This window comes from Coturnix japonica, chromosome W (genome assembly GCF_054131305.1).
Source record: "Coturnix japonica strain WE chromosome W, WE-NBRP24, whole genome shotgun sequence".
NCBI lineage: Eukaryota > Metazoa > Chordata > Aves > Galliformes > Phasianidae > Coturnix > Coturnix japonica.
Genome location: NC_140701.1, coordinates 31,565,321 through 31,809,113, shown reverse-complemented (window position 1 = coordinate 31,809,113; position 243,793 = coordinate 31,565,321). Strand labels below are relative to the sequence as shown.

The window sequence follows — 243,793 nt, the reverse complement described above, 5'->3', positions numbered from 1 at the left end:
GGAAGTTGCTGCTTATCTTGCTCCACAGCTGCTCTGAACAGCTTTTGTATTCCCACAGGGAGTAGTTTTCATCACCTTTAATTAGTTTGATCAGCTCCTTCAGTAGACTTCCTTGATCGTTCTGATCTTCATTGAACGTTTCTGATACTTGTACGGATTTGTCACGTTTAGTTGATGCAAACAGTTTCTTGTGCATTTCATCCAGTCAGTCTTCTTCTCATGAGATGGCAGAAATCTCAGCCCGCAGTGGAGGGAGGTGCTGTTCGTAGTTTTGAAGTGTCATAATCAGTTCAAAAACTAGGGGTCTTCCCTGGGTGGCCTCGTATCTTTCAAATGTTGTTTCCAGTGTCTGTGCGTATCTTTCTGGTGCTGTTCTTGTGAGTTTCTGCCACATGCTAGGCTTGGTCCTCACTCTCTCAGAATCACGGTATTGTTGTGGATCAGGGTCATACAACATTTCCACCACAGCCATTTCCTTTAGGTACTGGATACCTTTTTCAGTGGTATCCCACTTAATAATCTGAGGCTTCAAAGCATCCTTGAAGGGGTACCTTTCCCTCACGGCTGTTAACATTTGGTCCCAGAGGGTGGCAGCTCCATCCAAACATCTGCCAATCCCTCTGTTGATAGCTGGGTCTCTGGCAGTGCTTCCTAGTTGGCAACCTTAGTTACCATCTAGAGACAAGCTGTTGGCCCCGCTGTCCCAGCAGCGAATCACCCAGGCATGGGAGACCTTCGTTTTGATGCCGTGTAAACTCCTTTCTTGAGCCTTGGATTTCAGTCATCTTCAGAGGTCGACGAACAATTAATAGAGATTTCTTCCTCATCACTCTCTTCTTCATGCCTCTTAGTTTTTTCTTTTGCGTTTCTCGGTGCCGATCCAGACCCGGCACCTGGATCTTCCTCTGTCTTCTGCTCTGCTTCTCCTTTTTTCGTTCTAGATGCAAGGACAGCCGTTTCCATTTTTGCCTTCCACAGGGGCAACTGATATTGTTACTGGTGCCTCCTGTGACTGATCAGAGTTGACTTGGGGATTTTCTTTTTTGGCTTGAACATCAGATTGGAAATTCTCTCTCTCCAGAATAGTATTATACAGAGCATGGTAAGCATAAGCCAAACCCCAAGTAAGGTTTACCTCCTTAGATCTCTGTAAGCCGCACCATCTCTGACTCAAATACTCACTTAATTTCTCAGGGTCCCTCAGGTGTTCAAGAGTGAAATCTCACGACACTGCGGGTCCCCACGCTTCTAAGATTTTTCCTAAACATTTCCATATTCCCTGCCAGTCAGCGTTCTCTGGTTTTGGAAAAGACTTCCGCATAGAACGAATGTAGTGGTGCACATACATTGATACTGATAACATGAACACTAACTCGGTTTTCCAAAAATGTGCGGCAATCTGAGAAGACAGCCTGGAAACCGGATTGAACATCGTGGTGTTTGTAAAGTTAGCTGCTGTGAAATTAGCAATTGTGAAATTAGCCACTGTAAAATTAGCTACTCCATCTGGGATATAAGTGTCAAAATTCAAATTATACCACATTTCATATAGGTACCGGGCAGGTGTCTCCATCAGTGCCCTTACTTGGTTGTTTAATCCATATATTCCATAACAAGAAATCAAAAAATTAAGAATGGGCCAATAAGTTCTGAAGAGGATGATGGTTTTGAATCCCCTGCGCTGTGCTCCTAAAATAAAGAGCAGATTCACAGCTGGCACTAGCTGGCAGGCGCTGTAAAAATTAGAGCTAGCTGGCTGTGCTCTGAGAGAGAAAGAAATCCCTTTGCTTTCTTTACAAAAGCAAGATAGCAATGCTCAGAGTTTACAGCTACCCCTGAATGTTGACAGTCCGCCTGGACTTTCAAGGTCACGTTCTCAGTGAGCAGCTACAAAAAGATAACACTCCCCTAACGAAGCTAACGAAGCTCTCTAAGAGCAAAGAGATATTCGTTATAAAAGCTAATAAACAGCAGTTTATGCCCGCATTCTCCACCAAAATCACGGGTTACCTAGATCTACCTGTGCCCGTGACAGGGCCCCCGGCCTGAAAGGGAAGGGAAAAGGGGAATGGGAAAAGAAAACAGCCGCGGCAATCTAAGGAGGAAAACTTATTTTACTAAATATGATATCGGAATACAAGAAAACACAATATAATACAATATGATTGAGGCTAATAAATCGAACAAAACAGAGAGAGATAGTCCCCAAAAACCGAGAGGCCTACTGTGAACTCTAGGCGACACGGCTGGAACGCTTCCCACTCTCCAAGAGTCTGAGAGAGAGAGAGAACTCCAGCCTGGGAGCGAGATTATATATGTCCTCATCCCGTGAATGGCTCATGGCTTTGAAGGGAGGCTTTAGGGTTGTTATTGCAGTAGGTTTCCTCCAATTAGTGTGTGATTTTTGGATGCCCTCATCTGTCTGCTATAAAAGTATGGCTTTTCGGGCAATAAATGGACGCAGCTATATTTAACTGTATTGGTGTGTGGCTGTTTGTTTGAGCGTGCCAACCTTTTGCCTTCAGGTTCACCAACAGCAGACAGTCCTGGAGATTCCTGGAGTCTATTGAGGAAAACTTCCTGGTCCAGGTAATAGATGGACCAACCCAAGATGAAGCCTTACTGGACCTGATGCTCACCAATGAGGAGGAGAGCATCAGAGAGGTTAAGGTTGGAGACAGCCTGGGCTGTAGTGACCATGCTTTGGTGGAGTTTGTTATCTTAAATAATGTGGGCCTGGCAAAAAGCAGAGTTAGGACCCTGTGCTTCAGGAGAGCAAACTTCAGGCTGCTTAAGGAACTGCTTAAGGACTTGGACAGGCTGGAGAAGTGGGCCCATGAAAACCTAATGAGGTTCAACAAGGCCAAGTGCCAGGTCCTGCACTTTAGCCGCAATAACCCCATGTAGCGCTATGGCTTGGGCCAGAGTGGCTGGATGCATGTGAAGAGGAAAGGGACCTGGGGGTGTTGGTAGATGCTCGGCTGAACATGAGCCAAAAGTGTGCCCAGGTGGCCAAGAAGGCCAACAGCACCCTGGCCTGTCTAAGAAATAGTGTGGCCAGCAGGAGCAGAGAGGTGATCATCCCTCTGTACTCAGCTCTGGTGAGGCCGCATCTTGAGTACTGTGTTCATTTTTGGGCTCCTCACTACAAGTAATGTGGGGATACAAGAAAATCTGTTCAGAGCAGCAGCTGTGGAGCAAGATAAACAGCAAGAGAACCAAGGACACCTCTGGAAGGAGAAGAGTCTCACAGCTCTGATTGGATATGTGCATGCATGGACAGTTGAAAAGTGTTTTGTAGAATGCTTTGTTGACATGTAAAGGTGGTTGGGAAAGTTGTAAGGGCGGATGGGAAAGTTAGAAAATAACAACTTGTGAAGGTATATAAGGGATGTGAGAACTTGTAATAAAGGATTTGGATCGTTCACATCTGAGTCCGTGCCTCAAACGCTGCAAATGGCACCCACTGCGTGGAGCAAATCAACCCGCGGCTGAGCGAGCCCGGTCCGGCAGCGTCGCCCGACTGAACTTCGGAGAGACTGTTTCGCGCGCGCCCGCACCGTTCTGCAGGACAGAAGGTGAGCAGTCGGGAACTATGGGGAGCTCACTAACGAAGGAGCAAAAAGTAAATCTCGAAGTATTGCGGTCAGTGTTACTGTATCAGGATAAGAGTGTGTCTACTTCAGCATTAGCTACTCTTCTTAAATGGATAAGCAAAAATGTCCCTGAATTTCCGAAAAATGAGTTCTCTTTCGATAGAGAACTTTGGGACAAAATTGGCTCAAAACTCTACGAGGCTTCTCTCGCTAAAGACAGAACGGCTGCTAAGCTGTTGCCCGTTTGGAGCCGGATAATGGAAGGGATTAAGCAATCACGACGGGAAATAATTTCTTTCGACCATTCCCTGCCGCCCTCCGTCCCACCCCCGCCGATGCCTCTCGCTGCTGGAAGCGGCCCGTGCCCGGATCCGACTGGCGACTCCGACACCCCCCCCCGATTCGGGGAGACGAGAAGCCGCAAACCACCCCCCTCGCGCTCCCGCCGTTCGCTCCTCCCCCGACGTTCGCCGCGTTGCCGCCCTCTACGGCGCCCCCGCCCTTCGCCCCGCCTACGACGTTCGTCGCCCCGCCCCCGCCCTCCGCTCCGCCCACGTCGCTCGCCGCGCCCCCGCCCTCTGCTCTGCCCACGACGTTCTCTGCGCCTCCGCCCTCTGCCCCCCCACGTCGTGCGCTGCTGAGTCTGTGCAGCCGGCGTGTAACGTGGTTAAAGACACGGACGGATCGAAACCAGGGGATCGTTGTGACCCCGGTCCAGTATATCCGGAAGGCGAATCGGGCACATTTCCTCCTGATGATAATTTGAAGGGAGCAGGAATGACAAATTTCCCTACAGCGTACTGTGGTGTCTTAGAGCAGTGCAGAAAAGAAGCAATATTAAGGGGTGATGCTGACACGTTGCAAGCCTTTCCTGTGTTGTATCAGCCGAATCAGGTCCCCCGTTGGGAATCCCTGCCTTATGAGGCAGTGAAAGAGCTAAGGAAGTCAGTGAGAACATACGGAGTTCAGTCAGCCTTTACATACAATCTTTTGGTTGCAATCGGTGATAGTTATGTTATGACCCCTCATGACTGGAAAATTGTGTTACGAATGATCCTCTCTCCCATGCACTACACCGTGTTCATGACTGAATACCGGGAACAGGCTGCCGTCCAGGCCTTGAATAATTTGAACAACCTAAATCATATTGGCCTAGAGGAACTCATGGGGGAGGAGGCCCGGGCAACACCTCAGGCACAGGCACAGCTGGACAGGCAATGCCTGGAGCAAGTTAAAACTTTGGTGTTGCGTGCTGTCCGTCGGGTTCCTGATATTAATTCACACGATGCTTCATTTATTTAAATTAGGCAAGGGGCTACTGAGCCTTACATTAAATTTCTTGACCGTTTACAAAATTCATTAGAGACACAAGTAGAAAATGAAGCAGCCCGAAATGTCTTGCTTAAGCAATTAGCAGTAGAAAACGCAAATGCAGACTGTCGAAAGGTTTTACAGTCCCTAAAGAATGCAGACCTATCAATTACTGACTTGATTAAAGCCTGTCAAGATGTAGGCACAGAAAGTCATAAAATGGCCCTGCTAGCAGATTCATTGGCCACCCAACTTGATGCAGGGACAGCTCAAAAAGTAAAGTGTTACAATTGTGGAGAACCAGGTCATGTCCAACGGGACTGTAAAAAGCCCAAGCGAGTAAATAAAAATGCTTCTGCTGTTCCAACTCGACCCTGTCCACGGTGCAGGAAGGGGCTACACTGGGCTAGAGACTGCCGATCCAAACTTCCTGTTGCTGCACAGCCCTGCGATCTGCCGGGAAACGGCAAGAGGAGCGCGAGACCGCGTGCTATGACAGCAAATACGGTCCCGACTCAGCCAGACGCTGTCTGGCCAGCTCACTCAGACCAGCCACCGTTGGCAGCGCAGGAGTGGATTTGTCCACTGCCCAGTCAGTGACGCTGACTGATAGCACCGTGACTCTCATTCCAACAGGGGTAATGGGTCCCCTTGGGGACGGGCGTAGCGCCCTCTTGTTAGGACGTTCTTCTGTTACAAGGATGGGACTTTTTGTTTTACCTGGAGTTATAGATGCTGACCATACCGGGGAAATTAAGATAATGGCATGGACACCCTCACCCCCCTGTTTTATTCCAAAAGGCCAAAAAAATAGCACAATTAGTTCCTTTTCATTCTATGACCAAACCTGGTATTAGAGATCGAACCGGTGGATTTGGGAGCACAGATAAACCTGTTGTGCTATGGACCACACAACTGTCAAAAGACAAACCTTTATTACCATGCTTAGTAAATGGCAGACAGTTATTAGGACTAGTGGATACTGGAGCTGATGTTACCATCATTAAGTCCAGTGATTGGCCCTCTGAGTGGCCACTAAGAGACCCTAATTCTGCTATTGTGCAAACAATTCCAACTGACAGTAGATCAAGCCCGTAACATTATTTTAACATGCCCAGACTGCCAGGCAATTGCCCCTTTGCCTCAAACTGGGACAAATCCACGTGGAACAGCCCCTCTTCAACTCTGGCAGACAGATGTCACTCACGTTCCTGAATTCGGCCGTCTAAAATACGTACATGTAACGATAGATACTCATTCTTCTTACATATTTGCCACAGCACATACAGGTGAACGCAGTCGCGACGCCCGTAAACACTGGTTATCTGCTTATGCTGCTATGGGAATCCCTCATACGATAAAAACAGATAATGGGCCCGCTTATACCTCTAAGGCCACTCGAACTTTCCTTCAAGAATGGGGAGTTAGACATATTACAGGCATCCCTCATTCTCCCACTGGACAAGCTATCATTGAGCGTACTCATCAAACACTGAAATCTGTTCTTAATAAACAAAAAAGGGGGAATACGGGAGACACACCACAAGAAAGATTATGTAAGGCTTTGTTTGTGCTGAATTTTTTGAATCGTGATCATACAAATACAACTCGTGTGGATCGTCATTTTGGGGGCTCCCCAGTGCTCAAGGAACGGCCAATGGTTAACATTCGAAATATGGCCACAGGGCACTGGAAAGGTCCCTTACCATTGATAACCTGGGGTCGTGGATATGCTTGTGTTTCTACAAGGACTGGCCCTACATGGGTTCCGGCAAGATATGTTCGGCCTCATCTCAAGGCAGAAAATAATACCCAGCCTTAATAATGATTGTGATTATACGCCTCTTACTTCATTGATATTGCTTTGTAATTTGTTGTATTGCAAATAATAATTTTAGTAATGGTAAGACATAGTAGGTAACTCTTCCACATTACTGGTATAAATTTAAGAATTAGAATTATTAAGCATTATTTAGATTATTGTGTGTCTTTCCTATTTTGGCAGTAGATAGAATATAAGTTAAATAGGATTTGATGTTACCAATGCTGGAAATTCTAGTGTATTAGTAATGTTCAGTTATGATTTTATTAGCCTATCAACTAGCCTCTTCTTAGTTTGTAAAAATAAGACCCTGGAAGAGAATCCTGGACAAACGGATGATTCTTAAACATAACAGTTATTAACTCTTTTTCATCTCACTAATTGGGATTTTCAAAATATGACCATGCATCAATTGAAACAAAGGTGCTTGCAAAAAAAGCTAACCTCGGCAATTTATTCTGTTTTGTAAGCAGGTGTTCCACTTGGGCTCTGTACCACGCACTGGCCATGCGGATGCAGTGTACAAATGGAAAATACCATTCAGACCCTGAGTAGGAAAAGAGCAAGAGAGAATCCGTGGTGGATGAGAAAGGGAAAGTGCACCTTGAAGCAGGGGACGCCCTGCTGGCGCTGCCTATCGCATCCACCGCCAACATGATCCTTCTCTCTCCTTTTCTGCAGTTTTCTGCCTCTCCAGGGACAATAAGTAATAATGTGCTAGCTTAGGGAGTATTTGCTTCATGCTGACTGGATGGTCTAAAATGGATAACACGAAATTGAAGTCTTTTCTAACCTATTTCAAATTTACACAGAATTGGATTCTCAGGGGTTCTTTTCCAGGTTGTAGGAACTTAGGCCGCAGGCAAAATGCATCTGATATTTTAGTGGATTTAACCATATATTTTGTCATTTGCCTTATCTCCTTTTTCATTTTCAGAATATTGTCAATCGAGGCCTTGATTGAGTTATAATGATTACGTTATTAATATAATTAGTGTTATTATTTTATAGTATGGTAGTAGCTTGTCAATAAACAAAAAAGGGGGAATTGTGGGAATACAAGAAAAGCTGTTCAGAGCAGCAGCTGTGGAGCAAGATAAACAGCATGAGAACCAAGGACACCTCTGCAAGGAGAAGAAGAGTCTCACAGCTCTGATTGGTTATGTGCCTGCATGGACAGTTGAAAAGTGTTTTGTAGAATGCTTTGTTGACACGTAAAGGTGGTTGGGAAAGTTGTAAGGGCGGATGGGAAAGTTAGAAAATAACAACATGTGAAGGTATATAAGGGATGTGAGAACTTGTAATAAACGATTTGGATCGTTCACATCTGAGTCCGTGCCGAGTCGCTGCAATCCACCGCCAACATGATCCTTCTATCTCCTTTTCTGCAGTTTTCTGCCTCTCCAGGGACAATAAGTAATAATGTGCTAGCTTAGGGAGTATTCGCTTCATGCTAACGGGATGGTCTAAAATGGATAACACGAAATTGAAGTCTTTTTATAACCCATTTCAGATTTACACAGAATTGGATTCTCAGGGATTCTTTTCCAGGTTGTAGGAACTTAGGCCGCAGGCAAAATGCGTCTGATATTTTAGTGGATTTAACCATATATTTTGTCATTTGCCTTATCTCCTTTTTCATTTTCAGAGTATTGTCAATCGAGGCCTTGATTGAGTTATAATGATTATGTTATTAATATAAGTAGTGTTATTATTTTATAGTATGGTAGTAGCTGGTCAATAAACAAAAAAGGGGGAATTGTGGGAATACAAGAAAAGCTGTTCAGAGCAGTAGCTGTGGAGCAAGATAAACAGCATGAGAACCAAGGACACCTCTGGAAGGAGAAGAAGAGTCTCACAGCTCTGATTGGATATGTGCCTGCATGGACAGTTGAAAAGTGTTTTGTAGAATGCTTTGTTGACATGTAAAGGTGGTTGGGAAAGTTGTAAGGGCGGATGGGAAAGTTAGAAAATAACAACTTGTGAAGGTATATAAGGGATGTGAGAACTTGTAATAAAGGATTTGGATCGTTCACATCTGAGTCCGTGCCTCAAACGCTGCAAAGAAAGACATTGAGGCCCTGGAACCTGTCCAGAGAAGGGCAACAAAACTGGTGAGGGGTCTGGGGCACAAGTCTTATGAGGAGTGGCTCAGGGATCTGGGATTGTTTAGCCTGTAGAAGGGGAGGCTCAGGGGAGGCCTCATTGCACTTTACAACTTCCTGAAGGGAGGTTGTGATGAGGAGCTTGGCCTCATCCGCTTGGCAACAAAAAGGATCTAAGGAAATGGCCACTAGTTGTATCAGAAGAGGTTTAGACAGGACATATGAATGAACTGTTTTTCTCAGAGAGTGGTTAGGCACTGGAATATCCTGCCAGTGGAGGTGGTGGAGTTGCCATCACTGGCAGTGTTCAAGAAGCGTCTGGATAGGGAGCTAGGATATATGGTTTAGGGGTTTTCTGTAGTTATGGTAAAGGGAGGACGGTTGGACTAGATGGTCTTGTAGGTCCTTTCCAACCTTGTGATTCTATGATTCTATGGGAGCTGGGCTCAAGGAAACAAACAGAGCAGTGGCAACTTGTCATGGTTTTGTAATGTTGCTGTCAATATCCCACATCTTAACATCATGTGCAGTATGGATCATTAAAAAACTACATGTCCCAGAGGACTACGCAGAGGATGGTTCCCTGAAACCATGGCATTTCCTGACCGGGAATCGAACCCGGGCCGCGGAGGTGAGAGTATGCAGTATGGATCATTAAATGATTCGTACTCGTGGTCTATTGGTTAGGATTCGGTGCTCTCACTGCCGCGGTCCGAGTTCGATTCCCGGTCAGGGAACCATCCTCTGCACGGAACTGGTGTATGAACCTTTTAATGATCCATACTGCACATGATGTTATGATGTGGAATATTGACAGCAACATTACAAAACCATGCCACAACTATTTAAGGAGGAAAACATATTTTACTAACTATGATATCGGACTGCAAGATGACTCAATATAATACAATGAAATCAAAATTGAGGCAAATAAATCAAGTGAGATATAAGAAAGAGAGAGAGGTTTCTGAAGACCGAGAAGCCTACTTTGAAACTGAAGGCACCGTGGCTTGGAAGCACACCCACACTCGCTGCAGGCAGTGAGAGAGAGAGCGAGAGTCAGTTTCATGACGTATTTCCCTCTGTGACCATGAGGTCCTCTGGGACGTGTAGTTCTTCTTCTCTGTGCTCCATGTGATGTTATGATGTGGAATACCAATAGCAAAAATTATAAAACCATGACATTCCACCCCTTATTCTACATCACTACATCATGCTTAAAATACAAATATATATATATACAAATAAACAGTAATCAAAATGCATTACACACACAGGTCTATATAAATATATATACATAGAATTACTGACTGCACTCCCCCAACATCAAATTCCCTTGTGGTACACATTGAACATCCCTATCCTTCTACATCACCCACCAAGTGCATCCAGATCCCTGGCCAAAAACAGGTCCATGAAGAGGTTTGCCCTTTCCAGAAGCTGGAAGGACCCAAACTGCTCTTCCCGACATGTTCTTTACATGTACTACAGGGACCTTATCTCTCTCTACAGTATATAGGGGGCTGGATTGGCTAGGACCATCATGACTGACTAATCCACTGGTATTGACCAACCAGGTGGCTTCTGCCAAATGCTTCTCCCAGTGCTTAAACGTCCCGCCATCCATTGCTTTCAACATAATTTTCAACAACCCATTGTATCAATCAGTTTTACCAGAAGCTGGTGCATGGTAGAGGATATGATAAATCCACTCAGTGCATGATCTTTGGCCCAAGCATTTATAAGGGAATTTTTGAAATGTGTCCCGTTCAGACTCAGTCCTTTCCGGGGTGCCATATCACCACAGGAGTAGTTTCTCAAGACCCAATATGGTGTTTCGAGCAGTAGCATGGGGTACTGCGTATGTTTCGAGCCACCCAGTGGTTGCCTCCACCATGGTAAGCACATAACACTTACCACTGCGAGATCGTGGCAATCAACCTGCCACGTCTCCCCATATTTATACTTTTGCCATCGCCCTTCCCCCCAAAAAGGTTTCATCCTCTTGGCTTGTTTAATTATGGCACATGTTTCACAGTCATGAATAACCTGTGCAATAGCGTCCATTGTTAAGTGTACCCCTCGGTCTCTCTGTCGTGTCTCTTCCTTGATGGCCCGAGGTCTCATGGGCCCATCAAGCTAGAAATAATTCACCCTTGTTCTGCCAGTCTAAGTCTATGTGAGTCACCTCAATTCTGGCAGCTCAATCTACCTGATGGTTGTTTTGTTGTTCTTCAGTAGTTCCTCGTAGTACAGGAGTAGTTCATCACCTTTAATTAATTGGGCTAGTTTGATCAGTTCCTTCATTAGACCGCTTTGATGATCCTGTCCTTCATCAATTGTTTCTGATACTATTAAGGGATCATTATGATCAACCAATAGGGACACTTGCTCTTCCATTTCATTCATCCTGTCCGTTATTTCTGAGATGGCTGAAACAGAGATGTAAATTGGAGGTAACTGTTGTTCAAAGTTTTGAAGTGTAAGAGCCAGTTCAAAAACTAGGGGTCTTCTCTGTTGTTCATCGTACCTTTGAAATGCTGCTGCTAGTGTAACGGCGTACCTTTCTGGTGCTGTTTTGTTGAGTTTCTACCATATATCAGGTGTCGTCCTCACTCTCTGAGGATCATGGTCTTGGTGAGGATCATTAGGATCAAAATTTCCCTCAGATATTGGATACCTTTTTTACTTGTATCTGTCACGGTTTGAACTAAAAATCCACCTGTGTCCGTGACAGGGGCCGTGGGCCCCGCAGGGGCCCTAGGCCGAAAGGAAAAAAAGTTAATTAGGAAAAGAAAACAGCGGCAACGATCTAAGGAGGCACACTTATTTACTAAATTACTATATCGAAATACAGGATAACACAATATAATACAATATAATTGAAAATTGAGCTAACGAATCAAGCAAAATAGGAGAGAGAATGAGTCCCGAAACCGAGAGGCCTACTGTAAATCTAGGCGAAACGGTGAAGGCTCCCACACACTCCCCTGAACGCCAGAACTCGAAAGACGTCAGTCTAGCCTGCGACAGAGTTAATATAGTGTCCAGGTCCCGTGACCCATCTCTCTGGCAGTGTTGCTCTCTGGGAGATGTAGTCTTCTTCTGTAAGTTGCAGATTATTGAACCATGACAGTATCCCACTTTTTCATCACAGGCTTCAGATTGTCACTCTGGCAGTGCTTCCTAGTTGGCGAGCTTCGTTACCATCTAGAGACAAGGTACTGGCCCCACTATCCCAATAGCAAAGCAACCAGTTAACAAGAGATTTGTTCTGGCACAGTGTAAACTCCTTTCTTGAGCCTTGGATTACAGTCATCTTCAGATGTCGACGAACAGTAATAGAGACTTCCTCCTGATCAGTCTCCTTTTCATGCCTCATAGTTTTTCCTTTTGCCTTTTTCGGTGCTGAGGAGGGCCCCTCGCCTGGATCTGCCTCTGCCTCTTCCTCCGCTTCTCCTTTTTTCTGTTCTAGACATGAGGACACCTGTTTCCATTTCTTGCCTTCCACAGGGGCAACTGACTGTGACTGATCAGAGTTGACTTAGGGATTTTCTTTTTTAGCTTGAACCTCAGATCGGAACCTCTCTTTCCAGAACAGTGTTATATAGAGCATGGTAAGCACAAGCCAAGCCCCAAGTAAGTTGTACCTCCTAAGATCTATCTAAGCTGCACCATCCCTGACTCAAGTACTGGCTTAGTTTCTCGGGATCCCACAGGTGTTCAAGAGTGATATCCCATGACATTTTGGGCCCCCACGCTTCTAAGATCTTCCCTAAACCTCTCCATATTCCCTGCCAGTCAGCATTCTCTGGTTTTGGAGGAGACTTCTGCATAGAACAAATGTACTGGAGTACATTCATTGATAATGATAACACGAACATGAGTATGAACACTAACTCGGCTTTCGAAAAGCATGTGGCAAACTGATAAGACAGCCTAGAAACCAGATTGAACATTGTATTGTTTGTAAAATTAGCTATTCCATCTGGGATATAAGTGTCAAAATTCAAATTATACCACACTGCATATAGGTACCAGGCAGGTGTCTGCATCATTGCTCTTATTTTGTTATATAGAACTCAGTTCCACAACAAGAAAGCATGACATTAATAATCAGCCAATACGCTGAGAATATCATAATTGCTTTCAATCCCTTAAACAGAGAAGCTAAAATGAAGAGTGGATTCATAGCTGGTAGCTTCTAAAAAGTTAAGGGGAAAAAAAAAAAGAACCAAAACAGAAGACACTTTGTACAGTGTCCAGAGTTTGGCAGACTGCCCAGACTTCAATTTAATCTATGAAGGTCAAGTAGAAAGCTTTTGCAGTCTCTGGCTTGAAGAAATCCTTTTTTCTTCCCTACTAACTTTTAACTAACGTTAAAATCTTATGCTTATGCCCGCATTCTCCACCAAAAACTGTCACGAAGTTATCTAGATCAGTCTATGTCCGTGACAAGGGGGAAACAGTAGGCCCATGGGCCCCGCAGCCCCCGACAAATGGGAAGGGAAAAGGGAAAGGGATAGGGAGATGGGAGCTGGCTCAAGGAAAGAAACAGAGAAGCATCAACGATCATGTAGTTCTTCTTCTTTGTGCTCTACATGATGTTATGATGTGGAATACCAATAGCAAAAATTATAAAACCATGTCAGGGGAAGATCTTGAGAGCAGCCCTGTGGAAAAGGACTTGGGAGATCCTGCTGGGTAAGAAGTTGGACATGAGCCAGCAATGTGCACTTGCTGCCTGGAAGGCCAACTGTGTTCTGGGCTGCATTAAAAAAGGGGTGGCCAGAAGGGAGAGGGAGGTGATTGTCCCCCTTTACTTGGCTCTTGTGAGGCCCCATCTGGAGTACTGTGTCCAGGCCTGGGGCCCCCATTACAGGAAGGATGTGGAGCTCTTAGAGCGGGTTTAAAGGAGGGCCACTAAGATGATCAGAGGGCTGGAGCACCTCTCCTATGAGGAAAGGTGAGGGAACTGGGCTTGTTTAGGTTGGAGAAGAGAGGACTCCAGGAAGACATCATTGTGGCCTTCCAGTACTTGAAGGGAATGTATAAACATGAAGGGGAACAGCTGTTTATGAGGGTGGATAGTGATAGGACGAGTTGGCAACCCTGCACATTAGCAGGGGGGTTGAAACAAGATGATCATAGTGGTCCTTTTCAACCCAGACCATTCTATGATCTTTCTGATGTGTGATACTCATACAGCCATTGACAAAGTACAAGGGCTACTCCGAAAGTAATGCCTTCTATTCTATTATGTTGGTGGTGTGGCAGTAGAATGGCAGTCTGACATGGAAGTGCATATGAAGCAAATGTTTGTAAGTGAATTACTCCATGCAGAAAAAATTGCACTCACTGACATTCATCAACACCTGATGAACATTTATGGAGACCAAATAGTGGATGCTAGCACAGTGAGGCAGCAGGTGGTGCATCTCAGCAATGATGCTATCATAGCAGCTGTGAAAAAGTGAGTCATCTCCACTGGTGCAGATTGTTACAAGTGCAGCATGTAGGTTTTTGTTCATTGTTGGCAAAAATGCATAGCTAATAGCAGTAACTGTATTGAAAAATAGCCTGTTGTAGCTGAGAATTTGCTCTGTCACACAGTGTGCTCCTTGTATCTGTTATAGTTTCCATGGATATAAAAAGGAGGCATTACTTTCAGTGTGACCTGTGTAGTTACTGGAATGTTAATCTTTGTTAAACTGTGTTTAATAAGTTTGTAACAAAGGTTAATAGGCATTAAACAGAATAAGTGAAACTTCAGTTTCCAGTCTATAATTAATTATAGTAGTTTTATAAATCTTAGTTTTTATTGGTGTATAACACTAGTGCTGTGACAACAAATCACACTTGTGTACTAGAGCATACATCAACTTTACGATGTAACTTTACTTACACCACTGCTATGTTTAGCTTTTTGAAAGAGACATACACATACACTATGGTAACATCAAATAATTTTCTGGTTCTTTTTTTTTGTTAACTTTCACTGAGTAATACTTTTAAAATTCAAATCATTGAAAAAAAAATTATACAAGAATGACTATAAGGAATAACCTCACAGGGTTTTGTTTTTTTTTTAGGGCTGAGAGGCATTAATATAATATTGACAAATTTGATTGAAAAGAATGACTAACTTAATAACTATCCAAATGGGAAATGCCCGCTTTTGCTTATACGTTGCGAAAAAAAATTCATAGTTATTTTTTGGCCTTGCCATGTCACAAAGTCAATCAGACAAAGAACTATGCATTTAACCTAAAATGATAAATTTAAAAACAAAAATATTACGCAAAACTTTGATCAATTATGCAGCTGCTTTAAAATTGTTATAAGACCATACTTATTATATTAGGTTTTATACTGCTAATGCACAAAGAACAGCAAACTTGATTGAATTAACACAATTTTTTCTTAATTACACCATTATATCACACTAAGAAGGCAAATGCCACAAGATTAGCAAAAACACGTAATTCTGATCTCTCGAATGCCAGGATAATTGTGTTGAAAGTCCTTCACATTTAAAAAAAACCAAACAAATGAAAAAAACCCACACTCTTACAGTTTCACTTCACAAAAAATCAAATCTTTTGTAAAATATTATTTGGGAGGGGAACAGTTTATACTATCTGTAGCATAAATGCTAAGTCACAGTCTGAAACTCTGATGGAGCACCTGGTGGGAAGGCAGGGCCAAAAGAATTTAAATAAATGCAGTAAGGGGAAAAAAGCCTCAAACTTTTTTTCTTTCCACTGACAGTTTCCATTTGTAGTTTTTCCCATCCATAGATTTTCTGATATAGTACATCCATTAAAATGTTCAGAACCTCACAGGATGGCTAGGTTCTTTTCTGAATCTAATTTTCAAGTTTGTTTTGGATGTTTTAAACAGACACTATTATGAATGGAGTAAAAGTAAGGCAACAAATGGACTTTCTCTGATTTCCAAACTTAGGCCACGTGGCAAACCTTTTTAAAAGTTATCATAATCTTTTTTGTCTTTTTTTCCCTCTGCTTCAAATCCATCAACTCCATCACTGTCCCTTCTCCTTTTACGATTGTTATGGGTGTTGAAGCGTTGATTCACCTGTGGTAATGGATCCATTCCTAAAACTTTGTGAATCTGACGGAATGCGAGGAGTCTCAGTGCAAACTACAAAAAGGGCAGAGATTTCAGTTAGGGATAAATGTCAATTTTGAGTACTCTGTCAAACAATGAAGAACTAGTGTAAGATGATATTATTCTTAGCTCTTGCCATTTACTTTCTTCCTTTCCACAACAAAGTCAAGACAGTAATATATGTGTGCCCCATTTGCTGCTTCTGTATGCATAAAGTCAAGCATCTGCTTCGGCATAATGTGTACGTATTACTGTGTTGACTTTGTTTCAGGAAGGGAAGATACCAAGAGCTATCAACACCATGAAATTTACTTTATGTGTACATTTCCTTACCTGTGCACTTGAAGTAATATCCTCTCGTTGCTGATCTGTCATTACAGCAAGTGTATCAAAAGGATCTTTTTCACAAGGGTCCAGAATGCCAGGACCACCTAGAATGGTTAGGCTAATTAGTAGCATGTTTTCACCTTATTTTGACCAAGATTTGAGATTTCATAGAATAACAAGGTTGGAAAGGACCTAAAAGATCATCTAGTCCAACCATCCTCCCATTACTGTAGCTACAACAAACCACTAAACCATATCTTGTAGAAACCATATCTCATAGCTCCTCTTCCAAATGCCTCTTGAACACTGCCAGGGATGGTGACTCCACCACCTCCCTGGGCAGGCCATTCCAGTGCCTGAACGCTCTCTAAGAGAAGTTCTTTCTTATGTCTAGTCTAAACCTCTTCTGGTATGTGTTTCATATTACTTCAGCATAAGTACATAGACTGATCAATTTCAACTTGCCTTTAAGGATGATTCCTGAAGATATACACTCAAAAACTCTTCTAAGTGCATCCCCAGGACTCTGTGGTCCAGTAGCGCTGCTGATTGCTTTTTCCACAAGCAACTCCATAGCCTGTGACAACAATAAAAACTTGTTAGAAGACTGACTGAAACAGGAAAAAAAGCTGCTCCTGTTATTCAATGCAGAACTTTTGATATAGAAATTTTGAAGAACGTTACACATCACAGAACAATTTCAGTTAACATGGAAAACAACAACAATAACAAAAAAACTAACTAACAAAAACACCGGAACAACTGGTATTTTATAAAGGTAAATAAAAAGAAAGCTGGTGCAAGATTAACACTGAGTACCAATACTGACATGCCTCTTTTCATCACAGGTTGCTCAAAAGCTTTTTATAGATTCATACAGTAGTATCCTACATATGCAGGTAGCCAACTTGTCCAAAAATTTGAGAATCCGTGAAAAATGATTGGTTATCTGAATTTGGGAGTCATATGAAAAAACAGTACACAGCATCTAATAAGATAAACAGAATATGTCAAATAATTTTTCTTTTGCTGTACGAACACAAGCTCAAATCATCAAAAGCATAATGATGTTTTGAAGTTTAATTTAAATGGTTACTAGTTCCTCAGTTTAGCAAAATTAAAGTTCATAGTAATTTTTTCCTTGGATATAGGATAACACTAATTCAGATGTTAAACAAGTATTAAAAAAAAACAAAAACACACACACAAAAAAAACAAATGAAAAACCTTACTGATTAACAGAGTTTTGAAAATTAACACATCAGAAATGGTTAATGACAAACTATATTTTAAATGCTGCTTTTTTCCTCTGATTATTTCAATTGTTTACTTTTATTAGACAATTTTCAAAAAACTGTAGAAGTTAGTTGTAATAATAAAGAATAGCTTTTCATAACTTTTTCAGCATTAAACAGATACCTTTTCATTTTACAGTTTTTCAAATGTCGCATTTTATTTTAACTTCCTAAGAATAAATGCCTATTCTGGTACATGCAAGTAATTATAGACAGTGTTGATTACAATTCTTCATTAAAGATGCTCATTCCTATCTATTTTAGCTCAATTTAACTGATAAATTTCAATTCCTGAGAGCACGGCATTAACATAATCCCGCTATATCACTCTGGACCAAGCTTTTGAGTTCTATCAACAGTAATTTAGTTGTTTTCAAGTATATTGCAAAAAGCAGCAGTAAAGAAATAAAGAGGTCATGTCTTTGGATTTATTCAAGTCTAGCTCTTCTGGATCCCAAAAGCCTGGAATCCTAAGACAATGAATTACAGTGCCCTGGTGTTTGTGTGCATGGAATGCTAGATTTCAAGTCTGGAAAAAATCGTTCTTGAATAATCATCCCTTCTAACTTGTAAGAAATCAATGAATTTCTTGACATTTAGTTTTTAATTTTAGATATATAAGGAGTCTGCTTCTAACGTCTATGCTTAGACTTCTTAAGATTTTATAACATTAGAAAAACTTAAGCTTCTTTTGAAAAGCTCCTTGGCTCGTTATGGGTTTCTAGCATACAGGTTGGGAAATGTTCTGTATTCATAAAAATATATTTCTTTAGTCTATGAATTTCTGCCTGTGACTAACAGAAATTACATATATTTTAAAATTGCTATTTTTCATTTTGTCATTTATTTTGTTAGTGAGACTTTGCCAATAGGCCAGAACAACTGACTGCACAGACTTCAGTGCTGATCCACGTAACTGACAATGCATTTTGTGCCAGCAGCAAAACAGGGAGCACTCTTGGAGAGAACTGAGGCACATCTAGGCTTGACACACACCTCTGTCCCCTTCAGGATGTGCCTTAGAACAGACAATGTGACAAAGAGGAAACAACATTGCTCATTCTTCATCTATATGTCTGATATGTGTTGCAATGACTGTAAGGATGCTTTTCACAGAATCACAGAATCAGAGAATTGTAGGGGTTGGAAGGGACCTCTAGAGATCATCGAGTCCAACCCCCCTGCCAAAGCAGGCACCCTACACCATGTCACACAGGTAGGCGTCCAGGCGGGTCTTAAATATCTCCAGAGAAGGAGACTTCACCACCTCCCTGGGCAGCCTGTTCCAGTGCTCCGTCACCCTGACTGTAAAGAAGTTCTTCCGCACATTCGTGCGGAACTTCCTATGCTGTACTTTCATCCCATTACCCCTAGTCCTATCCCCACGCACTACTGAAAACAGACCAGCCTCACCACTATGGCTCCCACACCTCAGGTATTTATAAACCTGGATCAAGTCCCCTCTCAGCCTTCTTTTTTCAAGGCTAAACAGACCCAGTTCCCTAAGTCTCTCCTCATAGGGGAGATGCTCCAGGCCCTTCACCATCTTAGTGGCCCTCCGCTGGACTCTTTCCAAGAGATCTCTGTCTTTTTTGTACTGGGGAGCCCAGAACTGGACACAATATTCCAGATGAGGCCTCACCAGGGCAGAGTAGAGGGGGAGGATCACCTCCTTCAACCTGCTGGACACGCTCTTTTTAATACACCCCAGTATGCCATTGGCTTTTTTGGCTACAAGGGCACACTGCTTGCTCATGGTCAATCTGTCGTCCACCAGGATGCCCAGGTCCCTCTCAGCAGAGCTCCTCTCCAGCAGGTCTTCCCCCAGCCTGTACTGGTGTATGCAATTATTTCTACCCAGGTGCAAGACTTTACACTTGCTTTTGTTAAACCTCATCCGGTTTCTTACTGCCCAGCTCTCCAGCCTGTCCAAGTCTCGCTGAATGGCAGCACAGCCTTCAGGCGTGTCAGCCAATCCTCCCAACTTCGTGTCATCAGCAAACTTGCTGAGGGTGCTCACTATTCTCTCATCAAGGTCATTGATGAAGATGTTGAACACTTTTCTATACTTACTTTTCTATAAGTATACCAGCGGTTATTCTTTGGCAATTCAGTATCATGGTGATAATTAAGTGGACAGTTGCATACTTTTCTTAGCTTCTATTAAGTTATATTTGTACAGTGTATATTTCAGAAGTGTGACAAAGAAACTAGCTGTATGTATCTCTATAAATAATTTTAAAAAATAACTTTTGCTACATCCAAAAACAATCAATATTATCAGATTTAATAAACTTGTCTGCAAACCTAATTCAGTTGTAAAACATTTCTTATTCAAATAGTGCCAGTCACTGAAACTGCCTTGCCAATGCCAGCGATCTTCTGCTAAAATTGGAAATTTGACATTGAGAAGCAGCACAGTGTAACAGGATTTGGTCTCTGAAACAAACTAGTTTATCTATATACTATACACATTTTTCAGAGATTGTATTTCAGACAAATTTTGTCATGTCCATAAACTGAAGAGTAAATTACACTCCTGGAGAACATCTTTTAAAATAGGCAATAAATAAGAATGCTGCAAGAATTATGAGATGGTGAATGGGTTTAATATAGAGATCTGTTTCTAAGTGACACTGAGTAAGATGCTAGTTTTGATACATCCACTGACTAATCATAGAATCTTTAGAGTTGGAAGGGGCCTCTGAAAGCCATTTAGTTCAAATCCCCTGCAATGAACGGGGACATCCATGGCAAGATCAGGTTTCCCAGGGCCTTATCCAGCCTCACCTTGAAAGTCTCCAGGGATAGGGCATCAACCACAGCACTGGGCAACCTGTGGTATTTCATCTTACAGAAGGATTATGTTAATGATTGCAGAATTACTGTAATTTGTTCTTTAAAGAAGCCTTTCTGTTATCACAGAGGTATCTGGGTGCAGCTGACATCACTTTAAATCAGTTTCAGTAAAGTTCAATTTCTAACCACCAAGAAAAAAAAAATTAGATTTCTTTAAATACAGTTTAAGCAAAGAAAAACACCTAAAATCAGGATGTTACCCATGGGGAAAAAAAAAGAAAAACAACACCAAAATAATTCCTTTGGGAAAAAATAAATTCCAACTTCAAATGACTAAGCCTCAGAAAATTATGTTTTTAGAGGGTCATTCCCTCTAAATTAAGAAACAAAACAAAAACCATAAAAACATGCTACCTGTTGAAAAGTCTACATTTAATTGCAGTGTAACACTTTTCAGTGCCCTAATTGTAGCACAACGTGCTTTTAAAAAGATTCATTTGAAATAATGTTACTCACCCAGCTTGGAAAATCAGACCAAGTTGGAACACGCTGACAGAGGTCACGAAGAATACGTATGATAATCACACAGGACTGCAGACCATTAGCTCTAGCCTCGAGAGCAATACAAAATCAAATTAATCAAGCCCAGCACCTACAGCAAATAGGACTTGTTGAAAGATTAAAACACCACTGTGCAGTGGAAGCTCAGATGCAAGATCGAAACAAATCATTCTATAAGTTTATTCCATGAGCTGCTATTTACAGAAGTATTTTATACAGGGTTAGTAATTTAAAGTGGTAGAAGTCAAAGTGCCCAGGTTATATGAGAATAACATTTCTTGATCCTCTGAGCACTTTGACCTATGTTAGCTTGTAACAATACATACAGTATCTTTCTATATTATAAATAAAAAGGATAGAGAGTGTTTACAAGTAGGTATAGAGATTGAAAAGTTAAGGGAATCTGTTTGGTTTCTTTATTGTGCCTTTGCCAAAATGCAAAGTCACTAAACCAGACAGCTGCTTCTCAACTTTCATTGCCCACACTTGGGAAAAAAAGTCTTAAAAGTCTTAAATCTAACACAAAGTTTTAAACACATTCCATTATTTAAAGCAATGTTACTCTGCAGCCTTTTGGAAAATATAACAAATATACAATGTAGGTTCACCCCAAGTGAGTCAAACTTTCAACATTGCCTTCTCAATCATCAGAAAAAAAAAATCATGTCAAATATGCAATAACTGCATAAAGCAGTTTCTCCATCCTCAACCTTCTACATTTTAATTTAGAGACCAGAAAAATATGGAGCTAATTAGCATGAACAACTCTGAGCGTTTTCACACAATTAAACACTTACATTGCAACTGAACTAATCTCTCATAAGGCTACAAGAAAGTAAAACAATGTTCCAAACCTGAAACCACTTAGCGTGGCGTAGAGCAGCCAGAGCGTCAAGGCATTTTTGCCTGTCCAAGGCGTCCGGTGGATCTTTCACCATACCCAAGGTTACATCTAAATTGGATTGAATTGACAAAATGCAGTGAGGAATGGGTGTTTGACCAGGCAAGACAATTCCTTAAAGTAGTTTCCACGTCACACACGCCATTTGAAGTTTAAATCCTTGAACAACAAATGTAAATGTTCCATAAAAGGTACTCAATTAGGATTAGGGCATCGACCCAGCACAAAGATCAAGAGCATAATATACTTAAGCTCTTGGGTTATTTTCAAATGCACTGTAGATTATGCAATGCCTAGTGCTTCTTTATTTAAGCTACCACTGGAAAAATACATATCCCCTAAAATTAAATACTGAAGAAGGATGGTTGTAAACAGTGCACTAGCACAGAGAATGCAAGACAGAAGGAACACAAAAATCCACTTTACTCAAGTAGAAATGTTCAAACTTAGTTTCTTGTATATTTTAAAAGTCATCTGTGATTTGGGACCTAGTCCTCAAAAGAAAAGTATAACAAATCTCAAAAGCCCTTGATGTGTAGTAACAATGTTATTTTTATTAATCTTAACCTTACAATGCAATTATTTTGCTTTAAAAGCTGACTAAAGGAATCTGAAACATTCTTCAATATTACAGAGTCCCACCACTGTGTGCCCCGGTGGCGCAGTGGTAGGAATGCCGCGTTGTAACACCGGAGGGCCCAGGTTTGAATCCCCCCTGTGGCGCAAGTGGTAGAAGTGTCGCTCTGCTACACAGGGGCTCGAATCCCGGGGGTTGGACTCGATGATCTCTAAGGTCCCTTCCAACCCGCAAGAGACTGTGATACTGTGATACTTTCTAGAACCCTCTCTTACTCAAATAAATTCCTCTAGTTGTGATATGTGTGCTACAATATAACTTAGGATTCAAAGAAAGATCTGAAAAGGGACTACTTAAGATTCATCAGGAAAAAGAAAGAAATTGTTTAAAAACAAAGCAGAATGTCTGAAAGATAAAAAAAAATATAAAAGATCTCAAATTCTGAAAATTATTTAATGAAGTTACCAATCTGACCGCTTTGTTACCTAAATGGAGGAGATCACAAGGCCGTTTTGGAAGTGTTTTAATCAATTTAATGGGAACCACTGAACAATGGGAACCACTGGTGAGGGGTCTGGAGCACAGTATTTATGAGGAGCAGCTGAAGGAGCTGAGCTGAGATCGTTCAGTCTGGAGAAGAGGAGGCTCGGGGGAGACCTTATTGCTCTCTATAACTACCTGAAGGGAGTTTGTATTGAGCTGGGGGTTGGCCTCTTCTCTTGTGTAACTGGTGATAGGACTAGAGGGAATGGCTTCAAGCTGCACCAAGGGAGGTTCAAACTGGATGTTAGGAAATAGTACTTCTTTGAAAGGGTGGTCAGGCACTGGAATGGGCTGCCCAGGGTGGAGTCACCAACCCTGGAGGTGTTCAAGGAACGTTTGGACGTGTTGAGGGACATGGTCTAGTGAGAACTATTGGTGATTGGTGGATGGTTGGACTGGATGATCTTGTAGGTCTTTTCCAACCTTGGTGATTCTGTGATTCTGAGATTCTGTGAACAATGTGAAATAGTATCTTCAGATTACATAGAACTATAAGGATATAATATATTGATCAGCTTCAGTAGTTCTTTCTTTTATTATCTGTAAAAGTGTCTAAAGTGGCTAGTAACAAAGAATACTGATAGCATAAATGGAAATATACCAGATAAGAAAAAACAAGAAGGTCTCTCTGAATGTAACTCATTTCACGGGACTTGGTTGTAAGAAACAATATAGTCTATTGCAGCAAGACATAAATTCAGGTAAGTCAAATAATCAAATTGAAAAAATAGTGTCATGGTTTTGTAATTCTGCTATTGGTACTCCACATCATAACATCATATATAGCACGGGTAATTAAAGAGTTAATACTTCAGTTCCGTGGACTGACAACTTTCTAGATACCTGCTTCTCAGAAGAGAAGATCTACATATCTCAGGGGACCTCACGGTCAGAGAAGGAAGATATGTCATGAAAGTCAGGGGATCTCGATCTCGGATGGGAGCTTGCTCTTTTTCGCTGTCTGGCTGGCTGCGGGTGTGTAGCTGTGTTTCCAAGTGGTGTGCCTTCATTCAAGTAGGCCCTTCAGTTTTGGAAACTCTTGAAGAGTGAGCAAAGCCCCAAAATGATGACAAGGTAACACTTTGCTATAGAAAGGGAAATGGGAACTTCACAGAAACCAAGACAAAGGGTAACTGTAGATAGTTTACATTTAAAGGGGCAGGGAAAAGGGGAATTACAGACACTTAGTCAATGGAAAACCAGAGAAGAGGGCAATAAAGATAAGAAGAAACTGTCTGGAGACCTCTGACAAGAAGAAGGATTAGATACCCCCGGGCAAGATGATGCAACATGGGAGAACAATAACAGCAGATAACACCAAGAAGAAAACAGAAGAAGAATTTCTCCCCAAAACAATGGCAAGGATCGTGGGGAATGGGGTCAGGGGGAATGAGGGAATGGGGTTGCGGGGAATGGGGCCATAGGGAATGTAATGAATATGTAATCAAACTGAGGAGGAGACTATTGATTATGTATTAGCTTGACCAATATCTGTAACACACTTTTCTCCTTTCGGTGTGCAAGTTTGGTGGAGCTATCCCCCTTGCACCCGGCACTGCGCGACGCTGGAATAAACATACCTGCTTTATAATTGTCATGGTTTTGTAATTTTGTAATTTTGCTATCAGTATTCCACATCATAACATCATGTCAAGTATGGATACTTCTATTGAATGTGCAGTCCACAGAAGAAGACTACATATCCCAGAGAACAACAGGAGTAACAATAAGTCACGGGACCAGGACGCTATATAATATCGTTCCCAGGCTGGAGTGCCCTCCTTCTTCTCTCGAACTTCTCGGAGAGAGGAAGCGTTCCAGCCGTGTCGCCTGGAGTTCACAGTAGGCCTCTCGGTTTTCGGGGACTCTCTCTCTCTGTTTGTTCGATTTGTTAGCCTCAATTATATTATATTGTGTTATCTTGTATTTCGATATCATATTTAGTAAAATAGGTTTTTCCTCCTTAGATTGTCGCTGTTTTTATCCCATTCCCCTTTTCCCCCTCCTTTCCGGGCCCCGGGGGGGCCCACGGGGTGGCTTCCCCTGTCACGGGCATAGGTAAATCTAAGTAACCCGTGACAGATTTTTTGGTGGAGAATGCGGGCATAGAGCTTTTTAGCTTTTAGAACGACTCTCTCTTTGCTCTTAAAGAGCTTTGTTAGCTTCGTTACGGGAGTGTTATCTTTTTCGTAGCTGCTCACTGAGAACGTGACCTTGAAATACCAGACAAACTGTCAACATTAAGGGCAGCTGCACATTCTCAGCATTGCTATCTAACTTTTGTATAGAAAACAAAGGGATTTCTTTCTCCCTTAGAGCAAAGCTAGCTAGCTCTGACTTTTACAGAGCCTTCCAGCTATGAATCCACTCTTCATCCCAGTTGCTCTGTTTAAGGGATTGAAAGAAATTATGATCTTCTCAAAGTATTGGTCAACTATTAACACCATAATTTGGTGTTGTGGAATTGTGCAGGTATATGGCATAATAAGGTGGATACTGATGGAGACGCCTGCCTTGTACTTATATGAGATGTGGTGTGGTCCGAATTTTGGCATCTACACCCCAGATGGAATTGTGAATCTTACAAACACTTGCATCCCAGATGGAATTGCGAATCTTACAAATACTTGCATCCCAGATGGAATGGGCAATTTTACAAACACCACCATGTTTAATCCATTGTACAGGCTAAAAAAACCTGCTTTTTTTAGGTTGTACTCTCAGATTTCCACACGCCTTTCAATAACTGAGATAGCGCTCATACTTGTATCCATGTTATCACTATCAATGAATGCATATATATTCCTATGCTTTCGTTCTATGCGGAAGTCTCCTCCAGAACCAGAGAAACCAGAGAATGATGACTGGCAGGGAATATGGAAAGGTTTAGGAAAAGTCTTAGAAGCATGGGGACCCGCAGTGTCATGGGATTTCACTCTTGAACACCTAAGGGACCCTGAGAAATTGAGTGAGTATTTGGGTCAGAGATCTAAGGAGGTAAAACTTATGTGAGGTTTGGCTTATGCATACCGTGCTTTGTATCATACTGTTCTGGAGAGAGAGAGTTTCCGATCTGAGATTCAAGCCCAAGTTAATTCTGATCAGTCACAGGAGGCATCAGTAGCAATATCAGTTGCCCCTGTGGAAGGCAAGAAATGGAAACAGGTGTCCATGCGTCTAGAACGAAAAGAAGGAGAAGCACAGGGGGGGGCAGCAGAAGACCCAGGTGCCGGGCATGGAGCAGTACCGAAAAAAGCAAAGGCAAAAACCAAGAGGCATGAAGAAGAGACTGATGATGAGGAGGAAATCACCTATTGCCGACCTCTGAAGCTGACTGAAATCCAAGGCTCAAGAAAGGAGTTCACACGGCGTCAAGATGAAGGTATCCTTTCTTGGTTGCTTCGCTGCTGGGACAACGGGGCCAACAGCTTGTCTCTAGATGGTAATGAAGCTCGCCAACTAGGAAGCATTGCCCAAGATGCAGGTATCGACAGAGGGATTAGCAGATGTTCGGATGGAGCTGCCACTCTCTGGTTGCGGCTGTTAGAAGCCGTGAGAGAAAGGTACCCCTATAAGGATGCTTTGAAGCCTAAATTTGATAGTTGGAATACCGTCCAAAAAGGTATTCAGCGCCTGAGGGAACTGGCCATGGCGAAAATGTTGTACAGCCCTGATCCAAGCGAACTTGACCCTGAGAGAGTGAGGGCCGATCCTGACATGTGGCAGAAAATCACAAGTACAGCACCAGAGAGAATTGCACAGTCATTGGTAGCAGGTTCTAAAGGGTTCGAGGACAGATGGCCCCGAGTTGTTGAGCTGATTATAATGCTTCAAACCACCGATCAGCAGCTCCCTCAACTGCATGCCGCAGTTTCTGCCATCTCACGGCTAGAAAACCGAGTAGATGAAATGTGCAAGAAATTGTTTCCATCAACTAATCGTAATGATCCCGTAATAGTATCAGAAACAACTGATGAAGGTCAATCCTCGTACGGGCCACCAGGTCTAATGAAGGATCTGATCAAAGTATTCCAGTCCTACTCCTCACCTGCATCATCAAAAGTCTCAGCTGTTAAACGCACACGCTTTCCAGCTCGAGCAAAGAACAACGGTACGATTGCACCGCGTGTTTCCATGTGGCGCTACCTACGTGACCGTGGAGAAGACATGAGGAAGTGGCATGATCAGCCTACTTCTTCACTACGAGCACGGGTGAAAGAACTACTAGACATACCAATCACCAGTGGAGTTGCTCCAGTCATCACAGGTAACCAATAGAGGGGCCCTGCCCTCAGTCAGGGGAGGGAAAGGGATAATAGAGTTTTTGGACTGTGTGGATTCGATGGCCTGGCACATCAGAACCACAGGAATATAAGGCGCTGGTGGATACCGGTGCACAGTGCACCCTAATGCCCTCCAGTCATGAAGGGACAGAATCAATCTATATTTCTGGAGTGACTGGGGGCTCTCAAGAATTGACTGTGCTGGAGGCTGAAATAAGTCTCACTGGCAAAGACTGGCAAAAACATCCTATTGTTACTGGCCCAGGGGCTCCATGTATACTGGGTATTGATTACCTCAGAAGGGGGCATTTCAAGGATCCTAAGGGGTATCGATGGGCCTTTGGGATAGCTGCTGTAGATATGGACAACATTAAGCAGCTGTCTGTTTTGCCTGGCCTGTCAGAGGACCCATCTGTTGTGGGGCTGCTACGAGTAAAAGAGCAGCAGGTACCGATTGCTACAAAGACAGTGCACAGACGGCAGTATCGCACCAACAGGGATTCCTTGCTCCCCATTCATGATTTGATTCGCCAGTTGGAGAATCAGGGAGTGATCAGTAAAACTCACTCACCTTTTAACAGTCCCATATGGCCAGTGCGTAAAGCCAGTGGAGAATGGAGGCTGACAGTAGACTACCGTGGCCTGAATGAGGTCACACCCCCATTGAGCGCTGCTGTGCCGGACATGTTGGAACTCCAGTATGAGCTGGAGTCAAAAGCAGCCAAATGGTATGCCACCACTGACATTGCCAATGCCTTCTTCTCTATTCCTTTGGCTGCAGAATGTAAGCCACAGTTTGCCTTCACCTGGAGGGGCATTCAGTATACTTGGAACCGTTTGCCCCAGGGGTGGAAACACAGCCCAACCATTTGCCATGGGTTGGTCCAAACTGTACTGGAACAGGGTGGTGCTCCTGAACACCTGCAGTACATTGATGACATTGTTGTGTGGGGCGATACAGCAGAAGAAGTTTTCACAAAAGGAGAGCAGATAATCCAAATTCTTCTATAAGCCGGCTTTGCTATTAAGCGAAGCAAAGTAAAAGTGCCTGCCCAGGAAATTCAGTTCTTAAGTATAAAGTGGCAGGATGGACGTCGTCACATCCCAACAGATGTGATCGACAAAATCACTGCTATGTCTCCACCCACTAATAAGAAAGAGACACAATCTTTTCTGGGCGTAGTGGGCTTTTGGAGGATGCACGTTCCAAACTACAGCCTCATTGTAAGCCCCCTTTATCAGGTGACGCGGAAGAAGAATGATTTTGCATGGGGCCCTGAGCAGCAGCAGGCTTTTGAACAGATTAAACAAGAGATAGCCCGTGCTGTAGCTCTGGGGACAGTACGGACTGGACAGGATGTAAAGAACATCCTCTACACTGCTGCTGGAGAGAAAGGCCCCACTTGGAGTTTGTGGCAAAGAGCCTCAGGAGAGACCCGAGGCCGACCCCTGGGATTCTGGAGTCGATCATATAAGGGGTCTGAAGAGTGCTACACTCCAACTGAGAAGGAGATCTCAGCCGCGTATGAGGGGGTTCGGGATGCTTCCGAAGTAGTTGGGACTGAAACACAGCTCCTTTTGGCACCTCGACTGCCAGTGCTGAACTGGATGTTCAAAGGACAGGTTCCCTCCACCCATCACACTACCGATGCCACCTGGAGCAAGTGGATTACGCTGATTACACAGCGAGCGCGAATGGGAAACCTCAATCGTCCAGGAATTTTAGAGGTGATCATGGACTGGCCTGAAGGTAAAAAGTTTGGGACATCACCAACAGAAGAGGTGTCACGTGCTAAAGAGGCACCACCATACAACGAATTACCAGAAAATGAAAACAAATATGCCCTATTCACTGACGGATCATGTCGCATTGTAGGGAAGCATCGCAAATGGAAAGCTGCTGTGTGGAGCCCCACACGACAGGTTGCAGAGGCCACTGAAGGTAAGGGAGAATCAAGTCAGTTTGCAGAGGTAAAAGCTGTCCAGCTGGCCTTAGATGTTGCTGAACGGGAGAGGTGGCCAATGCTGTATCTTTATACTGACTCATGGATGGTGGCAAATGCCTTATGGGGGTGGTTACAGCAATGGGAACAAAATAACTGGCAACGGAAGGGTAAATCTGTTTGGGCCGCTGAATTATGGAAGGACATTGCTGCCCGAACAAAGAATATGGTTGTAAAGGTGCGTCATGTGGATGCACATGTTCCCAAAAGTCGGGCTACTGAAGAACAACAAAACAACCATCAGGTAGATAAAGCTGCCAAAATTGAGGTGGCTCAAATCGACTTGGACTGGCAGAATAAGGGCGAATTATTTCTAGCTCGATGGGCTCATGAGACCTCAGGTCATCAAGGAAGAGACGCGACATATAAGTGGGCCAGAGACCGAGGGGTGGACTTAACCATGGATGCTATTGCGCAGATTATTCATGATTGTGAAACATGTGCCATAATTAAACAAGCCAAAAGGATGAAACCTCTCTGGGAGGAAGGGCGGTGGCAAAAGTATAAATATGGGGAGGCGTGGCAGGTTGATTATATCACCTTGCCACGATCTCGGAGTGGTAAGTGTTATGTACTCACCATGGTAGAGGCAACCACTGGGTGGCTTGAAACATACGCAGTACCCCATGCTACTGCTCGAAACACCATATTAGGTCTTGAGAAACAAGTCCTGTGGTGACATGGCACCCCAGAAAGAATTGAATCTGATAATGGGACACATTTCAAAAATTCCCTTATAAATACTTGGGCCAAAGATCATGGCATTGAGTGGATTTATCATATTCCCTACCATGCACCAGATTCTGGTAAAATTGAACGATATAATGGGTTGTTGAAAACTATGTTGAAAGCAATGGGTACTGGAACATTTAAGCACTGGGAGAAGAATCTGGCAGAAGTCACTTGGTTGGTCAATACTAGAGGATCTGTCAATCATGATGGTCCTAGTCAATCTAGCCCCCTACACACTGTAGAGGGAGATAAGGTCCCTGTTGTACATGTAAAGAACATGTTAGTAAAAGCTGTTTGGGTCCTTCCAGCTTCTGGAAAGGGCAAACCTATCCGTGGAACTGTCTTTGCCCAGGGACCTGGGTGCACTTGGTGGGTAATGCAGAAGGATGGGGATTTTCAATGTGTGCCACAAGGGAATTTGATGCTGGGGGAGTGCAGTCAATAATTTTATGTATCTATATATATATATATATGTTTGCATGTGTAGTGTATTTTAGTTATTATAGTTGTACATTTAGTTATGTTACATGCAGTTCTACTGTTTAGCTATCATAATTTTACATACGTGTATATATATGTATATATATATTTACCATGATGTAATAATGTAGAATAAGGGGTGGAATGTCATGGTTTTGTAATTTTGTAATTTTGTTATCAGTATTCCACATCATAACATCATGTAAAGTATGGATACTTCTATTGAATGTGCAGTCCACAGAAGAAGACTACATATCCCAGAGAACAACAGGAGTAACAATAAGTCACGGGACCAGGACGCTATATAATATCGTTCCCAGGCTGGAGTGCCCTCCTTCTTCTCTCGAACTTCTCGGAGAGTGTCACGGGCATAGGTAAATCTAAGTAACCCGTGACAATAATCCATCTTTGGATTATAGAGTTTGATTCCGCAAGTCACTCTCTCTCTTATTTTATTTGATTTATTAGCCTCGGTTTCAACTAGATTGTATTATATTGTGCTATCTTGCATTCTAATATCATAGTTAGTGAAATAAGTGAAATAAGTTTTCCTCCTCAGATTGTTGCCACCGCTCTGTTTTTTTTCCTTTCTCTCTGAGCCCATCTCCCATCTCCCTACCCTTTTCCCTTTTCCTTTCCCATTTTTGGGAGCCAGGGGGCCCATGGGCCTACTGCACCTCCCCCACCCCCCCATGTTACGGGCATAGATTGGTCTAGATAACTCCATGACAAATAGCAAAAGAAACAGGTCAACATGGAGCAACTTGTAGGGATGCTGCAGAGGCAGCTCTCTACCTGCCACCTACTTATAAACAAATGTAAAATAAATAGTAGGATAATTTACTGTGAGCTAAAAAGCTATATACGAGCACAGTGCTACAACTTTCCAGTATTACAATTAAATTTAAACTAAAGTACTACATTCAGATTTAGGCATTTTTATATAATATTCTTATTGCTCTGCACAGAATTAAAAAGAGAAGAATTTCAAGATAAGAACCATGTTGAGAAGAACACATCTTCTCACATAGATACTCAAACTTATGGATCATACATTGAAGTTGAAATGAAAAAACAAGGCATTTACGGTGCAAATGAAGACATTTAAAGTGGTATCATTTAAAACTAACAAGCCCAAACACACAAAACAAAATCAAATCTATACAAGAGAGGTGCCAAGTAAGATAATTAATGAAATGAGTACAACTTGGATATTAGAGACACTCAGATATTAGGTACACTCAGAGAAAACCCACAGAAGGAAAACAAATGGCAAAGTAAGACTGAGAAATTTTAAGTAAAAATATGGGTTTGTTGGGCCTAGTAGTTTCATCAGTCAATTAATTACATTCTTCTAAAACTAATATGCAATTAGGTGACACTGCAAACTTTTAGCACAATAATTCACTACATAATTTGAAACTCCCCTTACTTGACTTCTAGCTCTGAAAAATGACAATTTGGAAAATCATTTTTCTAAAAACGATTATGTTGAAAGTGCACAGAAGAGAATCTTGTTCAGTTCTGGAAATGTCAATCTAAACTGTGCTAGAATGTTAGAAAACATACAAATACCTTTGAAAGTTAAAAAGACTATGAATGTCAGAAATTTCTAAGATACCTCTATTGCACTGAGAATATAATGATTGTAAAAAAAAAATAAATAAGTAAACTCTTGTAATATTTAATCTGTGGATTTTTGCACCTCTTTCACATTTTAGGATTAACCCATTAAAGACTATTTAACTAAATTCAGATTCCAATCCTACCACCCTGTTAAGCTAACACACAAAAATGAATTAATTTACAAAACACAATCACAGATTCTCACCCTATATACCATATTTATTACTAGTTTACATATAAGGGGTTAATCTTCAGGTAGACATGCCATGTCCACACTATTTCTTCATTAAAACTTAACAGGTATATACATTTTGTTAAATTTTATTGCGTGAAATACTTATTAGCCAGTCAACTGTTTCAAAACTAGTGTGAACACTGCTTAATTCTAGAAAGACACAAAGACAAAAAGAAAAAACAAAACAAAACAAAAATAAAACACCAAGTAACAGTAAATGCTAGGACTATGCATCCAAACTCCCTCTTTTGTAAAGTATGACAGGTGTGACACCAAGCTTTAGAAAACCTTGGTCAAAAATCCTTCCAGTGTCTTGGCAACAACACCTGACAGGAATCAAGTCCCTCTGCTAGAAGGCTTTGGACCAGGGCTGTTATCTAATGATAAAACAAAACAAAACAAACACAAGTGCATACATATATGTGTTTTTAAATATGTACACTTGGTTTACTGAAGGAAAGATTCCACAGCAGGAGTTAAAGAACTTCAAATATATTAGATTTGTTAAACTATCAAACTCACAATACTGTAAGGAAGAGTAGCTATGAAATAGCAATATAATTTCACACAGTTGTTAGGGTTTTTTTTAAGCCTTTTATCATGTAATGAGATTATTACACATCACACATTATTCTACTCGATGTGCAAGTCTCAGTCTCCTCTGTACTCAAACTGGTTCTTTCAGTAAAGTCTTCGTTATCACCTGAACTGGCTCCCCAAGCAAGATAAAAAACCGAAAACTTTAAACCACTGTAAGACAAAGAGCATGAGAAGATGCAGTAAGAAAAAAAAAGAACAAATACACAGTTTATTTTACAGCAAATAATCAACAGTCTTCATAAGGCCTTCTTTGCTGCAATAATTTGCAATACCATCTTCTATTTTCTCTCATTTCAAGAGTGAAATTTACTGCACATTCGTTTTATACTGCTCACTGTCTTGCAGAAAAATCTAACTTGATTTTGCTTGCCTACATGTAGCACTGCATTCAACAGTGAATAAACTCAGAATGAACATTTTAACTCACGTGGATCAGACAAAAGTAAAGATATGTTTCCTTTAGGAGTGTCATGGTTTTGTAATGTTACTGTCAATATTCCACATCATAACATCATGTGCAGTATGGATCATTAAAAAGTTCATACTCCAGTTCCATGCAATAACAACGTCCCGAATACTCAGCTCTCAGAAGAGAACTACGTATCCCAGAGGACTTCGTGGTCAGAGATAAGTCACGGGATGAGGACATATATAATCTCACTCCCAGGCTGGAGTTCTCTCTCTCTCTCAGACTCTTGGAGAGTGGGAAGCGTTCCAGCCATGTCGCCTAGAGTTCACAGTAGGCCTCTCGGTTTTTGGGGACTATCTCTCTCTGTTTTGTTCGATTTATTAGCCTCAATAATATTGTATTATATTGTGTTTTCTTGTATTCCGATATCATATTTAGTAAAATAAGTTTTCCTCCTTAGATTGCCGCGGCTGTTTTCTTTTCCCATTCCCCTTTTCCCTTCCCTTTCAGGCCGGGGGCCCTGTCACGGGCACAGGTAGATCTAGGTAACCCGTGATTTTGGTGGAGAATGCGGGCATAAACTGCTGTTTATTAGCTTTTATAACGAATATCTCTTTGCTCTTAGAGAGCTTCGTTAGCTTCGTTAGGGGAGTGTTATCTTTTTGTAGCTGCTCACTGAGAACGTGACCTTGAAAGTCCAGGCGGACTGTCAACATTCAGGGGTAGCTGTAAACTCTGAGCATTGCTATCTTGCTTTTGTAAAGAAAGCAAAGGGATTTCTTTCTCTCTCAGAGCACAGCTAGCTAGCTCTAATTTTTACAGCGCCTGCCAGCTAGTGCCAGCTGTGAATCTGCTCTTTATTTTAGGAGCACAGCGCAGGGGATTCAAAACCATCATCCTCTTCAGAACTTATTGGCCCATTCTTAATTTTTTGATTTCTTGTTATGGAATATATGGATTAAACAACCAAGTAAGGGCACTGATGGAGACACCTGCCCGGTACCTATATGAAATGTGGTATAATTTGAATTTTGACACTTATATCCCAGATGGAGTAGCTAATTTTACAGTGGCTAATTTCACAATTGCTAATTTCACAGCAGCTAACTTTACAAACACCACGATGTTCAATCCGGTTTCCAGGCTGTCTTCTCAGATTGCCGCACATTTTTGGAAAACCGAGTTAGTGTTCATGTTATCAGTATCAATGTATGTGCACCACTACATTCGTTCTATGCGGAAGTCTTTTCCAAAACCAGAGAACGCTGACGGGCAGGGAATATGGAAATGTTTAGGAAAAATCTTAGAAGCGTGGGGACCCGCAGTGTCGTGAGATTTCACTCTTGAACACCTGAGGGACCCTGAGAAATTAAGGCCAGTACGGACGGGACAGGATGTGAAGAACATCCTCTACACTGCTGCTGGAGAGAAAGGTCCCACTTGGAGTCTGTGGCAAAGAGCTTCAGGAGAGACCCGAGGCCGACCCCTGGGATTTTGGAGTCAAGCGTATAAGGGGTCTGAAGAGTGCTACACTCCAACTGAGAAGATCTTAGCCGTGTATGAGGGGGTTCGGGCTGCTTCCGAAGTAGTTGGTACTGAAACACAGCTCCTTCTGCCACCTCGACTGCCAGTGCTGAACTGGATGTTCAAAGGAGAGGTTCCCTCCACCCATCACACTACTGATGCCACCTGGAGCAAGTGGATTGCACTGATTACACAACGAGCACGGATGGGGAATCTCAATCGTCCAGGAATTTTAGAGGTGATCATGGACTGGCCTGAAGGTAAAAAGTTTGGGACATCACCAACAGAAGAGGTGTCACGTGCTAAAGAGGCACCACCATACAGTGAACTACCAGAAAATGAAAAGAAATTTGCCCTGTTCACTGACGGATCATGTTGTATTGTAGGGAAGCATCGCAAATGGAAAACTGCTGTGTGGAGCCCCACACGACAAGTTGCAGAGGCCACTGAAGGTAAAGGAGAATCAAGTCTGTTTGCAGAGGTAAAGGCTGTCCAGCTGGCCTTTGATGTTGCTGAACGGGAGAGGTGGCCAAAGCTTTATCTTTATACTGACTCATGGATGGTGGCAAATGCCTTATGGGTGTGGTTACAGCAATGGGAACAAAATAACTGGCAGTGGAGGGGCAAACCTATTTGGGCTGCTGAACTGTGGAAAGACATTTCTGCCCAAGCAAGAGATATGGTTTTAAAGGTGCGTCACGTGGATGCACACGTTCCCAAGAGTCGGGCTTCTGAAGAACAACAAAACAACCATCAGGTAGATAAAGCTGACAGAATTGAGGTGGCTCAAATAGACTTGGACTAGCAGAATAAGGGTGAATTATTTCTAGCTCGATGGACCCATGAGACCTCGGGCCATCAAGGAAGAGACGTGACATATATGTGGGCCAGAGACCGAGGAGGCATAAATTAAGGGATTGATTGTAGGCATTTGAAATTTAATTTTAGTCCGTATCATAAAATTTTAGGCCAAAAACAATTGAGTATTGTGGCAAAATCAATACTGCACTTTTGCACAGTTCATTAATGATTCTATGGTTAAAGAAATTAACATGGTGCTTTAGGTTAACTTCTTCTAATGATTAATCTAATTTAATAATCAAAGCTCTTAAGTGAAAGTAGTCTTTATGAAGGTAAGCAATATGCAAAGTCTGATTCAGCACAGACAAACCAAGAGTCATGTTACACTTAAGACTGCCAAAAAACTAATATTGGTTGGGTGTGACAGTACACATACAAAAAGTTTATAGTTAGGTATGATATGCACAGATTAAAAATCATGTACAAAGCACTCAAAGGCTCTTCAGAAGTCATCCAAATTACAGAACAAATCTTCAGAATTTTGTTTCTGATTATGCAGGATGACTTTGTTAACACAGTTTGCTTATGATGCACTAGTCACAGGTAGAGATCATTCACTAATGCATTATAAAAACCTGAAATATTTTAGAGAACGTGTAAAGATGAGATGAAATTTAAAATAAAAAAAAAAAATTGGTTTATATAAATAGATTTATACACAAGCACATGTATACATAAATACATACATTTTTTTCAGTCTGCATGAGAGGCATTAAGATATCCTCAGATTCCCTATTTGTAGTTTCATGGTCAAACATCTGAACCCTGTTTGCCATGATGTCTTTCAACTATTAAAATACAGGATTAAGAGGAAACATATGTTAATTTTATCTGACCCATAAACCAGAAAAACAATGTACTGCAGACATGCTTGTTTGTTTAAAAGCTTTTGTAGCTTTGAAAGTGTTAAATAATAGATCCTAAAGCAACACTGCTGGCACCAGAGAAACTGCAGACTTCAGAAACTTAAACTGATTTACAAGCTACAACTTTCAATTACAAAGCTGTTTCTTATTGTACTAGTCAGTTTGCCAGTTGGATATAAGACTGATTGTAAAACCAGGAGTCTAAATATACTCACAAAAAGCACTCCAGACTCAAAAGCAACCTCAAGAGAGCTGGAAAAAATATTTTCAAGTTAGAAGCACTATCACCATCAAAAGTATTAAACAAGTGCATTTTAAGTGCCACTGATCATTGGAATGCATAAATGATGGTAATACTGATCCATTTTAAATCCAAAACCATGTGATTTGGTTTTCTAAAAAGATAAAAAATTTTTCTTAGGGCAAGACTGCCCTAGAAAGCCAGTTTATAGACACTTCTGATAAAATTGTTAGTTCTCCATGTAATTTTATAAGAGAGGGAAAATTAGTCAAGTTTGTACCTTTTCCAGAAAGCTGAGGTTGGACATAAAGTTAGAATTTAAAAAAAAAATAAATGCATAATATCAGCATTTATTTTAACCAATTGTTGTTTACCAAGACTGGTTGTTGAAAAACAAGGTTTTAATTAGTATTAGCGGTGCCAGCATGTTACCTTCCAGGACCTTAATGCCATCTTAAGCAGAATAGATGAACATATAAAAATACATAAGAAAGAATTAACATCTTTAACAACTTTCCAACCTCCATTCCTCATGTTCTCCTCCCGAATGACTGGAGATGTCAGTGTGATAGTAACTTGCATTTTGGGTTCCAGACATGAATTTAAAATTATTGCTGCTTCTGGGACTGCACACTTTATATCATATTTCTCAGGACTTATTACCTAAATAATGGGAAACAGATTTCTATTAGCACATGACCAAGAATTGTATGGAGAAGAAAATGGACATCAACATAGTCTTTTAAAGAGAAAGACAGAAATGCAGTAATAACTATATGAAGCAGATACTTGTATTTTCAAAGAAGCCACAGTATATGCAATTTATATATATATATAAATATAAACATATAGGTATATAGAGATATATGGACTTACACCCTGTTACCAAAACATTAATAAAAATACACAGCAGTCATCAAGCATTCAAAAGAAGAACTATCCATAAGGAAATTCATATACAAAGTAAATTACATAACACAAGTTGTGGAACTACAAAGCATATATACTGGAAACAGAGTGAAATTAATGGATAACATTGACCTTCAGGCAGTAGGCTTCCTATAACACTGCAGTAACTGTGCAATAGAACATCTTCCTCTGATCATTTTTATTTGCCAGTTACATAATATTATTAAAGGATGATTTATATAACAGCACTAGCATTCATATCTAGACACTTTTAAATACACAATATACAGAAAGCAAAACATGCAGCATGGTCACTGAATTTAGAAGAAAACACTCAAAATGAAAAGAAACTGAACCTGATCTATGAAATGCAGCAGTCAGTCCTGAAGACGTGATTTGAAGAGAGATTGTTTTTTAAATAAACTGCATCTTTACAAAAAATAAAAAAATAAAAAAATAAAATCTAAACACTACTTACTGCAAGCTGTTTGGGAAGACTTTCAGCAATATTGCTGAGTAACGTCTTTGAAGGCTTCTCAGCACATAACAAAACAAGATTGACGTTTTTGTCTCCACGGAGCAGCAAACCTTTAGCCAAAACACCTACCCGTAAAACTCCTTTCAAAGCTCTGTGAAGTAAATTATAGTTAGAAGTTGCATTAGAATAACATGAAAACCTTAAAATTAATCCTGAAGACAGAATAATGAAATAAAATTGGAATATTCCATCTACTCTTGAGGCCACAATCCTCATCAAAATTTGCTGTATCTAAACCTAAATAGAAAAGTATCCCTGGAAGTCACTGAGAAAGTACAAAAGGGAAATAACAAAAACATTAAATGACTTTTAGAAACAAAAGATTACTTTCTTAAAAGATAAAAATACCTGTCTTTACTGCTGTCTTTTTTATCATCTCCCTCTTTGCACTTGTTCTTTTCATGTTCAGTCATGTTGTCAGAAACAAGTTTCAAAGCACGCTCAGTAATAGAAACAATTTTTTGGACTGCCTGCAGTTCCTCCTCTGTTGGATATATTGTTGCATGTTTGGTCATCACATAGCGGTCATCAGAGGAGTCAGGGCGGCGTAGAGGCTAAATGGAGGAACAAGTATATTTTTGAAATGTGGGTACACTTCAAAGTTCACAGAATATTCAAACCTCAAATCACTTAAATGTAACAAAACATGAACTGAGAAGTCCTTAACATCTTACACTGCTCACAAACAATCATGTCTGAAGAAATATGAACTGCATAAAAATAAAACCAATTATGAAAGCTACGGATCCAAAGTGCTCCTCACATTAATATCTAATGTATTCTTACCAATCAGGGAATACTTGCATACTTATTCACTGCTGCAAAATAAAGTATCTATAGTTGCTTTCATAGAAAGAAGAATTCAAATATGAAGGGACCTCTAAAGGTCTATAGACCAACTTCCTGTGCAAAACGTGGTCATCTATAAGATCAAATTGTGTGAATCTATGTTGCCTCAGCTTGCACTGTCTCACCACTGTGAAAAGCCCAGCCTGTGTCTTTATAAGGCACAGGCATTAGAAGGCTATGAGGACCTAGTGAAGATCTCTCCATGCCTTTGTCTCTCTCCACAGCACACATGCTGCAGCCCCCAGCCAGTCTGGTGACCTGACACTGAAACTGCTATGATTAATCAAAGTCTTTCTTGTGCTATAAAGAGCCAATTTGAATGCAGTATTACAGTTTGGGTCTAATGGCAGCTGATCAATTTCCATCATCTACTGATTATGCTCCTAATTTGGATCAGGATGCTGTTGGAATTTCTTGCTGTCAGGACACACTGTTGGCTCATGTTCAGATTGCTCTCTGCCAAGTTCCCCAGGTCCCTTTCAGTAGGGCTGCTACCCAGACTGTCACTCCCCAGCCTGCATCAGTGCGATTTGTCTTTGAGAATTCTATTGTGTCAGCCCATTCCTCTGGCATGCCAAGGTCCATCTAGATGGCAGTTCTGCACTCAAGGGCATAGACTCTTCTCTCACCCCAAGCTGATTAAGTTTCATGTCAGCTGTGAAACTGACAAGCACATGCTCCATCACTTTTGGATGATTGATAAGGTATTAATAAGACAAATCCCAAGATAAACCCATGTAGTACTCCACTTGTTATCATTCTCAAGGTAGAGTAGGTCCCACCACTAACCATTATCCTCTGAGACTGTTGAACCGACCACTTTTTACCCATTTATTTGTCTACAATTATGGAATAATAGAATAGTTTGGGTTGGAAGGGATTTTTAATCATCAAGAAGATAACACTGTATAATGCAATTAAATAGAAAATAATATACAGATCCATAAAGATTTGTGTTTCAGAATAATCGGACTTTGAGGCACCCTTTTGTCATATAAGTTGACTTATTTCGGATGACAGTTGCATTGCATATAATTTTTTATTCACTATCCGAATATTTTATTAAGAAACACTGGAGACAATGCAGCACTGAATGATTCATAGTCCTTAACTGTGCCTCCTGGTAAGCAAAATTTCATTTTTTTCCTCCTCAAGAAACTCACAGCTGGTCCTTGGGTCTGATGAGGCATTCCTGGTCTAACTCCCAGCAGGCCGAGAGGTCCTGGAGGACCATGAGGATATCCTCCATCTGGTATTCTGCGACGATCATCCCAGTGATGCTGCTCTTCTTCCATTCTCCTCCAGTACATGTCTTCTTCATATCGTCTGAAGTGCATCAAAGTATTTTCTTTACATAGTTGTTAGTACTTCCAAGTATTCTAAATGAATTCTTAGATGTCTTAACTAATTTCTTTTTAGTAGTCATGTGCAACTACTAGGGAACTCCAGAAAATAAGTAAAAATGAGGCTGTGTATAGCAAAATAATTCTAGTAAGTCTACATTCCTCAGAGGACCTGAACACTAATAAAGAAAAACCTCAAAGTTTTAATGACAATTTAATTTAAAACAAGACAGTAGAGTTCCCATAACATTCAAAAGAACGAACTACAGAAGCAGTTAGTTTTAGATTAATGACTGCAGCTTTGTCTCATTTATTGATACAAATGCATTACCTCATTTCCATCCTCCAGCGTTCTTCCTCTTCTCTCCTTCTCCAGTATTCTTCTTTCTGCATCTGTTTCCTCATCTTTTCTTCTTGAATTTTTCTTGCTCGAATACTGGGCTTTACTTCTACTTGTAGATCTGGATTTACTTTTTTCTAGTTAAAAAAAATAAATAAAAAGAATGAAATGTTGTTTTTTCTCTCATCATCTCAATGTTACAGTTTTTCTGGAATCTTTAACGCACACTACTTGTCTACAATAAAATCAAGGGTAATAAAATGCAGTTTTAGAACTACATTGAATGAACAGTTGAAGAAACGAGTCCACTATTTTAAAGAAATAACATTACAAACAGCATGTATTCCCTCTTCACCTGCATCAGGATTAAAACAATTTAAGATGAAAATACTTCATGCAACAGCAAGTAATTTGCTGCTCATTCTGTAGCTGGATGACTATTCTGTAGCCTGAAAAAAAGAAACATTTCCTCTCAACTACTGCATGCTTCCTGATACTGTTCTTGAAGGATTCCTCTTACAGACACATAATTATGAATTACTGAATACATTTTTTCTATTAAATATTTCCTTTCATCCCTTTCATAATTATGCAGGTCCATTATTATTTCCTGTGATCACAGTAGATTCTTCCTACATAATTTTATAATAATCAAAATGCAGACCATATGTCAGTACAGGGCTCTCTCTGTTCATTACTGAAAAAATATCAAACACTTGTTTCTCAAATGTCTTCATAAAAGGTTTATGTGGTCTATTCTGCCAAAAACATTAAGCATTACTCTTTTACACCATTTGAAAATAGTAGAAGACAACATAAAAGAACCTACTGTTGCTTGCATGTTGTACCATATTTTAATGTTGCAAATGTTCCCAAAAGCAATGTTCAAAATATTAATTAAAAATATTAAAATGCATTTTCACAGTCTACATTACTTCTTTAAAAGCTATACTTTGAAGAAAATAAACTATAAGGTGAATGTTTTTCTTTAACTTTTTAATGTAATGTGTAATCCTAGCACTTGCATTGACTATTCTTTAAATGTAAGACCATGCAATTAGTCTGCTGACACCTGGTGGATTTTCAGATAGAAGCATAAGCATTTCTTCTAACCTTATACTGAAGTCTGTGCCGCCTCCCTTTTAAGTGCATCTCCTTGGCATTAGGATCATTAAAACTGCATTCACAAAGTTTACAGTGAAAGCGGATCACCTTTCCTTCATCATTTCTTACCTGGAAAATAAAATTATGACATTTTTAAAATCCAAAATTGATGTTAAAATGAAATTAATTCAGAGACAGTGGATACTGTCTATTCATCTCAGTGCACTAAAAACTTCACTCCATAAATGAAAGAAGGCAAATTAAAAGACCTTGAGTGGATCGATCAGCTTCAAGAGCGGAAGCTCACACTGAGGCATGCTTTGCAGAAAGGCAAAACCATGGCGGAAAACCATGAAAAGTAGCACAAGGAGAGCAAGGGAACTCCCCACTCCTTTCCAAGTGAGAAGAGCAGAGCCCATGATGAAAGAAGACTCTGACACAGTGCAGGTAGGGCCGGAAGTGACATGGCCAAATCCCTGCACATACAAAGGCAGCCCCTAGGGAGCACAGTGACCTGGAGCACTGTGATTAGGATGTGCAAACAGGGCATGGCATGTCAGTAGGGCATGGTGCAGCAGTTTGCACAGGCAGGGCAAGCAGAGAATGACTGAGCCTGGCACAAATATCGGGGGGGTAGTGGGAATACCACCTGTGTGCAGTGTGAACAGGTGTACACCTGCTCAGCCTGGTGACACAGCTAAAGGAGGAGATAGAAAAATTAAGAAGCATCAGGGAGCGTGAAAGGGAAATAGATTGGTGTAACCACTCCCTGACATCCTTGCAAGAGAGGCACCAGGGCAACACTGTTGTGGATCCCCTACCCTCTCACCACCAGGCAGAAGGAGGGGACCTGGGAGACAAGGAGGAATGGAAACAGACACCTGGTGGCAGGTGGCCCTGCTCCCAGTCTACCTCACCTTCCCGGGTCCCCTTGCATATCAGGGAAAATTAATTAATGATGAGAAATTAATGATGGTGATGATAGGGTTGAGAGCTTATCAGAATAAAAGCAAAAGCCAATAAGACTGACATTGTGGGAGTCTGCTACAGGCCTCCCAACCAGGATGAAGAGGAGGACAAGACACTTTATAGACAGTTGGGTGAGGTCTCAAGGTCTCTCCCCCTTGTTCTTGTGCGGGACTTCAATTTCTCAGACATCTGCTGGATTTATAATACAGCAGATAGGGAACAGTCCTGGAGGTTCCTAGAATGTGTGGGAGATAACTTCCTGACACAGCTGGTGAAGGAGCCAACAATGGGAAGCAAAATCCTGGACCTGCTGTTTGTTAACAGAGAAGGTCTTGTGGGGGATATAAAGATTGGAGGCTGTGTGGGGCACAGTGATCATGAGATGCTACATTTCTTGATCCTTGTTGAACCACACAGGGGAGTCAGCAGAACTGCTGAAATGCCACTTTGGATTTCCAGAGGGCAGACTATAGCCTCTTTAGGACCATGGTTGAGAGTGTCCCTTGGGAAGTAGTTTTGGAGGGCATGGGAACCCAGGAAGGCTGGGAATACTTTAAGGAAGTAATTTTAAAGGTGTAGGAGCTGACCATCCCCAAGGATCAGGATAAGGCTGAGGTACTTAATATCTTCTTTGCCTCAGTGTTTAATAGTAAGACTTGTTATTCCCTGGGCATACAGCCCCTTGCGCTGGTAGATAGGGATGGGGAACAGAATAGGCCCTGCATAATCCATGATGAGATGGTTTTGGACCTGCTCCAAAAACTGGATGCTCACAAGTCCATGGGGCCAGATGGATTGCACCCTAGAGTGCTCAGGGAATTGGAAGATGTGGTTGCCAAGCCACTCTCCATCATTCTTCAGCATTCTTCTGGCTAACCAGAAATGTCCTGGCAGAATGGAGACTGGCAAATGTGACACCCATCTTTGAAAAGGGCCAGAAAGACGATCCTGGTAGCTACAAACCTATCAGTCTCACCTCAGTGCTGGGGAAGGTTATGGAATGAATAATCTCAGGAGCCATCATGGACCAATTAAAGGTCAACGAGGGGATCAGCATGGGTTAACGAATGGTAGATCCTGTTCGACAAACCTTATTTTGTTCTATGACAAGGTGACAAACTTAGTGGATGAAGGTAAGGCTGTTAATATGGTCTACCTTGACTTCAGTAAAGACTTTGACACTGTCCCTCACAACATCATCATGAAGAAGATGGCTGCCCACAGTTTGGATGGGCGCATGCTCTGCTGGGTGAAGCACTGGATGGATGGCCAGGCCCAAAGAGTTGTGGTCAATGGAGTTAAATCCAGTTGGTGGTCTGGTGTCCCCCAGGGCTCATTACTGGGGACACTTCTATTTAAAAATTTTATTAACGATCTTGACGAGGGGACTGAGTGTACCCTCAGTAAGTTTGCAGATGACACCAAGTTGGGAGGGAGTGTTGATCTGCCAGAGAGGAGAAAGGCCCTACTGAGGGACCTAGGATCTATGGGCCAAGGTAAATTGTATGAGTTTCAATAGGGCCAAGCGTCAGGTCCTGCATTTTGGTCACAACAAGCCCAGGCAACCCTACAGGATTGGGGAGGAGTGGCTGGAAAGCTGCCTGATGGAAAGGGACCTTGGTGTACTGATGGGCAGTCGGCTGAATATGAGCCAGCAGTGTGCCCAGGTGGCCAAGAGGGCCAATGGCATCCTGGGTTGTATCAGGAATGGTGTGGTGAGCAGGACTAGGGAAGTAGTCCTGCCCCTATACTCAGCACTGGTGAGGCCTCACCTTGAGTACCTCGTTCAGTTTTGGGCACCTCAATACAGAAAGGACATTGAGGTGCTGGAGCAGGTCCAAAGAAGGGCAACAAGGTTGGTGAACAGCTTGGAGACTGCCCTATGAGGAGTGACTGAAGGAACTGGGGCTGTTTAGTCTGGGGAAGAGGAGGCTGAGGGGAGACCTTATTGATCTCTTCTGATATCTGAAAGGTGCTTACAGCAAGAGCGGGGCTGGTGACATGTGACAGGATGAGGGGAAATGGCCTCAAGTTGTGCCAGGGTAAGTTTAGGTTGGATATCAGGAAAAACTTCTTTACAGAAAGGGTTGTTAAGCACTGGAATAGGCTCCCCAGGGAGGTGGTTGAGTCACCATCCCTGAATATGTTTAAAAACCATTTGGATGTGGTGCTCAGGGACATGATTTAGCAGAGGGTTGTTAGAGTTAGGGTAGTATGGTTAGGTTGCAGTTGGACTTGATTATCTCTAAGGTCTTTTCCAACCTCAGCAATTCTATGATTCTGTGATCAGGTATGAGACCCTGGGACTTGAAGGACTGGTACGTGAGGAAGGTGAAGAAAGCCCATCCAGAGGTCTGTCTAGCGTGGGGCAGTCAACCCCATGACTCAAGACAGCCTCGGCTAAGAACAAATGGAGGGTCACTGTGATAGGCGAATCTGTTATGAGGGGAACAGAAGGCCTGATAAGTTGACTGGACCCTACTCACAGAGAAGTCTGCTGCCTCCCTGGGGCCCAGGTCAGGGACATCACATGGAAGCTCCCTAGTCTGCTACAGCCCTCTGATTATTACTCACTTCTGGTATTTCAGGTAGGCAGTGGTGAGGTTGGAGTGAGAAGCCTAAGGGCAATTAAGAAGGACTTCAAGGCATTGAGGTGGTTAATTTATGGTACAGGAGCTCAGGTGGTGTTTTCCTCGATGCCTCTGGTAGTAGGGAAAGATATTGAGAGGAGTGGAAAAACCCACCTGATCAATACATGACTAAGAGGCTGGTGCCATTGAAGGAATTTTGGTTTTTTTGATCATGGGACAGTTTATTCAGCACCAAGCCTGATGGTGATGGATGGAGTCCACCTGGGTCAAAGTGAGAAAAGAATTCTAGCCCAGGAGTTGGTGGGGCTAAGAGAGCTTTAAAGTAGGTTTGATGTGGGAAAGGGATAAAACCAGGCTTGCTAGGGATGAGCCTAGGGGCAGTATGCCAGGGTCAGGGGTGAAACCAATAGGCCAGCTGACACACATAGCACGGGCAATGAACAGGATGATCTAGAAGCCATTATGCGTTGGGAAAACTATGACTTAGTTGCCATCACTGAAACATGATGGGATGATTCTCATAACTGGAAAGCTGTAGTGGAGGGCTATAAGTGCTTTAGGAGAGATAGGCAAGGAAGGAGGGATGGTGGGGTAGCTCTCTGTGTTATGGAGTGCTTTGATATCGTAGAGCTCAATACTGAGAATTATACTGTTGAGTTCTGATGGGTAAGAATCAGGGGGAAGGCCAACAAGGCTGACATCCTGGTAGGAGCCTGTTATAGACTACCCAACTAGGATGAAGACACAGATAAAGTGTTCTATAAGCAGCTGAGGAAGAAGTCAGCAAAACTGTTGCCTTGGACTTCCAAGAGAACAGACTTTGAATTGTTTAGGGTGTTCTTTGGGAGAATGCCTTGGGAGTCAGTCTTGAAGAGCAAAGGGGTCCAGGAAGGCTGGACTTCCCTCAAGAAGGAAGTCTTAAAGGAACAGGAACCAGCTGTCCCCCTGTGCCGTAAGATGAGCCAGAGGTGAAAAAGATTGGCCTGCTTGAAACAAGAAGCTTTTTGTTAAGAGACTCTGGGGGAAAAAATAAAAATAAAATTAAAAAAAAATCATGATCAGGTTGGATATTAGGAAAAACTTCTTCTCAGAAAGAGTGGTGAGGTATTGCAATGGGCTGCCCATGGAGGTGGTGGAGTCAACATCCTGGAGGTGGGAATGGTTTTAAACTGAGACAGGAGAGGTTTAGGTTAGATATTAGGAGGAAGTTTTTCACTCAGAGAGTGGTGACGCACTGGAACAGGTTTCCCAAGGAGGCTGTGGATGCCCTATCCCTGGAGGCATTCAAGGCCTGTCTCGGTGAGGCTCTGGGCAGTCTGGTCTAGTGGTTGGTGACCCTGCACATAGCAGGGGGGTTGAAACTAAATGATCACTGTGGTCCTTTTCAACCCAAGCCATTCTATGATTCTATAAGGTGTTCAAGAAAGGTGTAGATGTAGTACTGACTGATGTGGTTTAGTGCGCAATATTGGAGATGGGTTGATGGTTGGACTTGATGATCTTAGTGGTCTTTTCCAATGTTAATGATTCTGTGATTCTAAAACTCAATTCCACTATTGTGCTTGGCAATGGAGAAAGAACAGAGTTCTTCCATTCCAAACACACAGCTTTAAACTTGAACCTGAGCATATTGAGTTGAAGTTAATAATTGCAAACCTGCAAATAATGAAAAATTCACATCAGACTGTGATCCTATAGACTTAGTCCACATTTCATGCTACCAAAATGAAGAACACCCCACTGAGCTCAAAACAAACATACACAATACAAAAATGTAAACATATGTACAAGCCATTCCAGGTTCAATGACTTTTTTCGCGATTAACAGTTTTTCACCAAAACAGTTAACCAACGATTTTTCATATCAATACCTCTTCCACATAGTCATGGCCCACAGGTTGGACATCACTTTGCAAGGCAGCAATAGTTGTAGGAGTCAGTGGTTCAGTTGCTGTGTCTGGTTTTACTTCTTGCGTTTGTATTGTGGCAACAGGAGTTGTTTTAACACTTTCAGCTGATTTTGTTTCTTCTAGTTTACTTCCTGTTGTCTGAAGCTTATTACCACCTACAAATCAAAACATATAAATTTTTAACTTTCATAAAATGAGAAAATGATTACGTATGATGCGCAGACTGAAGACTTTATTTGCAAGTGTCAATGTTCTGGTCACAGTATTACAAGTCTTTTAAAACTAGTCAAAACTTAAACATTTAAAGTTATGTTTTTTATATTTTTGTTCTTTTTTAATCAATAATTTAAAAAACATTCAAGTTATTTAAACACTTAATATTAGCTTTTTATTTTAGCATGAAAAACTATTGTTTTATATAAGTGCAATTTTCATTATTCATTTTCATGCTTTTTCAGAAGAGACTGAAAGGGAACAACTCTGAAGTTACTGTAATAATCTCTTTCTATCATCAAATAATTGTTTTTGTAAATGATTGAAAAAAAAAGTACTTAAAAACCATATAGTATTTTTATCAGCAAAAGCACTGTGCTCTCACTGTTGCAACTGCATAGGTCTTTCCTTCAAGAGCAGGATAGCTTATTCTGGAACAGCTACTTCTCATCTCTGAAAGTCTGTCACACTCATTTCAAAACTTTCCATGTTATACTTTCACTGCTACAAGGATATTTCAGTCGCCCAGTTACCAACTGCCAACCTGCCTTAATGGCCCAGGCTACAAACTAAAATTAGGACCAGCTATAGTATAAACTGTAATAATCCAGCAGCTACAACATAAGAAACCAAAGCTCTCTTATGAAGAAAGGTCAGGTGGAGACAACAGGACAGAAAAAAAACATAAAATTGTGAAGCAAAACTTTTATATGCATTTTTATTTTTGTCTATCAGTAATTCTTTCATACACAACAGAGTTACTCATGCATGGTTAACTAAATACATTTATGCTAAGATCATTAAAAAATAGGTTAAAGACTGACTTCTGTACTTGCCAACAAAGTTTATTTTTGGTGTAGATATTTTCTTTACAGCTACATTAGCAGTGATTGAAGATGTTTTGTTGTTGGACGTCATGTTAAGTGATGTGTTTCCCACAGGAGTAAGAATTTTCACTGGAGAGGATGCAACAGAGGAGTTCACAGTACTGCTGCTAGTTGCCATATTTGAAGCAGAGGCAGCTGGTTTGGAAGCAGATGTGGATGTTGAGGAAGTAGCCTGGGTAACCACATTTGGTTCAGTTGAAGGAATAGGTTTGCCAAGTTTTGTGTGCAATTTTACTACCTATAACAATAAAGAGAAATTCATATAATCTCCCCGGGACAACAAAATACCACAACAATATAACTAAATAGCTTTTATGTCTTAAGAAGTGATCTTAGCAAAAAAAAAAAAAAAAAAAGACATTTAAAAATTTTTGTCATCTGTAATAAGGAAATTCATAATTGTCATTGTCATCTCAGACTGTTTATTTCCATTACAAATTCAGACATATACTCCAAAAGTTATGTGGATGAAAACAGAATGTCAATAAACTAACAAGGTAGTAAAACAGAAGGATGTATTTTTCTCAAACTGATTCAGTGTCTCTGTTTTGTTGCCTGCTTGCTTTTTCTTCTCTTCAAAAACAGTAGCACGTTAAACTGCTTTGGTGCCAAATACTACTTGTAATTAAGTCATTTAATTCAAATTCAACAACACTGTATCTTTTAATCACTACCTTTTAAGAATATTACATAGCAAAACTGATGAGATTCCTTAGATAAACATTGTTGTTCTCTCTCTCTCTTTTTTTTTTTTTTTAAAAAAAGCACATCTGTAGAGACAATTAAGGAACATGTGAGAGGTATAATTCAGTACTCTTTAGAATTCATAGAAAGCAAAGAGATAAATGCTTATTCTTAAAAGTAACGCTTAAAGATAAAATAATACTACATTTGGTGACAGCTGACCATCACCTGAGAAAGAAATGCAAAGTGATTCAAAAAACCAAACATACAAAATGAAAACTAAAGATTGGGAAAGATTCCAAAGTAGCAAAAAAAAGTCAGCAAGACACACCTTTAATGCAAACATATTTAGACAACGATAACATGTGTACAACAATATACATACACTTCTTAGTTTTTAGTGCCTATCTTTTGTGTGCCCCGGTGGCGCAGTGGTTAAAGATGCCGCCTTGCAACACTGGGGCCCGGAGTTCGAATCCCCCCTGTGGCACAGGTGGTAGAAGTGCCGCTCTGCTACACAGAGGCTCGAATTCCGGGGGCTGGACTCGATGATCTCTAAGGTCCCTTCCAACCCGCACGAAACTATGAAACTATAGGAAAGAGAAAGCTACATCCAAATGTATGAGAACAATATATACCACATACCATATACCTATGCAATTACAGGACACAAACCAAAAATTTAATAACTTAAAGCATTTATGAAAGAAGGAACACTATACAAGTCTATCTAATTTACAACATTTGTTTTTAATCGTAGAATGGTTTGCATTGGAAGGGACCCTTAAGATTATCTAGATCCAACCCCCCTATTATAGGTAGTGATGCCTCCCTTTAGACCAAGTTATTAACAGCCCCATCCAGCTTGGCCTTAAATACTTCCAAGGAGAGGGCATTTACCTCTCTGGGCAACCTGTTCTACTGTTTCACCACTGTCACAGTAAATAATTTCTTCCTAATATCTAGTCTATACTCTCTTCCAGTTTAAAACTTTTTCTTCCTTGTCCTATCACTACATACCCTTCTAAAAAGTCCCTCCCCAGCTTTTCTTTAGGCCCCCTTCTGGTACTGGAAGGCCACTATAAGGTTCCCACCGGAGCCTTCTCTTCTCCAGACTGAAGAGACCCAGCTCTCTCAACCTGTCCTCATAGGAGAGGTGTTCTAGCCCTTTGATTATCTTCATGGCTCTCCTCTGGACCTGCTCCAACAGCTCAATATTCTTCTTGCGTTGGGGTCTTCCAAAGACACTCATTATAAAGTACCATGGTTTTGTAATTTTTGCTATTGGTATTCCACATTGCAACATCATGTGGAGCACAGAGAAGAACTACATGTCCCAGAGGACCTCATGGTCAGAGAGGAAAATACGTCACAGAAATGACACTTGCTCTCACTGCCTGGCAGTGTGTGTGTGTGTGTGTGTGTGTGTGTATAGGAAACTGTTGATCACAGACTGAACCACTGATTAACCACCTGAGGCAAGCAATGAGTCAGCTTCAGGAGAACAGGTGAAGGTAATTCAGCTGTGCTACTGGAAGGGGTGGAGCCTGACTCCACCTCTCCTAGACCCCATTTAAGGGCTGACTGCCAAGAAGAAAGAAAATTTTTCTCTGGAGATTGCTCTTTTGTGGAGTTTACTACAAGCTTTCAAAATTGGTGAGTGTTTCCATTTATTATAGATTATCTTTCTGTCACAATAATTTTTCTTCACAAAACATTGGTTTAAATCTCTGTTTACCAAATGATTGTACAGTGTACTTCCAAGCTGTGTGCCTTCAATTTTGAAGTTAAGCTTCTTGGCTTTTTGGAAGCTTCTCTCTCTTATTTTATTTGGTATATTAGCCTAATTTATTAGTTAATAAGTTTTCCTTCTTAGATTGCTGCTCTGTTTGTTTCCTTGAGCCTAGCTTTCATTTCCCTACCCTTTTCCCTTCCCATTTTTGGGGGCTGGGGGCCCACGGGCCTACTGCCCCCCATTATGGATATAGGTCGATCTAGATAACTCCATGGCATGAAGTTTTTTCTACCTATATACCAGTTTTCTTTGCAAGATATGTCAAGGAGTAATATGCAACAGTCCTACCTGTTGGCAATGACTCAGCTTACACTATTTCAAAGAGTACTGTGAACTTCACAGCATCAGACAACAATCAACAGAAGTCTTGGAAAGAAGGGGGATAAGCGCGCTACTTCATGTTCTTACTGACTTTTTTTACTCACTTTATCTCTTAACCCCATGATTTTCATACTTTTCCAAATAAATATTTTTTCTTACTGATGCAGTGGCAGTATCTTTCTTTTTTCTCCCCTAAATGCACAATCTAATAGTAACTTTAGTTATATATTTCAAACAAAAAGCAGAACCCTGTTAAAGAAAATTATATCATTTCTGCTCATTTTCTTTCCTCAAAGATGGGGGGGGGGGGGAAACAAGTATGTCTGACTTATGTAACAAAAACAAGGGTAGAAGTCTTACTTTTTGATGCTTGGCTCCTCGGATATGGGCAGCATATGCATCTGCTCCTGTACAAGACACATCACAAAGCTCACAGCGCAACTGATTCTGAGTTCCACGAGCAGAAGTACTGCTGTTATTGGTGTTTTGGGAAGCTTTCAATGCTGTTTCTTTCTTTTTGTGTTTCTGGCCTTCTAAATGTTCTTTATAAGTCTGTTTAAATAAATAATACATACAGCTGCCTTTATAGTGTATGTTCATCATTCATATTAATACATGTAGTATAGAAAATAAAGTATATGCTTTAAGAAGTACTTGCTATGCTAACGTTTCTTTTCTATGATTTGCTCTAATGCATAAGCAGGCTACTTGTAAGACAAATTTTTGTCTTGCTGTGATTTTTATTTATTTATTTTGTTGTTGATATTCCACATTAGAATATCGTATAAAACAGTGGGAGTTAAAGAGTTAATGTTCTGATTCCGTGGACTGCTTATTTTGGGTCCTCAGAGGAGAGGGGAGGAGCAGCATTCCTAGAGGTCCTGCAAAAGGCGGAGCTCCTGGTGGGACATCCCTCGCTCCTGCTGGCTCGTTCTCTCTCGGTTTGCCGTGGAGAAAAGCACGTGTTTCCCATGCAGTCTGTTAGCTTAAAACCTCTCATTTGCACACTCTCATTTTGTGTTTTTTTTTTTTTTTTAATTGGTTCTAGTGAGTTATCGTTCCTCCTCAGATGGTTGCTGTTGTGTGTATGTTTTGTTTTCTTTTTTTGTTTTTTCTTTTAAGACCCATCCATTATCTCCCTACCCTTCTCTGGAGCGCATGGCCTGCAAGTGCCTTGCCTTGTTAGCCACAGGCTGGGGCTGGGGGCCAGCTGCGCTGCGAAAGATGGGGTAGGTTGTTTTTTTTTTTGTCTTCCCCCCCCCTTTTATCTCCTTTTGGGTTTGTTCCCCTGTCATGGCCTTAGATCTAGAGATAACTCTGCAACACATCTCCTCCAAGAGAATTCCATTTTTAGAGGTAGTACAATCTGAGTTTTCCTCCCGTACCTCCTCACTTCTTCAATCAAGTACTGTTCAAAAGATATTGGTACTGAAAACTTGATATAATCACAAAACTGCATCTTAGTTGCAGTTTCCTGCGCTGCACTGAGTTAGTCTTGATTTGGAATTTTCCTCAGTCTGCCTGCATGATGACGGTGCTTAAGTGTATTCTGAGAACTACAAAAATGGGTTTAAAAGAAGGCAGTACATAAAGCTATGCTGAAAATGAAATGCAGTGGAGATTCACTCTTATACCAACATTGGCAACCTAGAGAGCAGACAATGAGGAAATGATAGATTTAGTTAAAGATTTGTTTATCCTAACACACAAAAGTGCATGAATTGATATATACTTTTTACATGATTGTACCCACTGTGAAACTAAACTGGGATAATGGAATACAATGAGGAATAGATTTTTCAGGTTTACCATAAACAAAATTGGTATAATTCAGTGGTTTTGAAAGCAAGTATTTTCTGAGTGGTTTGCGTGCTAAAACAGCAAATCAAATTCAAAGTTTAGAATACTTCTGGAGTCTGAAGTATAGTTGATCTTTCTCTGTACAAGCTAATAGGATGCATCTTTTCAGCTTCTCATAGTAAATCAATAATAGCACACACTTTCATTTAATTATTCCCTTAGTAAAATTTCAGAATTAGGTCCTTAAAAATTCACATATTCTTAAAGGGATTAGGTTTCTTAGCTGAAGAAATGTTATGGAGTATTACATAATACAGGTACCTGTGGTCCAGCACAGCTGATCTTACAAACATCACAGTAGTGGATCTGGGGTGGTTTGGGAGGTTGTTTTGGTTTTAGTTGCTTGTTTTGGAATGGTGCCTTTTTAGTAAAGGTGGTCCCTGTCCAAGCAGCTGTTGCTGCTGCTGCTGCTGCTGCTGCCACTGCCTGTTTCTGTTGTTGCTGCTGCTGCTGGTAATAGGATGATGCAGCTGAATACACTGCAGCTTCATAGCCAGAATAAGAGGTACCTCAAAGATTAAATAAAACAAAATAAATGCTACATCACTGCACATCGAGCATCGATTACATAACACACTAATTGTAAGCATGCTGCATAATAGAGATGGAGGGGCAGAGTGGGAAATAAACAATTTATTGATAACTTGTTACGCAGTCTGTTTTTCTTGGTGCTTCACAGTACACAAATGCATAGCCTACCACTTTTATCAGAAATATTTGTAAATGCACATTTATGTTGTTGGATATATCAAAGGATTACTAAAGAATATGTGAAAATTCTTGAGGTCTGTTGAAGTAAGCCATCTTTCAAAACCAGGTTTACTGTTCAATATTCAAAATGAAGAAGATGACAGATTATTCAGAGGGGAAAAATACATGAGTACAAAAGACAACAGCTTATACTATTATATTCTACTCCAATGATTTAAATTGTTTTTTGTGCAAAGCTGCTTGCCTACTGAAACCTTTGCAGCATATCTTAGGTATGTGCTCCTTGATTTCTAGTATCAAAATTGAATAAATCAAGGAAACTGGGCTTTAATTCCTTTGAGCCAGTTTTCCCATAAACTTTCTACGTCTACTGGTTCAACCATTTTAATCCTCTAAAATCGCTCTGTTTCAAAGAAATCCCTTTAAAATCAATTTTTAAACAGAAACAAAATTAGTTCAACATAGCTATGATATGCCAGGTGATCACTGTCTGGCCATAAATCTAAAATTAAAGGAAAGGTTTTGTTGCTTCTTTTTTTAGCATCCATTCTTCTCCCATTTTGGGTTTACACAACCCAAGCTTACAAGATTTATATTGGATTGCTCTTCCCTTTCTCTACAGTTGGTGTTTGATGGCATCATGTTCCCTTGCAATTTCTCTGAATTATATTTGTGTGGATGTATTCCCTCATCTTTTCTCTCCAAACCTTACAGTAAGTCATAAAACACTGTGCACGTGGCTACGCCAGTACCTTGTATATTTTCATGTAACGAAATAGGCATATTTAAGCATCAAACCTCTTTTAAAGATAAATCATTATACTGGCAAAATATTTTGATGTAGCTGGTTGATACTTCTTGGTAGACTATGATGTAACAGAAAAGAAAACGCTAAAATTCTGAGTATTTAAATTATTTAATCTCCAATTGCAAAGATCCTAGCAGCATAAAATGCAAAGTTCTTACCAGAGTAAGTAACCGCTGTTGTACTGTACGTTGCGCTTTGAGTATAGGATGGAACAACAGTAGCTGCAGCTGCTACTGGCTGCACAGTAGAAGATACTGGATATATAGAAAAAGTAGTTGTTGCTGGACTTGGGGTTGCAGGTTTTATAGCTGTCACTTGTCGTGTTTGCTGGGCTTGGGTATATTGAGTTGCCCCTTGGCTATATCCTGCTTTTGGAGCTAAATAGGAACGAAAATATAAGTGTACAAACATAGGCTTTAGTTGAATTTAATACAAACCCTATTAAGTAATGCTAACAATGCCTAATGATATTCTGGGGAATAAATATAATAAATTGTGGTGGTTTTTTTGGTTGGTTCCTTTTGTTGTTTTGGGGTTTTTTTTTGTTTTTTTTTTGTTTTTTTTTTGGTGTTTTTTTTTGTTTGTTTGTTTGTTCAGGTGGTTGTTTTTTGTTTGTTTTTTACTCAGTTGTAGTTATGTATCACGATGTCTCAGGTCACATTAGTACATTTAAACTTGTATCTTCATATTAACATAAAATTATTTTATGCTTTGTAGCAGTCACAATACCAATGATTAAAGAAGTACGTACATTAAGTAACTACAGAACTGCAAAAACAAAATCTAACCATATTATCATTTGAACTTACCATTGACTATTTGCACCTAATTTGGCAAACTTGCTTAGGCAAATCAGCAAAAGGTTTGCCTAGAAATATGTTTTGATTATGTTTAATAATATTCTAAAACTCAAAGATAGTTAATTTCAGGAATGTCCAACATCATTCAGTTTCTAGATGCAGTGTATTGTTCTACACATTGACAGGGATTAAATGAGAAAGCTAAGAAAAAATAAATCTGGGCGATGTCATATATTCAAATACATATTTTTTTAAGGTATTGAGGTAGTACTCACAATGTATAATGTTAGAAGTTTGGAGCATGCAACCCACCTGTCTGGTAGTATGATTCAGCTACTGAAGGTTGAGGCTGGGCAGCAGCAGCCACAGCTGCAGCAGTTGCTGTCGGCTGTTGATAGTATTGTTTGCTGTCATAAGCTACAGCTGGGGCAGTAGATCGAACATAAGAATAGGAATCCTATAAATTAAAAAAGGAAAAAAAAAAAAAGTTAATTTCTCCTTAAAATATGTATCTGGAGTAATAAAGATCATTAGCAAAGTCAAAAAAAAATCAACAACAATATATTTACTTGTAGTCTACATTAAACATTTTAAAAAAAACCAAACACAATAAGATTTACTTACAGAGACAATGTATACACATATATACATTAAAGAAATTAAATTTGTTTACAAATGCTACAGGCCTGAAGACAAACCTGATTAAGTTTTTCAGACTTAATATAAAATTTATCTCATGCTTTTAAATCATTCTCCCTTCCAAATTAATTTTGTAACTGAAAAGCAACTACTTTTGTGAATTTTTCATAGTGACTCTATTAAATTCCTATAAAATACAAAGGAAAAAACAATATACATCTCCACAATACCACAATAAAGTCAGAAGTTTACAATCATCACCCTATGTTGGCCTTAAAAATCCCATAATAATTTTTTTATTTTTTATTTTTCTGGTTATATTTGTTAGAATATGGAAGTTATACTTTTAAAGTCTTCTTCATTTTTTTCAAATATCAACTGTTCCATTAGGGAACCACAACTAGTCTAGAAGGGCAAGATGAGTAGCCCATTCAATACATTCACAACTCAAAAGATGGCTAGTAAGCTTAGAAAATGGAGAGCCTGGAAACCACTATACGCATGTACACATATTTTCCCATCCTTACCTTATTTATGGTAAAGTATGAGTTGCTGACAAACTGATGGGTAACAGCATGAGCTACATATGAACTACTCATAAAATTTATTTTTATTTCTAATAAATACAACAATAGAATTTCCACCCAACCTGTATTAAAGTGGAATTATTTTTCTTAAATTTAAGGGATACTCTTTACTGTCTGAATACATCCAATAACTGACTAGTTATTAGTTACCTTGTAACTATGAGTATATGTGCAACTGGAAGAACTCCTATGTTAAAATTCATTAACATATGTAACAAATTTTAAAATCTGTACAAAAGAACTGATAAAATACAGCAACAGTACAGTCCAAACAAAAATACTAATTAGAATCTGTATAATGCCTTGATAATTTTATGACAATATGTTAAAGAAAGATGTACTATTTAACATCCTCTGTCTCACGAGTAAATGCAAATTTTAAATATGAGCCATGCCAAAAAAATTAGGTAAATTATGTGTATAAACACACTAGCTTAGAGATACCTACTGAAGACTTGGACTAACAAATGCTAATGTAGAAAAAAAGCTGATAAAAATACAAATAAAGTTCACATTTCCAACTCAAAACTACCTAGTCATGTAGAACTCCTCTATCTGCATCTTAATTGTTTGATTTAAACCAATGAGCTAGAGTTACTGATGTGCATATATGCTTGCATTATGTGAATCTAGATAGATAGGAAAAACTCCAACTTTTCACTCTCTTCAAAAATCTGAACAGGAGTAAACGCATGTTACAAAGTTCCCAGATAATTTCTACAAACTGATATCTTCAAATTGTAAAATTAATGTAGCACTCTGATTTATACTGCAAGTTTCTTTATTTTTGAACTGAGAATAAATACAGTTCACTAACAGACTGCTTCATACTATATTTAAGCCAGTGCAAGAATGGGAACTTGTTTGAGGTACCAACACGTCTCTCCTCACAGCCTTGCAATGATCCCACCTTGCATTTGCATCATAACTATGCAGAAGCAAGGAATTTTAACTTAGCCTCTTAATCTTATAGAAAGCCATTCCTTTTTTGATTTGTTAGTTTTCTGTGGAATTTTTCTTGAACTGACTCATCCAAACACTGGCAACTGCTGGATTCAGTGCAAATGTCAACAGAAGCCAGGGCAAGATGAAAATAGAGAAACAGCTCTCTTTTGTGGCAATCTGTAGCCACAAAAAGTTAGGCACCCAGGAATCTAATCAGGGAACTCTTTCTATCTCTCTTTCTCTTTTTTTTTTTTTTTTAATTGAAACATTCAGTCAGTTCCATGACATGGTTTACCATGTGCTACTTGAAAAACTGCATGAGTCAAGGCAGTACTATTGTTCTCAGCAGCAGTTCACAAAATTACTTGGAGGTTAACATCAGTTCATTGCTTGTTGTGTGAAAGTCTAAATCTTAGATCCTACAGTAACACTGCAGATAATCCTCTATATGGGCCACGATACTAGTCACTTCACACTATCAGTTTTAGCTACTGAGTAAATTGAACACACTGTGTTTCATAGAAGGAAAAAATATAAATACCATTACATTCTCTCACCCAAACAGGCCTCTTCCTTTTAACATATTGTTTAAAAGCTTAAAGTTTATAGTTTACAAAAGTAATTCATTTTTAAACACACCTGGTAATTCTGCGTAGTGACAGGAGGTGGTGGTGGTGGAGCTTCTTGTTGCCTCTGTGTATAACCGTAATCTGTAGCTGTGTGCGCTGTAGAATAGCCTCCATATGCAGCAGCTGTTGCAGCAGCTGCAACAGCCACTGGAGCAGGCCTGGCTACTGCAACTGTAGCTGCTGCTGGAGCATAGGCTGCAGTAACTGTGTGCGCAGCAACTGGTGCCTGGTGGACAGTGTAGCTAGCAACTGTAGTTGGATGGGAATAGGCTACACCCGAAGCTGGCTGCTGGCTACATGGGAAAAAGACAGCAAGTAACTAATTAGATTAGTTCAACATGCTAAGCTAATGCCTCCACATTTTTAAATCCCAGACTTGATTAATACTTATCTGTTCTATTAATAAACCAGTAATAGATATCTAACTACACATACACTCCAATGGCTTCTATTACCTCTCTTCCACTCCCATTAACAAAACTATATTATTTCGAAGTTTCTGTGAAAACTGAAATATCAAGTGGGAGATAGTGGGAATACAAAAAAGACTGTTCAGAGAAGAAGCTGCGGAGCAAGATAAATGGCATGAGAAAGCAATGCTGAGAACCAAGAACATCTCCAGAAGAGGAAAAAACAAAGTCAAGTAAGCTGCGTGATGGCTGTGTGATGATGACCCTGATTGGAGGAAGGGCGCGTCACTAGGAACGACTCATGACTCTTATTGGATAAGTGCCTGCATACATGGGTTAAGGAGTATTTGTGGAATGTTTTGTTGACATGTAAAGGTGGGTGGAAAAGTTACAAGAGAAAACTTGTGAATGTATATAAGGGATGTTTGAACATGCAATAAACAATTTGGATCGTTCACATCCGAGTCTGTGCCTCAGATGCTTCAGGTGATGACTTTCCTTTTAGAGAGGGTTAGTATGTTGGTTTTCTGGTCATTTTTTTTCTGAAGAAGATCTTTTGAACAGGAGACTTTGATACAGTATAATCATGGAATCATTTAAGGTTGGAAAATACCTCTAAATTCACATAATTCAACAATCCACCTACCAACAGTATTGCCTACTAAACCATGTCCATAAGTACTATATCTACCTTTTTCTTTAACATCTCCGGGGATGGTGACTCCAGCACTTCCCTGGGCAACCTGTTCCAATGCCTAACTGCTATTTTGAGAAATTCTTCCTAATATCCAATCTGAATCGCCTCTGGCACAACTTGAGGACATTCCCTCTTGTCTTACTGTTAGTTACCCAGGAAAAGAGGCTGACCCCCAGCTCACTACAACCTCCTTTCAAGGAGTTGTAGAAAGCTATAAGATCTTCTCTGAGCCTCTTCTCCAGACTGAACAATCCTAGTTAACTCAACTGCTTCTCATAAAGACTACTTGGCCACCTGGGCACACTGCTGGCTCGTGTTCAACAGAGCATTGATCAACAACCCTAGACCCTTTTCCTCCATCATGCAGCTTTCCAACCACTCTGCCCCAAGCCTGCAGCATTACATGCAATTGTTGTGACCAAAGTGCAGGATTTGACACTTGGTCTTGCTGAATTTCCTCCCATTGGCCTCAGAGCACTGATCCAGCCTGTTCAAGTCCCTCTGTAGGACCTTCCTACCTTCAGGCAGATCAATACTTCCTCCCAACTTGGTGTCATCTGCAAATTTACAGAGGGTTCACTGAATTTCCTCATCCAAATCCATCAATAAAGATATTAGATGGGGCCCAATATTGACCCCTGGGGAACATCACTTGTGACCAGTAACCAGCTAGATTTATCTCCATTCACCACCACTCTCTGGGCCTGGCCATCAAGCCAGTGTTTTACCCAGCAAAGAGTGTACCTGTCCAAGCTATGGGCTGACAGCTTCTCCAGGAGAATACTTTGGGAGAGAGTGTTAAAGGCTTTGCTAAAGACTAGACAGCCTATGTCAACAGCCTTTCCCTAATCCATGTGGTGGGGTTACCTGGTCATAGAAGGAGATGAGCTTGGTCATACAGAACCTGCCTTTCAAGAACCCACGTAAGCTGGGCCTGATCCCCTGGGTGTCCCACCTAGGTAACCCGTGACAGCCTGCCATGTGATTGCCCTCAAAATGATTTGTTCTATAACCTTCCCCAGCACCAAGAACAGGTTGACAAGCCTATAGTTTCCAGGATCCTCCTTACAGCCCTTCTTTTGGATGGGAGTCACATTAGCAAGTCTCCAGTCATCTGGGATCTCTCTGGGTAACCAAAACCACTGATAGACAGTGGAAAGCAGCTTGGCAATCGTGTCTGCCAGCTCCCTTGGCACCCTTGAGTGGATTCTATCTGGCCCTGTGAACTTGTGACAGTCTAGGTGGAATAGCAGGTCTCTGTTTCCTCCTGAATCATAAGAGGTTTATTCTGCTCCCCACCCCAGAGAGGATATTCAACCTTCTGGCTTGCCTGGGCTGCAATGAACAAAGAGGAATTGTCTTGGGACACATACATATAGGATGAAAATAACACCTCCCATTTTATTTCCACAGAAACTACAGTTGATAAAAAGAACATAACACTATTAAATAGAGCACATTCTCAGCTAGGAAACACTATTTTTCATCATAGTCACCGCCATTAGTTACATGTTTCACCAGCAATGAACAAGAACCTAAATGCCACACCCATAAAAATGTACACCAGTAGAGGTGACCCACTGTCAATGTTGTCACAGCTGAAATGCACCACCTACCACCATACTGTGCTCACATCCACTGTTTGGTCTCCATAAATGTTCAGTAAGCATCTATGAATGTCAATGGGTACTATTTTTTTCCTTCATGGAGGAATTCAATGACACACTTTTGCTTCATATGCACTTCTGCGTCAGATGCCATTTTGTCAGACTGCCCCTCTACTGTCATCTGTCACATGGGAACAAAATTTAATGGAATATTGGTGGGAAGGTTGAACCTCTACTGCCATACCACCAACATGCACCTCTGATATCATGGGCCAACATCACCATAAAACATCAGGCATTACTTTCAGAGCAGCCCTCATAAAATTTATAATATTTTTTATGTATAAAAGTAACTGTAGGAATACAAGAAGGACTGTACAGAGCAGCAGCTGTGGAGAAAGATAAACAGCATGAGAAACAAGGACATCTCTAGAAGAAGAAAGAACAGCTCACGGCTCTGACTAGATAAACACCCACATGAAAGGTTGAAGAAGTGTTTGTGGAATGTTCTGTTGACATGTAGGGGTGAATGGGAAAGATAGGAAAAGAAAACTTGTGAAGGTATATAAGTGATGTGAGAACTTGTAATAAATGATTTGGATCATTCACATCTGAGTCCGTGCATCAGACACAGCAAATGGTGCCCACTACGTGGGGCAAATCAAGCCAAGGATGAGTGAGCCCAGTCCGGCAGCATCGCCTGACTGAACTTCGAAGAGGTTGTTTCTCGCACACACGCACCATTCTGCAGGACAGAAGGTGAGCAGTCAGGAACCATGGGGTTCACTAAAGAAGGAGCAACAAGTACATCTCGAAGTATTACAGTTAATTTTAAAGTTTCAGTATCAGTCTGTATCTACTTCAGCATTAGTTACTTTTCTTAAATGGATAAGCAAAAATGTCCCTGAAATTCTGAAAACTAGGTTCTCTCTTGATGGAGAGCTTTGGGACAAAATTGGCACAACACTCTGGGAGAATTCTATTACTAAAGACAGAACGGCTGCTAAACCTTTACCTGTTAAGCACCAAATAATGGAAGGGCTTAAACAAATTAGACAAGGAAGAATTTTTTCCCACTGTTCCCTATTGCCCTCCCTCCCACCCCCGCTGCTGTCCCTTGGTGCGGAAAACAACCCCTGCCCAGATTCGATCCATGGCTCCAATCCTCGCCCCAGACTGGGGAAAAGAGAAATCCTGAATCAGTCGGCCAGCTCACTCAGACCAGCCACCGCCGGCAGTGCAGGAGTGGATTTGGCCACTGCCCAGTCAGTGCTGCTGACTGATAGCACCATGACTCTAATTCCAACAGGGGTAATGGGTCCCCTTGGAGACGGGCATAGCACCCTCTTGTTAAGACGTTCTTCTGTTACAGTATCACAGTCTCACAGTCTTGTACGGGTTGGAAGGGACCTTAGAGAACATCGAGTCCAACCCCCGGGATTCGAGCCTCCTGTGTAGCAGAGCGGCACTTCTACCACTTGTGCCACAGGGGGGATTACATGGATGGGACTTTTTGTTTTACCAGGACTTATAGATGCTTACCACACTGGGGAGATTAAGATAATGGCATGGACGTCCTCACCCTCTGCTTTATTCCCAAAGGCCAAAAAACAGCACAATTGATCCCTTTTAATTCTTTAACTGAACCTGGCATCGGGGACTGAACTGCTGGACAAACCTGCCGTGCTATGGACTACACAAGTGACAAAAGACAAACTATTATTACCATGCTTAGTAAACAGCTGACAGTTATTAAGCCTAGTGGATACCTGAACTGATGTTACCATCATTAAGTTAAGTGATTGGCCTTCTGAATGGCCATTAAAAGACCCTAATTCTGCTATTGTAGGAGTTGGGGGTTTGCAGCAGCCCAAACAAAGTGCCCGAATTTTATCTACAGAAGGGCCTGATGGTCGCATTCCTCATGCTGCTCCTTACATCTTATCAGTTCCCTGTACTTTGTGGGGTCATGATCTTTTAAGTCAATGGGGCACGATTTTTGCAGACAAATTTTCAGTGAGGGCCATTGATTGGCAGCAACCTATACCCCTAGCTTGGAAAACAGAACAACCTATTTGGGTTGTTGGCCCTTAACAAAGGAAAAGTTGCTGCATTTACATGAGTTAGTTCAAGAACAGCTAGCTGCTCATCACATAGTGCCTACTACCAGCCCTTGGAATACTCCAGTCTTTGTTATACTCAAGAAGAGTGATAAATGGAGGATTTACAGGACTGGCGCGCTGTCAATGCAGTAATTGAGTCCATGGGGGTGTCGCAGCCTGGTCTTCCTTTGCCTTCAATGTTACCTTCAAATTGGCCTATAGCAGTCATTGATTTAAGACTGTTTTTTTACCATTCAAATTCATTCAAAAGTTGCACCATGATTTGCTTTCTCAGTGTCCTCCATCAACCAACAAAGCCTTGCTCAGCAATATCACTGGAACATGTTACCACAAGGAATGCTTAACAGTCCAACAAAATGTCAACTGACTGTAGCAAATGCATTACAACCAGTACGAAAAGCTAGACCTCATGTCCTTATTTATCATTACATGGACAATATATTAATAGCAGCAGAACAAGAAGAGGGTCTAAAGGACTCATTACTGCTCGTCCGGGAGGCAGACCATTCTATCGGCTTACAAATAGCAGAAGAAAAGGTGCAACTTAGTTCTCCATGGAAATATTTAGGATGGAAAATTGCATCTCACACTATCCAGTCACAAATCCTCAAAATAGTACCTCACGTAGAGACATTAAACGATCTGCAAAAGTTATCAGGAACCATCAATTGGTTGCGACCACTTTTGGGAATTACTACTCAAGAGCTGCATCCTTTATTCAAACTACTCAAAGGAGACCCAGATCTAACTTCTAAAAGACAATTAACACCAGAAGCACAACAATGCTTAGACTCTGTAATAACATCAGTGCAAAATCGATATAGCCATCGTGTTTGTTTATCACTTCCAGTACATCTCATAATAATATCCAACTTCTATCAGCCATACGGCTTATTATGTCAATGGCATACCTCAAGAAAGGATCCTCTCATTATCCTTGAATGGATATTTCTACCACATACATTTTCAAAAACTATTACATCACGAGTGGAAATGTTTGCTATGCTAATACAGCGAGGTCAACACCGCCTACAAATTCTACGAGTTCTTGACTCTGATTGCATATACATACCCGCTAATAAAAAATATTTAGATTGGATGCTTGCACAGTCATTTGCTTTTCAAACTGCTATGGCAGACTATACCGGACAAATGTCCACCCATCCTCCCAAACATCAGTTACTACATAATTTGGATGATATCCCCCTTACTACTAATACTTTACTTTCACATGTTCCAATACCTAATGCTGTTACTGTATTTACAGATGGCTCCAACAAGACACACCGAGCAATGGCTATCTGGTGTGCAACAGCTACACAATGGCAGTCAGACATACATGTTGTCGATGGATCACCTCAAGTTGTAGAACTCGCTGCAGTAGCTCGATCTTTTAAATTTTTTTTCCAGTCAAAAGCTTAATATAATAACTGACTCTTTGTACATTACAGGTATCATTCAGCAGATGAAAGGATCTTTTCTTAAAGAAGTGAACAACCCTGTTTTGTTTGCACAGCTCAAGCAAGTTTTACATTGTCTCTCACTGTACTCTTCCTTATTTTATTATGCATATTTGATCACACACTATGTTGCTTGGTCCTTTAACTGAGGGCAACCGTAAGGCTGATCAAGCCACAGTTGCCATTGCTACCCCTCAATTGTTCCAGGAAGCGCTTCTCTCCCATCAATTTTTCCATCAGAATAGGAGAGCCTTACAAAAACAATTCCAGCTGACAGTGGATCAAGCCCGTAACATTATTCTAACATGACCAGACTGCCAGGCAATTGCCCCTTTGCCTCAAATTTGGACAAATCCCCATGGCACAGCACCTCTTCAACTGTGGCAGACAGATGTCACTCATGCTCCCAAATTTGGCTGTCTAATATATGTACAAGTAACAACAAATACTCATTCTTCTTACATATTTGCCACAGCGCATACAGGCGAACACAGTCACAATGCCTGCAAACACTGGTTATCTGTTTACGCTGCTATGGGAATCCCACATACTATAAAAACAGATAATGGACCTGCGTATACTTGTAAGGCCGCTCGAACTTTCCTCCAAGAATGGGGGGTTAAACATATTACAGGCATTCCTCATTCTCCCACTGGACAAGCTATCATTGAGCGTACTCATCAAACACTGAAATCTGTTCTTAATAAACAAAAAAGGGGGAATACTTGAGGCACACCACAAGAAAGATTATGTAAGGCTTTGCTTGTGCTGAATTTTTTAGGTTAGGGTTAGGGTTAGGGTTGTGCGGAATTTTTTGAATCGTGATCATACAGATCCAACTCACGTGGATTGTCATTTTGGGGCCTTCCCAATATTCAAGGAATGTCCAATGGTTAATGTTCGGAATATGGCCATAGGGCATTGGGAAGGTTCCTTACCACTGATAACTTGGGGTCGTGGATGTGCTTGTGTTCCCACAGGTACTGGACCTACGTGGGTTCCAGCATGATACGTTCGGCCTCATCTCAAGGCAGAAAATAGCATCCAGCCTTTATAGTGAATGGGATTGTGTGCTTCTTACTTAGTGGTATTGCTTTGTAACTTGTGTTACAAATAATATTAGTAATGGTATGACATAGTGGGTGATTTTCCGTGTTACCAATGCAATCTCAAGAATTAGAATTATTAGGCATTATCTAGGTTGTTCTGTGTTTTTTCTGTTTTAGCAATAGATCTAATGTGAATTAAACAGGATTTAATGTCATCAATGCTGGAATCTACGGGAGTAGCTCTTTTGATGTATTAGTAATGATTGGTTATGATGCTAACGGCTTCAGTGGACAGGGAAAGTTGATGCATGTCATCAACCTGGACTTCTGCAAAGCCTTTGACATGGCCCCTCACCACATCCTTCTCTCTAAATTGGAGAGGCATGGATTTGAAGGATGGACTGTTCAATGGATTAGGAATTGGTTGGCTGGTTGCAGTCACAGGGTTGTGATTAATGGTTCTGTGTCAGCGGTCAGGAGGCCGATCACTAGCAGTGTGCTGCAGGCTTCAGTCTTGGGACCAGAGCTCTTCAGCATCTTCATCAATGACATAGACGATGGCATCGAGCGCACCCTCATCAAGTTTGCAGATGGCACCAAGCTGAGTGGTGCAGTTGATACGTTGGAAGGAAGGGAAGCCATCCAGAGGGACCTGGACAGGCTGGAGAAGTGGGCCCATGAAAACCTAATGAGGTTCAAGAAGGCCAAGTGCAGGGTGCTGCACTTGGGTCGGGGCAATCCCAGGTATTTATACAAACTGGAGGAAGATCTCCTTGAGAGCAACCCTGCAGAAAAGTACTTGGGGGTCCTGCTGGGTGAAAAGCTGGACATGAGCCAGCAGCGTGCACTTGCAGCCTGGAAGGCCAACTGTGTTCTGGGCTGCATTAAAAAAGGGGTGGCCAGCAGGGAGAGGGAGGTGACTGTCCCCCTCTACTCAGCTCTTGTGAGGCCCCATCTGGAGTCCAGGCCTGGGGCCCCTCAGTATAGGAAGGACATGGAGCTCTTGGAGCGGGTCCAGAGGAGGGCCACTAAGATGATCAGAGGGTTGGAGCAGCTCTCCTATGAGGAAAGGTTGAGGGAAGTGGGCTTGTTTAGCTTGGAGAAGAGAAGGCTCCACAGAGACCTCATTGTGGCCTTGAAGGGAACATAGAAACAGGAAGGGGAACAGCTTATAAGGGTGGGTAGTGATAGGACAAGGGGGAATGGTTTTAAACTGAGACAGGAGAGGTTTAGGTTAGATATTAGGAGGAAGTGTTTCACACAGAGGGTGGTAATGCACTGGAACAGGTTTCCCAAGGAGGTTGTGGATGTCCCATCCCTGGAGACATTCAAGGCCTGTCTGGATGTAGCTCTGGGAAGCCTGGTCTAGTGGTTGGTGACCCTGCACATAGCAGGGGGGTTGAAACTAGATGGTCATTGTGGCCCTTTTCAACCCAGGCCATCCTATGATTTAATAAAACTACCTATTAACTTAAAAATATTACTTTTCTATGACAGCTCATTACTGACCATAATTCATTAAACCATAATAAAATTATGAATTTTAAAATACTTCAGTAAAAATGAGTTTAGGACTCTTAAAGTTAAGGCAGATATGCTTTAAAAGCATACCTCTGATACCAAGCTTTTCCCACAAAAGTTAAGAATTATAAAATATTGATCCCACTTGTACAGAAGTCTACTGCCTCACAAAACATCATAGCATCATTAAAGGACATCAGAGCTCTGGCAATTTTCCAGGCATAGTATCATCATAGTATCATAGTCTTGTGCGGGTTGGAAGGGACCTTAGAGATCATCGAGTCCAACCCCCCGGGATTCGAGCCTCATGTGTAGCAGAGCGGCACTTCTACCACTTGCACCACAGGGGGGATTTGAACCCAGGGCCTCCGGTGTTGCAACGCAGCATTCCTACCACTTGCGCCACCGGGGCATACCCTGAGAGTAATCTGACTTTCTAAAATTTACAGGTAGGACATTAATATGTGCCTGTTTACTAAGAATGGTTAAATAGGTTGGTCACTCTGAAAGTAATGCTTCCCAGTTTTTATTTTCATAGAAACTATGACAAACACAAAGAACACAATAACACTCATTTCTCCTTTGCTATTTTTGTATAAAACTTCCTTATCATGGTATAAAATTAACAGCCCCAATAATTTGATTTTAAGGCTAATAATGTTCTATTGTCATGTTTACTTCAGTAATTCTTTTCCCTTTCTTTCAGCAACATCAAGTGGAGCTAATAATTGAGGTTTCAAGATTACAAGAAGTCTAGGACTGACTGCTACTTCTTTTTCTTTTTTAGAACTATTCATTACATTGTAGAAATTCATAGTATAATCTTTCACAAACTCATGAGGTTTATTTTTCTTTCCAAGTTCTTACTGAAAATCTTTTATCATTAAGATGACCAGACACTTCCATGTCATGAATTTCTATTAAAAGATTTGTGTATCAAGTTTGTCATTTAACTTACAAGAGTTTTATCCTTGTTCAGTGACAAGTGCTTCATAACATTTGCTCAGATCGGTTTACCTTCACTCAGACTACTCTGCCAGATCTTCTATTCCACCAATCTTTCTTGCAGTTCAACTTTGCACGTATCCTAATGCTATCTACTTCTATTTTTTGACCATGGATGACAAGAACCATACACACATTATTTCAGATTAATCTTCAACTGTGCTACCCTACTCCAGACAGTGCTTTTTTTCCAAACAGTCTAGCTCCTTCATAGAAGCTTCTTGTGAAGTCACCTACATATTGACGATACTTTCCTTACGTATCATGACATTCTATACAAATGTAAACACCAAATAAGAATCTACACCAGTGCTTGCATAACTCCAATGTAATTATCCCTATTTAATAATCATTCTTCTAATAAATACCTCTACCACTACTTCTCTACAAGTTTTATTCATGTCTATCTTAATAATTTCCCATAGTAGATCACATCAATTAAGTCCCAAAGACTGCAAAATACTTGGCATATGATCAAGTTATTAGAGCAACAACAAATGTCAGCTGAGCTACTGTAACAAAACATATGCATATTTTTCAACACAACAGAAAAATGTAATTCAGTTTAGCTTAATCATCCAATACACCGATAAATAAGTTGAACTAAATTTGTGGAAGGACTGCAAACAGGGATTATGAACAGAGACTAAACCCGGGACTTGGACTATCTTGAAGAGTCCTGAACATGTTGAGATAAATGTGCCAGGTACTGAAATAAATGCAGGGCACACTAAGCATGTTGAGAAAAATGTAAAAAACCTGTACAGGGGACTGTTGAGAAAAATGTGGCAGACTGTGGATTCGTCATTCCTAACAGCTTTGATTGTCTTTCACTTGATAAAGGTAAGCATGCACAGTGTGGGGAACAAAATGACCTCAGAACAGAGAAACATCCTAGTTACTTTTCAGTCTACCCTTAAATGATGAGGAGCATTGGTATTCTTCCCCCAATCCACAGCAAATGCTTGCATGGGCCACCAGGAAGGATCCTTCCATCACCAGTCATACAATTTATGATCCAGAGATTTGGGAAGGGATGGGGATGAAATTGTGGGATGCATTCACTAAAGGTGATAAGGTGATGTTCAGGTTGCATGAAACATGGAGAAAAGTTTTTGAAGCTTTAAAAAATCATGTGTGGTCATTGTCACCCCCAGTCTACCTGAGAATGGAGGAGCTGCAGGCTCCTCCTCAGATTCACACACTGTGTCAGCAACTCCCTTGTTAACCCCTGCCACAGGGGGGGCTCACTGCCTCCCATCCTGCGGGCCTCAACAATCCATTTTCATCCTGGGGGCAGACCAGCGGCCCCTATCCTGAGGAAAAATTGCTGTAGCTAAATATCCTTGTTCAAGAACAACTTATAGCCAGACATGTAGTTGGCACTATAAGTCTGTGGAGTTCCCCTATGTTTGTGATCAAATAATGATCAGGAAAATGGAGACCATTACATGATCTCAGAAAGATTAATGCTGTTATTGAAGATATGGGCTCTTCGAACCAAGGCTGCCTTCCCCTGCTATGCTTCCACAGTTGTGGCTGCTTATAGTAATAGATTTAAAAGACTGTTTTTTAACATCACACTTTGCTCTGATGATGCACCATGTTTTGCATTTTTGGTTCCCTCTATTAACAATGGGGAACCCCATCACTGATGACCTGGATGAGGACATTGAGTGCACCCTCAATAAGTTTGCAGATGACACCAAGTTGGCTGGGAGTGTGGATCTGCCTGGGGGTAGCGAGGCCCTACAGAGGGATCTGGACAGGCTGGAGAGCTGGGCTGAAGCCAATAGGATGAGGTTCAACAAGACCAAATGCTGTGTCCTGCACTTTGACTACAACAACCCTGGGCGACGCTACAGGCTTGGGGCAGAGTGGCTGGAAGACTGTGTAGAAGAAATGGACCTGGAGGTATTGATTTTATGCTTGGTTGAACACATATTGACAGTGTAACCAAGAAGGCCAATGGCATCCTGGCTTGCATCAGAAACAGTGTTGCCAGCAGGAGCGGAGTGGTGACTGTTCCCCTGTACTTGGCACTGGTGAGGCCACACCTTGAGTACCATGTCCAGTCTTGGGCTCCTCGCTGAGAGAAAGACATCAAGGCCCTGGAACATGTTCAAAGGAGGGCAACAAAGCTGGTGAGGGGTCTGGAGCATGGGCTGTATGTGGAGAGGCTTGAAGGAGCTGGGAATGTTCAGCCTGGAAAAGAGGAGGTTCAGGAGAGACCTTATTGCTCTCTCTAACTTCCTGAAGGGAGGTTGTAGTGAGCTGGGGGTCAGCCCATTCATAGAATCACAAGGTTGGAAAGGACCTATAAGATCATCTAGTCCTACTGTCCTCCCTTTATCGTACCTACACAAAAACCCTAAACCATATCTTGTAGCTCCCTATCCAGATGCTTCTTGAACACTGCCAGGGATGGCAGCTCCACCACCTCCCTGGGCAGGCCATTCCAGTGACTGACCACTCTGAGAAAAAAAAATTCCTTTGTATATCTAGTCTAAATCTCATCTGATACAACTCGTGGCCATTTCCTCAGGTCCTGTTTGTTGCCTGGCAGAAGAGGCCAAGCCCCTCCTCATCACAACCTCCCTTCAAGAAGTTGTAAAGTGCAATGAGGTCTCCCCTGAGCCTCCTCTTCTACAGGCTAAACAATCCCAGCTCCCTGAGCCGTTTCTCATAAGACATGTGCTCCAGACCCCTCACAAGTTTTGTTGCCCTTCTCTGGATACATTCCAGGGCCTCAATGTCTTTCTTGTAGTGAGGAGCCCAAAACTGAACACAGTATTCAAGATGCGGCCTCACCAGAGCTGAGTACAGAGAGATGATCACCTCTTTGTTCCTGCTGGCCACACTATTTCTTAGACAGGCCAGGATGCAGTGGACCACGGGACTTACTTGAACAGTGAGTTTCAGACTGAGTGCTTGTCATGGTTTTGGTGCTGTTGCTGTCAATATTCTACATCATAACATCATGTGCAGTATGAATCATTAATTGTGGGTATAAATAGTGGAATCGTGTACAAAGGAAAAAGGGTTAAAGAGAAAGTAAGTTTATGTTTATAACTGAACGATACGGATTGCTAAGGGAAAGTTATATGGTATTAAAGGTGTTTGAATGGGACAAACTGTTTTGACGGTATAAGAAAGTGTAATAGAGGGTATGTGAAAGTGTAATAGAGGGTATGTGGAAGTGTAATTGAGGGTATGTAGAAGTGTAATTGAGGGTATGTGGAAGTGTGATTGAGGGTATGTGGAAGTGTGGAAGGTTCATGCTCCAGTTCCGTGGAATGGCAGCGTCCCGAGTACTCAGCTCTCGGAGGAGAACTACATATCCCAGAGGACGTCGCGGCCAGAGATGAATCACCAGAGGAGGACATATATAATCTCGCTCCAAGGCTGGAACACTCTCTTCTTTTTCTCTCGCTCTCTGCATGCCAGCTCTGTTGTCTCTGTGCTCCAGCCCTATCGCCTAGAGTAAACAGTAGGCCTGCCGGTTTTCAGGGATTTTCTCTCTCTCTCTTTTGTTTGATTTATTAGCCTCAATTATATTGTACTATACTGTGTTATCTTGTATTCCAATATCATATTTAGTAAAATAAGTTTCCTCCTTAGATTGCTGTCACTGTTTTTGTCCATTCCTCTCTTTCCCTTCATTTCTGGGGCAGTGGCCCCTGTCACGGGCACAGGTAAACCTAGGTAACCCGTGACAGTGCTCTTACTGCAGGAGGAGCCCTCTCCAACTGTCTCTGGTCTGTTTAACAGGTAACTACTTTAGTAACAGGCTCTTCCATAACAACAGTCACTGTCTAGGCTGCTTGATTTCCTTTGGCCATGACCTTTGCGATGTGACCATGATATGCTTGAGTCACTGGAACTAGTGCTCTCACAATTACTGGACTCTGCCTGGCCTTTTAGGGACTTGCTAGTGTCACAGGGCCTTGACCTCCTGCTTCTTTTGCTCTAATGTTTGTTACCATCTCCACTTTTTGATAGTCTCTTTTTTAAACTGGTGTTCACTGTTCTGCGGACTCCCAGTCTTCCTCTTTCTGGACAGTCTCTGGCTATGAGAAGAGTACACATTGTCCATCCCTGGAGACAGGCTCCAGTCTGATTCATGTGGAGAATTTTTTTTCTTTGTTCTTTTGTTTATCCATTAACACTGTCCTCTTGGCTACAGAGAGCAAGGAACTTTAACAACTATACAGTTGAAATAATACAAGTATAGCGTACAGTCAAAATAGTACAAATATAGTTGGAAATAGATAGCCAAAGGGGTATTTAAGGAAAAGGACTCACCAACTCTGAGGCCTTCAGTCAAGATAGATGCTCACAACAAGAACTCCACAAAGGAGCAACCTCTAGAAAAAGATGCTACCTTAGTGGTGGCCAGCCCTTAAATGGGATCTAGGAGAGGTGGAGTCAAGCTCCACCCCCTTCTGGGAGCACAGCTAAATTACCTTCACCTGTGCTCCCACAGCTGACTCATTGTTTGCCTCAGATAGTTAATCAGAGTTTCAGGCTGTGAACAATAGTTTCCCTTACAATAACTACTCACGAGCTTCTTGCACAGGGGGGAGTGGAGTGATGAAGCCCTGCTTGGTTCTCTGTGGTTTTCTGTCACTCCAGCTGCTATCCTGGATTGATTGCTCTTCACATCTTCTACCTGGTAGAGTCCTCAGAGTTTGAGGACAGCTCAGTCAGTTCTGGTGTCCCCTCAGTTCTGAGATTAATGTGGCCAGCGATATCATGATGCTCTGATAAGGAATTACTGGAGTTAACACTGGACTGCAGTGTGGCTTTCTCCGAAGCAGAGTTCTCATAAGAGCTCTCTAACTCTGAAAAAGAAATTATGGTTGCACCATGCTCTTCTGAATGGGAATACAAAAGACCTGGAGTTTCATCATGCTGGGTTAACGGATCAACACTATGCTCAGATGAAGCATGCTCTAGCTCTTGAGGATCATTGTCATGGTTTAATAATTTTGTAATTTTGCTATCAGTATTCCACATCATAACATCATATAAAGCATGAATAATTTTACTGAATCTGCTACTTACAGAAGAAGACTACATCTCCCAGAGAACAACATGATAGGTCACGGGACCTGGACTCTATATTAACTCGGTTGCAGACTAGACTGACGTCTTTCAAGTTCTGGCATTCAGGGGAGTGTGTGGGAGCCTTCGCCGTTTCATCTAGATTTCACAGTAGGCCTCTCGGTTACGGGACTCATTCTCTCTCCCATTTTGCTTGATTCGTTAGCTCAATTTTCCATTATATTGTATTATATTGTGTTATCCTGTATTTCAATATAGTATTTAGTAAATAAGTGTGCCTCCTTAGATCGTTGCCGCTGTTTTCTTTTCCTAATTAACTTTTTCCTTTCGGCCTAGGGCCCCTGCGGGGCCCATGGCCCCCTGTCACGGATGCAGGTGGATTTTTTCTTTCAAACCGTGACAGATTTTGGTGGAGAATGCGGGCATATTGAGTTGCTGTTTTTCTGTGTTTTCTTCTGTTGCTCTTTTAGCTTTTAACAGAGCTACGAGTTTTTTTCCTGTTAAGGAGCTATCTTAGGTTTGCGATTCTGCACCTGTGAGCTTGACCTTGAAAGTCCAGGCGGACTGCCAATACCCCGGTTTATTTTATAAACACTACTGAGCTTTGCTTTTTTACTTTTTTTTTCTCTCTATTGAAGAAAAAAAAAAGGGGGGAAAAAAAAAATGTTTTCTCTAGTAAGTTTGTTTTACAAGGGACTGCATGTCATTAGTTCCTCTTTTGTGATGCTCCAAACATATTGGACCATGTTTAAGCTAGCCATTGTTTCCAATGAAGTTCTAGGAATGTATAATAGATTGAAAGCATGGTTAGCAACGCTTACTTGGTATCTGCATGCAGCTCCAGAGGGAGCAACTAATGCAACTAATAGTTCAGGAATGGTGGTTTTTGAGCATGCTCCTCCTTTTTCCTTTGCATCCTTTAAGCAGTCTTCGAATGACAAGTTGGCCCAGTGGACCACAATGTCAATCGTGTCAATCTCCCTGAACTTACTGTCGGTTATTGTAATAATCTCACTCAGTATCTGGATTTATAACCTCCGGAAAAAGTCTTCCCTAGAACCAGAGAATACTGAGTGGCAGGGAGTGTGGAAAGACTTTGGAGAGACTTTTAAAAGACAGACGTCTTTAGTGTCATGGAGCTTTACTCCTGAATACTTAAAGAATCCTGAGAGTTTGACCGCATATTTGAGACAGGAATGTTGTGGCTCAGGCAGATCTCAGGAGGCACAAATGACTTGGGGCCTAGCTAATGCTTATCGGGCCTTATTCAATAGCATTCCTGAGAGGGAAGTTTTTGATGCTGAGAGAGAGAGTCTCAGGGCTGAGAATGAGAGTCTCCTTGATGAGAGAAATAAACTCCTACAACAACGAGACTCATTCTGGTATGAGAAAGAGAGTCTCGGAGCTGAGAGAGAAGACCTCCTATATCAACGAGACACATATTGGTATGAGAAAGAATCCCTGCAATCCAAAATCGACACTCTCCGGTCCGAGCACAACGCTCTCCGGTCCGAGCATGACACTCTCCAGTCCGAGCACAAAGTTCTCCGGTCCGAGCATGACACTCTCCAGTCAGAGCACAATGTCCTTCAGTCCGAGCGTGACACTCTCCAGTCTGAGCGCGACACTCTCCAGTCTGAGCGTGACACTCTCCAGTCTGAGCACAACACTCTCCAGTCTGAGCGAGACACCCTCCAGACTGAGCACAACGCCCTCCAGTCTGAGCACAACATCCTCCAGTCCGAGTGTAACACCCTCCGATCTGAGCGAGACATCCTCCGGTCCATGTACAACGACCTCAGGGTTCAGTTTGACGCCATCAAGTTTGATTGTAACACCTTCCAGACCATGTACGACGCCGTCCAATCTGAGCGCGACACTCTCCAGTCCAAACACGAACCCAGTCCGGGTTCGACACAATTCAGTCCAAGTACAACGCCCTCAGGGCTGAGTTTGACACCCTTGAGTTCGAGCGCGATCTCCTCCAATCCAAGCTATGCACCCTCCAGTCCAAGGGGGACACCCTCAAGTCTGAACCGTATGTACCACAATTTGACCAGCCATTGGGGGCGCATGTAGTCCAATTGGACCAACCATCGGGGACACCAGACACAATGTTGGTTGCCCCTGTAAGGGGGCAAAAGACAAAACGAGTTTCAACTCAGTTAGAGAAAATGCAGAAGGAGTTAGAAGAGCGGAGGGAGTTAGGAGAGCAGGACTCAGGAGAGCAGGGGGACTCAGGAGAGCAGGGGGAGTTAGAAGACCAGAGGAAGTTGGAGGAGCAGAGGATGTTAGAGGAGTATAAGAAGATGTTAGAGGAGCAGAAGAAGTTAGAGGAGCAGAGGAAGTTAGGAGAGAGGAAAAAGAAGGAGGGTTACCTGGAGGAAATAATACAAGAGTCAGAGTAAGAAGAAGAAGAGGAGCCAAAAGTTAGGTTTTCCTTACGAGAATTTCTCGAGTCCAAACTTCTAGATGGGGCAGCCTCATCAACACAGTTGCCACCATCAACACCTGGGACTCTTGATAGAGCAAAAGGTGAGCAAAGTATTACGACCATTATTGATAGATCTTTAAAACTGAGTGAAATTCGGGATCTAAGAAAGGATTTCACACGTCAACCAAAAGAACATATGGTCACTTGGTTACTTCAATGCTGGGACAATGGTGCCAGCAGTGTGTGGCTTTATGGCAGTGAAGCTCGCCAACTGGGTAGCATTTCCAAAGACGCACGTGTGGACAGAGATATTGGCACATGCCAAGATCAGTCCTACACCCTCTGAAAGCGGATTTTGATAGCAGTAAGAGATAGATTCCCCTTTAACCGGGACTTGGAGCCTGAGAAAAAGAAATGGACTGATATAGAGAAAGGTATCAAACTTTGAGAGAAAGTGCTCTGGTGGAAATGCTATACAGCTCCCACTTCAACTGTAATGACCTGAACCAATTACATGATCCTGAGACAGTCAGTGTTCCACGACAAATGTGGCGTGACTTTACAAGGGCTGCTCCAGAAAAGCATGCCAGTGCACTTGCATAAGTATATGGCCAAGGGGAAAGGAAACCCCTTGTGAATGAACTAATTGCTAAAATTCAGGAGCCTGAATTATTTATAAGCACTACAGAAGTTAATCGTTATACTTCAGCCATTGTCAAAATAGTTGAAAGGTTAAACAAAATGGAGGGAGCACGAAATGATATTATTGATATGTTGACTAACGTGCCTGATGTAGATGAATCCATGGTGGTACCAGATGATGGGGACCAGGATTCCCACGACTGCCTATTGAAAAACCTAAACAACATGAGTTCCTCTCAACCCGTATCATCGAAAATCTCAACCATAAGAAAGACACATCCTCGTATTCAAGCAAATGACAATAAGACACCTCGTATTCAAGCAAATGACAATGATAAGACCATACATTTTGCTTTGTTGTATTTCTTGAGTAATCATGGGGAGGATATAAAGAAGTGGTATAATTCATCCACTTCTGCACTTCAGGCACAAGTGAAAGAATTACAATGCAAAACAACCACCCAGGTGAACTCTTCCAAAAGGGGGAAAGTTCCAGTTGCTGCAAGCCACCGAGGTAAACAATAGAGGGGCCCTGCCCCCAGCCAGGGGGGGGAAAGGGACAATAGAGTATACTGGACTGTGTGGATTAAGTGGCCTGGCACATCTCAACCACAGAAATATAAAGCCATGGTGGACACTGGTGCACAATGCACCCTAATGCCCTCAAGTCACCAAGGGACACAATCAATTCATATTCATGGAATGACTGGGGATTCCCAAGTGTTGACTATGTTGGAGGCCGAAATAAGCCTCACTGGTAAAAATTGGCAAAAACACCCTATTGTGACTGGTCAAGAGGCTCCATGTATAATGGGAATCGATTACCTTAGGATGGGATATTTTAAGGATCACAAGGGGTATCGATGGGCGTTTGGGATAGCTGCTGTTAACACAAACAGTGTTAAGCAGCTGTCAATTTTACCTGGTCTGTCAGATGATCCTTCTGCTGTGGTGTTGCTCCAGGTAAAAGACCAAGAGGTACCAATTGCCACCAGAGTGGTTCACAGACGGCAGTACCGCACCAATAGGGACTCTTTGCTCCCCATTCACAAGCAATTTCGCCAATTAGAGAATCAGGGAGTGATCAGCAAAACTCACTCGCCTTTTAACAGCCCCATATGGCCAGTGCGTAAAACCAGTGGGGAATGGAGGCTGATGGTAGATTACCGTGGCCTGAATGAAGTCACACCTCCATTAAGTGCTGCTGTACCAGACATGCTAGAACTCCAGTATGAATTGGAGTCAAAAGAAGCTAGGTGGTATGCCACCACTGACATTGCTAATGCCTTCTTTTCCATCCCATTGGCTGCAAAATGTAGGCCACAGTTTGCTTTTACCTGGAGAGATATTCAGTATACCTGGAACCGTTTACCTCAAGGGTAGAAGCACAGCCCAACAATTTGCCATGGATTGATCCAAGCTGTTTTGGAACAGGGTAATGCTCCTGAGCACTTGCAGTATATTGATGATATTGTAGTGTGGGGCCATACAGCAGCAGAGGTTTTCCAGAAAGGAAAACAGATAATCCAAATTCTTTTGCAAGCTGATTTTGCCATTAAGCGCAGCAAGGTGAAGGGGCCTGCCCAGGAAATCCAGTTCTTAGGCATAAAATGGCAAGATGGACGTCGTCACATCCCAGCAGATGTGATTGACAAAATCACTGCTATGTCTCTGCCCACCGACAAGACAGAGACCCAATCTTTTCTGGGAGTAGTGGGCTTTTGGAGAATGCATGTCCCAAACTACAGCCACATAGTGAGCCCCCTCTATCAGGTAACACGGAAGAAGAATAATTTCTCATGGGGTCCTGAGCAGCAGCAGGCTTTTGAGCAGATAAAACAAGAGATAGCCCGTGCCATGGCCTTGGGGCCAGTACGGACGGGACAGGATGTGAAAAACATCCTCTACACTGGTGCTGGAGAGGAAGGTTCCACCTGGAGTTTGTGGCAAAGTGCCTCAGGAGAAACCCGAGGCCGACCCCTAGGATTTTGGAGTCGAGAATATAAAGGGTCTGAGGAGCGCTACACTCCAACTGAGAAGGAGATCTTAGCCGTGTATGAGGGGGTTCGGGTGCTTCTGAAGTAGTTGGGACAGAGGTTCAGCTTCTTCTAGCACCTCGCTTGCCAGTAATAAACTGGATGTTTAAAGGACAGGTTCCCTCCATCCATCATGCTACTGATGCCACTTGGAGTAAGTGGATTTCATTAATTACTCAACGAGCTCGAATGGGAAAACTCAGCCGTCCTGGAATTCTAGAAGTGATCATGGACTGGCCTGAGAGTAAAAAAATTGAAACACCACCTACAGAAGAGGTATCACGTGCTAAAGTGGCACCACCATACAATGAGCTACCAGAAAACGAAAAGAAATTTGCCCTATTCACAGACGGATCATGTCGTATTGTAGGGAAGCATCGCAGATGGAAAGCTGCTGTATGGAGCCCCACACGACAAGTTGCAGAGGCCACTGAAGGTAAAGGAGAATCAAGTCAATTCGCAGAGGTAAAGGCTGTTCAGCTAGCTTTAGATGTGGCTGAACGGGAGAGGTGGCCAATGCTTCATCTTTATACTGATTCATGGATGGTGGCAAATGCCTTATGGGGGTGGTTGCAACAGTGGGAAAATGATAATCGGCAACGAAAGGGTAAACCTGTTTGGACTGCTGAACTATGGAAAGACATTGCTGACCGAATAAGGAACATTGTTGTAAAGGTGCGCCATGTAGATGCTCATGTGCCTAAAAGTAAGGCTACTGAAGAACATAAAAATAACCATCAGGTCGATCGAGCTGCCAAAATTGAGGTGGCTCAAATAGACTTGGAATGGCAGAACAAGGGTGAATTGTTCCTAGCTCGGTGGGCCCACGAGACTTCAGGTCATCAAGGAAGGGATGCAACATATAAGTGGGCCAGAGACCGAGGGGTGGACTTAACTATGGACGCTATTGCTCAGGTTATTCATGACTGTGAAACATGCACCATAATTAAACAAGCCAAGAGGATGAAACCTTTTTTGGGGGAAGGGCAATGGCAAAAGTATAAATATGGGGAGGCGTGGCAGGTTGATTATATCACCTTGCCACAATCTTGCAATGGTAAGCGTTATGTGCTCACCATGGTGGAGGCAACCACTGGGTGGCTCGAAACATATGCAGTACCCCATGCTACCGCCCGAAACACCATATTAGGGTTGGAAAAGCAAATCCTGTGGCGGCATGGAACTCCAGAAAGAATCGAATCAGATAATGGGACCCATTTTAAAAATTCTCTTGTAACCACTTGGGCCAAAAATCATGGCATTGAGTGGATTTACCATATTCCCTATCATGCACCAGCTTCCGGTAAGACTGAACGATTCAGTGGGTTGTTGAAAACTATGTTGAAAGCAATGGGTGGCGGAACATAAAAATTGGGAGAACCATTTAGCAGAAGCCACCTGGTTGGTCAACACTCGAGGATCTAGTAATCGTAATGGTCCTAACCAATCCAGCTCCCTACGTACCGTGGAGGGAGATAAGGTTCCTGTAGTACACATAAAGAGTGTGTTGGGAAAAACTGTTTGGGTCCTTCCAGCGTCTGGAAAGGGCAAACCTCTCCGGGGTACTGTCTTTGCCCAGGGACCTGGGTGCACTTGGTGGGTGATGGACAAAAATGGGAATGTCCAGTGTGTACCACAAGGGAATTTGATGTTGGGGGAGTGCAGCCAATGATTTCTTTCTAGATATATAGGTAGAGTCTCAGAAAATATTTGAGAAATGTTCAGTTAGGTACAGGACTTAAGATAGAGTGGATTAATGTTAAGGAAATACTTTTTTCTATATACCTTAATTAGGCATTCTGTAAGCAAGTTTTCCATCTGGACTCTATATCGTGCACTGGCCATGCATGTGTAGAGCACACATGGAAAGAAGTCAAAAGGAAATCCGCTGTGGTGGCTGGGAAAGGATGAATGCACCTTGATGTGGGGGATGCCCTACTAGTGCTGCCTTTCTCCTCCACTGCTGACATGTTTTCCTTTTTCTGGCAGTTTTGCCATTTTCTCAAAATTAATAAATAGTAGGTTAGGTTATAGAGTTTTGTTATCAACTTAGGGATTTGTATGGAATAAAGATAAATTGTTGAGAAAATGAGGTAGCTGATTATTCACAACTATACGTATGAGTGTGTATGTATGTATAAACATAATGTAATGATGTAGAATAAGGAGTGGAATGTCATGGTTTAATAATTTTGTAATTTTGCTATCAGTATTCCACATCATAACATCATATAAAGCATGAATAATTTTACTGAATCTGCAACTTACAGAAGAAGACTACGTCTCCCAGAGAACAACACAATAGGTCACAGGACCTGGACTCTATATTAACTCGGTCGCAGACTAGACTGACGTCTTTCAAGTTCTGACGTTCAGGGGAGTGTGTGGGAGCCTTCGCCGTTTTGTCTAGATTTCACAGTAGGCCTCTCGGTTACGGGACTCATTCTCTCTCCTATTTTGCTTGATTCGTTAGCTCAATTTTCAATTATATTGTATTATATTGTGTTATCCTGTATTTCAATATAGTATTTAGTAAGTAAGTGTGCCTCCTGTCATGGTTTTGTAATTTTGTAATTTTGCTATCAGTATTCCACATCATAACATCATGTAAAGTATGGATACTTCTATTGAATGTGCAGTCCACAGAAGAAGACTACATATCCCAGAGAACAACAGGAGTAACAATAAGTCACGGGACCAGGACTCTATATAATCTCGTTTCCAGGCTGGGGTGCCCTCCTTCTTCTCTCGATCTTCTCGGGGAGTGGGAAGCGTTCCAGCCGTGTCGCCTAAAGTTCACAGTAGGCCTCTCGGTTTTCGGGGACCCTCTCTCTCTGTTTCGTTCGATTTGTTAGCCTCAATAATATTATATTGTGTTATCTTGTATTTCGATATCATATTTAGTAAAATAAGTTTTTCCTCCTTAGATTGTCGCTGTTTTATCCCACTCCCCTTTTCCCCCTCCTTTCCGGGCCCCGGGGGGGGGGCCCACGGGGTGGCTTCCCCTGTCATGGGCATAGGTAAATCTAAGTAACCCGTGACAGATTTTTTGGTGGAGAATGCGGGCATAGAGCTTTTTAGCTTTTAGAACGACTCTCTCTTTGCTCTTAAAGAGCTTCTTTACGGGAGTGTTGGGAGTGCTATCTTTCCGTAGCTGCTCACGGAGAACGTGACCTTGAAATACCAGACAAATTGTCAACATTAAGGGCTGCTGCACATTCTCAGCATTGCTATCTAACTTTTGTGTAGAAAACAAAGGGATTTCTTTCTCCCTTAGAGCAAAGCTAGCTAGCTCTGACTTTTACAGAGCCTGCCAGCTATGAATCCACTCTTCATCCCAGTTGCTCTGTTTAAGGGATTGAAAGCAATTATGATCTTCTTAAAGTATTGGTCAACTATTAACACTATAATTTGGTGTTGTGGAATTGTGCAGGTATATAACCTAATAAGGTGGATACTGATGGAGACACCTGCCTGGTACTTTTATGAGATGTGGTATGGTCAGAATTTTGGCATCTACACCCCAGATGGAATTGTAAATTTTACAAACACTTGTATCCCAGATGGAACAGGCAATTTTACAAATACTTGCATCCCAGATGGAACAGGCAATTTTACAAACACCACCATGTTTAATTCATTGTACAGGCTAAAAAAAACCTTTTTATTTAGGTTGTACTCTCAGATTTCCACACGCCTTTCAATAACTGAGATAGGGTTCATACTTGCATCCATGTTATCACTATCAATGAATGCATATATATTCCTATGCTTTCGTTCTATGCGGAAGTCTCCTCCAGAACCAGAGAATGATGACTGGCAGGGAATATGGAAAGGTTTAGGAAAAGTCTTAGAAGCATGGGGACCCGCAGTGTCATGGGATTTCACTCTTGAACACCTAAGGGACCCTGAGAAATTGAGTATTTGGGTCAGAGATCTAAGGAGGTAAACCTTATGTGGGGTTTGGCTTATGCATACCGTGCTTTGTATCATACTATTCTGGAGAGAGAGAGTTTCCGATCTGAGATTCAAGCCCACGTTAACTATGATCAGTCACAGGAGGCATCAGTAGCAATATCAGTTGCCCCTGTGGAAGGCAAGAAATGGAAACGGGTGTCCATGCGTCTAGAACGAAAAGAAGGAGAAGCAGAGGAGGGGGCAGCAGAAGACCCAGGTGCCGGGCATGGAGCAGTACCGAAAAAAGCAAAGGCAAAAACCAAGAGGCATGAAGAAGAGACTGATGATGAGGAGGAAATCACCTATTGCCGACCTCTGAAGCTGACTGAAATCCAAGGCTCAAGAAAGGAGTTCACACGGCGTCAAGATGAAGGTATCCTTTCTTGGTTGATTCGCTGCTGGGACAACGGGGCCAACAGCTTGTCTCTAGATGGTAATGAAGCTCGCCAACTAGGAAGCATTGCCTAAGATGCAGGTATCGACAGAGGGATTAGCAGATGTTCGGATGGAGCTGCCACTCTCTGGTTGCGGCTGTTAGAAGCCGTGAGAGAAAGGTACCCCTATAAGGATGCTTTGAAGCCTAAATTTGATAGTTGGAATACCGTCCAAAAAGGTATTCAGCGCCTGAGGGAATTGGCCATGGCGAAAATGTTGTACAGCCCTGATCCAAGCGAACTTGACCCTGAGAGAGTGAGGGCCGATCCTGACATGTGGCAGAAAATCACAAGTACAGCACCAGAGAGAATTGCACAGTCATTGGTAACAGGATCTAAAGGATTCGGGGACAGATGGCCCCGAGTTGTTGAGCTGATTATAATGCTTCAAACCGTCGATCAGCAGCTCCCTCAACTGCATGCCGCAGTTTCTGCCATCTCACGGCTAGAAAACCGAGTAGATGAAATGTGCAAGAAATTGTTTCCATCAACTAATCGTAATGACCCCGTAATAGTATCAGAAACAACTGATGAAGGTCAATCCTCGTACGGGCCACCAGGTCTAATGAAGGATCTGATCAAACTAGTCCAGTCCTACTCCCCACCTGCATCATCAAAAGTCTCAGCTGTTAAACGCACACGCTTCCCAGCTCGAGCAAAGAACAACAGTACGATTGCACCGCGTGTTTCCATGTGGCGCTACCTACGTGACCGTGGAGAAGACATGAGGAAGTGGCATGATCAGCCCACTTCTGCACTACGAGCACGGGTGAAAGAACTACTAGACATACCAACCACCAGTGGAGTTGCTCCAGTCATCACAGGTAACCAATAGAGGGGCCCTGCCCTCAGTCAGGGGAGGGAAAGGGATAATAGAGTTTATTGGACTGTGTGGATTCGATGGCCTGGCACATCAGAACCACAGGAATATAAGGCGCTGGTGGATACCGGTGCACAGTGCACCCTAATGCCCTCCAGTCATGAAGGGACAGAATCAATCCATATTTCTGGAGTGACTGGGGGCTCTCAAGAATTGACTGTGCTGGAGGCTGAAATAAGTCTCACTGGCAAAGACTGGCAAAAACATCCTATTGTTACTGGCCCAGGGGCTCCATGTATACTGGGTATTGATTACCTCAGAAGGGGGCATTTCAAGGATCCTAAGGGGTATCGATGGGCCTTTGGAATAGCTGCTGTAGACATGGACAACATTAAGCAGCTGTCTGTTTTGCCTGGCCTGTCAGAGGACCCGTCTGTTGTGGGGCTGCTACGAGTAAAAGAGCAGCAGGTACCGATTGCTACAAAGACAGTGCACAGACGGCAGTATCGCACCAACAGGGATTCCTTGCTCCCCATTCATGATTTGATTCGCCAGTTGGAGAATCAGGGAGTGATCAGTAAAACTCACTCACCTTTTAACAGTCCCATATGGCCAGTGCGTAAAGCCAGTGGAGAATGGAGGCTGACAGTAGACTACCGTGGCCTGAATGAGGTCACACCCCCATTGAGCGCTGCTGTGCCGGACATGTTGGAACTCCAGTACGAGCTGGAGTCAGAAGCAGCCAAATGGTATGCCACCATTGACATTGCCAATGCCTTCGTCTCTATTCCTTTGGCTGCAGAATGTAAGCCACAGTTGGCCTTCACCTGGAGGGGCATTCAGTATACTTGGAACCGTTTGCCCCAGGGGTGGAAACACAGCCCAACCATTTGCCATGGGTTGGTCCAAACTGTACTGGAACAGGGTGGTGCTCCTGAACACCTGCAGTACATTGATGACATTGTTGTGTGGGGCGATACAGCAGAAGAAGTTTTCACAAAAGGAGAGCAGATAATCCAGATTCTTCTACAAGCTGGCTTTGCTATTAAGCGAAGCAAAGTAAAAGGACCTGCCCAGGAAATTCAGTTCTAAGTATAAAGTGGCAGGATGGACGTCGTCACATCCCAGCAGATGTGATCGACAAAATCACTGCCATGTCTCCACCAACTAGCAAGAAAGAGACACAATCTTTCCTGGGTGCAGTGGGCTTTTGGAGGATGCACATTCCAAACTACAGCCTCATTGTAAGCCCCCTTTATCAGGTAACGCGGAAGAAGAATGATTTTGCATGGGGCCCTGAGCAGCAGCAGGCTTTTGAACAGATTAAACAAGAGATATCCCGTGCTGTAGCCCTGGGGCCAGTACGGACTGGACAGGATGTAAAGAACATCCTCTATACTGCTGCTGGAGAGAAAGGCCCCACTTGGAGTTTGTGGCAAAGAGCCTCAGGAGAGACCCGAGGCCGACCCCTGGGATTCTGGAGTCGATCATATAAGGGGTCTGAAGAGTGCTACACTCCAACTGAGAAGGAGATCTTAGCCGCGTATGAGGGGGTTCGGGCTGCTTCCGAAGTAGTCGGGACTGAAACACAGCTCCTTTTGGCACCTCGACTGCCAGTGCTGAACTGGATGTTCAAAGGACAGGTTCCCTCCACCCATCATGCTACCGATGTCACCTGGAGCAAGTGGATTACGCTGATTACACAACGAGCGCGAATGGGAAACCTCAATCGTCCAGGAATCCTAGAGGTAATCATGGACTGGCCTGAAGATAAAAAGTTTGGAACATCACCAGCAGAAGAGGTATCACGTGCTAAAGAGGCCCCACCATACAATGAATTACCAGAAAATGAAAAGAAATATGCCCTATTCACTGACGGATCATGTCGCATTGTAGGGAAGCATCGCAAATGGAAAGCTGCTGTGTGGAGCCCCACACGACAGGTTGCAGAGGCCACTGAAGGTAAGGGAGAATCAAGTCAGTTTGCAGAGGTAAAAGCTGTCATGCTGGCCTTAGATGTTGCTGAACGGGAGAGGTGGCCAATGCTGTATCTTTATACTGACTCATGGATGGTGGCAAATGCCTTATGGGGGTGGTTACAGCGGTGGGAACAAAACAACTGGCAATGGAGGGGAAAATCTGTTTGGGCCGCTGAATTATGGAAGGACATTGCTGCCCGAACAAAGAATATGGTTGTAAAGGTGCGTCACGTGGATGCACATGTGCCCAAAAGTCAGGCTACTGAAGAACAACAAAACAACCATCAGGTAGATAAAGCTGCTAGAATTAATGTGGCTCAAATCGACTTGGATTGGCAGAATAAGGGTGAATTATTTCTAGCTCGATGGGCTCATGAGACCTCAGGCCATCAAGGAAGAGACGCAACATATAAGTGGGCCAGAGACCGAGGGGTGGACTTAACCATGGACGCTATTGTGCAGATTATTCATGATTGTGAAACATGTGCCATAATTAAACAAGCCAGAAGGATGAAACCTCTCTGGGAGGAAGGGCGATGGCAAAAGTATAAATATGGGGAGGCGTGGCAGGTTGATTATATCACCTTGCCACGATCTCGCAGTGGTAAGTGTTATGTACTCACTATGGTAGAGCCAACCATTGGTTGGCTTGAAACATACGCAGTACCCCATGCAACTGCTCGAAACACCATATTAGGTCTTGAGAAACACGTCCTGTGGCGGCATGGCACCCCAGAAAAAATTGAATCTGATAATGGGACACATTTCAAAAATTCTCTTATAAATACTTGGGCCAAAAATCATGGCATTGAGTGGATTTATCATATTCCCTACCATGCACCAGATTCTGGTAAAATTGAACGATATAATGGGTTGTTGAAAACTATGTTGAAAGCAATGGGTGGTGGAACATTTAAGCACTGGGAGAAGAATCTGGCAGAAGCCACTTGGTTGGTCAATACTAGAGGATCTGTCAATCGTGATGGTCCTAGTCAATCTAGCCCCCTACACACTATAGAAGGAGATAAGGTCCCTGTTATACATGTAAAGAACATGTTGGGAAAAGCTGTTTGGGTCCTTCCAGCTTCTGGAAAGGGCAAACCTATCCGTGGAACTGTCTTTGCTCAGGGACCTGGGTGCACTTGGTGGGTAATGCAGAAGGATGGGGATGTTCAGTGTGTACCACAAGGGAATTTGATGCTGGGGGAGTGCAGTCAATAATTTTATGTATCTATATATATATATGTTTGCATGTGTAGTGTATTTTAGTTATTATAGTTGTACATTTAGTTATGTTACATGCAATTCTACTACTTAGCTATCACAATTTTACATACGTGTATATATATGTATATATATGTATATATTAACCATGATGTAATAATGTAGAATAAGGGGTGGAATGTCATGGTTTTGTAATTTTGTAATTTTGCTATCAGTATTCCACATCATAACATCATGTAAAGTATGGATACTTCTATTGAATGTGCAGTCCACAGAAGAAGACTACATATCCCAGAGAACAACAGGAGTAACAATAAGTCACGGGACCAGGACTCTATATAATCTCGTTTCCAGGCTGGAGTGCCCTCCTTCTTCTCTCGAACTTCTCGGGGAGTGGGAAGCGTTCCAGCCGTATCGCCTAAAGTTCACAGTAGGCCTCTCGGTTTTCGGGGACTCTCTCTCTCTGTTTCGTTCGATTTGTTAGCCTCAATTATATTATATTGTGTTATCTTGTATTGCGATATCATATTTAGTAAAATAAGTTTTTCCTCCTTAGATTGTCACTGTTTTATCCCACTCCCCTTTTCCCCCTCCTTTCCGGGCCCCGGGGGGGGGGGGCCCACGGGGTGGCTTCCCCTGTCATGGGCATAGGTAAATCTAAGTAACCCGTGACACCTCCTTAGATCGTTGCTGCTGTTTTCTTTTCCTAATTAACTTTTTCCTTTCGGCCTAGGGCCCCTGCGGGGCTCACGGCCCCCTGTCACGGACGCAGGTGGATTTTTCGTTCAAACCGTGACAGATTCCTCACCTGAAAAGCCTGAAAGGAACTGCTGAGACTGAGCTGTTTCCTTCATTGTGCAATGGTGTAGAGTAGTTATAGTTAACATGCTGATCCCACGCCTCTTTGTCAAAAGGGCTTTCAACAAAATTGATGGTGCTCTGATAAAAGATCTGTTTTCTGAAGGCCCAGATATGTCATCTTCAGCAAGGTCCGTACGACAAAGAGAAAAGTAGGGCTGTTGGCACACTTGGCATTCTGTTTTAAATTCTGACCGTTCTTGGATGCAATGGAAGCAGAACATGTGGCAGCAAGGATCTAGATATACAGCACTGTCAAATGTGTCCAAGCAAATGGGGCATTTAGTGTCAGGAATGATGTTCACTGGCAGTCTGAATCTTGCTAGGGTGAGCTATCAGCTGCCATCCTCAGCAAACAGGCTGTGGAAGTTGTGTTCACCCCACAAGTGATGCCCAGCTCACCCCCAGAGCAGCAGAAGAGAGAACTCCCATTGCTTTCAGAACTTTCCTTCCACAGGTTGCCATATGATACGGTATATCCCTCTGGCCTGTTTAAGTCATCTATCCTGAATTAGTATAATATTGGTAATAGGTGAATGGTTGGACTGGATGATCTTTTAGGTCTTTTCCAACCGTGGTGATTCTATGATTCTATTTGCATCAGAAACAGTGTTGCTAGCAGGAGCAGAGAGGTGATTGTCCTCCTGTACTCAGCACTGGTGAGGCCGCACCTCAAGTACTGCGTCCGGTTCTGGGCCCCTCACTGCAAGAAAGGTATCGAGGCCCTGGAGCTGAAGGATGAGAGAAGGGCCCCACAGTAAGGGAGAGAAAGAAACTGGGACAGGAGGAGTGAAAAGATAGTTTACGTAAAAGTTGTTAGAAGATTTATTTAACCAAGTTAAGAAATGAATAGGTGGAGTTTACCTTCTGGATTTGTGGGATGTCTCTTCTTCCTGGTTTGGCCAAAGGAAGCCTAAGGTTATTTGCCTTTTAATAGGAATGGGAGAAGAGACTCAGTTAACCTGGACAGCGTTACCCAGGGTTGTGAGAACAGCTTAATGATTTTTGAGAACTGGTCAGCTCACAAGCCTGAGACCTGGGTTCCTCCATCCCAGGGTCGAACTTTACTGCAGCCCATGGATGCCACAGCAACAAAAGGACTGTGTACAATAGACTAAGAGTTTGCTGAGTTTCTTGGTTTACAGAAAGCACAAATAACTCAACAGCAAGTGACATATTTGGGATATGAGATTACAGCTGAACTTTGAACCTTAAGGACTGTCAGGAAAGAAGCCATCTGCCAAACCCCTGAGCCACAGACTGCCAAGGAACTCCATACGTTCCCAAGAATGACAGGATGGTGCTGACTGTGGATACACAGCTATGGTAAACTTCAAACAGCTTGAAGTGAGTAAGGGATGGCCAGGGTGCCTGAGGGCGGTGGCTGTGCTTGTGCTCAGTATTCAAGAAGCCTGTAAATCTACACTGGGCCAAAGGATACCAGTTTTAATATCTCATACAGTGTTTACTGTATTGGAGGCAAAAGGGGGACATTGGCTCTCACCCCAAAGATTCACAAAATACCAGACCCATCCTGGTAGAGCAGGGTGATATAGAAATAATTGTAACTAATATTGTCAACCCAGTATCTTTCCTTAGCAGAACTCCTGGAGAACTGGTATTTCATGACTGCTTTGAAACAACTAAAGCTGCACATTCCAGCCGGTTGGTCAGACCTGAAGGACAAACCCTTAGAAGATGCAGAAGACACCTGGTTTACCAACAGTAGCAGTTTTGTGAGGAGGCTGTAAGGCAGGATTTGCTGTAACTGCTACTGACCAGGTAACTGAAACACAACCATCAGCTGTGGAGACTTCCCCTCAGAAGGCTGAAATAACAGCCTTGACAAGAGCCTTAATTATATGGACAGATGCTAAATATGTATTTGGGGTGCCACACGCTCATAGTACCATCTGGAAAGAGCAAGGATTGCTCATACACAAGGAAAACAGCGTGATATAAATCTACCAATGGCTATTATATGTTGTAAAGGACATCAGAAATGTAACACTGTACAAGAAACAGAAAATAAGATGATAGATCAGGTGGCAGAACAGGCAGTTGAAGAGGGCTTAAATTCCAGACGGTAAACTTAAAATCTCTGAACCCAAGTCGAAACCTGTAAAATAATCTAAAGAGGATAGGAAACTAATTAATTTAGAAGGGAAGAAAGCAAGCTGACAGGTGGGTGCATGCCTAGATGGACACGTTGTTATGCCCTTTAGTATTTTATGGAAATTGGTTAGTGTATGGGAAATCACAGCTTGAACCTTTGATTAATCAGCTGAGGCAAGTGTTGGGTCAGCTGTGGGAGCACAGGTGAGAGTAATCTAGCTGTGCTCCCGGAAGGGGTGGACCTCGACTCCACCTCCTCTGAGACCTCATTTAAGGGCTGTCCACCACTGAGGCAGCATCTCTTGGGGATTGCTCCCCAGTGGGGTCTGTCTCAGCTTTCTGGTCAAGGCATCAATATTGTTGAGTTTTCCTTTGCTAATAACCTTTGACTATTTATCACCATCTTGGTTAGCATCTTTATATTAGCCACCCTTACAGTTATAATGGAAGACAAGAAAATATATTGGACAAACCAACACTACAGAGTATGATGCTAGTACCAGAAACAAGGCACAAGTGGGCCTAATGGGAAAGGGCCTTCCAGGCAAACAATGGCAAATTGATTTCACAGAACTCCCAGCAAAAGGGGGGGTATTGCTGTATGTTGGTACCTTTTTATAGTGTCCAGAGACATTTCCTTGCAGAACTATAAAGGCACGTGAGGTAACTAAAGTATTTTTGCAGGAAGTTATTCCAAGATGCTGAGGAACTATTTGGTCTGTCAAGGAAAGTGCACCATTGAAAGTTAAACTCATAAAGAAAAGATGAGTCAGTTACTAATTCTATTTACAATGTAATTAGTAGCTTTTCTGTAACTTTATACTTCTCTAATTGCTGGGTCTGTACACGATTACCAAGGGCAGGGATGGAAGTACTGTGGTCTGGGATCCTGTCACTAAATTTATCTGTTCAGTACAAATATAAAAGCGGTTAAAGGGAGACCATTTATTTAGGGGCAGGTGCCATGTTAAACAGTGGCAGCTATTAAGGAAAGTAATAACACTCTCAATAGTGGGCATGAGCATCAAAATGGAAGTAATATAATGAGCAAGTGTTTGGGTAAAGGTTTTTGGTGGCTGTGGGGAGATGGGAGAGCTCAAACTCCCACCAGGCATAGTGAGAACTATGTGGAGCCAATATCAAAATCCAAGGAGGGTTAAAAGGGTAAATAACCCATTGGTAAGGTATAATGCAGGATGCTATAGCTCCTAGTCTTAAAAGTAGTACAGCTGGAAAGGCCTACAGAGAACATTTGTGCAACTTTAGAAATAATTGAGAATGCTACAGCAGATGCCCTATGGGCAATCCTAGAGGAGGTATCCTCTTTATCCAAAGTTGTATTGCAACATGAAGTAGGCAGGGATAACACCAATTGGGGAATGGCTTTTTCTGGACTATGGGATAAAAGTTGCCAAATTTAGGATGGCTAAAACAGCTTTTCTTAGTCTGCATCACCTTGCTGCTCTTGGTGTGTTTTACTTGTGTGGTAATGAGATGCTCTTTGTGTCTGTGCCAGGATACCAGAAGGGAATACAAGGTATGGGAGAGGCATACGAGCTAAGACAAAAGGGGGAGAAGCGTGGCTTATTTCAGGACACGTTAAGAAAGAATAAAATAATCTAGCAGGTAGAAGTCCTGCTAGATTAAAGAAAAGGGGGGAATTGAAGGATGAGAGAAGGGCCCCACAGTAAGGGAGAGAAAGGGTCTTCACAGAAACTGGGACAGGGGGAGTGAAAAGATAGTTTATGTAAAAGTTGTTAGAAGAATGGGGAGTGCAGGCACTGGGTCTGGAATAACAAGGGGGATGAAGGCCATGAAGATAAGGGTGGAACAGCCTGAGAACTGTGTGGTGATTAGATGTCCAGAGGGCAAGCTGGAACCAGTTTGGGGGGTGCCCCTCTGGCAGGGTTGAAAGGTTACAGTGAGGAAGACAATGAACCTTCATTCCTTGACCACCCCCATGACTCACTAAACATGCGCAAGGGGGGAGGGACTGCATGCTAATGGTGTTTCAGGGCTGTTAGTGAATATGAATCCAAATTCCTGCAAACTATCAATTATGTATTAGTTCAGCCTATATCTGTAGCACGCTTTCTCCTAACGGTGTGCAAGTGAGGTGGAGCTATCCCCTTTGCACCAGTGTGTGCGTGCTGTTTATCTTGCTCCACAGCCGCTGCTCTGAACAGCTTTTCTTCTATTCCCACATGTGTGAATCACTCATTAAACATACCTGCTTGATAACTACTTTGTGGTTATGGAGTTTGATTCTGCAAGTTAGAGCGTATTCAAAGACGGGTAACAAAGCTGGTGAGAGATCTGGAGCACAGGCCATATGTGGAGAGGTTGACAGAGCTGGGAATGTTCAGCTTGGAGAAGAGGAGGCTCAGGGGAGACCTTATTGCTCTCTCTAACTTCCTGAAGGGAGGTCGTAGTGAGCTGGGGGTAGGCCTCTTCTCTCGTGTCATTAGTGATAGGACTAGAGGGAATGGTTTCAAGCTGTGGCAGGGGAGGTTCAGGCTGGACATCAGGAAATATTACTTCTCAGAAAAGGTGGTCAGGCACTGGAATGGACTGCCCAGGGAGGTGGTGGAGTCACCGACCTTGGGGGTGTTCAAGGAACAATTGGATGTTGTGTTGAGGGACATGGTTTAGTGGGAGCTATTGGTAATAGGTGAATGGTTGGACTGGATGATCTTTTTGGTTTTTTCCAACCTTGGTGATTCTATGATTCTATGTGTTCAGGAAATCATACATGATGCTTTAAGTCATGCTTTTTTCATTAGTAAAGAAGGGGGAGATGTGGGAGATGGAGAGGTCATCTCAGCCTTGTCAAATGTTGACTTGCTGATAATGAGGCTCTGGAAAGGAGACAGAAGGTCTGAATAAACAGGGGTGTTTTGTGCTTAGGCATAAGGTAAGCTTTGTGCTTCTTGTGAAATTATGGAACTTGCTTTCTAGCCAATGGATTGTTAGTGGAAGTGTACTGAATGTGTGTTAGAATATAAAAGGCTTGCTTTGAAGAATAAGTGGAATCTGCAAGATAATGACAGAAATCCACAAGATGCATATAACTTGTTGAGTCTAACTCTTCTGTGTATTTCATAATTATAACATCAGTATATTCATTGATTACACAGGGATGCATACAAGTATCCCAAAACCAGATGTTTAGTGACTTAATCTGGGCTGGGGTTCAGTTTGAAAAATTGATCACTAGCCCAATCATGTCCTCCTCCAGCTATAGAGGCAGTTGGAAAAAAAATATGAAGTTTCCAAGTATCCCCCAAAAAGCAGGTAAGAATTATTGAACAAGTACTTATGAGGATATTAAACATGGAAGATTTCACAGTTCTTAACTACAGTGGAATTGCCAGGTCACAACCTGAACCAGTATGTGAGCATGTGAGTGCCTGGAGTGCGGGGAGCCTGGTTACCTCCTTTGTCTCTCCCCATGTCAGCTGTGCTTCTGGGAATGTGAATGCATGTCAAAGTCTGCATAGGTCTCCCCTCTGCCCTCCCTTTCAGTGTGCCAGAGTTTGAGCTGAAGAATGTTGTATTCGTCAGCTCACCATTTTTTCCAAGCTGTTGCTGGGAGAGGTGAGGTTATACCTCTTTATTTGATATTTTATTCTACAGTGTCTGTATCTCAAATAAAGGCTCTGTCATCACCTTTGTTTTCATTATGTTATGGTGAGCCAGGCAGCTTTATAACCTAGTTCTGGTTATAGAGTTTGATTCTGCACATCAATTTTGGTGACCCAGATGGGACCATCTCTGCTTGGCTGTGGGACCGGTTGAGAGGGGACACCTTTGGCGCGCCCCAAGATTTCTCAGAAGGACTCCCCTTCCTCACCTGATCACCGTAGGAGCAGACAAAGACCATCCATCGGCGGAGAGGTATTTGTATAGGATAAGGGGAGCCCGTAAGCGGTAAGGAGATGTCCTACACTAGGTATAAGCAAAACGGTTGTCGCTTCCCCTGGATGGGTGAGCTCACTGGTTTGGTTGGTTGCCAGCTGGGATAGGAAAACTCCTTGGGGAGTTCCTACAAAGGGGCCCCGTAAGTCGTATGCGGGGAAAAGGTATCTTGTGGAATGATTTGTGGATTTCTGTGACCGTAGTAGTGGGATTTATAGGTTGTGTTATTACTGTTATCACCGGTGGAAATTATAAAGTTGTGTTATTGCTGCTATTACCATCTATTGTTTATGGCCAGGTACCGTGTATTTGAGTAATTGCTATCAAAATGCTTGAAAAGAAGTCTGTAGCTCTGACTTAGTCGAGTGTGAAGCCGGTGGTGTGTGTGATTGAGAGCATGAAGTATATTGTTGTCTGATTGTTTATACTTATGGTAGTTTGTGTACAAGTGTGAGTGAGTTGGAGATGTTGCCCTGTAAGTCAGTTCTCCTGTAAGGGGAACAGTTGGTGGGTTCCAGGGAGGAATTATAGAGATTGTACATGTTATATGGGTAAATTAATTATTTGAAGTGGGATGTGGACAAATTATAGTGACGGACCAGAGGAACAGTGTTGCTTTCACAGAACTAATGAGTGTTGTCCTATATACGTGGTAATTTGTTCAGTCTGTACAGAAAGATATCAGGGTTGTTGGTGTCATTCATACCCAGAGTGTGGGTGTGACTGGTGGAATGAGTTCTGGGGACTGTTTTGGGGAGATTTTGAAGTATGAGGAGTTATCTGTGGGGACTCCTGGAGGATAGTGAATCAATAGAGTACAATGGGGAGTTGGCAAGGAAAGGAGGTACCTGAAAAAACACCCCTCGGGTGTATTTTAGCACACTGGTAAGAAACTGCACGAGGACCGGGGGTAGTTGGAGTAAAAAGACTTTGATAAAGTACTGCAATCAGTGGTGGTTATTGTATAAATGAGAAGATGGGGGGAAAAGTGCCCCCTGAATGGCACTTAATAACAGCATGCCAGGAGGTGGGGCCAAGGGCAGTAAGGAGAGCACTTGAGAAAGAACAGTGTGCCATCTGTAGGAAAAAGGACATTGGAAAAAGACTGTCCACAGATGGATCAGAAAAGGGAGGGAGCTTGGGTTAAGACCCAAGCCGCAGTGGAAAGGGATTGACGTGAACCTGGGGAATCTACCCTAGTCGATCCAGTGGTTAAAATAAAGCTAGGGAATGAACAATGGAGTGTAGAGTTTTTGGTGGATATGGGAGATACTTATTCTGTTTTAAATGAATCTTTGATGCCATTAATTGAAAATTTTGTAATGGTAAAAGGGGCCACAGGTCAACCACAGAAAGCATATTTTTTTCTGAACCATTAAAGTTTGAGTTAGGAAAACAGGTGGGAACGCATAGATTTCCAAGACCTAAGAGCAATTAACAAGATAGCAGAGGACTTATATCCTCTGACAGCTAATCCATATACTTTGCTCACCAAATTATCCACTGAAGTAACATGGTTTACAATCCTGGATTTGAAGGATGTCTTTTTCTGTTTGTCATTAGCCATAGAAAGCCACCTGTTATTTGCTTTTGAATGGGAGAATCCCAGTACAGGACAAAAGTCATGGCTTATGTGGACTGTGCTTCCACAAGGATTTAAGAATAGTCCTATGATATTTGGGACTCAGTTGCCTAAGGACTTGGAGCAGTGGGAGTGCCCATCTGATGCAGGGGTACTATTACAATATGTTGGTGATCTTCTGATAGCTACAGAAACAAAAGAGTCGTGTCTGAAGTGGACAGTTAGTTTGCTGAATTTCCTTGGACTTAATGGGTATCAAGTTTCTCCACAGAAGGCACAAGTGCCTCAACAGCAAGTGATGTACCTGGGATACAAGATCACTGCAGGGATGCAGATGCTGAGACCCGCTCGGAACCCCTGAACCACACACCTCCAAAGAGCTGCAAACATTCCTCAGAATGACGGGATGGTGCCGTTTATGGATACCTAACTATGGAATAACGGTAAAACTGCTCTACGTGATGATAAAATCTTTCCCAAAGGATCTGATTTGGGATGGGGATGCCAGAAGAGCCTTTCAGCAGTTGAAACAGGAATTACTGAAGACCCCAGCATTAGGACTCCCGGATGTCACTAAGCCCTTTCTGTTGTTCTCCTATGGAAAAAAAAAAAGGGGGGGGGGGGGATAGCCTTGGGAGTTTTAGCCCAAAATCTTGAACCATACTGGAGGGCAGTAGCTTATTTCTCTAAACAGCTTGATGAAGTAAGCAAAGGATGGCCTGGATGTCTAAGGGCTGTGGCTGCCCTGGTAATCAATATCCAAGAGGCACGAAAGTTTACAATGGGGCAGAAGATAACTGCATTGGTATCCCACTGTCTCTACAGTGCTGGAGGTAAAAGGGGGACATTGGCTTTCCCCTAAGAGGTTTCTGAAATATCAAGCCATTCTAGTGGAGCAAGATGATGTAGAAATAACAGTAACAAATATTGTAAATCCAGCTGCTTTTCTTAGTGGAATTACAGGAGAACCCGTGTCTCATGACTGTTTAGAGACTATTGAAACAGTATATTCCAGTCACAGAGACCTGAAAGAAGAACCATTGGAGGATGCAGAAGATACCTGGTACGCAGATGGGAGCAGCTTTGTTCGACATGGGATTCGTAAAGCAGGATATGCGGTAACAACCATTGATAAGGTAATAGAGGCTAAGGCCTTGCCTCCGAACAATCAAGCACAGAAAGCTGAAATAATAGCCCTCACAAGGGCCCTAGAATTGGCAAAAGAGAAAAGGATAAACTGATGATAAAAAGAAAAAGATGATGACTGATGAACTGATTCAAAATATGCCTTTAGCATTGTTTATGCACATGGAGCAATATTGAATGAAAGAGGACTATTGTTGTCATGGTTTTGTAATTTTGCTATCAGTATCAGTATTCCACATCATAACATCATGTAAAGTATGGATACTTCTATTGAATGTGCAGTCCACAGAAGAAGACTACATATCCCAGAGAACAACAGGGTTAATGATAAGTCACGGGACCAGGACGCTGTATAATCTCGTTCCCAGGCTGGAGTGCCCTCCTTCTTCTCTCGAACTTCTCGGAGAGTGGGAAGCGTTCCAGCCGTGTCGCCTAGAGTTCACAGTAGGCCTCTCGGTTTTCGGGGACTCTCTCTCTCTGTTTCGTTCAATTTGTTAGCCTCAATTATATTATATTGTGTTATCTTGTATTTCGGTATCATATTTAGTAAAATAAGTTTTTCCTCCTTAGATTGTCGCTGTTTTATCCCACTCCCTTTTTCCCCCTCCTTTCCGGGCCCCGGGAGGGGGCCCACGGGGTGGCTTCCCCTGTCACGGGCATAGGTAAATCTAAGTAACCCGTGACAGATTTTTTGGTGGAGAATGCGGGCATAGAGCTTTTTAGCTTTTAGAACAACTCTCTCTTTACTCTTAAAGAGCTTCGTTAGGGGAGTGTTATCTTTTCGTAGCTGCTCACTGAGAACGTGACCTTGAAATACCAGACAAATTGTCAACATTAAGGGCTGCTGTACATTCTCAGCACCGCTATCTAACTTTTGTGTAGAAAACAAAGGGATTTCTTTCTCCCTTAGAGCAAAGCTAGCTAGCTCTGACTTTTACAGAGCCTGCCAGCTATGAATCCACTCTTCATCCCAGTTGCTCTGTTTAAGGGATTGAAAGCAATTATGATCTTCTTAAAGTATTGGTCAACTATTAACACCATAATTTGGTGTTGTGGAATTGTGCAGGTATATAGCCTAATGAGGTGGATACTGATGGAGACACCTGCCTGGTACTTTTATGAGATGTGGTATGGTCAGAATTTTGGCACCTACATCCCAGATGGAATTGTGAATCTTACAAACACTTGCATCCCAGATGGAATTGCGAATCTTACAAGTACTTGCATCCCAGATGGAACAGGCAATTTTACAAACACCACCATGTTTAATTCATTGTACAGGCTAAAAAAACCCTTTTTATTTAGGTTGTACTCTCAGATTTCCACACGCCTTTCAATAACTGAGATAGGGTTCATACTTGCATCCATGTTATCACTATTAATGAATGCATATATGTTCCTATGCATTCGTTCTATGCGGAAGTCTCCTCCAGAACCAGAGAATGATGACTGGCAGGGAATATGGAAAGGTTTAGGAAAAGTCTTAGAAGCATGGGGACCCGCAGTGTCATGGGATTTCACTCTTGAACACCTAAGGGACCCTAAGAAATTAAGTGAGTATTTGGGTCAGAGATCTAAGGAGGTAAACCTTATGTGGGGTTTGGCTTATGCATACCGTGCTTTGTATCATACTATTCTGGAGAGAGAGAGTTTCCGATCTGAGATTCAAGCCCAAGTTAATTCTGATCAGTCACAGGAGGCATCAGTAGCAATATCAGTTGCCCCTGTGGAAGGCAAGAAATGGAAACGGGTGTCCACGCGTCTAGAACGAAAAGAAGGAGAAGCACAGGGGGGGGCTGCAGAAGACCCAGGTGCCGGGCATGGAGCAGTACCGAAAAAAGCAAAGGCAAAAACCAAGAGGCATGAAGAAGAGACTGATGATGAGGAGGAAATCACCTATTGTCGACCTCTGAAGCTGACTGAAATCCAAGGCTCAAGAAAGGAGTTCACACGGCGTCAAGATGAAGGTATCCTTGCTTGGTTGCTTCGCTGCTGGGACAACGGGGCCAACAGCTTGTCTCTAGATGGTAATGAAGCTCGCCAACTAGGAAACATTGCCCAAGATGCAGGTATCGACAGAGGGATTAGCAGATGTTCGGATGGAGCTGCCACTCTCTGGTTGCGGCTGTTAGAAGCCGTGAGAGAAAGGTACCCCTATAAGGATGCTTTGAAGCCTAAATTTGATAGTTGGAATACCGTCCAAAAAGGTATTCAGCGCCTGAGGGAATTGGCCATGGCGAAAATGTTGTACAGCCCTGATCCAAGCGAACTTGACCCTGAGAGAGTGAGGGCCGATCCTGACATGTGGCAGAAAATCACAAGTACAGCACCAGAGAGAATGGCACAGTCATTGGTAACAGGTTCTAAAGGGTTCGTGGACAGATGGCCCCGAGTTGTTGAGCTGATTATAATGCTTCAAACCACCGATCAGCAGCTCCCTCAACTGCATGCCGCAGTTTCTGCCATCTCACGGCTAGAAAACCGAGTAGATGAAATGTGCAAGAAATTGTTTCCATCAACTAATCGTAATGATGATCCCGTAATAGTATCAGAAACAACTGATGAAGGTCAATCCTCGTACGGGCCACCAGGTCTAATGAAGGACCTGATCAAAGTATTCCAGTCCTACTCCTCACCTGCATCATCAAAAGTCTCAGCTGTTAAACGCACACGCTTCCCAGCTCGAGCAAAGAACAACAGTACGATTGCACCGCGTGTTTCCATGTGGCGCTACCTACGTGACCGTGGAGAAGACATGAGGAAGTGGCATGATCAGCCCACTTCTGCACTACGAGCACGGGTGAAAGAACTACTAGACATACCAACCACCAGTGGAGTTGCTCCAGTCATCACAGGTAACCAATAGAGGGGCCCTGCCCTCAGTCAGGGGAGGGAAAGGGATAATAGAGTTTATTGGACTGTGTGGATTCGATGGCCTGGCACATCAGAACCACAGGAATATAAGGCGCTGGTGGATACCGGTGCACAGTGCACCCTAATGCCCTCCAGTCATGAAGGGACAGAATCAATCCATATTTCTGGAGTGACTGGGGGCTCTCAAGAATTGACTGTGCTGGAGGCTGAAATAAGCCTCACTGGCAAAGACTGGCAAAAACATCCTATTGTGACTGGCCCAGGGGCTCCATGTATACTGGGTATTGATTACCTCAGAAGGGGGCATTTCAAGGATCCTAAGGGGTATCGATGGGCCTTTGGGATAGCTGCTGTAGATATGGACAACATTAAGCAGCTGTCTGTTTTGCCTGGCCTGTCAGAGGACCCGTCTGTTGTGGGGCTGCTACAAGTAAAAGAGCAGCAGGTACCGATTGCTACAAAGACAGTGCACAGACGGCAGTATCGCACCAACAGGGATTCCTTGCTCCCCATTCATGATTTGATTCGCCAGTTGGAGAATCAGGGAGTGATCAGTAAAACTCACTCACCTTTTAACAGTCCCATATGGCCAGTGCGTAAAGCCAGTGGAGAATGGAGGCTGACAGTAGACTACCGTGGCCTGAATGAGGTCACACCCCCATTGAGCGCTGCTGTGCCGGACATGTTGGAACTCCAGTACGAGCTGGAGTCAAAAGCAGCCAAATGGTATGCCACCATTGACATTGCCAATGCCTTCGTCTCTATTCCTTTGGCTGCAGAATGTAAGCCACAGTTGGCCTTCACCTGGAGGGGCATTCAGTATACTTGGAACCGTTTGCCCCAGGGGTGGAAACACAGCCCAACCATTTGCCATGGGTTGGTCCAAACTGTACTGGAACAAGGTGGTGCTCCTGAACACCTGCAGTACATTGATGACATTGTTGTGTGGGGTGATACAGCAGAAGAGGTTTTCACAAAAGGAGAGCAGATCATCCAAATTCTTCTACAAGCCGGCTTTGCTATTAAGCGAAGCAAAGTAAAAGGACCTGCCCAGGAAATTCAGTTCTTAGGTATAAAGTGGCAGGATGGACGTCGTCACATCCCAACAGATGTGATCGACAAAATCACTGCCATGTCTCCACCAACTAGCAAGAAAGAGACACAATCTTTCCTGGGTGCAGTAGGCTTTTGGAGGATGCACATTCCAAACTACAGCCTCATTGTAAGCCCCCTTTATCAGGTGACACGGAAGAAGAACGATTTTGCATGGGGCCCTGAGCAGCAGCAGGCTTTTGAACAGATTAAACAAGAGATAGCCCGAGCTGTAGCTCTGGGGCCAGTACGGACTGGACAGGATGTAAAGAACATCCTCTATACTGCTGCTGGAGAGAAAGGCCCCACTTGGAGTTTGTGGCAAAGAGCCTCAGGAGAGACCCGAGGCCGACCCCTGGGATTCTGGAGTCGATCATATAAGGGGTCTGAAGAGTGCTACACTCCAACTGAGAAGGAGATCTTAGCCGCGTATGAAGGGGTTCGGGCTGCTTCCGAAGTAGTCGGGACTGAAACACAGCTCCTTTTGGCACCTCGACTGCCAGTGCTGAACTGGATGTTCAAAGGACAGGTTCCCTCCACCCATCATGCTACCGATGTCACCTGGAGCAAGTGGATTACGCTGATTACACAGCGAGCGCGAATGGGAAACCTCAATCGTCCAGGAATCCTAGAGGTAATCATGGACTGGCCTGAAGATAAAAGGTTTGGAACATCACCAGCAGAAGAGGTATCACGTGCTAAAGAGGCCCCACCATACAACGAATTACCAGAAAATGAAAAGAAATATGCCCTATTCACAGACGGATCATGTCGCATTGTAGGAAAGCATCGCAAATGGAAAGCTGCTGTGTGGAGCCCCACACGACAGGTTGCAGAGGCCACCGAAGGTAAGGGAGAATCAAGTCAGTTTGCAGAGGTAAAAGCTGTCCAGCTGGCCTTAGATGTTGCTGAACGGGAGAGGTGGCCAATGCTGTATCTTTATACTGACTCATGGATGGTGGCAAATGCCTTATGGGGGTGGTTACAGAGGTGGGAACAAAACAACTGGCAACGGAAGGGTAAATCTGTTTGGGCCGCTGAATTATGGAAGGACATTGCTGCCCGAACAAAGAATATGGTTGTAAAGGTGCGTCATGTGGATGCACATGTGCCCAAAAGTCGGGCTACTGAAGAACAACAAAACAACCATCAGGTAGATAAAGCTGCCAAAATTGAGGTGGCTCAAATTGACTTGGACTGGCAGAATAAGGGTGAATTATTTCTAGCTCGATGGGCTCATGAGACCTCAGGCCATCAAGGAAGAGACGCAACATATAAGTGGGCCAGAGACCGAGGGGTGGACTTAACCATGGACGCTATTGCGCAGATTATTCATGATTGTGAAACATGTGCCATAATTAAACAAGCCAAAAGGATGAAACCTCTCTGGGAGGAAGGGCGGTGGCAAAAGTATAAATATGGGGAGGCGTGGCAGGTTGATTATATCACCTTGCCACGATCTCGCAGTGGTAAGTGTTATGTACTCACCATGGTAGAGGCAACCACTGGGTGGCTTGAAACATACGCAGTACCCCATGCAACTGCTCGAAACACCATATTAGGTCTTGAGAAACAAGTCCTGTGGCGACATGGCACCCCAGAAAGAATTGAATCTGATAATGGGACACACTTTAAAAATTCCCTTATAAATACTTGGGCCAAAGATCATGGCATTGAGTGGATTTATCATATTCCCTACCATGCACCAGCTTCTGGTAAAATTGAACGATATAATGGGTTGTTGAAAACTATGTTGAAAGCAATGGGTGGCGGAACATTTAAGCACTGGGAGAAGAATCTGGCAGAAGCCACTTGGTTGGTGAATACTAGAGGATCTGTCAATCGTGATGGTCCTAGTCAATCTAGCCCCCTACACACTGTAGAAGGAGATAAGGTCCCTGTTGTACATGTAAAGAACATGTTGGGAAAAGCTGTTTGGGTCCTTCCAGCTTCTGGAAAGGGCAAACCTATCCGTGGAACTGTCTTTGCCCAGGGACCTGGGTGCACTTGGTGGGTAATGCAGAAGGATGGGGATGTTCAGTGTGTACCACAAGGGAATTTGATGCTGGGGGAGTGCAGTCAATAATTTTATGTATTTATATGTATATATGTTTGCATGTGTAGTGTATTTTAGTTATTATAGTTGTACATTTAGTTATGTTACATGTAATTCTACTGTTTAGCTATCATAATTTTACATACGTGTATATATATGTATATATATATTTACCATGATGTAATAATGTAGAATAAGGGGTGGAATGTCATGGTTTTGTAATTTTGCTATCAGTATCAGTATTCCACATCATAACATCATGTAAAGTATGGATACTTCTATTGAATGTGCAGTCCACAGAAGAAGACTACATATCCCAGAGAACAACAGGGTTAATGATAAGTCACGGGACCAGGACGCTGTATAATCTCGTTCCCAGGCTGGAGTGCCCTCCTTCTTCTCTCGAACTTCTCGGAGAGTGGGAAGCGTTCCAGCCGTGTCGCCTAGAGTTCACAGTAGGCCTCTCGGTTTTCGGGGACTCTCTCTCTCTGTTTCGTTCAATTTGTTAGCCTCAATTATATTATATTGTGTTATCTTGTATTTCGGTATCATATTTAGTAAAATAAGTTTTTCCTCCTTAGATTGTCGCTGTTTTATCCCACTCCCTTTTTCCCCCTCCTTTCCGGGCCCCGGGAGGGGGCCCACGGGGTGGCTTCCCCTGTCACGGGCATAGGTAAATCTAAGTAACCCGTGACAATTGTCAACCCAAGGGAAAGGTATTAAACACGCTGAAGAAATACTCAGTCTCCTAGAGGCAGTATAACAGCCGGAGAAGGTTGCTATGATGCACTGTAGAATGCTTTGTTGACATATAAGGTGTTTGGGAAAGTTGTAAGGGCGGATGGGAAAGCTAGAAAATAACAACTTGTGAAGGTATATAAGGGATGTGAGAACTTGTAATAAACGATTTGGATCGTTCACATCTGAGTCCGTGCCGAGACGCTGCAAATGGCGCCCACAACGTGGAGCAAATCAACCCGCGGCTGAGCGAGCCCGGTCCGGCAGCGTCGCCCGACTGAACTTCGGAGAAACCGCGCGCACCCGCACCGTTCTGCAGGACAGAAGGTGAGCAGTCGGGAACTATGGGGAGCTCACTAACGAAGGAGCAGAAAGTAAATCTCGAAGTATTGCGGTCAGTGTTACCGTATCAGGATAAGACTGTGTCTACTTCAGCATTAGCTACTCTTCTTAAATGGATAAGCAAAAATGTCCCTGAATTTCCGAAAACTGAGTTCTCTTTCGATAAAGAACTTTGGGACAAAATCGGCTCAAAACTCTACAAGGCTTCTCTCGCTAAAGACAGAACGGCTGCTAAGCTGTTGCCCGTTTGGAGCCGGATAATGGAAGGGATTAAGCAATCACGACGGGAAAGAATTTATTCCGACCATTCCCTGCCGCCCTCCGTCCCAACCCCGCCGCTGCCTCTCGCTGCGGGAAGCGGCCCGTGCCCGGATCCAACTTGCGGCTCTGATTCCCCCCCCGATTCGGGGAGACAAGGAGCCGCGGCCACCCCCCCCTCGCGCTCCCGCCGTTCGTTCCTCCCCCGACGTTCGCCGCGTTGCCGCCCTCTACGGCGCCCTCGCCCTTCGCTCCGCCTACGACGTTCGTCGCGTCGCTTCCGCCCCCCGCTCCGCCCACGTCGTGCGCTGCTGCGTCTGTGCAGCCGGCGTGTAACGTGGTTAAGGACACGGACGGATCGAAACCAGGGGATCGTTGTGACCCTGGTCCAGTAGATCCGGAAGGCGAATTGGGTGCATTTCCTCCTGATGATAATTTGAAGGGAGCAGGAATGACAAATTTCTCTACAGCGTACTGTGATGTCTTAGAGCAGTGCAGAAAAGAAGCAATATGGAAAATTGCATCTCACACTATCCAGCCACAAATCCTCAAAATAGTACCTCACGTACAAACATTAAACGATCTGCAAAAGTTATTTGGAACCATCAATTGGCTGCGGCCACTTTTGGGAATTACTACTCAAGAGCTGCATCCTTTATTCAAACTACTCAAAGGAGACCCAGATCTAACTTCTAAAAGACAATCAACACCAGAAGCACAACAATGCTTAGACTCTGTAATAACATCAGTGCAAAATCGATATAGCCATCGTGTTTGTTTATCACTTCCAGTACATCTCATAATAATATCCAACTTCTATCAGCCATATAGCTTGTTATGTCAATGGGATACCTCAAGAAAGGATCCTCTCATTATCCTCGAATGGGTATTTCTACCGCATATATTTTCAAAAGCTATTACATCACGACTGGAAATGTTTGCTATGCTAATACAGCGAGGTCGACATCGTCTACAAATTCTACGAGCTCTTGACCCTGTATCATAGAATAGATAACTCTCTTACATCCAACTAATTGGGATTTTTGAAATATAGCCATGCATCATTTCAGACAAAAGTGCACGCTAATAGAACTAAATTTGATAGTTTATTTTGTTTTCATAGTTTCATAGTTTCATAGTCTCGTGCGGGTTGGAAGGGACCTTAGAGATCATCGAGTCCAGCCCCCGGGATTCGAGCCTCTGTGTAGCAGAGCGGCACTTCTACCACTTGCGCCACAGGGGGGATTCGAACTCCGGGCCCCAGTGTTGCAAGGCGGTGTCCTTAACCACTGCGCCACCACAGTTTTCCAAGCAGGTGTTCCACTTGGGCTCTATATCACGCACTGGCCATGCGGATGTGGTGTACAACTGGAAGAAATCCTTCAGACCCTGAATGCAGGAAAGAATCTGTGATGGGTGAGAGAGGAAATGTGCACCTTGAAGCAGGGGACGCCCTGCTGGCACTGTCACATCCACCACCAACATGGCTTGCTGTTTCTCAAGGGTCAATAAGTATTAATGCCCCTAGTGATACTTTAGTACATTTGTCCTCTAAAATTGGTTCTATTTGACATGCTATTCCATTAAATTGTGCGATCATTAATCAATTATTAGCCTGGATAACTCAGTTAAAAATATTAAAAATCAATATATCAGAGTATATAAAAATTGAAGACTTTTCCTGATCAGTTACAGATTAACACAATGGGACCCTCATGGATTTATTTTCAGGTTGCAGAAACTTAGGTTGCAGTACAAACATGTTTGTTCTTTTTAGTGGGTTTAACAGTAATGTTGTTATGTTGTATTTGACTTGTCTCTTTTTTCACTTTTAGAGTATTGTCAATCGAGGCCTTGATTGAGTTATAATGATTATGTTATTAATATAAGTAGTGTTATTATTTTATAGTATGGTAGTAGCTTGTCAATAAACAAAAAAGGGGGAATTGTGGGGATACAAGAAAAGCTGTTCAGAGCAGCAGCTGTGGAGCAAGATAAACAGCATGAGAACCAAGGACACCTCTGCAAGGAGAAGAGTCTCACAGCTCTGATTGGATATGTGCCTGCATGGACAGTTGAAAAGTGTTTTGTAGAATGCTTTGTTGACATATAAGGTGTTTGGGAAAGTTGTAAGGGCGGATGGGAAAGTTAGAAAATAACAACTTGTGAAGGTATATAAGGGATGTGAGAACTTGTAATAAACGATTTGGATCATTCACATCTGAGTCCGTGCCGAGACGCTGCAATGCACTGTTGATCCCACCAAAAGGGAGACAGTGCTGAAGAATGGGAAATGTGCTGGCTGACAGAGAAGCGAAGCGAGCGGCAGAGGGTGAGGTGGTGGAGGGTTCCTTGATTCCAGATGGTAAAATTCAGGTGGATGGTGAGCCAAAATACTCAAAAGAGGATTGGAATTTGATAAACAAATTGGAAGGGCAGGTAAAAGATGGACCATTACACCACAAGGCAAAGTAGTTATTCCAGTAGCCATATTATGGTCTGTGGTGATGACTGAACATAGGAAAACCCACTGGGAAGCAGAAGCATTATATAAGTATCTTGTTCAACAAGTAGTAGCCTGAAAATTGTATACTACTATCAGACAGGTGACCCAGCAATGTGAAGCTTGTTTACAAAATAATCCTAAAACAGGTCACAAGGTTCGGTTAGAGAAAATAGGGAGAGAGAATTACCCAGGACAACAGTGGCAGGTGGATTTCTCAGAACTCCCAAGAAAAGGGGGGTGGGGTACAGGTACGTGTTAGTTTTAACAGATACCTTTTCAGGACGACCTGAGGAGTACCCTTGCCAGACTAACAAGGTGAGGGCGGTAACAAAGGTTTTTGTTTTTTTTACAAGAAATAATCCCAAGGTTTGGGATGCTGGGAACAATCTCCTCAGATCAAGGCCCACATTTTATTGCTAAAGTGGTTCAGCAAATCAGTACTTTATTGGGAATTAATTGACAGTTGCATACATCTTATAGGCCGCAGTCAAGTGGCTAGGTGGAAAAGATGAGTCACTTGATTAAGCTGCAAATAATAAAACTTGGCCAAGAGGCTGGGATTCCATGGCCACTGCCTCTGGCACTTTTGAGAGTTCGAACTAAACCCTGAACCAAGGAAGGATTAAGCCCATATGAAATTCTCTATGGGCGACCTTATGATGTACAACAGGGAATTTCCACACAGGTGGAGGATGAGGTGTTGAACAAATATGTGATCAGCCTAACAAAGCGATTAAAAAGAACTGAAAGAGTGGTATTTGGTACTAGAGCACGGGGCCTGGACAGACCAGTGCATGATGTATTGCCTGGCGATTATGTATATGTTAAATCCTTCTCAGATTCTCCTTTATAACTGAAATGGGAAGGGCCCTACCAAGTGCTTCTGACCACACATACAGCAACTAAGGTGGAAGGACTGATCCCGTGGATACACCACACCCACATGAAAAATGCCCCTTGGGACCAGGGTTGTGGTGGCTCTGTGGTGATGGACAGGCAGGAAAGACTTTACCAATAAATTGGAGGAGACATTTTGTAGGGGGCTATTTAGTGCCGTGTACTTCATTTTACAACAATGATTCTCCCTCCTGGGGTACTGAGAACTCCTTGGAAGAGGGTGAAACATGTAAATAACCCCCTTATAAAGAAGCTGATTGGCTTTCATAGTTTCACTCAGTGGTTTATCCCGTTCTTAGGAGTAAGAGAATTAGAGAAAGCAATAGTATTACAGCTACTTTGGAGATAATAGAAAATACAACTATGGATGCAATACAAGCACTAAAAATAGAAGTTTCAACGTTAAGTAAGGTAGTACTGCAGAATAGGATGGCGCTGGACTTACAGCAAAGGAAGGGGGAGTTTGTGTAGTTATTACTCAGAGCTGCTGTGCTTATATAAATGAGACACAAAGAGTAGAAATTCATTTGCAGACTATATGAGAACATACTAAAATGTTCCATCAGGTTTCATTAGATGACACTTGCTTTGGTTTTGCTGAATTGTGGGAAGAGTTAACTAGCTGGCTCCAACTTGGACCCATCAGGGTCTCAGGAAAACAAACATTTAATGACCTGATTAGAGCGGGAGTTCAAATTCAAAAGATTGATGGACAGCCTAATCAGGTCTGGAAACAATTACCAGACAGTCAGAGATTCCAATCCTTCCCTAAAAGGGAAGGAGTTAGAACTGATTCCACAAGAATCTAGAGGACTTTATAGTTCCATCAAAACAACATGAACCTCCTCAGGCAGCCACAGTCGAGCCATCAGAGGAAAAAGACTTGGAGATTGCTGAGCAGATGACATGACATAAGAGCCAAAATTCCCCAGGACTAGGGTCTCTAGAGGGGACTGGCGACCCTATGTCAAAGTAAGAATTCATTGGTCTTGAAAGAATGTGTAGTGGGTTATGGCCCTAGTAGATACTGGAGCAGAAACATCAATCATATATGGTGACTCAAATCAATTTTCAGGCACTAAGGCAACAACAGGTAAGTTTAGGGGGAAGGTGATCCCCGTAACCCAAATGTGGTTGAAACTGGGGGTTGGGTGTCTACCACCCAGGAGTACAAGATGTCTGTTTACCCAATTCCAGAGTACATGTTGCGGGTAGTGATCCTATTGGGTCTGATTATCCAGGTCACTGTGGGAGAGTTCAGGTTAAGGGAAAGATGTGTTAGTATCTAGGTGGTGCAGGCAGTTTTAAGTGGCTGTGCAAAGATTGAGCATATTTGTTTGCTGCAACCATGCCAGATCACAAATACGAAGCAATATAGACTCCTGGGTGGACAAGAAGAAATTACCAGGACTGTGCAGGAGCTGGAGAGAGTAGGGATCATTAGACCTGCACACAGCCCATACAACTCCCCCATATGGCCAGTCAGGAAGTCAGATGATGCATGGCAAATGATAGTAGGCTACGGAGAACTAAATAGTCACGCCACTGATCCATGCAGTCGTACCCAACATCACCTCCTTCATGGATACATTAAGTAGAGAGACAGAAACATATCACTGCATTCTGGATCTGGCAAATGCATTTTCAGCATTCCAATTGCTAAGGAATCTCAAGATCAGTTTGCATTCACAGGGGAGGGCAGGCAGTGCACTTCTTTAGTCCTATTTCAGGGATATGTGCATTCACCTACTTTTTGTCATAATCTGATGGCACGTGACTTGGCAAATTGGAACAAACCATCTACTGTCAAAATGTACCACTACACTGATTTTCTGATGTTAACATCTGACTCAATCAAGCCGTTAGAGAAGGCAGTACCATCACTAACTACTTATTTAGAGGAATAAGGATGGGCTATAAACCCACAGAAAGTACAAGGACCAGGGCTATCAGTTAAATTCTTGGGTGTTGTTTGGTCAGGTAAGACTAAGGTCTTACCCAGCACAATCATATGTAAGATCCCAAGTGTTCTCAGTTCCCACGAAACCAAAGCAGTTGCAGGAGTTCTTTCATTAGGTTACTGGCAATCCTTTATACCCCACTTAGCACAATTGCTAAAACCCCTATATTGATTAACAAAAAAAGGCCAAGTATGGGATTGGGGTAAAACAAAACAAGAAGCCTACAAGCAAGCAAAATAGCTGTTAAACAGGCCCAGGCACTGGGTATATTCGATCCAACCCTTCCAGCCATGCTAGATGTGTGTGTAACTCAGGAAGGGTCTGGCTGGGGGCTGTGGCAGCACCAGGGTTCCATTTGATTCCCAACTGGGTTCTGGTTGCAGGTTTGGTATGGAGCAGAAGAAAGGTACAACATGGTTGAAAAGCAGTTATTGGCTATCTATTTTGCACTGCCGGCGGTAGAACCAATAACTCAGACTGCAGAGGTTATTGTTAGAAACAACTTTGCTGATCCAGGGGTGGGTAAAAGACCTAACCCATGTTCCTAAGACTGGGGTGGCCCAATCACAAGCTGCAATGAGACTCGTCAATTAGGAAACATTGCTCGAGACTCATCTATTGATAGAGGGATCAGCAGATGCCTCGATGGAGTCACCACTCTCTGGGAGAGGATGCTATCAGCTGTAAAGGCAACCTGTCTTCTCAAAAGTGATTTGGAGCCTGTACTGGAAAAATGGAGTGCAGCTGAGGAAGGTATCCAGTACCTGAGAGAAATGGCTGTGGCAGAAATGCTGTTCGATCCCACGTTTGTCCCTGGGGACCCAGAGGATTACCATGACCCAGAAGAGGTGACCTGTACTCTGGAAATATGCAAGAAACTCATACGGTCAGCACCAGGGAAGTATTCCAGTATACTATTAACGAACTCTAACAGGTATGATGAGCTGGATAGAAGACCTGCAATTTTTGAGCTCATCCTTTCACTGCAAAATATCGAATACACACTACTGCCACACCGTACCACCATCGCAGCCATCTGTCAAATGGTGGATAGAATGGACCGAATGGAGAGAAAACAAGACAACATGCAGAAGAGCTGGTCTGCGGCAAGGAACCACAGTGAACCTGTGGCAGTCTCAGCCGTCAGACGCAAACGCACGCCTGTCCGAGTGAAGGACCGCAGTGAGCCTATGTCACGTGGTGCCATGTGGAACTACCTGTGTGACCATGGAGAGGATATGAGGAAGTGGCATGACGAACCCAATTTTGTACTGCGAGCACGGATAAGAAAATTACAAAAGAGGTCAGCCACTACTGAGGTTGCCTCTACCGCTTCAGACAACCAATAGAGGGGCCCTGCCCTCAGCCAGGGGGGGGAGAGGGATAATAGATTGTATTGGACGGTGTGGATTCGGTGGCCTGGCACATCAGAACCACAAAAATATAAAGCACTGGTGGATACCGGTGCACAGTGCACTCTGATACCCTCAGGTTTCAAAGGGACAGAACGGATACATATACATGGGGTGACTGGGGGTTCGCAGGAACTATCTGTGTTAGAGACCGAGGGGTGGACATAACTATGGACGCTATTGCGCAGATCATCCATGATTGTGACACCTGTGCCATGATCAAACAGGCCAAGAGAGGATCGAATCAGACAATGGGACTCATTTCAAAAATTCACTGGTGAGCACTTGGGCCAAAGAACATGGCATCGAGTGGATCTATCACATCCCCTATCACGCACCAGCCGCTGGTAAGATCGAGCGCCACAACGGTTTGCTGAAAACCACGCTGAAAGCGATGGGTGGTGGAACTTTTAAGAACTGGGAGAAACATCTAGCAGAAGCCACCTGGCTGGTAAACACCCGAGGATCAGCCAACCAAGATGGCCCTACACAGTCCAACTCCCTGCGTACCGTGGAGGGAGACAAGGTTCCTGTGGTGCACGTAAAGAATATGCTGGGAAAAGCGGTTTGGGTCCTCCCAGCCTCTGGAAAGGGGAGGCCCCTCCGCGGAACTGTCTTTGCACAGGGACCTGGGTGCACCTGGTGGGTGATGCAGAAGGATGGGGATGTTCAGTGTGTGCCACAGGGAAATCTGATGCTGGGGGAGTGCAGCCTGTGATTCCATGTGTATATATATATATATCTGTATGCACATATGTAATGAATGTTAATTAATGTTCTGTTTATATGTTGATAAAAGTTAGGCATGATGTGGTGATGTGTAATAAGGGGTGGATTGTTATGGTTTTGTAATTTGGTTGGTGTTGGTATTCCACATCAGAACACCATGCCTCATAATGGGAGTAAAGGGGACAAGTTTTTTTTCTGTGGGCTGCCTTAAATGGGCATGTGGGGAGGGGCACCGGAAGGGAAGTGAGGAAGGGGACGGGGTTGCTGGCCCGGCTCCCTGGGAGGAGACAACGTGGTCAGAGCTTCCTGCCTTCCACAGCTCCATCGGTGAGATTGGGGACTTGGTATTCTCTTTGTTGAAACGCTCTTGTTGTTGTTATAGCGTTATTAGGTTATTAAACTGCCGTTCGTTCTCAGATCCCCTTTTTTCTCCCTCATTTTTTGTTAGACCTAATAGCAATCTCCCTTCCCGTCTCCCTAAACGCACGTGGCCGGGCCGGGCCGCGCCGCAGTGCCGCTAGAGAAAAAGGGGGGGGGGGCTTTTGTTCCTGCTGCCCCGGGTTTGTGCCCACTGTCCCGGAGTGAGCTCTAGAGTGAACTCCGTGACAGGTATTCTCTTTGTTGAAACTCTTGTTGTTGTTTAGCGTTATTAGGTTATTAAACTGCCGTTCGTTCTCAGATCACCTTTTTTCCTCCTTCATTTTTTGTTAGACCCAATCGCAATCTCCCTTCCCTTCCGCTCTCCCGAAACGCACGTGGCCGGGCCGCGCCGCGCCGCGCCGTGCCGTACAGTGCCGCTAGAGAGAAGGGGGGAACTTTTGTTCCTGCTTCCCCGAGTTTGTTCTCACTGTCCCGGAGTGAGCTCTAGAGAGAACTCCGTGACAACTATGAAGTAAAAATCAACTCTGTCTCAGTTGTAACCAGGACAATATCCACCCCTTATTCCATATTATTTACATCACACTCAGGTTCCACGTGCTTATGATATTGTTTCGGAAATGGGTCCTGTTGTCTGACACAATTCTTTCTGGGGCACCATGTCACCATAAGACTTGCTTTTCAAGGCCCAGGATAGCATCTCAGGCAGTGACATGGGATAGCTTTCCAGCCATCTGGTGGTTGCTTCTGCCACTGTAAGTGCATGGTGCTTTCCATGGCAAATTTGTGGCAATGTTGAGATAATCAACCTGCTAGGTATCTATATATTTATATTTCATCATAGTATCATCATAGTATCATAGTCTCGTGCGGGTTGGAAGGGACCTTAGAGATCATCGAGTCCAACCCCCGGGATTCGAGCCTCCTGTGTAGCAGAGAGGCACTTCTACCACTTGCGCCACAGGGGATTCGAACCCGGGCCCCGGTGTTGTAAAGCGGCATTCCTACCACTGCGCCACTGGGGCACACTAACATTATATATTTTATATATATATATATATATATATATGAAATATATATATATATAAAATATATTTCATATATTATATTTATATATATCTATATATTTATATTCTCCATACCAGATGGGCTTTATCTGTTTGGCTTGCTCAATTGCAGCACATTTCACATTCATGGTTAGTGTGTGCAGTAGCATCCACCCCTCCCTCAATCCCGAGCCCATCTATACATTGCATCTATTCCTTGAAGGCCTGAGGTGTCACAAACCCACCAAACCAGAAATAATCCGCCCTTATGTTGTTAATGGAGACCTATGTGAGCCACTATTGTGGTTTAAGCCAGCAGGCGGTGAAGTACTATGCAGCCTTTCACTCACTCCTCCCTCACCCAGTGGGATGGAGTAGATAATCTGGGGGGGAAAAAAAAGTAGAACTTGTAGGTTGACATGAAAACTATATACTAAGACAGAAAAGGGAGAAATAATAGTTAGATAATAATATATATACATTTACAGAACAAGTCATGCACAATGCTCACCAACCAACCAACCAATGCCCAGACAGTCCCCAAGCAGCAGCTACACACCCTGGCCAACTCCCCTGAGTTCTTACACTTTTTTGTATGATGTCATACAGTATGGAACATCACTTAAACCCATTTAGGTCAGTTCTCCTGGTTCCATCTCCTCCCATCTCTTTGTGCACACCCAGACCCCTCACTGGCAAGAGAGTAAGAAAGAGTGAAGCCCCTTTGTCTCTGCAGCACTACTCAGCAACAAATAAAACATCTCTACATTACCAGCATTGTTATTCTCCAAAAACAAAAACATAGCATCATACCAGTCACAATGAAGAAAATCAATTCTGTCCCAGCTGAAACCAGGACAACAACTTCATTCCTAGCAGTGTAATTCACCTGCTGTTTGTTTTGATGTCCTTTGGTGGCACGACTTTTGGGTACATGGGCATCTACATAACGTGCTTTTATAACCACGTTGTCTACCCAGGCAGCAATGTCTTTCCACAATGCAGCAGTCCAGATGGATTTGCCTCTGTGCTGCCAGCAGTTCTGCTCCCATTGCTGTAACCACACTCATAGGTCATTTGACACCATCTAAGAGACAGTATAGAAGAAGAGTACTGTCCACCTCTCTCGTTCAGCAATGTCTAAAGCCAGCTGGATGACCTTCACTTCTGCAAATTGACTCAGTTCACTTCTTCCTTCAGCAGTTTCTGCAACTTGTCATATATGCCTTCATACAGCAGCCTTCCACTTCTGACCCTTTCCCACACTATGATAGGACCTATCAGTGAACAAGGTATATTACTTCTCACTTTCTGATAGTTCATTGTACAGTGGAGCCTTTTTAACACACCTTCAGGTCACTCCATAACAACTTCAAAATGCCTCAGTGACTGGGATTTGCTTTTCAAGCTTGTTGTGTGATCAGTGCAAGCCACTTACTCCACATAGCATCAGTTGCATGATGTATGGAGGAGATCTTCCCTTTGAACATCCAGCCCAGCACAGGCAGTTGGGGTGTCAAGAGGAGCCACACTTCAGTACCAACCACTTCTGATGCAGATTTGAACCCCTTCATATACAGAAAATACTTCTTTTTCAGTTGGAGTATAGCAGGCCTCGGATCCTCTGTATCCCTGTTTCCAAAACCCTAGGGGTCGACCCCGAATCTTCCCCTGGGGCTTTCTGCCAGAGGCCATTCTCCCTGACTGCTGTGTAGAGTGCAGTCTTTACATCTTGTCCTACCCAGACTGGCCCGAGTTCATGTGGTAGTCCTATCTCCTATTTAATTTGTTCAAAAGCTTGTTTTTGTTGAGGATCCCATATAAAATTGTTCTTCTGGGTCACTTGACAGAAAGGGTTTAGAATCAAATTGTAATCCAGAATATGCATTCTCCAGAAACCCACACCACCTAAGAAAGCTTGTCTTTTCTTTCTAACAATGGAGTTAGCAGTTCTTTTGCTGATCGCATCCACAGGGACCTGATAATGTCTACCTTGACATTTCATTCCTAAAAATGAGATTTCCTGCACAGGTCCCTTGACCATGCTTTTTTTTATGGCAAAGTTAGCTTTCAAAAGGATATGGATTATTCTCTCCCCTTTCTCAAGAACTTCCTCTGCTATGTTGCCCTACACAATGATGTCATCAGTGTACTGCAGGTGTTCAGCAGCTTCCCCCTGTTCCAGTGCAGTCTGATTACTCCTTGGCTCTCCAGTTGACGAATAAGCTTATGAATGGGTATCCACACATCTCGGTTGCTGCGATGTTGTTGCAGGTGCACCACTGTGACAGTGATCAGTTACTGCTGTTTTTTGATTCACTGCATCCCCAAAATGGAAGGCTCCTCTGAGAGACCAAGCAACGTAGATTGCTTTTTAATATCCTCCATCTCAAAGACATCTTCAACAAAAATCTACTGATACCCTTTTGGTCACTGAAGTACCCTCTCCTGAGGTAATCTATACCAAGGATGCATGGAGCCTCTGGGCCAGTCGCAATATGGTGTTTTTGATGCTCATTCCCAGTTAGGCTTACTTCAGCCTCCAACACAGTCAGCTCTTGGGATCCCCCTGAAACTCCAGAAATACAGATGAATTCTGTCCCTTTATACCTTGATGTCATTAGGGTACACTGTGCACTAGTGTCCACTAGAACTTTATATTCCTGTGGTTCTGATGTGCTAGATCATCAAATCTACACAGTCCAATAAACTCAGTTTATTCCTCCACCTGGATGGAGGCAGGGTCCCTCTAGTCCTGTTTATTTTCCTGATTACTCATGAATGTGAACCAAAAAGTTCGTTAATCCAACTCAGAAATAAGAACAGACCTTCTATTCTGTTTAGCGATCTGCACACTGAAAACTGGAGTGGCCATTTTCCTATAAGAGACTCCTTTTGTGATTGTTTTCCCTTTCAACTCATGTACCTGTATCTCTGGTATCAAATTGGCTTTTCCATCCCACTTCCTCATTTCCACCTCATGGTCACACAGGTAAAGCCACAGGGTGGCACATGGTATGTGCCCACTATATCCTCTCTCCAACAGAATAACACTTACTAAAAGCCAGCTGCTGAGGTAACAGTCCATACAGGTGAGAAGTAAAGATACAGTCCCATCAAATTGTTGAACCTTTCAGGAAAAATTCTCCACAGTCAAGACACAGGCCTGTAGGGAGGAAGAGAGACTTTCTTCATATTGTTGGAGTTAGTCAGAAAATTCATCCATGCTTTGTTCCTCTCCGTGTTTCCAGGCCATTACTGCCAATGAGATGGCATATGTCAATAGTGAATTCCATACAAACTTCTGCCACATGGATTGTGTGCTCTTGACGCTATCTGGATTCTGGGGTCATTGTTGTCCAGGTCAGTATAAACAACCTCCAGTACAGCTAATTCCCTCAGATACTGGATACTACACTCCATGGTGATCCACTTACCTGGCTGACAGGTAATACCTTCCTAGTTAGGATACCGTTCCTTCACAGCTGACAGGAGTCATGTTCAGAGGGGGAAAGATTTTCAATTTTTTTGCAATTGCTTTATCAGTGTCCCCTTCCCTTGATAGGGGATCCTAGCTGCCTGGCCTCCATACTCATTAAATCCAGGCTATCAGCCCTGTTATCCCAGCATCACAGAAGTTAGATGCTCACCTGAAAGATGCCTGAAATTTTTTCACACATCTTGCAGCTCACCTAGGGATGGGCATTAGGTGGTTACTAACTCATTTATAATCTCTACCAGTTCCTCCCATTCTCATGATGGCCATGGTTTGGAGTAGACTTACTCATCATCTCCTTCCTGTCCAGTAGCAGTTTCTTCCCTCACTAAAGGAGCTGATTTTCACATCCATTGTTTTTGCTTATGAACAGAGGCAACAAATAATTGCACAGGTTGATTCTCTGGTTCAGCCACAGCACCTGTGGCAGTAGTTAGGTCAGTTCCAAAGGCATTCTTTTCCTAGTGAGAATGCTGAATAGTGTTTTATAGGTGCAAGCCAGACCCCAGCATGGTGATAACTCTTTGATATTGCCATGATCAGGGTATACTATTTTAAAAACATTGTCAGCTTCTTAGGATTCATCAATTGTTCAGGTGTGAATTCCAGATAATAGTGATAGATGTCTGCCCATATATTAGCCCACACAGCCATCCTGCCTCAGAGTAGATCTCTGGGTGATGTTTTTTAATAGGTTCTTAACCATAAATAAAAACAGAAACACATGCAGAAAACATAACAAGAAGATTGTGCTAATCTGAACATCCCAGGTATATTTAAAGCTTTCCATAACCATTTTAACCTGCCTGGAGTAACTCTTTACTATAACTCTTATTTACTCTTTACTTAACTCTTTACTCTATACATGTTAAAAATTTCCACAGTAAGGTTCTTGAAGTGTGAGAATTATGGCCCTACTGAGTATAAATACTGAACTAAATTTATGGCCAGTGCAACATGAGCATATGATATATACAAACAAGCAAAACTATAAAGAAGCTTAGGTCAGCCCTCAGAAGTGATAACCAATGCAATCAGAGTTAATAAAAACAACCTTGAAAGTAAATAAAACCACACTGTGAACAAAAAGATGAACATTGTAGTCAGCAGCTATTAAACTACTATAACATTTATAACAATTTTGTTTTAACACGTTCCAGTCTAATCCACTGTTGTCTCACCCTTCTAGTCTCACATTGGATGCTAAAAGGACTGTTGACTTTCCCCGCTTTTATGTAATTCTTGCTCTTTTCTACCTTTTCTATTGCCCACTTTCCCATTCCCATCACCCTAATTTTGATCTTCGTCGCTCTCCCTTCCCCATCCCCTCAGTTGTCTATTATTTCTAATAAACTGATCGGATCAACATTTGAATGTTTTTCTTCTTAATCTCACGCCGGGCATAACATATCAAAAGAACCTTTGCCTCCCTCCTAATTGGAGCAAGACACTGCTAAAGCATGGGGGCTGCCCATACAACTGTCTGATATCATCCAGGCATGCTGAGACTGCAGTGCTTGCTCCAAGATGAGACTGAGATTATTGCCCGAAACAACAGCCCATCTTGCTAGAGGACACAATCCTCTCCAGCGATGGCAGGTTGATTACATTAGGCCCCTCCCTTGGTCTGAGGGTGCGAGATGAGATATGCCTTAACCTGCATCGATACCTCAAGTGGGCCTGCAAGCCTATCCAGTACCGAAAGCAAACCAGGCATTTACCATCAAGGCACTTACTAAACTGATGTCTGCCTATGGGACAACTCAAGTCATCAAGAGCGACCAAGGCACTCATTTTACTTGTGCAATGATACAATTCTGGGCAGAAGAAAACAGCATCAAATTCCACCTGCCATATAATCCAATGAGGGCAGGCCTCATTGAACATTATATCACTATTCTTAAGGCAGCCCTGAAGACATACTCCCAGTCCCTGAAGGGGCGGACAAAAAGACTCTATGAAATCCTGCAGGACCTAAATGAAAGACATTGAAAAGGCAGAGCCAGTGTCCTGAAAATGCTGCAGACAATGTGGACCTCCCCGCTTAGGACCCAAATTACAGACACTGATAATCGGGTAAGATCCCAGTTTGACAGTGAAAATTATGTTATGCTCCCTGCCCCTAAGAATTTAGATCTGGGAACCCATAGAATAGGCCTTGGAAGGTCAGGGAGGGCCTAAGTGGTGTGGCCTACTTGCACCTTGGGGGAGATTATTGGAGGTCGGAGTCTCGGTAGTCCCTCCAGTACTAGGTACATGGTCTACGGATACTGTGGTTAACACTCCGATCTTCATTGCTAAAGGGACCCCCATCATGTCCCTTGAACACAAACTTTCACCGATCATCAATCATCTTAAATTATGTCAACATGCATCGCAACGGGAAATTGTACAAGCGTCATGATGTGTTGGATTTCTGTATTAGGGAAGACTCACCCTTTAGTTAACTCAATCACTGGTTTACTCCATGAAGGAGTAGAGCACAGGGGAACTGTTGAATCGTGGCCTGAACCTCTGATTGACCACCTGAGCTGAGAAATGAGTCAGATGTGGTAGCACAGGTGAAGGCATTTCACTTGTGTGACAGAAAGGGGCGGAGCCTGGCTCCACCTCTCCTAGACCCCATTTAAGGGCTGACTGCCACTGGGAATGACCATTTTCTGGATATTGCTTCTTTTGGAGTTTTCCCTGTGAGCCTATACAGGTGAGCATTTTCTATTTATTTCTGATCATCCCTTTCTAATGTGATACTCCTTCTAGTTTTACAGTCTGTGGATACCAGTTTGACAACACTTTTCTGTATATTAGGTTGACTGTACTAAGTGCCATAGCATAGTTTCTAGGAGCATCTGCTCCTGGATTTTTTCCAGGTGCAGAGATGAAACTGATAGGTTGGTGGATTCCTGGGACATCTTTTTTACTGTTCTGAAAAATGAATGTGATGATTCCAGACATCTGTTGGAAAAACCACACAGAGAGCTGCAAGAGCTCCAGAAGGCTCTTGGAATCCATTGATGATAGCTTTCTGGTTCAGGTATTGGACAGACTGACCAGAGGTCAAGCGTTGCTGGACCTGCTGCTCACCAACGCTGAGGAGATCATCAAAGGCGTCAAGGTTGGAGGCTGCCCGGGCTCCAGCAACCATACCCTGGTTGAGTTTGTGATCTCAAGCGATGTGGGCCTGGCAAAGAGCAGGACCAGGTCGCTGAACTTTAGAAGAGCAGACTTCAAGCTACTCAATGGATTGCTGGCCAGGATACCCTGGCACGCTGCCCTCAAAGACAAGGACGTTGAGGAGAGCTGGCTGCTCTTCAAGGATGCCCTCCTGGCAGCACAAGAGGTCTCTATTCCTCTGAATAAGAAAGTGGGCAGGTGAGGTAGGAAACCGGCATGGCTCAGCAAGGACCTGCTGAGAGAACTGAGGGCGAAGAAAGGGGTGTACAAGCTCTGGAAACAATGCTGTGTCACCTGGGAAGAATACAGAGATGCCGTCCGGACTTGCAGACGTGGGATCAGGAAAGCCAAGGCACAGGCAGAACTGAACTTGGCAAGGGACGTGAAAAACAATAAGAAAACCTTCTACAGGTACATTGGCCAGAAGAGAGGCCTGTTGTATTAGGCGAAATCGGACCCTCGGGATGTAACGTGATAGGCCCTCCCCTGCTGGGTCATGCATATGTAAAAAAGATAAGGATGAAACTGGATACCTATATAAGGGACCCTCACATTCCAATAAATGCCATTTTACCGCTCACCATAATGGTGTAACAAACAGCTGTGACTTGGTCGGGGCCGTCGATACACATTCACAAAGGGACTTGACTTTCCAGGTTACCAGATCGAGGTAACAGAGGCCAAAACGGGAGTACTTACTTTGGTAAGTTTAAAAGGAGAACTGGCTTCAACAGATGAAGAGAAAGCTGAGGTGCTGAATGAGTTCTTCACCTTGATCTTCACTGGTGGCCAGGATTCTAGTCTTGTTCACGTCCCTAAGCCCTGCATCCCCAAACCTAACATGCTTGATCACATAAAGAATGAGCATGTGATCTGAGACAGCCAGCACGGCTTCACCAGGGGAAGGTCATGCTTAACTAATCTTGTGGCCTTCTATGATGGAGTGACGGCGTTGGTGGACGAATGGAAGGCGACCGATGTCATTTACCTGGACCTGAGCAAGGCCTTTGACATGGTCCCCCATCACATCCTCATCTCCAAATTGGAGGGAAGTGGATTTGATGGGTGGACAACTAGATGGATAAGCAATTGGTTGAAAGGCCGCAGACAGAGGGTGGTGGTCAATGGCTCTATGTCCAGGTGGAGGCCGGTAACGAGCGGTGTCCCCCAAGGGTCTGTCGTGGGACCGGTGCTCTTTAACATCTTTATTAATGACATCGATGAGGGAATGGAGTGCACCCTTAGCAAGTTTGCTGACAACACAAGGCTGAGTGGTGCGGTCGATACAGTGGAAGGAAGGGATGACATTCAGAGGGACCTCGACAGGCTGGAAAGCTGGGCTCGGGTGAACCTAATGAGGTTCAACACGGCAAAGTGCAAGGTTTTGCACTTGGGCTGGAAGAAACCCAGGCACCTGTACAGGCTGGGAGGAGTGGTCCTTGAGAGCAGCTCAGCTGAGAAGGACCTGGGGGTCCTGATGGACGAAAGACTCAACATGAGCTAGCAGTGCGCTCTGGCAGCCCAGAAAACAAATGGGATCCTGGTCTCCATCAGGAGAGGGGTGGTCAGAAGGGATAGGAAAGTGATTGTCCCTCTCTACTCGGCTCTTGTGAGGCCCCATCTAGAGTACTGTATCCAGGTGTGGAGCCCTCAGTACAAGAAAGACATAGAGATTTTGGAAAGGGTCCAGAGGAGGGCCACGAAGATGATCGGGGGGCTGGAGCACCTCCCCTATGAGGACAGGCTGAGGGAGTTGGGTTTGTTCAGCCTAGAGAAGACAAGGTTGTGGGGTGACCTCATTGCAGCCTTTCAATACCTGAAGGGAACTTATTCCCAGGAGGGGAGTAAACTCTTCGAAAGGGCTGACAATAGCAGGACACGGGGAAATGGTGCGGACATTCCTTGGAATGACAGGATGGTGCTGTTTATGGATACCTATCTACGAAATGACTGTAAAACTGCTCTACGCGATGTTAAAATCTTTCCCAAAGGATCTGATTTGGGATGGGGATGCCAGAAGAGCCTTTCAGCAGTTTAAACAGGAATTAATGAAGGCCCCAGCATTAGGACTCCCGGATGTCACTAAGCCCTTTCTGCTGTTCTCCTATGAAAAAAAAAAAAAGGGGGGGGGGGGGGGATAGCCTTGGGAGTTTTAGCCCAAAATCTTGGACCATACTGGAGGGCAGTAGCTTATTTCTCTAAACAGCTTGATGAAGTAAGCAAAGGATGGCCTGGATGTCTAAGGGCTGTGGCTGCCCTGGTAATCAATATCCAAGATGCACGAAAGTTTACAATGGGGCAGAAGATAACTGCATTGGTATCCCACTGTCTCTACAGTGCCGGAGGTAAAAGGGGGACATTGGCTTTCCCCTAAGAGGTTTCAGAAATATCAAGCCATTCTAGTGGAGCAAGACGATGTAGAAATAACAGTAACAAATATTGTAAATCCAGCTGCTTTTCTTAGTGGAATTACAGGAGAACCTGTGTCTCATGACTGTTTAGAGACTATTGAAACAGTATATTCCAGTCACAGAGACTTGAAAGAAGAACCATTGGAGGATGCAGAAGATACCTGGTACGCAGATGGGAGCAGCTTTGTTCGACATGGGATTCGTAAAGCAGGATATGCGGTAACAACCATTAATAATGTAATAGAGGCTAAGGCCTTGCCTCCGAACAACCGAGCACAGAAAGCTGAAATAATAGCCCTCACAAGGGCCCTAGAATTGGCAAAAGAGAAAAGGATAAATATATGGACTGATTCAAAATAAGCCTTTAGTGTTGTTCATGCACATGGAGCAATATGGAAAGAAAGAGGACTGTTGTCAACCCAAGAGAAAGGTATTAAACATGCTGAAGAAATACTCAGACTCTTGGAGGCAGTACAACAGCCAGAGAAGGTTGCTATGATGCACTGTCGATCCCACCAAAAGGGAGACAGTGCTGAAGGAATGGGAAATGCGCTGGCTGACAGAGAAGCGAAGCGAGAGACAGAGGGTGAGGTGGTGGAGGCTTCCTTGATTCCAGATGGTAAAATTCAGGTGGATGGTGAGCCAAAATACTCAAAAGAGGATTAGAACTTGATAAACGATTTGGAGGGGCAGGTAAAAGAGGAAGGATGGGCCTTTACATCACAAGGGAAAGTGATTATTCCAGCAGCCATATTATGGGCTGTGGTGATGACTGAACATAGGAAAACTCACTGGGGAGCAGAAGCATTATATAAATATCTTGTTCAAAAAGTGGTTGCCCGAAATTTGTATACTACCATCAGACAAAGTGACCCAGCAATGTGAAGTCTGCTTACAAAATAATCCTAAAACAGGCCATAAAGTTCAGTTAGGGCAAATAGGAAGAGGAAATTATCCAGGACAACAATGGTAGGTGGATTTTTCAGAGCTCCCAAGAAAAGGGGGGTACAGATACATGTTGGTTTTAACAGATACCTTTTCAGGATGGCCTGAGGCATACCCTTGCCAAACTAACAAGGCTAGGGAAGTAACAAAGGTTTTGTTACAAGAAATAATTCCAAGGTTCGGGGTGCCAGGAACAATCTCTTCAGATCGAGGCCCACATATTTTTGCTAAAGTGGTTCAATTGGGAATCAATTGGCAATTGCATACACCTTATAGGCCACGGTCAAGTGGCCAGGTGGAAAAGATGAACCACTTGATTAAGCTGCAAATAATAAAACTTGGCCAAGAGGCTGGGATTCCATGGCCGCAAGCACTGCCTCTGGCACTTTTGAGAATTCGAACTAAACCCTGAACCAAGGAAGATTTAAGCCCATATGAAATTCTCTATGGGAGACCTTATGCTGTACAACAGGGAATCTCCACACAGGTGGGGGATGAGGTGTTGAACAAATATGTGATCAGCCTAACAAGGCAAATAAAGAGAATTGAAAGAGTGGTATTTGGTACTAGAGCATGGGGCCTGGATGGACCTGTACATGATGTAACGCCTGGCTATTATGTTTATGCTAAATCCCTCTCAGATTTACCTTTGGAATCAAAATAGGAAGGGCCCTACCAAATGCTTCAGACCACACATACAGCGGCTAAGGTGGAAGGACTGATCCAGTGGATACACCACACTCGTCTGAAGAAGGCTGCCCGACCACGGTGGACTGTCGAACCTCTTAAGCTTAGACTTAAGAAGAAAACATAAATGTATTAGTTTTTAGTAGTTGCTTTTGCTTGGCAGGATAATGCTTTTATACAAATGACAGGAAATATGAATATTTCAGATTGCTGGGTATGTACAGCCTTGCCAAGGGATGGAGGAATGGAACTCCCTCAATATGGGATTCCATCCACGATTTGGACATTGTGGAAAGGAGCAGGAGGTAGACATAAGTGTATGAATGAGAATGTAACTTCAGAAATAAAGGGACCTAAGTTTGAGTTACAACTCTGGGCAAAACGTAACATCATAATGCTTAGGAGATATGGCATAGATAGACCAGTAAGTGTAGGGGAATTTAATATGTCCCTATAGAATGGAGTACAATTTTGTAATCTTGAAAGCTCCAGACAAAGTGGGAAAAATGACCCTTGCTATAATATCACGTTTTATAAAGGGTCAGAGAAGTGCCCCTTGGGAGCAGGGCTGTGGTGGCTTTGTGGTGATGGACAGGCAAGAAAGACTTTACCAAGTAACTGGAGGGGACATTGTGTAGGGGGATAAATAACAAACCTTATAACCCCTTATAGACAGGCCAACTGGCTTTCATAGTTTTGTTAGATGGTTCATTCTGCGCTTAGGTGTAAGCGAATTAAAGAAAGCAATCATTAATATTTCAGCTACATTAGAGATAATAGAAAATGCAACTATTAATGCAATAAAGTAGTACTGCAGAATAGAATGGCGCTGGACTTAATAACAGCAAAGGAAGGCGGAGTTTGTGTAATCATAAAGCAGAGCTGCTGTGCTTATATAGATGAAACGCAAAGAGTAGAGATTGATTTGCAGGCTATGTGGGAATGTACTAAAGTGCTCCATCAGGTTTCATTAGATGACACATCTCTTGGTTTTACAGAATTGCTGGAAAAGTTAACTGATTGGCTCCCCAATTTTGCCTGGTTAAAACAATTGTTTCTGGCTTGCGTTGCAATATTGGCCTTGCTTGTTTTGATGTGTATAATGTTGCGATGTATGATGTGGTTTTGCAAAGATACAGAAATTAGTTATGAGGATTGGAAGAGCCATAGATTATGGCAGAAGATGGAAAATGGAAGTTATTTCAGAAATTCGCTTTCTAGAAATGGAATCATTTAGCAAAAGATTTTGCTCGATTCAAGAAAAGAGGGGAACTGAAAGCAAGAATCAAGAAAATAAGGGCCCTTCATGAAGATTAAGTATCCTAGGCCTTGGGAATGTCAGAAGAACAAAACTAGTGAGACATGTGGACATTGCTAATACAGCTGGGATAGCACAGCTGAATCTATAGTTAAGACAATACAGCTGGAATGGAAAGGTAGCCAAAGAAACTGGCTTTGACTGATTGAGTAGAGGAGCTGGGTCGAAGTAACCTGAGGAAGACTTCTGACTTCATCCCAACGACCACTGGAGTGAGACCCCCACTACGGACTGCGCACGTGTCAGTAGGAGGGACAGCATGTAAATGAGTTCCCAGATAAACAATGAACATGTTAATGATTTCTCGGAAATTTGATGAATACGTATACGCTTACTCTATAACTTTCCAATGCTTCTGTCCATTGATGCGCATGATTGGAGGAATTATCCCCCATGTGCCCAGCGCTAAATAAACACATACCTGCTTTATAACTTATCTCAGGTTAGAGTCTGATTTACGCACGTCACTAGGGGCTCTCAAGAACTGACTGTGCTGGAGGCTGAAATAAGACTCACTGGCAAAAACATCCTATTGTTACTAGCTCGGGGCTCCATGTATACTGGGTATTGATTACCTCAGAAGGGGGCATTTCAAGGATCCTAAGGGGTATCGATGGGCCTTTGGAATAGCTGCTGTAGATATGGACAACATTAAGCAGCTGTCTGTTTTGCCTGGCCTGTCAGAGGACCCGTCTGTTGTGGGGCTGCTACGAGTAAAAGAGTAGCAGGTACCAATTGCTTCAAAGACAGTGCACAGACGGCAGTATTGCACCAACAGGGATTTCTTGCTCCCCATTCATGATTTGATTCACCAGTTGGAGAATCAGGGAGTGATCAGTAAAACTCACTCACCTTTTAACAGCCCCATATGGCCAGTGCGTAAAGTCAGTGGAGAATGGAGGCTGACAGTAGACTACTGTGGCCTGAATGAGGTCACACCCCCATTGAGCGCTGCTGTGCCGGACATGTTGGAACTCCAGTACGAGCTGGAGTCAAAAGCAGCCAAATGGTATGCCACCATTGACATTGCCAATGCCTTCTTCTCTATTCCTTTGGCTGCAGAATGTAGACCACAGTTTGCCTTCACCTGGAGGGGCATTCAGTATACTTGGAATCGTTTGCCCCAGGGGTGGAAACACAGCCCAACCATTTGCCATGGGTTGGTCCAAACTGTACTGGAACAGGGTGGTGCTCCTGAACACCTGCAGTACATTGATGACATTGTTGTGTGGGGTGATACAGCAGAGGAAGTTTTCACAAAAGGAGAGCAGATAATCCAAATTCTTCTACAAGCCGGCTTTGCTATTAAGAGAAGCAAAGTAAAAGGAACTGCCCAGGAAATTCAGTTCTTAGGTATAAAGTGGCAGGATCGATGTCGTCACATCCCAACAGATGTGATCGACAAAATCACTGCCATGTCTCTGCCAACTAGCAAGAAAGAGACACAATCTTTTCTGGGTGTAGTGGGCTTTTGGAGGATGCACGTTCCAAACTACAGCCTCATTGTAAGCCCCCTTTATCAGGTGACGCGGAAGAAGAATGATTTTGCATGGGGCCCTGAGCAGTAGCAGGCTTTTGAACAGATTAAACAAGAGATAGCCCGTGCCGTAGCGCTGGGGCCAGTACGGACGGGACAGGATGTAAAGAACATCCTCCATACTGCTGCTGGAGAGAAAGGTCCCACTTGGAGTTTGTGGCAAAGAGCCTCAGGAGAGACCTGAGTCAGACCCCTGGGATTTTGGAGTCGAGCGTATAAGGGGTCTGAAGAGTGCTACACTCCAACTGAGAAGGAGATCTTAGCCGTGTATGAGGGGGTTAGGGCTGCTTCCGAAGTAGTTGGGACTGAAATGCAGCTCGTTATGGCACATCGCTTGCCAGTAATAAACTGGATGTTTAAAGGACAGGTTCCCTCCACCCATCATGCTACCAATGTCACCTGGAGCAAGTGGATTACACTGATTACACAACGAGCACAGATGGGGAACCTCAATTGTCCAGGAATCCTAGAGGTGATCATGGACTGGCCTGAAGGTAAAAAGTTTGGGACATCACCAACAGAAGAGGTGTCACGTGCTAAAGAGGCCCCACCATACAACGAACTACCAGAAAATGAAAAGAAATGTTCCCTGTTCACTGACGGATCATGTCGCATTGTAGGGAAGCATCGCAAATGGAAGGCAGCTGTGTGGAGCCCCACACGACAGGTTGCAGAGGCCACTGAAGGTAAGGGAGTATCAAGTCAGTTTGCAGAGGTAAAAGCTGTCCAGCTGGCCTTAGATGTTGCTGAACAGGAGAGGTGGCCAATGCTGTATCTTTATACTGACTCATAGATGGTAGCAAATGCCCTATGGGGGTGGTTACAGCAGTGGGAACAAAATAACTGGCAACGGAGGGGTAAACCTGTTTGGGCTGCTGAACTATGGAAGGACATTGATGCCCGAACAAAGAATATGGTTGTAAAGGTGCGTCACCTGGATGCACATGTGCCCAAGAGTCGGACTACTGAAGAACAACAAAACAACCATCAGGTAGGTAAAGCTGCCAGAACTGAGGTGGCTCAAATCGACTTGGACTGGCAGAATAAGGGCGAATTATTTCTAGCTCGATGGGCCCGTGAGACCTCAGGCCATCAAGGAAGAGACGCGACATATAAGTGGGCCAGAGACCGAGGGGTGGACTTAACTATGGATGCTATTGCGCAGATTATTCATGACTGTGAAACATGTGCCATAGTTAAACAAGCCAAGAGGATGAAACCTCTCTGGGAGGAAGGGCGATGGCAAAAGTATAAATATGGGGAGGCGTGGCAGGTTGATTATATCACTTTACCACGATCTCGCAGTGGTAAATGTTATGTGTTTACTATGGTAGAAGCAACCACTGGGTGGCTCAAAACATACGCAGTACCCCATGCTACCACTCAAAACACCATACTGGGTCTTGATAAACAAGTCCTGTGGCGAAATGGCACCCCAGAAAGAATTGAATCTGATAATAGGACACATTTCAAAAATTCCCTTATAAATACTTGGGCCAAAGATCAAAAGATCATGGCATTGAGTGGATTTATCATATTCATTACCATGCACCAGCTTCTGGTAAAATTGAACAATATAATAGGTTGTTGAAAACTATGTTGAAAGCAATGGGTGGTGGAACATTTAAGAACTGGGAGAAGCATCTGGCAGAAGCCACTTGGTTGGTCAATACTAGAGGATCTGTCGATCGTGATGGTCCTAGCCAATCTTACCCCCTACACACTATAGAAGGAGATAAGGTCCCTGTTGTACATGTAAAGAACATGTTGGGAAAAGCTGTTTGGGTCCTTCCAGCCTCTGGAAAAGGCAAACCTGTCCGTGGAACTGTTTTTGCCCAGGGACCTGGGTGCACTTGGTGGGTAATGCAGAAGGATGGGGATGTTCAGTGTGTACCACAAGGTAATTTGATGTTGGGGGACTGCAGACAGTAATTCCATGTGTGTGTATATATATATATATATATGTGTGTGTGTGTGTGTGTGTGTGTGTGTGTGTGTTTAATGTTTGTTTATTGTCGTTTGTTTCTATACATTAAGTATAGACAAATATATATATATTTATATATATATAAACAAATTAGTTTGTTTCTCCTCGGATTGTTGCTGCTGCTTTGCTTATAGACCCATCTCTACCCTTTTCCCCTTCTTTCCCCTTCCCACATAGATCTGTGGGTCCACCTGCCCCACTAGTCATGGAACATGTCTGAACCAGCCCGTAAACTGTTGACATTTTTAAATTTTTATTTTAGTTCTAGCTTTCTGAAGAGGACTATACTAATAATAATTTTAAGGTCAGGAAGAAAAAAAAGTCTCTACGTAAATTACCAGGTTCCTCAGAAATGAATTTCTAAATTGAGTTTATTTCTTAAGTTTCCCCAGAGTTAAGCTTAATACCATCAAACTTCTTTTGAGAGTACAGCTACTAAAGACTTAACTATAGCATTAACAGAAACATTTCCCCAAATGCTTGGTTCTTACAGACATGAGCCTGCTGCAAATTTAAACAAGTTGGCAGACTTCCCTCTTACAAACAACAAAGGCTCCTTGTGATTACTGAGGAACTGAACTGAGGTACTCAACTGTACCTCCCCAGTTACCACCACCTCCTCCGACTCCCCATCAGCACCAGCATACATCCCACATTAACAAACGCAGAGCTCCTTATTGCCTTCCTGATATTGGCATATCTCATTTGAGGGTGGCACCTCACTGTTTTGGAAATGTCTACCACAAAGAGCAGTAGCTTATTGGAGGTTTCTTGTAAACTAGAATAACACATTTAAGATAGCACTTAAGACTAGTCATAGATTGAGCAAAGGAGAATCAGCACTATAAAACTTGATCATATCAACAAGTCCCTTTTACTAAAAATGCAGATGTGATTCAACATAAGGCAGCATAGTCATAAAATTTACAGAAAGAAAGCATTTGGTGTTTTTGCACTGTGATATAGGTAAATTCGCCCTGCAATAAATTTGATTACTTTTGTTCCTCATACATTTTATGAGCACAGCATGCATAACTTGACCAAAGAAGGATAAATGTTTTTCTTGTTTGTCTAGTAGTGCATTTTCACTTCAGAATAAGCCACCACCATACATCTGTTTAGTGATACTTTAAGTTTGAACTAGTAGGCCTGTGTGAATTACAACCCAAAGGTCTCAAACACAATGCATTTTTAATCAGCATCTGGTTGAAGAGGTAACTGAGGCAGAAGCGCTAGCAGATGCAAAAAAAATAAATGAAAAACAAACAAACACATACCTCCATCCCTAAACAATACTCAACACCAAAGATCTCCATCCACAGCATTTCACCTTCCTTTGCTGCTCCACACCAGTCTCGAATATCCTTTTGCTCAGGGAGGTGGTGGAGCCACCGGCCCTGGAGGTGTTCAAGGAACATTTAGACATTGTGTTGAGGGACATGATTAAATGAGAACTTTTGGTGATAGGTGGATGGTTGGACAGGATGACCTTGTAGGTCTTTTCCAACCTTGGTGATTCTATGATTCTAACATAGTGCACAGCACCTGAATGCCAGACTAGCAATAATTGCAAGAATTCAATTCCACTTAGCTGCCTACAACACTACATCTTAACCTAAACTCACAGGCACTGTTGATGACTCAAAATAAATTATTTCACATTACATTTTGTTGAGATATGTACTCAAGGTTGGAGTTCTGCTTTAAGTTCCAGACATCCTATTTATCTGTGAAAAGCATACTGAATGAAAAAAACATACTTCATGACTTCAAAACAACAATAAGAACAGACATCCTTTAGATAGATTATAAATAGAAGTCAGTGCAAAGACGTAACACTATAATGGGATGGAAAGTACAGCGACAGCAGCAGGGTGTCAAAGCCATTGGCTGCAGCAAATGAGAACAATTCCAAATGCAGCAGCTGTAGACACAAAGGAAAAAGGCTGTTTAGCTACGGAAGGCCTCTGGTAGGCAGGGATCTTCAGAGAGATACCCTTAACTCTAGGCATCTATACCAGGCATCTTAAGGAATGGGATATTTCCCTTCCCAAACAGGACTCTTCTCTAGTGGTGCGACCATTGTCCCTTCTGGCACATCACTGATATGTCACTGAGCCTAGGATCTTCTGGAGTACTTCTTTCAGTGGTGACAAAGACAGACTACTCCTCTGGCTGAGACAGGTGACCCATCGTGCCACTGTCTGTGCTTGGGCCACCCGTACCTCAGGAAGGCGTGTCAGATCTTTCACCCATCCCTGAATTGGCAAGGTCATCTTAACTATGACTTAAGATGTTTGGGTTATTGGCTCTACCACCCATAATGCAGAGTAGGCAGTCAATAACTGTTTTTCAATCATACTGTACCTCTCTTCTGCTTCATGCTAGACCTGAGACCAGAACCCAACTGGAATTCAAACAGATATATATATCTGTATATCAGTATATATATATATATATATATATATATACTCCAGGACTGAGGCAACAAACAACATATAATCCCAGGGTTGGAAATGCCCAACCTCAACCATGTCTAGGTTACAGGGATGGTCTGTGCCTCAAACCTACCAATCATCACTCTATCTCCCTGGAATTTGGTCATATCACTGTAAAAAAATTGACACTTCTGTGTGGGAATACAAGAAAAGCTGTTCAGAGCAGCAGCTGTGGAGCAAGATAAACAGCATGAGAACCAAGGACACCTCTGCAAGGAGAAGAAGGGTCTCACAGCTCTGATTGGATATGTGCCTCCATGGACAGTTGAAAAGTGTTTTGTAGAATGCTTTGTTGACACGTAAAGGTGGTTGGGAAAGTTGTAAGGGCGGATGGGAAAGTTAGAAAATAACAACATGTGAAGGTATATAAGGGATGTGAGAACTTGTAATAAACGATTTGGATCGTTCACATCTGAGTCCGTGCCTCAAACGCTGCAAATGGCGCCCACTGCGTGGAGCAAATCAACCCGCGGCTGAGCGAGCCCGGTCCAGCAGTGACGGCCCCACTGAACTTCGGAGAGACTGTTTCGCACACGCCCGCACCGTTCTGCAGGACAGAAGGTGAGCAGTCGGGAACTATGGGGAGCTCACTAACGAAGGAGCAACGACTACATCTCAAAGTATTGCGGTCAGTGTTACTGTATCAGGATGAGACTGTGTCTACTTCAGCATTAGCTACTCTTCTTAAATGGATAAACAAAAATGTCCCTGAATTTCCGAAAACTGGGTTCTCTCTCGATGGAGAACTTTGGGACAAAATTGGCTCAAAACTCTACGAGGCTTCTCTCGCTAAAGACAGAACGGCTGCTAAGCTGTTGCCCGTTTGGAGCCGGATAATGGAAGAGATTAAGCAATCACGACGGGAAAGAATTTCTTTCGACCATTCCCTGTCGCCCTCCGTCCCACACCCGCCGCTGCCTCTCGCAGCGGGAAGCGGCCCGTGCCCGGATCTCACAGGCGGCTCCAACCACCCCGCGATTCGGGGAGACGAAAAGCCGCGAAACCCCACCCTCGCGCTCCCGCCGTTCGCTCCACACCCGACGTTCGCCGCGGTGCCGCCCACTACGGCGCCACCGCTCTTCGCTCCGCCTACGACGTTCGTCGCGCCGCTTCCGCACTCCGCTCCGCCTACGACGCTCGCCGCGCCCCCGCCCTTCGCCCCGCCTACGACGTTCGTCGCCCCGCCCCCGCCCTCCGCTCCGCCCGCGACGTTCTCTGCGCCTCCGCCCTCCGCCCCCCCCACGTCGTGCGCTGCTGTGTCTGTGCAGCCGGTGTGTAACTTGGTTAAAGACACGGACGGATCGAAACCAGGGGATCGTTGTGACCCCGGTCCAGTATATCCGGAATGCGAATCGGGCGCATTTCCTCCTGATGATAATTTGAAGGGAGCAGGAACGACAAATTTCCCTACAGCGTACAGTGGTGTCTTAGAGCAGTGCAGAAAAGAAGCAATATTAAGGGGTGATGCTGACACGTTGCAAGCCTTTCCTGTGTTGTATCAGCCGAATCAGGTCCCCCGTTGGGAATCCCTGCCTTATGAGGCAGTGAAAGAGCTAAGGAAGTCAGTGAGAACATACGGAGTTCAGTCAGCCTTTACATACAATCTTTTGGTTGCAATCGGTGATAGTTATGTTATGACCCCTCATGACTGGAAAATTGTGTTACGAATGATCCTCTCTCCCATGCACTACACCGTGTTCATGACTGAATACCGGGAACAGGCTGCCGTCCAGGCCTTGAATAATTTGAACAACCTAAATCATATTGGCCTAGAGGAACTCATGGGGGAGGGGGCCCGGGCAACACCTCAGGCACAGGCACAGCTGGACAGGCAATGCCTGGAGCAAGTTAAGACTTTGGTGTTGCGTGCTGTCCGTCGGGTTCCTGATATTAATTCACCCGGTGCTTCATTTATTTCAATTAGGCAAGGGGCTACTGAGCCTTACATTAAATTTCTTGACCGTTTACAAAATTCATTAGAGAGACAAGTAGAAAATGAAGCCGCCCGAAATGTCTTGCTTAAGCAATTAGCAGTAGAAAACGCAAATGCAGGCTGTCGAAAGGTTTTACAGTCCCTAAAGAATGCAAATCCATCAATTACTGACTTGATTAAAGCCTGTCAAGTTGTAGGCACAGAAAGTCATAAAATGGCCCTGCTAGCAGATTCATTGGCAACCCGACTTGATGCAGGGACAGCTCAAAAAGTAAAGTGTTATAATTGTGGGGAACCAGGTCATGTCCAAAGGGACTGTAAAAAGCCCAAGTGAGCAAGTAAAAATGCTTCTGCTGTTCCAACTCGGCCCTGTCCACGATGCAGGAAGGGGCTACACTGGGCTAGAGACTGCCGATCCAAACTTCCTGTTGCTGCACAGCCCTGCGATCTGCCGGGAAATGGCAAGAAGAGCGCGAGACCGCGCGCTATGACAGCAAATACGGTCCTGACTCAGCCAGATGATGTCTGGCTAGCTCACTCAGACCAGCCACCGTTGGCAGCACAGGAGTGGATTTGTCCACTGCCCAGTCAGTGACGCTGACTGATAGCACCGCGACTCTCATTCCAACAGGGGTAATGGGTCCCCTTGGGGACGGGCGTAGCGCCATCTTGTTAGGACGTTCTTCTGTTACAAGGATGGGACTTTTTGTTTTACCTGGAGTTATAGATGCTGACCATACTGGGGAAATTAAGATAATGGCATGGACACCCCCCCACCCCGTTTTATTCCAAAAGGCCAAAAAATAGCACAATTAGTCCCTTTTCATTCTATGACCAAACCTGGTATTAGAGATCGAACCGGTGGATTTGGGAGCACAGATAAACCTGTTGTGCTATGGACCACACAACTGTCAAAAGACAAACCATTATTACCATGCTTAGTAAATGGCAGACAGTTATTAGGACTAGTGGACACTGGAGCTGATGTTACCATCATTAAGTCCAGTGATTGGTCCTCTGAGTGGCCACTAAGAGATCCTAATTCTGCTATTGTGGGGGTTGGGGGCCAACAGCAGCCAAAACAAAGTGCCCGAATTTTATCTTTTGAAGGGCCTGATGGTCGCATTGCTCACGCTGCTCCTTATATTTTGCCAATTCCCTGTACTTTGTGGGGTCGTGATCTCTTAAGTCAGTGGGGTATGATTTTGCAGACAAATTTTCAGTGAGGGCCATTGATCGGCAGCAACCTATACCCTTAGCTTGGAAAACAGAACAACCTATTTGGGTAGATCAGTGGCCCTTAAAAAGAGAAAAGTTGCTGCACTTACATGAGTAAGTTCAAGTACAGCTAGCTGCTGGTCACATAGTGCCTACTACCAGCCCTTGGAAAACTCTGGTTTTTGTTATCCTCAAGAAGAGTGGAAAATGGAGACTTTTACAGGACTTACGTGCTGTCAATGCAGTAATTGAGCCTATGGGAGCATTGCAGCCTGGCCTTCCTTCACCCTCAATGTTACCTTCAAATTGGCCTATAGTTGTCATTGATTTGAAAGACTGTTTTTTTACCATTCAGCTTCATCCAAAAGATGCGCCACAATTCGCTTTCTCAGTGCCCTCCATCAACCTACAAAGCCCTGCTCAGCGGTATCATTGGACAGTGTTACCACAAGGAATGCTTAATAGTCCAACAATATGTCAATTGACTGTAGCAAATGCATTACAACCAGTACGAAAGGCTAGACCTCATGTCCTTATTTATCATTACATGGATGATATTTTAATAGCAGCAGAACAAGAAGAGGGTCTAAAGGACGCTTTACTGCTCGTCCGGGAGGCAGTCCAATCTATTGGCTTACAAATAGCAGAAGAAAAAGTGCAACTTAGTTCTCCATGGAAATATTTAGGATGGAAAATTGCATCTCACACTATCCAGCCACAAATCCTCAAAATAGTACCTCACGTACGGACATTAAACGACCTGCAAAAGTTATTTGGAACCATCAATTGGTTGCGGCCACTTTTGGGAATTACTACTCAAGAGCTGCATCCTTTATTCAAACTACTGAAAGGAGACCCAGATCTAACTTCTAAAAGACAATTAACACCAGAAGCACAACAATGCTTAGACTCTGTAATAACATCAGTGCAAAATCGATATAGCCATCGTGCTTGTTTATCACTTCCAGTACATCTCATAATAATATCCAACTTCTATCAGCCATATGACTTGTTATGTCAATGGCATACCTCAAGAAAGGATCCTCTCATTATCCTCGAATGGGTATTTTTACCTCATACATTTTCAAAAACGATTACATCACGAGTGGAAATGTTTGCTATGCTAATACAGCGAGGTCGACATCGTCTACAAATTCTACGACCTCTTGACCCTGATTGCATATACGTACCAGCTACTAAAAAAGATTTAGATTGGATGCTTGCGCAGTCACTTGCTTTTCAGACTGCTATGGCAGACTATACCGGACAATTGTCCACCCATCCTCCCAAACATCAGTTACTACATAATTTGGCTGATATCCCCCTTGCTACTAATACTTTACTTTCACATGTTCCAATACCTAATGCTGTTACTGTATTTACAGATGGCTCCGGCAAGACACACCAAGCAGTGGTTCTCTGGCGTGCGACTGCTACATGATGGTAGTCAGACGTACATGTTGTTGATGGATCACCTCAAGTTGTAGAACTCGCTGCAGTAGCTCGAGCTTTCCAAATTTTTTCAGACCAAAAGCTTAATATAATAACTGACTCTTTGTATGATACAGGTATCATTCAGTGGATTGAAGGATCCTTTCTTCAGGAAGTTAATTATCCGGTTTTGTTTGTACAGCTCAAGCGAGTCTTGCATTATATTTCTCACCGTACTCTTCCTTATTTTATTATGCACATTCGATCGCATACTACATTGCCTGGTCCTTTAACTGAGGGCAACTGTAAGGCTGATCAAGCCACAGTTGCTTTTGCTACTCCTCAATTATTTGAGCAAGCACGACTCTCCCATCAATGTTTCCATCAGAACAGGAGAGCCTTACAAGAACAATTCCAACTGACAGTGGATCAAGCCCATAACATTATTCTAACATGCCCAGACTGCCAGGCAATTGCCCCTTTGCCTCAAACTGGGACAAATCCACGTGGCAAAGCACCTCTTCAGCTTTGGCAGACAGATGTCACTCACGTTCCTGAATTTGGCCATCTAAAATACGTACATGTAACGATAGATACTCATTCTTCTTACATATTTGCCACAGCACATACAGGTGAACGCAGTCACGATGCCCGTAAACACTGGTTATCTGCTTATGCTGCTATGGGAATCCCACATACTATAAAAACAGATAATGGGCCCGCCTATACCTCTAAGGCCACTCGAACTTTCCTTCAAGAATGGGGGGTTACACATATTACAGCCATTGCTCATTCTCCCACTGGACAAGCTATCATTGAGCGTATTCATCAAACACTGAAATCTGTTCTCAATAAACAAAAAAGGGGGAATACGGGAGACACACCACAAGAAAGATTATGTAAGGCTTTGCTTGTGCTGAATTTTTTGAATCGTGATCATACAAATACAACTCGTGTGGATCGTCATTTTGGGGCCTCCCCAGTGCTCAAGGAACGGCCAATGGTTAACATTCGAAATACGGCCACAGGGCACTGGGAAGGTCCCTTACCATTGATAACCTGGGGTCGTGGATATGCTTGTGTTTCTACAAGGACTGGCCCTACATGGGTTCCGGCAAGATATGTTCGGCCTCATCTCAAGGCAGAAAATAACATCCAGCCTTAATAATGATTGTGATTACACGCCTTTTATTTCATTGATATTGCTTTGTAATTTGTTGTATTGCAAATAATAATTTTAGTAATGGTAAGACATAGTGGGTAACTCTTCCACATTACTGGTACAAATTTAAGAATTAGAATTATTAAGCATTAGATTATTGTGTGTCTTTCCTATTTTGGCAGTAGATAGAATATAAGTTAAATTGGATTTGATGTTACCAATGCTGGAAACTATGGGAATAGCTCTTTTAATGTATTAGTAATGTTCAGGTATGATTTTATTAGCCTATCAACTAGCCTCTTCTTAGTTTGTAAAAACAAGACCCTGGAAAAGAATCCTGGACAAAGGGATGATTCTTAAATATAAAATTATTAACTCTTTTTCATCTCACTAATTGGGATTTTCAAAATATGACCGTGCATCAATTGAAACAAAGGTGCTTGCTAAAAGAGCTAACCTCGGCAATTTATTCTGTTTTCCAAGCAGGTGTTCCACTTGGGCTCTGTACCACGCACTGGCCATGCGGATGCAGTGTACAAATGGAAAATACCATTCAGACCCTGAGTAGGATAAGAGCAAGAGAGAATCCGTGGTGGGTGAGAAAGGGAAAGTGCACCTTGAAGCAGGGGACGCCCTGTTGGCGCTGCCTATCGCATCCACCGCCAACATGATCCTTCTCTCTCCTTTTCTGCAGTTTTCTGCCTCTCCAGGGACAATAAGTAATAATGTGCTAGCTTAGGGAGTATTCGCTTCATGCTAACGGGATGGTCTAAAATGGATAACAAGAAATTGAAGTCTTTTTATAACCCATTTCAGATTTACACAGAATTGGATTCTCAGGGATTCTTTTCCAGGTTTTAGGAACTTAGGCCGCAGGCAAAATGCATCTGATATTTTAGTGGATTTAACTGTATATTTTGTTATTTGCCTTATCTCCTTTTTCATTTTCAGAGTATTGTCAATCGAGGCCTTGATTGAATTTTAATGATTATGTTATTAATATAATTAGTGTTATTATATTCTAGTATGGTAGTAGCTTGTCAATAAACAAAAAAGGGGGAAATGTGGGAATACAAGAAAAGCTGTTCAGAACAGCAGCTGTGGAGCAAGATAAACAGCATGAGAACCAAGGACACCTCTGCAAGGAGAAGAAGAGTCTCACAGCTCTGATTGGATATGTGCCTGCATAGACAGTTGAAAAGTGTTTTGTAGAATGCTTTGTTGACATGTAAAGGTGTTTGGGAAAGTTGTAAGGGCAGATGGGAAAGTTAGAAAATAACAACTTGTGAAGGTATATAAGGGATGTGAGAACTTGTAATAAACGATTTGGATCGTTCACATCTGAGTCCGTGCCTCAAACGCTGCACTTCTGTACCTGTGTCAACTAGTGCCATAACCAGCGATGTTCTTTTGGGACCAAAAAATCATCAGTTCAACATGGGACCCAACTGGGGGCCAGCATCCCCTGTCACAAAAGTAACTGCAAGTGCAAATTCTTTTTCTTCAGGTTGCTTGGGTCACCTGAGGAGGGTTTTTCCTTTTATTGTGAAATAGGAAATCTTCCAAGTTCCACATTCATTCTCACCCCTGATTTTTAGGGATATTTTGAAACTTTTCACTTTCCTCCAGCTGCCTCTATAACTGGAGGAGGATGTGATTGAGCTGGCAATCAGTTTTTACAAATTGAACCCCAGCCTGGATTAAGTCATTAAGCATCTGGTTTCAGAACACCTGTATGGGTCCTGATTGAGGAGTCCATTAGTTTTGAGGAGTCTCTTAGTTTTAGTTAGGAGAAGGACTTCCACCCTTTCCAATGTTTGGAACATTGCACCTGGTCTGAAGGCAGTTTCCCCCAGATAAGCCACCAATCAAGGCAGCTTGTTGGATGATGGTCTCTGAGGCCACAAAGGGGTTCAGTATGGGCACAAGTGTGCCATACTGGTGGGGAGGGGCTTGTTGCAGTATGAGATCCCTCATTCCTGCTGAAAACTTAACCAGGTCTGCATTCTTTAATGTGTCATCATAAATGGCCTCCTTCATTCCTAGTTTTCTAATATAATTTTGGAGTTCTTCCATCAAGGCCCATAAACCATTATTTACTAGTACATCACTTTAGTTCAACTCTGTGATTCTACACACCTCCATTATCCACTGAATTAGAAAATGGTTCTTGTCACTATGTATTACCATCACATACAGTCTCTGTCTGAGTGCTGGATGTGTTGTAAGAGATGCCAGTTTAGAAATCTCGGGACCACACTTTCAGCCCCCATGTCCCATAATCTCAACAGCCAGGCTGGTATGCTCTCAGGGTCTTTGCTTAAATTGTTGTAACAGATCCATGAACTTGATGGCTGTGTACAAGGCATGCCATTACATGTAGTGTGGTATGGGCAGGGGGCCACTCTTCAGGTGCCAACCTTGCTGGTCTATCCTGGATTTTCTTTGTCTTTTGAGTTATTACTAGTCTTAGTTCTAGAGGATCTGAGGTTCCCAGATCCTCTAGTTGGATTTCAGTCTGTTTGGCTTTCTTTTTGTTCTTAGATTCAACTAGGATCCAAAAAATCCTGCTGAACTAAATTCTTTTCCCCTTTGAATGATACAGGTCTTAATTTCAAATGGGAAGTTCTATTTGAAGGCAAGGCAGTTTGTCCCAAAGGTGTAGTTTTATTTTCCAAATTGTCTAATATGTGCTTTTAAAAGCTCATTTTCATGTTTTTATGAGGAAGAATTAAAATAATATGCATTAATAGTAACAGTGGCCACGCTACAGTAATGCTGCTATTATTTGCTCAGTTGTCAAAGAATTTTGGCCTTATTTATTTATTATGTCAGCCATTTCTGAAGGGGATTTAATAATGGGACCATTGTCCCCCTTATAGGTCCCCATTCTTCAATAATCCATGCAGAACTTAGCCACGAGGAACTCAGGAATCCTAGAGTTTCCCCCAGGAGTTCCTCTTTTGGTTTATTAGTGGTCCCAGTGACCACCCAACACACCAGTTTTAAATTTTTTTTTAAATAATCCATCCTAATTAAATATTTGGCTGGCTCACCAAGCGTAACAGCAGGGTATTAAAGTCTTTGGCTACAGCAAATGAGAACAAACCCAAATGCAACAGCCATAGACACAGAAACAAACCAAAAAGGCTAGTCATCTTTGGTAGGCCTCAGGTAGGCAGGGATCTACAGAGAGTGATCTCTTTCATCTCCGCTGCCAACCCTTAAATGAGGTCTGGGAAGGGGTGGATCATGACTCCACTCCTTTCAGTCACTCAGGTGCACTGCATGCACCTGAGCTTCCCTGGGTTGACTCTGCCTTCCCACCAGGTGCTCAATCACTGGTTCAGGCTACGACTTAAGCATTTCCTCTACAAAAGATTTCCGGAGATTTCTCACCTTGCACCCTGTACAGAATAAAGCAATATCTCCTCTCTAAACACTTAGATTTTTGAATGTTCTTCAGGAGATTTAACACTGACAACTTGCCTCAGTTTTATAGTTTTTTCACATGACATGATATGATATGAAACATCCCTTTGGCCAGTTTAAGTCAGCTGTCCTGGCTCCGCCCCCTCCCAATTTCTTGTACACCTCCAGACCCCTCACTGGCAGGACAGCATGAGGAGCTGAAAAGCTGAAACATTCTTGGCACTGTACAGCATTGCTCAGCAACAACTGAAACACTGGTGTGTTATCAACACACTTTTTCTTCTAAAGCCAGAACACAGTATCATACCAGACACTATGAAGAAAATCAACTCTATTTCAGCTGAAACCAGGATACTATTCAACATTTAGAGTAAATTACAATTAATTTTCCATCTCCATGAAAGAACAGATGCACGGTTTTGAGAGTCACTACAAGACCTCCATAAAACCAGATGATAGCTCAGTGGTATTGTTGACTATAAGCAACTATTTTAATTTAAGGGTTTGGAGACTCCATAAAACCTTCCCTTCCACTTTCATGGTGCCCAGTTCCACCTCCCCACCCTCACACCACAGGGATGTGGTAAGGTTCATACCAACCAAATAAGAAAACCCACGGGCGAAGTCCCCCACACAACCACCTCAGAGAAGGCCACAACTCAGGAACAGGATAGGCACTCAGCCCCCTGGAGCAGGGAGATCCTATTCGGGGACACGGCACCAAAGGCACAGCAAGGAGAGTGGGGTAGCAGCGGTTACCTATATTGAGCAGCAGCCCCGCTATGGGTGAATCCAAAGTAGTTACCGGTAGCCATTTTGGCATCTTCTCCCAGCCGGCTGGGTACTGTGGCAACGATATTCCAGAGGCGGCAGCAGCAGCAGCGGTTGGGGCCGTGACAGGAGGCCCAGCAGAAAGAAGCGCGGGGAAGAAAAGAAGGGGAAAAAAAACAACGTGCGAGAGTCAGGTCAGACGTGACACCTCAGAACCCCCGCCGCCTTACAACCACCCCCACCCACAGACGGACCCCAAGCTCTGTTACTTACCATAGGTAAACGAAACTACCGGGCATATAGGAATCATGAGTCCGAGCTGGCGGTGAAGACGAAGGAGGCGGAAACGTCCTCTGAACTCTGAACTCCTCCCTTCCTCTTCCTCCTCCCCACCGCCGCGCAGCGATAACTCGCTCCCCTTCCCCCCCCCCCACCTACCTACCTACCTACCTACCTACCTATCTACCTACGGCAGAGCGCGACCAAACCGGCACTGATATACAAGCATAAAATGTCAGAGAAACCACTGGGAGTGGTAGGCTAGCCCGTAGCTGCAATACCTCCCCATACCCGCAAATGAACGCGTTTGGTATCGTGGGAGCCACTGCCGCACTGAGCGGATCGAGCGGTTGCGCATGCACCGGATGCTTTTCGGAGCTTCATTCTTCCACCATCTCGAGGTCTAGGTGTGAGGGAGTACTGCATGTACCATTTTCCTGGCTCATTCCTCCTTCCGTTATTTCATGGTCTGTGCCCATAATTGCACCACAGCCATACTTGTGAACTTACATGGTAAATCTAGGGCCTGATTCTCATCAGGGCGGCAGAGCAAGCTAGTGCTGTGCAGGGGAGGAATAAGAATTATAATGAATGGTCAGATTGCCCAATGCCCCCTGCTGTGTCCACCGTAAAGCTGCCGCCGGCCGCCGGCCGCCGAGCCTGCGTTGCCGGTGGCTACGGAGCTGAGTGCCCCGTCTCCGCCTCCCGGCACGTCTGTATCAGACGAGCCGCCTGCATCGACCATGGCGCTACAGCCGGCCCCCTCGACCCCCCTTAGCAATGAGCCGCTCCCTGGGGCACAGAGTGCCCTGGCGGATGCCGTCGCGCGGGAGCGGGGGGGGCCTGGGCTGCGCTGGTGCGGGCTTGTTTAGAGGCGGGAGACGGTGAGGCATTGGAAGCGGTGCAACAGATGGTGCTGCCGGTGGTGTATTCGCCTAATCCTGCAGGCGGGATACAGGCTACTATCAGTGCTTTAGATTGGAAATTGTTGTCACAATTGCTGTGATAAAGTGTTTGCTCATTAAGACCAGGATGTGGCAACAATGTTTGTAAAGCGCGCGAATTTACGGGTAGATTTTGCAAGTCTCAGCAAGTCTCAAGGAAGGACCAATCAACTAACGACACACTAGCCGAACGACCACGGCCGACCAGTCGGATACCAGCACACCCAGGAACTGACAATACAAAAGAAGTTGCAAGGAACAGGAACGCGCGGCAGTTGGAGGAACGATAATCCCCCTGTCGTCCAGCGCTGAATTGCCTTTTTGTTTTACCCGCTACAATTAATAAAATTCTCTGATTGGAATATCGTTGACTCATTGGCGTATTGCTTATAAATTGATGACAATTGCGGTCTACGGTTAGTCAGTTTGGAGTAAAAAGTGAGCTAGCGAGACAGATGCTGGATTATATCTGGAGTACTCAGGTTTTGTTGCCGTCAGATTGTCGGGCTATAGCTAGGTTGATTTTTTTGCAGCACCAACAACTGCGATTTAATGCTGTTGGAAATATCCTCAATAATTTTTGGTCAGGACGGTATCTCTGATAAAAGCAGTTTTTATTCGAGATTGCAATGGCGGGCGCCCTGATGGCAGAAGCGCACCTATGGACATGATGTTACATTTTTTATACCTTTTCTCCCATATGTTTCCCCCTCCGCTCTCCCCTTTGGTTGGGTATTACAGGTTACAATTTTACCCGAGGTTTGCATTTGTTAATTACATTCTGAAATTTGTTAGTTCACTTGCTATCTTGTCAGTCGCCATCCTGCTGTTTCTGTTTCCAAGTTGTCTCGGTACTCTTATCGCACTGATACGTTGATTTCCTCCAAAGCTTCTTTCCTTCTGTCCCAGAGACCGTCGTTAAACAAAGAGCCTGGGGGGGGGGGGGGGTTGATTCCAGTCCTTACCGATATCTCTTCAGGCACATCCTTAGGTATTTTTACAATGCGTACAACAAAACACTAAAACATACATTGTTGCTAGTTTATACAGGCATATTGTTAATTATTTCAACTTCTCCTCTTTGGATCGTTTATTACTCAGGTCTTCTTTGTCCAGCACCAAAAATCAGTAGTTCTATTTCAGACAGCTGGACAGACAGGAGCTGCAGTCTTTGTACCTAATAACTTCTACCTAATAACTACAAACTGCTTCACTTATATAATGAGACCTTGAAATAAAATATTCTTATCTTATTCTAAATACAGAAACAACATTTGATTCCCACAATGCTTATTGGGAAGAGACGTGCCAACAGAGCGCGGCGATAGTTAGGCAGCTGGGAGATCCCTTGTATAATGTAACCGTTGAAGAACTTTTAGGGGTGGGTCCTTTCATCCGGACGGGGGCCCAGGCTTTATTAGGACCAGTTAAATGTAGGGAGTCAATGCATCTGGCCAGGCAGGCTATGGATAAGGTCAAGGCACCAGGTGGGCTGCTGTCTTATATGGGAATCCAGCAGGGAAGAAATGAGGATTTTGGAGCGTTTCTAGATAAGGTAGCCGGAGCCATAGAGAAGGCTGGAGTACCAGAGTGCATGAGGGAAATAATACTAAAACACTGTGCACTTCAGAATTGTAATGCTACAGCTCGTGGCATTCTAAGTACTTTGAGGAGTAACTGGACAATAGAGGAGGCATTAGACAGATTATCGAGCGTGCCCACAGGAGCTCAGGCTTTCATAGTTGAGGCTATTAAAGAGCTAGGGTCAGGATTAAAGGCACAGGCTGAGGCTTCTCAGAATCAAGTGTTAGCAGCTCTTGCACCCTTACAAGCGTCTGCGGTAACCAATTCAGGACCAAGCACCTCTTTTAAATGTTTCCGGTGCGGCGTTAAGGGACATTTGCGACGGAACTGCCAAGCTGTTGGTGTATGGTGCCAGAACTGCCGCTCGGACAATCACAACACCGTCACCTGCCGACGCCGGTCGGGAAACCTCCAGCCCAGCGCAAGAAAGAACAGCGGCCGTGCTCCGACACAAGCAGCCGTTACCAGCCAGCGGCCGCCTTCCGCCCCGCCCATGTCGCTCGCCCCGTTGTCACTCTCTACGGCGCCCCCGCCCTTCGGTCCGCCTACGTCGTTCGTCGCGCCCCCGCCCTCTGCTCTGCCCACGACGTTCTCCGCGCTTCCGCCCTCCGGCCCCCCCTCGTCGTGCGCGGCTGCTTCTCTGCAGCCTGCGTTTAACGTGGTTAAAGACACGGATGGACCGAAACCAGGGGATCGTTGTGACCCCGGTCCAGTAGATCTAGAAAGCGAATCGGACGCATTTCCTCCTGATGATACTTTGAAGGGAGCAGGAATGACAAATTTCCCTACAGCGTACTGTGATGTCTTAGAGCAGTGCAGAAAAGAAGCAATATTAAGGGGTGATGTTGACACGTTGCAAATTTTTCCTGCGTTGTATCAGCCGAATCAGGTCCCCCGTTGGGAATCCCTCCCTTATGAGGCAGTGAAGGAGCTAAGGGAGTCAGTGAGAACATACGGAATTCAGTCAGCCTTTACATACAATCTTTTGATTGCAAATGGTAACAGTTACGCTATGACCCCTCACGACTGGAAAACTGTGTTAAGAATGATCCTCTCTCCTACGCAATACACCGTGTTTATGACTGAATACCAGCTACATAATTTGACTGATATCCCCCTTGCTACTAATGCTTTACTTTCACATGTTCCAATACCTAATGCTGTTACTGTATTTACAGAGGGCTCCAGTGAGACACACCAAGTAGTGGTTCTCTGGCGTGCGACTGCTACACGATGGCAGTCAGACGTACACTCTTGTTGATGGATCACCTCAAATTGTAGAACTCGCTGCAGTAGCTCGAGCTTCCCAAATTTTTTCAGAACAAAGGCTTAATATAATAACTGACTCTTTGTATGTTACAGGTATCATTCAACAAATTGAAGAATCCTTTCTTAAGGAAGTTAATAACCTGGTTTTGTTTGTACAGCTCAAGCAAGTTTTGCATTATGTCTCTCACCGTACTTTTCCTTATTTTTTATGCACATTCAATCACATACTACATTGCCTGGTCCTTTAACTGAGGGCAACCGTAAGGCTGATCAAGCCACAGTCGCTTTTGCTACCCCTCAATTATTTGAGCAAGCACGACTCTCCCATCAATTTTTCCATCAGAACAGGAGAGCCTTTCAAAAACAATTCCAACTGACAGTGGATCAAGCCCATAATATTATTCTAACATGCCCAGACTGCCAGGCAATTGCCCCTTTGCCTCAAATTGGGACAAATCCATGTGGCACAGCACCTCTTCAACTGTGTCAGACAGATGTCACCCACGTTCCTGAATTTGGCCGTCTAAAATATGTACATGTAACGATAGATACTCATTCTTCTTACATATTTGCCACAGCACATACAGGTGAACACAGTCGCGATGCCCATAAACACTGGTTATCTGCTTATGCTGCTATGGGAATCCCACATACTATAAAAACAGATAATGGGCCTGCGTATACCTCTAAGGCCACTTGAACTTTCCTCCAAGAAGGGGGTGTTAAACATACTACAGCCATTGCTCATTCTCCTACTGGACAAGCTATCACTGAGCATATTTATCAAACATTGAAATCCATTCTTATTATTATTAAACAAAAAAAAGGGGAATATGGGAGACACACTACAAGAAATATTATGCAAGATTTTGCTTGTTTAACTTGTGCTGAATTTTTTTAAAATATTATGTAAGGTTTTGCTTGTTTTGCTTGTGCTGAATTTTTTGAATCGTGTTCATAGAGATACAGCTTATGTGGATTTTCATTTTGAGGCTTCCCCAGTGCTAAAGGAACAGCCTATGGTTAATGTTTGGAATATGGCCACAGACTTTGGGACTGTCCCCTACCACTGATAACTTGGGGTCGTGAATATGCTCGTATTTCCACAGGGATTGGCCCTACGTGGGTTCTAGCATGATATGTTCGGTCTTATCTGAAGGCAGAAAATAGCATCCAGCCTTCATAGTAATTGTAATTGTGTGTTTCTTACTTAGTGGTATTGCTTTGTAACTTGCTGTGTTATAGATAATATTAGTAATAGTTTGACATAGTGTGTGATTTTCTGTTTTACCAATGCAGTCTCAAGAATTAGAGGGATTAGCTAGGATGTTGTGTGCTTCTTCTATTTTAGTAATAGATCAGATGTGTATTAAACAGGATTTTATGTAATCAGTGCTAGAATGTACAGGAACATCTCTTTTAATGTTTTAGTACCGTTTGGTTATGATGTTATTAGCCTATTAATTAGCTTTTCTTAATTTGCAAAGACAAAACCTGGAAAGGAATCCCAGGCAAAGGGATGACTCTGTATCATAGAATGGATACCTCTCTTACATCCAACTAATTGGGATTTTTAAAATATAACCATGCATCATTTTAGACAAAAGTGCACGCTAATAGAACTAAATTTGATAGTTTATTCTGTTTTCCAAGCAGGTGTTCCACTTGGGCTCTATATCACACACTGGCCACGCGGATATGGTGTGCAACTGGAAGAAATCCTTCAGACCCTGAATGCAGGAGAGAATCTGTGATGGGTGAGAGAGGAAAGGTGCACCTTGAAGCAGGGGACGCCCTGCTGGCACTACCTGTCGCATCCACCACCAACATGGCTTGCTGTTTTTCAAGGGTCAGTAAGTAATAATGCCCCTAGTGATACTCTAGTACATTTGTCCTCTAAAATTGGTTCTATTTGACATGCTATTCCATTAAATTGTGCGATCATTAATCAATTATTAGCCCGGCTAGCTCAGTCAGTAGAGCATGGTTATGAGCATCTTAAAAGCATTTATTGCACAAATTTTAGTGGTCATTAAAAATCAATACGTCAGAGTATATGAAAGTTGAAGACTTTTCCTAACTAGTTACAGATTAACACAATGGGACCCTCATGGATTTATTTCCAGGTTCAGAGTATCACAGTATCACAGTCTCGTGCGGGTTGGAAGGGACTTAAGAGATCATTGAATCCAACCCCCGGGATTCGAGCCTCCTGTGTAGCAGAGCAGCACTTCTACCACTTGCGCCACAGGGGGGGATTTGAACCCGGGTCTCCGGTGTTGCAAGCGGCACTTCTACCACTGTGCCACTGGGGCACACCGGTTGCAGAAACTTAGGTTGCAGTAGAAACACGTTTGTTCTTTTTAGTAGGTTTAACGGTAATGTTGTTATGTTGTATTTGACTTGTCTCTTTTTTCACTTTTAGAGTATTGTCAATCGAGGCCTTGATTGAGTTATAATAGTTATGTTATTAATATAAGTAGTGTTGTTATTCTATAGGCAGTATCTTGGAATTGTTGTAATACAAGAAGAATTTTACGGAGCAGCAGCCATGGTTCGAGATAAGGAGTTCACAGAGCAGCAGCTATGGAGCAGGATAAACAGCATGAGAACTAACTGAACAGATGAACTGAATTGCTTGTGAAATATGATTAGTCGGTCGGTAAACCAAGCCTTTTCAACCAAAAAGAAAATGGGGGAAATGTGGAGAGTGTTATTGTCAGCTGGTTAGCTGAGAAGGGTCATAAACACAGTGCAGCTAAACAAGCAGCCATACCACCTGCAAGGACAGCAAGAACAACAGGATGCCCTGTGATGGTGAGAAACTAGCCATGGTTTTGTGAACTCAGCAAGGGAGTAACTATCAGGACAATAACTACAAGCTGCAAAGATACTTGGGGATGGTATGTAATTGGGAACTAATGATGAGCTCCGCTTTTGCAATATGTATGAGCTAATTATCCGTATTATAAATGTACATGCAGCCAAGGAATAAACGAGATTAGCTGATCATATGTCAATGACAGGTGTGGTCATTTGCTTTTCTCCCACCGTTCTACATGTTATGTACTGAAGCCTGACAGACATGCAGAGCAAGTACCTCATTACCATTTGTGCAAGGCCATGCAGCCTGAAGAACAAGGCAAAAAAAAAAAAAAACAACCCACAAAAAAAAAAACAATGTGTACATCCAGTCTGACCTGTCCCCAAGGCGCTACAGCAGGTGCATGTCCACAAAATTGTGCAATAGTTCCCATATGCTTACTGTACATACAAGATAAATACTCGCACGTTCAGGATCCACTTATCTGACACTTATAGGGAGCAATGGTCCATCAGATTGCTCCTAAAAACTGCCAGGCACTATATTGCAGGCCATGCACCCACCCCCTGGTGACCAAATGTACACTGCAGTTCTCTGCTTCATGTACTTTACCTTTAGGCAATCCTTCCCTCTGAACAATGGATGCTTCTCAAAACTCTGAATACAGCAAAACTTAAATACTCATTTGTGTGCTTTGCACTATGACATGCAGTTTTTATAAACTGATTGAAGCTCATAAAACACTTCTGGATTAATTCAGAAGTTATCATTTCATAGTTAATTGTTTTCCATAAGCCCCTCCTATTCAAAACATTCCTACTTGAGATCTCCTATTGTTCTCACAAAGCCACAGGTTTCCCTTATCCCAAAGTACAAGCAGTCTTCTTAGGCAGTAAAGCTTCAAAAAAATTTCTGTTCATTAAACAAATGACAAAAGGAAAATAATTTATCATCTGAAGTTTACATTATTGCAGCTTGTTTTTATTTTTCAATATATTTAACAGTATTATGAAACAGGGAATTTACAAGTTAAAAGCGCACTGTCTCGCTCCAATTTAGGAGTGAGGCAAAGGTTCTTTTGATATGTTATGCCCGGCGTGAGATTAAGAAGAAGAGCATTCAAATGTTGATCCGACCAGTTTATTAGAAATGATAGACAATTGAGGGGATGGGGAAGGGAGAGCGACAAATATCAAAATTAGGGTGATGGGGAAGGGAAAATGGGCGATAGAAAAAGGTAGAAAAGAGCAAGAATTACGTTAAAGCGGGGAATAGTCACCTCCTGGATGCAGCAGCGTCCCGTAGCACGTTGTTAACGTTGGTCCGGGGCAAAATAAGCGTAGGGGAGAGCAGCAGCGGAGTAGCAGGCCGCAGGCAACAGATCGGTGAAACGCAAAGAAGACAGTCAGGGCAGTGAGGTCTCAAGAAGCGGAGTCTCGGGCAGCGAGGTCCCATGGAGCAGAGTCTCGAGCAGCAATCCCGGAAGAGACAGTAGGCAGCAGTAGGACAACGGTGGAGGAATCTGAGGTCAGATACCTAGAAACCCTAAAAGGTTCTTCAGCATGCAGGCGTTCACGTAGAGAGGCCTCTGATGACAGAAAACCTCCTTGTTTCCATAGTGAGGCATCTGGTGTCAGAAAACCCAAATTCGGGGTTTGTACGTGCCCTTTTTATCCTTCTTCTTCCCAGCCTTCGTGACATTTCTGGAAGGCTCGGGTCAGAGTCGTGAATTCCTTGGAGATGGCCATCTTCCTTGAGATAGGCCCACACAAAAAGACCACTTTAGGGCCATTAATCTGCATCTTATCTCCCTTTCGTAGCTCCCGGACTTGTCCATCTCTTGAACAGAGGGATTTCTCAAACCTTAGTTCCTGTGTGTCTCAGACAAAGGGAGTCCTGGAACCTTGGCCAGGACTTGCCTGAACTTGTCCATTTCAGCAAACTTTGAGACAGTAATGTAAAAAGCATGGCCTCTTACATGCACACCTCTAATTTTTTGTATTATCTTCCTGTTTTTCTGTTATTAAACTAAAAACAGGCCATACTGAGAGCCTCTTTACCTCACTTCATAGTGAAAACTATGCAGACCTTATGGATCCCCTTCTAGAGAACTCATACCCCAACCTCCTTTTATTCTAACTTCAGAAACAGTCTAGGATTTGATGACTTCTGGATATTATTTCCACTTGAAACACATTCATTCTGCAGGTCACATGTTACAATTCAGCCTGGTTTCCATGAAAAGGGGGCAAAGGATCCCACAGATCCATGCCCCAGGGAGGGAAGGGGGGGAAAGGGGAAAAGGTAGGGAAATGGGCCTGGATGAAGGAAAATGGCAGCAACAAGCTGAGGGGAAAAACAAACAGACAAACAAACAAAACAAACAAACAAAAATAAAAAAACCAACAATACCGTACAGTAGCAGAATGTGAGATAATAAAATATGATTGGAATTGAAGCTAATAAATCAAATAACAAGAGAAAAAGAGTTTCCAAAACTGAAGTCCTTACTCAATTGCTGTAGGTGAAACAGCTAGGGAACAAAAAGGGGTCTTGTGACTCCAACTCCATTTTATCTTTCCCTCCAAACAGAAAAATGAAGTCTTCTAGGAGCTGTAGTTCATTCTTCTCTTCCAATACCAATTCCAATGATATGGAATACTGATGAAAAACCGTGAAACTGTGACACCATGTTTGATGATAACCCAAGACATTTAATTTCAAGAAATTTATTAAAAGGTACCTTCTCTGAGAAACACACTCACCTACAGATTTTCAAATGGAATGTATTGAGTTGGAATCAGATATGGAACTCAAAGAAAAATCTGATCATGTCTGTTGTGGTTTAAGCCAGCAGGTGGTTTAGCAACACACAGTCATTTCCTCCTGCCACAGAGTTATCTAGATCAATCTATGTCCGTGACAGGGGGGCTATAGGCCCATGGGCCTCTGGCCCCAAAAAATGAGAAGGGAAAAGGGGAAGGGGTAGGGAGATGGGAGCTGGGCTTGAGAAAACAGAACAGAGGCAACAGTCTAAGGAGGAAAACTTCATTTGATGTATTTTCCTCTCTGAACGTGAGATCTTCTGGGACGTGTGCATTGTTTGAGGCACGGAATCAGATGTGAACGATCCAAATCGTTTATTACAAGTTCTCACATCCCTTATATACCTTCATAAGTTTTTGTTTTCTAGCTTTCCCATCTGCCCTTACAACTTTCCCAACCACTTTTACATGTCAACAGAGCATTCTACAAAACACTTATCAACTGTCCATGCAGGAGCATATCCAGTCAGAGCTGTGAGTCCCTTCTTCTCCTTCTAGAGGTGTCCTTGGTTCTCATGCAGTTTATCTTGCTCTACAGCTGCTGCTCTGAACAGCTTTTCTTGTAGTCACACAATTCCCCCTTTTTTGTTTATTCGCAAATGTCACGGTTTGAACTAAAAATCCACCTGCGTCCGTGACAGGGGCCGTGGGCCCCGGAGGGGCCCTAGGCCGAAAGGAAAAAAAATTAATTAGGAAAAGAAAACAGCGGCAACGATCTAAGGAGGCACACTTATTTACTAAATACTATATCGAAATACAGGATAACACAATATAATACAATATAATTGAAAATTGAGCTAACGAATCAAGCAAAATAGGAGAGAGAATGAGTCCCGTAACCAAGAGGCCTACTGTGAATCTAGGCGAACGGCTGAAGGCTCCCACACACTCCCCTGAACGCCAGAACTCGAAAGACGTCAGTCTGTTCTGCGACCAAGTTAATATAGAGTCCAGGTCCCGTGACCTATCGTGTTGTTCTCTGGGAGATGTAGTCTTTCTTCTATAAGTTTCAGATTCAGTAAAATTATCCATGCTTTATATGATGTTATGATGTGGAATACTGATAGCAAAATTACAAAATTATTAAACCATGACATTCCACCCCTTATTCTACATCATTACATTATGTTTATACATACATACACACTCATACGTATAGTTGTGAACAATCAGCAACCTTATTTTTCTCAATAACTTATATTTATTCCATACAAATTTCTAAGTTGAGAACAAAACTCTATAACTTAACTTACTATTTATTAATTTTGAGAAAATGGCAAAACTGCCAGAAAAAGGAAAACATGTCAGCGGTAGAGGAGAAAGGCAGCGCTAGTAGGGCGTCCCCCACATCAAGGTTCACTCATCCTTTCCCAGCCACCACAGAAGATTTCCTTTTGACTTATACTTCTTTCCATGTGTGCTCTACACATGCATGACCAGTGCACGATATAGAGTCCAGATGGAAAGCTTGCTTGCGGAATGCCTAATTAAGGTATATAGGAAAAAGTGTTTCCTTAACATTAATTCACTCTGTCTTAAGTCCTGTACCTAATTGAACTATCTTCTGAGACTCTACCTATATATCTACAAGAAATCATTGGCTGCACTCCCCCAACATCAAATTCCCTTGTGGTACACACTGGACATTCCCATTTTTGTCCATCACCCACCAAGTGCACCCAGGTCCCTGGGCAAAGACAGTACCCCGGAGAGGTTTGCCCTTTCCAGACGCTGGAAGGACCCAAACTGTTTTTCCCAACACACTCTTTATGTGTACTACAGGAACCTTATCTCCCTCCACGGTACGTAGGGAGCTGGATTGGTTAGGACCATTACGATTACTAGATCCTCGAGTGTTGACCAACCAGGTGGCTTCTGCTAAATGGTTCTCCCAGTTTTTGTACATTCCACCACCCATTGCTTTCAACATAGTTTTCAACAACCCATTGAATCGTTCAGTCTTACCGGAAGCTGGTGCATGATAGGGAATATGGTAAATCCACTCAATGCCATGATTTTTGGCCCAAGTGGTTACAAGAGAATTTTTAAAATGGGTCCCATTATCTGATTCAATTTTTTCTGGAGTGCCATGCCGCCACAGGATTTGCTTTTCCAACCCTAATATGATGTTTCGGGCGGTAGCATGGGGTACTGCGTATGTTTCGAGCCACCCAGTGGTTGCCTCCACCATGGTGAGTACATAACGCTTACCATTGCGAGATCGTGGCAAGGTGATATAATCAACCTGCCATGCCTCTCCATACTTATACTTTTGCCATCGCCCTTCCCCCCAAAAAGGTTTCATCCTCTTGGCTTGTTTAATTATGGTGCATGTTTCACAATCATGAATAATCTGAGCAATAGCGTCCATAGTTAAATCCACCCCTCGGTCTCTGGCCCACTTATATGTTGCATCCCTTCCTTGATGACCTGAAGTCTCGTGGGCCCACCGAGCTAGGAATAATTCACCCTTGTTCTGCCAGTCCAAGTCTATTTGAGCCACCTCAATTTTGGCAGCTCGATCAACCTGATGGTTATTTTTATGTTCTTCAGTAGCCTTACTTTTAGGTACATGAGCATCTACATGGCGCACCTTTACAACAATGTTCCTTATTCGGGCAGCAATGTCTTTCCACAGTTCAGCAGCCCAAAAGGGTTTACCCTTTCGTTGCCAATTATCATCTTCCCACTGTTGCAACCACCCCCATAAGGCATTTGCCACCATCCATGAATCAGTATAAAGATGAAGCATTGGCCACCTCTCCCGTTCAGCCACATCTAAAGCTAGCTGAACAGCCTTTACCTCTGCGAATTGACTTGATTCTCCTTTACCTTCAGTGGCCTCTGCAACTTGTCGTGTGGGGCTCCATACAGCAGCTTTCCATCTGCGATGCTTCCCTACAATACGACATGATCCGTCTGTGAATAGGGCAAATTTCTTTTCGTTTTCTGGTAGCTCATTGTATGGTGGTGCCTCTTTAGCACGTGATACCTCTTCTGTAGGTGGTGTTTCAATTTTTTTACTCTCAGGCCAGTCCATGATCACTTCTAGAATTCCAGGACGGCTGAGTTTTCCCATTCGAGCTCGTTGAGTAATTAATGAAATCCACTTACTCCAAGTGGCATCAGTAGCATGATGGATGGAGGGAACCTGTCCTTTAAACATCCAGTTTATTACTGGCAAGCGAGGTGCTAGAAGAAGCTGAACCTCTGTCCCAACTACTTCAGAAGCAGCCCGAACCCCCTCATACATGGCTAAGATCTCCTTCTCAGTCGGAGTGTAGCGCTCCTCAGACCCTTTATATGCTCGACTCCAAAATCCTAGGGGTCGGCCTCGGGTCTCTGCTGAGGCTCTTTGCCACAAACTCCAGGTGGGACCTTTCTCTCCAGCAGCAGTGTAGAGGATGTTCTTCACATCCTTTCCCGTCCGTACTGGCCCCAAGACCACGGCACGGGCTATTTCTTGTTTTATCTGCTCAAAAGCCTGCTGCTGCTCAGGACCCCATGAGAAATTATTCTTCTTCCGTGTTACCTGATAGAGGGGGCTCACTATGTGGCTGTAGTTTGGGACATGCATTCTCCAAAAGCCCACTACTCCCAGAAAAGATTGGGTCTCTGTTTTGTTGGTGGGCGGAGACATAGCAGTGATTTTGTCAATCACATCTGCTGTTATGTGATGACGTCCATCTTGCCATTTTATACCTAAGAACTGGATTTCCTGGGCAGGCCCCTTCACCTTGCTGCTCTTAATGGCAAAACCAGCTTGCAAAAGAATTTGGATTATCTGTTTTCCTTTCTTGAAAACCTCTGCTGCTGTATGGCCCCACACTACAATATCATCAATATACTGCAAGTGCTCAGGAGCATTACCCTGTTCCAAGACAGCTTGGATCAATCCATGGCAAATTGTTGGGCTGTGCTTCCACCCTTGAGGTAAACGGTTCCAGGTATACTGAATACCTCTCCAGGTAAAAGCAAACTGTGGCCTACATTTTGCAGCCAATGGGATGGAAAAGAAGGCATTAGCAATGTCAATGGTGGCATACCACCTAGCTTCTTTTGACTCCAGTTCATACTGGAGTTCTAGCATGTCTGGTACAGCAGCACTTAATGGAGGTGTGACTTCATTCAGGCCACGGTAATCTACCATCAGCCTCCATTCCCCACTGGTTTTACGCACTGGCCATATGGGGCTGTTAAAAGGTGAGTGAGTTTTGCTAATCACTCCCTGATTTTCTAATTGGCGAATTAGCTTGTGAATGGGGAGCAATGAGTCCCTATTGGTGCGGTACTGCCGTCTGTGAACCACTTTGGTGGCAATTGGTACCTCTTGGTCTTTTACCTGGAGCAACCCCACAGCAGAAGGATCATCTGACAGACCAGGTAAAGCTGACAACTGCTTAACGCCGTTTGTGTTAACAGCAGCTATCCCAAAGGCCCATCGATACCCCTTGGGATCCTTAAAATGTCCCATCCTAAGGTAATCGCTTCCCAGTAAACATGGAGCCTCTGGACCAGTCACAATAGGGTGTCTCTGCCAGTTTTTACCAGTGAGGCTTATTTCGGCCTCCAACATAGTCAATTCTTGAGAACCCCCAGTCACTCCATGGATATATATTGGTTCTGTCCCTTGGTGACTTGAGGGCATTAGGGTGCATTGTGCACCAGTGTCCACCAAGGCTTTATATTTCTGTGGTCGAGATGTGCCAGGCCACTTAATCCACACTGTCTAGTATACTCTGTTGTCCCTTTCCCCCCCCTGGCTGGGGGCAGGGCCCCTCTATTGTTTACCTCGGTGGCTTGCAGCAACTGGAACTTTCCCCCTTTTGGAAGAGTTCGCCTTGGTGGTTGTTTTGTACTGTAATTCTTTCACTCGTGCCTGAAGTGCAGAAGTGGATGAATTATACCACCTCTTTATATCCTCCCCATGATTACTCAAGAAATACAACAAAGCAAAACGTATGGTCTTATCGTTGTCATTTGCTTGAATATGAGGACCTCTCTTTTTTATGGTTGAGATTTTCGATGATACAGGTCGAGAGAAACTCATGTTGTTTAGCTTTTTCAATAGGCGATCGTGGGAATCCTGGTCCCCATCATCTGGTACCACCATGGATCCATCTACATCAGGCATGTTAGTCAACATGTCAATAATATCATTTTGTGTTCCCTCCATTCTGTTTAACCTTTCAGCTATTTTGACAATGGCTGAAGTATAACGATTAACTTCTGTAGTGCTTATAAATAATTCAAGCTCCTGAAGTTTAGCAATTAGTTCATTAACAAGGGGTTTCCTTTCCCCTTGGCCATATACTAATGCAAGTGCACTGGCATGCTTTTCTGGAGCAGCCCTTGTAAAGTCACGCCACATTTGTCGTGGTACACGGACTATCTCAGGATCATGTAATTGGTTCGGGTCATTGCGATTGAAGTGGGAGCTGTATAGCATTTCCACCAGAGCATTTTCTCTCAAAGTTTGGATGCCTTTCTCTATATCAGTCCATTTCCTTTTCTCAGGCTCCAAGTCCCGTTTAAAGGGGAATCTATCTCTTACCGCTATCAACATCCGCTTCCAGAGGGTGTAGGACTGATCTTGGCATGTGCCACTACCTCTGTCCACACGTGCATCTCTGGAAATGCTACCCAGTTGGCGAGCTTCACTGCCATTGAGCCACGCACTGTTGGCACCATTGTCCCAGCAGCGAAGTAACCAAGTGACCATATTTTCTTTTGGCTGACGTGTGAAATCCTTTCTTAGATCTCGAATTTCACTCAGTTTAAAAGATCGATCAATAATGGTCGTAATACTTTGCTCACCTTTTGCTCTATCAAGAGTCTCAGGTGTTGATGGTGGCAACTGTGTTGATGAGGCTGCCCCATCTAGAAGTTTGGACTCGAGAAATTCTCGTAAAGAAAATCTAACTTTTGGCTCCTCTTCTTCATCTGACTCTGACTCTTGTATTATTTCCTCCAGGTAACCCTCCTTCTTTTTTCTCTCTCCTAACTTCCTCTGCTCCTCATACTTCTTCTGCTCCTCTATCATCTTCTTATACCCCTCTAACATCCTCTGCTCCTCCAACTTCTTCTGGTCTTCTGACTCCCCCTGCTCTCCTGAGTCCCCCTGCTCTCCTGAATCTTGCTCTCCTAACTCCCTCCGCTCTTCTAATTCCTTCTGCATTTTCTCTAACTGAGTTGAAAATTGTTTTATTTTTCGCCCTCTTACAGGGGCAACCAACATTGTATCTGGTGCCCCTGGTAGTTGGTCAAGGTCTGGTACATACGGTTCAGACTTGGGGATGTTCCCCTTGGACTGGAGGGTGCATTTCTTGGATCGGAGGAGATCGCGCTCGAACTCCAGGGTGTCGAACTCAGCCCTGAGGGCGTTGTACTTGGACTGAATTGTGTCGAACCCGGACTCGAGCGTGTCGTGTTTGAACTGGAGAGTGTTGCACTCAGATTGGACGGCATCGTACATGGTCTGGAGGTTGTTACGATCGATCTTGATAGCATCGAACTGAACCTTGAGGTCGCTGTACATGGACCGGAGGACATCTCACTCAGATCGGAGGGTGTTACACTCGGACTGGAGGATGTTGTGCTCAGACTGGAGGGCGTTGTAATCAGTCTGGAGGGTGTCACGCTCCGACGGGAGAATGTCGCGCTCAGACTGGGGGCAGCTATTCTCAGTCTGGAGGGCGTTGTGCTCGGACTGGAGAGCGTTGTGCTCAGACTGGAGAGCGTCGTGTTCGGACCAGAGTGCGTTGTGCTCGGACTGGAGAGTGTCGTGTTCGGACCGGAGAGCATTGTGCTCGGACTGGAGAGCATTGTGCTCGGACTGGAGAGTGTCGTGCTTGGACCGGAGAGCATTGTGCTCGGACTGGAGAGCGTTGTGCTCGGACTGGAGAGCGTTGTGCTCGGACTGGAGAGTGTCATGCTTGGATCGGAGAGGGTTGTGCTCGGACTGGAGAGCGTTGTGCTCTGACTGGAGAGCGTTGTGCTCGGACTGGAGAGTGTCATGCTTGGATCGGAGAGCGTTGTGCTCGGACTGGAGAGTGTCGTGCTCGGACCGGAGAGTGTCGTGCTTGGACCGGAGAACGTTGTGCTCGGACTGGAGAGTGCCGTGCTCGGACCGGAGAGCGTTGTGCTCGGACTGGAGAGTGCCGTGCTCGGACCAGAGAGCGTTGTGCTCGGACTGAAGAGTGTTGAGTTTGGATTGCAGGGATTCTTTCTCATACCAATATGTGTCTCGTTGATATAGGAGGTCTTCTCTCTCAGCTCTGAGACTCTCTTTCTCATACCAGAATGAGTCTCGTTGTTGTAGGAGGTTATTTCTCTCATCAAGGAGACTCTCATTCTCAGCCCTGAGACTCCCTCTCTCAGCATCAAAAACTTCCCTCTCAGAAATGGTATTAAATAAGGCCCGATAAGCATTAGCTAGGCCCCAAGTCATTTGTGCCTCCTGAGATCTGCCTGAGCCACAACATTCCTGTCTCAAATATGCGGTCAAACTCTTGGGATTCTTTAAGTGTTCAGGAGTAAAGCTCCATGACACTAAAGATGTCTGTCTTCTAAAAGTCTCTCCAAAGTCTCTCCACACTCCCTGCCACTCAGTATTCTCTAATTCTAGGAAAGACTTCCTCCTGAGGTTATAAATCCAGATACTGAGTGAGATCACTACAATAACCAACAGTAAATTCAGGGAGATTAATACGATTGACAGTGTGGTCCACTGGGACAACTGGTCAGTCGAAGACTGCTTAAAGGAAGCAAAGAAAAAAGGAAGAGCACGCTCAAAAACCACCATTTCCGTACTATTGGTTGCATTAGTTGCATTAGTTGCTCCCTCTGGAGCTGCATGCAAATACGAAGTAAGCGTTGCTAACCATGCTTTCAATCTATAATACATTCCTATAACTTCATAGGTAAAATGGGCTAGCTTAAACATGGTCCAATATGTTTGGAGCATCATAAAAGAGGAACTAATGAAATGCAGTACCTTATAAAGCCAACTTAGTAGAGAGAACATTTTTTATTTTTTTTTTTCCAATAGAGAGAAAAAAAAGTTAAAAACGCAAAGCTCAGTAGTGTTTATAAAATAAACCGGAGTATTGGCAGTCCGCCTGGACTTTCAAGGTCAAGCTCGCAGGTGCAGAATCGCAAACCTAAGATAGCTCCTTAACAAAGAAAAACAACTTGTAGCCCTGTTAAAAGCTAAAAGAGCAACAGAAGAAAACACAGAAAAACAGCAACTCAATTTGCCCGCATCCTCCACCAAAATCTGTCACGGTTTGAACGAAAAATCCACCTGCGTCCGTGACAGGGGGCCGTGGGCCCCGCGGGGGCCCTAGGCCGAAAGGAAAAAGAATTAATTAGGAAAAGAAAACAGCGGCAACAATCTAAGGAGGCACACTTATTTACTAAATACTATATCGAAATACAGGATAATAAAATATAATATAATATAATTGAAAATTGAGCTAACGAATCAGGCAAAATAGGAGAGAAAATGAGTCCCGTAACCGAGAGGCCTACTGTGAAATTTAGGCGAGACGGTGAAGGCTCCCACACACTTCCCTGAACGCCAGAACTCGAAAGAGAGCAGTCTAGTCTGCGACCGAGTTAATATAGAGTCCAGGTCCCGTGACCTATCGTGTTGTTCTCTGGGAGATGTAGTTTTCTTCTGTAAGTAGCAGATTCAGTAAAATTATTCATGCTTTATATGATGTTATGATGTGGAATACTGATAGCAAAATTACAAAATTATTAAACCATGACAGCTGGTAACGAGCGGTGTCCCTCAAGGGTCTGTCTTGGGGCCGGTGCTCTTTAACATCTTTATTAATGACATCGATGAGGGAATGGAGTGCACCCTCAGCAAGTTTGCTGATGACACCAAGCTGAGTGGTGCAGTCGATACGGTGGAGGGAACGGATGCCATTCAGCAGGACCTTGACAGGCTGGAAAGCTGGGCTCGGGTGAACCTAATGAGGTTCAACACGGCAAAGTGCAAGGTTTTGCACTTGGGCCGGAAGAACCCCAGGCACCTGCACAGACTGGGAGGAGTTGTCCTTGAGAGCAGCTCGGCAGAGAAAGACCTGGGGGTCCTGATAGATGAGAAACTTAACATGAGCCAGCAGTGCGCTCTGGCAGCCCGGAAAGCAAATGGGATCCTGGGCTCCATCAGGAGAGGGGTGGTCAGCAGGGATAGGGAGGTGATTGTCCCTCTCTACTCTGCTCTTGTGAGGCCCCATCTGGAGTAGTGTGTCCAGGTGTGGAGCCCTCAGTACAAAAAAACATAGAGATTTTGGAAAGGGTCCAGAGGAGGGCCACGAAGATGATCGGGGGGCTGGAGCACCTCCCCTATGAGGACAGGCTGAGGGAGTTGGGTTTGTTCAGCCTGGAGAAGAGAAGGTTGTGGGGTGACCTCATTGCAGCCTTTCAATACCTGAAGGGAACTTACTTACTCCCAGGAGGGGAGTAAACTCTTCGAAAGGGCTGACAATAGCAGGACTAGGGGAAATGGTTTTAAGTTAAAAGAAGGAAGATTTAGGTTGGATGTAAGGGGGAAGTTCTTTACTAAGAGAGTGGTTAGGTCCTGGAACGGGCTGCCCATGGAGGTTGTGGATGCCCCGTCCTTGGAGGTGTTCAAGACCAGGTTGGACAGGGCTCTGGGCAACCTGATCTAGTAAAGGTGTATGTTTGGTGGCCCTGCTAGGCAGGGGGGTTGGAACTACATGATCCTTGAGGTCCCTTCCAACCCGGGTCATTCTGTGATTCTGTGAGATGGCAGAAACTGTGCCACTCAGTTGGGGGAGCTGCTGATTGACGGTTTGAAGTATTATAATAAGCACAACAACTTGGGGCCATCTGTCCTCGAATCCTCTAGATGCTGTTACCAGTGACTGTGCAATTCTCTCTGGTGCTGTACTTGTGATTTTCTGCCACATGTCAGGATCGGCCCTCACTCTCTCAGGATCATGTTTGCTTGGATCAGGGTTGTACAACATTTCCATCATGGCCAATTCCCTCAGGTACTGGATACCTTTTTGGACGGTATTCCAACTAGTAATTTTAGGCTTCAAAGCATCCCTGTAGGGGTACCTTTCTCTCACGGCTTCTAACAGCCACAACCAGAGAGTGGCAGCTCCATCCAAACATCTGCTAATCCCTCTGTTGACACCTGCACCTCAGGCAATGCTTCCTAGCTGGCGAGCTTCATTACCATCTAGAGACAAGCTGTTGGCCCCGTTGTCCCAGCAGCGAAGCAGCCAAGCAAGGAGACCTTCATCTTGACGCCGTTTAAACTCCTTTCTTGAGCCTTGGATTTCAGTCAGCTTCAGAGGTCGACGATAAGTAATTTCCTCATCATCATCAGTCTCTTCTTCATGCCTCTTGGTTTTTCCCTTTGCTTTTTTCGGTACTGATCCATGCCCAGCACCTGGATCTTCTGCTGCCCCCCCCCCCCCCCTCTGCTTCTCCTTCTTTTCATTCTAGACGCATGGACACCCGTTTCCATTTCTTGCCTTCCACAGGGGCAACTGATATTGCTACTGATGCCTCCTGTGACTGATCAGAGTTAACTTGGGATTTTTCTTTTTTAGCTTGAATCTCAGATCGGAAACTCTCTCTCTCCAGAACAGTATGATACAGAGCAGGGTATGCATAAGCCAAACCCCAAATGAGGTTTACCTCCTGAGATCTCTGACCCAAATACTCACTTAATTTCTCAGGGTCCCTTAGGTGTTCAAGAGTGAAATCCCATGACACTGTGGGTCCCCATGCTTCTAAGACTTTTCCTAAACCTTTCCATATTCCTTGCCAGTCAGCATTCTCTGGTTCTGGAGGAGACGTCCACATAGAACAAATGTATAGGATTACATATACATTCATTGATATTGATAACACGAGCCCTATCTCGGCTATTGAAAAGCGTGCGGAAATCTGAGAGTACAGCCTGTACACTGGATTAAACATGGTGGTGTTTATAAAATTGCCTATTCTGTCTGGGATGCAAGTGTTTGTAAAATTAGCTATTCCATCTGGGATGTAGTTGCCAAAATTCGGACCATACCACATCGCATATAAATACCAGGCAGGTGTCTCCATCAGCGTCCTTATTGCATTATATACGTACATGATTCCTCAACAAGAAAGCATGGCGTTAATAATCGGCCAATATGTTGAGAAGATCATAATTGCTTTCAATCCCTTAAACAGAGCAACTGGGATGGAGAGTGGATTCATAGCTGGCAGGCTCTGTGAAAGTCAGAGCTAGCTAGCTTTGCTCTAAGGGAGAAAGAAATCCCTTTGTTTTCTTTACAAAAGTTAGATAGCAATGCTGAGAATGTGCAGCTGCCCTTAATGTTGACAATTTGCCTGGTATTTCAAGGTCACGTTCTCAGTGAGCAGCTACAAAGATAACACTCCCGTAACGAAGCTAACGAAGCTCTTTGAGAGCAAAGAGAGAGTCACTCTAAAAGCTAAAAAGCATTGCCAGCATTCTCCACCAAAAAATATGTCACGGGTTACTTAGATTTACCTATGACCGTGACAGGGGGGAGCCACCCCATAGGGCCCCCGGGGCCCGGAAAGGAGGGGGAAAAGGGAAATGTGATAAAAACTGCGGCAATCTAAGGAGGAAAAACTTATTTTACTAAATATGATATCGGAATATAAGATAGCACAATATAATATAATTGAGGCTAATAAATCGAACAAAACAGAGAGAGAGAGTCCCCGAAAACCGAGAGGCCTACTGTGAACTCTAGGCGACACGGCTGGAACACTTCCCACTCTCTGAGAGTCCGAAAGAGAGAGCAATCCAGCCTGGGAACAAGATTATATAGCATCCTGGTCCCGTGACTCATCCCTGACCGTGATGTTCAATGGGATACGTAGTCTTCTTCTGTGGACTGCACATTCGATAAAAGTATCCATGCTTTACATGATGTTATGATGTGGAATACTGATAGCAAAATTACAAAATTACAAAACCATGACACCGTTCCAGAAGCAGGGGAGTGGAGACAGTCTTTTGTGAGCATCAAACAGCAGCCCCAAGAACCATATAGGCTTAAGAATTTCCTGGAGAAGCATGTTGATAATGCACAGGCAAGAGCTCTCATATTTCAACAACTAGCAATAGAAAATGCAAATGCTGATTGCCAGAAAGTATTATGTGCTTTAAAGAATCTCACTACAGAGGATATGATTCATGTATGTATGAATGTTGGCACACATCAACACCAAGTTGCGCTAGCAGCCCAGGCAATTGCCGCCGTATCCCTTAACCAGCAGCGATGTTTTGGCTGTAACCAATTGGTCACATTCACACAAAATGTCCACAAAAGGCCAGGAAATCATTACAACTATGTCCGAGATGTAAGAAAGGCAACCACAGATCACGATATTGTTGGTTGAAACGTGATTTCAATGGCCAACCACTTCCTCTGGCGGGAAACTCGCAGAAGAGCGTGAGGGATGAGCGCGCGATGACAATAAATTCCCCTCAAGCAGCTGCTGTAGTTTGTATGCCAGAACCCAAGGCAGCACTGGGGTGGACTTGGCAACCTCCTCAGATGCAATCTTAAATGATACTGCTGTCGCCTTAGCCTCCATGGGTGTTTATGGACCCCTGGGGAACAGCATGGCAGCACTCTTAATTGGATGGTCTTCTGTTACTCGGATGGGTCTTTTTGTTTTGCCTGGTGTTATTGATGCAGATTACACGGGGGAAATTAAGATAATGATGTGGACACCGACCCCACCTTGTACTGTCCCTGTGGGTTGTTGCATAGCACAGCTGATTTATTTTCAGCCTAATCCACCCCAACGAATCATCACGGGGTGATAATGGTTTCGGATCAACCAGAGAACCCCACGTTTGCTGGTCTCAAAAGGTCTCACAAGTGAGACCAAGTCTGACTTGTGTGCTGCGACAAGGGAAACAAGAGCTCAAAGTAACAGGTATCCTTGATAGTGGTGTGGATGTTACGATCATCCCTGTGACGCCCTGGCCACTGCAGTGGCCACTTATGAATCCCCATGCAGCACTAACAGACATAGGGGGGCACACCGTGCCAAAACAAAACACAGCAGTTATTACAATCATTGGACCAGAGGGCAGAGCTGCCTCTGTTCAACCTTATGTCTCACATAGCCCTGTCACTCTGTGGGGAAGAGATTGTATGGGACACTGGGGACTTTACCTCAGTACGGATTTTTCCTAGGTGCCACTGCCTTGCAGCAGTTCCTACATTTGGCATGTAAAACAGATACACTCGTGTGGGTGGACCAGTGGCCCCTATCCCAAGAAAAATTGCTGCAGTTAAATATCCTTGTTCAAGAACAGCTTGTGACTGGACATATAATGCCAACTACAAGTCCGTGGAATTCCCCTGTATTTGTGATCAAAAAACGATCAGGGAAATGGAGACGATTACACGATCTCAGAAGGATTAATACTGCTGTAATTGAAGATATGGGCTCTCTGCAACCAGGGCTGCCTTCCCCCACTATGCTTCCACAGTCCTGGCCACTTATAGTAATAGACTTAAAAGACTGTTTTTCTAACATTCCACTGTGCTCTGATGATGCACCACATTTTGTATTTTTGGTTCCCTTTATTAACAATGGGGAACCCCATTGTTGGGGTACTAAATTGTCGCTGTAAGGATTTATGAGTGCATACAGTAGTTTTGAGTAGATGGAGTGTTCTAGAATAGCTGAGTTAAGCCTGTAGGTTAAGAGTTAGTGGGCGGGGGATTTAGGTAGGTGTGTGTACAGGTTCTCTCGCGTGCATCAGGTTTTGCGTAGTGGGTGTACGTGTCTGCGTGGGATTCAGGATGGTATATAAGGAGTGTGACACAGCAATAAATTGAGAGAAGACATCATGGCATCCATGTTTGTGTCTCTCTCCCGGGATAAGTCGGGTTAATTGGCAGTTAGGTCAAGTGGTGACCCTGACATGATAGTGTGCTTGATTTGTGATTGAGGAGTTTGCTTGTGGTGTGAGTGTGGCAGTGATTCTGCTTGTTCTTTTGTAGAGTTTGGTGTTCGAGTACTCGAGGAAGTGGCTGGGAGAGAAGCCGGGAGAAGCGGCTGGAAGAACAGATGGAAGGTCCGGGAGAGAAGATGGGAAGGTCCGGGAGAGCGGCTGGAGAAGCAGCCGGGAGAGCAGCCGGGAGAGAAGGCTGGGAGAATGGACAGAAGGTCCGGGAGAGTGGCTAGGAGAAGCAGCTGGGTGAGCAGCCGGGAGAAGCAGCTGGGAGAACCAACTGGAAGGTCCGGGAAAGTGGCCGGGAGAAGCAGCCGGGACAACGGATGGAAGGTCGGGGAGAGTCTTCACCATGGTGGCAGGATCCGTTAAAGAGACGGTAAAGATTTTAAAAGTGCTTGCAAAAGAGGCGGGGGGCACATTGTCCTCATAGCACAGAGGGGTTCATCCAATGGATGATTCAGGGGTGGCTGAGTGAGTCAGTCGCACAGGCTATGGACCTGGATAAGGTTCAAGGCGCAGGGACGGAGTTACTATCAGCTGCTGGAGCAGGAAATGAGTCTGCTCTTCAGCATATCCCTGCTTGGAGGGTGCTACCAGGTTGCCTTTACCAACTTTGCGTGTTGCGAGGTGTGTGGATGGCAGCTGGGGGTGCTGTTTATGGCTTGCCAAAAGCAGCAGAGCAGGGGAATTCGAGCTTTAATAGCTCAGGGGAGAGTTTTCAGCTGCTCTCTGATGTTCCATCTCAGGAATGCGAAGGGGTGATAAAGGGAGAGAAGAAGGGGGAGGATGGTGTTGATTCTCCGGAGTCAGAACAAACCTTTTCAGACACTGAGGGAAAAGCCTTGGAATCCTTGTTTGCAGAGGAGGGAGATGATTTGCCTGAGAGGCCGTTAAAAGAATTTCGGTGGCTTTCGGTTAACTCTAGGTCATTAGCTCAGGCAGTTCAAATTCAGGCTGCACAACAGCAGCAGGAGCTTGGTTCACAAAAGCCCCCTAAAGATCCGGTGGACAATTGGTATATGATCGTTAAGAACTGTGCGCTTCAAGGAGATCTTATCTTTCAACCATTAGAGGGGGAGGGCTGCTTGTATGCCACAAGGTACAGGATCCTCAGGGCCGGCCCACCTGGGAGCCTTTTGATTGGCAGCTAGTTAAGGAGTTAAGATCGGTAATGGCTTCATCAGGCTTGGAAAGTCCCGTCTGCCAAGATCTATTGGACATGATACAGATGGAGCTCATCACCCCCTTTGATTGTCATAGTGTGGCCAGGGCAGTCCCATTGCCCGCCCAAATGGTGCCTTTTGAAAGTAAATGGGAGTTGTTAGGACTGGCCCTACGTGGGTTTCAGTACGATAGGTTCGGCCTCATCTCAAGGCAGAAACCAATATCTAGCTTTCATAGTGACTGGGATTGTGTGCTTCTTACTTACTGGTATTGCTTTGTAACCTGTTATACGGCAGATAACAATGGTGTGACATAATGGGAGAATTACTATCATTTCCAACGCAGTCTCAGGAACTGGAATTATTAGGCATTATCCAGGTTATTGTGTGCTTCTATTTTATTAATAGATTGGATGTGAATCAAATAGGATCTGATGTTACCAAAGCTGGAATCTACGGGAATAATCATTTGATGTATTAGTAATGCTCATTTATGATGCTGTTAGCCTATCAATTAGCCTTTTCTTAATTGGAAAAGAAAAAACCTGGAAAGAAATCTTAGGCGAAGGGGATGTCCCTGTATCATAGAGTGATCACTTCTTTTCATCCCACTAATCAGGATTTTTTAAATATGACCATGTATCACTTGAGACAAAGGTGCACACTAAGAGAGCTGATTTTAATGGCTTATTCTGTTTTCCAAGCAGGTGTTCCACTTGGGCTCTGTATCATGCACTGGCCATGCAGGTACGGTGTACAATTGGAAATACCCTTCAGGCTCTGCAAGAAACAAAAGCAGGAGAGAATCTATGATGGGTGAGAAAGGTAAAGTGCACTTTGAAGCAGGGGATGCCCTGCTGGCAATGCCTGTTGCATCCGCCGCAAACACGTTATTGGCACATTTGCCCACTAATAATGATTCTATCTGACATGAAACTTCATAAATTTGTACGACCATTGATTATCTATTAGTTTAAAAGGCATGGTTGTGAGCACTCTACAAGTATTTGCTGCACAAATTTTAGTGATCATTCAAATCGATATATCAGAGTATGCAAAAGTTGAAGGCTTTTTTCTAATCAGTTACAGATCAACACAGAATGGGACCCCTTAGAGATTTATTTCCAGGCTGCACTAAAAATGTTTCTGAATTTCTGAAAACTGGGTTTTCTCTTGATGGGGAGCTTTGGGTTAAAATTGGTACAAAACTCCAGCAGACTTCTACTGTTGAAGACAGAACGGCTGCTAAACTGTTTGTCATGGTTTAATAATTTTGTAATTTTGCTATCAGTATTCCACATCATAACATCATATAAAACATGAATAATTTTACTGAATCTGCAACTTATAGAAGAAGACTACATCTCCCAGAGAACAACACAATAGGTCACGGGACCTGGACTCTATATTAACTCGGTCGCAGAACAGACTGACGTCTTTCGAGTTCTGGCGTTCAGGGAAGTGTGTGGGAGCCTTCAGCCGTCTCGCCTAGATTTCACAGTAGGCCTCTCGGTTACGGGACTCATTCTCTCTCCTATTTTGCTTGATTCGTTAGCTCAATTTTCAATTATATTGTATTATATTGTGTTATCCTGTATTTCGATATAGTATTTAGTAAATAACTGTGCCTCCTTAGATCGTTGCCGCTGTTTTCTTTTCCTAATTAATTTTTTTTCCTTTCGGCCTAGGGCCCCTCCGGGGCCCACGGCCCCTGTCACGGACGCAGGTGGATTTTTCGTTCAAACCGTGACAGATTTTGGTGGAGAATGCGGGCAAATTGAGTTGCTGTTTTTCTGTGTTTTCTACTGTTGCTCTTTTAGCTTTTAACAGAGCTACGAGTTTTTTTTCCCTGTTAAGGAGCTATCTTAGGTTTGCGATTCTGCACCTGCGAGCTTGACCTTGAAAGTCCAGGCGGACTGCCAATACTCCGGTATATTTTATAAACACTGCTGAGCTTTGTTTTCTTTTACTTTTTTTTCTCTCTATTGAAGAAAAAAAAAAAGAAAAAGAAAAAAAGAAAAAAAAATGTTCCCTCTATTAAATTTGTTCTACCAGGGACTGCATGTCATTAGTTCCTCTTTTGTGATGCTCCAAACATACTGGAGCATGTTTAAGCTAGCCACTTTTTCCTATGGAGTTGTAAGCATGTATAATGATTTGAAAGCATGGTTAGCAACGCTTACTTGGTATCTGCATGCAGCTCCAGAGGGAGCAACTAATGCAACTAATAGTTCAGGAATGGTGGTTTTTGAGCATGTTCCTCCTTTTTTCTTTGCATCCTTTAAGCAGTCTTCGAATGAACAGTTGTCCCAGTGGACCACACTGTCAATTGTGTCAATCTCCCTGAACTTATTGTTGGTTATTGTAATAATCTCACTCAGTATCTGGAATTATAACCTCAGGAGGAAGTCTTCCCTAGAACCAGAGAATACTGAGTGGCAGGGAGTGTGGAGAGACTTTGGAGAGACTTTTAAAAGACAGACATCTTTAGTGTCATGGAGCTTTACTCCTGAACACTTAAAGAATCCTGAGAGTTTGACTGCATATTTGAGACAGGAATGTTGTAGCTCAGGCAGATCTAAGGAGGCACAAATGACTTGGGGCCTAGCTAATGCTTATCGGGCCTTATTTAATACCATTCCTGAGAGGGAAGATTTTGAGGTTGAGAGAGAGAGTCTCAGGGCGGAGAATGAGAGTATGCAATCCAAACTCGACACTCTCCAGTCCGAGCATAACGCCCTCCGGTCAGAGCACAGTGCCCTTCGGTCTGAGTGTAACATCCTCCGGTCAGAGAACAACGCCCTCCGGTCTGGGTACAACACTCTCCAGTCCAAGTACGACGCCCTCCAGTCTGAGCGCAGCACTCTCCAGCCCAAGCACGATGCCTTCCAACCCAATTGCGACACCTTCCAGTCTGAGCACAACACTCTTCAGTCCGAGCATAACGCCCTCCGGTCCGAGCACAACACTCTCCAGTCCGAGTACAACACTCCAGACTGAGCACAATGCCCTCCGGACCGAGCACAATACTCTCCAGACTGAGCACAATGCCCTCCGGTCCGGGTACAACACTCTCCAGTCCAAGTATGACGCCCTCCAGTCTGAGCACGGCACCCTCCAGCCCGAGCACAACACTCTTCAGTCCGTGCATAACGCCCTCCGGTCCGAGCATAACACTCTCCAGACTGAGCACAATGCCCCCCGGACCGAGCACAACACTCTCCAGACTGAGCACAATGCCCTCCGGTCTGGGTACAACACTCTCCAGACTGAGCACAATGCCCTCCGGTCCGGGTATAACACTCTCCAGTCCAAGTATGACGCCCTCCAGTCTGAGCACGGCACCCTCCAGCCCGAGCACAACACTCTTCAGTCCGTGCATAACGCCCTCCGGTCCGAGCATAACACTCTCCAGACTGAGCACAATGCCCCCCGGACCGAGCACAACACTCTCCAGACTGAGCACAATGCCCTCCGGTCTGGGTACAACACTCTCCAGACTGAGCACAATGCCCTCCGGTCCGGGTATAACACTCTCCAGACTGAGCACAATGCCCTCCGGTCTGGGTACAACACTCTCCAGACTGAGCACAATGCCCTCCGGTCTGGGTACAACACTCTCCAGACTGAGCACAATGCCCTCCGGTCCGGGTACAACACTCTCCAGTCCAAGTATGACGCCCTCCAGTCTGAGCGCGGCACCCTCCAGCCCAAGCACAATGCCTCCCAACCCAATTGTGACACCCTCCAGTCCAAGCATAACACTCTTCAGACTGAGCATAACGCCCTCTGGTCCGAGCACAACACTCTCCAGACTGAGCACAATGCCCTCCGGACCGAGCACAACACTCTCCAGACTGAGCACAATGCCCTCCGGGCCGAGCATAACGTCCTCCAGTTTGGGTACAACACTCTCCAGTCCAACTACGACAGCCTCCAGACTGAGCTCGGTGCCGTCCAGTTTGAGCGGAATGCTCTCCGAGACCAGCTATGTGCCCTCCGGGGTGAGCTGAATGTATGTAACCAACTACCAGGGACACATGTAGTCCAATTTGACCAGCCATTGGGGGTACATGTAGTCCAATTTGGCCAGCCACTGGGGGCGCATGTAGTCCAATTTGACCAGCCACCGGGGGCACATGTAGTCCAATCTGACCAGCCACCGGGGGCACATGTAGTCCAATTGGACCAACCATCGGGGACACCAGATACAATGTTGGTTGCCCCTGTAAGAGGGCGAAAGACAAAACGAGTTTCAACTCAGTTAGAGAAACTGCAGAAGGAGTTGGAAGAGCGGAGGGAGTTAGGAGAGCAGGACTCAGGAGAGCAGGGGGACTCAGGAGAGCAGGGGGAGTCAGAAGACCAGAAGAGGTTGGAGGAGCAGAGGATGTTAGAGGGGTATAAGAAGATGTTAGAGGAGCAGAAGTTAGAGGAGCAGAGGAAGTTAGGAGAGAGGAAAAAGAAGGAGGGTTACCTGGAGGAAATAACACAAGCATCAGGATCAGAGTCAGAAGAGGAGCCAAAAGCTAGATTTTCTTTACGAGAATTTCTCGAGTCCAAACTTCTAGATGGGGCAGCCTCATCGACACAGCTGCCACCGTCAACACCCGGGACTCTTGATAGAGCAAAAGATGAGCAAAGTATTACGACCGTTATTGATCGATCTTTTAAAATGAGTGAAATTCGAGATCTAAGAAAGGATTTCACACGTCATCCAAAAGAACATATGGTCACTTGGTTACTTCGCTGCTGGGATAATGGTACCAACAGTACGTGGCTTGATGGCAGTGAAGCTCGCCAACTGGGTAGCATTTCCAAGGACTCACGTGTGGACAGAGGTATTGGCACATGCCAAAATCGGTCCTACACCCTCTGGAAGCGGATGTTGATAGCAGTAAGAGATAGATTCCCTTTTAAACGGGACTTGGAGCCTGAGAAAAAGAAATGGACTGATATAGAGAAAGGTATCCAATTTTTGAGGGAAAGTGCTCTGGTGGAAATGCTATACAGCCCCCAGTTCAATCGTAACGATCCAAACCAATTACACGATCCTGAAGCAGTCCGCGTTCCACGACAAATGTGGCGTGACTTTACAAAGGCAGCTCCAGAAAAGCATGCCAGTGCACTTGCATTAGTATATGGCAAAGGGGAAAGGAAACCCCTTGTGAATGAACTAATTAGCAGGCTTCAGGAACTTGAATTATTTATAAGTGCTACAGAAGTTAAGCTTTATACTTCAGCCATTGTCAAAATAGTGGAAAGTTTAAACAAAATGGAGGGAACACAAAGTGATATTATTGACAAATTGGCTAATGTGCCTGATGTAGATGAATCCACGGTGGTACAAGATGATCGAGACCAGGATTTCCACGATCGCTTATTGAGAAAGCTAAACAACATGAGTTTCTCTCGACCTGTATCATCGAAAATCTCAACCATAAAAAAGAGACGTCCTCGTATTCAAGCAAATGACAACGATAAGACACCTTGTATTCAAGCAAATGACAACGATAAGACTACACGTCTTGCCTTGTTGTTTTTCCTCTGTAGTCATGGAGAGGACATGAAGAAGTGGTGTAATTCATCCACTTCTGCACTTCAGGCACGAGTGAAAGAATTACAAGGTGAAACAACCACCAAGGTGAACTCTTCCAAGAAGGGGAGAGTTCCAGTTGCTGCAAGCCACCGAGGTAAACAATAGAGGGGCCCTGCCCCCAGCCAGGGGGGGGAAAGGGACAATAGAGTATATTGGACTGTGTGGATTAAGTGGCCTGGCACATCTCAACCACAGAAATATAAAGCCTTGGTGGACACTGGTGCACAATGCACCCTAATGCCCTCAAGTCACCAAGGGACACAACCAATATATATCCATGGAGTGACTGGGGGTTCCCAAGAATTGACTATGTTGGAGGCCGAAATAAGCGTCACTGGTAAAAACTGGCAGAGTCACCCTATTGTGACTGGTCCAGAGGCTCCATGTATACTGGGAAGCGATTACCTTAGGATGGGATATTTTAAGGATCCCAAGGGGTATCGATGGGCCTTTGGGATAGCTGCTGTAAACACAAACGGTGTTAAGCAGCTGTCAACTTTACCTGGTCTGTCAGATGATCCTTCTGCTGTGGGGTTGCTCCAGGTAAAAGACCAAGAGGTACCAATTGCCACCAAAGTGGTTCACAGACGGCAGTACCGCACCAATAGGGACTCATTGCTCCCCATTCACAAGCTAATTCGCCAATTAGAAAATCAGGGAGTGATTAGCAAAACTCACTCACCTTTTAACAGCCCCATATGGCCAGTGCGTAAAACCAGTGGGGAATGGAGGCTGACGGTAGATTACCGTGGCCTGAATGAAGTCACACCTCCATTAAGTGCTGCTGTACCAGACATGCTAGAACTCCAGTATGAATTGGAGTCAAAAGAAGCTAGGTGGTATGCCACCACTGATATTGCTAATGCCTTCTTTTCCATCCCATTGGCTGCAAAATGCAGGCCACAGTTTGCTTTTACCTGGAGAGGTATTCAGTATACCTGGAACCGTTTACCTCAAGGGTGGAAGCACAGCCCAACAGTTTGCCATGGATTGATCCAAGTTGTCTTGGAACAGGGTAATGCTCCTGAGCACTTGCAGTATATTGATGATATTGTAGTGTGGGGCCATACAGCAGCAGAAGTTTTCAAGAAAGGGAAGCAGATAATCCAAATTCTTTTGCAAGCTGGTTTTGCCATTAAGCACAGCAAGGTGAAGGGGCCTGCCCAGGAAATCCAGTTCTTAGGTATAAAATGGCAAGATGGACGTCGTCACATAACAGCAGATGCGATTGACAAAATCACTGCTATGTCTCCGCCCACCGACAAGACAGAGACCCAATCTTTTCTGGGAGTAGTGGGCTTTTGGAGAATGCATGTCCCAAACTACAGCCACATAGAGAGCCCCCTCTATCAGGTAACATGGAAGAAGAATAATTTCTCATGGGGTCCTGAGCAGCAGCAGGCTTTTGAGCAGATAAAACAAGAAATAGCCCGTGCCGTGGCCTTGGGGCCAGTACGGACGGGACAGGATGTGAAGAACATCCTCTACACTGCTGCTGGAGAGAAAGGTCCCACCTGGAGTTTGTGGCAAAGAGCCTCAGGAGAGACCCGAGGCCGACCCCTAGGATTTTGGAGTCGAGAATATAAAGGGTCTGAGGAGCGCTACACTCCGACTGAGAAGGAGATCTTAGCCATGTATGAGGGGGTTCGGGCTGCTTCTGAAGTAGTTGGGACAGAGGTTCAACTTCTTCTAGCACCTCGCTTGCCAGTAATAAACTGGATGTTTAAAGGACAGGTTCCCTCCACCCATGATGCTACTGATGCCACTTGGAGTAAGTGGATTTCATTAATTACTCAACGAGCTCGAATGGGAAAACTCAGCTGTCCTGGAATTCTAGAAGTGATCATGGACTGGCCTGAGAGTAAAAAAAATGAAACACCACCTACAGAAGAGGTATCACGTGCTAAAGAGGCACCACCATACAATGAGCTACCAGAAAACAAAAAGAAATTTGCCCTATTCACAGACGGATCATGTCTTATTGTAGGGAAGCATCGCAGATGGAAAGCTGCTGTATGGAGCCCCACACGACAAGTTGCAGAGGACAAGTTTACAGAAGGTAAAGGAGAATCAAGTCAATTCGCAGAGGTAAAGGCTGTTCAGCTAGCTTTAGATGTGGCTGAACGGGAGAGGTGGTCAGTGCTTCATCTTTATACTGATTCATGGATGGTGGCAAATGCCTTATGAGGGTGGTTGCAACAGTGGGAAAATGATAATTGGCAACGAAAGGGTAAACCTTTTTGGGCTGCTGAACTGTAGAAAGACAGTGCTGCCCGAATAAGGAACATTGTTGTAAAGGTGCGCCATGTAGATGCTCATGTGCCTAAAAGTAAGGCTACTGAAGAACATAAAAATAACCATCAGGTTGATCGAGCTGCCAAAATTGAGGTGGCTCAAATAGACTTGGACTGGCAGAACAAGGGTGAATTATTCCTAGCTCGGTGGGCCCATGAGACTTCAGGTCATCAAGGAAGGGATGCAACATATAAGTGGGCCAGAGACCGAGGGGAGGATTTAACTATGGACGCTATTGCTCAGGTTATTCATGACTGTGAAACATGCGCCATAATTAAACAAGCCAAGAGGATGAGACCTTTTTGGGGGGAAGGGCGATGGCAAAAGTATAAATATGGAGAGGCATGGCAGGTTGATTATATCACCTTGCCACGATCTCGCATTGGTAAGCGGTATGTACTCACCATAGTGGAGGCAACCACTGGGTGGCTCGAAACATACGCAGTACCCCATGCTACCACCCGAAACACCATATTAGGGTTGGAAAAGCAAATCCTGTGGCGGCATGGCACTCCAGAAAGAATTGAATCAGATAATGGGACCCATTTTAAAAATTCTCTTGTAACCACTTGGGCCAAAAATCATGGCATTGAGTGGATTTACCATATTCCCTATCATGCACCAGCTTCTGGTAAGACTGAACGATTCAATGGGTTGTTGAAAACTATGTTGAAAGCAATGGGTGGTGGAACGTATAAAAATTGGGAGAACCATTTAGCAGAAGTCACCTAGTTAGTCAACACTCGAGGATCTAGTAATCGTAATAGTCCTAACCAGTCCAGCTCCCTACATACTGTGGAGGGAGATAAGGTTCCTGTAGTACACATAAAGAGTGTGTTGGGAAAAACAGTTTGGGTCCTTCCAGCATCTGGAAAGGGCAAACCTCTCCGGGGTACTGTCTTTGCCCAGGGACCTGGATGCACGTGGTGGGTGATGGACAAAAATCATCATCATCATAGTATCATAGTCTCGTGCCGGTTGGAAGGGACCTTAGAGATCATCGAGTCCACCCCCCGGGATTCGAGCCTCTGTGTAGCAGAGCGGCACTTCTACCACTTGCGCCACAGGGGGGATTCGAACTCGGGGCCCCAGTGTTGCAAGGCGGCATCCTTAACCACTGCGCCACCGGGGCACACAATGGGAATGTTCAATGTGTACCACAAGGGAATTTGATGTTGGGGGGGTGCAGCCAATGATTTTTTTCTAGATATATAGGTAGAGTCTCAGAAAATATTTGACGAATGTTCAGTTACGTACAAGACTTAAGATAGGGTGGATTAATGTTAAGGAAACACTATTTTTTTTCCTATATACCTTAATTAGGCATTCTGTAAGCAAGTTTTCCATCTGGACTCTATATCATGCACTGGCCATGCATGTGTAGAGCACACATGGAAAGAAGTATAAGTCAAAAGGAAATCTGCTGTGGTGGCTGGGAAAGGATGAGTGCACCTTGATGTGGGGGACGCCCTACTAGCGCTGCCTTTCTCTACCACCGCTGACATGTTTTCCTTTTTCTGGCAGTTTTGCCATTTTCTCAGAATTAGTAAACAGTAGGTTAGGTTATAGAGTTTTGTTCTCAACTTAAGGATTTGTATGGAATAAATATAAATTGTTGAGAAAATAAGGTTACTGATTGTTTACAACTATATGTATGAGTGTGTATGTATGTATAAACATAATGTAATGATGTAGAATAAGGGGTGGAATGTCATGGTTTAATAACTTTGTAATTTTGCTATCAGTATTCCACATCATAACATCATATAAAGCATGAATAATTTTACTGAATCTGAAACTTATAGAAGAAAGACTACATCTCCCAGAGAACAACACGATAGGTCACGGGACCTGGAATCTATATTAACTCGGTCGCAGAACAGACTGACGTCTTTCGAGTTCTGGCGTTCAGGGAAGTGTGTGGGAGCCTTCAGCCGTCTCGCCTAGATTTCACAGTAGGCCTCTCGGTTACGGGACTCATTCTCTCTCCTATTTTACTTGATTCGTTAGCTCAAATTTCAATTATATTGTATTATATTGTGTTATCCTGTATTTCGATATAGTATTTAGTAAATAAGTGTGCCTCCTTAGATCGTTACCGCTGTTTTCTTTTCCTAATTAACTTTTTCCTTTCGGCCTAGGGCCCCTCCGGGGCCCACGGCCCCTGTCACGGACGCAGGTGGATTTTTCGTTCAAACCGTGACACTAATCCAAGCCGTGTTGGGACAGGGCGGTGCTCCAGAGCACCTGCAGTACATTGATGACATCGTTGTGTGGGGTGATACAGCGATGGAGGTTTTTAAAAAAGGAGAACGGATAATCCAAATCCTCCTGTCTGCTGGTTTTGCTATTAAGCGAGACAAAGTGAAAGGCCCTGCCCAAGAAATCCAGTTTCTAGGGGTGAAATGGCAAGATGGGCGTCGTCACATCCCAACAGATGTGATCAACAAAATTACTGCTATGTCTGCACCCACTGACAAAAAAGAGACACAGTCCTTCCTGGGTGTAGTAGGCTTCTGGAGGATGCACATCCCAAATTATAGCCTCATTATGAGCCCCCTCTATCAGGTGACCCGAAAGAAGAATAACTTCGCGTGGGGCCCTGAACAGCAGCAGGCCTTTGAGCAAATCAAGCAAGAGATAGCCCGTGCTGTGGCCCTGGGGCCAGTACGGATGGGACAGGATGTGAAGAACATCCTTTACACTGCTGCTGGGGAGAAAGGTCCCACTTGGAGCTTGTGGCAGAGAACCTCAGATGAGACCCAAGGCCGACCCCTGGGATTCTGGAGTAGAGCATACAGGGTGTCGGAAGAGGGCTACACTCCAACTGAGAAGGAGATCTTAGCCGCATATGAAAGGGTCCGGGCTGCCTCTGAGGTAACTGGCACCGAAACACAGCTTCTCCTGGCACCTCGACTTCCAGTGCTGAATTGGATGTTTAAAAGGCAGGTTCCCTCCACTCACCATGCCACCGACGCCACATGGAGTAAGTGGGTTGCACTAATCACACAGCGGGCCCGGATGGGGAAGCTCAGCCGTCCAGGGACCCTAGAAGTGATCATGGACTGGCCCGAAGGTAAAAAGTTTGAAGCACCACCAGCAGAAGAGGTGTCACGCGCGAAAGAGTCTCCACCATACAATGAACTTCCGGAAAACGAAAAGAAGTTCGCCCTGTTCACTGATGGATCGTGCCGCATTGTTGGGAAACATCGCAGATGGAAGGCTGCTGTGTCCCCACAAGACAAGTTGCAGAGGCCACAGAAGGAAGAGGAGAATCGAGTCAATTTGCGGAGGTAAAGGCTGTCCAGCTGGCCCTAGACATTGCTGAGCGGGAGAAATGGCCAGTGCTTTACCTCTATACTGACTCATGGATGGTGGCAAATGCCTTATGGGGGTGGTTGCAGTAATGGGAGCAAAACAACTGGCAGCGGAAAGGTAAACCTGTTTGGGCCGCTGAACTATGGAAGAACATTGCTGCCCGAATAAAGAACATGGTCGTAAAGGTGCGTCATGTAGATGCCCACGTGCCCAAGAGTCGAGCGACAGAGGAGCAACAAAATAACCACCAGGTAGATTGAGCTGCCAGAATTGAGGTGGCCCAGATAGATCTAGACTGGCAGAATAAGGGAGAGTTATTCCTAGCTCAGTGGGCCCATGAGACCTCAGGCCATCAAGGCAGAGATGGAACACATAAGTGGGCTAGAGACCGAGGGGTGGACATAACTATGGACGCTATTGCGCAGATCATCCATGATTGTGACACCTTTGCCATGATCAAACAGGCCAAGAGGATGAGACCTCTCTGGGGGGAAGGGCGATGGGAAAAGTATAATTATGGGGAGGCATGGCAGATTGATTACATCACCCTGCCAAGGACTCGTAATGGTAAGCATTATGTACTCACCATGGTGGAGGTAACCACTGGGTGGCTTGAGACATATGCGGTGCCCCATGCCACTGCCAGAAACACCATATTAGGCCTGGAGACACAAATCCTGTGGCGACATGGCACCCCAGAGAGGATCGAATCAGACAATGGGACTCATTTCAAAAATTCACTGGTGAGCACTTGGGCCAAAGAACATGGCATCGAGTGGATCTATCACATCCCCTATCACGCACCAGCTGCTGGTAAGATCGAGTGCCACAACGCTTTGCTGAAAACCATGCTGAAAGCGATGGGTGGTGGAACATTTAAGAACTGGGAGAAACATCTAGCAGAAGCCACCTGGCTGGTAAACTCCCGAGGATCAGCCAACCGAGATGGCCCTACACAGTCCAACTCCCTGCGTACCGTGGAGGATGACAAGGTTCCTGTGGTGCATGTAAAGAATATGCTGGGAAAAGCGGTTTGGGTCCTCCCAGCCTCTGGAAAGGGGAAGCCCCTCCACGGAACTGTTTTTGCACAGGGACCTGGGTGCACCTGGTGGGTGATGCAGAAGGATGGGGATGTTCAGTGTGTGCCACAGGGAAATTTGATGCTGGGAGAGTGCAGCCTTTTCAGAGACGGTGGGAGAAAAGTAAACGACCACACCTGTCATTGACATACGATCAGCTAATCTCATTTATTGCTTGGCTGCGTGTACATTTATAATGTGTATAATTAGCTCATACATAGTGCAAAAGTGGAGCTCATCATTGGTTCCCAATTACATACCATCCCAAAGTATCTTTGCAGCTTGTAGTTATTGTCCTGATAGTTACTCCCTTGCTGAGTTCACAAAACCATGGATAGTTTCTCACCATCACAGGGCATCCTGTTGTTCTTGCTGTCCTTGCAGGTGGTATGGCTGCTTGTTTAGCTGCACTGTGTTTATGACCCTTCTCAGCTAACCAGCTGTCAATAACACTCTCCACATTTCCCCCGTTTTCTTTTTGGTTGAAAAGACTCGGTTTACCAATCAGCTAATCATCTTTCACAAGCAATTCAGTTCCTTTGTTCAGTTAGTTCTCATGCTGTTTATCCTGCTCCGTAGCTGCTGCTCTGTGAACTCCTTATCTCGAACCATGGCTGCTGCTCCGTAAAATTCTTCTTGTATTACAACAATTCCAAGATACTGCCTATAGAATAACAACACTACTTATATTAATAACATAACTATTATAACTCAATCAAGGCCTCGATTGACAATACTCTAAAAGTGAAAAAAGAGACAAGTCAAATACAACATAACAACATTACCGTTAAACCTACTAAAAAGAACAAACGTGTTTCTACTGCAACCTAAGTTTCTGCAACCGGTGTGCCCCAGTAGCACAGTGGTAGAAGTGCCGCTTGCAACACCGGAGACCCGGGTTCGAATCCCCCCTGTGGTGCAAGTGGTAGAAGTGCCGCTCTGCTACACAGGAGGCTCGAATCCCGGGGTTTGGATTCAATGATCTCTAAGGTCCCTTCCAACCCGCACGAGACTGTGATACTGTGATACTCTGAACCTGGAAATAAATCCATGAGGGTCCCATTGTGTTAATCTGTAACTAGTTAGGAAAAGTCTTCAACTTTCATATACTCTGACGTATTGATTTTTAATGACCACTAAAATTTGTACAATAAATGCTTTTAAGATGCTCATAACCATGCTCTACTGACTGAGTTATCTGGGCTAATAATTGATTAATGATCGCTCAATTTTATGAAGTAGCATGTCAAATAGAACCAATTTTAGAGGACAAATGTACTAGAGTATCACTAGGGGCATTATTACTTATTGACCCTTGAGAAACAGCAAGCCATGTTGGTGGTGGATGCGACAGGTAGTGCCAGCAGGGCGTCCCCTGCTTCAAGGTGCACCTTTCCTCTCTCACCCATCACAGATTCTCTCCTGCATTCAGGGTCTGAAGGATTTCTTCCAGTTGCACACCATATCCGCGTGGCCAGTGCGTGATATAGAGCCCAAGTGGAACACCTGCTTGGAAAACAGAATAAACTATCAAATTTAGTTCTATTAGCGTGCACCTTTGTCTCCAATGATGCATGGTTATATTTTAAAATCCCAACTAGTTGGACGTAAGAGAGGTATCCATGCTATGATACAGAGTCATCCCTTTGCCTGGGATTCCTTTCCAGGTTTTGTCTTTGCAAATTAAGAAAAGCTAATTAATAGGCTGTCACGGGTTACTTAGATTTACCTATGCCCGTGACAGGGGAAGCCACCCCGTAGGGCCCCCGGGCTCGGAAAGGAGGGGAAAAAGGGGAATGGGATAAAAACAGCGGCAATCTAAGGAGGAAAAACTTATTTTACTAAATATGATATCGAAATACAAGATAACACAGTATAATAATATAATTGAGGCTAACAAATCGAACCAAACAGAGAGAGAGAGTCCCCGAAAACCGAGAGGCCTACTGTGAACTCTAGACGACACGGCTGGAACACTTCCCACTCTCCAAGAAGTTCGAGAGAAGAAGAAGAACTCTCCAGCCTGGGAACAAGATTATATAGCGTCCTGGTCCCGTGACTTATCATTACCCCTGTTGTTCTCTGAGATATGTAGTCTTCTTCTGTGGACTGCACATTCAATAGAAGTATCCATGCTTTACATGATGTTATGATGTAGAATACTGATAGCAAAATTACAAAATTACAAAACCATGACATAGGCTAATAGCATCATAACCAAACAGTACTAAAGCATAAAAAAAAACTATTCCTGTAAATTCTAGCACTGATTACATGAAATCCTGTTTAATACTCATTTGATCTATTACTAAAATAGAAGAAGCACACAACATCCTAGATAATGTCTAAAATTCTAATTCTTGAGACTACCTTGGTAAAACAAAAAATCACACACTATGTCAAACTATTACTAATATTATCTATAACACAGCATTAGTGAGATTAAATGCTTAATCATCTTTTTCAAATATCCATTTACACCACCACGGTTCTGCAACAGGGAATTTGTCCCACCCTTCGGTGCTGCGCTGTAAAAAACACTGCTTTTGGCAAAGCACAGAATCACACAGAATCACAGAATCACAGAATCACCCGGGTTGGAAGGGACCTCAAGGATCATGTAGTTCCAACCCCCCTGCCTAGCAGGGCCACCAAACATACACATTTACTAGATCAGGTTGCCCAGAGCCCTGTCCAACCTGGTCTTGAACACCTCCAAGGATGGGGCATCCACAACCTCCCTGGGCAGCCTGTTCCAGGACCTAACCACTCTCTTAGTAAAGAACTTCCCCCTAACGTCCAACCTAAATCTTCCCTCTTTTAACTTAAAACCATTTCCCCTAGTCCTGCTATTATCAGCCTTTTCAAAGAGTTTACTCCCCTCCTGGGAGTAAGTTCCCTTCAGGTACTGAAAGGCTGCAATGAGGTCACCCCGCAACCTTCTCTTCTCCAGGCTGAACAAACCCAACTCCCTCAGCCTGTCCTCATAGGGGAGGTGCTCCAGCCCCCTGATCATCTTTGTGGCCCGCCACTGGACCCTTTCCAAAATCTCCATGTCTTTTTTGTACTGAGGGCTCCACACCTGGACACAGTACTCCAGATGGGGCCTCACAAGAGCAGAGTAGAGAGGGACAATCACCTCCCTATCCCTGCTGACCACCCCTCTCCTGATGGAGCCCAGGATCCCATTTGCTTTCCGGGCTGCCAGAGCGCACTGCTGGCTCATGTTAAGTTTCTCATCTATCAGGACCCCCAGGTCTTTCTCTGCCGAGCTGCTCTCAAGGACCACTCCTCCCAGTCTGTACAGGTGCCTGGGGTTCTTCCGGCCCAAGTGCAAAACCTTGCACTTTGCCGTGTTGAACCTCATTAGGTTCACCCGAGCCCAGCTTTCCAGCCTGTCAAGGTCCCTCTGAACGGCATCCGTTCCCTCCACCGTATCAACTGCACCACTCAGCTTGGTGTCATCAGCAAACTTGCTGAGGGTGCACTCCATTCCCTCATCGATGTCATTAATAAAGATGTTAAAGAGCACCGGCCCCAAGACAGACCCTTGAGGGACACCGCTCGTTACCGGCCTCCACCTGGACATAGAGCCATTGACCACCACCCTCTGTCTGTGGCCTTTCAACCAATTGCTTATCCATCTAGTTGTCCACCCATCAAATCCACTTCCCTCCAATTTGGAGATGAGGATGTGATGGGGGACCATGTCTAAGGCCTTGTTCAGGTCCAGGTAAATGACATCAGTCGCCTTCTCTTCGTCCACCAACGCCGTCACTCCATCATAGAAGGCCACAAGATTAGTTAAGCATGACCTTCCCCTGGTGAAGCCATGCTGGCTGTCTAGGATCACGTGCTCGTTCTTTATGTGATCAAGCATGTTGTCCAGGAGGATCTGTTCCATGATCTTCCCAGGCACGGAGGTGAGACTCACCGGCCTGTAGTTACCCGGGTCCTCCCTGCTCCCCTTCTTGTGAATGGGAGTGACGTGACCCTTAAGGGACCCTTAAGCACATTAAGGATCCGTGAACATTGATAGTATCTCAGATATTTTATCAGATCTAATAGTTTCCACTTAAGTTGTATTCTCCGCCACTCCTCTCGATTTTCAAAGTATGTTTGAGCGTCCTCGTAGGAGTCTGCACCAGTCAGTATACAAGCATCCCTTACTATACTTTCCTGATTTCTTTGTGACTGACAAGGCAGACACAAAGGCTCGAATAACGTTGAGCCAAACCCTCACTTCCCACGAGCAGGCAATTCGTGCGGGGATAATTCCATTGTCATCTGTTCAAGGGGCACTAATTGAGCGATTCTCTGCCCTTTCCCAATCTGGATCGGTGGAAATGGAGTATAAACCATGATCTGAATTTCTCCTTGGAAGTCATCATCTATCACTCCTGGAAGAACAAACAGTCCCATCATAGATGCAGAGGAGCGCCCCATCAAGAGAGCCCCAACTGCAGTCCCTTTTATCACTATTGTTCCGTTGATTCCCGTAGGCACCCTCTCGGGTTCCGTAGTCATCAGGGTAATAAGGGTCCAAGCCGAGGCTTCCGGACGTAGCTGGTTGCAGGGCGGCGGCGGCAACTGGCTGGCAACGGCTACTTGTGTCGGAGCGCGGCCGCTGTTCTTTCTCGCGCTGGGCTGGTAGTTTCCCGACCGGCGTCGGCAGATGGCAGTGTTGTGATTGTCCGAGTGACAGTTCTGGCACCACACACCGACAGCTTGGCAATTCCATCGCAAATGTCCCTTAACGCCGCACCGGAAACATTTAAAAGAGGTGCTTGGTCCTGAATTGGTTACCGCAGACGCTTGTAAGGGTGCAAGAGCTGCTAACACTTGATTCTGAGAAGCCTCAGCCTGTGCCTTTAATCCTGACCCTAGCTCTTTAAGAGCCTCAACTATGAAAGCCTGAGCCCCTGTGGGCACACTCGATAATCTGTCTAATGCCTCCTCTATTGTCCATTTACTCCTCAAAGTACTTAGAATGCCACGAGCTTTAGCATTACAATTCTGAAGTGCACACTGTTTTAACATTACTCCCCTCATGTACTCCGGTACCCCCGCCTTCTCTATGTCTCCAGCCACCTTATCTATGAATGCTCCAAAGTCCTCATTTCGTCCCTGCTGGATTTCCATATAAGACGGCAGCCCACCTGGTGCCTTGATCTTATCCATAGCCTGCCTGGCCAGATACATTGACTCCCTACATTTAACTGGACCTAATAAAGCCTGGGCCTCCGTCCGGAGAAAAGGACCCACCCCTAGAAGCTCTTCAACAGTCACATTATACAAAGGATCTCCCAGCTGCCTAACTATCGCAACGCTCTGTTGGCACATCTCCTGCCAATAAGCTTTAAACAGCAGTTGTTGGTGCTGCGAAAAAATCAACCTAGCTATAGCCCGACAATCTGATGGCAACAAAACTTGTGTACTCCAGATATAGTCCAACATCTGTCTCGCTGGCTCACTTTTTACTCCGGACTGACTGACCGTAGACCGCAACTGCGACAACAACTTCCAATCTAAAGCACTGATAGTAGCCTGTATCCCGCCGTCAGGATCAGGTGAATATACCACCGGAAATGCCATCTGTTGCACCGCTTCCACCGCCTCACCGTCTCCCGCCTCTAAACAAGCCCGCGCCAGCGCAGCCCAGGCCCCCCCCCGCTACTGCGCGACGTCCTCCGCTAGGACACTCTGCCCCAGGGAGCGGTTCATTGCTAAGGGGGGTCGAGGGGGCCGGCTGTAGCGCTGTGGTCGATGCAGGCGGCTCGTCTGATACAGACGTGCCGGGAGGCGGAGACGGGGCACTCGGCTCCGTAGCCACCGGCAACGCAGGCTCGGCGGCCGGCGGCAGCTTTACGGTGGACACAGCAGGGGACATCGGGCAATCTGACCATTCATTATAATTCTTATTCCTCCCCAGCACATCACTAGCTTGCTCTGCCGCTTTCTTTTCTGCCTGATATCGCAACAAATCGTTATAAACCACACACCACCACTTCCCGCATTTTTTAGCCATTTTCTCCCCACCTATCATTCCCTGAAAAATTGCATCTCCAACTTTACGCCACTCAGCAAGATCATGCACCAAATGAGGATTCTGAAATAACCCTTTAGCATATCCATACGCTAATAACTCGGGGAGTTCCTTTTGCAGGTCTATCCCCTTAACCAGACGCTTTTCTAAAAAGCAAGAAAATAATTCATAAGCCGCTCGCATTTCCATACCTATTTGTCAGTGCGCTGTTGCAGCCTTAAAGGATGTCAGCGGCCCGTATCAGCTAGGCCCTTCTATAAGGTCACCTAGAGCACCTGCGTCTTCTTTTCCTGGCTCATGCTATCCCCGCTGCTTAAGGATCCGAACGCCTTCGCCGCACCGATCCTTCCTGGTAGATCATGTAGAGGGTCACCATTTGTCGGAGACGGTGGGAGAAAAGCAAATGACCACACCTGTCACTGACATATGATCAGCTAATCTCGTTTATTGCTTGGCTGCGTGTACATTTATAATACGGATAATTTGCTCATACATATTGCAAAAGTGGAGCTCATCATTGGTTCCCAATCACATAACATCCCCAAGTATCTTTGCAACTTGTAGTTATCATCCTGAAAGTTACTCCCTTGCTGAGTTCACTAAACCATGGCTAGTTTCTCACCATCACAGTGTTACAGTGTGCTTTAAATAATAGTAGCAGTAGTCATGCTAAGGCTCGTAGTTAGGCCTAGTCTGTGTTTCTCACGTATCTAGGAATGCAAGTTGTGTTTCTTATGAACCCGAGCACGGATCTAAGTAATAAATCTTGCTTAGGAACAAAGCACAATGTATGTAAAATTTAGGTTTAGATTTATGGTGTGATGGTAGAGCGGTTAAGCGTTTTAGAGAAAATGAATAGTAAACAGAAAGGGGGCCTCTAACAGGAACATCCAGTAATGTCACAGATCGAAGGAGGAGAAGAATGTACAGCACATTTCCTTAGGTCTTTGTGGGATAGTCTTACCTAATTGTAACCAAGGAAACATAACAAAAGAGGACGAAGCAATCCTGAAGAAAATGTATATAAACCTTGTGATTTCTTTATAGTTTGGGGCTCTGACTTTGGACGCTAGTCCTCAGGCTCCCGGGCCCTCAATAAAGCACCGCATAAAACGACTCAGGTTGTTTTGTGTTCTTTAACTACGGGCAACAGTTTTCTGGCGACCCGGATGGGACTCCGGAGGTGACTGGGGCGGCTCGCGACCTGATCAACTCCACGCCGGCACTGAGTGATTTTTGGGGAGTCATCGGTTCGTGCCCGACTCTGGCGCCTGGCGGACAACCGTAAGGGTAAGCCCGAAAGGTGCTTTATATTTCGGTATTGTTGCCTGCCTATAAGACGAGGCGGCGATCCTCGCAAGGTTGGGCTAAGACATCTTTGGTTGGGAAGCCTAGGCGGCGGCCGTTAGACGCAGTGAAAGCTGCGCAGGACCGGCACTGGCCCCTCGCGGCGACGAGAAGCGGCCAGTTTTGGTATTGGTTTGGTATTGGTATTGGTATATTTATATGTGTATTGGTATTGGTATATTTATATGTGTTTTATATGTGTATGTGTGCTTGATAATTGTGTGAGTGACCGGACACGAGTGTTGTTATACCTTATAGTCTATAGTCTATAATTCGTAAAAGGTGGTAAAATATGCCTTTTAAGAATCTTAAAGCCATGATGCAATATAATGGTAATATACCGGGTAACACCCCGCTGGGATGTTTGCTAAAAAGATGGAAAAGCGAAGGGTTTTATCAGGATATGAGTAAGGAAAAGATGATTGAATACTGTAATCACTGGTGGCCGGAATATGAACGGGAGGGTCCTGCTTGGCCCTTGAATGGTACAATTGGTCACTCCCTTAATGCATTTCTTCCGGGATAATAATAAGTGGGATGAAGTACCGTATCTAGATTTGTTTTATTATCTGAGTCACAAACCAGAATGGCAGAAAGAATGTGGGATTATGATCTGAGGAGTCGGGATGTTCTGCCTGCAAAGACAGACCGGCCTGCACTAAGTGTTTGATTGCTACATCTCAAACAGAGGAAGATCTTTCCCTGTTAATATCCCCTAGCGCGCCTCCTGTTTCTCTATACCCTCCATTACCTCGGGAAAAAGATGATAGTGAGGGAGACGAGAGTGGGGGAGATACCAGTGGGGTACTGGTCGAGGAGGATATCGAGGTCTGGGACATCAGCAAGATAGATTAGGTCCTAACCAATGTGCGTTCTGACGTCAGATAGGGCATTGGAAAAATGAGTGCCCAGTAAGGAATGGGGTGGGCGGATCTGGGATAGGTAGAAGTAATCCTGGCCGTTATCCTATGAATCCGGAAGATGGCGCCCAAGCACTAGTTTTAGGAGAATATTGCTAAAATATTTGCAATCAAAGAAGTGGAACCCACTCCGATACCTAGGGAAATAGAGCAAGCAGTGGTTCCCTGGGTATGGGACACTAGAACTCCTGGAAGATCAAAAGCAGCACAACCAGTGGTTGTGGAATTAAAAGATAATGCTCAACCAGTCAGGGTAAAACAATACCCTATCAAATTAGAAGCAAAAAAAGGAATTGCCCCATTAATAGCCGAGTTTTTGACCTTTGGAATATTGCAGGAATGTGAATCAGAGTTTAACACCCCAATTTTTCCAGTAAAGAAACCTAATGGTAAGTACAGGTTAGTGCAGGATTTACGGGCAATTAACAACATCGTTAAGGATATATATCCAGTTGTTGCAAACCCCTACACCCTGTAGAGGCTTTTGAGGCTTTTGAGACCCTTAAACAAGCCTTAAAGCAGGCTCTTGCTTTGGGGCTACCAGATTTAAACAAAGACTTTCAATTATATGTGAATGAAAGACAGAAGCTGGCCTTGGGGGTGCTGTCCCAGCGAATCGGATCTTGGAAACGTCCGGTGGGATATTTTTCAGAACAATTAGATACTGTCAGCAGTGGGTGGCCAGCATGCTTAAGAGCTGTTACTGCAACTGTACTGCTCATTCAGGAGGCCAGAAAACTGACCCTAGGAAAAAGGATGGAGGTATTTGTACCTCATATGGTCTTGGCAGTCTTAGAACAAAAGGGGGGTCATTGGCTGTCTTCTAGTAGGATGCTGCAATACCAGGCAATACTAAGGGAACAAGATGATATAGATCTGAAAGTAACTAACCATGTGAATCCAGCAGAATTTCTCAGCAGTGAGCGAGAAGAAGGAGAACTGGTCCATGACTGTATGGAAATAATTGAGCAGGTATACACCAGTCGGATTGATTTGAAGGACACTCCACTAGGAGATCCTGACTGGGAACTGTTCACAGATGGATCCAGCTATGTGGAAAATGGGACCAGGTATGCGGGATATGTGGTAGTTACAGCTACCACAGTGGTGGAAGCAAAGGCCCTGACCCCTGGGACGTCTGCACAGAGAGCAGAAACTGTGGGACTCATGCGAGCCCTAATCCTAAGTACAGGAAAAAGGGTGAATATCTGGACTGATTCTAAATATGCCTTTGGAGTAATCCATGTGCACAAAGCATTATGGAAAGAACGAGGACTGTTAACCTCTCAAGGGACTACAGAATCACAGAATCACAGAATCACAGAATTACCCGGGTTGGAAGGGACCTCAAGGATCATGTAGTTCCAACCCCCCTGCCTAGCAGGGCCACCAAACATACACCTTTACTAGATCAGGTTGCCCAGGGCCCTGTCCAACCTGGTCTTGAACACCTCCAAGGACGGGGCATCCACAACCTCCCTGGGCAGCCTGTTCCAGGACCTAACCACTCTTCTAGTAAAGAACTTTCCCCTAACATCCAACCTAAATCTTCCCTCCTTCAACTTAAAACCATTTCCCCTAGTCCTGCTATTATCAGCCCTTTCGAAGAGTTTACTCCCCTCCTGGGAGTAAGTTCCCTTCAGGTACTGAAAGGCTGCAATGAGGTCACCCCGCAACCTTCTCTTCTCCAGGCTGAACAAACCCAACTCCCTCAGCCTGTCCTCATAGGGGAGGTGCTCCAGCCCCCTGATCATCTTTGTGGCCCTCCTCTGGACCCTTTCCAAAATCTCCATATCTTTTTGTACTGAGGGCTCCACACCTGGACACAGTACTCCAGATGGGGCCTCACAAGAGCAGAGTAGAGAGGGACGATCACCTCCCTATCCCTGCTGACCACCCCTCTCCTGATGGAGCCCAGGATCCCATTTGCTTTCCGGGCTGCCAGAGCGCACTGCTGGCTCATGTTAAGTTTCTCATCTATCAGGACCCCTAGGTCTTTTTCTGCCGAGCTGCTCTCAAGGACAACTCCTCCCAGCCTGTACAGGTGCCTGGGGTTCTTCCGGCCCAAGTGCAAAACCTTGCACTTTGCCGTGTTGAACCTCATTAGGTTCACCCGAGCCCAGCTTTCCAGCCTGTCAAGGTCCCTCTGAATGGCATCCGTTCCCTCTACTGTATCGACTGCACCACTCAGCTTGGTGTCATCAGCAAACTTGCTGAGGGTGCACTCCATTCCCTCATCGATGTCATTAATAAAGATGTTAAAGAGCACCGGTCCCAAGACAGACCCTTGAGGCACACCGCTCGTTACCGGCCTCCACCTGGACATAGAGCCATTGACCACCACCCTCTGTCTGTGGCCTTTCAACCAATTGCTTATCCATCTAGTTGTCCACCCATCAAATCCACCTCCCTCCAATTTGGAGATGAGGATGTGGTGGGGGACCATGTAAGGCCTTGCTCAGGTCCAGGTAAATGACATCGGTCGCCTTCCCTTCATCCACCAACGCCGTCACTCCATCATAGAAGGCCACAAGATTAGTTAAGCATGACCTTCCCCTGGTGAAGCCATGCTGGCTGTCTCGGATCACATGCTCGTTCTTTATGTGATCAAGCATGTTGTCCAGGAGGATCTGTTCCATAATCTTCCCAGGCACAGAGGTGAGACTCACCGGCCTGTAGTTACCCGGGTCCTCCCTGCTCCCCTTCTTGTAAATGGGAGTGACGTGACCCTTCCTCCAATCATCCGGGACCTCACCTGACAGCCACGACTTCTCAAATATGATGGAGAGCGGCTCAGCAACCACCTCAGCCAGCTCCTTCAGGACCCTGGGATGCACGCCATCTGGCCCCATAGACTTATACTCATTTAGTCTAAGGAGGCACTCTCGGACTTGCTCTACCCTTACAGTGGGGAGGGATTTACCTCCTTGGTCCCCACATAGAGGTATGGGGGTGCAAGACTTAGGGACGTGAAAAAGACTAGAATCCTGGCCACCAGTGAAGACCGAGGTGAAGAACTCATTCAGCACCTCAGCTTTCTCTTCATCTGTTGAAGCCATTTCTCCTTTTAAATTTACCAGAGTAGGTACACCCATTTTGGCCTGTCTCTTCTGGCCAATGTACCTGTAGAAGGTTTTCTTATTGTTTTTCACGTCCCTTGCCAAGTTCAGTTCTGCCTGCGCCTTGGCTTTCCTGATCCCACGTCTGCAAGTTCGGACAGCATCCCTGTACTCTTCCCGGGTGACACAGCCTTGTTTCCAGAGCTTGTACACCCCTTTCTTCACCCTCAGTTCTCTTAGCAGATCCTTGCTGAGCCATGCCGGTTTTCTACCTCTCCTGCCCACTTTCTTAATCAGGGGAATGGAGACCTCTTGTGCTGCCAGGAGGGCATCCTTGAACAGTAGCCAGCTCTCCTCAACGTCCTTGTCTTTGAGAGCAGTGCACCAGGGGATCTTGGCCAGCATTCCATTGAGTAGCTTGAAGTCTGCTCTTCTAAAGTTCAGCATCCTGGTCCTGCTCTTTGCCAGGCCCACATCGCTTGAGATCACAAACTCAACCAGGGCATGATCGCTGGAGCCCAGGCATCCTCCAACCTTGACGCCTTTGATGATCTCCTCAGCATTGGTGAGCAGCAGGTCCAGCAACGCTTGACCTCTGGTCGGTCTGTCCAATACCTGAACCAGAAAGCTATCATCAATGGATTCCAAGAGCCTTCTGGAGTTCTTGCAGCTCGCCGTGTGGTTTTCCCAACAGCTACGATTCCCAACAGACTACGATTAAATACAGGACGGAAATTCTGGCTCTTTTGGATGTGGTACATAAACCAGAAAAGTTGGCGGTGATGCATGTAAAAGGACATCAAAGAAAAGAGGGAAAGATCTATCAGGGGAATTGGTTGGAGGATATAACAGTCAAGGGTGTTCTTTAACTATGGGCAACAACAGGGCATCCTGTTGTTCTTGCTGTCCTTGCAGGTGGTACGGCTGCTTGTTTAGCTGCATTGTGTTTACGACCCTTCTCAGCTAACCAGCTGTCAATAACACTCTCCACACAGCCTGTGATTTCGTATGTGGGTGTATATATATATATATGTGTGTACATATGTAATGCATGTTAATTGTTAATTATTGTTCTGTTTGTATGTTGATAAATGTTAAGCATGATGTAGTGATGTGGAATAAGGGGTGGAATGTTATGGTTTTGTAATTTGGTTCATGTTGCTATTCCACATCAGAACATCATGTGGGATAATGGGAGTCAAGGAGACCAGTTTTTTCTGTTTTTTCTTCTTTTCTGTGGACTGCCTTAAATGGGCATGTGGGGAGGGGGCAGCACCGGAGGGGAGGTCGGGAAGGGGATGGGGTTTCGCCCGGGTTCCCTGAGAGGAGACAGCGTGGTTGGAACTTCCCGCCTCCCACAGCCCGCCGGTGAGATTTGGACTTGGTTTTCTCCTTGTTGAAACTCTCTCGTTGTTTAGCATCATTGGGTTAATTAAACTGCCGTTCGTTCTCAGATTATTCTTTTTTTTCATTTTTTCCCTCCTAGACCCATTCGCAATTTCCCTTCCCTTCCCCTCACTTGGAGCGCACGTGGCCAGGCCGCGCCACGCCACACTGAGCAATGCTGTTAGAGAGGGGAGGTACTTTGTTCCTTCTCTACCTGATTTTGTTCCCACTGTCACGGAGTGAGCTCTAGAGAGAAGTCCCTGACAAACAGGCTGCCCAGGTGACTTACGGAATCAAACTCTATAATCCAGAGATTAGTTATAAAGCAGATATGTTTATTCCAGCGTTGCGCAGCGCCAGGTGCAAGGGGGATAGCTCCAACCAAACTTGCACACTTGTGCAACATTACTTGTTATTCTTGTGTACTTGTGTAACATTACTTGTTATTCTTACTAACTAGATAATTCCTCTACGAACTACATTTGACCATCTCCCTCTATCCCCCCTTTGTTCTAAATTGCAGCAGAGCCTCTGATTCACTGTTCATCCCCCCCTTTTCCTTAATCTAGCAGGATTTCTCTCCTGCTAGATCATTCTTTTCCGGTGTGTGGCTAGCTGTTCTGCTATTCCCTTAATGACACTTTTGTATATTTTATATGTAGTTCATCCAGTCTATGTTCTTGTTGATTGTCCCCCACCAAAACAGTTACTCAAATCCTGCAGCAATTTGAGTTCTTGCCTTAAATTTATCAGGGACTCCTCTAGGTACCCCAACTGAATCTATATATATTGTATCATCAAATGATACCTCTAAACTCCTTTTGGTTCTTCCAGAGACATTCCTTTTTCAAATGCCAGGGTGAATGGTATAACTAATTGAACAAGTGCACAGGTGCCTCCCCAGTTAAATGGTTAAGTTTCCCGCACAGTACCATCAGAGATCTGCCCTGGAGATTCCCAATCGTGAATAATTTCCTGCTGAATCCTCCTTAACATTCAAACCTCACTGCATAAGAAAAAGTTTCCCATAGGCCTGGCAGCCCTTACACCCTGCGGTGAGAGGCAAGCTGTATGGTTACCTACTGCTGTAGAGATTGCAGGAGGGATCTTGACATCTGTATCAGGCACTGGAGGAAACAAGAGAGAGATCTGCAGTCTCTGTTTCCCCAGGTAGTTTTTTTCTTGGTGTAGGGCAATCATGCATCGCATTCTCTTGGGGTCCTTGGTCCACCTCAGCAGAAAGGGCACCACCTGAGCTATGGGCTGTCCCGATGCACAAGCATAGCAATTGCTACGGTTGAGACTCTGGACAGTATACTTAATCCATTCTACCCAGGCATTAATGTCTTATTAAATCCGTGGGGCATGATTTTGCAGACAAATTTTCAGTGAAGGCCATTGATCGGCAGCAACCTATACCCTTAGCTTGGAAAACAGAACAACCTATTTGGGTAGATCAGTGGCCCTTAAAAAGAGAAAAGTTGCTGCACTTACATGAGTTAGTTCAAGTACAGCTAGCTGCTGGTCACATAGTGACTACTACCAGCACTTGGAATACTCCGTTTTTTGTTATCCTCAAGAAGAGTGGAAAATGGAGACTTTTACAGGACTTGCGTGCTGTCAATGCAGTAATTGAGCCTATGGGAGCATTGCAGCCTGGCCTTCCTTCACCCTCAATGTTACCTTCGGATTGGCCTATAGCAGTCATTGATTTAAGATTGTTTTTTTACCATTCAGCTTCATCCAAAAGATGTGCCACGATTTGCTTTCTCAGTGCCCTCCATCAACCTACAAAGCCCTGCTCAGCGGTATCATTGGACAGTGTTACCACAAGGAATGCGTAATAGTCCAACGATATGTCAATTGACTGTAGGAAATGCATTACAACCAATATGAAAGGCTAGACCTCATGTCCTTATTTATCATTACATGGATGATATTTTAATAGCAGCAGAACAAGAAGAGGGTCTAAAGGACACTTTACTGCTCGTCCAGGAGGCAGTCCAATCTATCGGCTTACAAATAGCAGAAGAAAAAGTGCAACTTAGTTCTCCATGGAAATATTTAGGATGGAAAATTGCATCTCACACTATCCAGCCACAAATCCTCAAAATAGTACCTCACGTACAAACATTAAACGATCTGCAAAAGTTATTAGGAACCATCAATTGGCTGCGGCCACTTTTGGGAATTACTACTCAAGAGCTGCATCCTTTATTCAAACTACTGAAAGGAGACCCAGATCTAACTTCTAAAAGACAATTAACACCAGAAGCACAACAATGCTTAGACTCTGTGTTATGGTTTTGTAATTTGGTTGGTGTTGGTATTCCACATCAGAACACCATGCCTCATAATGGGAATAAAGGGGACAAGTTTTTTTCTGTGGGCTGCCTTAAATGGGCATGTGGGGAGGGGCACCGGAAGGGAAGTGAGGAAGGGGATGGGTTGCTGGCCCGGCTCCCTGCGAGGAGACAACGTGGTCAGAGCTTCCTGCCTTCCACAGCTCCATAGGTGAGATTGGGGACTTGGTATTCTCTTTGTTGAAACTCTCTTGTTGTTGTTTAGCATTATTGGGTTATTAAACTGCCGTTCGTTCTCAGATCGCCTTTTTTCCCCCTCATTTTTTGTTAGACCTAATCGCAATCTCCCTTCCCTTCCCGTCTCCCTAAACGCACGTGGCCTGGCCGGGCCGCGCCGCAGTGCCGCTAGAGAAAAGGGGGGGGGGGCTTTTGTTCCTGCTGCCCTAGTTTGTGCCCACTGTCCCGGAGTGAGCTCTAGAGAGAACTCCGTGACATTTTTGGTGGAGAATGCGGGCAAAGCTCTGGGCAATGTTTTGGGCAGTAATTAGGTGGTTTTTTTCAGCAGCCCTGTATGTAGGACTGATAGTCCCTAGGTTCCTGTGGTCCTGGCTTAAGGACATCCTGATGATGATGATGGGGGTAGATTTATTAATCCGACGGCTGGCAGGGATAGAGATATCTGCCTGACTCCCTTCCAGACTAACGAACATCACAGGCACTGTGCTCGAACTGGCTCACGAATGCTCTGAATTCCTTAAGTATGACTGGGGTGTCAAATGGAATACTGTGTTGTTAGTCTTTCTAATTGTAGTAGTTTACTATAAAGTGCAGAGAGACTTGCAAAGAATAGTGCAGAGAGTCTCAGGAAAAGGGCCAGAAGCATCGGGACCCCCAGTATCAGGTAATCTCACCCCTGAACACCAGAGGGACCTTGGGAAATTAATAGAACTTCTGAGTGAGGGTGGGAGATCAGGGGGATCTCAGAACGAATGGCTTATGAAAAAGATAGAGAGTCTCGAGAATGAGATCCAAACCCTAAGGGGAAGGCAACAAGTTAATCCCAGCCGACCACAGGAAGCACCAGCATCAGTGTCAGTCGCCCCAGTGGAAGGCCAGAGATGGGAACGTGTGTCCTCACGTCTGGAACGGATGGAGGAAGTAGAGGAAGATCCGGGCGAGGGACCCTCCCCAAAACCACCAAGGAAGGCAACTCAGAAGACTAACAGACATGGAGAAGATAGTGACGATGAAGGCCAGAGATGGGAACGTGTGTCCTCACGTCTGGAACGGATGGAGGAAGTAGAGGAAGATCCTGGTGAGGGACCCTCCCCAAAACCACTGAGAAAGGCAACCCAGAAGACTAACAGACGCGGAGAAGATAGTGATGATGAGGGAAAAGTCACTGCTTCCTCTACTCGTAAACCTCTGAAAATTACTGAAATCCAAAGTGCGAGAAAGGAATTTGCCCGACTCCCAGGTGAACGCCTTGTCACTTGGCTGCTCCGGTGTTGGGACAATGGGGCCTCCTGCATGTCCCTAAGCTGCGATGAGGCTCGTCAATTAGGAAACATTGCTCGAGACTCATCTATTGATAGAGGGATCAGCAGATGTCTCGATGGAGTCGCCAATCTCTGGGAGAGGATGCTATCAGCTGTAAAGGCAACCTGTCTTCTCAAAAGTGATTTGGAGCCTGTACTGGAAAAATGGAGTACAGCTGAGGAAGGTATCCAGTACCTGAGAGAAATGGCTGTGGCAGAAATGCTGTTCGATCCCACGTTTGTCCCTGGGGACCCAGAGGATTACCATGACCCAGAAAAGGTGACCTGTACTCCGGAAATATGCAAGAAACTCATACGGTCAGCACCAGGGAAGTATTCCAGTATACTATTAACGAACTCTAACAGGTATGATGAGCTGGATAGAAGACCTGCAATTTTTGAGCTCATCCTTTCACTGCAAAATATCGAATACACACTACTGCCACACCGTACCACCATCGCAGCCATCTGTCAAATGGTGGATAGAATGGACCGAATGGAGAGAAAACAAGACAACATGCAGAAGAGCTGGTCTGCGGCAAGGAACCACAGTGAACCTGTGGCAGTCTCAGCCGTCAGACGCAAACGCACGCCTGTCCGAGTGAAGGACCGCAGTGAGCCTATGTCACGTGGTGCCATGTGGAACTACCTGCGTGACCATGGAGAGGATATGAGGAAGTGGCATGACGAACCCAATTTTGTACTGCGAGCACGGGTAAGGAAATTACAAAAGAGGTCAGCCACTACTGAGGTTGCCTCTACCACTTCAGACAACCAATAGAGGGGCCCTGCCCTCAGCCGGGGGGGGAGAGGGATAATAGAGTGTATTGGACGGTGTGGATTCGGTGGCCTGGCACATCAGAACCACAAAAATATAAAGCACTGGTGGATACTGGTGCACAGGGCACTCTGATACCCTCAGGTTTCAAAGGGACAGAACGGATACATATACATGGGGTGACTGGGGGTTCGCAGGAACTATCTGTGTTGGAGGCCGAGATAAGCCTCACTGGTAGAGACTGGCAGAAACATCGCATAGTGACTGGCCAGGGGGCTCCTTGCATACTTGGAATAGATTACCTAAGAAGGGGACATTTCAAGGACCCCAAAGGATACAGATGGGCTTTTGGAATAGCTGCTATAGAAACAGACAACATTGAGCAGCTGTCTGATTTGCCTGGCCTATCAGGGGACCCGTCTGCTGTGGGGTTACTACGGGTGGAAGAACAACAGGTACCAATTGCCACGAGAACAGTACACAGACGACAGTACCGTACTAATAGGGATTCCTTGCTCCCTATCCATAAGCTCATTCAACAACTAGAAAGTCAGGGAGTAATTAGTAAGACCCATTCACCTTTCAATAGCCCCATATGGCCAGTGCGCAAAGCCAGTGGAGAATGGAGGCTGACAGTGGACTATCGTGGCCTTAATGAGGTCACACCTCCATTGAGTGCTGCAGTGCCAGACATGTTGGAACGCCAGTATGAACTGGAATCGAAAGAGGCAAAATGGTATGCCACCATTGATATTGCCAATGCATTCTTCTCTGTCCCTTTGGCCACAGACTGTAGGCCACAGTTCGCTTTTACTTGGAGGGGTGTTCAGTACACTTGGAATCGTTTGCCCCAGGGGTGGAAACACAGCCCGACCATCTGCCATGGGCTGATCCAAGCCACGTTGGAACAGGGCGGTGCTCCAGAGCACCTGCAGTACATAGATGATATCGTTGTGTGGGGTGATACAGCGACGGAGGTTTTTAAAAAAGGAGAACGGATAATCCAAATCCTCCTGTCTGCTGGTTTCGCTATTAAGCGAGACAAAGTGAAGGGCCCTGCCCAAGAAATCCAGTTTCTAGGGGTGAAATGGCAAGATGGGCGTCGCCACATCCCAACAGACGTGATCAACAAAATTACTGCTATGTCTGCGCCCACTGACAAAAAAGAGACACAGTCCTTCCTGGGTGTGGTAGGCTTCTGGAGGATGCACATCCCAAATTATAGCCTCATTGAGAGCCCCCTCTATCAGGTGACCCGAAAGAAGAATAGCTTCGCGTGGGGTCCTGAACAGCAGCAGGCCTTTGAGCAAATCAAGCAAGAGATAGCCCGTGCTGTGGCCCTGGGGCCAGTACGGATGGGACAGGATGTGAAGAACATCCTTTACACTGCTGCTGGGGAGAAAGGTCCCACTTGGAGCTTGTGGCAGAGAACCTCAGATGAGACCCGAGGCCGACCCCTGGGATTCTGGAGTAGAGCATACAGGGTGTCGGAAGAGGGCTACACTCCAACTGAGAAGGAGATCTTAGCCGCATATGAAAGGGTCCGGGCTGCCTCTGAGGTAATTGGCACCGAAACACAGCTTCTCCTGGCACCTCGACTTCCAGTGCTGAATTGGATGTTTAAAGGGCAGGTTCCCTCCACTCACCATGCCACCGACGCCACATGGAGTAAGTGGGTTGCACTAATCACACAGCGGGCCCGGATGGGGAAGCTCAGCCGTCCAGGGATCCTAGAAGTGATCATGGACTGGCCCAAAGGTAAAAAGTTTGAAGCACCACCAACAGAAGAGGTGTCACGCGCCAAAGACGCTCCCCCATACAATGAACTTCCGGAAAACGAAAAGAAGTTCGCCCTGTTCACTGATGGATTGTGCCGCATTGTTGGGAAACATCGCAGATGGAAGGCTGCAGTGTGGAGCCCCACACGACAAGTTGCAGAGGCCACAGAAGGAAGAGGAGAATCGAGTCAATTTGCGGAGGTAAAGGCTGTCCAGCTGACCCTAGACATTGCTGAGCGGGAGAAATGGCCAGTGCTTTACCTCTATACTGACTCATGGATGGTGGCCAGTGCCTTATGGGGGTGGTTGCAGCAATGAGAGCAAAACAACTGGCAGCGGAAAGGTAAACCTGTTTGGGCCGCTGAACTATGGAAGAACATTGCTGCTCGAATAAAGAATATGGTCCTAAAGGTGCGTCACGTAGATGACCACATGCCCAAGAGTTGAGCGACAGAGGAGCAACAGAATAACCACCAGGTAGATCGAGCTGCCAGAATTGAGGTGGCTGAGATAGACCTGGACTGGCAGAATAAGGGAGAGTTATTCCTAGCTTGGTGGGCCCATGAGACCTCAGGCCATCAAGGCAGAGATGGAACACATAAGTGGGCTAGAGACCGAGGGGTGGACATAACTATGGACGCTATTGCACAGATCATCCATGATTGTGACACCTGTGCCATGATCAAACAGGCCAAGAGGATGAGACCTCTCTGGGGGGAAGGGCGATGGGAAAAGTATAAATATGGGGAGGCATGGCAGATTGATTATATCACCCTGCCAAAGACTCGTAATGGTAAGCATTATGTACTCACCATGGTGGAGGTAACCACCGGGTGGCTTGAGACATATGCTGTGCCCCATGCCACTGCCAGAAACACCATATTAGGCCTAGAGACACAAATCCTGTGGCGACATGGCACCCCAGAGAGGATCGAATCAGACAATGGGACTCATTTCAAAAATTCACTGGTGAGCACCTGGGCCAAAGAACATGGCATTGAATGGATCTATCACATCCCCTATCACGCACCAGCCGCTGGTAAGATCGAGCGCCACAACGGTTTGCTGAAAACCATGCTGAAAGCAATGGGTGGTGGAACATTTAAGAACTGGGAGAAACATCTAGCAGAAGCCACCTGGCTGGTAAACTCCCGAGGATCAGCCAACCGAGATGGCCCTACACAATCCAACTCCCTGCGTACCGTGGAGGGAGACAAGGTTCCTGTGGTGCACGTAAAGAATATGCTGGGAAAAGCGGTTTGGGTCCTCCCAGCCTCTGGAAAGGGGAAGCCCCTCCGCGGAACTGTCTTTTCACAGGGACCTGGGTGCACCTGGTGGGTGATGCAGAAAGATGGGGATGTTCAGTGTGTGCCACAGGGGAATTTGATGCTGGGGGAGTGCAGCCTGTGATTCCATGTGTGTATATATATATATATCTGTATGTACATATGTAAAGCATGTTAACTACTGTTCTGTTTATATGTTGATAAAAGTTAGGCATGATGTGGTGATGTGTAATAAGGGGTGGAATGTTATGGTTTTGTAATTTGGTTGGTGTTGGTATTCCACATCAGAACACCATGCCTCATAATGGGAGTAAAGGGGACAAGTTTTTTTCTGTGGGCTGCCTTAAATGGGCATGTGGGGAGGGGCACCGGAAGGGAAGTGAGGAAGGGGACGGGTTGCTGGCCCGGCTCCCTGCGAGGAGACAACGTGGTCAGAGCTTCCTGCCTTCCACAGCTCCATCGGTGAGATTGGGGACTTGGTATTCTCTTTGTTGAAACTCTCTTGTTGTTGTTTAGCATTATTGGGTTATTAAACTGCCGTTCGTTCTCAGATCGCCTTTTTTCCCCCTCATTTTTTGTTAGACCTAATCGCAATCTCCCTTCCCTTCCCGTCTCCCTAAACGCACGTGGCCTGGCCGGGCCGCGCCGCAGTGCCGCTAGAGAAAAGGGGGGGGGCTTTTGTTCCTGCTGCCCCGGTTTGTGCCCACTGTCCCGGAGTGAGCTCTAGAGAGAACTCCGTGACACTCTGTAATAACATCAGTGCAAAATCGATATAGCCATCGTGTTTGTTTATCACTTCCAGTACATCTCATAATAATATCCAACTTCTATCAGCCATATGGCTTGTTATGTCAATGGCATACCTCAAGAAAGGATCCTCTCATTATCCTCGAATGGGTATTTTTACCTCATACATTTTCAAAAACTATTACATCACGAGTGGAAATGTTTGCTATGCTAATACAGCGAGGTCGACATCATCTACAAATTCTACGACCTCTTGACCCTGATTGCATATACGTACCCGCTACTAAAAAAGATTTAGATTGGATGCTTGCGCAGTCACTTTCTTTTCAGACTGCTATGGCAGACTATACCGGACAATTGTCCACCCATCCTTCCAAACATCAGTTACTACATAATTTGGCTGATATCCCCCTTGCTACTAATACTTTACTTTCACATGTTCCAATACCTAATGCTGTTACTGTATTTACAGATGGCTCCTGCAAGACACACCAAGCAGCGGTTCTCTGGCGTGCGACTGCTACACGATGGCAGTCAGACGTACATGTTGTTGATGGATCACCTCAAGTTGTAGAACTCGTTGCAGTAGCTCGAGCTTCCCAAATTTTTTCAGACCAAAAGCTTAATATAATAACTGACTCTTTGTATGTTACAGGTATCATTCAGCGGATTGAAGGATCCTTTCTTAAGGAAGTTAATAATCCGGTTCTGTTTGTACAGATCAAGCAAGTCTTGCATTATGTCTCTCACCGTACTCTTCCTTATTTTATTATGCACATTCGATCGCATACTACATTGCCTGGTCCTTTAACTGAGGGCAACTGTAAGGCTGATCAAGCCACAGTTGCTTTTGCTACCCCTCAATTATTTGAGCAAGCATGACTCTCCCATCAATTTTTCCATCAGAACAGGAGAGCCTTACAAAAACAAATCCAACTGACAGTGGATCAAGCCCATAACATTATTCTAACATGCCCAGACTGCCAGGCAATTGCCCCTTTGCCTCAAACTGGGACAAATCCACGTGGCAAAGCACCTCTTCAGCTTTGGCAGACAGATGTCACTCACGTTCCTGAATTTGGCCGTCTGTCACGGTTTGAACTAAAAATCCACCTACGTCCGTGACAGGGGGCCGTGGGCCCCGGAGGGGCCCTGGGCCGAAAGGAAAAAGTTAATTAGGAAAAGAAAACAGCGGCAACGATCTAAGGAGGCACACTTATTTACTAAATACTATATCGAAATACAGGATAATAAAATATAATATAATTGAAAATTGAGCTAACGAATCAGACAAAATAAGAGAGAGAATGAGTCCCGTAACCGAGAGGCCTACTGTGAAATTTAGGCGAGACGGTGAAGGCTCCCACACACTCCCCTGAACGCCAGAACTCGAAAGATGTCAGTCTGTTCTGCGACAGAGTTAATATAGAGTCCAGGTCCCGTGACCTATCGTGTTGTTCCCTGGGAGATGTAGTCTTCTTCTGTAAGTTGCAGATTCAGTAAAATTATTCATGCTTTAAATGATGTTATGATGTGGAATACTGATAGCAAAAATTACAAAATTATTAAACCATGACATTCCACGCCTTATTCTACATCATTACATTATGTTTATACATACATACACACTCATATGTATAATTGTGAATAATCAGCAACCTTATTTTCCTCAACAATTTATATTTATTCCATACAAATCCCTAAGTTGAGAACAAAACTCTATAACCTAACCTACTATTTATTAATTTTGAGAAAATGGCAAAACTGCCAGAAAAGGAAAACACGTCAGCGGTAGAGGGGAAAGGCAGCGCTAGTAGGGCGTCCCCCACATCAAGGTGCACTCATCCTTTCCCAGCCACCACAGCAGATTCCCTTTTGACTTATACTTCTTTCCATGTGTGCTCTACACATGCATGGCCAGTGCAGGATATAGAGTCCAGATGGAAAACTTGCTTACAGAATGCCTAATTAAGGTATATAGAGAAAAGTGTTTCCTTAACATTAATCCACTCTATCTTAAGTCCTATACCTAATTGAACTATTCTGTACCTAATTGAAATATTTTCTGAGACTCTACCTATATATCTACAGGAAAAAATCATTGGCTGCACTCCCCCAACATCAAATTCCCTTGTGGTACACATTGGACATTCCCATTTTTGTCCATCACCCACCATGTGCACCCAGGTCCCTGGGCAAAGACAGTACCCCGGAGAGGTTTGCCCTTTCCAGACGCTGGAAGGACCCAAACTGTTTTCCCCAACACACTCTTTATGTGTACTACAGGAACCTTATCTCCCTCCACGGTATGTAGGGAGCTGGATTGGTTAGGACCATTACGATTACTAGATCCTCGAGTGTTGACCAACCAGGTAGCTTCTGCTAAATGGTTCTCCCAGTTTTTGTATGTTCCACCACCCATTGCTTTCAACATAGTTTTCAACAACCCATTGAATCGTTCAATCTTACCAGAAGCTGGTGCATGATAGGGAATATGGTAAATCCACTCAATGCCATGATTTTTGGCCCAGGTGGTTACAAGAGAATTTTTAAAATGGGTCCCATTATCTGATTCAATTCTTTCTGGAGTGCCATGCCGCCACAGGATTTGCTTTTCCAACCCTAATATGGTGCTTCGGGCGGTAGCATGGGGTACTGCGTATGTTTCAAGCCACCCAGTGGTTGCTTCCACCATGGTGAGTACATACCGCTTACCATTGCGAGATCGTGGCAAGGTGATATAATCAACCTGCCATGCCTCTCCATATTTATACTTTTGCCATCGCCCTTCCCCCCAAAAAGGTTTCATCCTCTTGGCTTGTTTAATTATGGCGCATGTTTCACAGTCATGAATAACTTGAGCAATAGCGTCCATAGTTAAGTCCACCCCTCGGTCTCTGGCCCACTTGTATGTCGCATCCCTTCCTTGATGACCTGAAGTCTCGTGGGCCCACCGAGCTAGGAATAATTCACCCTTGTTCTGCCAATCCAAGTCTATTTGAGCCACCTCAATTTTGGCAGCTCGATCAACCTGATGGTTATTTTTATGTTCTTCAGTAGCCTTACTTTTAGGCACATGAGCATCTACATGGCGCACCTTTACAACAATGTTCCTTATTCGGGCAGCAATGTCTTTCCACAGTTCAGCAGCCCAAACAGGTTTACCCTTTCGTTGCCAATTATCATCCTCCCACTGTTGCAACCACCCCCATAAGGCATTTGCCACCATCCATGAATCAGTATAAAGATGAAGCATTGGCCACCTCTCCCGTTCAGCCACATCTAAAGCCAGCTGAACAGCCTTTACCTCTGCGAATTGACTTGATTCTCCTTTACCTTCAGTGGCCTCTGCAACTTGTCGTGTGGGGCTCCATACAGCAGCTTTCCATCTGCGATGCTTCCCTACAATACGACATGATCCATCTGTGAATAGGGCAAATTTCTTTTCGTTTTCTGGTAGCTCATTGTATGGTGGTGCCTCTTTAGCACGTGATACCTCTTCTGTAGGTGGTTTTTCAATTTTTTTACTCTCAGGCCAGTCCATGATCACTTCTAGAATTCCAGGACGGCTGAGTTTTCCCATTCGAGCTCGTTGAGTAATTAATGAAATCCACTTACTCCAAGTGGCATCAGTAGCATGATGGGTGGAGGGAACCTGTCCTTTAAACATCCAGTTTATTACTGGCAAGCGAGGTGCTAGAAGAAGCTGAACCTCTGTCCCAACTACTTCAGAAGCAGCCCGAACCCCCTCATACACGGCTAAGATCTCCTTCTCAGTCGGAGTGTAGCGCTCCTCAGACCCTTTATATGCTCGACTCCAGAATCCCAGGGGTCGGCCTCGGGTCTCTCCTGAGGCTCTTTGCCACAAACTCCAAGTGGGACCTTTCTCTCCAGCAGCAGTGTAGAGGATGTTCTTCACATCCTGTCCCGTCCGTACTGGCCCCAAGGCCACGGCACGGGCTATCTCTTGTTTTACCTGCTCAAAAGCCTGCTGCTGCTCAGGACCCCATGAGAAATTATTCTTCTTCCGTGTTACCTGATAGAGAGGGCTCACTATGTGGCTGTAGTTTGGGACATGCATTCTCCAAAAGCCCACTACTCCCAGAAAAGATTGGGTCTCTGTTTTGTTGGTGGGCGGAGACATAGCAGTAATTTTGTCAATCACATCTGCTGGGATGTGACGACGTCCATCTTGCCATTTTATACCTAAGAACTGGATTTCCTGGGCAGGCCCCTTCACCTTGCTGCTCTTAATGGCAAAACCAGCTTGCAAAAGAATTTGGATTATCTGTTTTCCTTTCTGGAAAACCTCTGCTGCTGTATGGCCCCACACTACAATATCATCAATATACTGCAGGTGCTCAGGAGCATTACCCTGTTCCAAGACAGCTTGGATCAATCCATGGCAAATTGTTGGGCTGTGCTTCCACCCCTGAGGTAAACGGTTCCAGGTATACTGAATACCTCTCCAGGTAAAAGCAAACTGTGGCCTACATTTTGCAGCCAATGGGATGGAAAAGAAGGCATTAGCAATGTCAATGGTGGCATACCACCTAGCTTCTTTTGACTCCAATTCATACTGGAGTTCTAGCATGTCTGGTACAGCAGCACTTAATGGAGGTGTGACTTCATTCAGGCCACGGTAATCTACCGTCAGCCTCCATTCCCCACTGGTTTTACGCACTGGCCATATGGGGCTGTTAAAAGGCGAGTGAGTTTTGCTAATCACTCCCTGATTTTCTAATTGGCGAATTAGCTTGTGAATGGGGAGCAATGAGTCCCTATTGGTGCGGTACTGCCGTCTGTGAACCACTTTGGTGGCAATTGGTACCACTTGGTCTTTTACCTGGAGCAACCCCACAGCAGAAGGATCATCTGACAGACCAGGTAAAGTTGACAGCTGCTTAACACCGTTTGTGTTAACAGCAGCTATCCCAAAGGCCCATCGATACCCCTTGGGATCCTTAAAATGTCCCATCCTAAGGTAATCGATTCCCAGTATACATGGAGCCTCTGGACCAGTCACAATAGGGTGTTTTTGCCAGTTTTTACCAGTGAGGCTTATTTCGGCCTCCAACATAGTCAATTCTTGAGAACCCCCAGTCACTCCATGGATATATATTGGTTGTGTCCCTTGGTGACTTGAGGGCATTAGGGTGCATTGTGCACCAGTGTCCACCAAGGCTTTATATTTCTGTGGTTGAGATGTGCCAGGCCACTTAATCCACACAGTCCAGTATACTCTGTTGTCCCTTTCCCCCCCCTGGCTGGGGGCAGGGCCCCTCTATTGTTTACCTCGGTGGCTTGCAGCAACTGGAACTTTCCCCCTTTTGGAAGAGTTCGCCTTGGTGGTTGTTTTGTACTGTAATTCTTTCACTCGTGCCTGAAGTGCAGAAGTGGATGAATTATACCACCTCTTTATATCCTCCCCATGATTACTCAAGAAATACAACAAAGCAAAACGTATGGTCTTATCGTTGTCATTTGCTTGAATATGAGGACCTCTCTTTTTTATGGTTGAGATTTTCGATGATACGGGTCGAGAGGAACTCATGTTGTTTAGCTTTTTCAATAGGCGATCGTGGGAATCCTGGTCCCCATCATCTGGTACCACCATGGATCCATCTACATCAGGCATGTTAGTCAACATGTCAATAATATCATTTTGTGTTCCCTCCATTCTGTTTAACCTTTCAGCTATTTTGACAATGGCTGAAGTATAACGATTAACTTCTGTAGTGCTTATAAATAATTCAAGCTCCTGAAGTTTAGCAATTAGTTCATTAACAAGGGGTTTCCTTTCCCCTTGGCCATATACTAATGCAAGTGCACTGGCATGCTTTTCTGGAGCAGCCCTTGTAAAGTCACGCCACATTTGTCGTGGTACACGGACTATCTCAGGATCATGTAATTGGTTCGGGTCATTGCGGTTGAAGTGGGAGCTGTATAGCATTTCCACCAGAGCATTTTCTCTCAAAGTTTGGATGCCTTTCTCTATATCAGTCCATTTCCTTTTCTCAGGCTCCAAGTCCCGTTTAAAGGGGAATCTATCTCTTACCGCTATCAACATCCGCTTCCAGAGGGTGTAGGACTGATCTTGGCATGTGCCAATACCTCTGTCCACACGTGCATCTCTGGAAATGCTACCCAGTTGGCGAGCTTCATTGCCATCAAGCCACACACTGCTGGCACCATTGTCCCAGCATCGAAGTAACCAAGTGACCATATGTTCTTTTGGTTGACGTGTGTAATCCTTTCTTAGATCCCGAATTTCACTCAGTTTTAAAGATCTATCAATAATGGTCGTAATACTTTGCTCACCTTTTGCTCTATCAAGAGTCCCAGGTGTTGATGGTGGTAACTGTGTTGATGAGGCTGCCCCATCTATAAGTCTGGACTCGAGAAATTCTCATAAAGAAAATCTAACTTTTGGCTCCTCTTCATCTGACTCTGACTCTTGTATTATTTCCTCTAGGTAACCCTCCTTCTTTTTCCTCTCTCCTAACTTCCTCTGCTCCTCATACTTCTTCTGCTCCTCTATCATCTTCTTATACCCCTCTAACATCCTCTGCTCCTCCAACTTCTTCTGGTCTTCTGACTCCCCCTGCTCTCCTGAGTCCCCCTGCTCTCCTGAGTCCCCCTGCTCTCCTGAGTCCCCCCGCTCTTCTAACTCCTTCTGCATTTTCTCTAACTGAGTTGAAAATTGTTTTACTTTTCGCCCTCTTACAGGGGCAACCAACATTGTATCTGGTGCCCCTGGTAGCTGGTCAAGGTGTGGTACATACGGTTCAGACTTGGGGATGTTCCCCTTGGACTGGAGGGTGCATAGCTTGGATCGGAGGAGATCGCGCTCGAACTCCAGGGTGTCGAACTCAGCCCTGAGGGCGTTGTACTTGGACTGAATTGTGTCGAACCCGGACTCGAGCGCGTCGTGTTTGAACTGGAGAGTGTTGCGCTCAGATTGGACGGCATCGTACATGGTCTGGAGGTTGTTACGATCGATCTTGATAGCATCGAACTGAACCTTGAGGTCGCTGTACATGGACCGGAGGACATCTCGCTCAGATCGGAGGGTGTTACACTCAGACTGGAGGATGTTGTGCTCAGACTGGAGGGCGTTGTAATCAGTCTGGAGGGTGTCACGCTCCGACGGGAGAATGTCGCGCTCAGACTGGGGGCAGCTATTCTCAGTCTGGAGGGCGTTGTGCTCGGACTGGAGAGTGCCGTGCTCGGACTGGAGAGCATTGTGCTCGGACCGGAGAGCGTTGTGCTCGGACTGGAGAGCGTTGTGCTTGGACCGGAGAGCGTTGTGCTCGGACTGGAGAGCGTTGTGCTCGGACTGGAGAGCGTTGTGCTCGGACTGGAGAGTGTCGTGCTTGGACCGGAGAGCGTTGTGCTCGGACTGGAGAGTGTCGTGCTCGGACCGGAGAGCATTGTGCTCGGACTGGAGAGCATTGTGCTCGGACTGGAGAGCGTTGTGCTCGGACTGGAGAGTGTCGTGCTCGGACCAGAGAGCGTTGTGCTCGGACTGGAGGGTGCCGTGCCCGGACTGGAGAGCGTTGTGCTCGGACTGAAGAGTGTTGAGTTTGGATTGCAGGGATTCTTTCTCATACCAATATGTGTCTCGTTGATGTAGGAGGTCTTCTCTCTCAGCTCTGAGACTCTCTTTCTCATACCAGAATGAGTCTCGTTGTTGTAGGAGGTTATTTCTCTCATCAAGGAGACTCTCATTCTCAGCCCTGAGACTCCCTCTCTCAGCATCAAAAACTTCCCTCTCAGAAATGGTATTAAATAAGGCCCGATAAGCATTAGCTAGGCCCCAAGTCATTTGTGCCTCCTGAGATCTGCCTGAGCCACAACATTCCTGTCTCAAATATGCGGTCAAACTCTTGGGATTCTTTAAGTGTTCAGGAGTAAAGCTCCATGACACTAAAGATGTCTGTCTTCTAAAAGTCTCTCCAAAGTCTCTCCACACTCCCTGCCACTCAGTATTCTCTAATTCTAGGGAAGATTTCCTCCTGAGGTTATAAATCCAGATACTGAGTGAGATCACTACAATAACCAACAGTAAATTCAGGGAGATTAATAAGATTGACAGTGTGGTCCACTGGGACAACTGGTCAGTCGAAGACTGCTTAAAGGATGCAAAGAAAAAAGGAAGAGCACGCTCAAAAACCACCATTTCCGTACTATTAGTTGCATTAGTTGCATTAGTTGCATTAGTTGCTCCCTCTGGAGCTGCATGCAGATACCAAGTAAGCGTTGATAACCATGCTTTCAAATCATTATACATGTTTACAATTCCATAGGAAAAAGTGGCTAGCTTAAACATGCTCCAATATGTTTGGAGCATCACAAAAGAGGAACTAATGACATGCAGTCCCTGGTAGAACAAACTTACTAGAGGGAACATTTTTTTCTTTTTTTTTTTTCTTTTTTCTTCAATAGAGAGAAAAAAAACTAAAAGAAAACAAAGCTCAGCAGTGTTTATAAAATATACCGGAGTATTGGCAGTCCGCCTGGACTTTCAAGGTCAAGCTCGCAGGCGCAGAATCGCAAACCTAAGATAGCTCCTTAACAAAGAAAAACAACTTGTAGCTCTGTTAAAAGCTAAAAGAGCAACAGAAGAAAACACAGAAAAACAGCAACTCAATTTGCCCGCATTCTCCACCAAAATCTGTCACGGTTTGAACTAAAAATCCACCTACGTCCGTGACAGGGGGCCGTGGGCCCCGGAGGGGCCCTGGGCCGAAAGGAAAAAGTTAATTAGGAAAAGAAAACAGCGGCAACGATCTAAGGAGGCACACTTATTTACTAAATACTATATCGAAATACAGGATAATAAAATATAATATAATTGAAAATTGAGCTAACGAATCAGACAAAATAAGAGAGAGAATGAGTCCCGTAACCGAGAGGCCTACTGTGAAATTTAGGCGAGACGGTGAAGGCTCCCACACACTCCCCTGAACGCCAGAACTCGAAAGATGTCAGTCTGTTCTGCGACAGAGTTAATATAGAGTCCAGGTCCCGTGACCTATCGTGTTGTTCCCTGGGAGATGTAGTCTTCTTCTGTAAGTTGCAGATTCAGTAAAATTATTCATGCTTTAAATGATGTTATGATGTGGAATACTGATAGCAAAAATTACAAAATTATTAAACCATGACACCGTCTAAAATACGTACATGTAACGATAGATACTCATTCTTCTTACATATTTGCCACAGCACATACAGGTGAACGCAGTCACGATGCCCGTAAACACTGGTTATCTGCTTATGCTGCTATGGGAATCCCACATACTATAAAAACAGATAATGGGCCCGCCTATACCTCTAAGGCCACTCGAACATTCCTTCAAGAATGGGGTGTTAGACATATTACAGGCATCCCTCATTCTCCCACTGGACAAGCTATCATTGAGCGTACTCATCAAACATTGAAATCTGTTCTTAATAAACAAAAAAGGGGGAATACGGGAGACACACTACAAGAAAGATTATGTAAGGCTTTGTTTGTGCTGAATTTTTTGAATCATGGTCATACAAATACAACTCGTGTGGATCATCATTTTGGGGCCTCCCCAGTGCTCAAGGAATGGCCAATGGTTAACATTCGAAATATGGCCACAGGGCATTGGGAAGGTCCCTTACCACTGATAACCTGGGGTCGTGGATACGCTTGTGTTTCTACAAGGACTGGCCCTACATGGGTTCCGGCAAGATATGTTCGGCCTCATCTCAAGGCAGAAAATAACATCCAGCCTTAATAATGATTGTGATTATACGCTTTTACTTCATTGGTATTGCTTTGTAATTTGTTGTATTGCAAATAATAATTTTAGTAATGGTAGGACATAGTGGGTAACTCTTCCACATTACTGGTACAAATTTAAGAATTAGAATTATTAAGCATTATTTAGATTATTGTGTGTCTTTCCTATTTTGGCAGTAGATAGAATATAAGTTAAATAGGATTTGATGTTACCAATGCTGGAAACTATGGGAATAGCTCTTTTAATGTATTAGTAATGTTCAGTTATGATTTTATTAACCTATCAACTAGCCTCTTCTTAGTTTGTAAATACAATACCCTGGAAAAGAATCCTGGGCAAAAGGATGATTCTTAAATATAAAATTATTAACTCTTTTTCATCTCACTAATTGGGATTTTCAAAATATGACCGTGCATCAATTGAAACAAAGGTGCTTGCTAAAAGAGCTAACCTCAGCAATTTATTCTGTTTTACAAGCAGGTGTTCCACTTGGGCTCTGTACCACGCACTGGCCATGCGGATGCAGTGTACAAATGGAAAATACCATTCAGACCCTGAGTAGGATAAGAGCAAGAGAGAATCCGTGGTGGGTGAGAAAGGGAAAGTGCACCTTGAAGCAGCTTCATGCTAAGGGGATGGTCTAAAATGGATAACACGAAATTGAAGTTTTTTTCTAACCCATTTCAGATTTACACAGAATTGGATTCCAGGTTTTAGGAACTTAGGCCGCAGGCAAAATGCGTCTGATATTTTAGTGGATTTAACCGTATATTTTGTTATTTGCCTTATCTCCTTTTTCATTTTTAGAGTATTGTCAATCGAGGCCTTGATTGAGTTATAATGATTATGTTATTAATATAATTAGTGTTATTATTTTATAGTATGGTAGTAGCTTGTCAATAAACAAAAAAGGGGGAATTGTGGGAATACAAGAAAAGCTGTTCAGAGCAGCAGCTGTGGAGCAAGATAAACAGCATGAGAACCAAGGACACCTCTGCAAGGAGAAGAAGGGTCTCACAGCTCTGATTGGATACGTGCCTGCATAGACAGTTGAAAAGTGTTTTGTAGAATGCTTTGTTGACATGTAAAGGTGGTTGGGAAAGGTTTAAGGGCGGATGGGAAAGTTAGAAAATAACAACTTGTGAAGGTATATAAGGGATGTGAGAACTTGTAATAAACGATTTGGATCGTTCACATTTGAGTCCGTGCCTCAAATGCTGCAAATTGTTATTTTTACCGGGTTACACTGCAACGTTTTGCAATCTGGCTGGACAACTCCCTTATGAGCTCATGAAGTATCAAATATTCCAGCTGTATATGTCCAGCCTCAATAAGTAGTTGTCCACCATACATCAGTCCATACACTACAAGAGAGTCCCTTATTCATATCAAAACTACCAGTTGGTTCCTCCCCTGCATTATTGTCAAATTTTGCATTTTCCAGATAATTATCAGGATAACGAATGGGATACACTCTGTTACAGCAGTAAAAACTTCTTGTTGCAATATGGAAAACTTTTTCTGAGCATTAGTTCTATATAGGTTATAATACTCTCCCACTTACGTATATAATTTATTCACCTATCTGAGGAAAAGTTAAAGGTTAGTTAAAATAATAAAAAATATATATATATGCATATTAAAAAAAATTTTCATGATATCCTTCTAATTCTTATCTTTTAAAGGTTTTTCTGTGGCAACAGTTCCCACGCCTCAGGGCTAGTGGATGCCTTTACCAGTGTGTAGTGAGTCCATCCTTTCTCAGCTGTCCTCACAGCTGTTTCAGTCATTAAAAGTACTTGGAATGGTCCTTCCCAGTCAGGTTGCAGCTTTGTCTCCTTCCCCGTCTAGATTAGGATCCAGACCCCGGCTTGAAATGGGTGAACTGGAAGAATAGTCCTTGGATCCTGGTCAGTAGCAGTTACTGCATATCCTGCCTTACAGTCTCCTTGTAGCTGTTGGTAAAGCAGGCATCTTTTGCATCTTCTAAGGGTTTGTTCTTCAGGTCCGACTGACCAGCTGCAATGTGCAGCTTCAGTTGTTTCAAAGCAGTCAGGAGATACTGTTTCTCCAGGAGTTCCGCTAAGGAAAGATACTGGGTTGACAATATTAGTTACAGTTATTTCTACATCATCCTGCTCTATCAGGATGGTCTGGTATTTTGGGAATCTTTGGGGTGAGATCCAATGTCCCCCTTTTGCCTCCAATACAATAAACACTGTATGAGATATTAAAACTGGTATCTTTTGGCCCAATGTAGATTTACAGGCTTCTAGAATATTGAGCACCAGTGCAGCCACCGCCCTCAGGCACCCTGGCCATCCCTTACTCACTTTATCAAGTTGTTTGGAGCTTTACGATCAGTCCATAGCTGTGTATCCACAGTCAGCATCATCCTGTCATTCCTGGGAACGTATGGAGTTCCTTGGCAGTTTGCGGCTCAGGGGTTTGGCAGATGGCTTCTTTCCTGGCAGTCCTTAAGGTCCAAAGTCCAGATGTAATCTCCCAAATATGTCACTTACTGTTAGAGTTATTTGTGTTTTCTGTAAACCACGAAACTCAGCAAACTCACAGTCCATTATACAGTTCTCTTTTGTTGCCGTGGCATTCATGTGCTGCAGTAAAGTTCCACACTGGGATGAAGGATCCCAGGTCTCAGGCTCACGAGTTGACCAGTTCTCAAAAATCATTAAGCTGTTCTCACAACCCTGGGTAACACTGTCCTGGCTCCTGAGCCCAGCATGCCCCCCTTTTCAGTGAAATGACCCTATGTGCTTTACCATTTTCTCTTACCGGGGCAGTGCCTGTTTCCCTTTGTGCTACATTGGGGTTATTTGGGGGGGGGGGGGGAGATTCTCTAGAGGGTCCCATTGATTAGTTCCTTTTTATAATTCCTCTCCTTCCTGGTCCGGGCCTTTTTCTTTTTACTAATAACAGGCTGATTTCTTGTATCCAACAGGCAGCATATTCTGATTCCTCCTTCAAAAAGGGGTTTTGTTCTTTACATAAAAATTCAAGATCTGACAAACCCAACCTTCATCAGATCCATATTTTGGCCAAATATTGATTTTCCCTGTAGTGGCTCTCTAGGCCATATCTGCACACGATATTTAAACATCTTTTCCCTATCCTTTTTCTTGATTTTGGGATCATTTTTCCCTGTCCTCCAACTTCTACACTAACCACCAGTGATTACAGTGTTTGATGAGGGTGTTCTTACTTAGAGTCCCTCCCGGTTTCCCAGCAATATCCCTACAATATGCTAATATACATCCTAAGGGAGTTTTCTTAGGTACCTCTTTCCCTTGAATTCCCCCCATTACTCGATTTTTCAATAGATTCCTACGCACACACAACCAGGGGGAACAATGGTTCAAAACAAATCTCGTAAATCTAACATGTTAAAGTGGAGGTAACACAACCTTATTGTATCTCTAATCTGAATCTTTATCACCCTTAAACTGTGGTATTCTCTACAACAAAAGCAACAGGGTCTCAATACTAATTGTGGTTTGCCTTTTGTGGGCTTTTTCCACCACCCGACTCTGTATGCACTTCACTATTATGTGTGTTACAATTGGCACAATACTAACAACAATTCATAAGACAAAAACATCGTAACATATACAAAAACATTGTAACATAGAACATAGAGGCCTTCCGCTTCGTCTGTCTCCGGCCGTCTCCCTCCCGGGAGGACGGAACCGCGGGTCGGGACTCCGCACTCGCCCCATCTCACTCACACCGTCTCACTCACACCACACTCACACAGACTGCACAAGACCGGTCTTTACACAGTTGTCTCGCTCCAATTTAGGAGTGAGGCAAAGGTTCTTTTAATAATGTTATGCCCGGCGTGAGATTAAGAAGAAGAGCATTCAAATGTTGATCCGACCAGTTTATTGGAAATAATAGACAATTGAGGGGATGGGGAAGGGAGAGCGACGAATATCAAAATTAGGGTGATGGGGAAGGGAAAGTAGGCGATAGAAAAAGGTAGAAAAGAGCAAGAATTACGTTAAAGCGGGGAATAGTCACCTCCTGGATGCAGCAGTGTCCCGTAGCACGTTGTTAACGTTGGTCCGGGGCAAAATAAGCGTAGGGGAGAGCAGCAGCGGAGTAGCAGGCCGCAGGCAACAGATCGGTGAAACGCAAAGAAGACGGTCAGGGCAGCGAGGTCTCAAGAAGCGGAGTCTCGGGCAGCGAGGTCCCACGGAGCAGAGTCTCGAGCAGCAATCCCGGAAGAGACAGTAGGCAGCAGTAGGACAACGGTGGAGGGATCTGAGGTCAGATACCTAGATGCCCACAAAAACCGTGGTTTGTCCGTGCCCTTTTTATCCTTCTTTCCAGCCTTCCAGAGATTTCGGGACGGCTCGGGTCAGAGTCTTGTGACTTCCTCAGAGCTGTCAATCTTCCTTGAGATGGGCCAACAGGAAAGACCACTTAAGGGCCATTAGTCCTCAGGGATGGCCATCTTCCTTGAGATAGGCCAACACAAAAAGACCACTCAAGGGCCATTGATCAGTATCTTATCTCCCTTTCGTAGCTCCCGGACTTGTCCATCTCCTGTGTGTCTCCATTTCAGCAAACTTTGAGACAGTAATGTAAAAAGCATGGCTTCTTACAACAGTTCAAGGTGCAACATTTCTCAGAAAATATCAAAGTTGTTGGTTCAACATTTAGTTCAAATGTACAGTAACAAGCGCTAATAAGAGATGTTAATAATGGCCAAATACACAACAATTCCTGCTAATACAGCTAGGAAAACCCAGGTTAACATTGACAGAGTACCCACTATACTTTGTCACCAACCAACCCCTTAAGGGGGAGCAAAAATAGCTCTCCTCGTGCACTCATGGTAATCCCGGTGGGACTTGAACCCACAGCTGAGACTGCCTTAGTGGGACCCAAACCCACAATAAGAACAGCTCAGACCGCTTCAGTGGGACTTAAACCCATGATTGAAACGGCTCAGAGACCACTTCAGTGGGACTCGAACCCACGATTTACACGGCCTCTGATCGTGATTACACAACCAACCACCCGGGCCCTTTACCAAAGGGGAGATCTTGACAGCTCACATCTCCTGCGTAGGACGTCTCCTCACGACTTACGGATTCCCCTGTACCCATTAAACATACCTTATCCGCAGATAGAGGGTCCTTGTCTGCTCCCGCAGTGATCGGATGAGGGAAGGGAGGCCTTCCGAGAAATCTCGGGGCGCGCCAAAAGTGCCCCTTCTCTCAAACGGTCCTGCAGCTGAGCAGAGCGGGTCCCATCTGGGGTGCCAAAATGACTTGCGGAATCAAACTCTATAATCCAGAGAGTAGTTATAAAGCAGGTATATTTATTCCAGCGTTGCGCAGCGCCAGGTGCAAGGGGGATAGCTCCAACCAAACTTGCACACACCGACGTGTAAAATCGTGACACAGATATAGGTACATCTAATACATAGTCAGTGATTTCTCAGAATTCTGATACATATTCAACGGTTCTTTAACATGCAGACCCACTCTTGTTATCGCCCATCTTATCAGGGAGATGCAACTCCTCTTCCGGTATTTAAAACATCTAATCTCCTCCTTGCCTGATGTCTTCAGGGAGGTCTCACTCCTTATCTGCATCCTTCCTGCTCTCCCAGACCCATTGTCTCCATTACTTGTTATTCTAACTAACTAGATCATTCCTCTACAAACTACATTTTAACCATCTCCCTCTAGCCCCCCTTTGTTCTAAATTTCAGCAGAGCCTCTGCTTCTTGCTTCACTGTTCAAGGGACATTGGATGCCCCATCCCTGGAGGTGTTCAAGGCCAGGTTGGATGGGGCCCTGGGCAACCTGATCTAGTAAACGTGGAAGTTTGGTGGCCCTGCCAGGCAGGGGGTTGGAGCTTCATGATCCTTGAGGTCCCTTCCAACCCTGGTCATTCTGTGATTCTGTGAATGGAGGCTGACAGTAGAATACCGTGGCCTGAATGAGTTCACATCCCCACTGAGTGCTGCTGTGCCAGATATGTTAGAACTCCAGTACAAGCTGGAGTCAAAAGCAGCCAAATGGTATGCCACCATTGACATTGCTAACGCCTTCTTCTCCATTCATTTGGCCACAGAATGTAGGACAGTTAGCCTTCACCTGGAGGGGCATTTGGTATACTTGGAACCGTTTGCCCCAGGGATGGAAACACAGCCCAACCATCTGCCATGGGTGGGTCCAAACTGAACTGGAACAGGGTGGTGCTCCTGAGCACCTGCAGTACATTGATGATGTTGTGTGGGGTGATATAGTAGAGGAAGTTTTTATAAAAGGAGAGCAAATAATCCAAATTCTTCTACAAGCTGGTTTTGCTATTTAGTAAAGCAATGAAAAAGGACCGACCCAGGAGATTCCGTTCTTAGGAATAAAGTGGCAAGATGGAGGTCATAACATCCCAACAGATGTGATCAACAAAATCACTGCCAAGTCTCCACCCACTAGCACAGTCTTTCCTGGGCTTGGTGGGCTTTTGAAGGATGCACGTGATTTGTGGAAACAAACTCTATAGCCTGTTAGGATATAAAGCAGGTATGTTTAATAAAGAGAAGTGCACACAGCTCTGGCGCAAGGGGTTAACACTCCAAACTTGCGCACCGTAAGGAGAAAAGCAGGTTACAGATATAGGTCAAACAAATACATGATCACGGAAACCAGTTAGTTAGACTAAGAGTTAGTCTGCTCCCTAGTTTGGTTACATGTTCATTACATTCCCCGCGACCCCACTCCCTTTGCCGCTGCTTTGGGAGTGAAATTCTTCTTCTCTTTACTTTTAATGTTGTTTGTCATTCTTGTCGGTCTCCAGGCAGTTCCCTCTTATCTTTATTGCCTACTTCCCTAGTCTTCATTAGACTGAGTGCCTCTAATCCCCCCTTCCTCTGCCCTTTTAAAGTAAACTATCTGCAGTTACCCTTTGTCCTGGTTACAGCGAAGTTCCCCTTTTCCCATTCTATAGAAAAGTGATACCTTTTTCTTTATTCGGGGTTTTTTTCATCACTCTTCACACATTCCCAACTACAGCCTCATTGTAAGACCACTTTATCAGGTGACGCAGAAGAAAAAAGACTTTCCATGAGGCCCTGAGCAACACCAGGATTTTAAAAAGATTAAACAAGAGACAGAACGTGCCGTGGCCCTAAGGCCAATACAGACAGGGCATAAAGAACATCCTCCTTGTGACAGTCAAGAGAGGCTAAACTTATCATCCCTCTGTACTCAGCCCTGGTGAGGCCGCACCTCAAGTATTGCGTTCAGTTTGGGGCCCCGCGTTACATGAAAGACGTAGAGGCGCTGGAGCGTGTCCAGAGGACGGCTGCGAAACTGGTGAAGGGACTGGAGCACAAGGCCCGTGGGAAGCGGCTGAGGGAACTGGGATTGTTTCGTCTGGAGAAGGGGAGGCTAAGGGGAGAGAGACCTTATCGCTTCTTTACAACTACCCAAAAGGTGGTTGTAGCGAGGTGAGGGGTGGGTTGGCCGCTTCTCTCACGTAATTAGCGATGGGACAAGAGGTAACGGCCTTAAGTTGCGCTGGGGGGAGTTTCAGGCTGCAAATTAGGAAAAAATGTAACAACTTTTCTAACTCCGCTTCTGCAAACAGTTTAATTCTGACTCATTCACAGCTGTGATAGTCAGTCCCGCAAGCGGATCTACTGCCGACAAATCGAGATTCTTTGAGGAACGGCCACGCAAGAATTTCACTTAGTGAGTTTCAAGTATTTAATTTTTAATGCAAATATTTATTAGCATGTTGATACTCCCCCACTCCAGTAAGCCTTGAGTTCAATCGCAAATTCAACAAAGACTAAAGCAAAACCAGAGGCCTAACGAAGCATGAGAGGGGATTACTTGTAAAAGCCTTAAAAGTGCCTACAGCTACCCCTCCTTCTACTTATGGAACAGTACTCCATTAAGGATTTCTTGGTTTTTTTTAAACGTTTTGTTCCTATGAAAAAAGAAAACAAAACAAAAACGGAGAGGGGCACCTGAGTCTCAAAGACAGCAGAGATGCAACAATTGCCGTATCCAGTACCACAAAGTCTTTTCCAGTTGGGAAAGTTTCTGTGGGAGAAATTAATTGTCTACGTTGCAAAATCGGCGACTGAAAAGAAAGCGGTGGCAAAACTCCAAGACCGGTTAAGAACAGGCTGATGAGCACCAGTCAGAAATCATGCAGGTACAGTTTGTTTGGCTTCGGGACAGGGCCATACAACAGATGATACCTGGAAGCTTTCCTCCAAACTTATTCTTCTCTAATTCTACACTTGCTGATTGCTGATGCTGCTATTACGCGATCAAACCCACGCCCTTTCATTTGGAAGCTGGGGGAAGATGGCAAGGCCGCAAACACACGGCACATGCTATATTCTCTTTGGGAGACAGAGACCCACCGTTTTAACTTGCAGAACCATTTCCATCAGTAAGACAAGCGAGACAGAGATGACATCCCCATGCTCCATCTTTATTGTGCAAATCCTGCTCAAAGCTTTTCATTACCCACCACAGACACCCACCAAAAACAATTATCCGTCAACGGTGTCTAGACTGACGGGCAACACGTGAAATCCATTCGGTGGCCGTCCGTACGCGTGCAGCAACTCCTGCGGTGCAAACGTCTTATCCAGGAGGCTGGCCCAACTGATGGCCAACGAGAAGACAGAGACGCGCGCAGCAGTCTGAAGGGTCTGAGGGTGGGTATCTCGCAGCCATCCGGAATCCATCGGTCGGGCCCAGGTTAGCAGCACACTTCTCGCCGACAATCTTCAAATGCCCAAGAAGCTGGAGAAGGAAATAACCTTACGTAACTACGTAGCATGCCACAAGACAAAGAAGAGCAGACAGGGCAGGAAGCGAGGAAAGGCAAGCCGAGAACCATCCACACAACGCGGTTAACTGGTTCTTCCCCATTCAAGCGCTGCTCCTCAAAGTACCGCCTGTCTGCAACCACGCATTCCAAGCAAAGCTACAAAGACCGATGATGCATAATGGGGGGAGGGGCAGCTAGGGGACTTGCCATCTTTTTTTTTTTTTTTTTCCTTCTTTTTAAATCCCCTCCCCGCCCCCAGCTAAACAGTAACGAACTACAAATCAGGCCCAGAAGCCAGATCTGTCTCAGGGTTCCAGCCCCCCATTAGATCTTCGGGCAACGTAAGTCTCTCTGGCTGAAAAGAAAAACTCGACGTAGGCTTTGTGAGCCCACGCAAAAGCCATCGAACTTGACTTCTATAGCTGAAAATGAAACATCCAGCACCCCTGAGCCAGCCTCCGACCCCTTCCTCGCCTCCGACCTGCTCAAAACCCCAAGCCCTCTTCTCCGGATTAGAGCAAGTACCACCGTCCGGAAAGCATGAAAACAGGCATCGGGCCATACTTCTGACCAGCACTGCATTTTGCACTACAAGTACGCACCCAGAAACGAGCATCGCTTTCTCTCGCTACCCTTAGTCAAAACGCTCAGCTCCATTACAAGCTAGAGGCAAAAGATTACGGCAACGGGAAACCCCAAATAGCCTGCTGTGCCTCTTTGCAACGTCAAGAGGAAACGAGGCAACAGGACGGAGACTACAAATTTACATCGCACTTACAGGCACCGTTTAGCGTACAGAAAGCTGCCACGGTACTTACAGGTGCGCCAGAAACTTCTGCTCCGGATAACCTGACAACGGCCTTCTCGGGAGCGGCTAGGAAAAAGCCTAGGAGCTGGCGGTGAGATATCATGGAACGCAAGGCACTGGAGGAAGAGTACATGGTTAAAGCGGGATTGGCTTTGGAGAAAGGCAATAGCCTAAGCAGATCGCTACGCCACACTGAACTCGTACCCCAAACGCAAGACAACACGGCGATGCTTCCTACGCGATCTATGAACTGGCAAAGTCCTCTCCCTTCTATGCACAAAACACGTTTCCACAGGCTCTGCGCTGCTACGAGCACAGAGCGATTTTAAACCCAAACTAAACCACCTCCGTTTGCGCTTATTTCACTCTCTTATTAAGACCCTGCTTAACCACTCGAGCGGCAAACGGTGGCTCACCATCCTTCACTTATGGCCAAATATGGCCTTCCTATCCTACTTTCGACCAAGGCATTTTCAAAGAACCTGGGGATATCCCGACGGAGCCCGTGTTAACTCTCCGTCCTCGGGAACAGCAAGTACTCAGGCGAAAGAACGTTTTGCATTTAGCCCGGTGAGGCTGGCTCTACGTCAGACACTTCCGCATCGAGGCAAAGGTTATCGCCTCCGACACGTGAATACCACCGACCGGTAGGAAACGGTCCACTAATTCTAACGGAACGAGCACGACTAGCAGCGCCAAACGGATAGATATGGCGCGCGGCGAGCGCCCGCGGCTGCCACCAAGCGCTTCAGCGTCACAGACCCGGCCTCGACGCACGCGCACACACCACACGGTGGCGCTGGGAAGCCAGGCGAGCCACACGGCACCAGCAACCCAGTATGCGCCACGGCAGCCCCGTGGCAGCGAAGGAGCGCGGGGTTTTAGAGGAGGCGCTGCAGTAGCCAGCATCACCAGCCAGAAAGGCCCGCCCGCACGCCCACCCCGCGGCAAGGTCGCCGCTCGCCCCGCCGCACTCGCCGGCACCGCAACGGGCGCTCGTTGCAGAGGGCCTGCGAGCGCGCTAGGGTGGGGGACGGGTGGGAAGGGAGGGCAATGGAAGAATCGCACAACGCACAGCAAAGCCCCGGCTACCTCCCCGTCCGCAGCGGCTCCTCCTCGCGGATAACGCTGGCGGAGAACTCCTGGCGGGCGACTTTTCCCATGAGAGCGGCGCCACCGAGCCAGGCGGCCGGCGACCTAACGATCCCGCCGGCCATGACGGCGTCCTCTCGCTACAACACACCCTCAGCCCCGAACCTCCCCCGCTCGGCTCGGCTCGGCTCGGATAGGATAGGATCGGCTCGGCTCGGCCCGTCCCTCGGCGGCGCGCATTGGGCCGACGGAGAGCGGCCGGCCGTTCGCGCGCCTCTGTTGGCTGTCTCGCCTGCCCTTTACGCTTGTCCCCGCCCTGTTGGCGGCTCCGCTCCCGTCGGCCCGCTGCTTATCCGGGCACAGGGACTTGGCGCGCGCCTCCGGACGCGCGGGGATGCGACCCGGGGGAGCGGGTGGGCGCGTCCGCGAGGGGAATCTGTGCCCGCTAGTGCAGCGCCCCTGCGGCGGGGAAACGAGGCCCGCAGAACAGGCCCCAGGTGTTAGGGATTGCCCTTATCGGCTCCTCCCCAAACGCGCTGGGGGCTTTTTTGGTGCCGATCCCTCCCGTCAAACGACCGCCTAGTGCCGCGGCAGGCCAGGAGTTTGCCGTCCTTGGAAGAAGGGGCCTGGCAACTCGGGAAGAGTACAAGGCTGTTGCTAGGATGAGCAGGGAGAAAATTAGACAGGCAAAAGCCCAGCAAGACCTTAATCTGGCCACCGTTGTTCGAGATGATTAAAAGAATGGTTTTACAAACATATTCACAGCAAGAGGAGGGCCAAGGAGAATCTCCCTTCTTTATTCGATGCGGCGGGGAACATCACCACCGACGGGGAGGAAAAGGCTGAAGTTCTCAAGGCCTTCTCTCCTTCTGTCTTTAACAGTCAGACCAGCTATCCTCAGGGTACTCAGCCCCCTGAGCTGGAAGACAGGGCCGGGGAGCAGAATAAACGCCCCTCAATTCCCACCGCCTTCTTTACTTCTGTCTGTTCTGACTGTTGCGCCTGTGCTGCACGGGCCGTCACTATGAGCAACCCCAGGAGAACCGGACTGTATATGTAGATACGTATATATGTATATTTGTATATATGTGTATATGTGTATATGTGTATGTGTGTATATATGTAGATATCTAGGTATGTATATATGTATATATAGATGGACTCTGCAAAAACTTTGTGCGCGCTTTTCCCTTGTTGCGTTTTCCTTCTGCCTGTGATGGACCGAGAAAGAGAACCTGCACCCCCGACCCCCGCTGGCAACCAGACTCATGAAACATTGTGACACCGCTGTGGTAACAATCTCTGCACTCCTGTCACGAATGCTTGCTTTTCTTTTCTGTCTTTTTCTTGTTGCTTTCTTTGTCCCACCTCCCATCCTCACGCCTAGCTAACCAAAACCTTTTACAATAAACTGCTTGGGCAAATATTTGGCTCCTTTCCGAGTCTTAATCTCACGCCGGGTATACGTATATAACGAACCATCTCGCTACCGACAGTTGGAGCGAGACAGACGCCCACCTACAACAAGAAGGGTCGGATGGAGGATCTGGGGAACTACAGGCCTGTCAGCCGGACCTCAGTATTCGGGGAAGGTCATGGAGCAGATCACCCGGAGTGAGATCACAGGGCGTGTGCGGAGACAACCAGGGAAGCGGGCCTAGCCTGCGCAGGTTCCTTTAAGGCAAGTCCTGCTTGACCGACCCGATCTCCTTCTGTGACCAGCTGACCCGCCTAGTGGATGAGGCAAAGGCTGCAGACGTAGTCTACCTAGACTTCAGTGAAGCCTTTGACTCTGCCTCCCACTCTAGAAGGAGAGAAGCTAGCCTTTGACTCTGCCTCCCAGAGAAGATGGCAGCCCATGGCCTGGGCAGGTGTACTCCGCTGGGTAAAAACCTGGCTGGATAACCAGGCCCAGGGAGCGGTGGCGAATGGAGTTCGATCCACGTGGCGGTGGTCGCTAGCGGTGTTCCCCAGGGGGTCGGTATTTGGGCCGGTCCTGTTTAATTTCTCGACTGATAATCTGGACGAGGGGATTGAGCGCGCCCTCAGTAAGTCTGCAGATGGCACCATGTTGGGAGGAAGGGTTGATCTGCCTGTGGCTAGGAAGGCCCTTACACAGGCATCCTTACATAGGCTGGATCTCTGGGCTGAGGCCAATTGCAGGACCTTCAACGAGACCAAGCGCCGGGTCCCGCACTTTGGTCACAACAACCCCATGCAACGCTACAGGCTCGGGGCAGAGTGGCTGGAGAGCTGCGCGGAGGAACCGCATCTGGGGACATCGGTCAACAGCCGCCTGAACATAGTCCAGCAGCGTGCCCAGGGGGCCAAGAAGGCCAATGGCATCCTGGCTTGGATCAGAAATCGCGCAGTCAGCAGGACTAGGGAGGTGATCATCCCTCTGTACTCAGCCCAGGTGAGGCCGCACCTCGAGTATTGCGTTCAGTATGGGGCCCCTCGTTACAAGAAAGACGTTGAGGCACTGGAGCGTGTCCAGAGGAGGGCTGCGAAGCTGGTGAAGGGACTGGAGCACAAGGCCCGTGGGAAGCGGCTGAGGGAACTGGGATTGTTTCGTCTGGAGAAGGGGAGGCTCAGGGGAGAGAGACCTTATTGCTTCTTTACAACTACCCAAAAGGTGGTTGTAGCGAGGTGGGGGGTGGGTTGGCCACTTCTCCCATGTAACTAGCGATGGGACAAGAGGTAACGACCTTAAGTTGCGCCGGGGGGAGTTTCAGGTTGCAAATTAGGAAAAACGTAACAACTTGTTTTACTCCGTTTCTGCAAACGGTTTAATTCTGACTCATTCACAGCTGTGATCGTCAGTCCTGCAAGCGGACCGACTGCCGACAAATCGAGATTCTTTGAGGAACGGCCACGCAAGAATTTCACTTAGTGAGTTTCAAGTATTTAATTTTTAATGCAAATATTTATTAGCATGTTGATACTCCCCCACTCCAGTAAGCCTTGAGTTCAATCGCAAATTCAACAAAGACTAAAGCAAAACCAGAGGCCTAACGAAGCATGAGAGGGGATTACTTGTAAAAGCCTTAAAAGTGCCTACAGCTACCCCTCCTTCTACTTATGGAACAGTACTCCATTAAGGGTTTCTTGGTTTTTTTTTAAATGTTTTGTTCCTATGAAAAAAGAAAACAAAACAAAAACGGAGAGGGGCACCTGAGTCTCAAAGACAGCAGAGATGCAACAATTGCCGTATCCAGTACCACAAAGTCTTTTCCAGTTGGGAAAGTTTCTGTGGGAGAAATTAATTGTCTACGTTGCAAAATCGGCGACTGAAAAGAAAGCGGTGGCAAAACTCCAAGACCGGTTAAGAACAGGCTGATGAGCACCAGTCAGAAATCATGCAGGTACAGTTTGTTTGGCTTCGGGACAGGGCCATACAACAGATGATACCTGGAAGCTTTCCTCCAAACTTATTCTTCTCTAATTCTACACTTGCTGATTGCTGATGCTGCTATTACGCGATCAAACCCACGCCCTTTCATTTGGAAGCTGGGGGAAGATGGCAAGGCCGCAAACACACGGCACATGCTATATTCTCTTTGGGAGACAGAGACCCACCGTTTTAACTTGCAGAACCATTTCCATCAGTAAGACAAGCGAGACAGAGATGACATCCCCATGCTCCATCTTTATTGTGCAAATCCTGCTCAAAGCTTTTCATTACCCACCACAGACACCCACCAAAAACAATTATCCGTCAACGGTGTCTAGACTGACGGGCAACACGTGAAATCCATTCGGTGGCCGTCCGTACGCGTGCAGCAACTCCTGCGGTGCAAACGTCTTATCCAGGAGGCTGGCCCAACTGATGGCCAACGAGAAGACAGAGACGCGCGCAGCAGTCTGAAGGGTCTGAGGGTGGGTATCTCGCAGCCATCCGGAATCCATCGGTCGGGCCCAGGTTAGCAGCACACTTCTCGCCGACAATCTTCAAATGCCCAAGAAGCTGGAGAAGGAAATAACCTTACGTAACTACGTAGCATGCCACAACACAAAGAAGAGCAGACAGGGCAGGAAGCGAGGAAAGGCAAGCCGAGAACCATCCACACAACGCGGTTAACTGGTTCTTCCCCATTCAAGCGCTGCTCCTCAAAGTACCGCCTGTCTGCAACCACGCATTCCAAGCAAAGCTACAAAGACCGATGATGCATAATGGGGGGAGGGGCAGCTAGGGGACTTGCCATCTTTTTTTTTTTTTTTTTCCTTCTTTTTAAATCCCCTCCCCGCCTCCAGCTAAACAGTAACGAACTACAAATCAGGCCCAGAAGCCAGATCTGTCTCAGGGTTCCAGCCCCCCATTAGATCTTCGGGCAACGTAAGTCTCTCTGGCTGAAAAGAAAAACTCGACGTAGGCTTTGTGAGCCCACGCAAAAGCCATCGAACTTGACTTCTATAGCTGAAAATGAAACATCCAGCACCCCTGAGCCAGCCTCCGACCCCTTCCTCGCCTCCGACCTGCTCAAAACCCCAAGCCCTCTTCTCCGGATTAGAGCAAGTACCACCGTCCTAAAAGCATGAAAACAGGCATCGGGCCATACTTCTGACCAGCACTGCATTTTGCACTACAAGTACGCACCCAGAAACGAGCATCGCTTTCTCTCGCTACCCTTAGTCAAAACGCTCAGCTCCATTACAAGCTAGAGGCAAAAGATTACGGCAACGGGAAACCCCAAATAGCCTGCTGTGCCTCTTTGCAACGTCAAGAGGAAACGAGGCAACAGGACGGAGACTACAAATTTACATCGCACTTACAGGCACCGTTTAGCGTACAGAAAGCTGCCACGGTACTTACAGGTGCGCCAGAAACTTCTGCTCCGGATAACCTGACAACGGCCTTCTCGGGAGCGGCTAGGAAAAAGCCTAGGAGCTGGCGGTGAGATATCATGGAACGCAAGGCACTGGAGGAAGAGTACATGGTTAAAGCGGGATTGGCTTTGGAGAAAGGCAATAGCCTAAGCAGATCGCTACGCCACACTGAACTCGTACCCCAAACGCAAGACAACACGGCGATGCTTCCTACGCGATCTATGAACTGGCAAAGTCCTCTCCCTTCTATGCACAAAACACGTTTCCACAGGCTCTGCGCTGCTACGAGCACAGAGCGATTTTAAACCCAAACTAAACCACCTCCGTTTGCGCTTATTTCACTCTCTTATTAAGACCCTGCTTAACCACTCGAGCGGCAAACGGTGGCTCACCATCCTTCACTTATGGCCAAATATGGCCTTCCTATCCTACTTTCGACCAAGGCATTTTCAAAGAACCTGGGGATATCCCGACGGAGCCCGTGTTAACTCTCCGTCCTCGGGAACAGCAAGTACTCAGGCGAAAGAACGTTTTGCATTTAGCCCGGTGAGGCTGGCTCTACGTCAGACACTTCCGCATCGAGGCAAAGGTTATCGCCTCCGACACGTGAATACCACCGACCGGTAGGAAACGGTCCACTAATTCTAACGGAACGAGCACGACTAGCAGCGCCAAACGGATAGATATGGCGCGCGGCGAGCGCCCGCGGCTGCCACCAAGCGCTTCAGCGTCACAGACCCGGCCTCGACGCACGCGCACACACCACACGGTGGCGCTGGGAAGCCAGGCGAGCCACACGGCACCAGCAACCCAGTATGCGCCACGGCAGCCCCGTGGCAGCGAAGGAGCGCGGGGTTTTAGAGGAGGCGCTGCAGTAGCCAGCATCACCAGCCAGAAAGGCCCGCCCGCACGCCCACCCCGCGGCAAGGTCGCCGCTCGCCCCGCCGCACTCGCCGGCACCGCAACGGGCGCTCGTTGCAGAGGGCCTGCGAGCGCGCTAGGGTGGGGGACGGGTGGGAAGGGAGGGCAATGGAAGAATCGCACAACGCACAGCAAAGCCCCGGCTACCTCCCCGTCCGCAGCGGCTCCTCCTCGCGGATAACGCTGGCGGAGAACTCCTGGCGGGCGACTTTTCCCATGAGAGCGGCGCCACCGAGCCAGGCGGCCGGCGACCTAACGATCCCGCCGGCCATGACGGCGTCCTCTCGCTACAACACACCCTCAGCCCCGAACCTCCCCCGCTCGGCTCGGCTCGGCTCGGCTCGGCTCGGCTCGGATAGGATAGGATCGGCTCGGCTCGGCCCGTCCCTCGGCGGCGCGCATTGGGCCGACGGAGAGCGGCCGGCCGTTCGCGCGCCTCTGTTGGCTGTCTCGCCTGCCCTTTACGCTTGTCCCCGCCCTGTTGGCGGCTCCGCTCCCGTCGGCCCGCTGCTTATCCGGGCACAGGGACTTGGCGCGCGCCTCCGGACGCGCGGGGATGCGACCCGGGGGAGCGGGTGGGCGCGTCCGCGAGGGGAATCTGTGCCCGCTAGTGCAGCGCCCCTGCGGCGGGGAAACGAGGCCCGCAGAACAGGCCCCAGGTGTTAGGGATTGTCCTTATCGGCTCCTCCCCAAACGCGCTGGGGGCTTTTTTGGTGCCGATCCCTCCCGTCAAACGACCGCCTAGTGCCGCGGCAGGCCAGGAGTTTGCCGTCCTTGGAAGAAGGGGCCTGGCAACTCGGGAAGAGTACAAGGCTGTTGCTAGGATGAGCAGGGAGAAAATTAGACAGGCAAAAGCCCAGCAAGACCTTAATCTGGCCACCGTTGTTCGAGATGATTAAAAGAATGGTTTTACAAACATATTCACAGCAAGAGGAGGGCCAAGGAGAATCTCCCTTCTTTATTCGATGCGGCGGGGAACATCACCACCGACGGGGAGGAAAAGGCTGAAGTTCTCAAGGCCTTCTCTCCTTCTGTCTTTAACAGTCAGACCAGCTATCCTCAGGGTACTCAGCCCCCTGAGCTGGAAGACAGGGCCGGGGAGCAGAATAAACGCCCCTCAATTCCCACCGCCTTCTTTACTTCTGTCTGTTCTGACTGTTGCGCCTGTGCTGCACGGGCCGTCACTATGAGCAACCCCAGGAGAACCGGACTGTATATGTAGATACGTATATATGTATATTTGTATATATGTGTATATGTGTATATGTGTATGTGTGTATATATGTAGATATCTAGGTATGTATATATGTATATATAGATGGACTCTGCAAAAACTTTGTGCGCGCTTTTCCCTTGTTGCGTTTTCCTTCTGCCTGTGATGGACCGAGAAAGAGAACCTGCACCCCCGACCCCCGCTGGCAACCAGACTCATGAAACATTGTGACACCGCTGTGGTAACAATCTCTGCACTCCTGTCACGAATGCTTGCTTTTCTTTTCTGTCTTTTTCTTGTTGCTTTCTTTGTCCCACCTCCCATCCTCACGCCTAGCTAACCAAAACCTTTTACAATAAACTGCTTGGGCAAATATTTGGCTCCTTTCCGAGTCTTAATCTCACGCCGGGTATACGTATATAACGAACCATCTCGCTACCGACAGTTGGAGCGAGACAGACGCCCACCTACAACAAGAAGGGTCGGATGGAGGATCTGGGGAACTACAGGCCTGTCAGCCGGACCTCAGTATTCGGGGAAGGTCATGGAGCAGATCACCCGGAGTGAGATCACAGGGCGTGTGCGGAGACAACCAGGGAAGCGGGCCTAGCCTGCGCAGGTTCCTTTAAGGCAAGTCCTGCTTGACCGACCCGATCTCCTTCTGTGACCAGCTGACCCGCCTAGTGGATGAGGCAAAGGCTGCAGACGTAGTCTACCTAGACTTCAGTGAAGCCTTTGACTCTGCCTCCCACTCTAGAAGGAGAGAAGCTAGCCTTTGACTCTGCCTCCCAGAGAAGATGGCAGCCCATGGCCTGGGCAGGTGTACTCCGCTGGGTAAAAACCTGGCTGGATAACCAGGCCCAGGGAGCGGTGGCGAATGGAGTTCGATCCACGTGGCGGTGGTCGCTAGCGGTGTTCCCCAGGGGGTCGGTATTTGGGCCGGTCCTGTTTAATTTCTCGACTGATAATCTGGACGAGGGGATTGAGCGCGCCCTCAGTAAGTCTGCAGATGGCACCATGTTGGGAGGAAGGGTTGATCTGCCTGTGGCTAGGAAGGCCCTTACACAGGCATCCTTACATAGGCTGGATCTCTGGGCTGAGGCCAATTGCAGGACCTTCAACGAGACCAAGCGCCGGGTCCCGCACTTTGGTCACAACAACCCCATGCAACGCTACAGGCTCGGGGCAGAGTGGCTGGAGAGCTGCGCGGAGGAACCGCATCTGGGGACATCGGTCAACAGCCGCCTGAACATAGTCCAGCCCTTTTCCCATTCTATAGAAAAGTGATACCTTTTTCTTTATTCGGGGTTTTTTTCATCACTCTTCACACATTCCCAACTACAGCCTCATTGTAAGACCACTTTATCAGGTGACGCAGAAGAAAAAAGACTTTCCATGAGGCCCTGAGCAACACCAGGATTTTAAAAAGATTAAACAAGAGAAAGAACGTGCCGTGGCCCTAAGGCCAATACAGACAGGGCATAAAGAACATCCTCCTTGTGACAGTCAAGAGAGGCTAAACTTATCATCCCTCTGTACTCAGCCCTGGTGAGGCCGCACCTCAAGTATTGCGTTCAGTTTGGGGCCCCGCGTTACATGAAAGACGTAGAGGCGCTGGAGCGTGTCCAGAGGACGGCTGCGAAACTGATGAAGGGACTGGAGCACAAGGCCCGTGGGAAGCGGCTGAGGGAACTGGGATTGTTTCGTCTGGAGAAGGGGAGGCTAAGGGGAGAGAGACCTTATCGCTTCTTTACAACTACCCAAAAGGTGGTTGTAGCGAGGTGGGGGGTGGGTTGGCCGCTTCTCTCACGTAATTAGCGATGGGACAAGAGGTAACGGCCTTAAGTTGCGCTGGGGGGAGTTTCAGGCTGCAAATTAGGAAAAAAATGTAACAACTTTTCTAACTCCGCTTCTGCAAACAGTTTAATTCTGACTCATTCACAGCTGTGATAGTCAGTCCCGCAAGCGGATCTACTGCCGACAAATCGAGATTCTTTGAGGAACGGCCACGCAAGAATTTCACTTAGTGAGTTTCAAGTATTTAATTTTTAATGCAAATATTTATTAGCATGTTGATACTCCCCCACTCCAGTAAGCCTTGAGTTCAATCGCAAATTCAACAAAGACTAAAGCAAAACCAGAGGCCTAACGAAGCATGAGAGGGGATTACTTGTAAAAGCCTTAAAAGTGCCTACAGCTACCCCTCCTTCTACTTATGGAACAGTACTCCATTAAGGGTTTCTTGGTTTTTTTTTTAAACGTTTTGTTCCTATGAAAAAAGAAAACAAAACAAAAACGGAGAGGGGCACCTGAGTCTCAAAGACAGCAGAGATGCAACAATTGCCGTATCCAGTACCACAAAGTCTTTTCCAGTTGGGAAAGTTTCTGTGGGAGAAATTAATTGTCTACGTTGCAAAATCGGCGACTGAAAAGAAAGCGGTGGCAAAACTCCAAGACCGGTTAAGAACAGGCTGATGAGCACCAGTCAGAAATCATGCAGGTACAGTTTGTTTGGCTTCGGGACAGGGCCATACAACAGATGATACCTGGAAGCTTTCCTCCAAACTTATTCTTCTCTAATTCTACACTTGCTGATTGCTGATGCTGCTATTACGCGATCAAACCCACGCCCTTTCATTTGGAAGCTGGGGGAAGATGGCAAGGCCGCAAACACACGGCACATGCTATATTCTCTTTGGGAGACAGAGACCCACCGTTTTAACTTGCAGAACCATTTCCATCAGTAAGACAAGCGAGACAGAGATGACATCCCCATGCTCCATCTTTATTGTGCAAATCCTGCTCAAAGCTTTTCATTACCCACCACAGACACCCACCAAAAACAATTATCCGTCAACGGTGTCTAGACTGACGGGCAACACGTGAAATCCATTCGGTGGCCGTCCGTACGCGTGCAGCAACTCCTGCGGTGCAAACGTCTTATCCAGGAGGCTGGCCCAACTGATGGCCAACGAGAAGACAGAGACGCGCGCAGCAGTCTGAAGGGTCTGAGGGTGGGTATCTCGCAGCCATCCGGAATCCATCGGTCGGGCCCAGGTTAGCAGCACACTTCTCGCCGACAATCTTCAAATGCCCAAGAAGCTGGAGAAGGAAATAACCTTACGTAACTACGTAGCATGCCACAACACAAAGAAGAGCAGACAGGGCAGGAAGCGAGGAAAGGCAAGCCGAGAACCATCCACACAACGCGGTTAACTGGTTCTTCCCCATTCAAGCGCTGCTCCTCAAAGTACCGCCTGTCTGCAACCACGCATTCCAAGCAAAGCTACAAAGACCGATGATGCATAATGGGGGGAGGGGCAGCTAGGGGACTTGCCATCTTTTTTTTTTTTTTTTTCCTTCTTTTTAAATCCCCTCCCCGCCCCCAGCTAAACAGTAACGAACTACAAATCAGGCCCAGAAGCCAGATCTGTCTCAGGGTTCCAGCCCCCCATTAGATCTTCGGGCAACGTAAGTCTCTCTGGCAGAAAAGAAAAACTCGATGTAGGCTTTGTGAGCCCACGCAAAAGCCATCGAACTTGACTTCTATAGCTGAAAATGAAACATCCAGCACCCCTGAGCCAGCCTCCGACCCCTTCCTCGCCTCCGACCTGCTCAAAACCCCAAGCCCTCTTCTCCGGATTAGAGCAAGTACCACCGTCCGGAAAGCATGAAAACAGGCATCGGCCATACTTCTGACCAGCACTGCATTTTGCACTACAAGTACGCACCCAGAAACGAGCATCGCTTTCTCTCGCTACCCTTAGTCAAAACGCTCAGCTCCATTACAAGCTAGAGGCAAAAGATTACGGCAACGGGAAACCCCAAATAGCCTGCTGTGCCTCTTTGCAACGTCAAGAGGAAACGAGGCAACAGGACGGAGACTACAAATTTACATCGCACTTACAGGCACCGTTTAGCGTACAGAAAGCTGCCACAGTACTTACAGGTGCGCCAGAAACTTCTGCTCCGGATAACCTGACAACGGCCTTCTCGGGAGCGGCTAGGAAAAAGCCTAGGAGCTGGCGGTGAGATATCATGGAACGCAAGGTACTGGAGGAAGAGTACATGGTTAAAGCGGGATTGGCTTTGGAGAAAGGCAATAGCCTAAGCAGATCGCTACGCCACACTGAACTCGTACCCCAAACGCAAGACAACACAGCGATGCTTCCTACGCGATCTATGAACTGGCAAAGTCCTCTCCCTTCTATGCACAAAACACGTTTCCACAGGCTCTGCGCTGCTACGAGCACAGAGCGATTTTAAACCCAAACTAAACCACCTCCGTTTGCGCTTATTTCACTCTCTTATTAAGACCCTGCTTAACCACTCGAGCGGCAAACGGTGGCTCACCATCCTTCACTTATGGCCAAATATCGCCTTCCTATCCTACTTTCGACCAAGGCATTTCCAAAGAACCTGGGGATATCCCGACGGAGCCCGTGTTAACTCTCCGTCCTCGGGAACAGCAAGTACTCAGGCGAAAGAACGTTTTGCATTAGCCCGGTGAGGCTGGCTCTACGTCAGACACTTCCGCATCGAGGCAAAGGTTATCGCCTCCGACACGTGAATACCACCGACCGGTAGGAAACGGTCCACTAATTCTAACGGAACGAGCACGACTAGCAGCGCCAAACGGATAGATATGGCGCGCGGCGAGCGCCCGCGGCTGCCACCAAGCGCTTCAGCGTCACAGACGCACGCGCACACACCACACGGTGGCGCTGGGAAGCCAGGCGAGCCACACGGCACCAGCAACCCAGTATGCGCCACGGCAGCCCCGTGGCAGCGAAGGAGCGCGGGGTTTTAGAGGAGGCGCTGCAGTAGCCAGCATCACCAGCCAGAAAGGCCCGCCCGCACGCCCACCCCGCGGCAAGGTCGCCGCTCGCCCCGCCGCACTCGCCGGCACCGCAACGGGCGCTCGTTGCAGAGGGCCTGCGAGCGCGCTAGGGTGGGGGACGGGTGGGAAGGGAGGGCAAGGGAAGAATCGCACAACGCACAGCAAAGCCCCGGCTACCTCCCCGTCCGCAGCGGCTCCTCCTCGCGGATAACGCTGGCGGAGAACTCCTGGCGGGCGACTTTTCCCATGAGAGCGGCGCCACCGAGCCAGGCGGCCGGCGACCTAACGATCCCGCCGGCCATGACGGCGTCCTCTCGCTACAACACACCCTCAGCCCCGAACCTCCCCCGCTCGGCTCGGCTCGGATAGGATAGGATCGGCTCGGCTCGGCCCGTCCCTCGGCGGCGCGCATTGGGCCGACGGAGAGCGGCCGGCCGTTCGCGCGCCTCTGTTGGCTGTCTCGCCTGCCCTTTACGCTTGTCCCCGCCCTGTTGGCGGCTCCGCTCCCGTCGGCCCGCTGCTTATCCGGGCACAGGGACTTGGCGCGCGCCTCCGGACGCGCGGGGATGCGACCCGGGGGAGCGGGTGGGCGCGTCCGCGAGGGGAATCTGTGCCCGCTAGTGCAGCGCCCCTGCGGCGGGGAAACGAGGCCCGCAGAACAGGCCCCAGGTGTTAGGGATTGCCCTTATCGGCTCCTCCCCAAACGCGCTGGGGGCTTTTTTGGTGCCGATCCCTCCCGTCAAACGACCGCCTAGTGCCGCGGCAGGCCAGGAGTTTGCCGTCCTTGGAAGAAGGGGCCTGGCAACTCGGGAAGAGTACAAGGCTGTTGCTAGGATGAGCAGGGAGAAAATTAGACAGGCAAAAGCCCAGCAAGACCTTAATCTGGCCACCGTTGTTCGAGATGATTAAAAGAATGGTTTTACAAACATATTCACAGCAAGAGGAGGGCCAAGGAGAATCTCCCTTCTTTATTCGATGCGGCGGGGAACATCACCACCGACGGGGAGGAAAAGGCTGAAGTTCTCAAGGCCTTCTCTCCTTCTGTCTTTAACAGTCAGACCAGCTATCCTCAGGGTACTCAGCCCCCTGAGCTGGAAGACAGGGCCGGGGAGCAGAATAAACGCCCCTCAATTCCCACCGCCTTCTTTACTTCTGTCTGTTCTGACTGTTGCGCCTGTGCTGCACGGGCCGTCACTATGAGCAACCCCAGGAGAACCGGACTGTATATGTAGATACGTATATATGTATATTTGTATATATGTGTATATGTGTATATGTGTATGTGTGTATATATGTAGATATCTAGGTATGTATATATGTATATATAGATGGACTCTGCAAAAACTTTGTGCGCGCTTTTCCCTTGTTGCGTTTTCCTTCTGCCTGTGATGGACCGAGAAAGAGAACCTGCACCCCCGACCCCCGCTGGCAACCAGACTCATGAAACATTGTGACACCGCTGTGGTAACAATCTCTGCACTCCTGTCACGAATGCTTGCTTTTCTTTTCTGTCTTTTTCTTGTTGCTTTCTTTGTCCCACCTCCCATCCTCACGCCTAGCTAACCAAAACCTTTTACAATAAACTGCTTGGGCAAATATTTGGCTCCTTTCCGAGTCTTAATCTCACGCCGGGTATACGTATATAACGAACCATCTCGCTACCGACAGTTGGAGCGAGACAGACGCCCACCTACAACAAGAAGGGTCGGATGGAGGATCTGGGGAACTACAGGCCTGTCAGCCGGACCTCAGTATTCGGGGAAGGTCATGGAGCAGATCACCCGGAGTGAGATCACAGGGCGTGTGCGGAGACAACCAGGGAAGCGGGCCTAGCCTGCGCAGGTTCCTTTAAGGCAAGTCCTGCTTGACCGACCCGATCTCCTTCTGTGACCAGCTGACCCGCCTAGTGGATGAGGCAAAGGCTGCAGACGTAGTCTACCTAGACTTCAGTGAAGCCTTTGACTCTGCCTCCCACTCTAGAAGGAGAGAAGCTAGCCTTTGACTCTGCCTCCCAGAGAAGATGGCAGCCCATGGCCTGGGCAGGTGTACTCCGCTGGGTAAAAACCTGGCTGGATAACCAGGCCCAGGGAGCGGTGGCGAATGGAGTTCGATCCACGTGGCGGTGGTCGCTAGCGGTGTTCCCCAGGGGGTCGGTATTTGGGCCGGTCCTGTTTAATTTCTCGACTGATAATCTGGACGAGGGGATTGAGCGCGCCCTCAGTAAGTCTGCAGATGGCACCATGTTGGGAGGAAGGGTTGATCTGCCTGTGGCTAGGAAGGCCCTTACACAGGCATCCTTACATAGGCTGGATCTCTGGGCTGAGGCCAATTGCAGGACCTTCAACGAGACCAAGCGCCGGGTCCCGCACTTTGGTCACAACAACCCCATGCAACGCTACAGGCTCAGGGCAGAGTGGCTGGAGAGCTGCGCGGAGGAACCGCATCTGGGGACATCGGTCAACAGCCGCCTGAACATAGTCCAGCCCTTTTCCCATTCTATAGAAAAGTGATACCTTTTTCTTTATTCGGGGTTTTTTTCATCACTCTTCACACATTCCCAACTACAGCCTCATTGTAAGACCACTTTATCAGGTGACGCAGAAGAAAAAAGACTTTCCATGAGGCCCTGAGCAACACCAGGATTTTAAAAAGATTAAACAAGAGAAAGAACGTGCCGTGGCCCTAAGGCCAATACAGACAGGGCATAAAGAACATCCTCCTTGTGACAGTCAAGAGAGGCTAAACTTATCATCCCTCTGTACTCAGCCCTGGTGAGGCCGCACCTCAAGTATTGCGTTCAGTTTGGGGCCCCGCGTTACATGAAAGACGTAGAGGCGCTGGAGCGTGTCCAGAGGACGGCTGCGAAACTGATGAAGGGACTGGAGCACAAGGCCCGTGGGAAGCGGCTGAGGGAACTGGGATTGTTTCGTCTGGAGAAGGGGAGGCTAAGGGGAGAGAGACCTTATCGCTTCTTTACAACTACCCAAAAGGTGGTTGTAGCGAGGTGGGGGGTGGGTTGGCCGCTTCTCTCACGTAATTAGCGATGGGACAAGAGGTAACGGCCTTAAGTTGCGCTGGGGGGAGTTTCAGGCTGCAAATTAGGAAAAAAATGTAACAACTTTTCTAACTCCGCTTCTGCAAACAGTTTAATTCTGACTCATTCACAGCTGTGATAGTCAGTCCCGCAAGCGGATCTACTGCCGACAAATCGAGATTCTTTGAGGAACGGCCACGCAAGAATTTCACTTAGTGAGTTTCAAGTATTTAATTTTTAATGCAAATATTTATTAGCATGTTGATACTCCCCCACTCCAGTAAGCCTTGAGTTCAATCGCAAATTCAACAAAGACTAAAGCAAAACCAGAGGCCTAACGAAGCATGAGAGGGGATTACTTGTAAAAGCCTTAAAAGTGCCTACAGCTACCCCTCCTTCTACTTATGGAACAGTACTCCATTAAGGGTTTCTTGGTTTTTTTTTTAAACGTTTTGTTCCTATGAAAAAAGAAAACAAAACAAAAACGGAGAGGGGCACCTGAGTCTCAAAGACAGCAGAGATGCAACAATTGCCGTATCCAGTACCACAAAGTCTTTTCCAGTTGGGAAAGTTTCTGTGGGAGAAATTAATTGTCTACGTTGCAAAATCGGCGACTGAAAAGAAAGCGGTGGCAAAACTCCAAGACCGGTTAAGAACAGGCTGATGAGCACCAGTCAGAAATCATGCAGGTACAGTTTGTTTGGCTTCGGGACAGGGCCATACAACAGATGATACCTGGAAGCTTTCCTCCAAACTTATTCTTCTCTAATTCTACACTTGCTGATTGCTGATGCTGCTATTACGCGATCAAACCCACGCCCTTTCATTTGGAAGCTGGGGGAAGATGGCAAGGCCGCAAACACACGGCACATGCTATATTCTCTTTGGGAGACAGAGACCCACCGTTTTAACTTGCAGAACCATTTCCATCAGTAAGACAAGCGAGACAGAGATGACATCCCCATGCTCCATCTTTATTGTGCAAATCCTGCTCAAAGCTTTTCATTACCCACCACAGACACCCACCAAAAACAATTATCCGTCAACGGTGTCTAGACTGACGGGCAACACGTGAAATCCATTCGGTGGCCGTCCGTACGCGTGCAGCAACTCCTGCGGTGCAAACGTCTTATCCAGGAGGCTGGCCCAACTGATGGCCAACGAGAAGACAGAGACGCGCGCAGCAGTCTGAAGGGTCTGAGGGTGGGTATCTCGCAGCCATCCGGAATCCATTGGTCGGGCCCAGGTTAGCAGCACACTTCTCGCCGACAATCTTCAAATGCCCAAGAAGCTGGAGAAGGAAATAACCTTACGTAACTACGTAGCATGCCACAACACAAAGAAGAGCAGACAGGGCAGGAAGCGAGGAAAGGCAAGCCGAGAACCATCCACACAACGCGGTTAACTGGTTCTTCCCCATTCAAGCGCTGCTCCTCAAAGTACCGCCTGTCTGCAACCACGCATTCCAAGCAAAGCTACAAAGACCGATGATGCATAATGGGGGGAGGGGCAGCTAGGGGACTTGCCATCTTTTTTTTTTTTTTTTTCCTTCTTTTTAAATCCCCTCCCCGCCCCCAGCTAAACAGTAACGAACTACAAATCAGGCCCAGAAGCCAGATCTGTCTCAGGGTTCCAGCCCCCCATTAGATCTTCGGGCAACGTAAGTCTCTCTGGCAGAAAAGAAAAACTCGATGTAGGCTTTGTGAGCCCACGCAAAAGCCATCGAACTTGACTTCTATAGCTGAAAATGAAACATCCAGCACCCCTGAGCCAGCCTCCGACCCCTTCCTCGCCTCCGACCTGCTCAAAACCCCAAGCCCTCTTCTCCGGATTAGAGCAAGTACCACCGTCCGGAAAGCATGAAAACAGGCATCGGCCATACTTCTGACCAGCACTGCATTTTGCACTACAAGTACGCACCCAGAAACGAGCATCGCTTTCTCTCGCTACCCTTAGTCAAAACGCTCAGCTCCATTACAAGCTAGAGGCAAAAGATTACGGCAACGGGAAACCCCAAATAGCCTGCTGTGCCTCTTTGCAACGTCAAGAGGAAACGAGGCAACAGGACGGAGACTACAAATTTACATCGCACTTACAGGCACCGTTTAGCGTACAGAAAGCTGCCACAGTACTTACAGGTGCGCCAGAAACTTCTGCTCCGGATAACCTGACAACGGCCTTCTCGGGAGCGGCTAGGAAAAAGCCTAGGAGCTGGCGGTGAGATATCATGGAACGCAAGGTACTGGAGGAAGAGTACATGGTTAAAGCGGGATTGGCTTTGGAGAAAGGCAATAGCCTAAGCAGATCGCTACGCCACACTGAACTCGTACCCCAAACGCAAGACAACACAGCGATGCTTCCTACGCGATCTATGAACTGGCAAAGTCCTCTCCCTTCTATGCACAAAACACGTTTCCACAGGCTCTGCGCTGCTACGAGCACAGAGCGATTTTAAACCCAAACTAAACCACCTCCGTTTGCGCTTATTTCACTCTCTTATTAAGACCCTGCTTAACCACTCGAGCGGCAAACGGTGGCTCACCATCCTTCACTTATGGCCAAATATCGCCTTCCTATCCTACTTTCGACCAAGGCATTTCCAAAGAACCTGGGGATATCCCGACGGAGCCCGTGTTAACTCTCCGTCCTCGGGAACAGCAAGTACTCAGGCGAAAGAACGTTTTGCATTAGCCCGGTGAGGCTGGCTCTACGTCAGACACTTCCGCATCGAGGCAAAGGTTATCGCCTCCGACACGTGAATACCACCGACCGGTAGGAAACGGTCCACTAATTCTAACGGAACGAGCACGACTAGCAGCGCCAAACGGATAGATATGGCGCGCGGCGAGCGCCCGCGGCTGCCACCAAGCGCTTCAGCGTCACAGACGCACGCGCACACACCACACGGTGGCGCTGGGAAGCCAGGCGAGCCACACGGCACCAGCAACCCAGTATGCGCCACGGCAGCCCCGTGGCAGCGAAGGAGCGCGGGGTTTTAGAGGAGGCGCTGCAGTAGCCAGCATCACCAGCCAGAAAGGCCCGCCCGCACGCCCACCCCGCGGCAAGGTCGCCGCTCGCCCCGCCGCACTCGCCGGCACCGCAACGGGCGCTCGTTGCAGAGGGCCTGCGAGCGCGCTAGGGTGGGGGACGGGTGGGAAGGGAGGGCAAGGGAAGAATCGCACAACGCACAGCAAAGCCCCGGCTACCTCCCCGTCCGCAGCGGCTCCTCCTCGCGGATAACGCTGGCGGAGAACTCCTGGCGGGCGACTTTTCCCATGAGAGCGGCGCCACCGAGCCAGGCGGCCGGCGACCTAACGATCCCGCCGGCCATGACGGCGTCCTCTCGCTACAACACACCCTCAGCCCCGAACCTCCCCCGCTCGGCTCGGCTCGGCTCGGATAGGATAGGATCGGCTCGGCTCGGCCCGTCCCTCGGCGGCGCGCATTGGGCCGACGGAGAGCGGCCGGCCGTTCGCGCGCCTCTGTTGGCTGTCTCGCCTGCCCTTTACGCTTGTCCCCGCCCTGTTGGCGGCTCCGCTCCCGTCGGCCCGCTGCTTATCCGGGCACAGGGACTTGGCGCGCGCCTCCGGACGCGCGGGGATGCGACCCGGGGGAGCGGGTGGGCGCGTCCGCGAGGGGAATCTGTGCCCGCTAGTGCAGCGCCCCTGCGGCGGGGAAACGAGGCCCGCAGAACAGGCCCCAGGTGTTAGGGATTGCCCTTATCGGCTCCTCCCCAAACGCGCTGGGGGCTTTTTTGGTGCCGATCCCTCCCGTCAAACGACCGCCTAGTGCCGCGGCAGGCCAGGAGTTTGCCGTCCTTGGAAGAAGGGGCCTGGCAACTCGGGAAGAGTACAAGGCTGTTGCTAGGATGAGCAGGGAGAAAATTAGACAGGCAAAAGCCCAGCAAGACCTTAATCTGGCCACCGTTGTTCGAGATGATTAAAAGAATGGTTTTACAAACATATTCACAGCAAGAGGAGGGCCAAGGAGAATCTCCCTTCTTTATTCGATGCGGCGGGGAACATCACCACCGACGGGGAGGAAAAGGCTGAAGTTCTCAAGGCCTTCTCTCCTTCTGTCTTTAACAGTCAGACCAGCTATCCTCAGGGTACTCAGCCCCCTGAGCTGGAAGACAGGGCCGGGGAGCAGAATAAACGCCCCTCAATTCCCACCGCCTTCTTTACTTCTGTCTGTTCTGACTGTTGCGCCTGTGCTGCACGGGCCGTCACTATGAGCAACCCCAGGAGAACCGGACTGTATATGTAGATACGTATATATGTATATTTGTATATATGTGTATATGTGTATATGTGTATGTGTGTATATATGTAGATATCTAGGTATGTATATATGTATATATAGATGGACTCTGCAAAAACTTTGTGCGCGCTTTTCCCTTGTTGCGTTTTCCTTCTGCCTGTGATGGACCGAGAAAGAGAACCTGCACCCCCGACCCCCGCTGGCAACCAGACTCATGAAACATTGTGACACCGCTGTGGTAACAATCTCTGCACTCCTGTCACGAATGCTTGCTTTTCTTTTCTGTCTTTTTCTTGTTGCTTTCTTTGTCCCACCTCCCATCCTCACGCCTAGCTAACCAAAACCTTTTACAATAAACTGCTTGGGCAAATATTTGGCTCCTTTCCGAGTCTTAATCTCACGCCGGGTATACGTATATAACGAACCATCTCGCTACCGACAGTTGGAGCGAGACAGACGCCCACCTACAACAAGAAGGGTCGGATGGAGGATCTGGGGAACTACAGGCCTGTCAGCCGGACCTCAGTATTCGGGGAAGGTCATGGAGCAGATCACCCGGAGTGAGATCACAGGGCGTGTGCGGAGACAACCAGGGAAGCGGGCCTAGCCTGCGCAGGTTCCTTTAAGGCAAGTCCTGCTTGACCGACCCGATCTCCTTCTGTGACCAGCTGACCCGCCTAGTGGATGAGGCAAAGGCTGCAGACGTAGTCTACCTAGACTTCAGTGAAGCCTTTGACTCTGCCTCCCACTCTAGAAGGAGAGAAGCTAGCCTTTGACTCTGCCTCCCAGAGAAGATGGCAGCCCATGGCCTGGGCAGGTGTACTCCGCTGGGTAAAAACCTGGCTGGATAACCAGGCCCAGGGAGCGGTGGCGAATGGAGTTCGATCCACGTGGCGGTGGTCGCTAGCGGTGTTCCCCAGGGGGTCGGTATTTGGGCCGGTCCTGTTTAATTTCTCGACTGATAATCTGGACGAGGGGATTGAGCGCGCCCTCAGTAAGTCTGCAGATGGCACCATGTTGGGAGGAAGGGTTGATCTGCCTGTGGCTAGGAAGGCCCTTACACAGGCATCCTTACATAGGCTGGATCTCTGGGCTGAGGCCAATTGCAGGACCTTCAATGAGACCAAGCGCCGGGTCCCGCACTTTGGTCACAACAACCCCATGCAACGCTACAGGCTCGGGGCAGAGTGGCTGGAGAGCTGCGCGGAGGAACCGCATCTGGGGACATCGGTCAACAGCCGCCTGAACATAGTCCAGCCCTTTTCCCATTCTATAGAAAAGTGATACCTTTTTCTTTATTCGGGGTTTTTTTCATCACTCTTCACACATTCCCAACTACAGCCTCATTGTAAGACCACTTTATCAGGTGACGCAGAAGAAAAAAGACTTTCCATGAGGCCCTGAGCAACACCAGGATTTTAAAAAGATTAAACAAGAGAAAGAACGTGCCGTGGCCCTAAGGCCAATACAGACAGGGCATAAAGAACATCCTCCTTGTGACAGTCAAGAGAGGCTAAACTTATCATCCCTCTGTACTCAGCCCTGGTGAGGCCGCACCTCAAGTATTGCGTTCAGTTTGGGGCCCCGCGTTACATGAAAGACGTAGAGGCGCTGGAGCGTGTCCAGAGGACGGCTGCGAAACTGATGAAGGGACTGGAGCACAAGGCCCGTGGGAAGCGGCTGAGGGAACTGGGATTGTTTCGTCTGGAGAAGGGGAGGCTAAGGGGAGAGAGACCTTATCGCTTCTTTACAACTACCCAAAAGGTGGTTGTAGCGAGGTGGGGGGTGGGTTGGCCGCTTCTCTCACGTAATTAGCGATGGGACAAGAGGTAACGGCCTTAAGTTGCGCTGGGGGGAGTTTCAGGCTGCAAATTAGGAAAAAAATGTAACAACTTTTCTAACTCCGCTTCTGCAAACAGTTTAATTCTGACTCATTCACAGCTGTGATAGTCAGTCCCGCAAGCGGATCTACTGCCGACAAATCGAGATTCTTTGAGGAACGGCCACGCAAGAATTTCACTTAGTGAGTTTCAAGTATTTAATTTTTAATGCAAATATTTATTAGCATGTTGATACTCCCCCACTCCAGTAAGCCTTGAGTTCAATCGCAAATTCAACAAAGACTAAAGCAAAACCAGAGGCCTAACGAAGCATGAGAGGGGATTACTTGTAAAAGCCTTAAAAGTGCCTACAGCTACCCCTCCTTCTACTTATGGAACAGTACTCCATTAAGGGTTTCTTGGTTTTTTTTTTAAACGTTTTGTTCCTATGAAAAAAGAAAACAAAACAAAAACGGAGAGGGGCACCTGAGTCTCAAAGACAGCAGAGATGCAACAATTGCCGTATCCAGTACCACAAAGTCTTTTCCAGTTGGGAAAGTTTCTGTGGGAGAAATTAATTGTCTACGTTGCAAAATCGGCGACTGAAAAGAAAGCGGTGGCAAAACTCCAAGACCGGTTAAGAACAGGCTGATGAGCACCAGTCAGAAATCATGCAGGTACAGTTTGTTTGGCTTCGGGACAGGGCCATACAACAGATGATACCTGGAAGCTTTCCTCCAAACTTATTCTTCTCTAATTCTACACTTGCTGATTGCTGATGCTGCTATTACGCGATCAAACCCACGCCCTTTCATTTGGAAGCTGGGGGAAGATGGCAAGGCCGCAAACACACGGCACATGCTATATTCTCTTTGGGAGACAGAGACCCACCGTTTTAACTTGCAGAACCATTTCCATCAGTAAGACAAGCGAGACAGAGATGACATCCCCATGCTCCATCTTTATTGTGCAAATCCTGCTCAAAGCTTTTCATTACCCACCACAGACACCCACCAAAAACAATTATCCGTCAACGGTGTCTAGACTGACGGGCAACACGTGAAATCCATTCGGTGGCCGTCCGTACGCGTGCAGCAACTCCTGCGGTGCAAACGTCTTATCCAGGAGGCTGGCCCAACTGATGGCCAACGAGAAGACAGAGACGCGCGCAGCAGTCTGAAGGGTCTGAGGGTGGGTATCTCGCAGCCATCCGGAATCCATCGGTCGGGCCCAGGTTAGCAGCACACTTCTCGCCGACAATCTTCAAATGCCCAAGAAGCTGGAGAAGGAAATAACCTTACGTAACTACGTAGCATGCCACAACACAAAGAAGAGCAGACAGGGCAGGAAGCGAGGAAAGGCAAGCCGAGAACCATCCACACAACGCGGTTAACTGGTTCTTCCCCATTCAAGCGCTGCTCCTCAAAGTACCGCCTGTCTGCAACCACGCATTCCAAGCAAAGCTACAAAGACCGATGATGCATAATGGGGGGAGGGGCAGCTAGGGGACTTGCCATCTTTTTTTTTTTTTTTTTCCTTCTTTTTAAATCCCCTCCCCGCCCCCAGCTAAACAGTAACGAACTACAAATCAGGCCCAGAAGCCAGATCTGTCTCAGGGTTCCAGCCCCCCATTAGATCTTCGGGCAACGTAAGTCTCTCTGGCAGAAAAGAAAAACTCGACGTAGGCTTTGTGAGCCCACGCAAAAGCCATCGAACTTGACTTCTATAGCTGAAAATGAAACATCCAGCACCCCTGAGCCAGCCTCCGACCCCTTCCTCGCCTCCGACCTGCTCAAAACCCCAAGCCCTCTTCTCCGGATTAGAGCAAGTACCACCGTCCGGAAAGCATGAAAACAGGCATCGGGCCATACTTCTGACCAGCACTGCATTTTGCACTACAAGTACGCACCCAGAAACGAGCATCGCTTTCTCTCGCTACCCTTAGTCAAAACGCTCAGCTCCATTACAAGCTAGAGGCAAAAGATTACGGCAACGGGAAACCCCAAATAGCCTGCTGTGCCTCTTTGCAACGTCAAGAGGAAACGAGGCAACAGGACGGAGACTACAAATTTACATCGCACTTACAGGCACCGTTTAGCGTACAGAAAGCTGCCACGGTACTTACAGGTGCGCCAGAAACTTCTGCTCCAGATAACCTGACAACGGCCTTCTCGGGAGCGGCTAGGAAAAAGCCTAGGAGCTGGCGGTGAGATATCATGGAACGCAAGGCACTGGAGGAAGAGTACATGGTTAAAGCGGGATTGGCTTTGGAGAAAGGCAATAGCCTAAGCAGATCGCTACGCCACACTGAACTCGTACCCCAAACGCAAGACAACACGGCGATGCTTCCTACGCGATCTATGAACTGGCAAAGTCCTCTCCCTTCTATGCACAAAACACGTTTCCACAGGCTCCGCGCTGCTACGAGCACAGAGCGATTTTAAACCCAAACTAAACCACCTCCGTTTGCGCTTATTTCACTCTCTTATTAAGACCCTGCTTAACCACTCGAGCGGCAAACGGTGGCTCACCATCCTTCACTTATGGCCAAATATCGCCTTCCTATCCTACTTTCGACCAAGGCATTTCCAAAGAACCTGGGGATATCCCGACGGAGCCCGTGTTAACTCTCCGTCCTCGGGAACAGCAAGTACTCAGGCGAAAGAACGTTTTGCATTAGCCCGGTGAGGCTGGCTCTACGTCAGACACTTCCGCATCGAGGCAAAGGTTATCGCCTCCGACACGTGAATACCACCGACCGGTAGGAAACGGTCCACTAATTCTAACGGAACGAGCACGACTAGCAGCGCCAAACGGATAGATATGGCGCGCGGCGAGCGCCCGCGGCTGCCACCAAGCGCTTCAGCGTCACAGACGCACGCGCACACACCACACGGTGGCGCTGGGAAGCCAGGCGAGCCACACGGCACCAGCAACCCAGTATGCGCCACGGCAGCCCCGTGGCAGCGAAGGAGCGCGGGGTTTTAGAGGAGGCGCTGCAGTAGCCAGCATCACCAGCCAGAAAGGCCCGCCCGCACGCCCACCCCGCGGCAAGGTCGCCGCTCGCCCCGCCGCACTCGCCGGCACCGCAACGGGCGCTCGTTGCAGAGGGCCTGCGAGCGCGCTAGGGTGGGGGACGGGTGGGAAGGGAGGGCAATGGAAGAATCGCACAACGCACAGCAAAGCCCCGGCTACCTCCCCGTCCGCAGCGGCTCCTCCTCGCGGATAACGCTGGCGGAGAACTCCTGGCGGGCGACTTTTCCCATGAGAGCGGCGCCACCGAGCCAGGCGGCCGGCGACCTAACGATCCCGCCGGCCATGACAGCGTCCTCTCGCTACAACACACCCTCAGCCCCGAACCTCCCCCGCTCGGC

At 45.3% G+C, this 243,793-nt stretch overlaps 2 protein-coding genes, 1 non-coding gene and 3 pseudogenes across 8 annotated transcripts; all 6 read right to left on the bottom strand.

Moving 5' to 3' along the window:
* Positions 1-777: 777 nt before the first annotated feature.
* Positions 778-2,700, bottom strand: LOC146754694 (uncharacterized; annotated as a pseudogene).
* Positions 2,701-11,647: 8,947 nt separating this feature from the next.
* On the bottom strand, positions 11,648-14,466 carry LOC146754693 (uncharacterized; annotated as a pseudogene).
* Positions 14,467-14,621: 155 nt separating this feature from the next.
* Positions 14,622-142,213, bottom strand: LOC146754691 (zinc finger RNA-binding protein-like). Of its 6 annotated transcripts, none has more exons than XM_085527716.1 (20): positions 140,907-142,213; positions 140,622-140,706; positions 58,271-58,553; positions 55,773-55,917; positions 54,819-55,037; positions 53,403-53,650; positions 51,642-51,833; positions 48,419-48,719; positions 47,343-47,536; positions 41,921-42,040; positions 40,799-40,944; positions 40,288-40,450; positions 38,624-38,829; positions 38,216-38,366; positions 37,350-37,491; positions 21,802-21,899; positions 20,903-20,998; positions 16,758-16,869; positions 16,299-16,396; positions 14,622-15,998 (listed from the first exon to the last, which is right to left on the bottom strand). In XM_085527716.1, exons 1-20 carry the CDS (start codon positions 140,941-140,943, stop codon positions 15,819-15,821), a joined length of 3,216 nt encoding a protein of 1,071 aa, XP_085383842.1. In that variant the 5' UTR covers positions 140,944-142,213; the 3' UTR covers positions 14,622-15,818. The 6 variants fall into 6 exon arrangements, with proteins under 6 accessions (XP_085383842.1, XP_085383843.1, XP_085383845.1 ...); XM_085527717.1 differs by having other exon boundaries at positions 48,431-48,719; XM_085527719.1 differs by lacking the exon at positions 51,642-51,833 and having other exon boundaries at positions 48,431-48,719.
* On the bottom strand, positions 67,732-67,867 carry LOC146754692 (small nucleolar RNA SNORA66). The gene has a single exon (XR_014939061.1). It is a non-coding gene; the product is annotated as a small nucleolar RNA SNORA66 (small nucleolar RNA).
* An 18,619-nt stretch (positions 142,214-160,832) lies between the features above and the next one.
* On the bottom strand, positions 160,833-161,602 carry LOC146754690 (uncharacterized; annotated as a pseudogene).
* A 67,627-nt stretch (positions 161,603-229,229) lies between these two features.
* LOC146754689 (adenosine 5'-monophosphoramidase HINT1-like) lies at positions 229,230-231,643 on the bottom strand. The gene is made up of 3 exons (XM_085527827.1): positions 231,483-231,643; positions 230,413-230,518; positions 229,230-229,567 (listed from the first exon to the last, which is right to left on the bottom strand). Exons 1-3 carry the CDS (start codon positions 231,605-231,607, stop codon positions 229,406-229,408), a joined length of 393 nt encoding a protein of 130 aa, XP_085383953.1. The 5' UTR covers positions 231,608-231,643; the 3' UTR covers positions 229,230-229,405.
* Positions 231,644-243,793: the final 12,150 nt, after the last annotated feature.

Excerpts from the sequence above, each read along its gene's own strand:
- LOC146754691 (XM_085527716.1), bottom strand. The coding sequence starts at position 140,943 with ATGATTCCTATATGCCCGGTAGTTTCGTTTACCTATG. Across the intron at positions 140,707-140,906 it reads GGTAGTTTCGTTTACCTATG|TACCCAGCCGGCTGGGAGAA; the intron begins GTAAGTAACAGA and ends TCGTTGCCACAG. Across the intron at positions 38,367-38,623 it reads AAAGACAGCAGTAAAGACAG|AGCTTTGAAAGGAGTTTTAC; the intron begins GTATTTTTATCT and ends TTTACTTCACAG.
- LOC146754689 (XM_085527827.1), bottom strand. The coding sequence starts at position 231,607 with ATGGCCGGCGGGATCGTTAGGTCGCCGGCCGCCTGGCTCGGTGGCGCC. Across the intron at positions 230,519-231,482 it reads GAGCCGCTGCGGACGGGGAG|TACCTTGCGTTCCATGATAT; the intron begins GTAGCCGGGGCT and ends CTCTTCCTCCAG. Across the intron at positions 229,568-230,412 it reads CAGAAGTTTCTGGCGCACCT|CTTCTTGGGCATTTGAAGAT; the intron begins GTAAGTACTGTG and ends TTCCTTCTCCAG.